General features: G+C 40.3%; 1 protein-coding gene, 1 long non-coding RNA gene and 1 pseudogene across 10 annotated transcripts; 2 read left to right on the top strand and 1 right to left on the bottom strand.

The window, feature by feature from the left end:
- Window positions 1-95053: 95053 nt before the first annotated feature.
- Window positions 95054-96042, bottom strand: LOC131751576 (ADP-ribose pyrophosphatase, mitochondrial pseudogene; annotated as a pseudogene).
- Window positions 96043-105838: 9796 nt separating this feature from the next.
- PCGF5 (polycomb group ring finger 5) lies at window positions 105839-221808 on the top strand. Of its 9 annotated transcripts, none has more exons than XM_059055482.2 (10): window positions 105839-105939; window positions 158670-158964; window positions 175910-176006; window positions 182269-182324; window positions 182439-182498; window positions 184920-185068; window positions 199903-200001; window positions 202592-202681; window positions 209641-209700; window positions 215997-221808. In XM_059055482.2, the coding sequence occupies exons 2-10, from the start codon at window positions 158853-158855 to the stop codon at window positions 216042-216044; spliced, it is 771 nt and encodes a 256-aa protein (XP_058911465.1). In that variant the 5' UTR covers window positions 105839-105939; window positions 158670-158852; the 3' UTR covers window positions 216045-221808. The 9 variants fall into 9 exon arrangements, with proteins under 9 accessions (XP_058911465.1, XP_066881159.1, XP_066881160.1 ...); XM_067025059.1 differs by lacking the exon at window positions 215997-221808 and adding an exon at window positions 203101-203140 and having other exon boundaries at window positions 105846-105939; window positions 209641-209686; XM_067025060.1 differs by lacking the exons at window positions 209641-209700; window positions 215997-221808 and adding exons at window positions 203101-203140; window positions 208164-208176 and having other exon boundaries at window positions 105846-105939.
- On the top strand, window positions 147007-150192 carry LOC136793688 (uncharacterized). The gene is made up of 3 exons (XR_010839302.1): window positions 147007-147211; window positions 149396-149568; window positions 149782-150192. It is a non-coding gene; the product is annotated as an uncharacterized lncRNA (long non-coding RNA).
- Window positions 221809-288358: the final 66550 nt, after the last annotated feature.

Below are 288358 nucleotides of genomic sequence, written 5' to 3'. Positions count from 1 at the left end.
AAAGCTGACTAGTTATTTCTTATGACCAGTAAACATAAAGGTCATAAATAACACATATACTAAAATCTTCACCATAATGAAATATTCTCAAAGGGGAACTTTATTAATTATCTATTGTTGCATAACAAATTATTCTAAAATTTAATAGCTTAAAATAACAAACATTTATTATCTCACAGCTTCTGTGGGTCAGGAACTTGTGAACAGCTTAGCTGAGTGGCTCTGACTCAGGGTCTCTCATGGTGTTGCCGTCAAGATGTTGGCCAGGGCTGTGTCATCTGAAGACTTAACCGGGGCTGAAGAATCTGGTTCCAGAGTGGCTCACCAACGTGGCTGTTGGCAGGAGCCCACAGTTCCTCATCAGGTGTTGGCAGGTGACCTCAACTTCTCACCATGTGGGCCTCTCCATAGAACCGCTTAAGTGTTCTCATGACATACATGACAGCTGGCATCTTCCAGAGCGAGTGACCCGAGAGAGAGAAGGAGGAGGAATCCATAGGACCTTTTATGTTCAAGTCTCTGGAAGTGACACAAGGTCACACCTGCCGTATTCTATTCATTAGAAGTGAGTTACTAAGTCCAGTTACTAAGTCACCCTCAAGGAGAGGGGAGCTAAGCCCCACCTCTTGAAAGGAAGCATATCAAAGAATGTGTGATTATATATCAAGACTGACACAGGGAATTGAGGAAGGTTTATCTCACTCTGTCCTGAAGGGATCTGCCTCAGGACACCTGTCTTTATTTATGCAACCAATGTGGGGAAATAAGTAGTTTCTATGTGGAAAATTAGCAATCAATTTCCGCTATGCCATTCAGATGGGAAATACTTCGTACTGCTCTCTTTTACTCTGCTCCTATCTTTATGGGATGGGAACTATGATTCTTGTCAATAAAAGCTTGGAGAATGCTCTAGAGCATTGTGTATTTTATCCTTACTCATAATTGTGGTAATATTACAGAGGCGTGGGCATTCCCATGCCTATTTCAACCACCGCATTGACACCAGGGTCAGTTTGGCCACCCAAGTTGCCTAGATAGGTATGTTCTTCCTTGTAAGCCATTCTACAATGTATCTTTCGAAACTCCAAACTTGAATGGTCAGGATGATAGATGAGGCTGTGCTTCAGGCCAAGGTGGCTCATAAGATGCAGAAAAATTACCATCTTCAAAAAGCAAAACCCAGAGAAATAAAGTGCAATCTTGAGTAACTGTTTCTCATCCTTCGTGAGAGGTAGCAGAAAAGAGTCAATGACTCATTTAACCGAGAAAAGGAAACTTAAGTGGCACCCAATTCGGATATCTAAAATGAAGATCTTGTACGAGTCCTAACCTGGGAAATGCCAGTCCTTGGGATGAGGTAGCCAGGTCCCTGACAGGGAGATGGGGGTAACTCCCAAGGAAAAAGGATCGAATTGTGTCTGATTCTGGAACTAATTCAACTTGACTACTTAGCAGTAAAGATAAATTGAACCCACAGAGAAAACTGCAAATAACATTTTCCTGGCAAGTCCTTCAATGGACTTAGTGTGTTTAGACATACGAGTGGGTGAATGACCTTTTTTGCCTTGGTGTTTCGCATTTTCGTTTTTCCAGGACTGATTTTCCATCTGGCCTAACCAGAGCCCAAAGTTGCGGAATCAAACAGAGCCAATAGGCCTGACTTGAGCTGGCTGGAACATGCGCAGAGCTGGGAAAGACAAATATGCTCCTTTCTGAAAGGCCTATCGAGCAGAAACCTGCTCCTCCCTGTCCGCCTCAGAGCACAGCCCTGAAAGAGAACCTATCCAGCTCTTCACCACCCCTGCCGGTGGGGCAATAGCAGGCCTGGGAGTGTTTCCATCTGAGAAGCTGGCTGTGTGAAGGGAAAGGAGGGCGTTATCACATGTAAGGACACTATTACACAGGCCTGGTTCCCGTCCCAGCATCCGGGGGTGGTCTCCTGATCTCCAGCAGCCCCAGAGAAAACTTGGAGGCACCATGTAACTCCAGAAGGTTTCAGAAGCAGCAGAGTGCTGATCGACCCTGCAAATGTCTGGCGGAAGTAACAAAGGGACAATGGAGCTGAAAGCAGCTAGACCAGACGGGGTCACGGACACCCCTGGGATGCCAGCAACCAGAGATTGGATACATCTCAAGAGAAGCAGCCTTTGCCAGGATGCCATGTAGGTTCTGCCCGCTGGGGGAGAAGGAGGACGGTAGAGAAAATCCAGGATTAACTGAACTTTGAGATCAAAAGACTGAGAAATGAGAAAGCACAGAGGTTTTGTAGAAATGATTACGATTGTCTATTCTGACATTTAGCACATTAAGTTTCATTACAGAAAACAACATTATATTTCTTGCCTACCCAAGTTTGTGGCTTAAGAAAATCCAAACTTGTCATTCTTTGTTTCTTCTTATACCTTTCCCTGTTTTTCACATCATATAGAGGGAAAAGGCTGTTTGGGGTTAGTGGGTCTCTCAGCATCTCAACGGATGACTATAGCCATGCAGTGTGAAGTCAGCACCAGAAGGTCTTCTAGACCAGAGGTCAGAAAATATTTTCTTTAAAGGGCCAGATGAGGAATACTTTAGGTTTTTCAGACTATACAGTCTCTGTTGCAACTCTCACCATTGTAGCACAAAAGCAGCCAGAGACAATACATAAACGAATGGGCACCACTGTGTGCCAATGAAACTATTATGGTCAATGAAATCTGAATTTCATGGAGTTTTCACATGTCACAAAATATTATTCTTTCTTTGATTTTTTTTTTTTCAAGCATTGAAAAAATGTCAAAACTACCCTTAGCTTTCAGGCCATATAAACACAGGCAGTGGAATGAATTTGACCCATGGGCAGCAGCTTGCCAACCCTTATTTTATACTGACCACTGCTCTCCACACCATCGAAGGGATTAATCTATTCACATGCATGGCTCTGGGTTAAAAAGGTCAACTCCTTAAAAAAAAAATGCCAGGATATAAAGTCTCCCTAGGAATCACAGAATCTTTTCACACGGTATTTCCCTGGGAATTACCCTTTTTACGTGGTTTCAAGGCAAGTGACAAGCTTTAAACCTAAGAAAAGCCACAACTCATATACAAACTACTGTTGTGTTAGCAGAAGGTATCAGCTGGGTTCTAAGCCTCAGGTAGACAGGGCCTATGTCTGTTTTCCCTGCTGCTGTATTGCTGGGATCTAATGGAGTATCTGACACAGAGTAGGCATTAAATAAATGTTTGTTGATTGAATGATTGAGTGACTGAAAAGTCCTTTTCAGCACTTTTCAAAACTGTTTTATTCCATCATATGTGTGTTACATAACTCTCACTTTAAAAATGCCTGTAACTGTGATTTAGAATTCAGAAGAATCATCATGCATAAATAGAAGATTTTCTTCAAAAGTTGGACCAAAATTCCATGTCAGTGTAAAACTGCAAAGCCGTTGTTGGCGCTGTTTAAAGGGGGACCTGTTTGCCCAAGAAGCTGGGGAAAGGTAACTGCAAGTATGAGACTTCTTGGTAAAAAAGGTGTTGCCTGTGTCCCTCTCCTGACATTAATTTTGACCTACGGTGGCCTCCACCATTATGCCCAGGACATGAAAGAGCTACCTGGAGAACTTACCAGGACCCACGACGTGGTAGGAGCCGATTTTGAAAACCCCTTTGCTCTGTGCTAAATTGGCACATCTCTCCCCATTAAGCCACACGACATCTAGGCAGAAGAGAGCAAACGCAGAGAAAATCACACAGCATTTGGCTACTTTAACTCAGTGTTTAATACGAATAAGCTTCTTAGCTCTCCTTTTAAAGTTTTCTTTTTTAAATCCCGAGTAACTTTGCGGAGGGCATCACGAAAATGTGGGAGACTTTGGGATGATAACTGATGTGTGGTACCAAGAAGAGGCAAAAGAAAAAGATCAAAGAGTCATTTCTCTAGGCTGGGTGGCACCTTGGCACTGAATCCTGGGAACAGATGCTGGCTGATTTGAATTAAAAAAGAGCAGGAATAGCCAAAGATGAGAAATAATTGGCTAAAAGATACAAAGCCATACTTTTGACTGGGGACAATCAAGTTTTCCAAGCAGAGGTTAGAATAACTGACTTAAAAAAAATAACCTCAAGGAAAACTAGGAGAAGAGAAGCATTGCTAAATATCTTTCCCCTGAAGTTTGAATTAAGACATGGTCAGTGAAGAAGAGACCCTTTCCAAAGCCTCAGCAGGATAAATCAATCTAGTGGAGGTCTTTGTGTTCCCGGAGAATGATGTCAGAACCCATCCCAGGAAGAAGAAAGAGATGTTTGCTATAAAGGTCACTTGAGAACTATAAAGATAAATGCTATTTGTAATGACTTGAAAAGGCTTCCAGGAAGGCGAGAAGTCAACTAACTCTTTTAGAATCAACAGAAAACGAAAAACTCTCCTGGCTCAAAACTTTCAGAGGGTCCTTTCGACATTCTTGAAAGTCTGTGAAACTTTGAGGGGAAAGAATCCAAGAGTATGATTATGGAAAAATTATGTTATATCCTTTAACAGTTAAAAGTAGGTTGTATGTTGACACATGTGTTGGTCATTAAAAAATAATTGAAAAGGCTCTGGCAGTAAGAAGTCAGGGACTAACAATCCCTCCACCCTGGTTATTAATTGACCCTGAGAGTCCTTAGGTCAACCAGATATTCATAGTGCAGTGAGATATCTGGGTATATAGAGTTAAAAACATTAGCTTGTGATCCAGAAGACCTTGGTTCACATTTCAGCTCTATTACCTGCTTTTTTTTTCTTTCCTTCTTTGTCTCTCTCTCTCTCTCTCTCTCTCTCTCTCTTTCTTTCTTTCTTTTTTTCTGGCTGTGGCTCGCAGCCTGTGGGAGTTTAGTCCCCCAACCCACCAGGGATCAAACCTGCGTCGCCCCCTGCAGTGGAAGCACGGAGTCTTAACCACTGGACTGCCAGAGAAGTCTCTTTTTTTCTTCTTTTTCTTATAGAATAAAAGATTCTTTAAATTCGGTAGTGCTTTACAATTTTCAAAAATTTCACACACATGATTTCATATAATCTCACAATAACCATTTTTTCCCCTACTCCTACTTTGTCCCTCTCCTCTTTCTTCTCCCTACTGGTAACCACTAGTTTATCTCTATATCTGTGAGTCTACTTCTTTTTTGTTGTATTCACTAGTTTGTTGTATTGTTTAGATTCCATGTATATAAGTGATAGCATACAGTATCTGTACTTCTCTGACTTATTTCACTTGGCATAATGCCCTCCGAGTCCATCCATGTTGCTGCAAATGGCAAAATTTCACTCTTTTTTATGGCTGAGTAGTATTCCATTGTGTGTATATACCACATCTTCTTTATCCATTCATCTGTTCATGGACACTTATGTTGCTTCTGCACCTTGGCAATTGTAAGTAATGCTGCTATGAATGCTGGGGCACATGTACCTTTTAATGTTTTTGTGGGGGTTTTTTTGAATATATACCCAGGAGTGGAATTGCTGAGTCATGTGGTAGTTTTATTTTTAATTTTTTGAGAAACCTCCATACTGTTTTCCACAGTGGCTGCACCAATTTACTTTCCCATCAACAGTGTACCAGGGTTCCCTCTTCTCCACATCCTCGCCAATATTTGTTATTTGTGTTCTTTTTGATGATAGCCATTCCCATGGCTCATTATGATTGTGATTTGCATTTTCCTGATGATTAATGATGTTGAGCAACTTTTCATGTGCCTGTCAGCCATCTGCGTTTCATCTGTGGGAAACTGTCTATTCAGTTCTTCTGCCCATTTTCTAATTAGGTTGTTTGTTTTTTTGGTGTTGAGTTGTATGAGCTGTTTATATATGTTGGATATTAACCCCTTATTGATCATATCATTTGCAAATATCTTGAGCCATTCAGTAGGTTGTCTTTTAGTTTTGTCAATTTTTTCTTTTGCTGTGCAAAAGCTTTTAAGTTTAATAGGTCCCATTTGTTTACTTTTGCTCTTGTTTCCTTTGCTTTAGGAGATGGATCCAAAAAAATATTGCTGCAATTTATGTCAAAGGCTGCTCTGCCTATGTTTTCCTCTAGGAGTTTTATAGTATCCAGTCTTGCATTTAGGTCTTTAACCCACTTTGAGTTTATTTTTGTATATGGTATCAGAGAATATTCTAATTCCATTCTTTTACACGTAGCTGTCCAGTTTTCCCAGCACCACTTATTGAAGAGACTGTCTTTTCTCCATTATATATTCTTGACTCCTTTGTCATAGATTAATTGACCATAAGTGTGGGGGCTTATTTCTGGGCTCTCTATTCTGTTCCATTGAGCTATGTGTCTGGTTTTTGTGCTGGTACCATACTGTTTTGATAACTGTAGCTTTGTAATATAGTCTGAAGTCAGGGCACATGATTCCTCCAGCTCTGTTCTTCTTTCTCAAAATTTGACTATTTGGGGTCTTTTGTATTTCCACACAAGTTTTAAAATTATTTGTTCTAGTTCTGTGTAAAAGTCCATTGGTATTTCGATAGGGATTGTATTAAATCTGTAGATTGCCTTGGGTAGTATGGTCTTTTTAACAATAATAATTCTTCCAATCTAAGAAAATGGTATATCTTTCCATCTGTTTATGTCATCTTCAATTTCTTTCATCAGTGTCTTATAGTTTTCCAAGCACAGGTCTTTTATCTCCTTGCATAGGTTTATTCTGAGGTTTTTTTTTTTTTTTTTTAATGTAATCAACTCCATCGCCTTCTAACAATGAGAACTGCTACATATCATTTATCCTTTCATAGTCATAGTCTCCTTATCAGTGAGGTGAAGATAATGAGTGTTCCTTGTAGGGTTATTTTTTTTAAAATATTTATTTATTTATTTAGGCTGCAATGGGTCTTGGTTGCAGCACATGGGATCTTTGTTGTGGCATGTTTTAGTTGTGGCATGTGGGCTCTTAGTTGTGACATGCAAACTCGTAGTTGTGGCATTCATGTGGGATATAGTTCCCCAACCAGGGGTCGAACCCGGGCCCCCTGCACTGGGAGCGTGGATTCTTACCCACTGGACCATGAGGGAAGTCCTCCTTGTAGGGTTATTTTTAAGTGAAGTCCCTAGAGTGGGCACATAGTAGGTGCTCAGTAGATGGCCTTGAATCTATTGCACTTGAATCAACTTAGTAGCTAACTACATCGAGCATTTACTATGTGTAAGTGCTTTGTTCACACTGTCTGGGTCTTCCCAATAGCCCTATGACCAGGGCAGGGATTGCTATCCCCTTTATACAGGTGAGAAAATTGAGGCTCAGAAAGGTTAAAGAAACTTGCTCATGGCACAAGCTAATGGGTAGTCAAGCCAGCCAGCCTGGCTCCAAGGCCTTGTTGTTACCTGACCTGATATCAGGGAGAGAGAGTGTGACTGGACTTACATCCCCTTCTTCCTCTTTGTTCCTAATATGACACAGGGAATGAGATGAGGAGGTTTTCCTCTCTCAGTAGCATAAATAGCTACCGACCTCATTCCAATAACAAAAGTTAAAGGGAGTGGCCTTAAATATAAAAAGTACAGTCATAACTAACGTTTTATGGTCTAGGCAGTGTTCTAGATGCTTTATTATATGGGTTCATTCATTCTCTCAGTGTTATGAGGCAGTTGTCACCATCTTTTCCACTTTGTGGAGGCTCTAAGCAAACATGTGGTAGAACTTGGCCTTGGACCAGCAGTTGGAGCTCCAAGGCCACACTCACCATTACACCGCACAGCCTGTTAACCTCGGGCTTTCTGCAGCGAGCCAACAAGCAATTATTGGAGCTGCCCTGGCTATGTATCAGAGGTGGGAGGAGCAATGTAGTTTCAGAGAGAACTGTAAACTGAAGTTGGAAGAAATATAATATTTATTGACAGCTTATACTTTAAGTGCATAGGGAAATTTTAAGTTAATATCTCCTACCTAGGGTTCCAAGTCCTTGGACTTCACCAAAGATAATAGCAGGAGTCTGTGAGCTATTTTTAATATTTCAAAATGCTTATTAATATGTCACAATCACATAAAACATAGTCTTTGTATATGGTAACAAAGTCTTAAAGAAGAAGACTTTTAGAGACAAATTTCATTTCTAGACCCGAGCAAGGTTTCAAGAATTCCTAACTCAAGAAATGAGTGAATTTTTGTCCTGTTAGAGTTGAAATAGACTTTACAGATGTCAGACTTGCCCTAATAGAGAAGATAACTCATTATCAAAGAGAATTCAACAAGACTTAGAAACTTCAAGAAGGGATTTGCGGACAGACATGAAAGGCAATTTTAGCCATTTACTTAGATTTGCCAGTCACTGTATGAGCAGAAGAGGCATTTTTCTGCCAACTGGTTGCAGCTTGTGCCAGTATGATCCTGCTGTTTCTTAATTGTCCTAAAAGCTGTAGCCAGCAATTTCCCTGCCAAGCCTGACCTCACTTTCATGTTTCTATAATATGCAGATCACAGTGTCCCATTCAGAGTGGGAAAATGAGAAATTACTTCCTTGTCTTTCCTCTCTTTGGAACTCACCACCTAGTCTGTATAATGTCTCCCTGTAAAATAATACATCAATGACCATCTCAAAACCTTGGGTACCATTTTCTTAAAAACAAATCCTTGAGTACAGTTTAATGTGTGATTAATCCTCATGGCAAACTTACAAGGTAAAGGAAGGGAAAACAGTGTTCCTCGGTTTCTGAGTAATACAGTTTCTGAGTAACAAGCTAACAGAATTATGACTGATGGACATAAAAATCTCTATGTGATGTATTTAATTGCAAATTGCAGATGAAATATAGAGTAAACTCGTTTTTATTTTTAAAAAGACACATAAAAACTATGTGTGTGCACACATATGTGTGTGTGTGTGTGTGTGTGTGTGTGTGTGTGTGTGTGTTTGGGGGGCGGGCTGTGAAGTCAGGGCAAAAATCTTGCAATATACACTCTAGCATAATCATTGGTTACTTCCCAAGGTGGGAGTGAGTGAAAGGGGCTATAAATAAGGATGTTCACTTTCATATTTGTCTACCTCTGTATTGTTTTAATGTTTTACAATAAACATATTATTTTTATAAATTCAAAAATAATTCTAGGGGCTTCCCTGGTGGCGCAGTGGTTGAGAGTCCGCTTGCCGATGCAGGGGACGCGGGTTCGTGCCCTGGTCTGGGAAGATCCCACATGCCAGGGAGCAGCCGGGCCCGTGAGCCTTGGCCGCTGAGCCTGTGCCCCACAACGGGAGAGGCCACAACAGTGAGAGGCCTGCGTACCGCAAAATAATAATAATAATAATAATAATAATAATAATTCTAAAAAAGAAAAAAGTTTGAAGTAGATGATAAATGTCCCACACAATAGACAGCCTTATCTAGTTTATTCTGTTGGATTCATATTTTCAAGAGTGATTTCAAAGAGATGTTGGAACAACCTGTCCCATCTCTGCAAGGAAATAGTTGCATGGTATCTGAGTCTTGTGAAAAAGCAACCTTCTGCTCAACACTTCTTGGAGGCTTTGCTCCTGAGTAGAATGGAGATTGAGTTGGGACAATCAAAGGATTCCATTGACCATCTCTTTGGCTCCATGGAGTTCTTTGAGGAGCAAAATTTAGATTCCAAAAAACAGAATACAGTCTTCATGATTTGTTTAGATTTTTGTAAAAGCCTTTGATAGGATTCCATAATAAAGGCAATTTGGGGATGAGTAATTCACATGACAAAGTCCTTCCATCCCAGTAGGAATGTGACCAAGGAACAGTGGTATAGTAGAAAGAGGAAAACTTTGGACTTTGACAGAGTTACATTCAAATCCTAACTGCTGCTTAAGAGTGGCTTGGCCTCATATAGTCTACTTAATTTCTGTGAAAGTCTCTTTCCTCTACTATAAAACAGAATAATACAAGGGTGAGGGGTTACATGTAAAGGGCACTGCACTATACCTGGCGCGTGGTAGGTGTTCTAGAAATTCGAGGCTCTCTAATAATAACTTTTTAAAGTGTAAATGAACTTTAATCTATACTGATACTTATTGTGAACAAATAAGAGAACTTAGAATGTGGATGCCCTTTCGACAGCCCCTAGGAGGATAGACAGGAAATGGCAACGGTTCTGTCCATGGTCTAGTTTCCTAGACCATTATGTTTCATTATGTGTCCTAGACCGTTATGTGTCCATTTTGTTTCCTATCTGGCCAGATTAATCTATCACACTGTCTAAAAACTACTTGAAATATATGTCTTACTAAGGAAGGGCCAAAAGTGTTGGCCCTCCACATATGAAACAACTAACATGCAAAAAGTAGAAAGTGACACATTTGTAGACTTATTTGGGTTGTGTTTGCAATTGGAGACATCTTGCTCTGCCATCTTCTCCAACATTCTACATCAAATAGAGACAGCAAATCCTAGTAAATTTCTCAGGGACAGTTCTCTGATGAATAGACTTGGCCTTGGAAGGTGAAAATCAACCAAAGGAAAATGTCTTGACACATATTGGATAAGAGGCAAACAGATGACTGAGGCATTTCAACATGACAAATTCAGAGAAAGTACTTAGGAAGAACTAAACCAAACCATATCTACAGGATAATTGTTTGTAGGTTCTCCAACATAACCTTGGAAAGGCTGGGTGTCACTCATTCAACTCATATTTGTGAGCAAGATGCCACATTAGGCCCCGTGGGAGATTCAAAGATGATAAACATGGGTCTTGCCCTCTAAGAACTCACAGTCTTGTCACATTGCAGAAGACACACAAGATCATCAAAGATTACAATGTTCTGGTTTTTATCTTTATCACATAGCTTCCCTGGAGAATGTTTTCTGCTTCTATCATTAGCTGCCATGGGTGCTTTCACATGGAAGAGAGCTCTATGTCTTGCAATAGACAATCAAAGAAGATGCAAAAGAGGACCACAATGACCCTCTGTAAGACCACCATCCTGGAGCTGCAGCCTTGCTTCTTTATTTTCCATCTCCCTTCCTACAAGTTGATGCTGCTACTTCTAGCAGCATCACAGTCAGTCACTGATTTAGAGAATTGACTTTACAACAACATGAGCAATATTGGAACATATCTCAAGGGAGCCTGGATCAGGACTAGGAAGTTTTAGAATCCATCCTTTCCTATCCCCTATCCCAGGTATTTTTTTGTCTGGCTCCTTGAGTCTGAATTTTTCTCCCCAATCCCACTTCCTGCTGCTTCTCTCCAAAAGCTGAAGACTTGCTCTCAGCTCTCCTTGTCCCAAGGCAGTTACACCATCTGATCTGCCCGCTTCAGGAACCACTCGTAGATCCTGAGAAAGTGGGAATCTTGGGTCCCCTGGGAGCCACCAGGGAGATGTTGACACTTCCTAGTCAGCACACCCCAAAGTTCTCCCCTGAACTCATTCCTCACAGGCATCAACTTCCATACTTTCTCTTGCTTTTCATAACTCTCTTTTCTCCTATAACGGCTGCCAGCACCTAAAGCCTGCATTCATACATCAAAGCCTGTGCCAGGTCAGTTTGAATTTAAATTACAATTTATTTAAGTGGACTGATAATCAGATCGTTTCTGTTCTCGTTCTGTCTCCATGGCCACAGGCGTGACATTTCACCTCTCCAAGCTCCAGGTGACTGGATGGGAAAAACTCCATCAATGGCAAAGGCGTGTTCACCGGGCACTCACATGCAAACATACCCATATACACTCATTCTCAGTATGAGTTAGGAAGGTAGTTTGAATCCCAACCCCTCCGTTTACTAGCACATATAATCTTGGACACGTTAGTTTTCTGAGTCTCAATGTCTTCATCTGTGAAGTGGAGAAAATATCACCTCCCTCAAAGGGTTCTATAACGATGGAATCTTCTAGGCAAAGCACTTAGGATTGAGCCCGGCACAGAGGAAGAACTTAGTAAACGTCAGTGTGTGTCGCAAGCTCTCCTAAGACTCCCTCCCTGCAATCTTCTTTTCTATCATTTTAACTGACTGATTCTTCAGGTTTTCCCTCTTCCCACCCCCCCTGCCCCCCATTTCTGCTGAAAGTGATAGAGAGCTGGGAAGAGAGTGGATTTGTGTTCTTTAAATGTGCCTACTTACACTAATTAAGAAATGGCAATGCTTGTACCCACATGCTTCTAGCCTTGGTGGCCAAATGAGACAATATGATTAAACTGCGGAACTGGTCCTGAGGTTAACTGTTACTGTCTAACCATTTAAATCCCAACTTCATGAAAAATGTTTTATTGCCATCACATCATATTCTTGCAAGGAAACACCAACATCAACATTAGATGACTTCCTAAAAGTATTTTCTCAAATCTTGTTTTTGGTGAAAATTATACTATAGGAAAAAATGTGGAGCAGTATAATTTTAATAGCCCTTTTATTTATTTTTTTTCTTAAAATTTACTTTGGTTTTTCTGACTATTCTAGAAAATTAGAAATTACAGAAAAATATTTGGAGGAAATTAAAATTAAAATTATCCATAATCATACTACCCCAAAACAAATATTGTTGGCTTTTTGGTATTTTCTTCTTTGCAAATGCTTTTATTTTAAAGTTAAGGACATTTTTGTATATGTAGTTTTGTGTCCTGTGAATATTTTATGATGCCAGTAAAAAAACTGTTTAATAAACAGACATTGTAAGATGTGTCATTGTCTCCAGATTTAACCAATTGCCTATTGTAAGCCATTTTGTGGTTGTTTTCAATTTTGTTGTTTTGTCTACCCTACATCCCTTCTCCTTTTTCCTCTTTGATTGTTAGTGATGCTAAATATTTTTATATGTTTATTCACCACTAGTATTTACGAATTGTCATTTCTGAGAATTTTTCCAGTGTTGGGGGGTGTTCATGGTCATTGTTGTCATCATATCATTTGGGGCCAAGAATGGTCAAGGCCAGGTTAGCACAGACACTTGGGTAGAAAAGAGAATCATAGGCTAGAACAGTATTTCTCTTCCTGATACTGGCATTTTCCTGGGACCAGGTGGTATTGAACATAGTTATTTTTGTTGCCAAGAAATATGTTAGAAAGTGAGTTTGCAAGGACACCCAGGCCTGGTGTGATGCCTGAAGCTGAACAAGAAGCTACCAAGTTGTGAGACTTCTCAGGGTAGCTCTATGCTCAGCTAAGGGAAGGAAACCCTAGGAAGGATAATTAATGCAAGGAAAACAAGCAAACAAACAAACATGGAACCTTTCTTATCTCTAAGGAGAAAAATCATTTCTCTAGGGAGGAATTAATTTTCTCCTAAGTAGTTGTCTTTTTGCCTGAGCCTTTACCTGTAGGCTCAGCTCAACTCTACTTGGAAATCTCTAGCAGGCAGAGAATGGGGAATAAACACGATGCTCCAAATTTGGGATCGTGCACCAACCCTGACCTCTCCAAGGCCACCTGCCTGCCAAGCTCACTGATCACCAGATGGGACATATCAGGGTAGGCAACTGTAGCTTGAAGACAAGAAGGAATGTTGGCTCATTTTCCAATGATAAAAACTACTTATTTCACCTGCCACCCTAGAAAGACTGGGCTTTCCTGCAGCATATTTCCTGGCCTTGATGCTCGATGACCTCCACAGCTTTGGGGCACAAGAAAACACTTAGTTGCATCTGTGAAGATATAACACTCTTGAAGTCAGAGATGAAATCTACAACTTCTTTGGAACTCTCACTGCAGGGAGCCTGTCCAAAGCTGTTGGACTAGGAATCAGCCAGAAGGCGTATTGCTTTGCTAGATGCCGGGTGTCTGGAGGGCTGGGTATCATTGAAGGGGAGGAAGTGGGCTGTAGCAAAGTCAGAGGCTAAGGACAGCATCAGACATAACTCAGCTCACATCACTGCCTACTCAACGCCCTCCTCCCACCCCATATCACCTTGAGTAGAGGCCAGTGTTCTCATGATGTCCTCCAAGGCCCTCCATGATTTGGCCCACAATCCCCCTTGTAACTCATTATTTTCCTTTCCCTACTACTATTCAGGTCACTCTATGTTCAGTGACATAAAGGAGGCGGTGGGCGGGGGGAGGCAATGCTGTACCCCCAGCATGAAAGAGCATGGCCTCACGTGAAAGTGAAGGCAAATCCTGACATCACTAACAGCTGGGTGCTCTCAGATAACTGCACTCTGCATTCTCAGTAGCTGAAGGGCAAGTTTCTTTCTTCCTTCCTTCCTCTCTCTTTCTTTCTGCTGCTCTGCACAGCTTGTGAGATCTTACTTCCCCAACCAGGGATCCATCCCAGGCCTTCGGCAATGTAAGCGCAGAGTCCTAACCACTGGACCACCAGGGAATTCTGCAAGTTCTTTCTTAAAGGGAAATCCAAGTGGATTATTCCATGGCTGCCACTCTCCCCAAAGTAATTTTTTCCAGGAGTCTTTCCCCATCACCACCCCCCAACCTGCCAATCATGTCTGGGCTGGATGTCCTAACCCTGTCCCTCCCAGCATCCTGGACTCCTGCCTCACTGCACATTCACACTGAGTGCAAGCGCCTGCTTCCTCTTCTCTGCCTCTCACTGGACTGAGGACAGCGGCTGTGTAATTTTATTCACCATTGTATCCCCAACCCTAAGATTTGGCACGTAGAAGACATTCAGCAGATGGCTGTTGAATGAAAATATAAATGAATAAATGATTACCAGCTGTTTCTATTCCCTTAACCTGCTGCAGAATTAATAAACTAATCTTGAACCCAGCAGATATATGAAACTAAAGGTATCACTGAGGACTGTCAGGCCAAATTTTCTGTACTGGTTGCCATATTTTGCTTGCTGATTTATGCTAATAATTACTGCTACTTTGACTTTGGATTTGGATGTAAAACAATATCATTACTTGAGAGAAAGCTCCCAAGTTTCTAAGCATGGGGACCCTGTTGAGGACATAGAACTTCCAAGGGCTTAGAAGAAATTTCAATGTGCACACATATACGCACACACACACACACACGCACACACCACTTTATAAACATCTAGCAGACCACATCTAGTAGAAAAATTCCGTAATGAAATTTTTATCTCAAACCAATGAGCTCCAGACGTTCCCACCCCATGGCTGCCAAACACGGCATCCTTGAAAAGATCTGAAGGAAGATAGGAGAGAAGGACCCATAGTTTCCCTTTAGACCAGGATATGTTTCTAAACCTTGGCTGTGCAACAGAAACCACTGGTGGGCTTTTAAAAATGCCAGTGCCCTGGCCTTACCTAAGACCAATTACATCAGAGTTTCTGTGGCTGAGAACCAGAGAATGATATTTTTTCAAGTGCCCCACATGCTTCCTCTGTGCAGTAGGCTTGAGAACCACTGCTCTGGATTCTACCTTGTGCTGAATTCCCTCATGGAGCCCTACTGTGTGCCAGGCATTGTATGAGGCACTGTCTTTCTCCTTAATTTGTTGATATAAAATTGTATTTCATCCATTTTACATGGACTGGCTTGCACCCTGGAAGGGAACCAATTTTATAAGTCCTCATTATTTACTCTATACTGTCAGAGCACAGGAAGAATAAGAAAAAAATTGTGTATACTTGCTTAAACTAGCCCCTTAATGTCTGAAGACAATCCTTTAGCTCAATTTTTTTTTTTTTAAAGAACATTGGAACTAAAGCCATTCCATAGATGAACTCTATGGAGTTTATTTATTTATTTAAAATTTTTTTATTTATTCATCTATTTATTTGGCTGTGTTGGTTCTTCGTTGCTACGTGCAGGCTTTTCTCTAGTTCTGGCCGGTGAGGGCCACTCTTCATTGCAGCGCGTGGGCTTCTCATTGCAGTGACTTCTCTTTGTTGCGGAGCACGGGTTCTAGGTGCTTAGGCTTCAGTAGTTGTGGCTCATGGGCTCTAGAGCGCAGGCTCAGTAGTTGTGTCACACCGGCTTAGTTGCTCCACGGCATGTGGGATCTTCCTGGACCAGGGCTCGAAGCCGTGTCCCCTGCATTGGCAGGCGGATTCTTAACCACTGTGTCACCAGGGAAGTCCCTGGAGTTTAATTTAGACACTTCAATTTACATGTGATGGGATAAAAATTATGACTGTTTGGGAGATCACAGCATTCTCTCTCCACCTTTGTCCACTCAGCTCCTTAATTCTCCCTCACTTTCTGTGAAAAAAATGGGGAAAAAAATCTGACTCTCATGAGAAAAGCCATTAGTAAAGAACACAACCCTCCATCCTTAGGGTGCTTTGTGGGACTTGGGGGTGAGTGGGACTCCTCTGGAGCCTTTGTAGAGCTACACGTGGAGAGAGAAGAGAGGGGACCCAGGGACCAGGGCAACAGAGACAGGGCAGAAAAAAAACCTGCAAAGAATTTAGGGGTCCTAAAGATAGAAGAGGACAGGAGATTTTAATGAATTTCTAAGAACTAGGTTTGGGGATCAGCTTAAATGTTTGTGAGAGAGTGAAGTATAAAAACTAAAACTTCTGTGTGAATCATGCTACCCGTGGGCAGGACTGCAGAGGCCATGCCTTTATGGGAGTTACTCAGACATGCTCTGCATGCGGGTCCTCTGCGTGGACTCTGACTCCTAACTCCCATCCCCTCCTCCCCAGATAACGAGGAGGCACATCAGGAGTGACCACTGAGACTCTCTGTCCTGCTTCCCAGGGAATTCTATTCTTTCTCTGTCACTCTGATTCCTCACTTTCTCATCTTCCTTTCTCACTCTCTCTGCTCATGTCTGCTTCTCAGGCACACTGGCTGCATCCTGGTATCGGTGTTGCCTAAACAGAGAGTTGCCCCAACATACATTGTAGTTTCAGATGTGGTTACTTATACTCCCATCTTCAAGGCTGTGCACAAATCAGACCCTTATTTATTGAACACATATTCACTAAGTGCCAGCTGCGTGTCCAGCGTGGTAGAAGGTAAGCAGGATAGACATAGTGACACAACCCTGGCCTCACAGAGCCTATACTCTAGCAGGGAATGAGGTGTAATTTTAAAAGCAAGAGGTTTTTTTTTTTAAGTATTACTTTCAATATAGGACAAGAATAGAGTGCACACTGCAAAGCCTCACAATCACAGAAAACTGCCTGCAGAAGTGACATTGAAGTTGAAATTGGTGATGCTAGAAAGGGTATTTTAGCAGGGAGGAAAAGTATGTTGGAAGCCTGGTAAGGAGAGCAAAGAGTACTCAAGGAACTGAAAGAAGTTCAGCATGCCTGGAGAATAGTGCTTGAGGGGAGGTATGGGGTAAGACAGTGACAGAGGTCAGGAAGGGCCAGATCTGGGTTTTGTAGCCATATTAAGGAATCTGAGCTGCATACAAGGGCAGAAAACGCCCCTGCAGCTGCACTATCCAATGGTGCGGCTATTTTGGTGATGATTGGAATGCTGTATATCTGCCCCATTCAATATGGTAGCCACTAGCCTCATGTGGCTATTGAGCACTTAAAATGTGGCTAATTTAACAGAGGTACTGAATTTTTAATTTTAGTTAATTTAAATAGGCAAATGTGGCTGGTGGCTACCCAAATTGGACAGCACAGCCCTACAGTGTTATAATCACAGGACATTTACACACATGTACATTTGTTGGCACATTGCACGTGTACGGACACCTATGTAACGGAAACGGTTTTATATTTGCACATGATTCTACACCCTCATACCTCAAGAATTCACATATAGATACAACTAGACACAACTACATGAAACAGACCCTTACCTATTCTTATGGAAGGATAAGAACAATGAAAATTGAAATTGGAAAGAGTACATGGGTCAGTCTAAAGGAGATTTGACACAGGAAGAATTGGAGCAAAAAGGATATGGGTGGGTCGGAAAATAAACTGAATTGGGGACGATATTATTTAACTGAAAACAAGAATAAAAGGAAAGAAAATCCAATGAGACCACCAGTGGTTTGGGAATCTGAACTTTGTTTCCTTTGTTCTTTTAATCACAAATGATGCACATCCTTCTAGGGCAAACTCGAACTATTAGGATGGCCATGATGACTGGGGAGAATTCCAAGGGACATAGACAGAGTAGAGGAAGAAAACACTTCTTAACAAGGATGACCTAATTCTCTAACTGATATTCATCCACCAAGAAAAATTTAGGCACTCTGGTTTGCAGCAGAAATATTTATTTCAAAGTTATTAAAATTATAGGAGATGGAATAGATGAAGTTCTAGCTATCAGAATTATTAGTTTTCCTGAAAGCTTTACCATCCCATGGACTAGAATATTGCCTTTTTCCTTGTTGAAAAGGTAACTCAATTCTACACACATGACCTAAACGATAACTGCTCCATCTAATAAGTGGTATAATGGTTACCAGCTGGAGATGTTATGATTAGCTTTCCAGTGCTCATCTCATCCATCTAAGTCTCTGGATGGCTACCCTTTACCAATACCGGCCTTGCAGTTCTGTCAATGTGCTATGCTCCTTCCTGCCTCTGAGTCTTTGCACATGCTGTTCCCCCTACATGAAACACTCTTCCCAATCTCTTGCTAAATTAGCTTATGCACATCCTTCGGGTCTCAACATACACACCACTGCCTCGGGAATGTCATCTCCAATCCATCCCATCTCTCCCAGATTAGATCAGTTCTTCCTCTTTCATGTTATCATAGCATCCCATTCTTCTCTTTTATAGCACATTTCCCAGTTATAATTACTTAATTTTGTCATTATTATTATTATTATTTTGGCTGCTTTGGTCTTCCATGGTGCACGGGGGCTTTCTCTAGTTGCGGTGAGCGGGGGCTGCTCTTCGTTGCAGAGCATGGGCTCTAGGCGTGCAGGCTTCAGTAGTTGTGGCACACAGGCTCAGTAGTTGTGGCTCACGGGCTCTAGAGTGCAGGCTCGGTAGTTGTGGCATAGGGGCTTTGTTGCTTGGCGGCATGTGGGATATTCCTGGACCAGGGCTCGAACCCGTGTCCCCTGCATTGGCGGGCGGATTCTTAACTACTGCACCACCAGGGAAGCCCTTATTTGTGTCATTATTGGCACAAATTTGATTTAATTTTATCTTGTCCTCAGGATTGTTAGCTCCATGAGGTCAGATATTGTAGTCTGCCTTACTCATCATTTACTTTGTCTGCAGGATTTAGTACAGGTCCTGGCAAATAGTAGATGCTCAATAAATATTAATTAAATGTTCAGTACATGAATGAATGTATTTAAATTTCTTCACTTTAGATTTACTTATCTAATTCCTCCCTCCCTTCCTTCCATCTTGCTGTATCGTAAATGACATCATTATACATTCTATACAATGGTAAACAAGTAGAAAGAAACCCTAAGCCCTGTACATGGTTGATTAATTCTAATATTCCTTGTTCAGTTCCATTTAAGATCTGATAGACCATCTGGTGGTAAGTCATTAAGCTGCAGCAGCTATAAACATGTTCAGTCCCAGCATGAACCTGGTTTGACATCCAACCAGTCTTCTGGACGTCGCAGAAATGCCTCCGTCTATTTCGGAAATGTGCTTACTACAGAAAGACACTTTGCTGTATTTATGAGATACTGAATTTCCAGATGCCTTTCATCAATAGAAAATACACATTCTCTTTTTACCTGAAGGAAAGAGTGATGTGACTGGGTGTGAATTTGGGAGTGAGGGAGAGAAGATGGCTCTCAGAGAATTATTTTAATCAGAAATGTGCTAACTTACCTTAGAGAGAATGCCTTGCAGACAAGTAGCCTTGATTTCAATAATAATTATGGAAAATTTTAAAATACGTGATGGTCAAAGGGGATCAATCAGAGGTGGGGACAGAAAGGAATGAACAGACACCAATAAAGGAGGTGTTTGTTGTCCTCACACAACAGATCTTGAGGAGCTATGGTTTCATTGGCAGAACCTTTTCCCTCTTGAGAGAAGGTTGATCAGCTATCTACATCCATTGAGATTAAACACCTATTTCATCTAACTCCTTGCTCTGAATCTAATCACCAAGCTACCTTAATTTGGTTTCTTACGTATGTCTGTTTACTGGGAGAGAGTATGTTAATCTTGCCAATATGCACATCCCTTTTGGCCTAACAGTTCCATTTCCCATTGGAAAGACATGCATTGGTACATCAGTCTTGGGAACTTGGTTAACCTGAGTCCTCCCCGCAGAGAGGCACATCCTCTACTCCAGGTGTTGAGAATCAGGTGGCAGAGCATGGACAGCTGAGGCCAGCCCTAAAGCCTGGTGCATCCGCCACAAGGACTGCCCTGGCAAGCTTTCCGAAAAGTTGCCCTGCCTCTCCCCTCTCCTGGCAAAACTCCAGCCTTGCCCCCACGTGACTCCTGTCCAAATTTCAAACGGAGACTGGGGGAAGTGAAATGTCTGTTAAAACTGGACATACTCTCTTAGAGATCCTTTTGAAGATTTCAGTTATGAGACATGAAATTCAAGTCATACTATGGTGATGAGAACTAATGCCTCAGAAAAGAAAACGAAAATTGGGAGGAGGGGCTTCCCTGGTGGCGCAGTGGTTGAGAATCCACCTGCCGATGCAGGGGACACGGGTTTGTGCCCCGGTCTGGGAAGATCCCACATGCCGCGGAGCGGGTGGGCCCGTGAGCCATGGCCGCTGAGCCTGCAAGTCCGGAGCCTGTGCTTCGCAACGGGAGAGACCACAACAGTAAGAGGCCCATATATCAAAAAAAAAAAAAAAAAAAAAGAAAATTGGGAGGAGGACAGGAGAAGGAGGGTGGAAGAAAAGAAGGGGCTAATATCCCCATGTGAGGAACTCAGGAGACAAAAGACACTGTCAGAGTTGAGGAGAAATGTGGTGGCATATAAGGAAGTTACATGAATAAGCAATAAAAGAGGTAAAAATGAGTAACTACACTGTGATAGATACATAGATGAAGAAAGAACTAAAAATACTAACATTGTAGTAGATAAATACATGGACCGAGAAAGTAAAATGAATCAAATCCAGCTTTATCCTAACTGGGGGCCAATAGATCATGAAAGTAGAAGCATGTATTTAGAGATCAAGGGGTAAACAGAAAGTATAGCTTTAAAAGTTCTAGTATAGCTTTTAAAGTATTGGTAACCTCTGGAACTGTGACTGTATAAGAAAGGTTGGGGCAAAGGAGATTTTTTTATATGTTATTATTGTTATTATTTGATTTTTGATCATGTGTATTTTTTGATTCATTCACTCAACAAATATTTATGAAGTACCACCTATGTACAAGGCAGAGTCTAGGCACTGGAGATACAGCACTAAACAGAGATTAAAAAATCCTACCCTCGGGCTTCCCTGGTGGCGCAGTGGTTGAGAATCCACCTGCCGATGCAGGGGACACGGGTTCGTGCCCTGGTCCGGGAAGATCCCACATGCCGCGGAGCAGCTGGGCCCTTGAGCCATGGCCACTGAGCCTGCGCGTCTGGAGCCTGTGCTCCACAACAGGAGAGGCCACAACAGTGAGAGACCTGCGTACTACAAAAAAAAAAAAAAAAAAAAAATCCTACCCTCAAAAACATAGTAGAGGAGACAGAAAATAAACAAGTAAAATATATGGTATGTCATATGATGTTAGGTGCAATGGAGAAAAATAAAGCTCTTTTATATCAGGTGAGAGATTTGAACACAGACAGGAAGGAGGTAAGAGAGGGAACCATGTAGATTCCCGAGGGAAGAGTGTTGCAGGCAGAGGGAACAGACAGTGCAAAGGCCCTGGGGTAGTAGTGCCTAGTGAGTGTGAAGAACAGCAAGAGGCTAATGTAACTGGAATGGAGTGAGTGAGGAGACACGATTAGAAGAGACAGTGGTGGTGGAATGGGCAGAAGAACACACTGTATAAGGCTTTGTAGCTATAGTCAGATTCTGACTTTTACTCTGAGTGAAGTAGGAAGCCCATTGAAGGTATTTGAGCAGAAAAGTAACATGTAACAAGGGTTTGGCTTTTTTTAAATTACTCTGACTTTTTGTGAATTGGCTTTTTGGAGATGGTCAAGGGAAGGAACAAAGGGACAAATAAGGAGGGTGAACAGTTGAAAAAAAATGCTATAAAGAAATTCAGTGGTAAAAGAAAACTCTCCTCCTAATCTATCATTTAATAAAAAGGTATGTTTTCTCATTTTTAACATGTAAATGTCTATAAGTATCTTTCATGACACAGTGGAAGAACTTTCTATAGTTGCCCTTAGAGGTTCTTTCAACATGCTTGCTCTCAGTGGTCATCCATCTTCCCCCAGTGCACCTGGGGAGGGGTTTCTAGAAGTTGGAGACTTGATCAGCTCTTCAGATATCCCAACCTCCTCCCTTGACTTTGAGTCGTAGATATTTCTGTCTCTGTGGTTTCCAAACCTGGCTGAACATCAGAATCACATGGGAGAGCTTTTTACAAATATAGACTCCTGGGCCATCCTCTCAAGAGATCCCAAATATTTTGGTTAGAGGTGGGATCTAGGCAGGGATGCACCAGGGGCTGGGTGTTGGAAGTGGTACACCCAGGTGTAGAAGGTGAACGGGAGCATTGTCTTTAGAGAATTAAAGAACAATAATAGAGCCAACAAAAAGTCAGCCTGCTTTTGATTACCACCATGTGCTGACAGCTCCAAACAACATCAGTGAGAAAATACCTCTCCTCCAAAACCTGTTTTTGGTCTAAGTTCTAAGCACTTGCTGTTGAGTTTAAGTAATATTTACTCAAGCTTCAAACTGCACATTTTTATTACTTACCCTTTAGTAAATGTCATATTCTGCACGCATATTAATTTACTGAACTCCCAGTGATACAGTCAGCCCCCAACACACAGTCTCACCTACACATGCTCATTTCCAGAGAAGATTTTTAATGGTTGGAGTCCGAGGCTTGCTTTGGGTTCAGTTCATGTCTCCAATACCTATAGTACATTTACCTGCATTTATTCAAAATAAGTAAGAATTACTCATGGTGATAGTCTGAGTTAAGACAAAGAAAAAGAACCTGAGTTACGTCAAATTTGCCATTCTATGTAATCACCAGGAGTTTTTATTTGTATTTCAAATTTGAAATGGTGAAACAGAGTAAATTATGAAGTACAACATGCTATTTTGGAATGGGAAAATTTTATTCTGTACGTGAAACTATTCTATTGAGTAATATTTTAAAATTGAAAGTTGTTCTTTCTAATTAAATATAAAATAAAAATGAGTCAGGAAAATAAAGTTATTTTATATATAACATTATTTTAAATTTTATTATATATACATTATGTATAACATATATTACATATAATATTACTTTTATATATGTTATATAACATAATCAGTTATTGTTGATTATTACATAACTACTATTTAAATAATTTTGTCACATCGAGGAGGGAGATTTTTATCTGCTCTAGGTGTCTGACGTGCTAGATTCATCATTGGATCTAGAGGTCTTTATCTCTTAAAAGTTCTCCAGTTGATTCTCAGATGCAACCAGATGTGGGAACCACTACCTGTAGCATGTGTATCACTTGTTCTAACTCTTTTTCTATATTCCTCATCCTCCTTCCCTACACTCACTCAACCCCCCAGTTTTCACTATATTAGGTCCACCGAGGACTCTAGATGAAGGGGTGCTAATTAAAACTCTTGGTGCTTCTAGGCAGTGGTGTGCTGGAAAACACTTAACAACCAGCTCTCTGGGGGATTTATAACATTTACAGATTTCCGCAGTGTAAAATGTCGCGAACCACCAATGAATCTCAACCTCTGTGGGAAGTTCCCGCAAATTTAACAACCATCTCTCACAAGCTTGTAGGAGTCAACTGCAGCACACCACTGCCCCCAGGGGTTCCTAAGACATTCTGCTAGAAGGATAATGGATGCCCAAGGAAGAGTGTTGTTTGTTGTTTAGAAACTAAAACGTCTTGGTTTTCTGGATTCTTTCTTAAATTTGTGAGTTCATCTTTTAACTTAGACTACTCTTACATACACTCTCCCAACAAGGGTCAAGAATAACAACCCTCCATGTTCCTTTCTGTATCCACTTTATGTGACACATGACAGCCCCATATTCAGAAACATTTGAGGATGAAAAGTTGACTGGCTAGCAATCTGTTGTGGCAGCCCACAGGCTCTTCTTTCTCCCCCTAAGTTTCTAAGTAACGGAGAGAATTTATGCTGCTTCCTGCATCCCCAGCCAGCCTGCTCTTTCATATCACTCAGTTTAAGCCTTTTTTCATTCCTTTTTTAAAAAAATCTGTATACTGGCTTAAGTGATTTACTTTCCAATTGTGAATTTCTCTTTTCTATAGATTCTTGCTTCTCTTCATTAAGTCTTTCTTCATTCCTTCCTCTTGGAAGGAGGTGCTAAGAGATGAGGCACATTCCCATCCTGATTTTGAAGCATAAGCCACAGCCAAGCAGACCTGGGTCCAAGTCCCAGCTCTTTCCACTTACCTGATGTGAGACCATTTACCCATTCCGAACCTCAGGGTAGGCGCTACCTCTTAGGGTTGTTGTGAGATTTAAATGAGATTATACTAGCGAAGTGTATTGCCTGTGTCTGAAATATAGCCTCAGCACGTGCTATTATTCTTCGAATTACCTTGATAAGTATTAATGTAATTAGTCCCCTAGACTTTCCAGTTACCATGGGAATGAATAGTTGAGATGCTGATGTTCAGTGAGATACATACGCAGCTGGACTGAAACCAGCTGAAGGATCTTTTCCTATTGCTCAGTCCTTCCACTTATAATTACTTACCAAGCATTGTTTAGAAGCAATCCTAATGTATATTTTCTCTGTGTTGCTTTGTATAAACAAAGTCTCATATGTAATTCCTTCTTATTACTTAACTGTTCACGTACGGTGCTTTGTTTTCTGAAGTATTTTGTGAAAACACAGGAGCCTAGTCTTATTCCTCAGTGAGCACCTTCAAGACACTTAGCAGAAGTGCCTTGTATGAAGTGACTGTTCAGTAAATATTTGGTTGACTACGTTGTTTATAGAAAATGTTTGCACTGAACCTTTGTTGGCTTGCTTTGGTGCTGTAATTCTGTAATATTTCCTTATTCTTTTTTTTTAAACATCTTTATTGAGTATACTTGCTTTACAATGATGTGTTAGTTTCTGCTTTATAACAAAGTGAATCAGCTATACATATGCATATATCCCCATATCACCTCCCTCTTGTGTCTCCCTCCCACCCTCCATATCCCACCCCTCTAGGTGGTCACAAAGTACTGAGCTGATCTCCCTGTGCTCTGCGGCTGCTTCCCACTAGCTCTCTATTTTACATTTGGCAGTATATATAAGTCCATGCCACTCTCTCATTTCATCCCAGTTTACACTTCCCCCTCCCTGTGTCCTAAAGTCCATTCTCTATGTCTATGTCTTTATTCCTGTCCTGCCTCTAGGTTCTTCAGAACCTTTTTTTCCCTTAGATTCCATATATATGTGTCAGCATAAGGTATTTATTTTTCTCTTTCTGACGTACATCATTCCGTATAACAGTCTCTAGGTCCATCCACCTCATTACAAATAACTCAATTTAGTTTTTTTATGGCTGATAATATTCCATTGTATATATGTGCCACATCTTCTTCATCCATTCCTCTGTCGATGGACACTTAGGATGCTTCCATGTCCTGGCTATTGTAAATAGAGCTGCAATGAACATTGTGGTACATAACTCTTTTTTGAATTATGGATTTCTCAGGGTATATGCCCTGTAGTGGAATTACTGGGTCGTGTGGTAGTTCTATTTGTAGTTTTTTAAGGAACCTCCATACTGTTCTCCATAGTGACTGCATCAATTTACATTCCCACCAATAGTGCAAGAGGGTTCCCTTTTTTCCACACCCTCTCCAACATTTATTGTTTGTAGATTATTTGATGATGGCCATTCTGACTAGTGTGAGGTGATACCTCATTGTAGTTTAGATTTGCATTTCTCTAATGATTAGTGATGTTGAGCATCCTTTCATGTATTTGTTGGCAATCTGTATAACTTCTCTGGAGAAATGTCTATTTAGGTCTTCTGCCAATTTTTGGATTGGATTGTTTGGTTTTTTGATATTGAGCTGCATGGGCTGCTTGTAAATTTTGGAGATTAATACTTTGTCACTTGCTTCATTTGCAAATATTTTCTCCAGTCTGAGGGTTGTCTTTTCATCTTGTTTATGGTTTCCTTTGCTGTGCAAAAGCTTTTAAGTTTCATTAGGTGTCATTTGTTTATTTTTCTCTTTATTCCCATTACTCTAGAAGGTGGGTCAAAAAGGATCTTGCTGTGATTTATGACATAGAGTGTTCTGCCTACGTTTTCCTCTAAGAGTTTTAAAGTGTCTGGCCTTACATTTAGATCTTTATTCCATTTTGAGTTTATTTGTCTGTATGGTGTCAGAGAGTGTTCTAATTTCATTCTTTTACATGTAGCTGTCCAGTCTTCCCAGCACCACTTATTGAAGAGACTGTCATTTCTCCAATGTATATCCTTGCCTCCTTTATCAAAGATAAGGTGACCATATGTGTGTGGGTTTATCTCTGGGCTTTCTATCCTGTTCCATTGATCTAGATTTCTGTTTTTGTGCCAGTACCATACTGTCTTGATTACTGTAGCTTTGTAGTATAGTCTGAAGTCCAGGAGCATGATTCCTCCAGCTCGGTTTTCTTTCCTCAGGATTGCTTTGGCTATTTGGGGTCTTTTGTGTTTCCATACAAATTGTGAAATTTTTTTGTTCTAGGTCTGTGAAAAATGCCAGTGGTAGTTTGATAGGGATTGCATTGAATCTGTAGATTGCTTTGGGTAGTAGAGTCATTTTCACAATGTTGATTCTTCCAATCCAAGAACATCTCTCCATCTGTTTGTATCATCTTTAATTTCTTTCACCAGTGTATTATAGTTTTCTGCATACAGGTCTTTTGTCTCCTTAGGTAGGTTTATTCCGTGGTATTTTATTCTTTTTGTTGCAGTGGTAAAAGGGAGTGTTTCCTTCATTTCTCTTTCAGATTTTTCATCAATAGTGTATAGGAATGCAAGAGATTTCTGTGCATTAATTTTGTATCCTGCTGCTCTACCAAATTCATTGATTAGCTCTAGTAGTTTTCTGGTACCGTCCTTAGGATCCTCTGTGTATATGTCATCTGTGTATATGTCATCTGCAAACAGTGACAGCCTTACTGTCTTCTTTTCCAATTTGGATTCCTTTTATTTCTTTTTCTTCTCTGATTGATGTGGCTAAAACTTCCAAAACTATGTTGAAGACGAGTGGTGAGAGTGGACACCCTTGTCTTGTTTCTGATCTTAGAGGAAATGGTTTCAGTTTTTCACCATTGAGAATGATGTTGGCTGTAGGTTTGTCATATATGGCCTTTATTATGTTAAGGTAAGTTCCCTCTATGCCTACTTTCTGGAGGGTTTTTATCATAAATGGGTGTTGAATTTTGCAAATGCATTTTCTGCATCTATTGAGATGGTCATATGGTTTTTCTCCTTTAATTTGTTAATATGGTTTATCACGTTGATTGATTTGTGTATATTGAAGAATGCTTGCATTCCTGGAATAAACCCCACTTGATCATGGTGTACAATCCTTTTAATGTGCTGTTGGATTCTGTTTGCTAGTATTTTGTTGAGGATTTTTGCATCTGTGTTCATCAGTGATATTGGCCTGTAGTTTTCTATGTTTATGACGTCTTTGTCTGGTTTTGGTATCAGGGTGATGGTGGCCTCGTAGAATGAGTTTGGGGGTGTTCCTCCCTCTGCTATGTTTTGGAAGAGTTTGAGAAGGATAGGTGTTAGCTCTTCTCTAAATGTTTGATTGAATTCACCTGTGAAACCATCAGGTTCTAGGCTTTTGTTTGTTGGAAGATTTTTAATCACAGTCTCAATTTCAGTGCCTGTGATTGGTCTGTCTATATATTCTCTTTCTTCCTGGTTCAGTCTCAGAAGATTGTGCTTTTCTAAGAATTTGTCCATTTCTTCTAGGTTGTCGCTTTTATTGGCATATAGTTGCTCGTAGTAATCTCTCATGATCCTTTGTATTTCTGCTGTGTCAGTTGTTACTTCTCCTTTTTCATTTCTAATTCTATTTATTTCAGTCTTCTCCCTTTTTTTCTTGATGAGTCTGGCTAATGGTTTATCAATTTCGTTTATCTTCTCAAAGAACCAGCTTTTAGTTTTATTGATCTTTGCTATCATTTCCTTCATTTGTTTTTCATTTATTTCTGATCTGATCTTTATGGTTCCTTTCCTTCTGGTAAGTTAGGTTGTTTATTTGAGATGTTTCTTGTTTCTTGAAGTAGGATTGTAGTGCGATAAACTTCCCTCTTAGAACTGCTCTTGCTGCATCCCTTAGGTTTTGGGTCATCGTGTGTTCATGGTCATTTGTTTCTAGGTATTTTGTAATTTCCTCTTTGATTTCTTCAGTGATCTCTTGGTTATTAAGTAGTGCATTGTTTAGCCTCCATGTGTTTGTATTTCTTACAGATTTTTCCTGTAATTGATATCTAGTCTCATAGCTTTGTGGTCGGAAAAGATGCTTGATACGATTTCAATTTTCTTAAATTTACCAAGGCTTGATTTGTGACCCAATATATGGTCTATGCTGGAGAATGTTCCATGAGCACTTGAGAAGAAAGTGTATTCAGTTGTTTTCGGATGGAATGTCCTGTAATTATCAATTAAGTCCATTTTGTTTAATGTATCATTTAAAGCTTGTGTTTCCTTATTTATTTTCATTTTGGCTGATCTGTCCATTGGTGAAAGTGGGGTGTAAAAGTTCGCTACTATGATTCTGTTACTGTTGATTTCCCCTTTTATGGCTGTTAGCATTTGCCTTATGTATGGAGGTGCTCCAATGTTGGGTGCATAAATATTTACAATTGTTATATCTTCTTCTTGGATTGATCCCTTGATGATTATGTAGTTTCCTTCTTTGTCTCCTGTAATAATCTTTAAAGTTTATTTTTTCTTATATGAGAATTGCTACTGCAGCTTATTTTTGATTTCCATTTGCATGGACTATCTTTTTCCATCTCCTTACTTTCAGTCTGTATGTGTCCCTAGGACTGAGTTGTGTCTTTTGTAGACAGCATATATATATGGGTCTTGTTTTTTTATCCATTCAGCCAGTCTATGTCTTTTTGTTGGAACATTTAAGCCATTTACATTTAAAGTAATTATTGATACGTATGTTCCTATTACCATTTCCTTAATTGTTTTGGGTTTGTTATTGTATGTCTTTTCCTTCTCTTGTGTTTCCTGCCTAGAGAATTCCTTCAGCATTTGTTGTAAAGCTGGTTTGGTGGTACTAAATTCTCTTAACTTTTGCTTGTCTGGAAAGGTTTTAATTTCTCTGTCAAATCTGAATGAGATCCTTGCTGGGTAGAGTAATCTTGGTTGTAGGTTTTTCCCTTTTATCACTTTAAATATGTCTTGCCACTCCCTTCTGGCTTGCAGAGTTTCTGCTGAAAGATCAGCTGTTAACCTTATGGGGATTCCCTTGTATGTTATTTGTTGTTTTGACCTTGTTTCTTTTAATATTTTTTCTTTGTATTTAATTTTTGATAGTTTGATTAATATGTGTCTTGGAATGTTTCTCCTTGGATTTATCCTATATGGGACTCTCTGCACTTCCTGGACTTAACTATTTCCTTTCCCATATTAGAGAAGTTTTCAACTATAATTTCTTCAAATATTTTCTCAGTCCCCTTCTTTTTTCTCTTCGTCTTCTTGGACCCCTATAGTTCGAATGTTGGTGTGTTTACTGTTGTCCCAAAGGTCTCTGAGACTGTCCTCAATTCTTTTCATTCTTTTTTCTTCATTCTGCTCTGCAGTAATTATTTCCACTCTTTTATCTTTCAGGTCACTTATCCGTTCTTCTGCCTCAGTTATTCTGCTATTGATTCCTTCTAGAGATTTCTTAATTTCATTTATTGTGTTGTTCATCATTGTTTGTTTGCTCTTTAGTTCTTCTAGGTCCTTGTTAAATGTTTCTTGTATTTTCTCCATTCTATTTCCAAGATCTTGGATCATCTTTACTAACATTACCCTGAATTCTTTTTCAGGTAGACCACCTATTTTCTCTTCATTTGTTTGGTCTGGTGGGCTTTTTACCTTGCTCCTTCATCTGCTGTGTATTTATGTCTTCTTATTTTGCTTACTGTGTTTGGGGTCTGCTTTTCACAGGCTGCAGGTTTGTGGCTCCTGTTGTTTTTGTTGTCTGCCCCCAGTGGCTGAGGTTGGTTCAGTGAGTTGTGTACGCTTCCTGGTGGAGTGCACTGGTGCCTGTGTTTTGGTGGATGAGGCTGGATTTTGTCTTTCTGGTGGGCAGGACTGCACCTGGTGGTGTGTTTTGGGGTGTCTGTGAACTAATTATGATTTTAGGCAGTCTCTCTGCTAATGGGTGGGGTTATGTTTCTGTCTTGCTACTTTTTTGGCATACAGTATCCAGCACTGTAGCTTGCTGGTCATTGGGTGGATCTGAGTCTTAGCATTGAGATGGAGATTTCTGGGAGAGCTTTTGCCATTTGATATTATGTGGAGCCAGGAGGTCTATGGTGGGATGATGTCCTGAACTCAGCTCTCCCACCTCAGAGGCACAGGCCCGACACCCAGCTGGAGCACTGAGGTCCTGTCAGCCACATGGCTCAGAAGAAAACGGAGAAAAAGAAAGAAACAAATAAAATAAAATTATTAAAATAAAAAATAATTATTAAAAACAAAAAATTAAAAAGTAACTAAACAAAGAAAAAAAAGAAAAAAAGAAGAGAGCAACCAAATGAAAAAAAAATCCACCAATGATAACAGTTGCTAAAAACTATACTAAAACAAAAAAACAAATTAAAAAAAACCAGACAGACAGAACCCTAGGACAAATGGTAAAAGCAAAGCTATACAGACAAAAATCACACAAAGAAGCATACACATACACACTCTTATAAATAGGAAAAGGAAAAATATACGTATATCGTTGCTCCCAAAGTCCACTGCTTCAATTTTGGGATGATTCCTTGTCTATTCAGGTATTCCAGAGATGCAGGGTACATCAAGTTGATTATGGAGATTTAATCTGCTGCTCCTGAGGCTGCTGGGAGAGATTTCCCTTTCTCTTCTTTGTTCGCACAGCTCCTGGGGTTAAACTTTGGATTTGGACCCGCCTCTGCATGTAGGTCACCTAAGGGTGTCTGTTCCAGCCCAGACAGGATGGGATTAAAGTAGCAGCTGATTCGGAGGCTCTGGCTCACTCAGGTCAGGGAAAGGGAGAGGTGCCAGGCAAGCCTGCAGGGGCAGAGGCCAGCATGATGTTGCAACAGCCTGAAGCATGCCATGTGCTCTCCCTGGGAAGTTGTCCCTGGAGCATGGGACCCTGGCAGTGGTGGGCTGTCCAGGATCCTAGGAGGGGAGGTGTGGATAGTGACCTGTGCTTGCACCCAGGCTTCCTGGTGCCTGCAGCAGTAGCCTTAGCATCTCATGCCAGTCTCTGGGGTCCTCACTGATAGCCGCAGCTCACGCAGGTCTCTGGAACTCGTTTAGGCGGTGCTCTGAATCCCTTCTCCTCACGCACCAGGAAACAATGGTCTCTTGCCTCTTAGGCAGGTCCAGAGTTTTTCCCAGACTTCCTCCCAGCTTGCTGTGGTGCACTAGCCCCCTTCAGGCTGTGTGCACACAGTCAACCCCAGTCCTCCCCTGGAATGTGACCTCCAAAGCCCAAGCCTCAGCTCCCAGTCCCCTCCCATCCTGGCCGGTGAGCAGACAAGCCTCTCAGGCTGGTGAGTGCTGGTTGGCACTGATCCTCTGTGTGGGAATCTCTCTGCTTTGCCCTCTGCACCCCTGTTGCTGCGCTCTCCCCCGTGGCTCTGAAGCTTCCCCCCACCCCACCCCATCACGTCCCATCTCTTCCAGTGAAGGGGCTTCCTATTGTGTGGAAACTTTTCCTCCTTCACAGCTCCCTCCCAGTGGTGCGTCCCATCCCTATTCTTTTGTCTCTGTTTTTTCTGTTTTCTTTTGCCCTACCCATGTATGTGGGGAGTTTCTTGCCTTTTGGGAAGTCTGAGGTCTCCTGCCAGCATTCAGTAGGTGTTCTGTAGGAGTTGTTCCACATGTAGGTCTATTTCTGATGTATTTGTGGGGAGGAAGGTCTTCTCCACATCTTACTCTTCTGGCATCTTGAAGGTCTCCCCCAAAATCTTATTTATTTACCTATCTAGTTACCATTTCCAAAGCTCTCCTTTGTATACACCCATATTTCCATCTAGTATAATTTTCCTTGATTTTTCAAGGAAAAATGCACCCAAGTGTGGGTGCACTGGTGATGAATTCCTTCAGCTTCTTTATTTCTGAAAACGGTTTTATTTCACTTTTGTTTTTGAAAGATATTTTCTCTGGGTATAGAATTCTAGGTTGATGATTTTTTCTGGTAATTTAAAGATTCTTCTCCATTGTCTTCTCACTCACATTATTTCTTTTTTTCTTTTTTTCTTTTTTTTTTTGCGGTGCACAGGCCTCTCACTGTTGTGGCCTCTCCCGTTGCGGAGCACAGGCTCCAGATGCACAGGCTCAGCAGACGTGGCTCATGGACCCAGCTGCTCCGTGGCATGTGGGATCTTCCCAGACCGGGGCACAAAACCCATGTCCCCTGCATCAGCAGGTGGACTCTCAACCACTGCACCACCAGGGAAGCCCACTCACATTATTTCTGATGAGAAATCTACTGTTGTCTTTTCCTTTGTCCCCCTGATTTTCTCTGCATCAGTGATATTGAACAATTTGATTTCATGACCTTTGGTATACTTTTAAAAAGTATTTCTTGTGCTTAGGGTTTGATGATGTTCTTGGATTTGTGGATTTATAATTTCCATCAAATTTGGAAAATTTGGGTCATTATCCTCAAATATTTTTCTGTCCCACCTGTCCTTTGGGGACTCCAATTACACTTATATTAAGCTATTTGAAGTTTCCCAGAGCTCATTGATGCTCTGTTCATTTTATTTTTATTTATTATTATTATTATTTTTTTTGTGTGTGTGGTACGCAGGCCTCTCACTGTTGTGGCCTCTCCAGTTGTGGAGCACAGGCTCCGGACGCACAGGCTCAGTGGCCATGGCTCACAGGCCCAGCCGCTCCACGGCATGTGGGATCTTCCTGGACTGGGGCACGAACCCGTGTCCCCTGCATCGGCAGCCGGATTCTCAACCACTGCGCCATGAGGGAAGCCCAATGCTCTGTTCATTTTAAAATTCTCTTTTTGTTCTGTGTTTCATATTGAGTAGCTTCTATTGTTCAGTCTTCAAATTCACTAATTTTTTCTTCTTCAACATCTAAACTGCCATTATTTCCAACCAAAGTATTTTTCATCTCACACATTGTAGTTTTCATCTTTAGAAACTGAACTGGAGTTTTAAGATATATATATTTTCTAAGCCTTTATTTAACTTTTTTAACATATGGAATGTAGTTAAAATAGCTGTTTTAATGTCCTTGTCTGCTAATTCTAACATCTGTGTCAGCTCTAGGTTGATTTTAATTAATTGTTTTTTTCTCCTCATTAAGAGCCATATTTTGCTGCTTCTTTTCATGCTTGGTAGTTTCTCACTGGATGCCAGACACTGTGAGTTTTACTTTATAGGGTTCTGAATATTTTTGTATTCCTATAAATATTCTTGACCTTTTTTCCTGAGACCCAGTTAAGTTATTTAGAAATATTTTGATCCTTTTGAGTCTTGCTTTTAAGATTTGGCAGGACTGGAGCAGGGACCAGTTGAGGGCTAATTTTTCCCCACTACAGAAATAAGTCCTTTCTGGGTACTTTACCCAATGTTCCATGAATAATGAGGTTTTCCAGTCTGGCTTGTGGGAACAAGTACTATTCCTAGCTGTATGTGATTGTTGGGCAGTATTACCTCTAATTCTTTGGGGTGTTTCTTTCCTAGTCTCATGCAGTTTTTTCATATGCATGCACTGATCATTACTCAGCTGAATACTCAGAAGGGACTCTCTGAAGATGTTCAGAGTGCTCTCTGCATGCTGATTCCCCCTCTCCAGTATGCAGTCCTGCAAACTCTAGTTGCCTTGGTCTCTCAGACTCTCAGCCACATCCCTCAACTCAAGGAGTTCATTGAACTCTACCTGTTTCCTCACCACTGCACTGCAACCTGTGAAATTGCTCAACTCAGTAAGCCAAGGCACTCCTAGTGCTCATCCTGTTTGTTTCCCAGCTCCCACAAATGCCTGGTGTTTAGTGTCTTGAAAACTGTTATTTCATATATTCTGTCCAGTTTTTGTTTTAATGTTGGGGAGTAAATCTGGTCCCTGTTACTCCATCTTGGCTAGAATCCGAAGTGCCAATCTAATCTTAAAATATTTCCAAGACACAGTTATGAGGGAGTCTGCATGACTATGAATTTTCCAATGTAAAGGTCTCAAGGAGCCCTTGGCAGTCTTCTGTGGGGGAGACAACTAATGATGATTCCAAACCTTACTCCCAGAGAACTCAGTTTCCCCATATAAGCCATCACTCTTTTGTGCTCATTCTGAGCTGGGCCTGGATGAAAGTGGTGCCCCAGCTGAGCTGCTGCTTTATTTAGAAAAGGCAAATTCCTGTAGATTTACTCTCTACTACCCATCTTGGGAATTTAAAGGGAATGATCATATCCAAAACTATCAGGCAACTTTGATCAGCAAAGTGCCAAGTCATCCTGATGTATTGAACTATAAGGATTGGAAATTCATAGGCTTCTGAGCCAAAATGAGATTCACATTTGATGTAAATAAGAATTAGCCTGTGATTCTGCAGTATTGTTTCCTGACCTGGTGCCTCCTGCAAAAATAGAAATGTCAGTGCCTGGCAGTGGTGGAGCATGCCAACTGGTATTGTGACCCAAAGGACCAATAAGGCACTGGCTTCACAGCCAGCTGGCAGGCTGCCATTACCAATGGGAAAATCATTCCTCTGTGATAAGACAGTGACAAATGCTTTCCCTGTGGCTGTGATTAAAGCGGGCTCTGCATTATGACAACAGTGCTTCGAGCTTCGCATAGCAGTCATTTTTGCTAAATATTCATATGCTTATTTATACTCTTCCAGGCCTTGTCTGAAATCAGGGAGTTTAAAATTTCAGGCACAAACTATTTCCCTTTTGGGGAAGAAAAATTAGTGGACACAGGAATAGAAGGGTACATTTAGGAGTTGAGAAAGGGGGGGTGGAAATAGAATCATAGATGATTCTGTAATCAGTCTGTAGAAGAACTGTGTATTTCCTCTGCATGCTTGGTAGAAGGGAGTTGCTAGTTGTGGAGGGCATGTAAAAATGTAAGCTCCAATTCCAGGGGGACTGTATTTTTCCTAACCCAGTAACTCATAAATGTGTTTTGAAAGAATGAATAAATGAATGAATAATGTATAAAAATGGTGCAATGTCCTCTAGGGCAGAGACTAAATGTTGTCTTTGTAACCATAGTATCTAAAAAGAGTTCTTGGCACAGAGAAGGAGCTCAAATACATGTTTTTGGATTAGTTAATGAGTGATAAAATGAAGGGAGGAAGGGAGAGGGGGAGGAAGGGAAGGAGGAAGGTAGGAAGGAAGGAAGGAAGTGGTTTAAGAACAGACAGCTGGCCTGGCCACCCCACTTCCCAGGATAAGTGCACCTGGCTGCCAAGAAGCAGCTTTGTTTGTCTTCTACAAGTGTTTATTACACCTGTTTGGGGCCATTACATTTCAGACCCTTATGGTGAGCCTCTCCACAATTTGTTAGCCCTTTATAACTTACAAAACATCTCAAGGGTTTGTAGGTGGTACTGGCCACTAGGAAAATTCAATATTTTACCTTGGGAGGGACCTCTACCCTCTGAGCTGGCCTTTTGATTCTGTCACCCCAGCCCTTCTTGTACCCTCCCCTAGATGGGGATGGGGTGTATGTGTATTAGAGGGAGAGGGAAAGAGGGAGGGTGGGAGGGACAAAGAGAGAGAGAAAAGAGAGAGAGAGGTGTGTGATGTTGGAAGACAGCTTCCCTGTGTGTCCTCTGGCCGCCCACCTGTCAGCATCTTTGGCCTCCACATGCCCTTTCACATTCACTGTTCCTGCTTATGTCAACATAAGGGCTTAAGGCTTCATGAGTTGAAATGAATACTGAAAGTTTATGTATGGCACCTTGGCAGGATTATGGAAGGGGAATATGGGAACTTAATCCCCCATTAAATGGTCCCCAATAAAATAAATGGAAAAAAAATCTCTCTAGGTCCTTCCTGTGTGTAATAAACTAGGGACTAGTCTGAAAACCAAGAGGTTTGGTGCCCATCTCATCTCTGCCTCCAGCTCACTGTGTAAATGTGGGCAAGTCTCTCCTCTCTTGGCCCCGATTGGTCATCTGGGTGATGGGAAGGTTGAGTTATAGGGTCTCCAGAGTCCTTCCTGGCTGTGGCACTCCCGTAATTCTAAGCATGCCCTGACCATGCCCACCTGCCTAGTGAGGCCGATACCCTGGAACTCACTGCTCCAAGAGGAGCTTGAGATGGAGGACACTGGGTAGCCACTGTTCCCAAGTTACGCCTGTTTGTTTTTGTCAAGTCTGGCACTTTAGGGAGAGAAAAGGATAACTTGGTGGATGTCAGAGGCACAAGAACTATGAAATAGAGTACTCAGCCATGGAGCTACAGTCCTTTGAGACCATAAGACTGCATCCTGCCTGATGAACCCCAGTCCCTCCCACTGTGGACACTAATAATCTTTACTCTGCACATCAGCCTTAGTCAGTACCTAAGCCAAGGCGGGGATTACCCTGGTATAGATACAACATCTGGTATGACTCTTGGATAATAATTAAAATGATGATGTATCCATTTGAATCCACATCCACAAACTTAGGAATGCCAGAAATATCACATTTCTGTATTTTATTTAAAATAATATTAAATCTAACTCAAAGTCCACATCTTACAAACTAATGGGAAATCTTAGTTGTTAGGGAGCCTCCATCCTGATTGCCTTTGGGTAAAATGTTCCTGGGTCTTCCAATGGCAGAGCACCAGCACAACCTCTCTGCTAATTGATTGACTGGTTACTGCTAAGAGCTTCTTTGTCACAGTCCAAAAGGTCCCCCATATCTGGCATATCTGTGGCCAACCATGGTAATCTATGATGAGATTGGAGTCAGTCTGCTAGGGCCCAGCCTCCCTAGGGCACCATGCAATCATTCCCCCTAATACTTGCCACCTCTTGGGATTCTGCCAGAGAGCAGAATAAGGGTTGCCACTCTTCACAAGTCCTGAAGGTCTCAATCCTCTTCTCTGGAAGAAAGCTCTCTTTCCTCTTATCCTCAAGTCATTCCTCACTCTCTCCTTCCCTCCCAGGAACATCTATTTAATGAGGTTAGGTACTTAAAACTAGGAGACACTTTAAACTATTTCTGCTTTAGATACAACAAACTAGGGAATATAACAACAACAAAAACAGACTCACAGATATAGAGGACAAACTAGTGGTTACCAGTCAGGAGAGGGAAAGAGGGAAGGGCAAAACTGGGGAAGGGGATTAAGAGGTAGAAACTATTATGTGTAAACTAAGCTACAAAGATATATTATACAACACAAGGAATATAGCCAATATTCTATAGTAACTATAAATGGAGCATAAACTTTAAAAATGGTGAATCACTATATTGTACACCTATACCTTCTATAATATCATATATGAACGATCCTTCAATAAAAATATATATATATATTTATTTTTAAAATCCTTTTTCTGCTTTAGGCCTTCAGAAAAAAAAAAAAAAAAAAAGCCTGGGTGCTAGGAAATAGCATGTGTTTTAGTTAGGGCGTGGGCTCAGTTACTATGACAAGAGACCCAAATGTATGATGACTCGAATAGCAGCCTGGAGATGAGCAGTAGGGTGGATGGGGCTTATCTCTTCCATGTGGTCTTGTAGGGATGGAGGCTCCTTCCACTTGTCCCCAGAGGGTTGTCCTCATCTATATGCCCAAGGCTAGGTCACCTCCATGTCAGTGACCCAGCCTGCAGAGAGGAGAAAGAGTAGAAGACCAAGACCCGTAACTTGTCTTTAAGGAGATGATCTAGAAGTTCTCAGGTCACTTTAATTCCCAAACCGCTGACTGAACTAGTTGATAAGACCACACCTGGCTGCAAAAGAAATACAGGACTGGAGGGAATTCTAATAGCAAGAAGAAGAGAATATAAATCAGAGAAAATTAGGGCCTTCTGTTTGAAATATAAAGGAAAATATAAGGAAAAGAAACCATAAATTAACATTTTAACAAATTATTATTATCAACAGCATTATTGTTCCCTTCTCATTATTAGGGACCAGTTGTATGCCTGTCACTCTGTCAGATTTAACCTGTGTTATCTGTTGCAAGGAAATGATAGCTCTTGTGCTCTCCAGGGCTCTGTGGTGGCTTTTCACTGTGTACATTGACAGAAGTGAAAGAACTTCTCTGTATGATTTGGGATTAGGGTTGGCCACACAAGAAATGCGGATGAGATTTGGAAGACAAGTAAAGCAGCCTCCATTTCTCCGCCAGGCACGGTGGCAGCTCCTGAACAATGTCACTGGTCTGCTGGCTACCCTAGTTGGCCTGGGGCAGCAGCCGGGCTCCAGGCCCTGCATCTCCCACTGCACTTGCTCCTTCAGCTTCCCTGCAGCCTGGACCTCACTGTGTGTGCATCTCCACAGTAGACGGCACTGGCTTTTCCTGCAGGTCCGTTGTGTGATCAAGGTTGGGTTAGTTCTTATGCTTTTTGGTTTGTCCTCACAGGTTCCATTCATCTTCACGGGTTCTAGTGGGTCCTTGCTCTCCCCCACTTCCCGTGCAGCTTGCTCTCACAGCCTGTTCCCTGGGAAACCAGCCTGACACCTTCCTCTTCTAGTGCTCCTCCTTTGGCTTCCGTGATTTTACTTTTTCTTGGTTTTTCTCCCACTTCTGCATCAGTCCCTATCTGCTTCTTTTCAGGCTTCCACTCTTCTCATTGCCTTTTCTAAACAGGAGTTTCTCGGTTTGATTGCCAGGTGAATTTTCCATTTCTGTTTTCAAATGCTATCTCTGTGTTCATGACCCCCCAATTTATGTATCTAGCCTAGTCTCCTCTTTAAGGTTCTGGTCTCTGAGGTCCAATTTCCTCCTCGACACCTGCAATTAGATGACTTATAAGCATCTCAAACTTCATGTTTCCAAAACTAGACTATATTCTTCCCTCTAAAACCTATTTCTCTGCCAGGTTTCTCCAACCCAGTAGATTACGTTCATCCCTAAGGTTCAAGTCACACACCTGGCTCCATCCGTGACTCTTTCTATCCTTCACCCCACACAGCCAAAATTTCAGCACATACCCTCTAAATGTCTACTCAGAGCCATGCAGCTGGTACAAAGGCTCCAGAATTTCTTTAGGCTTCCTGTTCCCCAGTTCCACTATAGAAACAGTATGGCCAGATCAGTCTTAAGGTGGGCAGGTGCTGATCACCTGGGCACACACAGTCATGGGTAGCCTGGGTCAGCTCTCAAAGTGTCCTTTGAGGGCAAATGAGTTACTAACAGAGGCACAGAGAAATGCAATAGGTCTGAGGATCCTTAGTGCATTATTATCATTGTGATGATAAAACTATATTCTTTATATCATTTTCATTAACTGAACACATCCATATCTCTATCTATCTATCTATCTATCTATCTATCCTTTGTATTAATGTAAATAATGTCCATTTCTGTTGGGGAAGGGGAAGGAGGAGCTTTGTTTTGTCCACAATCCTTAATCCCTGGGAATCAAGAATAAGGAAATAGAAGTCTAAGAGCTGCTCAGAGTCTGACGTGACGGACTGCAAGAGGCTCCACAACCCACTGATACCGAAACATCTCCCTCGAACACCCGTGTGGCTGAGAGGGTCTTGGGGTTCTGGCTGGGTGTCAGGCCTTTGCCTCTGAGGTGGGAGAGCCGAGTTCAGGACATTGGTCAACCAGAGACATTCCAGCTCCACATAATATGAAATGGCAAAAGCTCTCCCAGAGATCTCCATCTCAATGCTAAGACCCAGGTCCACTCAATGACCAGCAAGCTACACTACTGGATACCCTATGCCAAACAACTAGCAAGACAGGAACACAACCCCACCCATTGGCAGAGAGACTGCCTAAAATCATAATTAGTTCACAGACACCCCAAAACACACCACCGGGTGCAGTCCAGCCCACCAGAAAGGCAAGTCCAGCCTCATCCACCAGAACACAGGCACCAGTCTGCTCCACCAGGAAGCCTACACAACCCACAGAACCAACCTTAGCCAATGGGGGCAGACACCAAAAACAACAGGAGCCACAAACCGGCAGCCTGTGAAAAGGAGACCCCAAACACAGTAAGTGAAGCAAAATAAGAAGACAGAGAAACACACAGCAGATGAAGGAGCAAGGTAAAAACCCAGCAGACTAAACAAATGAAGAAGAAATATGCAGTCTACCTGAAAAAGAATTCAGAGTAATGATAATAAAGATGAACCAAAATCTTGGAAATAGAATGGAGAAAATACAAGAAACGTTTAACAAGGACCTAGAAGAACTAAAGAGCAAACAAACAATGATGAACAACACAATAAGTGAAATTAAAAATTCTCTAGAAGGAATCAGTAGCAGAATAACTGAGGCAAAAGAATGGAAAAGTGACCTGGAAGATAAAAGAGTGGAAATAATTACTGCAGAGCAGAATAAAGAAAAAAGAATGCAAAGAATTGAGGACCTGAGAAAACTCTGGGACAGCACCGAGCACACCAACATTTGAACTATAGGGGTCCCAAAAGAAAAAGAGAAAAAAGAAAGAGACAGAGAAAATAATTGAAGAAATTATAGTTGAAAACTCCCCTAATATGGGAAAGGAAATAGTTAAGTCCAGGAAGTGCAGAGAGTCCCATATAGGATAAATCCAAGGAGAAACACGCCAAGACACATATTAATCAAACTATCAAAAATTAAATACAAAGAAAAAATATTAAAAGAGGCAAGGTCAAAACAACAAATAACATACAAGGGAATCCCCATAAGGTTAACAGCTGATCTTTCAGCAGAAACTCTGCAAGCCAGAAGGGAGTGGCAAGACATATTTAAAGTGATAAAAGGGAAAAACCTACAACCAAGATTACTCTACCCAGCAAGGATCTCATTCAGATTTGACAGAGAAATTAAAACCTTTCCAGACAAGCAAAAGTTAAGAGAATTTAGTACCACCAAACCAGCTTTACAACAAATGCTGAAGGAATTCTCTAGGCAGGAAACACAAGAGAAGGAAAAGACATACAATAACAAACCCAAAACAATTAAGGAAATGGTAATAGGAACATACGTATCAATAATTACTTTAAATGTAAATGGCTTAAATGTTCCAACAAAAAGACATAGACTGGCTGAATGGATAAAAAAACAAGACCCATATATATATGCTGTCTACAAAAGACACAACTCAGTCCTAGGGACACATACAGACTGAAAGTAAGGAGATGGAAAAAGATAGTCCATGCAAATGGAAATCAAAAATAAGCTGCAGTAGCAATTCTCATATAAGAAAAAATAAACTTTAAAGATTATTACAGGGCTTCCCTGGTGGCGCGGTGGTTGGGAGTCCGCCTGCCGATGCGGGGGACGCGGGTTCGTGCCCCGGTCTGGGAGGATCCCGCGTGCCGCGGAGCGGCTGGGCCCGTGAGCCGTGGCCGCTGGGCCTGAGCGTCCGGAGCCTGTGCTCCGCGACGGGAGAGGCCACAACAGTGAGGCCCGCATACCGCAAAAAAAAAAAAAAAAAAAAAAAAAAAAAAAAAGATTATTACAGGAGACAAAGAAGGAAACTACATAATCATCAAGGGATCAATCCAAGAAGAAGATATAACAATTGTAAATATTTATGCACCCAACATTGGAGCACCTCAGTACATAAGGCAAATGCTAACAGCCATAAAAGGGGAAATCAACAGTAACAGAATCATAGTAGCGAACTTTTACACCCCACTTTCACCAATGGACAGATCAGCCAAAATGAAAATAAATAAGGAAACACAAGCTTTAAATGATACATTAAACAAAATGGACTTAATTGATAATTACAGGACATTCCATCCGAAAACAACTGAATACACTTTCTTCTCAAGTGCTCATGGAACATTCTCCAGCATAGACCATATATTGGGTCACAAATCAAGCCTTGGTAAATTTAAGAAAATTGAAATCGTATCAAGCATCTTTTCCGACCACAAAGCTATGAGACTAGATATCAATTACAGGAAAAATCTGTAAGAAATACAAACACATGGAGGCTAAACAATGCACTACTTAATAACCAAGAGATCACTGAAGAAATCAAAGAGGAAATTACAAAATACCTAGAAACAAATGACCATGAACACACGATGACCCAAAACCTAAGGGATGCAGCAAGAGCAGTTCTAAGAGGGAAGTTTATCGCACTACAATCCTACTTCAAGAAACAAGAAACATCTCAAATAAACAACCTAACTTACCAGAAGGAAAGGAACCATAAAGATCAGATCAGAAATAAATGAAAAACAAATGAAGGAAATGATAGCAAAGATCAATAAAACTAAAAGCTGGTTCTTTGAGAAGATAAACGAAATTGATAAACCATTAGCCAGACTCATCAAGAAAAAAAGGGAGAAGACTGAAATAAATAGAATTAGAAATGAAAAAGGAGAAGTAACAACTGACACAGCAGAAATACAAAGGATCATGAGAGATTACTACGAGCAACTATATGCCAATAAAAGCGACAACCTAGAAGAAATGGACAAATTCTTAGAAAAGCACAATCTTCTGAGACTGAACCAGGAAGAAAGAGAATATATAGACAGACCAATCACAGGCACTGAAATTGAGACTGTGATTAAAAATCTTCCAACAAACAAAAGCCTAGAACCTGATGGTTTCACAGGTGAATTCAATCAAACATTTAGAGAAGAGCTAACACCTATCCTTCTCAAACTCTTCCAAAACATAGCAGAGGGAGGAACACCCCCAAACTCATTCTACGAGGCCACCATCACCCTGATACCAAAACCAGACAAAGACGTCATAAACATAGAAAACTACAGGCCAATATCACTGATGAACACAGATGCAAAAATCCTCAACAAAATACTAGCAAACAGAATCCAACAGCACATTAAAAGGATTGTACACCATGATCAAGTGGGGTTTATTCCAGGAATGCAAGCATTCTTCAATATACACAAATCAATCAACGTGATAAACCATATTAACAAATTAAAGGAGAAAAACCATATGACCATCTCAATAGATGCAGAAAATGCATTTGCAAAATTCAACACCCATTTATGATAAAAACCCTCCAGAAAGTAGGCATAGAGGGAACTTACCTTAACATAATAAAGGCCATATATGACAAACCTACAGCCAACATCATTCTCAATGGTGAAAAACTGAAACCATTTCCTCTAAGATCAGAAACAAGACAAGGGTGTCCACTCTCACCACTCGTCTTCAACATAGTTTTGGAAGTTTTAGCCACATCAATCAGAGAAGAAAAAGAAATAAAAGGAATCCAAATTGGAAAAGAAGACAGTAAGGCTGTCACTGTTTGCAGATGACATATACACAGATGACATATACACAGAGGATCCTAAGGACGGTACCAGAAAACTACTAGAGCTAATCAATGAATTTGGTAGAGCAGCAGGATACAAAATTAATGCACAGAAATCTCTTGCATTCCTATACACTATTGATGAAAAATCTGAAAGAGAAATGAAGGAAACACTCCCTTTTACCACTGCAACAAAAAGAATAAAATACCACGGAATAAACCTACCTAAGGAGACAAAAGACCTGTATGCAGAAAACTATAATACACTGGTGAAAGAAATTAAAGATGATACAAACAGATGGAGAGATGTTCTTGGATTGGAAGAATCAACATTGTGAAAATGACTCTACTACCCAAAGCAATCTACAGATTCAATGCAATCCCTATCAAACTACCACTGGCATTTTTCACAGACCTAGAACAAAAAAATTTCACAATTTGTATGGAAACACAAAAGACCCCAAATAGCCAAAGCAATCCTGAGGAAAGAAAACCGAGCTGGAGGAATCATGCTCCTGGACTTCAGACTATACTACAAAGCTACAGTAATCAAGACAGTATGGTACTGGCACAAAAACAGAAATCTAGATCAATGGAACAGGATAGAAAGCCCAGGGATAAACCCATGCATCTATGGTCAACTAATCTATGACAAAGGAGGCAAGGATTTATAATGGAGAAAAAATTTCTTCAATAAGTGGTGCTGGGAAAACTGGACAGCTACCCGTAAAAGAATGAAATTAGAACACTCCATAACACCATACAGACAAATAAACTCAAAATGGAATAAAGACCTAAATGTAATTCCAGACACTATAAAACTCTCAGAGGAAAATATAGGCAGATGCCTCTATGACCTAAATCACAGCAAGATCCTTTTTGACCCACCTCCTACAGAAATGGAAATAAAAACAAAAATAAAGAAATGAGATCTAATAAAACTTAAATTCTTTTGCATAGCAAAGGAAACCATAAACAAGATGAAAAGACAACCCTCAGACTGGAGAAAATATTTGCAAATAAAGCAAGTGACAAAGGATTAATTTCCAAAATTTACAAGCAGCCCATGCAGCTTAATATCAAAAAACAAACAACCCAATCCAAAAATTGGTAGAATACCTAAATAGACATTTCTCCAAAGAAGATATACAGATTGCCAACAAACACATGAAAGGATGCTCAACATCACGAATTATTAGAGAAATTCAAATCTAAACTACAATGAGGTATCACCTCACACCAGTCAGAATGGCCATCATCAAAATATCTACAAACAACAAATGCTGGAGAGAGTGTGGAGAAAGGGGAAGCCTCTTGCACTGTTGGTGGGAGTGTAAATTGATACAGCCACTATGGAGAACAGTATGGAGGTTCCTTAAAAAACTAAAAATAGAACTACCATATGATCTAGTAATCCCACTGCTGGGCATATACCCTGAGAAAACCATAATTCAAAAAGAGTTATGTACCACAATGTTCATTGCAGCTCTATTTCCAATAACCAGGACATGGAAGCAACCTAAGTGTCCATTGACAGAGAATCTTATAAAGAAGATGTGGCACATATATACAATGGAATATTCCTCAGCCATAAAAAGAAATGAAACTGAGTTATTTGTAGTGAAGTGAGGGACCTGGAGACTGTCATACAGAGTGTAATAAGTCAGAAAGTGGAAAACAAATACTGTACGCTAACACATATATATGGAATCTAAAAAAATAAAGTTATGAAGAACCTAGGGGAAAGATAGGAATAAAGATGCAGATGTAGAGAATGGACTTGAGAACACAGGGAGGGTCAAGTGTATGCTGGGACGAAATGAGAGAGTGGCATGGGCTTATATATACTACCAAATGTAAAATAGATATCTAGTGGGAAGCAGCCGCATAGCACAGGGAGTTCAGCTCAGTGGTTTGTGACCGTCTAGAAGGATGAGATAGGGAGGGTAGGAGGGAGATGCAACAGGGAGGAGATATGGGGGTATATGTTAATGTATAGCTGATTCACTTTGTTATAAAGCAGAAACTAACACACCATTGTAAAGCAATTATACACCAATAAAGATGTTAAAAAAATAAGGTTTTTTTCATTATTATTTAAATCTCTTTTAAAGGATAATTGTTTAAACAGAAAGTATAATGATGTAGTATGGGATTTATAGTGAGTGTGTGCATGCATGCATGTAGACACATATGCATGTGTGTAAAGTGTACGACAACTGTACCATAAAACCTGAGAAGGTAGAAGTAAGTGTATATTGTCGTATGGTTCTTATACCACACATGAGGTGGCATATTATCACTTGAACATAGAGTCTGATAAGTTAATGATGAATTCTCTAACCCCTAAAGTAATCGGTAAAATAACAAAACAAAGAGTTAAAACTAATTAGCCAACAAAGAAAATAAGATGAAATTATAAAAAATTCAATTCCTCCCCAAGCTATATTGTCTAAGATATTAAAAACAAATCTCACTGAAGTTTGAGGGAGCAATTAGAAGGACATGAGAAGTGGAAGAAGAACAGAAGTCTGTGAGAAAGAGAGGAATTGACTGAGAGTGGAAAATGGATACTGGGAAGGATGGGAGAGTAAAGAAGGGATGTAGGAAGAAAGCAAGGGAAACTGCAGCAACAGAAGGTCAATCATGAGGGAGGTATTTGATACGTCTACACTTTACCATTTTAAAATAATAACGCCCTGCCCGTTTCCCTAAGCTTGGATTATACAAAAAAAAAGTTAGTCACTACATCTTTCCTCACTTCTCAATACTCCTCCACTCCTACATTCAACGGATGACTTTATCTCATTTTACATTGAGGAAAAATAGAAAACATTGGGTGGGAACTCTCTGATCTTCCCATGAGCAATTTTACCATCTTACTACATCTGCCCCTAACTGCTGCTTCCTGCCTCCTAGTTCAAATGAAAAAATATTGACCCTCTTTTCTCTCCTTCTCATCTTACCCATGATTTGGCTTTTTCTTTTGCATCATTGTCTCTCCCTGACTACCAGGTCATTGTTTGTGATATACATGCATACTCTACTATCCCTATGCACCCTGCTTTCCACCACATGATCACTGGGCTAAACCTCCTCACAACCTCCACCATGCTGACCCAGTTTTGTGGCCAATCTTGAGCCTTGGTTGCCTGCCATGAGCTCCAGTTCTGACCCTTAACTACTGGAAATTTTGACTGTAGCTCTGAATCTTGCCTACATCACATACGTTCTCTCCACAGCCATGTTCCTCTTCCTTGTTCCCTGTCATTTGTGACTATATTAAAATTATCCTATGATATATGCAAAGAAAATAATAATATCCCCATCTGTGGATAACAAAACTTAGTGAGGTTGAATGATTTACCCAACATTACACAGTAAGTGGAAGATCTGGGATTTAAGCCCAGGTGTTCCGATTACAAATCATTTTATTTCCCATAAGCAGTTAAGCTAATGGGAATGGCCACTGTTTCAGGTGAGCTTTGAAATTCTGACCCCTCTTTATTTTTTTATTTTTAAATTTTTATTGGAGTATAGTTGATTTACAATGTTGTATTAGTTTCAGGTGTACAGCAAAGTGAATCTATTATACAAATACATATATCCACTCTTTTTTAGATTCTTTTCCCATATAGGCCATTGCAGAGTATTAAGTAGAGATCCCTGTGCTATACAGTAGGTCCTTATTAGTTATCTATTTTATGTACAGTGGTATGTATATATCAACAACAATCTTCCAATTTATCCCTCCCCATCCCTTACCCCCTGGTAACCTTAAGTTTGTTTTCTATATCTGTAACTCTATTTCTGTTTTGTAGATAAGTTCATTTCTACCCTTTTTTTAGATTCCACATATAAGCAATATCATATGATATTTGTCTTTCTCTGTCTGACCCCTCTTTAGATTGTACCTGATCTGGGAAATTTCTGAGAGGCTGATTCCCTTTAACAATTATGACAGCTCTCCTGTCCCCTCTGCTATTCTTCTATCCCTTCAACTCTCAGAAGTCCAGCCCTTGGGGAGGAGGAATTCCTGTTTTGTCTGTGACTGTAGGTTATTTTGATCAGGGATAGGAAATGAGGTGTAGAAATCAGTATAAACCAAGTTCCTACAAAATGTCCTAACCTACCTGAATGCCCAGAACTGATGCAGCAAACTTGTGAGAAGGGGTCCAGAACACCATTTATGTATGTATGTATGGGTATATGCATGCATGTTTGTATCTATCACTTGAAGTAAAATTCAGTTCACTAGATATTTAATAAAAATATGAAAAGAATACAGAAAATTGGAGGACTTATATTACCAGACATGAAGACTTACTCATAAGTTAAAGTAATCAAAATAGTGTGCCACTAACACAAAGACAAATTGAGCAAAGCAAACACAAATCACACAGTGTAAGATTTTATTTAAGCTCTAAAAACAGAAAGCATAAGGTCATTATTATTCCTACCACATATAATATAAAATAACATGAAGGACCTAATTTCTAACATATCAGTCATATCAACAATTGTAAATGGGTTAAAATCATCTGTTAAAAGATAAGACTAAATTCAGTTTTATAAGATTAAAAGAGTTATGAAGATGGATGGTGGTGATGATTGCATAACGTTATAAATGTCTTTAATACCACTGAACACTTGAAAATGGTTAAGATTGTAAACTTTATATTATGTGTATTTTACCACACAAAAAATTTTTTATTTATAAAAGATAAATCCAAGTGTATATTGTTTATGAGAAACATATGACAGAGGACACAAAAGACTCAAACAAATAGAGAAGTATGCTTTGTTCTTTGACAGGAAACATCAGGTCATAAAAATGTCAATTCTCCCAAACTTGGCCTATCATCTTTAAACACTATGCAATAAAATTGCTAACAGGAATTATTTGAAACTAGACAACCTAGTTCTAAATTTCACTTGGGAAAAAATTTAGCCAAAGATATTCTGAAAAAAAAAAAAGTAATAGGAGTGGGTAGTAATACGTGTTATGAAGCTACAATAATTTAAGCAATGTGGTAAATGAATTAGCAAATAAGTGGATCAGAATAAAAAGCCAGGTCAGATCCAAATAAATTGAGAAATTTAGTAAATTTTTAAAAGTACACTTCAAGTTAGTAAGAAAAAAGTATTCTTCAACAAATAATGCTCAGACAAATGGGTAGCCAGCTGGAGAAAAATAAAATTGAATCCATGGAGCATACCATACACCAAAATAAATTCCAGGTAGATCAAAGATTTGAATGAGAAAGTAACCCATAAAAGTATTAGAAAAAGAGAACTTTCTAAGTTTGACACCAATTCATCCATAAAGTGTAGGTTGATAAATTTAACTCTTTTAAAACATGCACATGCACACATAATACACATTTACATGTCAAGCAACACCACTAAAAAGCCAAAATATAAATGACAAAGTGCAGGGGCGGGTATCATATTTCAACAAAAGCTTAACATAATAATAGCAAGTACAAATCAAAAGAGGGACTAGAACAGAAAAATGAACAAAGTTTTATTTTTCAGATATATATTTTAAAATCACCTGATTCAAGATGATTTTCTTTCATTTTCCAGTCTTCTATCCTTCTAACACCTCTAATATTATCATTGTTACACTTTATTGAAAACTTCACTAATTTTCCAGATGTTATCTTCTCTGTTTATTCATTTAGCCATCCTAAGATACCAAGTACTCAATACAAATGTCACCATTGCTGGCTTCCCTGATAGCCTATGTCTTAATCTGTTTGGGTTGCTATAACAAAATACCACAGACTGGGTGGCTTATAAAGAGCAGACATTAATTGCTGACAGTTCTGGAGGTTGAGAGGTCCAAGATCAAGGTGCCGGGATGGTTACCTTCTGGTGAGGGCCCTCTTCCTGGTCTGTGTCTGGCACCTTGTCCCTTACATGGTGGAAGGCACCAGTAAGCTCTCTGGGGAATCTTTTATAAGGGCACTAATCCCATTCATAAGGGCTCCACCCTCAGGACCTAAGCACCTCCCAAAGGCCCCACCTTCTAGTACCATCATATCAGGCGTTAGGATTTCAATATATGAATTTGGGAGAACACAAACATTCATACCATAGCATCCGTTAAGGACAAATCTAGGGTTAAGCAGTAAATTCAAGTTGACTCTCTTCTACCTTCACAGGCTACCCAGATGCATCATTAACTTAAACCCAAGTCTATTTAACTTCTCAATCTGGGTTCTTCTCATTCCCAATCAATAGGTCTGTTGGATGTATCACAAATACCTGCCACATCTCCTGCTATTACTCCTTAGTAGAAATCACTAATTGATCACATCACTCTTTCATGTTGAACCCATAAAACATTACTCTTTTTCAAGACAGACTGCAGCACTTCAAAGACATGGTGACATTCACAGTCCCTGCCCAGGATGGATCTAGGTCACCTTCTACCCTGGGTGGCATTTACCATGGAGTTCGGGGCCTTCATTCAGCCCTCCCCTAAATGTTCCAGTTGCACTCACAAGGCCAGTGCTCCAACTGGTGCCCTTCTAAGTTCATTGATCTTCCTGTGTTGATGAAAAACAGTAACATATTTTTTATTTTATTTTTGTTCTACTTCTAATCCAGAGGAGTCCCTTAACCCCTCTGCCTACAGAATCCCCATCAGAGTTCCACGTCTATAAGTATTTGTCCTGAACCAAAGTCAGCCTGGATTTATATTTGAAATTTCCTAAAATGTAGAGAAGAGGAAGAGGAAGGAAAAGGATGTTATTGTCGTTGAATGCCTATCCGCTGAGAACCGCAGAAGGACAAGTTTTGGTTTTGCCAAAATTAGCATTGCTAGATAAATGAGAGCCTTGTATCTTCCCGGTTGCCAGGAGAGCATGCCATCTAATTTTAGCCCACTGTGTAAATATAACCGGCACTGGTATGCACTGGCCTGTAACATTTGACAAGGCTCAGTGACATCCGGTAGCAGCCAAAGAAGTGCCTGTACTGCCCCACAATTGACCGGGCTTCCTGGGGCCATAGGCCCCTGCTCCTTCTAGATATACTGATTTTCCACATGGAAATGACTTTGGAGATCCTTTGGCCTAACCCCATGCATGGAGTGTGGCCTCCTCCACTGCTCCAAGCAGAAAACTGCCCCAGCAAAGGCAATTTTAATAAGGCAACATCCTTAATGAGTTGATGCTTGAGTTAATATGGGTAAAGCATTTAGAAGAGTTCCTGGAAGATGATAAACACTTAATAAATGTTAATTATTTTATCATTGTTGTGGGGTTGAAATCACAGCTCCTCATTTACCAGTTGGATGACCTTAGGCACGATGACGTAAGCCTTGATTTCCTCATCTGTAAAATGGTCATAAGGAAAAGCCCTACCTGATAGTGTTGCTGTTAGGAGTGAATGAGTCGAAACCTATAAAGGTCCTGGCTTCTTCCTGGTACCTGTGTATGCCCGGGATGTGGCAGTTGCTCTTGGTATCTCTTCAGACACTCGAGAGTCTGAATTTTCAGTCGACAGTCATACTGACAAACCACTCAACTTAGATTTTTCCAGAAACAATTTCAGAGTGACTAAAGAAATTCAGAGGAGATGTATATGTGTTCATTGTCACTATTTTTTCTTGAGGGCTACTGAGATTAAGATCATGATAAAGACAAAATGGTTCTCAAATATGTAAAAATAATCATAGAAAAGGGTTCAAGAAAGAAAGGAAATATTTCTGGGTTATTTTTTCCCCCCTTTATCTTGTTGTTTCTGGGTGGGTTTGGTTTTGTTTGTTTTTAATCTCAAAGTTAGTTACAAGAATTAGAGTGATAGAGTAATGGCTAGAGTGGACTAGCTATGCTGCCATTCTACTCCAAAGGTCCTTGAAAGACGTAGATAATAATTGAGGTAAGTAAAAATGGCATATGACTTCTCTACAGATTATGTACATCTGAAGAAAGCCCTGAAGGGACTGATATTAACTGATGGATAATTCCCCACGTTTTCTTCATTGGTTTAAGAGTGTATCATGTTATTTCTTTTTAGCAACCAGTTAATTGTGCTAGCTGTGTTTTTGCTTAGGCTAACATTAGCTGTCATTATTTCCTGAGCCAGCCAGGCAATTGGAACAAGATAGCAACATGAGAAAGGAGTTGGTTCAGAGTTTTAAAACTGGCAACAGAACAACTGCAAGGCAAATAATTCAGTATTTAAATGTGGACTATTGCTAGATCATTTTCTTTTCATGGAGAAGCATTTCTTTTTGGTAAACTATTTCTACTATTACAAAAATGGACTCCCAGGAGTTTTCCCTCATTTGTAGTTTCTTTTAGAGGCAAAGGCATCATGGTAAAGACAGAAATGCTAAGTGTGGTCTTTGGCAAACACCTCTCTCCTCCCTCTCAGGGACTCTCAGGGGAGCCGTGGTCAAACTGTACTCCTGGGTAATAACAGGTCATGGCAAGTAGGGAGACATTTCTCTTTTCTACCTCGAACCCCAGTATGAGACTTCTCTTTATGGCTCTAGCGAAAAGAGGACAAGGCCCAGAAATCAGACAGACTGAGTTTAAAACCCAACTCTATAATCCACAAGCTGTGTGACCTAGGGCAAATTACTGAACCTCTCAGAATCTCTAAACAGGAACAGTGGTCCCTGCTTTGCATGCTTGCTTTTAGCTCAATAAATGTTAGTGCTTTGCATGCATAGTTCTGTTTAAACCTCCCAACACCTCTGTGAGGTGGGTATTAGTATTAGTCATATTTCATAGATGAGAAAACCAAAACTGGTCAGTGGTTCAAAAGTCATGCATTGCTACTGTGAGGCTTCTAGCATGCCACCGGTGAATGCTGCACGTAGCATGATGAATTACCCTCTCTGATGGAAATTTGGTTCAGATACTCCAAACAGATGCACAGTACTTGCCACTAGCAGGAGGCAGAAGGGAGAAGATGAATATAGCCTCGCTGCATCCAGCCTCCTTTCTGCCGATACAGCTCCCTCCCCTTTCCCCGCTCTATGTTAATGACATTTTTTCTGAACTGTCAATTGAGTTGACTAGAGTAGCTGTTCTTCTTAAAGTAGCAAGATTTGCATCTCATTTCTCCTGTTAACAGACCTTGTTGCTCAGCCCCCCACTGCAACCCCACCACACACACGTGCACACACACGAACCGCTTGGAATAGGCCTATCTGCAGTAGGGGATTCAAAGACCAATACAAAAAGAAAACAGAGACCAGCAGAAATGAAAAATGCATGTGCAAAGACAACTCAGGCCTCTTAAGGAAAAGGCCATTGAGTCCCTGCAACTGAGGTCTCTGGGCCCTGCCCTCCTGAGGCCTGGCTGTTCATCTCTTTCTTCAATTCTGCAAGCTTCTCAGAATCCCTCCCTCCCAGCTACCTGAGCCAGTTTGAGAAAGCAAATTGGAGTTGGGTATTTGCAGCCAAAGGAGCTCTATTTTAGCGTACTCAAGTCTTCCATCAGAAAGTTGAGGAGAAAGAGAATTCTAGAGGTAAATATACTTTTCACATTTCTGAGGATGGCTCTACACTCGTTCATTCAACACACTTGAACAGAATGCTGACTCCATGCCAGACACTGTGCTAAGGGCTGGCAATCCAAGGATGGATAAGACATGGTCCCTGCCAGAAAGGAGCTTACGGTCTAGAAGAGGAAGATGGACACTGAGTTAAAATGCAATCAAATGTCACCTGTGTTTCAATAAAGGTCATGGGGAACTATAGGTGTGGGAAGAAAACAAGTAGTCAATTCTTCCTGGAAGTTTCAGGAAAGGCTTCAGAGAGATAATGACCCTTTGCTGACATCCGAAAGTCAAGTGTGGTCCAGGACTTTGCTGTTCAAAGTGTGGTCCAGGGACCAGCAGCATCAATGTCTAGAAATACAGAACCTGTGGCCCCTCTCGAGGCCTGATGAATCAGCATTGGAATTTTAACATGATCCCAAGGTGATGCCGTGGGAAACTCTGAGAAGTGCTGATCTAGGCAACAGGAAGAGCAGAGGAAGAGGAATCTCAGGCAGAGGGAAGAGTTTGAATGAAGTCTGGCAGATATGATAGCACATGATCTGTGAGACTATAAGCCACAGCAGAGGGTTTGAGGGAAGCTGTGGCAGGAATGAAGGCTGGTCCAGCCCACAGAAGGCCTTATAATCCATGCGGGGAGAGCTGGGATTTATCCTATGGGTAGTGAGAGTCAATAAAGTACGTAAATTAAGAGTGTGACAACATCAGATTGCATGCTTAAAGGCAGAGTAAGAAACCTTTCTGGCAAGCAGAGCAATAGATGAAGTTTGGACATGATCCTGATAGGAGGGGAACCACGGAGAGGTTTAAGGAAAGAGAGTACAATTATTTGATTGATTCGATGCCATGCGATTTATTTTCAATTCTTAAAGCTCAGTGCCTGACAATAGTGTGGAAAACGGATTAGAGAGAGGGTCATTCCAAAGGCAGAGAGGCCAACTGGCATACTCTTATCCTGGTAAGAGGTGATGAAGATCTAATCTACCAAAGCAGCAATGAGCATGGAGAGGAAAAGATGGCCTTCAGAGAGTAAATGAGGTGGAATCTGCAAAACTTCCTCCATGCTGGCAAACTGCACACCAGAGTTGGGTGGAGCAAGGATTTCTGGCTTATATGACAGAAGGGAAGAGTCAGTACTGGAAGCAAAGCTCCTAAGTTCTGTTCAGGGTCTGTTGAGTTTGGGCCCTCGGTGGGACGTAGACATGGAGATAAACAGACACGGCACGTTAGCATCAAACACCAACCTTCATGTACAAGACCTCTCTTGAATTTCCTCCATTAGAACCTTCTTTATTTACTTAGAAAGTATTTAATTAATTCCATAAATAATTAGCTCTGATGTAGAATTCAGTGGTGGTGAACACGGACTCCACACCTGGCAGCCAACCTCCTACCTGTTCCCCTTGCCTCCTGTGCACATGGCATGGAGAGCCATCGAAGGGGCAGCCAAACACAGAGCGTGATGCTGGGGACAGGACAGAGAACTCCTTTCTGTCCTCCCTAAATGCCCCCAGATCCCTGAAGCCTTAAGTACAATTTAATTTAACAAGTAATAATTGAGCAGCTGGCACGGCTCAAGCCCTGTGTTAGGCACTAGGGTTATAACAATAAACAAGAGGAAAAGTGTTCTCACCCTCACGGGGCTTCCACCTAGCAAGGAAGACAATAGTTAAACAGAAAAGAAATGTGGATGCAAAGATCTTCGGTTCAGTTCTCCCTTCAGGAAAGGACTTGCTGCCCAGCTGTAAACAGTGTGGTTAGGGACTTCCCTGGTGGCTCAGTAGTTAAGAATCCACCTGCCAATGCAGGGGACAAGGGTTTGATCCCTGGTCCGGGAAGATCCCAGATGCCACGAAGCAACTAAGCCCGTGCACCACAACTACTGGACCTGCGCTCTAAAGCCCACGAGCCACAGCTACTGAGCCCTCGTGCTACAACTACTGAAGCCTGCGCACCTAGCCGTCATGCTCTACAACAAGAGAAGCCACTGCAATGAGAAACCCGCATACCACAATGAAGACCCAACGCAGCTGAAAATAAATAAATAAATAAAAATATTTTTAAAGTGTTGTTAGCTAACAGCCTCCAGCCCTTATCACCTTCAGGTCTACCTCAGCTTATAAGCCAAGGTCACTATTCTCACAGCAGCTCCCAGACGATGGCTGAGCAAAGCAGCAGTAGCTGAGAGCATGCACTTCTTGGGGTGACCCCCAGCTAGAGCTGCCAGATTTAGCAAATAAAAACACAGGACACCCAGTTAAATTTGCCTTGCAGATAAGCAGTGAATATTTTTTAGTTTAAGTATGTACCAAATATTGCATGGGACTTGCTTATATTTTAAAAATTATTTATCTGCGAGGCAAATTTAACTGAGCATCCTCTGTTTGATCTGGCAAACTTACTCCCCAGCCTATGGCTGAGCAAAGCAACAGTACACTCAATCTCAGATGGTATTAGCAATCTGTCCTCCAGAGCTCTTGTTGGGTTGGCCAAAACTTTGTCATGTCTTTATCCTGGTCTATGGCTCTCTACACAATCCTGATTTGTCTCCTTTTCCTTTCACAGGTGTTATTCACCAGTAAATTTTCCACACTTCTAACTCCATTTCAGCATCTGCTTCTCAGAGAACTCAACTTCGACAGCTGGTATCAAGAATGACCTGAGAAAGCAAGTGACGAGACAAAGGTCTGGGGACTGGATCACTCACCTCCCAGATGGTTATGAAGACCCGCATCCCCGGTGATAGGTAATGTGCAGATAGCCCTTGGCATTAGATGGTGGTCCAGTTGTCAGAAGTTTCATCAAGAGTGAGCTGGGATGGTATGTAGGCAGGGGGGAACGTACTGATTCAAGCATTTGAAATGAACACGGGGCTCTGTAAGTATAAGGATGATGGAATTGGATGATTATCTTTAAGTTCCTTGATGCCCTACAGGAAGAAAATGAAGAAATGAGAACAGGTAACAGTTGAAACTAAGTGTGAAAGGAATCTCTACAAAGAAGCCCTCCTAGTGTGGGTGAGCAGAAAAGCTGAAGATGGAACACAGGATTTAATCGTGTCACAGAACCTCAGAAACCATTGAAGGTTCCACCAAAGCGGGGCTGTTATGCCAAAGGTACGGCCTAGTTGGCGAAACCTGGGACCATGACATATGGGACTGGAGCATTTGGGTGGATGCTCCCCAGACACCTCTGAACCTTCTGAGCCTGTCAGCACAGCTCACCGCTCTCAAGTAGGAACGAGCATGCTTCTGTGCGTGTAGACTGTACAGAGGGCTTACGGTGGAAAGCCAGCACAGGCCCCCTCTTCCTCCCCTAGACATTGGGCCTATCATCAGGGTTAAGTCACAGCATAACCCAGCCAGGGATATGCTGGGCCTGATAAGGGGAGAAAGGGGCCACAACCCCAAAGGAACTGCAAGATGGGATCGGGTGGTTGATCAAGGAGACTGGAACATATGTCTAGATAAAGGAGAGTGTTGGGTTTTTTTCTAACTTTGGTCACTCTCTTAAGATACAGGAAACAATACAAACTTGCTGCTAGGGTGGCTTCGAGAAGCCTGGAGAAAACAATGGCCCATACTGAACGGTGGACATGCAGACATAGACGAAGAATGAAAAGGCGCAGGGAAGTGGGCTTGCAGGGATGGTTGTGTTAGTGCGGCCAGAAGACCCATCAGAGGACACACTATCTCCCAAGGCCACTGAGAATGTGCTGGAGAGAAGGGAGTGGCCAGCATCACTAAGCAGTTCAGTGGTGGCCCTCCTGGGGCCAGGGTTGACGATAGAAGAATCCATCACAAAACTTAGCTCACTGATGGCGATGGGGATGTTTATTCCCTCTTCTGGACTGAATGGTGACCACTGGGTACATATATATATATATGTATATATATGTATATATATATAAATATATATAAATACACACACACACACACACACACACACACACACACGCACGCACGCATATACAGGGTTGGCCAAAAGTTTGTTCGGGTTTTCCCGTAAGATGTTAGGGAAAAACACGAACGAACTTTTTGGCCAACCCAATATACATCCACCTCCTAATTCCTGAAATCTGTGAACATTACCTTATTTGGAAAAAGAGTCTTTGCCGATCTGAATAGGTCAAGGATCTGAAGATGAAGAGATCATAATGGATTATCTGGATGGGCCCTAAATGTAATCACATGCATCCTGAGAGGCACACAGAAGAGAGAGACACAGAGAAAGCAGAGGAGGCAGAGACTGTGGACTTATGCAGCCACAGCCAAGGATGTCCAGAGTCCCCAGAAGCTGGAGGAGAAAAGTAACCAATTCTCCCCTGGAGCCTTCAGAGGGAGTACAGCCCTGCTGACTCCTTGATTTTGGACTTCTGGCCTCGAGAACTGTGAGAGAATAAATTTCTGTTGTCTCAAGCCACCCATGTTTGTGATAATTTGTCGTGGCAGCCACAGGAAACAAATACACTCCCCTTTTCTTTTCACAACTGACACTCCCCAGTCTTTTCCACTCCTGACTACAATTCTGCGTTTGCTTTCTGGAGACCCCAACCTGCAACAGCATGATAGAATACAACTAAGTTGTATGACTGGGGAGAGTATATAGGAAGGATACTTCGCCCAGTCTTGGGGGAGTGGGAGGGCTTTCCGGAGGCAGTGACATCTCAGGTGGCCTGAAGGATGGGTAGAAGTCAGCCAAATAAAGACATGCCAAAGAGAGTGTAACATACTCAAGGAAGCAAAAAAATATCCATTATGGGGAGGAGTTGTGGGAGATAAGGGCAGTGAGGCAAGGAGAGGCCAGATCAAACTGGGCTTTGTAAGTGATCCTGGGTCTTTGTACTTAATCCTAAAAGGATTTTAAACAGAGGGTGCCATGATCACGGCATTTCACTAATAAAGATTAATTCCTTTGGCTTAAAAGAATTGCCAGAATACAGCTATTCCTGGGACAGATACCACAGTAAAAGCTCCTCGTGTATCGACGTCCTTTGTGTGACTAGCTGTATCCAATCCTATCCTAAGAATGTTTTTGCTGGGGAGATGGAAACATTATGATGGCCTCAGGCAGCCCTTGCTTCAAAATTTAATAAGGACAATTCACAGCCTCTTCTCAATCTTAATATAATAAAGTGCTATGCAAAGGCAGTCTCAAGTCCTCCCTTCCTTCCAACAAGCTGGGTAAGCCTAAATCCCCTCTAAAGAGACATTCTGGAGCTGTCTTTGGCCATGGCCTTCAGGACAAGAAGAGTTTTCAACACAGGGAGGAGTAGAAAGGATGCAGAAAACAGCACCACCATCTACCACCTTGGAATCCTTCCCTGGGGACTGAGCCCCCAGGGACTGCAAGGGGTCATTATCTCACCAGCAAGTGAGCTAGCACAGCTACAAGATATGACCAGTCCCAGGCAGGAAGAGACATCAGCACCCACTCTAGGAAGGCCTGGCCTCCACAGGAAATTGTTACCTTACCTCCTTTGGGGAACAAAGAGCAAACTTTGATGCGGCATCAAAAACGAGTGGCCTGAGGGCCATATCTGGTGTACTTTCTCTGGTCCTCCAGTGCTATTGTTGTCGTTTGTTATGGAATCAACATTCATTTTAGAAGAGTTCATGGGACGGTCCAGAGACTTCCGGGTTCTCTTGTCAAATCAGGAGGCCTGGCTTCAATTCGCCCCCATTCCTGCAGTGACTAGAGTGCAGCAGCCACCCCCTTCACAAGGGACAAGCCAGCTTCCATCTACACTGTCCCCGCCCTCCCGATTTTCTCCTCATCACAGAGCCGAGTGTTTTGTTTTTCTAATGCAGGTCGAAGAAATATTTATCTGTAGTCATAGTCCCAGCCAAAGTGGGAAAATGAATAGTACATTGAAAAAAACCAGAACTTCTAGACAAGCAGACAAGGCTACACAGTGTTTTTCCTCTGACAGCAGCCAGCTTCATTCATTGAATTCACGTGACCAAGTTTGTGACCCTTGATTTAAATGTTTTTGGGGCCTCAGCCCCGCCGGCCTTCTGGTCCAGTTCCTCTGTTCTGCCTGCAGCATTGCCTCCCACCCTCCAGGATGAGCCTCCAGGCCTTGCCTGCATCCCGGTGGCCGAGCATCACTGCAGAGTGGAACCACAGCAGAGATATATCAGGGGAGACGTTCCTGGGTCCCTGGGGAACTGCAAGCTTCTGGGAAGAAGCCACGGACAGAAATACTGGGGGGAACGGCAAGGAGAACTTTGGCAGAGAGTCTCTGATCAAAAAGGAGGTTATTTTAGTTACCCCTTTCTTCTTTGCCTTCCCTAAGTTATGGTTAACACACCCGGGCACCCAGTCTAGAATTGCCTCACTGTTCATTGCACCAAGAAATGGAACTAGAGTCTGCTCCTGAATTACCCTTCCTTGTTCAAAACCACTGGAGCGGGGGTGTGATGGGGGTTGGAGGGGCTGATAAGTGACCCAGGAGCTCGCTCACAGGCAGGGTGGCCTCGTGGTGGGAGGGGTGCAGTTTCATCTGCTAACTCTCCAGGCCAGAGTGTCCTGCAGAGTAGCGTTGGGGTGGGACAGGTGGGAGGTGGAGCACAGCTCCCTGGCAGGGAGTATTTCATCACCGATATTGTTCAGAATCTCCGGCACAACTCGGTATTCATTAATTCAGTGTCGGCAACAATGCTTTCTATTCCGTTTTATTAGTGCCTGTAAATCCTCTACAGAAAGGGCTCCCTCTTATCACCTGCACCCAGGGCAGCCCACCCACCCACCTCTACCTTGAAGTGCCTTTGCTCCCCTGCCTCCACTGAAGCTCCACGGCCCTCCCAGAGCCACACAGAATGAGCCTATTAAACCAGACCTCGCTAATTCACATCCCATCTGATTGAATCCTCCCAGCAACACGCAAGGTCCTGTAATCATACTCACGTTTTCAGATGAGGAACTGGGGCTTAGGGAGGGGAAGTGACTCTCCCAAGGTCACAACTAGGAAGTGGTGAAGGACAGATGAATCCAGGTTCTCAGGACTTCAAGTGCTTGTGCTGTACTGACCCGCTCACCCACTTGGTTTCTTTCCGGGCAGGCTCCCAATCTTGCCCACTTCTGGCCTGGCACCTGCAGTTTCTGTTTCAGCCTTGGCTCGCCCACTGAACAGAGCGCCAGGGCACCTCTTCCCTGACTCAGACCTTTGCTTTTCTTCTCCACCAAGTTTAGGATTCTCTCTCCTTCTGTGTTGCCTCTAGAGTTCCCCAGGAAGATTCCCCCACCCAATCCGACCTGGCCGGAAGGAGGAGGTCCTCCTACCTTGTGGGTTTGCCCATCTTCTGTGAATACGATTTGAACTGCCTGGTGATGCATGTGTGTGGGCAGGGGCTGGTGGGAGTGTGGGGGTATGGAATGGTATAGATGCATGGGATGGGGCAGTCCTGTTAGGACAGAGTGGGTAGGTAGAGATACCGGGAGAAAACTAGGAGTAACAGACTTGCCTGGCTGCCTGTGCACGCTTTATAAGCATTTCTTCCACACAGATTTCCTGCCTGCAAGACCATTCCTTGAGTTGGCCTCTCCTCTTCCTGCCTAATGCTATTCAGGAACAATTCCTTTGTTTTGCTTCCTGAACACACTGTCAGTGCTCAATCCATCAGTGCAATTCCCCAGCAGCAGGATAATAAAGAGGCATTCCTCCTTGGCCCTTCACTAGGTCCTCTTTCTTGTCTCTCAGACCCCGGACCTTAGGAGCCAGGCATGGGCACCTGCCACCCCTGTGCTGCTATGCAGGGGGGACAGCTTTGAGGACACCAGGAGCTGCGATGTCCTAATATGAAAGAAGGAACAGGGAAAAAGGTATATTTTAAATGAACAATGCCATTTAAGTACTACAAAATGGTTTTAGAAGTGGATTTTAACTTCATAAGTAATGCATATTCATTGAAGAAAAATTAGAAAATCTATTTATGCAAAAAGATAAAAATCTCACCACACATATGGGAACCATTGATAATCTCTGATTGCATATTCTCCAAGGCTTTTCCCATTAATATGATTATGTATGTCATGTATGTGTTTTTATAACAAGCATGAGAAGTACAAGCAGTTTTATAACCTGCTTTTCTAAGGAGCTGATTATTACTCCTTTGGTATAGTTCAATCATTTTCCAGAGATACAGTTTTCCCAATACTACACTCTTTTTGTAATTTAATGCATCATTTACCACACAAGTGACTATAGGTGGGCCAGGAACGAAAAGAATTAATTTTTTTAATTATTATTTTTGACCTAAGGTCAGCCTATTATGTGCTGTGATCTGTATGCACCATCTCATTTAATCCTTACATTAAGTTGATTTATCACTCTCATTGTATAGGTAGAAAAAAAACCTGGGCTTAGAGAGGTTCATTAACCTTCTCAAGGTCACACAGCTGGGAATCGGCAGATCCACTCCTATCTCTCTGACATCAAAATCAAGCTCTTTCCAAATTAATGATGTCAATGAAATAGCCCTTGACTTGGCTCGGGCAGGAGACATGTGTAGCAATACTGATCATGTGATGTAGACCGTAAAAGAAAGCACCCACCCATTACCATGAACCCATCACCAGCACTTGGTGTGAATGTCTCTGATGGAGGCCCACCCTGAAGGTCAACTTCAGCCTCTACTGATAAGCCTTCTCTTAAGCACCCCAGGCAAACTGAAGCAGCTGAGCCGGCTTATTAAAGGGCAGAAGCAACTTGGCCTTCTCGGTGTATAGAAAAGTAGGCAGATATGATCATCAATTGGGATAACATCTCAACTGGCTGGAGCTGGCTGGCAACTGTACCAGCCCTAAGATGGACTCCAGGGAATCCTGGGCTAGCACACTCAGGCGCCACTGAATTCAACTTCTCCTTGGGAAAAGGGTCCCTTCAGTTTCTTGTAAAAACTCAGGATAAAACAGGCGAATTTCCCGGTGGTCACCCCTGGACATTGGCTGACCACATTCTGAATGAGCAGGACAGACAATTACTCCATATTAGGGTATCTTTTTTTCTTCAGGGGATGAAACCCAAGAATGCATGTGCCCACTTGCAGACTTTGGTATTTCTGCTGTAAAGTTGGAAGGATTAGCACTCTATAACTTTACTCTTTGCTTGTATGGGGAGTAATTATTTGTTAGAACAACAGCCATTCGTTTCCCTCAATGTTACAGTCATAACTAAACTATTTTAATGTCTTTGAAGAGAATTAATTAGCTCTTCTGTTGATACTTCTAAAGCGCTTTAATGCAGGTCTGTTTTTTTTACTCAGCCTTTAAAAGAACTTCCATGGCAGCCGTTTAACAGATAACAGACTTTTCAGGAAATGCTCAGTGCTTTGTAGCATCTGAAAGGAATCATGTTTGATAGACATTTGTGCAATTAAGAAATATAATTACTCATTGATAAAAGGGTACTGTTGATGAAAATTCCATTAAAAATTAAAGGTATGACTTATAATTGACTTTTTTCTTAGTCAAAAAATAATGGCATGGCAAATTTCTTTAATTATAAGGAAACTTTAAAGGATAGGTCAGTACTCATTGTTAGGAAAAATCACAAATTATTTAAAATCTCAAGAGTAAAATTCATTTTTATTCCTGGTGGTATATTCCTATGTCTGACAGACAGTTTCATTTCCATTCTTCTTTTTAACTTATCCTTAAATCAGATTTATTGAAGGCCAGTAAACACCTGCTGTATGCCAGTTTAATTTGGCAATTATTATTTTAAATAATCCTCAAAACCGATTCCATACAACAGGTAGTAGTAAAGTCACAAAATACCCCCATTTTCCAGATGATAAAACTAAAGTTTGGGAAAATCAATTGACATGGTCCAAGTCACACAATTCTAAGGTCCAGAATCAGAATTTGCACACAGGTCTTGAGCCTCCAGTGTCCAGCTAGCCACAGCTGCTTTGCTGTGTGCTGTGGAGCCGCCGTGGAAGGGTAAGCCACTCAGTCATAGGCACACCTGTCCCTTCTCTCATCCTTGTCCCTAGGCCAGGACTCAGGGGCCACTTCCCAGGCCTACTGATTGGGACCCTTGGCTTAGACGCTGGGCATCTTCATTTTTAAAGCTTTCCAAGTCATTTTCAGGGAGGAAGAGTTGTGAAACCTGCATAAATTCCATGAATCCAATGCCTTTGGCCTCAGCTTACAAATCTCATTCTCTACAAACCATCTTCATTTTGCCGTGGCTCCCTTTGGGACTTATCCGTCATAATTAATGTTGAGTCGCCCTGTAAGAGCCCGCCAGCTTCAGGAGACAGAATGACAGAACTTGTAGCCTGTTTCCTTCCTGTCAAACCTTCTCAATATCTTCTTACTCATTCAGTGTTTAGGTAAAAAAGTTCAATGACTCTTTTTCAGAAGCTAAGAGAGGTCTGTAGGTGTACGTGTGGAGGCAAAACACATCCGTGTAATTGAAAGAACATGGAAAGTCAACAGACTTTTCTTCAAATCCTCGTGATGTGATTTTGGCTACATCATTCACTTCCTCAGAATCTATAAAATAGGGATAATCACAGATACCGCTCAGAGCTATTGGGAGTCATGTATGGGCCTCAAATAAACATCAAAAAAACTTTCTTCTTCCCACCCTGCCTAGGCAGAGCGTCAGGCTCAAAAGAAACAAATCAGTTCCAAAATATCTTGAAAAGCAATGTCTATCTATATGGAGGTCTCTTTAAATATGACAAGCAGGGCTTCTAAATGGCAGGACACATATGAATAAGCCATGGACCAAACTGTCTAAATTCAAATTTTGACTCCCTCACTTCTTGGTTGTGTGTCCTTGGGCAAGTTTTCAGGTCATTGCCATGCCTCAGTCTCTTCACCTGTGAAATGAAGGTGCTGATAGTACTTCCCTCACAGGACTGGAAACTCTAAGAAGTAGAACAACCGTAGCAGAAGGACCCCTTTCGAGGCCTGCTGTCTTGTTTCTTGGAAACCTATCTTGACTGTAGGTCCACTAGACAGAGCTTGCAGAATTTAGATGCAGGGCCTGTGTCTTCCCCCTTTCTCTTTCCTATGGTTCTCACCACCACCCCACCTCTGCCCTAGCATCCGCTTCCAATGGTGCTGAACCTCTAGGGGCTCTGCTTCTCCTACAGCCAAGGCCTAGAGTCTAGGATTAAATGTATGACTAGATGTAAAGAAGAGCGCCTGGGAATAGTCTAGAAAGTGTTTGCCATGGTAGCTATTATTGCAGCCTGTTACACAGAGCAAAACAGCCTTAAAACCTTTGACCCAAGTTAGTTAAGTCCCTAAGGCGCCACATTGGGTAACAGCTGCCCCAGTCTCTCATCTCTTCTTCTCCTTAATACTCATGTCTGCCTGGCTAAAGCTTCCACCTGCCTCTCAGACATCTTCGACCCATTGCCCTGTCCCCAGAGGCTCCCACTATTTCATAGACAATGTGTTGTACCCCTTTCTCTACTTCTCTTGTTTCTTTAATCTAGCATCCCTCATCTTTACTCCTATCAGCCTACCAGATGTTGTCAAGGGCCCGGGGAGGCAGAAGGTGGCAAGATATTTTTGTCACACACACACACATAATATATATATATGATATATTATAAATAGATATTGAGTGTCTGGCGAGCACTCAATAAATATGAGTTTCCTTCTCACTTTATTATCAATTACAGAACAATAAGGGCAAAGTGACCCATTTCAGATGTTTACAGAAAGTCTGATACCACCAGTTCCTCCTCGTTCACAGAATTAAGACACCAACTTCATGACATTTGTTTTGAAAACCAGGAACAGAAGCGCATCCACAGGCTCAGGACCTATGCGATCTGCGGATCTAGGGTTGTGTTCTCCAACATGATAGCCACTAGCCACCTGAGCCTATTCAATTTAAATTAATTAAAATTAAATAAAATTGAAAATTCAGTGGCCTCAGCCATATTAGCCATATTTCAAATGCCCAACTGCCAGATAGGACTAGTGGCTGCTACATCGGACAGCATGGCCATGGAACAGTTCCAACACAGGAAATTCTACTGGGCAGTGCTGGTCTCTAGAAGATAAGCACATCATGACTCGGATACCCTCATTCCAGCCGTTCCTGAGCCTCGAGGCCTTGGCTGTAGAAGAAGCTGAGCCCCAGAGATTTAAGGCCATTGGAAGTGGATGTCAGGGCAGAGGCCGAGGTGATGGTCAGGATGGTGCGAAGGAGAAAGGGGACAGGCACAGGCCCTGCATCTAAATTCTGCAAGCTCTAGTCTGCTTTAAGATAAAGATAGATTTCCAAGAAACATGGTAGCATGCTTTGAAAAGACTCATTCTACCTCAGCCAGACGTACCTCTGCACTACCCCTTATAACTGAACTGCTTGGGAAAGGAACTCTGAGGTTATTTCTTGCCTTTTATAGTGAAGTGGCAATCGGGAGCAATTATCAGGCCATTTCAAAGAGAAAAATGTCTGAAATAAGTTATCAGCATTGTTGATGCAAAAGTAAGTTTTCTGCCCTGAATTATCCAGATTATGGCTTTGATTCTTATGTAGACACAGTCTGAGAATGTGTTGCCCACCCTTGCTTGTGATTTCTTCCCACTGTGACATGAGAACCATAGGAGGTGGGAATGGAAAAGACAGCAAAAAGGATGGGCTGGGCTTCCCTGGTGGCACAGTGGTTGAGAGGCCGCCTGCCGATACAGGGGACACGGGTTCGTGCCCCGGTCTGGGAGGATCCCACATGCCGCGGAGCGGCTGGGCCCGTGAGCCATGGCCGCTGAGCTTGCGCGTCCGGAGCCTGTGCTCCGCAACGGGAGAGGCCACAACAGTGAGACGCCCGCGTACCGCAAAACAAAAACAAAAACAAAAAACAAAACAAACAAACAAACAAAAGATGGGCTGGCAATCGTGGGTCTGGCAGGTGGCAGAATGTGCAGAAGGGGGTCTTGGCTATCAACTGGTTCTTTAGAGGTTAAGTTTGAAAGGCTGCAGAAACTCCGTTTCTCAAAGACATTCTTTCCTTTCCAGGGCCTCCTGCCTATGGGGCCTCTCTTTGCCACTGTCTCCAGGAGGTTCCCAAGTGCGGAGCTGATGAGTGGGGAGCACCAGCTTTTTTACAAGGTGTTTTTCATCAAAGACGTCCATTCAGGAAGGATCTGCACTCAGGTTCGATGGGCATGGGTGACATCTCAGGTACTTCTAAGGTGGGATAGCATCTGTCCCAAGTAGTCGTGTGTCTGAGGGGGGATGAGGGGGTGCATGGTGCCTATACCACCTCCAGGCAGGACTCTAAGTGTACAAAGCGGGTCAGCAGCCTTGTCGGCACCTGGCAGCTCACGGAGACTTCTGAAGCCCCTGCCTTAGTTTCCCTTCTTATTCTGTCCCCTTTTCCTACACTGGACCACAGAGAGACACATCCTGCCACTTATACAATATGTGAGCCTTCTTTAGGAAGAAGGGTAAAAAACTGTGAACACAAATTAGGTAGAAAAGTGAATATTTATTTAGACGTCAAATTTCAGGAATTGGAAAAATTCAGGACCTTTCCCCTGAGACCTCTTCAGGCAATTTACCAGAGATGCTTACGAAGACATGCTTCCTGGCTTTTCCTCTTTACCTAGAACATTCTATAGCTCCCCATAACAACTAGCACTCACAGGACCCATACAAGCGAGGGGCTCTGAAGCTCCGGATTTATTAGTTTCACAGTAAATCCACCTCTGACCATAAGTCGCAGGACTGTGGATAGGATTATAGGCTGCGACCCCAATATTCTAGCCCTTTATTTTTCTTTTCCAAATAAGAAAATGACCCCAGGGGAGTAAAGTTACCCCCTCACTTTTAACATTAGGGATGAGAGCCAGGTCTCATTCCCAGCCTGAGTTCTGGTCTCTAAAACCACTTTGTCTGATAGGATGTAACATCATGAAGTAAGTGGTCAAAGCTCGAGCTTAGAGTCCGAAGATTCAAGTTACAAATCCTTGACCTACATGCTAGGGGCAGTAAGATCTTGGGCAAATCATACAGCTTCTCTGAACCTAGTTTCTTGGTCTAATATGTGTCTCTTGGGTGTGTTGTGTGCATTAAGTGAAATAACGTATTGAAAATGTATAAAATGTGGTAGGTGCTTAATAGACATTGATTGCCTTATTGTCTCTAATGCCTTCCCTGGGACTCTGCCTTTCTATACAAGGATGTGTTTTGTTTGCTTGTTTTTTATTAATTAATTAATTAATTTTGGGGGCTGCACTGGGTCTTCATTGATGAGCACAGGCTTTCTCTAGTTGCGGCAAGCAGGGGCTACTCTTTGTTGCAGTGTGCAGGCTTCTTATTTCGGTGGCTTCTCTTGTTGCAGAGCACGGGCTCTAGGCGCGTAGGCTTCAGTAGTTGTGGCATGCGGGCTCAGTAGTTGCAGCACAGGGGCTTATTTGCTCCGCAGCCTGTGGGATCTTCCCAGACCAGGGCTCAAAACCATGTCCCCTGCATTGGCAGGCTGATTCCTAACCACTGCACCACCAGGGAAGTCCCCTGAGGATGTGTGTTTCAGGCAAGAGAATGTGAAATTAAATGCCACAACAAAGCTTTCTTAAATCGTTTTTTGCAAGTCTAAAGAATCACATATCCTTATATCATTTCTGCAATTCAAACAACCCACGTGTCGAGTTCCCAGGGTAAAATATGGCTATTAGCCCTAACCATCTAGGAAAATAAAGTACAGAAGTAATTTACAATTAATATATTCTCCATTCTGCTTATGAAATCTTCATGGCTAGTTTAATGTATTTTAAAATATGAATTCAAGCCAATATTTAAAATATGAGGTATTGATTCTGTTTCCTATTTTACCTCATGACAAAAGAGATTTCGTGCTGTCATATACACATTCAAGCAGAAAGCCATTTTGCTTTTTCCATTTGTTTTCATTACTTTTTTTCTATATTTGTTCTTTGACACTGTTTGTATTGAAACCAGGGTTTGCCTTTTTTTCACTTTATCTCTCCATGGCAACAGATAGATTGCAATACCACACACAAAAAATGCAGAATTACAACCTCCCGGCCAGATCAAGCAGAAAAAACTGTATACAGTGTAACCAGTAATGGAAACTTGGAATAGTTAATGAATAAGCCAAATCTTTCTCTTTCAGTTAGAACATAAATCACAATTCCTTTTTGTATCTTCTCTATTCTCCCTGGAAAAGATCCTGTAAATATGTGTAGAATGAATGATGGATTGACTATCACCCTTTCCTTTTCTAAGCTCTCACCAGTCAACTGATTAAAAATGTATTTGAGAAATTGCAACTCTAATTATTATAGCTTATTGAATGCTTTCCATCTATCGTGTACTGTACTGAATGCTTTATATACATAAGTTTATTAAATCATTGCCACAGCCCTAGGAAGGGGTCCTTATCGTCTCCTGTTTGCAGATGAAGAACCTGAGGCTACAAGAGGGTAAGTGATATGCTCATAGCTACAAAGTGGAGGAACTGAGATTTGCTCCTTCCAGCTCTATCTGATGCTAGAGCTGAGGTTCTTAACCTCTCTGCTGGCGTACTCGCCCAGAATTTTGCTGTGAGATCAATGTCAATTCTATAGATCTATTATTTCCAAGTGCTGCTGCCCCCCACTTCAATATTTTAAGGGGGTACAGTTATTCATCTCTAATGTGTTCCCCATGCTTCCTTAGAGGTTTCTGACAGTGGCGTCACTTTACAACCCCAATCTCGTTCAGTGTCTAGGATTTGTTCAATACAGACACCTTTACTCATCTGAAAATACCTACATGACTTCTTTCTTTACGGTGTTTGTTTTCATCCTTCCAGTGTCAATCCAAGTTCTTTGCAGAAGATTATTTTCTTTGATGATTCATTCTCCTTAGGAATCCTTACAAGGTATTGATTGACATGAGCATGTGCTTTGAGCTCATGAGGTTGAATCCTATGTGACTTTTGTCAGGTTCTACAGCTTCATGAGCCTCAGTTTTCCTCTTCTGTAAAATGGGAATTAGTAATGTGGTATAAACCTTTTGGTATTCTTCAGTGCTCAACAAATGTTACCCCCTTCTTTGTTCCTCTTAGGACAGAAAATCAGGAATTTGGCTCATCCTTAAGTCTCATCTTATATATCACCTAAATGGAGCATATCACCTCACCACTTACTCTAAGTAGAAACCCTTCCCCTTGTCATTCTCTGTTACCTCTCACTATTTTTTTTTCTTGATAGTGCTTAGCTACAACTTGTCTATTTGTGTTACTTATTATCCAAGCTCTGTGAGGTTGGGAAACAAAAACTGTTTTATTCACCACCTAGAACAGCGACTAGCACATGGTGTTTGCCCAATAAATACTTGTTGAATGGATTTGAAAGTGAATGATTGAGTGAATGCATATTCTTGCCTCTCCACCAGTTCCTCAGCAGAGTTGGAACATGCTCTTAAGCAACCAGCCTCAGAACTCAGGTGCCATGTTTTCTGCTCCTCTAGGACTTACTCCCAAGTCCTGTTGATTTTTTCTCTACACCCTCGTTCAGACCTGCCCTTTCTTTCCCAGTTCTGTAGCCTCTATCAAGTCAAGACACCCCTAAATTATCGCAATAGCCTCTTGAACATCTTTCTTTAAGATCTCCATCCCACCCAGTCTCCTGCTAAAATATTTGGGATTCTTCTGTTTAGGAACTTACTACAGCTTTATGTCTCTTCAAGGATAGGTGCCAAATCCCTTCACCATCCTCCAACTAACCTATTTTCTTATTCTTCCCAAGGTCAGACCTAGACTAGCAAATCTATAGGTGTCTAACATAGGGTTTGCTCATCTCAGCCTCTAAACTCCCCCTGTACCACTCTTTCGACTTAAATTTCCTCTCCACTCCTTTCTGTCAAAACTTATCCTTTCCCTATAAATCCTTAGTTTGAAATTTATTTCCATGACTAGAGACCTAACTTTCCTCTCAACTCATTAACTAGCTTGGGATCATGGGTAAGCCTCTTAGATTTTTATCTTTTTCTGGCAATTAGCCAGAAATGCTTACATAGAAATGTTCCCCCAAAGATTGGATGTCCTGGGCTTCATGGTGCCCTGGTGGATGAAGGCTTCCCTTTGGCTTGGTGCCCAGGAGGTTTTACACCTTGGAGCAAGACACCAAAAGAAGGCTTGAGATAAACAAGGACTATGTCTTTTGTAAAGTGGGAAAACGGGCCACTTCTCAGGCAGATCAAATTTAATAATAATGATATAGAAGCTAAGGATGTGAAAGCAGATTCTCTTCAAATAGCCAATGAAAAATCTTCTCATTGCCCTAGAAATACAAATCCTCCAGATTAAAGATCACTGGGACTAGAGGATACTTGAAGTCTTTTCTGATGATAAGATTCCATGTATGTAATCTGCATTTAAGCTTCTATCTGGGCATCCTGTAAAGTGCAGATCCTGAAGCCAGTTGACTGACATTCAGATGCCGGTGTGTTTTATCACTGATCCCCTATGTGACCTTGGGCATGTTACTCATCTGTTCCTTGACTAAATGGAAATAATAATAGTACCTCTTGGGCTTCCCTGGTGGCGCAGTGGTTGAGAATCTGCCTGCGGATGCAGGGGACACGGGTTCGTGCCCCGGTCCGGGAAGTTCCCACATGCCGCGGAGCGGCTGGGCCCGTGAGCCATGGCTGCTGGGCCTGTGCGTCCGGAGCCTGTGCTCAGCAACGGGAGAGACCACAGCAGTGAGAGGCCCACGTACCACCAAAAAAAAAAAAAAAATAATAGTACCTCTTTCATAGAGATGTTGTGAATAATAAATGAGTTAGTGCAAGTAAAGCACTTAAAACAGTAGTGCATACATTAAATGTTTAATAAATATTAACTACTCTTACTACTATAATGAGAGAGATGGCCTAGCAAGAGCTTGAGAAGTGAGTCATATTTGTATGGTTGAGGAGGTATCTGCACACAGGTGGTAATGAAACCTGTATGCAATGATGCGTCTAAGAAAATTCTTTCATTCAACAAATGTATATTGATCACCCACTAGTTTTGTGCTAGCTGTTGAAGAACAGATAAGTCAAAGCCCTTGCCCTTCAGGAGCTAAACCTTGGAAGGGAAGGTTAAGTCAATGCAGGTATCATGCAATTAATGGGCAAAATGGTTGGTAGACCATACTTGCTACAGGAAGTCAGAAAAGGGAAGAACAGTAAGAGCTGAGGTTAAGCAACTGACAGTGACCTCAAGGAAGATTCAATTTGGATAAATGTGGAGAGGGCTGAGAATTTTACCCACGGCCAGAACATCAAGGGAAGATGAAGAGTTAGTATAGAAGACTAGGTTGGTGAGAAAGAGGACAGGAGCTCAGCCAACCAACACTGAATTTTAATGAGAAAGGGAAAGGGCACCAAGCCAACAAGATGGCAACTGATAGTGATAAATGCAAAGTCCTGTGTGCATGTTCAACACATCAAATGCACAAATTCAGGAGTAGGTAACCCTAAACTGATGGCAGTTCATGCGAAAAATCCAGGAAGAGGGAAATTAGGGACCAGTTGATTGGATGGTAAATTCAGTATGAGTAAGATTTTTCCAGCCTGAGCTGAAATTCCTAACCCAGCCTAGGAGGCTATCACAGGATCAGGAAGATCATTGTTCAATGTGAGGTTTTTTGTTGCCCTTGAAGTGACTTTTGAAAAGGCTATTCAGGGTTAATTTTTGTTTAAAATTTTGACATACAATGCTTTACAATATCTATTTTAAAAATCTAGTTCTTAAGCTTTTAAGTTAAACTTGCAAAATCTATCATTCAATTCTAGTAAATTTAACAATCATTTTGAAAGGGGCTTTGAATAATATTTGGCTCCAATTATACATTTAAAGACCTTAAAAATATTTAAACTATGTTTATAAATGTAATACAGCCTGTTATATTTTTAAAATATATATATTTAAAAAATAATAAATGGTATTTATAAATGTGATGACCCAAATTCTCTTAAATATTCTAATACTGTATAACACTTATATATGTGTCAATTCATTAATATAAAAGTATCAATATCCTTGGTTTGATTTTCTTAAAACATGTTATACAATTCTAAATCTTTCCAAGGATGGAATGAGTTTAACCCTTAAGTTAACTACATTATTATACAATTTGGGGGATTACCTTCTGGGGTACTGTAGGGAATGGCCTTCTCTGCATGAGATTACAAAATGATCCGAGATTTCAGTGGGGGGCTGTCTGCATTTTCTTCTTTGGAAAGCTTGATGGAATGCTTTGAACTCAGTTAGCTTTTATGGAAATGACTCCATAACTTCAAAGTGTTTATGGGGTAGAAGAAGGGGGAGAAGAGAGGACAAGTAACCCATTTCCCTGGACTCAAGTTTTATATATTACCTAATTTTCATTCTTCTCACAGATGTCTGCAATTCCTACCCAAATTAACCATTTGGCCCAATTTTGCATTTTTTTTTTTCTTTTGCGGTATGCAGGCCTCTCACTGTTGTGGCCTCTTCCTTTGTGGGGCACAGGCTCCAGATGCGCAGGCTCAGCGGCCATGGCTCAGCGGCCATGGCTCACGGGCCCAGCCGCTCCGCAGCACGTGGGATCCTCCCAGACCGGGGCACGAACCCTCATCCCCTGCATCGGCAGGCGGACTCTCAACCACTGCGCCACCAGGGAAGTCCTTTCATATTAATATTAGCTGAAATTTATTTAATGCCTGCTTCAGGACATGGGCTACACCAGGCATTTTCCATGTTCTTTCCTGTTCCACACCAGTGGCAGTTTCAGCATGATATACAGTGATCAAAGAAGACAGGAAAGCCTAAAGAACATTGTAGAGAGATGTCCATCGACCACTCTTCAGAGCCCACAGTCAAACTTTCAGATTCTCTAGTCAGGTACCTGGCTTTGAAAGCCAGCTCCACCATTTTACCAGGTGTGGAAATTTTAATCATTTTAATCATCCCCTGCATCGGCAGGTGGACTCTCAACCACTGCGCCACCAGGGAAGTCCTGCATTTTTTATTTCTTAAGAGAAGTGTGTTTTTCTTCTGATTCTAAAAGGTCTTATACTTAGTGGAATATTCTAATGTTTTTCATGTATTTGTGATTGCCTTAGGATCACACAACTCTTGCAATTAATTTGTAATAATATATATAGTTAGATTCTGGATATCTCTCTAGGTTTTGCCTTACCTTTCATCCCAACCTAGAGGGCCACACTGATGGTCCAAAATCACCAAATTTGGTGCTGGGCAGACCATGTCAGGTGTCTTCTGTCCGGTGCTGCTCCAGGTGATTTAAAAGAGCATGACAACAGTGAACAGCTTCCAAGGACAGCCATCTGGACTGCAGTGTTGACATTAATGCTGAAGGGTGAAATAGGGGGCTTAGAGAGACATAATAACTCTCTGCAAACGTGTGACTGGCTGTCCCATGAAAGAAGGATAGACTTCTTTTATTTGACTCCTGACACCACTGGATAGATGTGACAGAGTAGCAGACTCAGTTCAGCATAAGGAAGAACTTTCTAACAATTGGGTTTCTCACAGGGGAAGAGATTCTCTCGGGAGATAGCCCTTAGTCACCGAAAGAATCCAAGTGAACCTGGGTACTCATCTGTCAAAGATGTACTAGAAGAGAGTCTGTCAACAGTCACGAGGTTGATGTAAATGATTTATAAACTCTTTTTCACCTTTAAGAATCTTTGATTACAGAAAACAGAGTTCACAAAGCTAGATGGCTCATAAAAGGCATCTAAACGTCGAAAAAGTAATGGTGTCGTTATATTGCCACACCTACTGCAGCATGGGCATGTCAAACCTCTTGATGCTGAAAGCCTTCCTCTTTCCTGGGACAGAAAGCATTTTGAGTTTTACAGAGAGATTAGAAATGAGATCGACCAGGGAAGTGGTGGAGGGAAAAGGGAGGGGAGGCGTGGCAACAACAGCTGGAAGAAATTAGAGCCACAGTAGAAATCAAAAGGAACAGATACCCTGAAAGAAGAGGAAAAAACAGTACCACTGTGCAATTGGGAGGGGGAGATAGTGGAAAAAGCTTTATCACAAGATAAAGCCCTTGAAGATATAGGCACGCATATATAAATTGGTGTCTGAGTGTGTGTGTGTGTGTGTGTGTGTGTGTGTGTGTGTGTGTGTGAAATAGACAATGAGAATTTGACCTAAGGATAAGTTAACTAATTACAATTTATCAGGTGTGGGACAAAATAAGTCGTTTGCACACTTCATCATAATCATTATGTTATATTTTCTTTATTTTTTAATTTAATTTTATTATTATTATTATTTTTGCAGTATGCGAGCCTCTCACTGTTGTGGCCTCTCTCGTTGCGGAGCACAGGCTCCGGACGCGCAGGATCAGCGGCCATGGCTCACGGGCCCAGCTGCTCCGTGGCATGTGGGAGCTTCCCGGACTGGGGCACGAACCTGTGTCCCCTGATCGGCAGGCGGACTCTCAACCACTGCGCCACCAGGGAAGTCCTTTCATATTAATATTAGCTGAAATTTATTTAATGCCTGCTTCAGGACATGGGCTACACCAGGCATTTTCCATGTTCTTTCCTGTTCCACACCAGTGGCAGTTTCAGCATGATATACAGTGATCAAAGAAGACAGGAAAGCCTAAAGAACATTGTAGAGAGATGTCCATCGACCACTCTTCAGAGCCCACAGTCAAACTTTCAGATTCTCTAGTCAGGTACCTGGCTTTGAAAGCCAGCTCCACCATTTTACCAGGTGTGGAAATTTTAACTGGAGTTCCTTATGTTAAGCCCCATGTCACCAAACCAAAATTTAACTTAATTACAGTTTTGGCTCTCCCAGAAATGGAATTTTAAAACAGTCAGTCAGGAATTGCTTGATCAACACTAGTTAAGTACTCTGCCTGATGTATCCTTGCCAGCCCCTAAAGGAGAGTAACCTTGAATAACTAACCCACTTTTTTGCCTAGTGTAACTTCCTTGTTCCTGTTCCTTCTGCCTTTAAGTCTTTCGTTTTGTACAGCTCCTAAGAGCTCCTTTGTATCTTCTAGATTAGATGTTGTAAGATTTGAATCAATTTTTGCTCAAATAAACTTAAAATCTTTAAATATGCCTGTTTATCTTTTAACAATAGGAAGAGTTGTAAAAATTAAGCGAGGAAACGCATGTAAAATTATTTCTATAGTACTTGCACACAGTAAGTGTTCAAGAAGTAGAAGTGATTCTTCTCTCACAGGGATAGGAAAACTTCCTCTGTAAAGGGCCAGAGAGCAAATATTTTAGGCTTTGTGGGCCATTCACACTCCGTCACAGCTAGTCAACTGCCCAATTACTTCATTTATGGACACTGAAATTTGAATGTCATAAAACTTTCACATTTCCTATAACATACTTCTTCTTTTATATTTTCAACTTTTAAAAAACACAAAAACCATTCGTGGCTCACAGTCTGTGGGCCATTTTTTGTGGACCTCAGCATTCAGAACACCTTTGCCTCCATCCACAATGGTCATGAGCAGGGGTGCTCAGGCCTCAGACCACGTCACCAGGAGAATTCTCTTCCTCCTTGAATATCTCATCATTTCTTCTCAGCTATAAAGTGGAAAACAAAATCTTTGCTAAGCGTCCCCACTGTGCTAAACGTTGCAAGAGAAACAGACGCCCTTTGGTACTTCCAACCCTGGTAGAGAGACAAAGAGTAAACTTCTGGAAAGCCAGTGGCCACTTTTCCTTACTCTCCCAGCATATCTGTCAAAACCTGTCTGCCTCTTCCTCACTAGGGCATCTTCACACTCCATTTCTTTCTTCCTTCCCCAACCTAGATCCCATGGTAACTACTTGAAGCTGACCTTTCAAGCAATATGGGCTCCATTAAAGTTTTTTTTTAATGTACACAGATCCATAAAGGGAAGCACACAGCTTGAGTATGCTCCTTTTGTGGGCTTTCATTACCACCTTTTTATGGGAACCTTGTTCATGGAAGACCTCTCATAGAAATTATTATTTCTATCCTCATGCAGATTGAAAGGAGCCAGCAGCAGGCATTTTACAATGCACGAAGGTGTACACACAAATTCCCTGGAGAGTGACTTGGCAATATCTATCGAGAGATGGTTAATGTTGTGGATCCTTTTGACTAGGTAATTGACCTTCTAGGAATGTGCCCTAAGGAAGTCATCATACACACACACACCAATTTATGAATAAGATGTTCATCACAGCCTGCGTCCCTCAGACGAAATTCTTGAGAGAGATTAATTAATTGCTATAGCTGAATGTATGGTTTTTCCCCTATGTGTCAGATGCCTATTTCTGGCCCAATCAGCGACAACTGAAAGGGTTGAGAGGTGAGCAAGGTCATGTGGGAATCAGGGCTGTCCCTTCCAGGGGGTGTGGATAAGGAAACAGTACTTTTCATACACTGTTTCACGACACAGGAAAACAGTCATGATATCATGGCAAGTGAAAAGAGGAGGATATAAACTGTACATATGATAGACCTGAATTTTAAAAATACAAAACTGTTTGAAAAGAAATGGATACTTACAAAAATAAATCATGTAGAAATTAAGTTCTATATGAACATATAATCAAAATCTGTTTCTAGGGCTTCCCTGGTGGCGCAGTGGTTGAGAGTCCGCCTGCCGATGCAGGGGACACGGGTTCGTGCCCTTTTCCGGGAAGATCCCACATGCCGCGGAGCGGCTGGGCCCGTGAGCCATGTCCGCAACGAGAGAGGCCACAACAGTGAGAGGCCCGCGTACCGCAAAAAAAAAAAAAAAAAAAAAAAAATCTATTTCTACTCCTACAAACCATGAATATGTGCCCCTCATGCCACGCTGCCCCCATCAGTTCTATAGTCTAACTCATCCTGGCATCACCATCCACAGTTAAAGTGACCATCGGGATTTATTACTTCAGTTCCTTAAGGTTATGAATTAAAGTAGCACAAACATAAAACTTTTGGACATACTTCTACAGGTAGAAGTTGTATGGTATAATGAATGTTGTAATTTGTTCAATTATTTTTTAATCAACCTGCAGATATATAACACACATACACTTTGCACATGCACACACATACATACACACAGAAAAAAGAAAACACTAGAAAGATGTACACCAAAATGCAAATGGTTATTATCTCTAGGTGATGGGCCTACCATCATGGTTTGTTTCCTTCTTTACGTCTTTCAGTATTTTATAGATTTTCTGCAATACACATGTATTTCTTTTTAAATAATAAACAGTAAACATTATCTTTTTTTCAAAGATTAAAAAAAAACTATTGAAGGGGATCAGAATCTGCAACCCCAAAATATGACGGTAAGAGTTCATGACATACCACCCCAAAATAAGCCTCTTTGGTATATTGATTATTTTGAATTGTAGGCACTTGAAAAACAGCAAATGCAGTGAAAGGCTTTCTCTGAACTCCCCTTATCTGCCTAAAGACAGATCCTCCAAAAAGAACTGAGTTATCATCAGTCCTCTCCCAGGAGATTCATCGACCAGGGAAAATTGACTCTTAACATAGGAGAGGAGTCTAGAAGTTGACACCACACCCAGACACACTTTTTCACAAACTATCATACCTCCCATCTGTTCCTCTAAGGACCCATTCATCTTTACCAGAAATCATTTACTCCCCTTCCCTTTCCCTATTAAGATGGTATTTAAGCCTGAATTCTAAGCCACCTCAGGGAGTTACCCAATTTTTTTGAGTACCTCCTGTGTATTAGCAAGGTGTACATGTTAATAAACTTCTGTTTGTCTTTCTCTTGTTAATCTGTCTTTTATGACGGGGTCTTGGCTCAGAATTCAGAGGGTAGAAGGAAAATTATTTTTCCTCCCCCACGGTACTCTTTTGCAAAAAAATAAATAATGACCACGTTAGGTACCAGCTCTGAGCCACAGCCTCCCATGCTATCTTTTCTCTGTTCTTACATGTTGGAGGAAGATGCAAAGCTGTATGGATCAGCCTAGAAATGTGCTCTGTGCTGAGATCTTCCATTCGTTTCTCCACATCCACTCTCTCCTCTACGCTGCTCTGTAGACTAATCTGTATAGATCCGTACTCACCAGGCTCCTTTGCCCTCTGGCATCAGTTGATCTGGCCAACAGCAAGGCAGGGAAATTGAGGGCAGCAGGATCTGCCAAAAAACACAGCTCCCCAGTTCCCACCAGGCAACCCTCTCTGTTAACTTCTCTCCTGAGCCCTGGCAATAGGTCTGCCTGTCCCTGCAGGCCCGGGAGTGATAAAGGCTCCCCACGATGACTGCTCCAGAGTCCTGCACCATTCCTTGTTAAGTTCCCTAAAAGGTTGAAATCAACCTTTTCTTAGACTCTTCTTCTTTTTTAAAAAATTCTTTTCTATTATGGTTTATCCCAGGGTGTTGAATATAGTTCCCTGTGCTATACAGCAGGACCTTGTTGTTTATCCATGCTATAGATAGTAGTTTGCATCTGTTAATCCCAAACTCCCATTCCATCCCTCCTCCCCATCCCTCCCCCTTGGCAACCACAAGTCTGTTCTCTATGTCTTTGAGTCTGTTTCTGTTTCGTAGATAAGTTCATCTGTGTTCTTAGACTCTTCTTAATGACCCCACTTGAGTGTGCCCTGTGTCTCCTGCTGAGTCACTGACTGATAAACACTCACGTTGCTCTACATATCTGGCCCCGTAATACTCACCACCTGTTTACATCCATCCTCCTGACTTTCCAGGGTTCTCCCACGATGAGGTCCTCATCACATGCCCAGCTGCGTCCTGGCAGTCCTCAGGCCTCACATACTACTTCCCTCTCAGCTCTCTCCCGCTGAGGTCAGGAAGTCAGAGGATGAGGCCCCTCACAGGTTCATGGAAACAATTCCCCTGGACAGTCTCTGCTCCTTAGTGCTGCCCCAAAGTAGGCCCATTGCCCAACTGCCGTGACACCCTAGGTGTCACACCACTGCCCCTTTCTCCTTTCCATTTCATGGTATATTGTCCACTTTTATTTTTAATCCTCAAACCCAACCTTTATCTTGCCCGTCCCCACCATGCACACAGAGGCTTTGCATATGGTATTCAGCTATTTGTAAAACTAAAAAGGAAAAAAAAAAAGAGAGAGGAGTATTTATATACTCAGGATACTGTCCTTTGTTACTTGTATGTATTGAAAATGTCTTCTCCTAGTTAGTGACTCATTTTTCTACACTCACCACCTTATGTTTCCCTAAAATCACCCTGGAATACCTCTCATTATATTCAAAATGAATATGAATTTGACCTCCAGCCCTCATCCTGGAACCAAGTTTGTGCATCTCAACTCTCTTTTTTGGGAAAGATTCCTTTCTATCAGACTAGAGACACTCACGTAAATAGACTCCCAGTAGGCTCACCCATTCCCAAACATGCCCAGAAAGATATGAATCCTCATGAATGGGCCAAACAGTCCAGGAATGGAGTTAGTGAATGGAGTCAGCCGATAGAATGAGAAGCTTCCAGCTCCACAGTGAGATGGATCAGCCTAAGCATGTGGTTCTCAAAGTCCCTGGTGTCCCTGAGACCCTCCCAGAGGGTCAGCAAAGCAAAAACTATTTTCATAATAATACTGAGAGATGATTTGCATTTGTTACTGTGCTGGATTGGCACTGATGGTACAAAAGCAATGGTGGGTAAAACTGCCATCACCTTAGCCCTGGTGGTCATTGTGTTCTTCACCACCATGCACTCCTGGTTAAAAAAAAAAAAAAAAAGCCAATTTCACTTAAGAATGTCCTTGATAATGCGGTAAAAATTATTAATTGTATTAAGTTTTAACCCTTGAGAACACTAACTTGTGCGGCAAAATCAAAACTACATAACTTCTGCTGCGTTATAAATATGAAGGTTATCTTGAGGAAAAGCACTCAGGCATTCGAATTATGAGCTACAGTTGGCGCTTTTTCATGGAATACCAGTTTTACTTGAAGGATGCGTGACCAAATATGGCTACAGTATCTGGCAGATACTTTCTCCAAAATGAATGAAGCGAGCCTGTCACTTCAAAGAAATAAAACTGACTGTATTTGTTGCCAATGATAAAATTGGCATTTTCAAGCAAAACTTAGAATTTTGAAAAACATATACCCTTTACCGAGAACTGGACAACTTTTCGATGCCTAAAGACTTTTCTGATGAGATCAGTGGCGATATTAACAAATGTGGGTTTTTATATTGTAGAATAAAATATCAACATTTGGAGGATCTACAGAACTCAGTCAATCAATAATTTCTAAATAAATAATCCACTGTGTTACGCAAATTACTCATGGATTTAAAATTTTAAAAAAATTTAAAGTGCAAGGTAAACTAATGGATTTTAATATAACAGAATATCATAAGATAGTTAATATGGTTTCAGATTCCACATTACAACTAATCTCTAAAAAACCACCACTTGGTGAGTTTTAGTGTAGTATCAAAGAAGAATACCCACAATTACCTAAAAAAGGCTATGAAAATATACTCCTATTCTAAATATACTACTGTGTGAGGCCACATTTTCTTCACCTACTTCAATCAAAACAGCATTGCAACAATTGCATACAGAAGCAAATATAATCAACCACTCTTTTCTCCTAAGTCATATATTAAAGAGATTTCTAAAAATAAAAAAAGATTCCATTCTTCTCACTAATTTTTTAATTTAGAAAAAGTAGTTAATTAAAATTTTTTATTTATATTAACATGTAATGGATTTATTGTAATTTTTAAATAAACTAATAAATAACTCTTTGGAGTCCTCAATAAATTTTTATTTCTTGGTACTGGGACCCAAATTTTTGAGAACCACTGGTCTAAGATAACTCAACTTATAGGTCTTCTTTGATCATAACTTACCAGCATGGCATAAAGTCTTTAACGTATACACCCAACATCTTTAAAGTATAAACCAGATTATTTTTTATCCATGTGTCTGATCTGACCCTGGCCTACACTGAGGCTCCTGAGTGGTGTTTATGGTGGCATTTATGATGGCTCACAGGCATGACTGAAGAACGTCTTCAATCCATTTCTCAGAGGAGCTTAGAGTTACTTGAAAATTTGGAGGTTTTGCCGTTCCAGGTCATTCATAAAGATATTGAGTAGAATATCCCTGTATACTTATTACCTTTGAACGGTACCCATTTAGCTTTATATGTTTTCTGTCTCAAAGACATCTGCCTTTGACTAAACGTTGCCCTCAGTTTCATGAAATCTTAACATCAGGATTGTCTGTGGTGTGCAAACTAGTGAAAGTCTGATCATTGTCAATATAGACCACATCCATGGAGACCCCATTCTCAGTAGACATATGTGACCCCTCTGGGGGTTCCTAGGGCATTTTTCAGGCATGATTTCTCCACAATTTCCCCAGAGAGTTTATGCTTGATTCAGTATTCCTTGATCTCTTAGCTTGAGTGATTTATTTCAGAGTCCTAGTCACTCAGAGATGGCTCATATGAAAATGGTGTTCCTTGTTCTACATGATCCTTGAATTTCTGACTAATTTTTGATGTGAATTTGATCTGATAGAAGTTATATGCTTTCCTGTTTCTGTCATTTGTGGAATGTCTCCCGTCTCCTGTGAAACTCTTTACCTCTCTCTAGTGATTTCGTTTACCGCTCTAGTGAACAGCATAGGATTTTTCCTCCAACATCTAATTTGTACAATTGGTGACATTCATTTCTTAAGAAGGTATTTTTAAATTCTTTGTATTATTTTAAAAATGAACTACAGGTATTTATTTCAATCTAAAAATTTAATCTTATTTCCTTTTTAAAATTAAGCAACTTAATGGATTTTTTCCTTCCTTTTCCTCTCCCTCTAGGTCCTGAATTCAATCATGTTGTCACTGTTATGTAACAGTTCACCCACAGCTACTTCCTGTAGCTATTCCTAATCACCACTCAGGACAAAATACAATAGGTTTCTTTCCTGTGGATTTAAAGACTAACTTTTTGAAGAAAGAATCTGTATTATCCCAAACTCCTTATTTCTTTATCTGGTCCTGATTCAGGAAGAATTGCTGCAATTTGTATAAATCCTTCTTTGAGGCTAGGTCCCTGGCTATATCATTTGGTCTAATTTTGTAGCTTCCCTTCTTATTACAAAATACCAGCTCATGCTCATCATTCGATCCAATAAATGTGTGTTGAACACACACTGGAATAAGTGCTATGGGGACACATATCAAAGACGATATAAAAGCCTAGGCACACCATGGTCTCTGACCTTCCAAGTCCATTCTAATGGGGGAAATAAAGTCCATTCTAATGGGGGAAATAAAGGCTGACATGAGCAACTCCAGTTGGCACTTACAAAGTGCTTTGGGAGCACAAAGGAGGGCGACAGTAACTGTGGTGCCATTGCTGCATTACCGGAGGTGACTATGCCTTCAAGGTCTCTATTAACCTCTTGTGTAGACCTTGCTTCCCTGAACTATATACCCGTTTTCGCATCTAAGAGGCTCAGGTGATAAGTACAAGGGCATTTGCGTCTATCCACCTCAAGAGGCCGTATTTGACACCCCGTACTTCCCCATGTACACCCTTCCGGTGGGTTCTTTGGCTGTTGTCATTCTGCACTGCTTCTTCTAACGCGTGCCCAGAAGCCCACTGTACCCCAACACTGTGACCATGCCTTCCAGTGCCTTTGGTGCTGAGCTCTACTGCCCTTACTGCAATCACTGAAGGAGTTCTAGAAGCTGGGAAAATATTTTAATCCAGTCTTTGAGGTCTGAGAAAGTAGTCAATTACAGTTATTGGGTTAGCCAAAAATTACCTTCGGAGTGTGTGTGTGTGTGTGTGTGTGTGTGTGTGTGGTACGCAGGCCTCTCACTGTTGTGGCCTCTCCCGTTGCGGAGCACAGGCTCCGGACGCGCAGGCTCAGCGGCCATGGCTCACGGGCCCAGCCGCTCCGCGGCATGTGGGATCCTCCCGGACCAGGGCACGAACCCGTGTCCCCTGCATCAGCAGGCGGACTCGTAACCACTGCGCCACCAGGGAAGCCCGTGCCTTCGGTTTTTAAGTAAAAATAAAAGACACATTTTTCATTTTCACCAAGAACTTTATTGAACAACGTATTCACCCTTTTGTTCCACTACCTTCTGCTATTTTTCAGGCAACTTCATAATTCCATCTTCCCAAAACTTTTTTTATTTTTTTGAGAAAATAACTGTTCCAGGTGCCTTTTATAGTCTTCCAGGGAATTGAAATATTTTTCCATTAAGAGAATTTTAGAAAAACCGAAATAAATGGAAATCCGAAGGTGCAGTGTCTGGTGAATATGGTGGATGAATCAGAACTTCCCAGCCAAGTTGTAACAGTTTTTGCCTGGTCATCAAAGAAACATACGGTCTTGCATTATTCTGATGGAAGATCATGCGTTTTCTGTTGACTAATTCTGGACGCTTTTTGTCGAGTGCTGCTTTCAGTTGGTCTAATTGGGAGCAGTACTTGTTGGCATTAATTGTTTGGTTTTCCGGAAGGAGCTCATAATAGAGGACCCCCTTCCAATCTCACCATATATACAACATCACTTTCTTTGGTGAAGACCAGCCTTTGGTGTGGCTGGTGGTGATTCATTTCACTTGCCCCACAATCTCTTCCATTCCACATTATTTTACAGTATCCACTTTTCATCGCCCATCACAATTTGTTTTAAAAATGGAATGTTTTCATTACGTTTAAGAAGAGAATCCCATGCGGAAATACGGTCAAGAAGGGATTTTTTTTGCTTAATTTCTGTGGAACCCAAACATCAAAGCAATTAACATAACCAAGCTGGTGCAAATGATTTTCAACGCTTGATTTGGATATTTTGAGTATGTCAGCTATCTCCTGCGTGGTATAACGTTGATTTTTCTCAGTGAATGTCTCGATTTGATTGCTATCATCTTCAACTGGTCTACACAACCCTGGAGCATCATCCAGCGAGAAATCTCCAGCACGAAACTTTGCAAACCCCTTTTGACACGGTCGATCAATCACAGCGCCTTCTCCATACACTGCACGAATCTTTTTTTCTGCATTTCAGTTGCATTTTTACCTTTCTTGAAATGAGAAAGGATAATATGCTGAAAATGTTGCTCTTTTTCTTCCATCTTCAATATTAAAATGGCTACACAAAAATTCACCAATTTTGATATGTTTTTTTAAATGCACACTGATATGACAGCTGTCACATACAATCTAACAAAATTGTTTTGAATGAAGTAAAAGACAACGAAGTGCTACTAGAGCCATCTTATGGATAAAACCGAATGAACCTTTTGGCCAACCCAATATTTTTAAGCACTTATAATGGCCTCTTTTGCTTAGCCCTCAGGAGAGGGACTTGGTGAAAGTTCTGCAGAGTGCGGATGGAGGTGAGAGAGATGACCTAAGAGTCATCATCATATGCATTGAGCACTCATAAGTATATTTTTTTCTCCTCACGGTAAATTCTCTGCCTTCCTAGAGGCATACTGATCCCAGAGGTTGGGAAATTTTATCTCCTCTGTTGAGCTATACTACCTAGGGAATCCTAGAATCTGATTACCAGCTTCAAAGTCCCTTTGAGATTTATCCCAGGAATCAAGTCTCCCATGCAAATAGGAGTCTTGTTGGAGATGGCTTGACTATTTCCACGTGATGTGGGTGGACTAGTTATATGTTTCTAAGATCCGTGAAGGCAGGGACAGTGTATGTTTTGCTCATCACTGTAACTCTAATGCCTGGCACATAGTAGGTACTCAATAAATATTTTTGCCTAGCAAACCTGATAGAGTGACCAACTGTCCTGGTTTGCCAGGGACTGAGAGGCTTCTGAGGACACGGAACTTTCAGTGCTAAAACCAGGACAGCCCTGAGCAAACTGGAACAGTTGGTCACCCTACTTATCAATAAACCCAAATGAGTGAAAGAATGAGTGTCCACATGTATTGAAAAATTCAGTTTAGTCTACCGCCTTTGTACTGTGTGTTTCTTCCCTGTGATTTTTGTTTACTATTCACACAAAACACTTCACTTGTGGTCGTCACCAAATGTGTGGAGGTTTTCCCCCACACCAAACAATTCTCTTTGATACCAGGTGGATGTCCTACAATTTAACTCTATTCTGACAGTATGAATCCCATAGGTTAAGGGCTCAGTCCCACAAGACTGCCCACCCCCCCAAAACCCTCCACACTGCAGAGGCCAGTCAAAAGTCAGGTTATCACCTGTGCTTCTGACCAACCAGCTATAGATCAGAGGTTTCAACGACGCTCTCTTTGGGTTTAAGTTGCTAGAGTGGCTCATGGAACTCAGGAAGCACTTACTTATATTTGTTAAAGGATATGTTAAAGGATACAGATGAACAGCCAGATGGAGAGATACACAGGGTGAGGTCTGGGAGGACCCTGATCACAGGAGCTTTTGTCCTCATGGAGGTGGGATGCATCACCCTCCCAATGTGGATGTGTTCACCTACCTGGAAGCTTCCCAAACCCCATACTATTGGGATTTTATGGAGGCTTCCTCATGTAAGTATGATCAATTATTAATTCCATTTCCAGTCCCTCTTTCTTCTCTGGAGGATGAGAAGTGGAGCTGACAATTCCAAGCTTCTAATCATAGCTTGGTCTTTCTGGTGACCAGCCCCCATCCAGGAGCCCACCCAGGGTCACCCCATTAGAATAAAAGATGCTCCTAATGCTCTAATTACTAAGGGAATTCCAAAGGTTTTAGAAACTCTGTGCCAGGAACTGGGGGCAGAAACCAATACATATTTTCTATTATCTCCCACCATGGTTAACCGAAGAATAAGCTGTTGCATTTAGGATTAAAAAAAGAAAGTGAAAATTTTCATTGAGTTTGTTTTTGTAGGTTATTAACCACATCAAGCTAACTTAATGAAACAGTGCCTCTCCATAATACAAATTATACAGTGATATTTTAGAATCTATAACAACATTAAAACCACCAAGAGTTTGCAGAACTTATAAATATAAGATTCTCCCTACACTATGCCAACACAATCTAACAGCATCCCAAAGTGAGAAGCCATAAAAGAATTTTCTTCATTAAATTGCAAGTCACTGCAATGTCTTCTCTCCCAAAAGTAATCTGAAAAAAATCAAAGGCCCTGTTGCTCTGGAAATGAAATAATAGTGAAAGAATACTCGTCTAATAAAACAACTACTTCTGGTGAGAAGTATAAGTAATGAATTTGTATTACATTCAAGACTTAACAATTAATTTTTCTAAAATACCCTGAACAGCCACACAGATTTTCTATTACAAATTAATATTTATTACACTCAAATGGTGGGGGAGGGGACAGCAGCATAGCTTATTTAATAAGTAAATAATATCATTTACCAAAAAGTGTCCTGTAATTTTCCATGATTTACCCAGCCACAAACACAAATTCCTTCAGCATTCCTATGTATTGATAACTTTTCACTTCCAACTGAAATCTTAGTCTCACATGTGGCTTCTGCCTCATTCTTCTCCTATGTCAGACAAGTCTTAAGAGTCTGGCTTTATGATACTTTTCTAATTCTTTTCTTCTACCCAAGTTGATCCTAGGTCTAATATAATAAGAATAGAAGTAGAAACTGGATCAATTTATAGTATTTTTGGGTTTGTTAGCCAAGCAGTGATGAAACAGAAAGAAAATACCAGGTACTGAGTACCTACAATGTGCCAATAAATAGGTGTATTTAATCCTTAAAATAACTCTGCAAGGGGGGTATTGTTATCCCTGTTGACTTATGATGAAACTGAGGCTCAGAAAGTTTGAATGTACTGAATGAGGTCATTCAGCTACCAAGCTGTAGAATTCAGATTCAATTCCAGTCAGTCTATCTCTAAAGGTTATGCTCTCCCACTGTATCTTATCTGGGTGAACATACCCAGGTGGCTTGGTAGTCTGATAAATGAATAATTTAGACCCACATAATTAGAAAGTGAGTTTTCCTGGTTTTAACTAGTAAGAAATGTAAGAAAATTACCTTGTATAAATGTGTAATCCAACTTTTAGATTTTATTATGGACATGATTTTATAACTTCCTATTTTGATTAAGGTCAATTAATAAGCTGCCTATATAATAAATTTTGCTTGCCCCTCTCCCCAAATAATAAAACTCACCACTTTGTAGATAAACCTGCTCTCTTATTTTAGCTACAGTGTATATTAGTAGATTAAATTGGGATTTTATATTATCTCAGAAGTTCATCTAATTTAAGATATCTCATTTTGGATCAAATTATCTGATACATGATGCAATGGATCACCCATAAAGCCACCATTGCTAAATAATGTTTCTTTCATTCAAAAAATATTTAGCCTCAAATGCTTAGCTTTATTAAAACTTACTTTACCCTGTTATATTATATTCTTTGTTAGATTATTTTAAAATACTAATTTTATTTACTTTAAATTATTTTTAGGTTATGAAATCTAAAATATATGTCATTATCACAAGTTAAACAATGCAGATGTGTGTGTATAAAGAGAAATGTCATAGAAGAGGTGAGGTTACAGAAACAGGCAGAGGTCAGTTTATGTTGGTCTTGTGGGTCAGATAAAGGAGTTTGGATTTGACTCATATTTGGTAGGAAGCCAATGGATGACTTTAAGCAGGAGAATAACATGATCTGATTTATGTTTTAAGAAAAGCACTCTGGGGCTTCTCTGGTGGCGCAGTGGTTGAGAGTCTGCCTGCCGATGCAGGGCATATGGGTTCGTGCCCCGGTCCGGGAAGATCCCACATGCCGCGGAGCGGCTAGGCCCATGAGCCATGGCCGCTGAGCCTGTGTGTCCGGAGCCTGTGCTCCGCAACGGGAGAGGCCACAACAGTGAGAGGCCCTCGTACCAGAAAAAAAAAAAAAAAAAAAAAAGAAAAGAAAAGCACTCTGAACTTCCCTGGTGGTGCAGTGGTTAAGAATCCGCCTGCCAATGCAGGGGACATGGGTTCGATCCCTGGTCTGGGAAGATCCCACATGCCATGGAACAACTAAGCCCCTGAACCACAACTACTGAACCTGTGCTCTAGAGCCCGTGAGCCACAACTACTGAGCCCACGTGGTGCAACTACTGAAGCCCATGTGCCTAGAGCCGGTGCTCTGCAGCAAGAGAAGCCACCACAATGAGAAGCCCGCACACCACAATGAGGAGTAGCCCCCACTCGCCACAACTAGAGAAAGCCCATGCAGCAATGAAGACCCAATGCAGCCAAAAATGAAAAAAAGAAAAGAAAAGCACTCTGGCTGCCATATGAAGGGTGGATCACAAAGGAGGGCAAGAGTGGGATCTAGAAGGCCAGTTGAGAGGTGTGGTCAATGTTAGGGAAAAGACAGTGGTAACTGAAAATGATGGGGAAACAGTGGAAACAGACAGAAAGGATCATGTTTGCTATCTTATTGGTGGGCTGAATTGAGGGTTGGGCTGGCTAGAGAGAGCAAAGTGTCAAAGATAGCTCCTAGGTTTGAGGACTGAGCTATGGATGGCAGCATTTTCTGAAATGGAGAATAGAGAGAAGCAGGATGCTTCCCTTGTTGCAAGATTTATATGTGTGCATACTTGGGGGATGGAGTGGCTCCTAGAATGTAATCCTCCTCTACAGCTCACATTTTGTAATTTTTCAATTGTGGCCAGTAGACTCTAGGGTGGTCCCCATGATCCCAACTTGCTGGTGCTCATGCTTTGTGTCATCTTCCCCCCTTGAGTACTGATACCCATGATTTGCTTCTAACCAATGGAAAGTAGCAAATGTGACAGAATGTACAGGAACACATATTCATGGCTCCATTGCATAACATCATAACCCATTTTTTTCTAGGAAACTCTCGCTCTGGTTGGCTTTGGAGAAGCAAGCTATTTATTATGAGCTAGCCTATGAAGAGAGCCAAATGGCAGCAACTAAGGGCAGTCTCTGATTAAGAGCCAGCAAGAAACTGAGGCCCTTAGTGCAACAACCTGAAATGAATTAAATGCTGCCAATAACTACATGAGTTTGGAATCAGATCCTTCCCCAGTCGAGCCTCAGATAAGACAGCAGCCCCAGTCAACACCTTGACTGTGGCTTTTTGATACCCTAAGGCAGCTAAGCTGAGCTCAGATTCCTAATCCACAGAAACCATGACATAATAAATGTGTCATTTTAAGTATATTTGAGGTAATATTGCTAAGTAGAAATAGATAAGTAATGCAACAATTTTCTTAAACTATTTTCTTAAAAGAAAAAATAGTCATAACAGGATTCAGATTTCTCCCATATATAAATTCCTAATCCTGTTTTGAAAATTTTGCTTTTTATAAGTATATAATATTTATAAATGTGTAAGTCTATATACTCTTTCCAATAACATACATATAAAAGTATTGCAAATATCTGTCAATTTAACACTTATAGAATTATAAGCTACAAGGAAACTTGGATAGGTGAAGCAACTTGCCCAAGTCCCTTCAGCTAGTTAGTGACAAATCCAAGAACAAAACTTACCACACTGAAATGTGATTTTCACATTCACATAACATATAGGAAAGTCTTGACAATCTTCCACTTTTAAAGTGTATACTATCAAAACCTTTCGAGAACTCCCAAAAGGCAAAAATTTTCTCACCTAGAAAGTATACTGCCACATGTGAACTTTAGCATTATGAAACTCATCAAATCTGAATCAAATGGCTTTTATTGTGTTTGACTCCTTCCTTCACTCTAAATTTTTTAATAAGAAAGGAGAAAATGGTTTTTAGCTTTTATATTTTACTCAGGATCTTATTAAATACACATGCAGCCATAGGAGATGCTGAAAAAGAAGGAAAGCACAGCCTCTGCTCTCAAAAAGCTGCTAGTTTGAAGTGGCACAGATAGATGTCTTGGCTTAATATAAAGCTGTCTTAAAATGTTTCATTTGGCCCTGATAAGAAAGCATAAATGATAATGCATGCAAAGTGCCTGGCACAGAGTAAATGTACCCATTACTGTTATTACCAAATGGAAGGGACAAGGGAGGTGCCCAGGGACAGTATGTACCAAATTTTAAGCAAGTGATAAACCAAACCTCACCACCCTATTACTTCATAATTACCCATAATTTAACTTTCAACAGTTTGTCATCCTATTTGATAAAGACCTTGATGAAAAGAAAAGAACGTTCAGCAGTAGTAACTGGAAATGATTCATCAAAGGGAACAATTGCCCAACCCTTGCCAGGTGGAGAAAGTAGCAGAAAGTTGCACCAAAACAAACAAATACTTTTGGGCTGACACTAGAAGGCTGAGTAATATTTATAGGCAAACTGCGGGGTTTAGCAGGCAAAACCTGATAGCTCTTCGATTCTTTTTGGCAGACATATATTGAGCATCTACTATGGATCAAATACCGTGCTAGACACTAGGGATGTAAAAATGATTAAGAGACAGTCTTTGGCTCCAGAAAAAGAAATTGTAATAGAGTTCTGTGATCATGGGGTTTCTTTACAGGGTGATGGAAATGTTCTAAAACTGATTCTGGTGGTGGTTGCACAACCTTGTGAATATAGTTAAAACCATTGAATTGTATATTTTAAATGTGAATTCTATCTCAATGAAACTGTTAGAAAAAAAGGCACAGTAGATGTTGGTTTCTTGAGTGCTCAAATGGCCTGAATACTTCACACCTCTCTGTGTCCATGCCCTTTGCCATGTGACCTTCCTGTGATGGGTGGGGAAATGAAAGAGTCATTTCCCCACCCATCAAATCTGGATTCACCTTATGAATTGCTATTTCTCATAGAATGCAAGGAAATGACTTGGTGCCAGTGCTGAGCCTGGGACTCAAGAACACTTGCATGTTTGCATCTGACATTTGCTTCACTGCCATTGCCATGAGAACATGCTTAGATAGGAGAAGAGAGATATGTGGTGCAGAGCAGATTCTCTTTAATCATCCCAAGGTCATCCTAGATTAGCCAAAAGCAAGCCAACTCCCAGACATGAGCCCAGTCATGACCAGGAAAACTACCCAGTCAAGCCCAACCCTAGTGGTCAACCTTCAAACTTGCAAACTCGATATTTTTGTTTTAAGCCACTGTGTTTTGAGATTGTTGGCAGGATATATTTTTTTTTTTTTGGTAGAAATAGGTAACTGATACAGTGAGATAACACAGCATTCAAGTGTCATCCCATAAACTTGAAGGAAGGTGATAGGATAATAAATGAAATTCAGAGCTTCCTAGTCACCTTCTCTTACAGAGGAGGGGTGGAAGGATTAGAATACATATATTCAATTGTGTGTGTGTGTGCACAAAAATATACATAAAAATATTAAAATGCTGGTCAAAAGTAGTACAAGGTGGTTGGAAATTCCACGGTGACATTTTAAAAATGAGAACTTTACCTTAATTTTTTCAGCATAAAAATTTAGCCAAACAACATCACAGATATGACATTCATACTAAAAAAAAATGCATAACCTCAATCTATACATGAGAAAATGTCAGAGTAATCCAAATTGTGGAACATTCTAGTTAAAACAACAACAACAACAAACTGGCCGGTACCTAGAAGTGTTAAGGTCATGAAAGACTAAACAACAACAACAAGAAATTGAGCTACTTTACAAGATTGGAGGAAATAAAGGAGACATGACAATTAAATGAAATGTGGAATCCTTGCATTCTAGAATAGAAAAAGGACATTAGTGGAACAGTTAGTAAATTTTGAATAAGATCTGTTGATTAGTTAATAGTAAAAAGTAGTAAATCAATGTTAATTTCAGGTTTCAATAATTGTTCTATATAAATAAGTTCTCAACATTTGTAGAAGCTGGGTGAAGGATTATATGGGAACTCTGTGTACTATTTTTGTAACTTTTTTCTAAGTCTAAAATTATTTCAAGATAAAAATCTTTTTAAATAAGAAAGTTAGGCCAAGGGTAATGTGATCACATATATATATATATTTTTTTTTTTTAAAGAGGGAAGAGTATATAAAAAACTGTTAACAGCAGCAAATAATGTGTTGACATGCCAGGCACTATTCTAGATATTGGTGGTATAGTAATCAACAAGACAGAAAAATCACTAGACTCTCTTGTAAATAGAAATATACAGGATAATTTCAGCTGGTCCTAAATACTATGTAGAAAATAAAACAGGCTAAAAGTAGAAATAGATTGGGTGAGCTACTTTAGATTAGGTAGCCAGGAAAACTCTTTTCTGGAAGTGTTATTTGAATGAGATCTGACTGACCCAAAAAATCTACTTTGTGAAGATATGGAAGGGGCATTCTAGATGTGGAAAAGCAAAGCAAAGGCCCTGGGGCAGAAGCAAATATGAAGAATGCCAGGAAGAGAAAGGCTAGACTAGCCAGGGTAGAACGTGACCAGGTCAGACTAGAGCATAGGCATCATCCATAGTAGGTAGACCTGGGTAAAGAGTTTGTGTTTTATGTAAAAAACGAAACCACTGGAAGGTTTTAAGAGGGGTTGGACATGTGACTGACATTCTTAAAAATGTTGTTTCATTTTTTGTGGGAAATGACCAACAGGTAGACAAGAGTGGAAAGAGGGAAGCCTGTTGGGGGCAACTTCGACAGTCTAGAGAAGGAGGGGGGTGGCTTGATTAGGGTGGTCACTGAAAGTGGAAAGCAGTGGATGATTCCAGATATATTGTATTGAAGGTGGAGCTGACTAAATTTTGCAGATGGATTGAATGTGAGAGGTGAGGGAAGGCAAGGAATCTAGGATTCCTTGTTTTCTTGTGCAGCTTGGAGGGATTTTGGTGCCAATTACCTTGGAAGAGTGATGGAGGAACAGTATTCTTGGGGAAAAAAAATCAAGAATTCTATTCTGGATACATTAGAGACATTAGACCTTCATTATTTCAGGGTGTGTGTGTGTGTGTGTGTGTGTGTGTGTGTGTGTGTGTGTGTAAGTGTATTTATTTTTTTCAGGAACTTACATTTTGGAAAAATAATGAAGTTTAGGAACATTCAAAATATGTTAGACCAACCAGGTGCCCCAATGGTTCAAATGAAGACAGGGAGCGTATCTTACCTGGAAAAGTTACTGAGCTGAGACTAATATATAGGACAGATGGCTCCATCCTTAAAACAAGCAGTTATAGAAGGCACAAAGAAAAGCGATGTATTAAATTTGTTCCTGAGTGTGAACAATGGTGGGCATCCATGGGTGAACAACTTTACAATTGTCATCACCTGTGTAAATACGACATCTTTCACGAGGAAAATAAATGAAACCATGCACATGTCCTTCAGGTTTAGGAAAGGAAACTCGGACCAAATGTGCTCGTAGTTAGAGACATCATGGTGATTTCTTTTTCTTTTCTTTTCTTAAAGGAACAGTGCGCAGGGCACCTGAGGACTATAGGAGGGTAACTATTGGAGTGACCATGGTATTGAGGCCAAGGGGGTAGACTGTTGAGCCCAAAAACCTGCCACTCTGCCACTCACTGGTGGTATAGCTTGCAAGTTCCGTAACTTCCCTGTGCCTTAGTTATATCATCTGTAAAATAGGGGGACGATATACAGTAGAACCTGTAGTGCCTGCCCCTTCCCTTCCCCAGATTACCCTTCTCAGCTGCTGGAGTGTTACCAGAAGATGGCATTCACCTGTTAGCCCTCTTAGGGCATTGCCATGGCTGAGGAAAACCGTCTCTCCTAAGGTCACACCCCCTCCCACGTGCAGCCCACATCCAATGACGGATCAAAAAAGAGTATAAAGGCCTGAACCTTCGCCCCAATTCAGGGCAGCTGGAAGAGCCTTCCCAGCTCCAGAGTTCCATGTGGGGTTGACTGAAGGCTTCACTGGGCTTCAACATCTCACCCTGCCCAATCCTGCTTCCTTCTCCTCCCTTCCCCAAGAGTGGATCCCAAGACCTCTCTCTGAGAAACATCTTGCAATGCTAATCACCCTCACAGAGTCTGCTTCCTAGAGAGTCCAGCCTGGGAGGTAAGAGTACCCTCTTCCTCTTAGGGGGATCCTTAGGAATAAATAAGTCACTATAATAAGGCACTTAAAAGAGTGTGTGCACACAGTAAGTGGAATATAAGTGTTAGATATTGTTATGGAAGTGTTTTCTTATGACATTATCAACGCCTACAAATAGTTTTCCCCTTTAGCCATAAAAGGTTCATCACAGTGGTTTGAGTTAATTTTCCATAATTGTGTTACATACAAATAAAGTGAACTTGCTTGTTTTAGGTGATGAGAGGGAAGAAATGTATTTCTGGCCTATATGTTGCTACTGAGATCCCCTCATTCTTGATTGTCAGGGGGCATCTCTGTTTTCAAACTGACTATAAACACTTTCTCATTTATACACTGGGGTGGTTTTTTTAATGGAGAAATGGTAGATGTGAATTATCTTTTTATTAGGCTGTGATTACATACATCTCCTTGATAGAGACTTCTTCCTGCCAGGAATTGGCATTCGCAGGGTCTTCTGAGATGAGGGTCTCATCCTCTGAGATGAGAGGGAACAAATGTCTTGAGCTTAGCCCATTCTGTTCAGACAGAACAGTTGTGATAACCAGAGGAAGGGATGGATATTAAGCTCATTTTGTCACTGCATTTTATTTTCCTGGTTCATAAGTACTTGATCCTTATGGACTAAAATAGAGATGGAACTTTTCCCATAAAACTGAAGGTTCTAAAACAAGAATAACCAAAGAGCTTCTGTACTTGAAAGCAGTGAATACAAGATCACATATAGCTAAATTTGAAAAACAAATGTTAACCCAAAAATCAGATTATACATGAGATTAAACCACAGTCTAACACATCAGGAGAAAGAGAGAACTGACAAATGCAAGCTGGATGAAAAGTAGAGGCTATGGTGGGTAAGAATTTATCTTTGTTTTACCCATAATTCTTCAAAGAGCATTAGTTGTATACTTTGGTTAAAGCCATGTATACAACGTATACAAGAGGTGACTATATTCTTCTTCCAATTAGAAAGCCAAAAAGTTTGTGATTCCATTCCCCCATATGAGTCTAATATTATCCCCTGATACAAAGCCTCCAGCCTGTGAACGGTTTGGGAAATAATCACCCAAAGAAGTAATCCTCCCATCCTGTTCAATGGGAGTTCTGAGTTGTTTTGCTTCATATCTGCCTGTGTTCATCTGAAGGCCTTTGGTTTGCATGAGACTCCAAGCCACTACCCATGGCAGTCGGGGTACACGTCTTCGCTCCAGCGGGCACCTCGTTTCTCAGCCACAAGTTGAATAAGTTGGGAGTGGCTGGCATAAAGCTTGAGTTTATCATTACTGTCCACCCATCCCACTTGCTTGGCATCGTCGCCAGCTTCCAGAGGAAGATGATCCATTACCTCCTCTGTTTCCTCATGGTAGTTCACAGCCTCTGTCTCCATCCACGCGTTATCGTGTTCCGAGGATCATCCACATAGCCTTTATAGACCACAAGGTGTTCCTGGCTGAATGGTTTGTGCAATTGTTTCTCCAACTCCTGTGTTTCTGCTCCGGATTTCTGTAAGGAGTTCATGGCTTCCTCATCAAATTCTCTCTTCATTGTGGTACTAATCTTTCCTGGATCCACCATGCCCCCTGGGATGGCCCAGGCCCCACAGTCCTTCCTTTTGATGGCAACAAATTGCAGGATGTTTCTCCCAGAAACAGGGTGGGTAACTGTATTTCCCTTGCTATCCTTTTTCCACCTGGTTCAGATGGGATCTGCAGCATGATTGGGGCCCCAACGCCCCAAAAGCCCTCAGCCAACCAGCCCTGGCCGAACTGCAGGATTTCCGGGTCTACCATTTTCCACCTCATACCAACCGCCCTGGCTCCTTCTCTCGGCATGCCCATCCTTTTCATTAAATTCAAGAGAGAAGTTTCTTTCACCCAAAAGAGGGTCTGTCCCCCTGGGTCCAGCCAAGACTGAGCCAGATGTGTACTCGACAGCCTTGTACTCTGGCCACTCAACCAGCCAGCTCACTTTCTCGTTGGGGACCTGGCTTCACCCCACTTTAGAGCCAGGATAAGGCGATGGCCTGGACTTCTTGTGGGGCGTCTCAGCAGGGCCGTTTGAAACAGACATGATGAAGTTTGGAGGAAACCCATGTGAGGAAAACGGGCTCCAGCCGGCTGAGATGTTAGGGCAGCTGCTGGGCCTGACTGCCACAGAGGCCAAGGCCACACGGTCGCTAAAGCCTTTGCCAGGCCATTTTTGGCTGCGTTGGGTGAATGCCAGCCATTCACCACCCAGCAGGCTGTAAGGATTTCTGTTGCTCTCAGGTGGGGCGCTTCCAGTCGCAAGGGCAGGGCTCCTGACCTCGCCAGTAGGGGGCCAACCGCACAGCTGAACAGCAGAGGATGAGAGCCTCACCACAAACCCCGCCCAGCGCCCCCTTGGGGCCATTGCTGCGTTTGTACTTCACTACATTGAAAGATTTCAACGTCTGGAAGGGATTCTAAAGGGTTGAGAACATTGTTCCAACACCACCAACAAAATCAGCACACAACAACAAAAGTGCTTTCTTGCTTATAAGGGTATTAGTCTTCTGGGTAGACTTAGTTCACTAGTCTAGGACCAGTATCTGTTTGGGAGAAGGCAGAAAGAATGTGTTGGAGGCTCTGGGGGACAAAAGGCTCCTTATTTGGGATGCTCAAAAGCCTGGTGAGGGTGCCCTTGAAGGAGAAAGCTCCCTTGGTGCACCCTGCATGGTCCTGGTGAGAAATCCATGAGGTGTGCACACATGGTATGGGGGATGGTTCCAAATCTCAGACCCATCAGTTTACCAGCTGAATGGCTTAGGCAGGTTGCACAAGCTTTATATTCAAAGAACTAATGGCTACCGCATACCAGGAACTGTCAAGCACAGAAGATTGTACTGAGGTCTGGACCATATGGCCTCTGCTCTTAAAGGATTCTGGTTGAGGAGGCAGCACATACATTTAAAAATAGAAGTAGGGGGCTTTCCTGGTGGCGGAGTGGTTGAGAGTCCACCTGCCTATGCAGGGGACATGGGTTCGTGCCCTGGTCCAGGAAGATCCCGCACGTCGCGGAGCGGCTGGGCCCGTGAGCCATAGCCACTGAGCCTGAGCGTCCCGAGCCTGTGCTCAGCAATGCGAGAGGCCACAACAGTAAGAAGCCCGCGTACCGCAAAAAAATAAAATAAAATAAAATAAAAATAAAAATAGAAGTAGGGATTTCCCTGGTGGTGCAGTGGTTAAGAATCCACCTGCCAATGCAGGGGACACAGGTTCGAGCCCTGGTCCGGGAAGATTCCACATGCCGCAGAGCAACTAAGCCCATGTGTCGCAACTACTGAAGCCTGTGCGCCTAGAGGCTGTGCTCCGCAACAAGAGAAGCCACCGCAAAGAGAAGCCTGCACACCGCAACAAAGAGCAGCCCCTGCTCGCCACAACTAGAGAAAGCTCGTGCACAGCAATGAAGACCCAACGCAGCCAAAAATAAATAAAGAAAAAAAAAAAAAGGAGTAACATGGGAAGGGCAGTGCACAGTAATCCTTAAGGGCTGAACACAATCAGGTTCAAATCCCAGCTTTCCCTCCTTAACTGGGATCTTCTTGGGCAAAGTTACTTAAGTTACATAAGCTCACTTCAGTTTCCTCAAATGTAAGATGGGAATAGAAATATCTACCTCATAGAATTCTGGTGACAATTAAGTAGGCTATTACATGTAAAGCTGTTAAATAACTGGTCCATCATACATATTCAAAAATGCTAGTTGTCATTACCATAGTTATCATTAACTTTTTGACCCTGCACCTTGCAAACTGTAGATTAGAACAGGACAGTTGAAATTATCATGGGAATTGAGTGGCTCACATACAAGATCAGAGTTAAATAAGCTATGATTCTCTGTCTGGAAAAATTCAGGCTGAAAAACAACAGCATCTAGGTCCTGAAATGATATGTGAAGCAGTGGTACAGGCTAAGTCATTATATCTAAGAAAACAAACCCTAGGGAAAGGTCTCTGATCATTTGAAACAGATAGTTTTAGGGCAAATGGAGTACTATATACTCTAATTTAAACCCAAAGGATATTTAACATTTCCCAAAATTTGTTCCATGTTACACCACTCCTATGAGAAAGATGTTCAAGGAATAAATGATTTGATGGTCAAATATGTTTGGTAAATTCTACATATTTTATCACCCTCATTTAAGAATTTAGCATTCATAGAATGTTTTAAAGATCCTGTGAATTCCAGTAGAAAGAAATCAACCCAACAGTTTAATTCTGTTTCATCCAGTATTTTCCAAACTACCTGACTAGAGAATGCAATAGCTGGTATTATTTTGAGAACACACTTCCTCAGGTTTAGAAGAGTTTCAAAATACGTATGTGTGATTGCGGGTAGATCTCTAACCATTTGAAGTTATCAACATCATCGTCACTATTGGAAGACAGCTACTGAATACCCACTCATCACCCTCATAAACTGAATGAGCCAGGCTTCCGAAAGGCTTGAGACCCAGAAACAGCCAGGACTATAGAGAACAAAATGGTAGAAGAGAATTGAAAGCAGACAAATATGAGACCTGGTCATCCTTAACCATTGTCATCATTTTTGAGAATTTGCTGTGTGCACTGTACAAAGTACCACTAGAAAAGAAAGATGATCATTAAGGGACATGGTCCCAGCTCTGAAACTCATGTCTTCTTATGGCTTCATTTTTTCAATCATGGAATTCCTATTCTTCTGAGCCTCCCGGAAATGTATTAGGAAAACCACTGATATGAACACTTAAACATTTTGGGAGAAGACACTTGTAAATTCCTCATATTATTATTTCCAGGTATCATAATCTAACTCACAAGAAACGAATGAAGCAGAAGTATTGGGTCTGGTTCTAGCTTCCCCATCATAGGTTGTGTAGCTCTGCATCGAACCTTGGCTTCCTTGGGTCCTGATTCTTCATATAAAAGGAATCAGATGGCCTCTGTTATCTACAAAAGTCCCTCTGGCTTTAAAATTGTATGATTCCAGGATGTATGAAAATCTCATCTTTGGAAGGCCAAGGTCAAATGCTATGAAGCAAAAAGACCAGATGTTCAAATATAAACAACCTGATGCCAGGGGGCAATGACACTTGAGGAAGGCAAGGGAGCAAGGAAGGCATGGTGTGTCAAGTAAATTCAGAATTAGACTGGGCCAAACAAGAATTGATGGAGCACCTGGAAAGGAACATCAAAACCAGTAATGAGGGGTTTGTTTTGCTTTTAGCATCATGAAAAGGAAGAAGACTTAAATCAGACCATTTGATGATCACACTGCAAAAGGTGCCCTAAGGGAAGGAAATGGAATACTACAATAGAGACCAAAAGAATTATTTGCTGGAAAACCCCTGGGGAGATTCTCTTTCCTAAATTGTCTTCTGAGGCAGAAAAACAAAGAGAGCTAGACAGAGAGAATGTTCTGGTCCCATCCACGAGAAAGCCCTAAAGGAACTCTAAGCACAACCAGAGAACAAATCTTTGACCTGTCACTATGAACTATTCCTGGACTAGAGATTCCCATTTTATCAAGAATATTATGGGGACAGGGAGGACCAGGGTGATTATAGGGCCCTCATAGTGCAAGAATCCCTGATAATCCTTCCAACCTCTCTTTGGGAAGCAGAAACAAGTGGTACCAAGCCAACTGGATTATCATGAATTATCCACCTCTTCCCAAAGTGATGCTAAGGCTCAGCTTCTGAAAGAAATCTGGGAGGAAGGCAGAGAAAAGGGTTTCTCCTCTCTTTAAAGTGATAATACTCATAACAAATAACAACAATAAAATAACTATCATTTACCAAGTGCTTTTTATGTACCAGTCTGTGGCTTACAGGTTTGCCCAGGTTTGACTGCCCAATTTTGAATCCTGGTTCAGCCTCTTCTTGGCTTGTTGATCTTAGGAAAGTTTCTGAACTCCTTTGGACCTTAGTTTTCTCATCTAGGAATAATAATGGAATCTATGTTAAAGGGTCAGTGAGATATAATTCATTTAAAGAGCTTGGAATAATGCCTGACCCTAGTAAGACCTCAACAAATATTACCTATTACAATGATTATTATTAATTACTTTACATTTATTATTTTACCTAATTCTCAAACAACCCTATGAGTTAGGCACATATACTAATAATATCACCAATTAACAGACTGATGACATGGTAGTTCACAGAAGTTAAATAACTTGCCTCAAGTCACACAGCTAGTTACTGGTATATGTTTCAGAATTGGAAAAGCTTGACAATAATAAACTTGTATTTCATTAATAGTATAAATGCATGTTGGATTTGACTTTATATGGTAAAATGTCACCACTTTATTATACCTATTAAAAAATTTAAGTTATATTAAGATGGTTCTGCTAGGTTCACTCTGTATAAGAGGAAGAGATTGGTGAGAGACAATGAAACCATTAGCAACCTATTGTAGCGACACAATCGTAAAGAGAAAATGCCCTGAATCATGGGCCAGTTCAGACTAGAAAAACAAGTCAGAGATATCCTGACGTGGAAGGGGGAGGCCTGAAGAGAAGGAAGAGTCAAAGACCACCCATTTTAATCTTAAAGGGCCCAAAGGATGGTGGTAACAGGTAGAAACAGGGAAGTCAGGAGGACAGTTGGCAATGGGGAGTTTGCTTTTAGATGGACAGAGCATGGCGTGATGGCTGGGAATTTGAGATTCTGCCACTGACATCTCTGTGCCTTAGTTTCCTCTCCTACAAAATGAGGAGTTGATCTAGAATTAATCCTTTGGATTCCTTCCAGCTTCCTAGAGGATGCATGTAAATGAAATAGAGGAAGTGGAAGCAAGATATCGGGGCTTAAAGAGTCAGTGAGTGCTCAAGGTATTGGGTCATTAGTCTGGCTTTGATGTAAAAGAGGAAAATGGGACAATGGTTGACATTTTTTTTTTTTTTTTTTTTGCTGTATGCGGGCCTCTCACTGCTGTGGCCTCTCCCGTTGCGGAGCACAGGCTCCGGACGCGCAGGCTCAGCGGCCAAGGCTCACGGGCTTAGTTGCTCCGCGGCATGTGGGATCTTCCCGGACCAGGGCACGAACCCGTGACCCCTGCATCGGCAGGCGGATTCTCAACCACTGCGCCACCAGGGAAGCCCAATGATTGACATTTTTAAGATTAAAGAAAACTGTGCCTTTTAAGAAATTACCTAAGTGGGGTAATTAATACAGTCATATCTAGAATGGAGGCTGTCTCCAAATTAACCCAAGAAATCTAAACTAAAATGTATAAGAATCAAAATCAAGTAGACTTTGTCAGAGAGATAAACTTCAGTTTGTGTGGTGTGATGTGAAGGTGCTATGAAAGCCCAGCTGCCCCAAAAATATCGTTCTGATCCTCTTAAAATGTTGCCTGGATTTCCACCATTAAAATAAATCCCTTTGAATGTGGTTTGTCTTGTAAAATGCACATTTATTTCACATTCAGCTGTTGTCATGCTTTCTGGTGAATTAGTGAAGCAGGCTGACAACTAGCTAAGGACAACCGATCGAGGAGACAAAGCTTTGGAGGAAGAGGTGGAAGGGATCCTTTTTTTTTTTTTTTAACATCTTTATTGGAGTATAAGTGCTTTACAATCATGTGTTAGTTTCTGCTTTACAACAAGGTGAATCAGTTATACGTATACATATGTTCCCATATCTCTTCCCTCTTATGTCTCCCTCCCTCTCAATCCCACCCCTCTAGGTGGTCACAAAGCACCTAGCTGATCTCCCTGTGCTATGCGGCTGCTTCCCACTAGCTATCTATTTTACGTTTGGTAATGTATATATGTCCATGCCAGTCTCTCACTTTGTCACAGGGATCCTTTTGATATGTGTGGCATTGCTCACATCAGTCAGTTCAACGATGTGTGGGCTCCTGTTGTGCCCAGGTCCCGAGCTACTTTCCAGAGGTGAAAAGGTTAGTAGACTGTGGTTCATTGCCTCAAGATGCTTACAGTCCAGAGGGTGGGCTGCATGAAGGTCACGGAGCTGGGGCGAGTTTTGAAAAGCAGGACCAGAGACTCAGAAAGGAAAGGTGGAGGGACAAAGAAGATTCTCTAACATCACAATTTCATTGAAGGATTGGATACTTGATTCAAGGAAGGCTTTTTCTTGATCTCAGTGAGTTCCCCTAAGGAAACATCAAAATTTAAACTGTCAGGTTTGTTACTCCATTGGCTGCAGAATGACAGATCATTACAACTCCTTTAATTCAATGATATTTTTGGTCCTTTGAAATTTAAATTAGTAAAATTTGACTATATCAGAACTTGTCAGCTATATTGTCGACTATGAAACACACGTCCATTGCTATTTTTCATGTTCCTCTCCTCTTGTGGAACTTCACATATGCAGGATTGACCACACAGTGGGATTGCTGAGGCTGGTGGAAATGTAGAGGAATGGGAGCTAGAAGGATAACTGAGCACTTTTTTAAACAGCAGACCAGAGGAGCACCACAGTCCCACAGATGGCATCCAACAAGCACCCTGAGACATAACTTCTAGTAATGGAGAGGATATGCAACTACGACTTAAAAGATTTGGGGGACCAGTTCTGGCTCTGGTATTTGCTAGCTGAATAACTATAGGAAAACGTTACAATACTCACCTATATTTACTGAAGACAGACTATATGACAGGTACTGTGCTATGTGTTTTACTTGTAAAAACATTTAATTCTTACAACAACCCACTGAGGTAGGTTCTATCATGTTTCCTGTTTTATACATGAGGAAACTTAAACAAAGATAACTTGAAGATCATATTACCTAACAATTGTCAAAGCAGGGATTTGAATACAGGTAGTCAAACTCTAATGCCCATGGTTAACTACCATGATACTCTAGTTACCTAAGTCTTTGAGGTCTCAGTTCCCTTAAAAATGGACATGTTGGGTCAGACAATGTCTAGATTTCTTTCTGGCTTTAAAATGTTATGAGTCTAATTATATGAATTATACCTCTACTTAATATACTTAGGGTTAATCTCTGTTTCTGAGTGGTTTGTCTTAGAGAACTGAGCTCCAAAGACAAATTTCTGAAATCTGGTCTTACTTCCTATAGCCATCTCTTGTGTTTCATTAGAGTTGGACCATATCATTCACTGCTCCACCAACTTCCTCAATCTCCATGTATTGAAATTCTATCCAGCCTTCAAAAACCAGCTGAGATGCCACCTCTTTCAAGTAGCCATTCTCAATCTTTGGAGATTTAGACTGTAGATGTATTAGACTGTTGGGGGTTGGGATCTAGGAAAAATATCTGTGTTAATGAAAGGAAAAGATGTAGGATAAGGAGAAGAAAGGGTGGAGGGAAACACTTGGAGATGAGGAAGGTTAAGAGGACCATCAGCAGTGTTGTTGGTGACCCACACCAGCAAACCCTTTCCTGAGATGCACAATCGTGAAGCTACTAAAGTTCTATTCAATGATGCCTACCTAGTAGGTGTGAGGTGAGGATTAAAATGAGATAACATAGGTGAAATAGTGTCTAGAGAGGCAACAATGTGATAGTTCCGAATTCCGTTACCTACATAGGAACTCGCTCATCTCCTTCATGCTGAAGAAGGGCTGCCCTCCTGCCCAGGAAGGAGTAGGGCAAGCAGAGGTGGGATGGGACCCAGTGGGGAAAAAAGAGGTCAGGAGGAGGTACATGGGAACACAAGGAGAAAAATGAGAGCCAGAGACAGAGAAGTAAGAGAGAAAAAGTAAACATACAGGAGTCATGGGAGAGAAGAGGATGGAAGGAGAAGTGGAAGCAAAAGGGCAAAGAGAAAGAAAGAGGAAGGGAGTTCTGGGGCTTGGAAAGAAAACGTTTGTGCTGCCCTGGCAAAACCCAACCCCCAGAGGAAGAGTCCTGGAGGTAAGCAAGTGAAGCACCCAAGTCCAGAGAGCTCTCAGATTCCTTCTCGTTTCTCTGTTCTCATCTGTTATTGGAGGGGTTCTGACCCCTGCCCTCTGCTGCTTTCTACCACTGGGTGGTCCTGGAAGGTGAGAGGAAGGAAGGAGCCAGGGGATTCCTTCTACTCTTTCTGCTTTCGGAGGCATCTGCAGGAGTAGTTGCACCTCCTTCATGGCTCCAGCTCCCACTGGACAAGCCTTCATGGTTCTGGCAGCCTCCTCCCTTTGTCCCTCCAGCCCTAGGGGAGGAGATGTACCCAGCAGTTGCTAATCTCAGGGTTGCCTCACCTTCTCCTGGTTGTAATTCTAGTTCTTTCAACAGCTTTGTAACAAATGCACTGCATTAAATTATCACTATTGAAGTACCTGGAAAAGAAAACTTTACTTTCACTTGTATTCACCCTTGGAGTTCAAAGACAGCTTTCTCAGGGAAAGCCATGCATTTGGTGAGAGAAAGAAATCCAGCCATCCCAAGAGTTACGAAGGGTCAGGGGCCACTTCTCCAGTGTTTGATTAGAGAGTGATGAATCCACAGCGGCTGCCAGAGTTGAACTCTAGCCAGGGAATTATCTGTAAAATGACTGGGTTTGTGGCCATTCGTGTCCATTCCTTCATGATTTACTGTACTCACTTTGAACACCTTGAGCCTCAGTATAAAGAACATCTCAGTTTTATTCCTCCAAGGGTTATTAAGTGACCATGATGAGTATAGAGGACACATAGCTAGGTGTGGTGAGGCGGAGACACAGAGACATATTGGGAGGACATTCTCAGTTTTTGGAAGTGTTTGCGTTCTGCAAGATAAGGTTTGTGGATGGTCTATCAAGAGTCCCTTTTGATACTCTCGTGAGGTTTTGCAGTTCCAGCAGAGCTGCAGACACTCAATTTTATTCTTCGGGCGTTCATCTCTCCCATCCCCAGAGCCCTGTTAAAACCAGGTTCCTGTTCTTAGGAATTCACAGCCTAGTGGGGACACAGAGTGGGCACACGACTGACCCTCAGGCCAGGCTGATGGCAGCCACAAGGGAGGATTCTGCACAGGGTTCGGGGAGGTTGCACAGAAATGGTGGACAAGTTGAGTCTATTAAAGTTTGACAGGTAGAGGGGGCTACGGGTCTTCTGGCAGAGAACAGAGCAGGATCAAAATCAATTGTGAAAGAACAGGGTCATCTGAGGTGTTGTCTGTAGACAAGGGTTTGGGGGGTGAGGGTTGAGCACTGGAAAAGAGGCTGAAAGGTGGAGGCCCAGCTATGGAAGACTGAGACTAAGGAGTTGGGGTTTGAGGCTACAGGAGTCATCGGAGGACATTGAGCATCATGTGGCAAGGTCAATTCTGGGATGGCAACTTTGAATTCTGCGCGGAGGACGGATTTACACGCAGAGAAGCTGGAGACAGGCGAAGGAACTGCGAGGTCCCAGAGATAGCTCTACATGGGAAGCCTCAGCTTGACCATCACCAAGGGGGCATGTTAACCTCAGCTGAGCGGCTTTTCTCTCCACCAAGTGCAAGCGTCCTCCGTGTGTGTGTGTGTGTGTGTGTGTGTGTGTGTGTGTGTGTGTGTGTGGTGGCGGGGGGGGTGGGGAGGGGGAGGGGTGGGGAGGAGGGGGAGGGGTGGGAGGGTTCCTTCTAGGTTGGAAGATACGAGGACTCCAGCATCCGAAGTTTCGAATTTCTCCTTGCCAAGGTCGGTCCCCTACAGGTGGGCGCTTTCGAGCCCCGGCCCAACATGCGGGCTCCGCGCCCGGCCGCCACCGCGGCTCATCCCCTCCAGGCCCGGACGCCGCCGCGGGCCGTGCCGGGCAGGGCGCTCCGGGAGCTGCGCGGCGGCTGCTCGAGGAGGCCTGGCGGGCGGCGGCGAGAGGCTGTGCCCCAGTTTGTGTCCAATCAGGGAGTGCGGGCTGTGCCCCGAGCCGGGCAGCAATGCGTAAACAAACCCACGGCAACTCCTCCGCCCCCACGGCGCGCTCGCCCAGCGCCCGCCGCCGCCGCCGCCGGCTCTGCTCGCCTCGCGCCCGCCCGCCGAGCCGCCCCCCCACCGCCCCGCCCGCGGCCCCGCCCCGCCCCCGCCGGCGCGGGCGCCCTCACCTACCGCCCCACGCGCGCGCGCTCGCGCACCACGCGCCCCGCGCGGCCCGCCCGGCTCGTGGCCTCCCGAGAGCAAGGTAAGGGCGATGCGCTGGGACCCGGGCGGTTCCCCCGCCCGGCGTGGCCGGGGGAAGTTTCTGGCGTCGCCGTATTCCGCCGGGCCGGGAGGAGGCCCCCGGCAGCAGGAGAGCCCAGTGAGCGGGAGGGGGCCGCCAGGCGCCTGGGGGGTCACAAGTTGCCTAACCTGCCATCGGGGCGGGCCGGCGGGCTGCGCGGCGGGGCGGGCGTCGCGCCGAGAGGGGCTGGAAGCGCGGCGGGCGAGGGGAGGGCCCCGAGGAACTTTCTCCTCCCCGGAGGGGCTCCTGCCAGCCCCGGCCGCGGCCCGGCCGCCGGAGCGGCTGGCTCCCCGGCTGGAGGGAGCCCGTGAAACGTGTTTGGAGAAGCTGACGCAGTTTGTGACGCTCGCGGCTTCCTGACGGGGACCGGCAGCGGCAGCGCCTTCTCTGAGGACGGACGAGCCGAGGCGGCGCTCGGGCCCTTCCCCCCGCCCGGAGCGGCGCGCCCCGGCGCCTAGTTGGGGGGCTGTGGGCTCGGGGCGCGAGCATCCAGTGGAGGCCGGGAGTCGGGCCCCGGCAGCGCGCGTCGCTTCCGTTTTGATTAGCTCGGGTTATTATATAAGATGTCACGGAGAGGAAAGGGGCGAGCGGGCGGCGCGTTGGCCTTCCGCGAGGGGCGGGGAGGGGCGGGAGGCAGGGCGGGCGGGGACCCACCTGTGCGCCCTCCGCTCCCCCTGCGGGTGTTGCCCGCGCGCCTGCCGGGGACGGGGAGGTGCGGGGCGGCGGCCCGGTGGACCGACGTGCCCGCCGCTCCCCTCCCGGCCCCTGGAACACTCGGGCAGCGGCCGAAATGTGCCGTTTCTTCTCCGCCGCCTTGCCTGGGTCGACTCGTTTCTGGCTCCGGGCGTTTGTACTTTGAAACATTTGTTTAATATTAAAGAAGCTGCGTGTGCGGCCGTCTTGGTGCTCCCGGAACGTGTGGCCGTGGGCTCCGGGGCGGTGAATGAATCATCGCCCCGCAGACCGGGCGCCGATGATTCCTGCGGGGTCCACCCCGCGCGTACTTGCCGTGTGCCTCTGACCCAGGGACGGCGACCCTTCCTTGGAGGTAACGCCTTCGAGGGCCGCGGGAGTGGGAATGCAAAAGGGCGGCGGCTTATTTTTCCCCCTCCTCCCGCAATTTGGGGGAACTTTGGGGGTGTCAGAGTCTCCACATTTCCCGAGGCTTGTTTCCCGTTCTTAGAAGAGTTACAAGATTCCACCTGGCTGTGTTGATGAGTCGGTGGAGGAGCGCTGATTCGCTGCAGGGTTGGATCCTCTCATTCAGAATCTGGATGGCTCTGAAGGAATCCTTCCAGTAATTGCCTCTACTTAAGTACCAATAAAGTAATTAGCAAAAAGTTTAAAAGTTAGTGGATCTTAAAAGAAAAATCAGTGGCTCCTAAGTAGAGGAGTTCTACTTAAAGGTTTAGGTTTGGGGTTTTGTTTTTGTTTTGTTTTAATAAGCCAAATCCTAAAAGGAACCTAGTTTGCCAGAAATTAAGAACTTTTGACCACTGTGACCACCCTTGAAGACTCAACTTAACTCGTTCCCACCATACCCCACGCTTGTAGGATTAAGAATAAAGTTTTCTCATCATTTAGGACTCACCTCAAATGGCATCTACTCAGCAAGGCCCTCTTGATCACCTTAAGTAACCTCTCACCCCTCACCCCAGGGACCACCCCCAGTCCTATTTTATTTTCTTCATAGCAGTTAATCGCTATCTGAAAGGGTTTTCCTGGGTGTTCTTTAAGTCCTGTCCCTCTGCACTGGAAGGTAAGCTCTACTCTGGCAGGAATTTTTGCCTGATTTGTTCATTGCTATAACTCTAACACCTAGAACAGTGCCTGGCATATTAGGCAGTCAGGATTTGTTGACTAGTGAATGAATAAATTCCTTTTTCCTATTTCTTGGTGGGACTATCTTTGACAGTTGAAATTTACTGCCTTGTGTGGGCAAGGCACTAAGATGGTACAGTTCTAATATCTTTTCTTCCAGTTTTCTTTTGGTTGATTCATTTCCTCCTCTATGCTGTTAACTTACAGCACAAGATGGGTTTGAGCATCATATCCTAAGATGCTGAGTACAAGGCATGTGGAGCCTTGTCGAGAGAAAGGGTGTTGGCTGCATAAATTAATGGATGATTAAAAATATTATCTGTGCTAGTTGAAAAAAAGGTACAGGATTTTGAAAGGGAATCGGCAAAGTCAAATTCCCACAGTGTTATATGTTTCCACTTGTATTTGAAATACTGATATTTCTGTATTCCTCCCTCTCCATTGCCTGCACACCAACCTCAAATTGAGCTGCAGTTTGGGAAGGTCCATAGTAGGTAGTAGCATTTACTATGAAATATTAATTTAACTAAACAAATACAAGATATACATCTCTGCAGTGGCCTTAACTCTGTTGTTAGTGTCAATGGCTTAACTCCATAGAATAGTAGATAGAAAGAGTTATTTTAAATTTTATTTTCATTTTAACATCTGAAATGAATTGTAAAGAATTAAGTTAAAACTATGTCAGTAATATAATGGAAGAAGGATTAGAATGTGGTGCTTCATACTACCTCCTTTGAGGATAAATTTTAGTAAACTTTTTTATTATAAATAACAAACTTTGGAGGCATATTAGTTGGCTTTATACTTGTAGGAATATATTCAGAACTCAGTGCCTCCAAAGTCACTGCCAAAGAAGAGTGGGCTTCCAGGAGTTCCCTTTGCATAGCAGTAGCTGTGAGCACTTTCAGAAGTGTAATCTCAAGAGTGAGCTCAGACGTAATACAGTTTGAAAGCTAAAAGGGACCTTGAAATTGGTTGGCATAGTTCATTCCTTTTTATCAGTCCCTTTACTGAGGTAACTAAGGCACAGTGAGAAGACTTGCCCTGTGTGCAGGTCTGGGATTAGAACCAAGGGTCCTGACTTCTTGTTGGAAGTCGTCAAATCAGCCAGAGCTCCTATAGTTGGGGGACTAGTGGTCCCTATGGTTAGTCGACTGTCTGCCTCTTGCTGGTGAACCCTCAGGGAGTGAAATGAGGTCGTATTCAATTTTGTAGCCTCCGATGTGCCTTGGACATCTAGGGGCTCAACACATAGTTGTTGGGTGTAGTTGGACAAATGTATTTCAAGTTGAAAATATATTTAAGAATTGAGAAACCAGAAAAACATATCTCTTTTCCAGAATGAAGATTTTTTTGATAAGAAAGTCAGAATGTTGGCAGTAATTAACCTTAGAACTTTTATAGTAATGAGGTTGCTGTGTAATTTTCACGCCTCCAGAATTTCAGATAAAATGGCTTACAACTTGTAAGTGTGTGTACTTGCTTAGGTGGCATAATTATTCACTGAAGAAACAATTGGAGGCTGTTTCAGGACACCTGGTAGGTCTTGCGTTTGCCATGGTGTCCAATTAGAAAAGCCTAGACTGTACAGCCAGATAGAATAGGGACCTAAGCTCAGCTCTGCCCCTAACAAGCAGCGCTCTCTGTAGCAAGTTACTTAACTTTTTTGAGCATTCTCTTGTCTCTGAATGGGGGTAGTACCACCTGCCTTGAAGGATTGTTGTGACACTGGGGTAAGGTGTGGAAAGTGCCTCGTGTACACTAGGCCGTTAATAAATGGTAACAGTTATATTATGATTTCTGATTTAAGTGACCAGGGGAGCAGCTTAATTTCTTAAAGCTTCAGTTTTATCAGCTGGAGAATTGGTGATTGGCATGGAAGGTGGGGAATTAAATGATCTCTAAGATCTTATCTAACTGTATAGTTTAAGGAACTGATAAAGAATGCACAGTTCTACAATTTTAGTTGAAATGATTCATATATCCTTGATCTAACAAGAACAACTGCAAAAATTGTTAATTTCTAGGCCTTCCTAAGAATTTGGCTTAATTAGCTTTGGTGATATTAAGTACATCTTCATTATTTTATATGCTATATGGTGAATACAGAGTTAACTTGAATATATCAACCTCTCATTCAGCTTACTATATATAAGGAAGTATAAGGAGTATATGGGTTAATCAGACATAGGTACCCTTTCTTTGAGAGGCTTAGGAGGCATGTAGGGAGCCTAAGACAGGTGACCAAAGGTTTTATCATATGGAGGCACTGTTATAGAGGCATAAAGAAAATGCTTTGGTTTTTTTTTTTTGCTTTTCGTTTTTTGTTTTTGGCTGCGCCGGGCGACATGCGGGATCTTAGTTCCCCCACCAGGGATCGAAGCGTGCCCCCTGCATTGGGAGCACAGAGTCTTAATCACTGGACCGACCACCAAGGAAGTCCCAAGAAAATGCTTTGTGATTTCAAGGAACGAACACACTATTTCTAGGCAGAAAAATTGGGGAAGATTTAGTTAAGGAATCTTGAGCTTTAAAGAACTGGTAGAACTTCAACTGGCAGAGATGTAGGGCTCAGCCTGTGCTAAGACTTGAAGGAAAGAGTATATGAGCATATCCAGGAACGGAGAGGAATGTGGTTAAGCTGCAGGGTGAGGAGGCTTGAGGCAGGATAGTGGGACAGCAGGCTGCCTGGCAGAGTTAGGACCATATTGTGGGCATTTTGAACACTGGGCTAAGGAGCCTGTTTAGTAGGCAGTAGATAACTATCAAAGGTAGTTTGAGTGGGGGAATTAAAGCTATGCTTTAAGAAGATTAATCTGTATTGGGGGAGTCATGGATAATCCCACTTTGAAAGCTATTAAAATAGTTCCTGGGAGAGAAGCAGTGAGAACCTAAATTAGAGTGGGGGTAGTTGGGTGGGTGAGACCCTGTAGAAATAGTAAATGCAGCAGGACTTGTTGGCTAACTGGATGAGGGAATTGAGGGAGAAGTCAGAGACTGAAGCTGAGTGACTTTGGATGGTGATGGCAGAAATTGAAATAGTTGGAAAGGCCCCTAGTAAAGTACCTGTAAGTAGTATGCAATCAGTAAATATTTGTCTAATTAATGGAAGTTTGGATTTGGATGTGTTAATTTCTTTGTGCCTATGAAGCTATCCAAATGGATGGCAGCCATTAAAAACAGAGATGGATTTGAGGGCATCCTTGTGAGGGGGGATGGTGAAGCTGTGAGAAGGGTTCAAAGTATGGGTAAGAAGAGTAAAAGACCAGGGCAGAGTCGGAAAAACCATGTGTGTGGGCTTGGACGGAGACAGAAAGAGGCTGACAGGATGCCGAGAGGAAAGAAGCTGGAAGAGAACAAGGAAAAGGTAGGGTAAAGAAAGGTGAGGACAGAGAATTTAGATGGGACAAATAGCGTGGAGGCACTGAGATTGAAGACTGAGAAAAGGTCATTAGATTTGTCAATGAGACCATTGTCAGTAGCCTTTGAGGATCAGGGGTAGTTGGGCAGTGGAGATGGAAGTCAGCCAGGTACCTGAGAGGTGCCTGAGCAGGAAGGAAGCGGAGAGAGTAAGCATAAATGAGGATTGGCCTGTGAAAATTGGAGAGGACTATAACTTGAGGTGATGAGAGGGCCAGTGAGCCAGTCTTAAAACAAAACTGTGAGAAAGGCCCTAGAGGGTTGTGGGTTGAGTGTTGTCCGTGGAGAGGAAGAGATTGAGGATCAGGAGAGGGAGTGGGCGGGTGGTTAGCGCACAGGTTAGCGCTTCTCAAGTAGCGGGGATGGGAGCTGGGTAAGGTGACCACACATCCGATTGCCCCGGACAGTCTCTGTTCACACCTGTTACCCCAGTTCAGTTATAGGATAACAAACAATGCCTGTTTTTATTCTAAAACAAAGTCCCGTTTCGAATACTAAATCATTTGATCATGACAAAGATAGTTATTCATGGAAAAACAGATGTGACATGGAGGGAAGATTAAATGAAGGCAAAAAGAAACAGATTTAGAGAGGAAAGTTGGAATCTAGGAGGGAGTGTGACTGCATTTTAAATGGGTTGGTTCCCCTTTTTAAAAAGGGAAGAAAAACAGAGGAGCCAGTTCTCTTTGCTGAGAGCACGTTGAGAGTGAGAGGCAAAGCTGGGAGGTGGAGGAGAGGGGGAAAGGTTTGGAGTGGCGGTGGGTATGAGCGTGACGAGAGCCAAAGGTGATGAGGGCCTGACAGGTCGCAAAGATGCCTTAGCCTTGTGATAGAACAAGTCACGCCTATATTTATGATTTTCTCCAGCAATACTGAGAAAATTGGAAGTGGAGGTGGTGTGAGTATCATTGAAACTGCCAACTCCATATGGGTCCCGGGTTGAGTAGGAAGGCAAGTGAAACTAGTGTTGATGGGCTGGGAGAACGAGCAGGAGATGCGAGATTAGACTGTGTAGTGGCTGGTTGGGCGAGAAGGAAGGAAAGGGAGAAATGGGAGTGGGGGGGGGGGGAGTCCGGGGGCTGCTGGCCAAGGGCCCAAGGGACTTCTTGAGTAGCTTATCATGATGGAGGGATCAGTAATGAGCAATGATGTGAATTCAAAGTCTGGCCGAACCTGGGAATGGTGAAATGACATCAGCATGAGGTAGAAGCTCATTGATCTTCAGGAACTATGAGGCCAGCATGTCAAATGATTATATTATGTATATCAGTGTCAACAGCTGTTGTAAAAATTCTGGAATACATTTATTAAAGCCTTTCTGGGCTTTTAGTCCATAGAGTTGGAGAGTACCCTAAAAGAGGGAAGTTATTCCTTCATTTAAAAGATGAGGAAGCTAAAGTCTTTTAAAGGCTTTCTAGGAAAATTGAGACCTGCCCCAGACTGCAGATGTATGTGGCAGAGCTGTCTCTGGAAAGAACCGGAATCCCTGAATTTCAGTTCACTATTGCCCTCCAGGACAGAAGAAGTAATTAAAGTATCCACTGAACAAAGTTTTAGAATGCTTCCTCACCACATGGCCTGGCTACTGCTTGTGGAGCACCAGCGTTTGCGGGCACAGAAAGCCACTGAGCAGAGCTGTGGGGTCGTATCCACGTGCTCTGACTTCTGACCGAAAGGCGGGTGATGGCGTCTTTGAGGAGGACACATGGAAAGCGCCCCTTCTTCCCCACTAATTAAAAAATAGATAAGAAGCAGCAGGGTGTCAAAAAATTAACTTTGTTATTGATGCAGCCTAGGCTGGAAGACACAGCTTGGTGTGAAGCCCACATTGGTCTTGTGCACCTTCTACACCCTAGGCTAGACTTTGAAACAGCCTACTGGATGGAAAGTTTGAGGCTGCAGAGCAGAAATACCCAGGTTTCTGCCTTTCACTGTTCAGACAGAAAGAGAAAAGAGGCCAAATCTCTCCTGCCAAATATCTTTGATAGAAAAACTCCATCTATTTGTACACTGAGAAACAGACGCATGGCTGTCACACACCAAGCAAATACATTGCTCCTCCTCTGTGGGGAGAGTATGGTACAGGGCAAGAAGACAGGAGAGGATAGGGAATATCCCCCCTTTGGAAACCCTGTGAGTGGCAGAGACGCATTTGTTCCCCTTGAAACAGGTTATAGACGACTCATAACTTTTGTGTTTGTGTTTGAGTTAAACTGACTTCTGAGGCAGCAGGTGCATTTTTATGTTAACTGGGAGTGAGTGAAATGACTCAGAAGGTTTGAACATAGTCCTTAGTTCATCAATTTCATAGAAATGCCTAGTTGTTTTCTCATTCCTCTCTGGGGAATCTCAGGAAGCTCACAGATATCATCGCAGAGACCACCAGCTTTGATATCCTGTTTCTGAATCCAGAACTTTAGAAAAGTGGAAAGTTCTTTCTCCTCATAAAATGTTTAAGGAGCCTTTCATTGGACACACAGCACTTGGAATTTGTCCTGATTCTGTCACTGTTAGTGACCTTACTAATTAACTATTACGTGCCTCAGTTTCCTCATCTACAGCATGGGAGAACATAATGCCTGTTCTGTTTCCCAGGTATTTGATGTGAAAGCTCTTTGCAAATAAATAGTGTCATGCAAATGTAAGGTATCAATATCACCATATGATATACAAGGTAAATTTTGAAGTTTAAGAACTTTTAAAAAATAAAATGTTTCAAATAAAATAACTAAGATGACTATTGAAATTTGATGGGACCCTGGTTTAGGCACTGAAGGTAAATCATGATAACTTTTCTCCGTTTATCCATGTCAGTGTGTATAACAATTCTGGCCAAATGTGATTAAAGCACTGTGTTTCATGACAAATGAAAAATTTGCCTTTTTATCTGTTTCTCTTTTAACTGTTAAAAAGCTGTGGTTTTTTTTACTGTAAAATATAACACATATATAACTTTTGAAATGTAAATATATAGTTAAATGAATTATTAAAAAGTGAACATCCATGAAACTATCTCCCAGCTCAAGAAATAGGACAATTTCATCCCCCACCCCTACCTACCATAAGAGTCTTTTTTCTTTGTTAGATGCTTGGTTTTCTTTTCAGGGAAGTTTTGAGTAGTGGCAGGAGGCAATTATAAATATTGACAGGTCCAGAATATGTGCTTCTTTGAGTGGAATTAGATCAAAGGTGTAATATTAGTGTTTTACTCTGTAGTTATTTCTTATAACTATGAATTTAGTGTTTCAGACAAGTCATGGGTTTTCAGCCTTAAAGATCAAAATCTTCAGGCTTAGAGCCTTCAAATTTGAATGGAAGTGAAAAAGTTGTGATTCTTTGGATGTGAGAAAACTTCTCATGCCTAATTATTTGTTCTGATCATCCCTCCTTTGCCTGTTTTTAGAAGCAAAATAACTAAGACTGCAGTGTTGATGATGACTTTGTACAGTAGTCAAAGGTCTTCTTGGAAATGCTTGAACATTATCAAGGCAAATACCTTTCAACTCAGGCCACCATAGGCTAGATTTGAAGTCATAAGAAGGAGTCAATGAAAACAGTGTTATTGCATGAAAACAACCTGTATTTTCTTCAATTATAATCTAGTGTTCTAAATTCTACCATATTTTAAGGCTTAATTAATGAGTCAATAAATCAGAAGTATTTTGTGGTATCCAGAAAAGATTCTCTGTTTTGTTTTTTATGCTTTTATGATTAAGACAGAAAATGATGGTAAACATTAAAAGAATTGGGAAAGTATCTTAGCTAATCAGATGCATCTATAAAAACAGAAAACATGTAAGTGTTTCAAAAATTGATAAGGAAAGGATCGTCTTTTGGGGGCAGTTTCTGTGGTTGTAAGATTGAGTTTTGGGATTCAGAAATTTGGTGGACTGAACCTGTGTTTACTGTCTGTCCCTCCTGAAGCACCACTATAGTGATGGTAAACAAGAGATGGGAGACACCAACACATTTTTGGAGGATGAAAAGCAGACAGACCTGTGGCAACTGACTTAGTGTAGTGGAAAAAGTTGAAACCTAAGTGCCATTAAAGGAGGTTGGGAATAGTTACTGGGAAGAAACAGCCAATTTATCCCTCGGAATCCCAGAAGGGCTCTGGAATTAGAGACTCTGGAATAGGGCATGGGTCTGAAAATAAGGAATTGATTAAGAGTCCATAAAAGGAACTAGACTCTCAGTTCACTTTCCCCATCCCATAGCAAGAGGAAGCCCTGGACATTTTTTCTCTGGAGAAATTGAAGTATATTAACAGTTCTGGATTTAGGGATAGCAGGCAAAAAAAAAAGAGGGTAAGGGTGAAATGCTGAACTAAAAACAGAGGAATTTAATGAAATTATGCATACCAAACAGTGAGACCTGGTGTGTTCTTTTTAACCTACCCCTAATCCTAGGATAGCCAGGTAATCACCAACCCAGGCAGCATATTGAGGAACTCTTTTCTGGGCAAAGTGAACAGCCCTAGAGAAAAGACTTACAGATATATGAGGTCCCACAATGAGAAAACTGACTTACTACCCATTCTTCCTACAGTGAACCCTCGGCAACAACCCAACTCCCCCTATTCTGTGAACATGGAACTTGCAACCAGTTTTTAGTATCTTACTCTCAAATACAAATAGTCGGTGAATATGAGACATTTGAAGAAAGCATTCAACAAGAAAAAAAGCAGGAACCAGAACAAATGAGAAAGAAATCATGGAGGAAACCGAAATGCAAAAAGAAGAAGAAAAATGGAAATAATCAAAATCAATCCTACTAGAATTAATAAAATAAGAACTGGGCTGTAAAAAAGTAATAATTAGAGAATAAGAAATAGGTCTTGGACACTAAAAATAAGATGGCAAAAAGAAAATCATTAGAAGGACAGAAGATAAAGTAGAAACAAAAGCAAAAAGATAGGAAAAAAGAGGGAAAAAGTAGAATTAGAGGGTCAGTTGATCAGGTTTTATATTAATAAGAGTTCCAGGCAGAGACTACAAAAATAAAATTAAAATAAATAAATCAAACAAAAATTTACAAAAAAAGAAAGAGATTACAGGGAAAAGTAAAGGAGAGGAAATTACCACAGACATAATACAAGATATTTTCCCAGAACTGGAAGACAAACAATTGTAGATTAAAAGAGTTCACAAAATAACCACATGAATGAATGAAAAAAGATCCACACAATCAGTGTATAAGACGTATCATTGTAAAATTTTGAATACTAAGGAAAATGGGAATAAGCTAAATTCTGTGGAGGAAAAAACAGATCACATAGAAAAAGATTGGGGGTTGGGCTTCCCTGGTGGCACAGTGGTTGAGAGTCCACCTGCCGATGCAGGGGAGACGGGTTCGTGCCCTGGTCTGGGAAGATCCCACATGCCGCGGAGCGGCTGGTCCCGTGAGCCATGGCCGCTGAGCTTGCACGTCCGGAGCCTGTGGTCCGCAACGGGAGAGGCCACAACAGTGAGAGGCCCGCGTACTGCAAAAAATAAAAATTAAAAAAATAAGATTGGGAGTTGTAATGGCACCTAAAGAACAATGGATTAATTCTTTCAGAATTCTGAGGAAAATTATTCTTAATCTAGAATTTCAAACATAAACTGTCAAGTGGGAGATACAGTAAAGACATTTTGAAGGTGTGAAAGTTCTCGAAAGTTTACTCTCTGTGCATCTTTTTACAGGAGGCTACTGGATAACATCAAAATGTGGGTATAAATGTACTGAAACATACAGACTATTAACCCTGACCAAACATGACTGCAAAAGAGGCTGGGAAAAAATGTTGACATAACTATATCTTAGGAGTCTGGGAGAGGATAAGCTAGTGCATAACAGGACATCACTAATTTTATTAATTACTAAGTTAAAGTCAAAAGTAAAGAAATATTAGTATATGCATATTGTTTAGGAATATAAAATTAAATATCAAGCGAGAAATAGCTAACTATTTTTAAAGTAGATTGCCTTTGGGAAGTGGGTTTGGGGGTGAGTGGGAACATGAGAGGTTACTGCTGTGTTTTCATTTTAAGCCTGATAGTACTATTTGTTTAAGTAATTTGCATGAGTTATATTGGTAAAAATAAATTTAGTAGGAAAAAAAAGTAATGCAGTTCTAATAAGTGAATTAGAGAATGATTTACATGGATCCAGAGCTTTAAAATATATATATTTAAAGTTAAGAAATATTGTTTCGAAGTTAGAATCCTCCCTCACAACTGATTCCAGCCCTCTGGAATCACCCTGTCTCAGAATCATTTGAGGGAGCTTTAAAAAAAATTCAGGGGCTTCCCTGGTGGCGCAGTGGTTGAGAGTCCGCCTGCCGATGCAGGGGACGCGGGTTCGTGTCCAGGTCTGGGAAGATCCCACGTGCCGCGGAGCGGCTGGGCCCGTGAGCCATGGCCGCTGAGCCTGCGCTTCGGGAGCCTGTGCTCCGCAACGGGAGAGGCCACAACAGTGAGAGGCCCGTGTACCACACACAAAAAATAATAATAATAATAAATTAATAAATAAATTCAAATTCTCCCTCCATCCCGAAATTCATTGGACTTATTTGGCTTTGGCTGGGCCCCAGGGAATCCTTAAGTTTTAGAAGAACCCCAGCTGCTTCTGAGGTATATCTAGGGCTGACTCCTAGCCAAGTAGTTTAAATACCCTTGCTTCTGCTGCTTAAATGTTTCCAGTATTCTTCCTGTCCTCTCTCACTGCTTCTGCTTCAGGTCTGATCTTCTCTGTCTCTCAGTTCTGAACCAGTCTAACTGCTTCTGCTTCAGGTCTGATCTTCTTTGTCTCTCAGTTCTGAACCAGTATGGTCTATTTGGGGTTGGAAGAGTAGGAGGAGAGAAAGAAGAGACATGGGAGAGGTCATTTGGATGACTAAATAATGAGAATGGCTGTACAGAGAGCCGATAGATATTTGTTTCCTTTTGTTTTTGCAGAAACTACATAAATTGATGGCCTTATCTTGAATTTCTGATGGAGTAATTTTAGAGTTCAAGTTCAAGTAAATTTGAACTTTATGACATTTTGCTATTTCTTTACCTTTAGTGTTGCCTCCTGGGGCTAAAATCTGTTGCACCCTTAGGTTGCCCTCAAGTTTTTTTTTATCTCCCCTAGGTTTTGCCCCCAACGCTCCCAGCTGCGGTCTATCAGATGTTCTCCAATAGCATTTCCATTTTGCACCTGGGATCACCAGCAGTTTTCATAGCTCTCTAGTTTTCTGTGAGGGAATTCTTAAAAAGGAGATTCTTAGCAAGCAAGAGGTAAAGGAATATAAGAATTATGTAATTTCCCAAGGTTAGAGGTCTTGTTGAACTAGGCTTTGACTACAGAGATTTTGTATACCTTAAAGGAGAAATGTTTGTTGTGTGGATGAGAGAAACAGTTGAGACCTAAGGGAAGAACTAATTAAAAGAAAAAAAAACCCTAACTTTAGATTTTTTAAAATATCAATAATTATAGACATAGTTTCTCTTGTACCTTTTCCCAGTCCCATTTCTGCCTCCCTAGATTGAACTGCTCTTGTAAATCAGGCATCAGTGATCTGCTTGCAACTGTTTCACATTGGGCCAATGCCCTGCGCCATACAGTGAGAGGACTTACCTCTAGCATTCTGTCCAGTATATAAAGAGCTGTCCTGGCTGGTTTCTGAGGGGTTACTTTACATTTAATACATTTATGCAGAGGGGCCAAAGTGTGATCTTTATCACACTTTGATAAACCCCATCAATAAGTCTTATTCAGAGCTTGCCCACTTAGTGCAAGTCTCTTCTAGGTCAGTGTGTCTCATGCTTCAATGTGCACGCAAATCACTCGGGATGGCATTACACTGCAGATTCTAGTTCAGTTGCTCTCAGGAGAGGCCTGAGATTCTGCATTTCTAGTAAGCTTCCAGGGGATGCTGCTGTTCCTCAGACCACACTTAGAGGAACAAGGTTCTGGCTAGTGGTTCTCAACTCTGGTTGCTCTGTAGAATCATCTGGGGGCTTCTAGGACCTCTCCCTGGTGATTCTCATACAGTTGGTCTAGAGTGAGGCCAAGATGTGATATATGTGTGTGTACATATATGTGTGTGTACATATATGTGTACGTATGTGTGTATTGTGTGTATACATGTGTGTGCGCACACACATCTGTGCACGTATATGTATGTGTGTACACATATGTGTACATATATATTATCTAACTCCCCAAGTAACACTAGTGTGCAAATTGGTTTGGGAACCACTCTTACAAGCCCTGCACACTTTAGCTGTGACTCACAGGTAAAGATCTTCATGTGTGGACTTTGTAGCAGTCTGGGAAGTATCCATAGCCTTTACATATGGATACACCTGCTTTATGGATAGTCCATGGAGAAGGGAATCCTCTTCGATTGCTTGGTTCCTAGAGAGCAGATAGAGGTGGCTATCAGAGGGGGCATACCTAAGAAGAAAAAAAGGCCTTTTCGGTAAAACCACGTGTCACTTGATATAGGAAAGATATTTAAAGTCACGAACAAATACAAAGTTGGTATCTCTTTTTTCAGGGGATCCTTCTGTCTTCTACATCCTTTCAGTAAGAGATCATGGGAAAATTATGTTATAAACTTTGATGCTTTATGTTTTCTCCAGAGAAGGCTATACATTTACTTATTATGTATATGTTTACCTATAAATATATGTACTTGCAAAGTTTCGGTATAGCTAGAATTCTAGTACTTTTCCTTTGTTAAATATTTAGAAAAATTTAGATTATCTCCTATACGTTTACTTTTAGGTCTTAACTTGTCCTAAAAATTGAGTGACTTACCATCCTGGTGAAGGAACAGTTGTTTTTCTCAGGATCTTCCAATGCTGATGGCAATTGATGACTTGATTTGCTCAAAAATCATAGGCCTTAGCTCAGTTCAAATGTTAATTGTTTTGTTATTATTACAGAGATGATCCTAGAAGCAGATGATACAATTTTCTGTATATTAAAATTATGTTAACTATAATTTCTTGGAAACAATAATCATTAAAACCAGTGGATTAAAATTAAATATAATTGTGCTGCTAAGAAATTGCAATCCTCTCCTCCACCTCCCCACCATTCAGTCATAAAATAGGACTTTGATTTTATTTCCTTAACATTAACTTGTCTACTTCATGGCCTCTGACTTCGGTCAGCTTCTGGTTACTTCTCATTCGTGTTAATTTCCTTACTGGACCTCCCTCCATTCTTGTTCCTTACAGCCGTTCTGCCAGAGTCCTCTACTGTGGATGTAAATCTATGGCTTTCCCTTGTCTGAGGATAAAGTCCGAATCTCCAGAGTATCAGGTAGAGCTCTCTGACCTGGCCTACCTTTTCTCTACCCTCATCACCTGTCGCTTCCCTAGACAGCAGTTTATTCATTCCTTAGTTGAGATTGAAGGTAGGGGAGAAAATATTGGAGGCTTGAAAGAAGGTAACGGCATGGAAGAGTGTTTTAGGAGAGGGGGAGAATAGATCACACTAGGGCCATGAACTGTGATTGCTGGGCAGCAGTGACGGTCTCCTGAGGTAGGTGATGACGGATGTAGAGTGAGACCGGCTGGCATTGGCTGCAGGGGTACAGGTGTGGGGAATGTGAAGCCCTTGCATCCTGCCAGTTGCCCAGCTACGCCATACCACTTCTTGTCTCTGCTCTTGCACATGCTGGGTCTCCATCTAAAACACTTCCCTTGTCTTTGCTTGGAAAAAAGTCTCTGAAGAAACCCCATTGGTAATTTTCTCCCCTTTCCAGACATTCTCCCTTGACCCCCATGATATCTGGTCATCTCCCTCCATCCTGTCCCCACTGTTCCATTAGCCAGCTACTGTTACTGCACTACCATGCCATGGCAAGTATCTGTTCATACTTGTCTCTACTAGACTGTGGACTTAACAAGGGCAGGGATGCGATCTTTTGATGTCCAGTTCATATCACAGCGCCTGGCACAAAGTAGACACATATAATAGATGCTGGATGAATCAACACAAGATTTCTCTGTAAAGTGTTGAGAATCTGTTCTTGCTGGATTGGAGGTCACTTTAAAAGTGAATTCCGCTTAGTAGTAAATGACATGAAAAATTGTGTTGCTTTAAGTTTTAGTCCGATCTACCCCTACCAAATATCCAGGTTAACAAGATATTTCCAAATGTACACACATATGTTCATGTGTGTATACATACATACTTATCTACATGAAAATGGAGGAAAGTATAAATAAATATTAAATGTCTGGGATAATAGATGTCACAGAGGGCTGCGCACTGCGCATGGTTTATCTGTTCTCTTTCAGATGGGCCTCCTTGGCTAGTAGGAAACAGGTTAAAACCTTAAGGCACATGTGAGCCAGTATTAAACACATCTATGTTTTCAAGTTGTATTGAAGTTATGAGTATAAAAATGTAGTTTTGAAAAGGTTTTTCCCAATTGTGTAGAAACATATGGAGACCTTAACTGCCCAAACAATTTCATGGCATTTACAAATGAATAAAACCTGGAGAGAAATTAAGGGATACTTTTTTTTCGGAGGTAACAATTTCACATTTTTCCTTAGGAGTGCGGGGACTTGAGTGCTATCGTGATGTATCATTAAAGGGCGGTGGTGTCAGACAGTCTCCCCACCTCCCTAAGCTTTAGTTTCTCCGTGTATAAAATATGAGATTTGGTCTAAATTATTACCAAGGTCATTTTGAATCATCTGTGATTCTGGAAACTTATGAAACACGTCCTGTAACCATGGAGAGGAAAGTTGATTGGTGACTCCAAAAATAGACTTATTTTCTCCTCCTGCATAATGTTGATGCACTCCCATTGAGGAAGTCACTCTGTGTATATTGCCTTAATCAACCAATTTCTTGACTTTTTTTTTTTCTTATTGCCAAGAGCTCAAAAGTGAATGAAAGATTGTCTTAAGAAACACCAAACAAATAGCTCTTGTCTCTTGTTTTAAATATAGAACTGATTATTGTGCTCTTTTGCATTCCTGTTGTAGGTATTCAGAAAGCAGAGGTGGTGATTTGGTAAATTTAGAAACTATTTCACATCAGTTCCTGCTGTCTTTTGTGTTTGTGTGAGAACCCCATTCAAAATATGTCTTATTTATTCTTCCTTTAAAATATGCTTTCCTTCATTTTTGCCTTTCTACTGGCAACAAGTCCATGTCTATAAATACTTCCAGATTTTGTCAAGATCCTTAGGTAACAATTAACTTTCCTCTATTAACATATAGGTAATCTAGTGAGGTATCATTATGTTTTATCCCTAAGCCCTTTGATTTCTTAGTGTGTTGCAGCATCAGACTGTCCTCAGTGCAGTGATGTCCTGAGGGGGCCTCCTCCAATCACTCTGAGGTTGCAAGGTCTGTGTCCACGCCAAGACCTCAGGGACTGTCCCCTGTCTGGAGCACACCACCTGGAATGAGACGTCTTGACCTAGCAGTGCTGGTAGGCAGAGTCTTCCTGTCTGTCAGCATCTGTGCTGGATCCAACCATTTGAAGCAGGGAATCAGCTCATTAAATGAACATTTAAAATACCTAGAGAGGTTACAGAAACTTAATTTTCACTGTCTCTAGTCTGTAAGAATATATATCCAAAGTATCACATCACTGACTAGCTGTGTGAGATTAGACAAGTCACTTACCCTCTCTGAGCCTCAGTTTCCTCCTCTGTGAAGTTTGGATTTGACCTCTAAAATGACTTCGGCTTCAAAATTTTTTTTTTCTTTCTTTCTTGCTTTGTCATACTCCCTCTGACCCTAAACTGACTGATGGCAACCAGTAGTCTTAAACTTCAGCGAGTATCAATTCTTTCTCATGGTTCTTCCTCAAACCAGTATGGTTCATTTTCCCACTGCACAGGCATTTATGGAGATTTTTAAAAAGCATTTATGATGAATTTAGTCATTTATTTTTCTGTGCATTTTGAGACCAGATGAACTCAACAACTCAATTTGTTTTGCCTGTGTACCTGGATAATAGCATAAAAATAAAGCATTCATATTTTTGTAGCAATAACAAACATTTTTTTCTAGCAAACATTGCTGTCTTTATAAATGAGAACTGAGCTAGTTAGATACTATTGATCTCAGCTATGGAGCAATGTTAAGAGTGCAGTCCTTTGATATTTATCCATATTCCTCATCACCAGTCAAGATCTTTATTCTAATAAGTGGTTTCAAACTATTGAAATTAAAAACAATCTGTGGAAATAGGGTTAGAGAATGTTCTAGGACAGGACAAATTTATTTATTCATTCAAGAAATAATCACTGAGTGCCTTCGAGCTAGTCTTTGGATTATCAGTGAAGAAAACAAAGATTCTTGACCCAAAGGAGTTTATTTTCTAGCAGGGGAAGACATATGATAATCAGTAAGCATAATAAATATTTGTTATATGGTTTGTTCTAAGGTGGTCAGAGCTATGGAAAAATGAAAAAATTGAGCAAGAAAGGGAGATGAAAGGTGATGGAGAGTGGAGAGCTGGGTTGCAGTATAAATGCCATGGTCAGGAAAGGAGGTGTGGTGGGCCGACAGGCTCCCACAATGTCCATGCTCTAATCCCTGGAACCTGTAAATAGGTTAAGTTCCTTGGCAAAGGGACTTTGCAGCTTTCATTAAAGTTACAGGCCTTAAAATATGGAGATCATCCTGGATAATCTGGGTGGCCCGTAAAAGTGGAGTAAGTGGTTTGAGTCAGAGAGATGTGGCTGAATTTGGAGCAGATCAAATGTAAGGGAGACTCAGCCCACCAGTGCTGGAGAGGGGCCACGTGGAAAGCGTGAGAAGAAAGAAGGGCAGCCTTGAGAAGCAAAGACCAGCAAGGAAACGGGACCTCAGTCCTGCCGCTGCAAGAACCTGAATCTGGCCAACAACCTGAATGAGCCTGGAAGCATACTAATCCACAGAACCTCCAAAAAGGAATGCAGCCCTGCTGACACCTTGATTTTGGCCTTGTGAGACCCTGAGCAGTGGACCAGCAGAGCCTGGCTGTACCCAGACTCCTGACCTACAAAACTAGGAGGTTATAAATGGATGTTGTTTTAAGCCACTGATTCTGTGGTAATTGCTCATGGCAGCAGTAGAAAACTAGTACAGTGGCTGAGGACAACTAGCCAAGGGAAAGAATATTCCAACAGAGAGAACAAGGAGAGCCAAGTTCTAGAGTGAAGTCCACCTGGAGGGTTAGAGGGATAGTGAGTGGCCAGCGTGGCTGGAGTGGAGGCAGCAAGGGACGAGTAGGAGAAGTAAGTGAGAAAGGCAACTGGGGAGAAGGGTAGGGACCCTAGGGGGCTTTGGCTCTTATTCCCAGTGACCCAGGGGGTCCTTGCAGCATTTCAATCAGAAAAACAATGTGATTCAACTTAATTTTTAAAAAGATCATGCTGGCTGCTCTGAAAATGTACTGTAGGGGAGAAGCCAGAGACCAGTTAGGAAGTGACAGCAGAAATCCTAATGCAAGATGGTGGTAGCTTCAACCAGTGGTAGTGGAGATGATGAGAAGTGGCCAGATTATAGATATTTTTTGAAGATAAAGTCTACTTGTTTGCGACTTAGATGTGGGATATGAGAGAGAGAGAGAGGAGTCAAAGATGATTCTATAGTTTGGGGCCTGAACAACTGGGAAGATGCAGTTGCCGTCAACGAAGATGTGGAAAGCTGTGGGTGGAGGAGATCTGTGATGGGGGAGAATTGGAATTCAGTTTGGATGTAGCGAGTATGATGTCTGTTAGATATCCATCTGGATCTTGGCGTGTGGTGGGCAGAATAATGGCCCCCAACGATGTCCAGGTCCTAATCTCCAGATCCCGTATATGCCACCTTAGGTAGCAAGAGGGAGTTTGCAAATGTGATTAAGTTAAGGACCTTGAGATGGAGCGATTATCCTGGTTTATCTGTGTGGGCCCAGCCTAATCACATGAGTCCTTAAAAGTGGAGAACCTTTCCTTTGGTGGTCAAAGGGAGATGCAACTCCAGAAGAATGGTCAGGTCAGAGAGATGCCATGTTGTTGGCTTTAAAGACAGAGAAAGGGGGCAATGGGCCAAGGAATGTGGGTGGCTTCTAGAAGCTGGAAGTGGCAAAGAAACTAATCTTCCCCAAGAGTCTTGAGAAAGGAACACAGCCCTGCCAACATCTGATTCCAGTGAAACTCATATCTGACCTGCAGAACCGTAAGATAATAAATTTGTGTTGTTTTAAGGCACTACATTTGTGGTAATTTGATACAACAGCCGTAGAAAACTAATACACAGAGTAAGCAGTTGGACCTGAGTTTAGAGGGAAGGGACAGAGGTCTGAAAGCATAGAGATGGTATTTAAAGTCCCCGGGGGCTGAAGAAGATCACCAATAGAATGAGTAGAGAGAGAAGAGAAGAGGACAAAGCACTGAACCGTTGGCACTTAACATTAAGAGGTCAGGGATAAAGAAGGAAATAGCAAAGCACACCGAGAATGATCAGCCAAAGAGATAGGGGGCAGACAAAGACAGGGTGCTGTCCTGGAAGGCAAGTGAGGAAAGCATATCAAGGAAAGAGGGAGTGATTGCTTGTGAGAGGTGCTGCTGATCGGTTCAGAGGAAGAGTGAGGCAATGCTAATGAAAAGATTTGCTGTGAAGGGGAGCAAAGAAAAGGGGTGGCAACTGTCAGGAAGAGTGATGTGAAGAGAACTGTTTTTATTTTTTAAAGGTAGCGTTCAGGGCATGTTTATACGCTGATGGGAGCTATTCACTAGAGAACAAGAGTTGACGGTAACAGAAAAAGGGAGAATTGCAGGGAAATGTCCTCAGGTAGGCAGTAAGGATGGTATGTTTTTAGGACATGAGTTGGTATCTGCTTTTGGTAGGAGAATAGTGAGTTCATAGTGGAGGGTGGGTGATCTCTTCTGATGTTTCCATCTTCTTAGTGGAATAGGAAACAGATGAGAATGAGAATGGAGAAGGTGGTTTGGGGGATTAAACAAATTAGGGACATATGGTAGGATCACCTGGCAGCATTAAAAGCCCATTAGAAATCTGTGATCACGAATTGAAAGGACTAAATGCCACCGCACACCTTAGAGAAAAGTGCCTCCTAATATTAGATACCGCCTCCCTCAAAAAAAAAAAAAAAAAGCTAAATATTAAAGGAAAATGTGAAGTGCAGTTATGCAAGGAAAACCCAATATTTCCTTATTTTCTTATCATTTCCGTCACTGCCTATATTCCTTGAGGATAACTTGCCTTAAAGGGTTATTAATATTCCTAAATTGTTGAATATAAATCATATTTTACTAAATCAAATTTAAATGCTGTCCTAGCCTGGGTTCCTCTGAGTAACAAAACCTGGACAAGGTTTTATGGACAGTTAGTTTATTTTGAGGAGTAATCCCAAAGAACAGGATTGGCCCCTGGGAAGAGTTAACAGGGGAGGAAGGAAACTCAGTCCAAGATTTTTTCAGTAACTTGGTCACCACTGTGGGTAGCTGGGACTTGAGCCCAGAGGGGACCCTCCAGGAATGTGCCTGAGAATTTGTCTGATGGAGAGACAGACTGGGGGAGGGGGTAATTCATTTTTCATTCACTTGCTCCCATCCCTTGCTGGTCACGGGTTGTCCCATGGGGTGTTAAGTCCATCACAGGACTGTGCATGTGTCAGAATACTCAGTGGTTCCTTCAGGTGACATGAGGGTGCAGCTAAAGTTCCATGAGGGTAGCTTGACGACAGGATCCCCAGCACCACATGGAAGGAGCTAAGTCTATACTTGTTGAATACATGATTTTCATAATTCATCTTCTTGTTCATTTTTTTCCATGCCGTGTGGCTCATCTCGCCCAGCGAAGCCGCTTACTAAGTGAGGAACTCGGAGGCCTTGGGGATTCACGGGTGGATAAGACACAGTCCCTCTCTCGAGTCTCCCAGTCTGCCGTGGAGCTTCCCGGTTCTTTTCATCCTCTGCGTGACATGGAGCTCCACTGGAGTCCTTTTTAAACAGAAGAATAACATGATATGGTTTGTAAATTAGAAGCAGGCAGGGAGTCATTAATGGCAATGCATAGGGTGACAGACCCACTGCAAAATTTGTCTCTCATGGTTTCTGTGGGTCAGGAATTTAGAATCTGGTTTCCTATGTGGCCTGTCTCCATAGGCTCAAAGGCTGGGGGCAGTAGCATCTTAAGGCTTGCTCACTTACCTGGTGCCTGGTCTGAGACAGTTGGGCTCCTCGGACATGTCCGTCTCTCTGTGTGACCTCTCCATGTGGTTTGTCCAGCATGGAGGTGTCAAGGGACCCAGACTTGTTACATGGCACCTTGATGCTCCCAAGGAGCATGTCCCAAGAGAGATCCAGAGGAAAGCTATGTCGCCTTTTATGATCAACCTTGGAAGTCACATGGAGTTACCTCTGCCTGGTCACAAGCCTGCCCAGATTCAAGAGGAGGGTTCACAGACACAGCTCTTGAGGGAGGAGTGTCTGCACCGTGCTGTAAGGAGCCACGTGGGATGGAAGGTACATGTTGCTGTGGCCATCTTTGGAAAATAAAATCTCACGGACAGTAATATCATCGCAGTGACTGCTGACATTTACTGAGGGCTTACTGTGATCCAGGCATTGTGTTAAGTGCTGGATGTGTTAATATTATTTACCTCCCAGCAGGTGTGATTTGTAAGGTAGCCCCCTTTTTACAATGAAACAGGGAGACTCAGCTAGGTTAAGTGACTGGTGTAAGCTCACAGAGGATTTCTGAATTCAGTGATGAAATGGCTAACATTGGTGAGGAGGAGGTGGGAGCTCACTTCCAGAGGGAAACGGAACCTCGGGTCCCTCTCTGACTCCTTCTTCAGCAACTCCTGACAGACTTCCCCGACCCCCATCCCTTCCCTCTTCTTCCCTCCAGTATGAATATATTTCCATTTTGTTCAACTAAATTTCAATGATGTTTTCCTATACCATTTTCCCCTCCTGTGCACGTAGATCATTTCAGTTATGTTTTGAGTCTGTGGATTGATGGGGAAACATAAGTATTATGAAAAGACACCTAAATTGATTTTTTAAAACTCTCTAGATCATAAACTATTGGTATGTTGGAAACTTTTATGTATAAAAAGGACATACTTTCTTATACTGGTGCATCTCAAACTTTTTTGAGATGATACTCAGGCACCCCTGAGTATCACCTAGGTCAGCGATTTTCAAAGGAGATTCTGTATCCTGATAGGGAGGGAACTGGTGTCATTTGTAAATGCTCTCCTCCCTTCCCCTGCTTGCCTCCAGCCCTGAGAACGGCCAGCCTGTTGCATCCAGAAAGGCAGTCATTCTGAATCCTGTTCATTTTAAACCTCATTATTGAGCATCTCATAGACACTGTCACTCAATATGTGTTTAGTGAATGATTTCCATACATGTAAAACCTCCCAAACTGCTGATGCATCTGTGATTTTTCCCTGCATTTAAGCATCCAGTTTTTAGAAATTAGAAACATGTTTTTAATCGTGGGCACCTAGGTGCCTAAAAGAACAAGTAGATAATTTGTTGTTTTGGCCTCACAGCACGGATTTAAACAGCTTCAGAGGAGGTAGAAACATTATTCTCTTTGTCTGAATTCATCTTGCCATTTAAAAGAGTTCTTCAGGTTCTTCTCAAGATGACCCATTCATTCATTCATTCATTCATTCAGCAAATGTTGATTATCTACTAAGTGCCACACACGGGGGGAATCTACAGCAGTGAACAGAACAGACAAAAATCAATCTGCCCTCATGGAGCTTACATATTAATGGGTTGAGACAGTCAATAAATATATAACGTGTATGCTTTGTCAGATGGTGAGAAATGCTGCGGAGAAAAATCAATCCAGAGAAGGGAAATAGAAGTGTCAGATTATGTCACTCTACCCAGTTGGATTCCCGGGCCTTCCCATCTTCTCCAAGTAGAAGCCACATCCCTTACCATGGCCCAGAAGGCCCTGCATGACTTCGCCCCTCATCTCCCTGACCTCAGGCCCTCTCAGTTCTCGGCCACACTGGCCTCCCTTCTGTTCCTCGGGCATCGGCGTCGTTCCTGCTCACGGCACTTTCATGTCTCTCTGCGTAGCCACTCTTCCTTCTGGTAATCATAAGACTAAGTCCTCATCTCTTTTTGGTCTTTGCCCAGATGTCATCTTCTCAGTGGTGCTTTGCAACTTAACATCTTATTTTAAATTTCTATCTCCCTCCTTACCCACCCCTGGCATCCCTTCTTCTCCAGGATGTCGTAGCCCATCAGAGGGGGTGACTGCCATTGGCAGAGCAGCATCACTGGCTTTCTCTCCAGGGGGCAGCTCTGCCTGTAGTTGGAGAGCCAGCTGTGTCACTCAGTATTGTTGGGAAAGTCTCAGGAAAGGCCCTGCCTGTGGCAGCACGATGGGACTCTCCCCAGCCTGTTCAGGAGTGTGATCTAACCCTGAGCTTCGTTAGTGGGAACTCCCGGAATGGCATTTGCCTTGGTCATAGCCGGGGAGAGTACCTCTTATGGGTTGGATGTAGTCTCCTGAAGTCGAGGGCCCTCTTTCAGATGGATTATTTCTACCCCATGATTATTGACTTGGTGTGTATGGTATGTTTAGTCTGTTTCTTCTCCTTGGCAAGGACATTCTTGTTGTCTTTCTCTGGGAGAGATTTCTCTCTTTCATCGCCCTCTGTGACTGCTTCATCTGAGTTCTCAGCATTCAGTTTCACTGACTATGCTGACCTTTTATGTATTTCTTGTTTTTGTTCAGAAACTGAAACTGCATCTCATACCATACATAGCTTGTCTATATCTGCCTCATTCCCATTTTATTAAACACTTTGCTTTATTTCTCCCTTGTCTCTACCACTTCCTGGTGTTACAGCATTAAAAGGAACCTCCCTGCTTCCCCAGGCAGAGTTCCAGAGTCTGTGGATTTTCATGACATCATAAATAAAATTTAAAATGAAATTGTCACAGGTGGGGTCCCCTGGGAAGCAGGGGACTGTGAAGTGGAGTTGAGCGCTCAGAATGTTTATCAGCCCTTCGAAGGGTGGGAAGGAAGCAAGGGGGCCAGCCCCGTGGCAGCCTTGGCGGGCCCCTGGGGAGCTCTGGGGCCAGAGAGGCCCGTCGGAGTTGGCTTGACTTGGGCTGAGATGACCAGGCCTTTCCATGCGAGCATCCCTCAGTCAGTGCATGATGGCGACCTTGGGAGTGTGTGACCTTGGGTGAGAGGATCTCTGCACTGGAGGCCATCCGCACAGCAGCCACTGCAGCCCTGCGGGCACGGCCAGAAGGACCTCGCCGACGGGCATTCGGGCTGTGCCACCCACTCCCTCCGCATTCACGGAGCTGTGGCTCCACGGTGGGGTATAGTGTCTCATTTAAGAAGTAACCTCCATCGTCAGTTTTAGTTCGATGTTGCAACGTGCTTTACTTCATTGAAAGCAAAGGATGTTAGAGCCTAAAGAGGCCCTAGAGATCCTCTATCCAGCGCTGGTGTTTATCAGATGGAGAAATGGAGTCACACAGGAGAGCAGATCTCAGTTTGGCTTCCCCAGAAAGAGACCCCAAGACAAGGATTTGAGAGTTAGTGGTTTATGTGAGAGGTTCTCCCAGGAATGTCAGCAGGGAAGTGGGCAAGTGGGACAGGGCAGAGGAGGAAGCCTTAAATCAAGGTGCATTTTCAAGAGAATTACTGCTGTGGGTACCTGGAGCTCAGTCCCTCAATGGAGCTGGGGGAAACAGTCCACACACTTGAGAGTTATCCTCCCCAAAGGGCAAGGGAGTGGGGATATTTGCCCTTGACTGAGGGCTGTTTCCTAGAGACATTAGCTGCCTTGCATTCCCAGCTCACTCTCTGAGCCGGCCCAGCCTGCGCCCAGAGCCACAGTCTAAGCGCAGGGCTCACAGAAGGCTGCCTGCAGCATGGAGAGGAGAGGCTTGAAGACTAGGAGGGGTGGGGGACGACAACGGCATCTTCTACAGGGCATTGCCCCAGGTGGGACTAGAACTCAGGGGTCCCGACTACGGCCAGGACTCTTGACACTGAGGGTTGGACATCTTCCGACACTGTGCCCAAACCCATTCTAGGTGATCTAGTGAGGAGAGTGAGGATGTAGGAAGCACAGGGGAGATGGTCCCTCGTTTTGATAAACAGCCTAATTGGAGGGCCAAGCGCACATGCGTGTCTGAAAGAACACACAATGTGATTTCATGAGTGTCAGCATCAGCGTGTGTAGATGATATCGTACCGAGAGCTGAGCGTTGAGTGTGTGAGGTGCTGCTGTGAAGGGCTGCTCCAGAAGGAAAGGAGCTTTGTGTTCTGTTTTGTTTTGGTTTTGAGAGGTTGAGTCTGGAACAGTGTCTCAGGGAAATTTTGAACAGGGATCTCCTGACTGAGAGGCAGGATAGCGTACTGGTTAAGAGTCGAGGACCCTTCAGGTGGGCCGTCTAGTTTTTTGTCCTACTTCCATCACTCCATGGCCATTGGACAGTGAGCTCCTCTATAAAGTAGGGCCATAGTAGAATCTAATTCACAGGGGTGCTGAGCAGAGTCAGTGAAGGAGTTACGTGAAAATATTTAACCGAGAACCTTCTGCATAGAAGGAGTTTGGTAAACGTGAACAGTGGTGGTGATGATTGTTGACAGAGGAGGATGTAAAGGTAAGGTCGTGTGGGAGAATGACTAGGGCATGAGATTAGAGAAGGAAGAGGAGAAATGCTGTAAAGTATTAATATACCTTCTGGGATGCTGGGGAAGTGATGGGGAAAGCTTTCTGAAGTTGAGAAGGGCTGCCCACTCAGACTGAGTTCTCACGGGAGCCTAGGTCCCATCAAAGCAAAAGTTTATGGGGAAATCCAATATGTAAAAAATATAAACAGAACTGCTTGCTTGAAGGTGGAGTGGGGAACTGGGGTCCTATCTCTTCCCCTTCCCCGTCTACCCACAGCCCCTGAGGGAATTCTGAGAAACCCCAAGCTACAAGAACAAAAACAATTTCTACAGAAAGGTTTTAAAAAGCTACTGTAACACCTCATTTGTTCTGTATTGAGTTTGTTTTCCAGAAAAATATTTTTCTAGAAATTCATCTTGGATGAAATTTTGCTTAAGTGTGTTACTTCTTTGCCTTCTTAACAAGGCTGAATGAAAACCTTTTAACCTGTTCTCGATGACTTTTGATTATAGTAATGAACATTTCGTTATGGGTCTGTGCTTTAATGTGGTTATTTCCAACCTCAGAGGTTCTAAAGAGTTAGGACTATTTACTTGTGTTATGCTTTTCAAATTGTTACAAGAAGCAGCATGGCATCAGGGGAAGGTCCTGGACTTGGAAGCCAGGCTGTCCAGGTTTGCATCTCAGCCTTGCATCTTCTTAGCATTGTGACCTTGGGCAAGTATACTTAACCTCTCTTTGCCTCAATTTCTTCTTCTGTAAGTTGGAATTAATAATCATACTCCAGAGGGTTATTGTGAGAAATAAATAAGTTCTGTATGTTCATTGCTTAGAATAGTGCCTACATATAAAAAGTGTCATACAAGTGTTATTATTGTTACTGTTAATGTATCTGTTTTTATAATTCTGTCTTCTCCATTGATGTAGCATAGTGGTTTAACCGGAGGGCTCTGAATCTGAGTAACCTGAATATGAGCCCCACCACCATTGTGATCTTGGGAAAGTTAATTTAATTCTCTGTGACTCAGTTTCTTCATCTGAAAAATGGGGCTGATAATACAAACTAGTTCACAAGATTGTTGTGAGGATTAAACAGGATGAAATTTGGAAAGCCCTTAGCACAGGCACAGTATCTGGCACATTGTAGCATAGCCATCATTAATATAAATTATTAAGGCTCTAAATGAGGGATACTGTAACTGTAATGTAATATACAACCAGAAGTTTTTACTATATTGACCCCTTAGGAAGAAGCCTTTAGAAAGTTCCTTCTTAATTGTTTTTCAGTTAGTAGAATTAAGTTATTGATCTTAAATAACAAATATTTCATTATGTTTTTTAATATTAGAAAAAGGGTTGAATGGGTAGGGGGATTAACCATCTATGCTATAGAATATGACGCTTATTATCAAACTCTGACTCAAACTTTTAGATGTATTTATGTTGAAAGAGTTAGATTTTTTTTTTTTTGGTTAAAAGGTTGACATGATTAGTATTCATACAAAGGGATATTTTTTAAAGGAAAATAAACAGTAAAGAAATGTGTTGGTGGAAATGACTAGAAGCAACACAAGGTAGGCAGCAAATTTTCTGAGACTTAAGAAGAGAGGCCAAGTGTGATAAAAGCAGGCAAGCAAGTAAAGAGTGATTTTTCAGCCTTGGCAGGGGGCGGGGGGTGTTCATCTACCAGCCACCAGTGTATGCCTTGCTACTAGCATTTTAAGGGCTAATTTAGGTCTCTGGACCATGCCATTATCAAGACTAATCATACATGAGGGTTTTGTATAGTCAAGGTTTTACTGCATATTAAAGTGTTAAGAAAAATCATCCAACACTTGGGAATGAGGCACAAGGGTGATTGCGTGTCCTTTCAGTGATTCGCTGAAGCATTGGCAGACATACCCAGTCACGGATCACATAATTTGCTAGGAAACTGTACCTTTGTTTAACTTACTACTTACTATTGATTAGGACCCAGATTCTGTGAAGTTTGATGTTCATTGTAGATTGATACTTGCAAATAATTTTTGTCTGATAGAGAAGATAACCCTCAAAGTTATAGTTTTATTGACCTATAGCATATTAACCAGTTTTATATAAGTATTAGCAATCTTATTTTAGCATTCTGTCTTTCATTGACTACGTATACTTCAGGGTTTCCTGTACTCCACTGAACTGGATGTATCATCCTGCTGGTTTCATCATTAATGATTTAAATAAATTTTTGACACATGCTTAATTTATATTTGTATGAGACGTAAGTTTTTTACTCCTTGACAGTGTATCCTAACAAACTATCTATCTGTTAATGGGAATTTCCTTTCTTGCTGTTTCCTGCTTTCTCTAACATTTTTGTTTATTTTACATTGTAATTTCAAAATTGAAATATATTTTATAGCTCTTTCATTCTTTTGATGTAGGCATTCTGTGAAGAGCAGAAGCAAGCGTAGGTAGTCAAAAGCTTTAAACCTGATTTTTTTTAGGCTGTTTAGTTGTGAACCTAATGATTTCAGTAAGATCCACATTTCTCAAATGAGTGTTATGTTAATATACACTAACGTGACACATTTATAACAGTTTTCATAATGTGATTTTGCAACTAGTTACTGTTTATTGAAGGTGTTTGAGTTTATGGAGCGTGACATAAAAAATTGTAAAAGTGTTCCATTTAGTGTAACCAGAGCTACAAATGAGGTAGTGATAAAATTTAAAGAACATGTTTTTAAACATGTCTAGTTATTGGGTTTTATAAAGAAATTTTTTAAAATTATGAATATAGTGTTTAATTTGTATACATTTCTATTCTTTACTCCTTATAAAATATTCTGACAAACCTTGCAATAGAAGAGGGCTATTCGTTAGGGATGTCTTAGACAGGATCCCAGAATTGGATAATACAATACATTGAACTTATGACCTTTAAGGTCATTTGAATCATTGAAGTTATATGATCCTGGGGTCTTCATGAAAAACTTTATAGTAGTCCCTTCTCCTTTTGTTAGAAGTTTTCTCTCAGGTGTTTTATAAGTTTTTTCTTTGTTTTTTTTTTAAACCCACATTTGTTTATTTTATTTATTTTTGGCTGTGTTGGGTCTTCGTTTCTGTGCGAGGGCTTTCTCTAGTTGTGGCAAGCGGGGGCCACTCTTCATCGCGGTGCGCGGGCCTCTCACTATCGTGGACTCTCCTGTTGCCGAGCACAGGCTCCAGACGCGCAGGTTCAGTAGCTGTGGCTCACGGGCCTAGTTGCTCCGCGGCATGTGGGATCTTCCCAGACCAGGGCTCGAACCCATGTCCCCTGCATTAGCAGGCAGATTCTCAACCACTGCGCCACCAGGGAAGCCCTCTCAGCTGTTTTAGATCCTCTTAACTAATATGTACTTAGTAGATATTTGTTTAATTAATATTAAGTTCCTCTGGAATGTAAGCTTCATGAAGATGGGGCCATGTCTGCCTAATTCACCTGTGTATTCCAGGCACCTGGCCCAGTGCCTGGTATAGGGTAGGCCTTCAGCAAAGTATTTGTGGGGTGATTGAATGACTACATACTCACTTTCACTCCATTACAAAATAAGGACCGTGTTTAGACCTTGATAATAGATGATTTCAAATGCTGCAAACACTGACTGCATTTCATCCAGGGCCTTATTACCAAGCTAGGAGAACCATAGAGCCATATAGCATAATCCTTTACATTCTCTTCTTAGTCATCTGTATTAAACTCTTTTATTTTCTTCAGTGTTTTTGTTTTTGTTTGTTTTTAACTAGGCTGTTTGGAAATTACTAAAATGGAGAATAAATTGATATGAAATGGTAGAGCCATTTCTATCCAGGCAACCCTTGGCCTCTCAGGAGTTTTGGAAAGTGACACACATAAGAACCCAGAAAATGCTAAGAGGGATAGCTCAGAGAATAAAACTTTTTGTACATAGCAAAAGTTCCCCCACTCCCAATTCATTGTTCCTGTGTCCTTTTTCTCTCTCTTCCTTAAACCCCATTCCCCTTTGACTGCCTCAGTTTTTTTCTGAAAATGAGTACTTTTGGTATTGATTTGGTACTGTGTAGGTCACCAAGTTCAAGAAAGGTAATAAACTACCTTTATCTGGGCACAATGTTGAAGGTTTCTTTGGTGTTCAGATTTTAGCTTCTTTTTCATAAAATGCCAAAAAAAAAAAGAGAAGATTTTCTTAAAATTCAGAGTGTGTAGCTATATTTAAATTGAGTATATATCTAAATTATCTAGTAAGTTTGTAATTTTTATCCATATAAACAACTTTTTAAAATTTTATGGGTGTAAATCAAATCGTTATGTAAAACAGGTTTAGGACCCTAGTCCTTCCAAGTCCAGTGAGGTCAGATCTGTAAATATAACTGTTTTTAAAGCATCTAATATATTTCTGTCTCTCATTAGAGTCACTAAGTTGGGCAAAATCTTTATTTCTTTGATTCTCCATGTCATCCATCCTTGAGCACAGTTGCTCCCAAATAGTTTGAAAGGATACTATTAAATCAATCTCCTTTCTGAGTTTACAAATTACTACAAAAATTTAATCTCTATACACTTGGCTTCATTCAGCTAACAGGGAGCAGATATCTGCCACTCCTCCCCAAATCAGTCATGGTACTCTAAATCCCTCATAAACAGTCTGTGAATGAAAACATACCTGCCGTCCCAGATACCCATTTTACAAGTGACAAGGTGGTATTCTGAAGTTCATTTATGGACTAATGGTTATGAACCAAGCTCAAGGTACATTTTTTCCTCTAGAAACAATGTTATAAATATTATAAATGGTGGCTTTCACAGGCCAGCCCACACAGCTCCTATCTGATGTGTGGTCGGTCATCAAGTTAACCATCCCTCCATCCATCGAATACCTATTAAGTTCCTACTGTGTGCCAAGCACCACGTCCTGCATCAGACTGCATCTGAATCAGTTACAATATATTTACAGTTAATAGAGATGAAAGGTACAGTATATTAACATTTCGGCAACCTCTATCAGCTTAATTAATAAGTAATTGGCTTTTTAATCTTTTTCCCATAAAATACCATCCCACAAATATTTATTGGTGAACTACTATATGCCAGGTCCCTCACTTTTCACTAGGAATAAAAGAGTGACCATGATGACCCCTGCCTTCAAGTCGCTTAACAGCAGAACATGAAGAAAAGCAGGTTTGATTAAAGGAGAATGGGGAGGTAGGTGCCAGTGTTTTCTGAAGCACTTTCTGGGCATTTTCGAAGACTTATTTTTAATGCTAATGGCGCTAATGCTCTGTTGTGACTCAGCCCCCTTCAGAACTTAACATCTGGGAAGGGATAATGACTTTGTGAGAACCAGCACTGGATGTTATAAATATGGCTCTTAGGTTGATCAGCTATCATGGGGCTCTTTTTTTTTTTTTTTTTTTTTTTTTTTAAACCTCTCAACCCAAAGAGAACCTTTTGGAGACCTTTGCATGAGGATTAAATGGGAGTGGAAGGAGAAAGGAATTAGGCAGAGTGTTTTTGAGTATGGAGCCTGAGGAAGAAACAACCTGAGGTGGCTGGCAAAAAGGGGACGCGTGCTTGAGCCTCGTGCTGAGCAAGCACACTTGGCCACTTGGCTGCTTCCCCATGGCAGTCCCTTCATTAGCGGGCTGGGTAGTTGGCTGTCCAGAGTAAGATGGACAGGTGGGAGGCACCGATCAGCGTATCAGAGTAAACAAGAAAGTCTTGATGATGGTGTGGGAGGGACTCCATGACCTCACCACCTCCAGTCTCCCCCTTACTCTCTCTGCACCAGCTTGAGCGCCATCCTGCCTTAGTGCCTTTGCACGTGCTGTGCCCTCTGCCTGGTATATATACTCCCCCCAGCTACCCGTACAGTTTAATCCCTCACCTCATTCAGGTCTCTGCTCAATGTCACCTGGCTAGAGTCCTTCTCCAACCATCTGTTTTAAATAGCACTCTGTCTCTGTCCCTCTCAGCTTTATTTTGCTTCATAGCACTTAACTACTACTTGACATTGTTTATTGTCTGTTTCCTTCTACCAGAATGTAAGCTCCATGAGAACAGGCCCTTTGCCTGCTTCACTGCTCTATTTCCTGTGTCAAGAACACCCCCTGCACATTGTAGAAGGAATTAGGAGCTACACTTTCAAAGCCTAGAAAATGCTTTTTCCTAAAACTCTTATAAAGAGGAGTTTTATTCAGCCTGGCACTTACCTGTATTCAATTTCAAGACCACTCTAGGTGGGGGAGGGTACAGTCGGTAGTGGTATTCTAACTCTTCTAGAAGGTTGTAGGATGAGGACCATTTTTAATTGCATTACTTTTTGATCTTTTGCACTTTTTTTTTCTATTTCCGACTTTTTATTTCTACAAATTCAAAATCTACAGAAAAGTTGCCAGAATAGTTCAATGAACACCCATGTACGTTTCACTTAGATGAGCCGTTTGTTAACATTTTGCCACATTTGCTTTAATCTCTCTCTATATATATACATATTATTAGAGATCTCACTGAACTATTTAAGAATAAGTTGCAGATATGACCCTTCACCTCTAAATACTTCAGTTTGTATCACCTAAAAAGGAGATATAGTTACCTTATTCTGGAAAGGTAACATTGATACAGTGTCATTAGCTAATGTGCAGACCTGTCTCAATGATGAACTCTTTAACAGTAATATCCATATAACAACAAGAAGGAAGTCTCAATCCAGGAAGAAGCCTGGGATCACACATTCCATTTAGTTATCAAGCCTCTTTAATCTTTTTCAGTTTTTCTTTGTCTTTCATAACATTAACATTTTTGAAAAGTACAGGTCGTTTGCTTTGTAAAATGTCCCTCAATACGGGCTTATTTATGTTTCCTCATGATTAGAGTCAGGTTTTACATTTGGGGGCAGAAATACTACATAAGTGCTATTGTATCCTCCTAAGTGCATCGCCTCAGCAGGTATATGTCAGGTGGTCCCATTCCTAGTGATGTTAAATTTGATCACTTGGTTTAGGTAGTGTCCAATAGATTTCTCCACTGTAGAGTTGCCTTTATCCTTTTGTAATTCATAAATAGTATGTGGAGAGATACAGCAAAATATCCTAGTCCCCCAACAAACGTTCACCTAATGGCTTTAGGATCCCTGGAGATTCTTGCCTGAACCATTATAATGATGGTAGTTGCAAAATGGTGATTTTTCTAACTCTTTCATCGCTTATATAGTTATAAGTTGGCCTTCCATTGTAAAGAAGAGCTTCCACTTACCCCATTCATTCATTATAAATATGGACTCATGGTTTCTTTTCTTTAAATTCAGTGTGTTATAATCCCTTACTATCATTCATTTTGATGCGTGGATCATCCTAGACTTGGCCTAACTGCACTGACCCCTAGCATGTAGGGGGAAATACCTAATCCCAGGAGTAAGAAATATCTTTAGTACATTTGCAGTGTTTCTGAAATTTTAATTGCATACGAATCGCCTGGGGCCCCAGATTCTGCATTCCTAACAAGCTCCCTGGTGGTGCTGATGCTGGCAGTCTGTGGGCCGCAGTTGAAGGAGCAAAGGTTTAGGGGTTTGTAGGCTGATCTGGAAGACTTAAAACTGTCTTGCTTTCCCTGTATTACCAGGAAAAATTCCCCTCATTAACATGGAAGAGACTGATTCTTTTTTTTTTTTTTACAATATAGTGACATTTTTTCTTTTTCAATTTTTATTGGCGTATAGTTGATTTACAATGTTGTGTTAGTTTCTGCTGTACAGCAAAGTGAATCAGTTATACATATACGTATATCTACTCTTTTTTAGATTATTTTCCCATATAGGTCACTACAGAGTATTGAGTAGAGTTTCCTGTGCTATACAGTAGCTTCTTATTAGTTATCTATTTTATATATAGTAGTGTGTATATGTCAATCATCAAAAAATCTACAAACAGTAAATGCTGGAGAAGGTATGGAGAAAAGGGAACCTTCTTGCACTGTTGGTGGGAATGTAAATTGATACAGCCACTATGGAGAGCAGTATGGAGGTTCCTTAAAAAACTAAAAATAGAACTACCATATGACCCAGCAATCCCATTCCTGGGCATATATCCAGAGGAACCCATAATTTGAAAAGATACATACACCCCAATGTTCATTGCAGCACTATTTACAATAGCCAGAACATGGAAGCAACCTAATTGTCCATCAAAAGAGGAATGGATAAAAAAGATGTGGTGCATACATACAATGGAATATTACTCAGCCATAAAAAGAACGAAATAATGCCATTTGCAACAACATAGATGAACTTAAAGATTATCTTACTGAGTGAAGTAAGTCAGAGAAAGGCAAGTATCGTTTGATATCACTTATATGTGGAATCTAAAAAAATGGTATAAATGAACCTCTTTACGAAACAGAAATAGGGTCACAGTTGTAGAGCCTGATCTTTTGAAGAGTGTATGAGCTCTGATAGGCATGGAGGAGAGAAGAGCCATGCCCCTGCTACTTGATTCCCAGAAATCATGATGGTGAGGAAAGCTGTATTCCTCTCACTCATCTTATTTTTTCATTTCTCCGGAAATCCTGACCTTCCAGAGAGCTGGCTTCAGATGATTCCTGGGATCAGGAGAAATAGTGACAACTTCAGTGGAGGGTGTCTCTACTGGTATTCTCCATTAGTAAGATGGAACTTTATTGATACCAAGGGGAAATAGGTAGTTTCAACTCTCATCAAAAAATAAATGTTCATTTTCTTCCCCCCTTTTTTTTTTCCTCTGTTGGAGTTATGAGCTTCTTGTCATTGGTAGATTTCAGTGGCCTTTAGTCAAATAATTTCCTTTTTCCCATTAAAAGCTATTTCTAGACAGATGGTTGGCACCTTGGCCATCTGCAGTTTGTGACCACTACATTCATAAAAATTCCATATGTGTGTGGTATTTTGTACTGCTTAGTCATCTTGTATAATCTATTTACATTTTTATCAGTAATCTTTTTTTTTCCTAACATCTGGCCTCTAACTTTCATATTTCCCCTACTTTATCCTATTAAAAATTCATGGTGTCTTCCTTATAGAAGCAAACTTTACAAGTGTGGGAATCCCTCTATGGTGGTCTTAGAGGACTCATGACAAATCAGAGGACACCTAATCTTATCGGCTGAATGTGTCCTCCAACATTCCCATGGTGAAATCATGTCTCGCCGCCCCCCAATATGATGTTGTTAAAAGGTGGGCCTTTGGGAGAGAATTAAGATTAGATTAAGTCCTAGGGGTGGATCCCTTATGAGCGGATTAGTGCCTTTATAAGAATCATGAGAGATGGGACTTCCCTGGTGGTCCAGTGGTTAGGACTCTGCGCTTCCACTGCAGGGGTCATGGGTTCAAACCCTGGTCGAGGAACCAAGATCCCACATGCCTTGCAGTGCAGCCAAAGAATCACGAGAGAGCTTGCTTCCTCTACTCTGCTCTCCACATGTGTGAGGATACAACTGTGGTCGGCCTCCTGCAAACCAGAAGAGGGTTCTCACCAGCACCCAACCATGGTGCCACCCTGATCTCAGACTTCCAGCCTCCAGAACTGTGAGAAATGTTTCTGTTTTTTATAAGCCATTCCAGTTTATGGTATTTTGTTCTAGCAGCCTGAACTAAGACACCTGCTGTTATCGAGTTATAGTCATCATTTAGCAGGTACTGATCAGCCTTGGGGAGTGAGGGAGTGAGTGTGGAACCAATGTGCACACGCCAGCTCATTGAACAGAGTTCAGAAGATTTCCAAAATGAGTGTTTGTTTTTGTTTGTTTGAATCTCTACCATTTGCATTTTCTGCTGTTTCTCACATTTAAGGAGACAGGTGATAATAGTAGTAGACTTCAGAAAAGCTTGGGCACTTTCTCACTTATGAATGGTTTACAACTTCGTACATCCCAGGGCTCTCCCTCAGCTTCCCCTTCTTTCCAGGAGGCTGGCCCCCGCCTCCCTGCTGAGGGTGCTAGGTCCTCTTCCCCTTATTGCAAGGAATCTACCTGCTGTCAGAGCCCCCTTCTCTGCCAGAAAGTGCCATTGCTCTTGTGATTCCTCTCATGGTCACAGCACATATTTGTGTGCTCCTTGAACTGTGCGGAGTTAGTAGGGATTTTATTCTCCCTCTCTGAGTAATGTATGTATTACAGAAGGGTATTTAATATAGCCACACTATGAAAACATTACATCTAAAAGCTAGCCTGGCAGTCTCCTAGTAAGATAAATCAACAAGTAGATACCCTTTAAGTGTTCTTTGTTAGAGTATGCCACCTGAAGGTTTCTAATATCAAGCTGTATAATTGGCTTAGCCCAGTAAGAGATGATTGTCCCACAGAGGTTCAGTGGTTGCCATAGAAGCATGGGGCCAGCAGAACCTGCAGTCTGTGCGGTCCACTGTTAGGGTACTCAGGGGCTTGGCCGTGGCTGGGTGCCAAGGCCCTGTGGGAAGCAGAAAGGCTATCCTAGTGCCTCGTGCTGGACACCTGGTCCCGATTAGACCACACCTGCTTTCTGCTGTTTGGTCCCTCTCTTTCCTTCTCCTGTGAGTTACTCTTTTAAAAAAAAAAAATCACAGAAAATCAGAAATGCTTCAGATTCTGACCCATATCTCTGTGTATCTTTATAACTTCTCAAAACTGTGTTTGAATTCTGATGAAATTCAGAGTGCAAGTTTCACCTCATTCAAATGTAAAAGCACAAATAGCTCATTCTGACATTGAAAAATTCTCAGGTGAACTGCTTCACCAAAACCTCTGTGGGACTATGACAGCATCCTTCACAGCGCCCCAAACAGTGTTCAACGTGTAGGTACTAGGAAGAGTTTGTTCAATAAACGATCCAGAGCAAAAAAGAACGTCAACTGGGTGCATTTTCTTTTCATTTTCCATCTTACCAACCTTTTCAAAACATCATGTTGATTCCAACAAACTGGGATCCCTCGTTCTCTTTCCAGTGCTGTGTTTGAACACTGCTCGAGTGTCAGTCCCTGGCTGTTTACACTCTCACATATGCATAGACGGGTGCTATCTAAACACAGAAATGCCTTCTTAGTTGGCATGATCAGCTGGGGAAGTCGGTTGTTCAGTTGAAGAATACTCTGGAAGTTATGTGCGCCTTTACTTGTGCCCCCAAAGTCTTGAGATGATTTCCCAGGTGTTTCATGACAATGTGCCCCATTCATTTTACCTAGTGTATTGCCGTGAGGTTGTTATAAAATCAGCAGCATGTATTGAGCATCTGCTCGGTTCATGAACCTATGCTGGGTCCTGTCTGTCCCTGCCTCCAGGGTGTTTTCCCACCTGACCTGGTAGACCGCATAAACACCAAACATCAGTGCTCATCCTAAACTGGTTAAACATCAGGTGCACGGGTCTCTAGCAGTTCTCAGAAGAGAGACTCAAATGAGGTGGGAAGGCTGGTCTTGAAGGAACAATTTGAGAAGATGTAGAATTGTAGTTGGCCTTCCTGGATGGTGAGGAGGAGGAACTAGAGCATCCCATTTGGTGGGGAGCGGTATAAATAAGCCAAGGTTAGAGGTTGGTGTTCACATTGTGTTTGCAGGACAGTGAGAAGCTCTCTGCAGCTGTGGAGAGGAGGTGCTGTGTTGGAGAGAGTGGAGTGTTGAAGGTTGTCTGGTTCCAGGCTCCAGAGGTGCTGTGCTTATGCAGAGCAAAGTGGTCTGGAAGGTGGTCCAGCAGCACCAGAGTGTCCTGGAACTGCCCTGCTGGGTTCCACGCCTCCTCCCTCCATCGTGAGCTGCTATGGTCCTAGTTGTCATGCAAACTCTCTGTGCCATGGTTTCATTTGTTAGATGAGGACATTGCTGGGTACTTGGTAGAGGTTACTACATTACTTGTTGTTGACCAAGGGAGAGAAGCAGTGGCTTTAGAAAGCTGCCTCTGATCTGCAGGATAGGTTGAGTGAAGCTTGAGGAGGGTTCGTGGGGCTGCCTTTCGCCTAGATGGCATCTGAGATAGGGTTTTAAAGGTGTCACCGAATTCCAGCCTTTATGTACAAGAAGGAACAGGAAAGCATAGAGGATGACATGTTGAGTGAGGCCATTCCATTCCCACCACATCTCCATTTCACAGATTTTTAGGAGTGATCATACTTGACAGTCATTCAGGAATGATTTGGTCAGAGTAATTGGCAGTGCCCCTTAACGGCCACAGGGGACTCTTACGCTGGTTGGTTAGAGGAAATGAATTATTGGGCCAGAAGTAACTGGAAGTTTGTTTGCTCTTTTTTTGTCCGCACTTGGTTAATATTTTGTACTGTGTACCCAGAGGCTGCTGTGCTGACAGGGATGAGATAGAGAACTGAATCTGAATAACTCAAAGTGGAAAATAACTATGAATATCCCTACAAGGATTGTAGTGTCTAACTGCGGTTAACTCATGCATGCTACTTCTTTCTGTCGTCTGTACACTTTGGGTGGGTAAGAAAATGGAAGGCAGCTCCTTATATAAAAACAAGAATTCTGTTTCATGCCTTTTCTTGAAGCTTTTCTTTCTTTTAACTATAAAACCTTTAGTTGAAAGTAAGTTGAATTCATCGTTGTACTAGGAAGTTTGCATTTTTACTAAGCTTGGTATCATCTGTCTTTGTAAAGATATAAGTTGCACTTCAGTCCTATCTTCATGGTAGAAACTGTGTGAGAAAGCTTACAGCATGAGCATTATACTACATGAAGAAACAGCATCTTCAAAGGATAACACTACAAAACACTCACATTTTTGTTTATCACAGTAAGTTTTACTTCCTAAGTGCTACTTGTCTATATTTTGATTCTGAATATTATAGATGTTACCATATGTGGTATAGAGTGTTCTTATGTGCAGTTTAAATGGTTTCCAGGGTCAGGGTTTACAAATGCTAGTCGTTCTGATATATTGCTCCAAACATAATGCCAGGCATTGACTGGCATCATCAGCTGTTAATTAGTCTTGATATTTGTCTCTTATAAAACATAAAAGAGATAATCAGTTAAAAGTGAGTGTGGAGCTTCCCTGGTGGCGCAGAGGTTGATAATCCGCCTGCCGATGCAGGGGACACGAGTTCGTGCCCGGAGCGGCTGGGCCCGTGAGCCATGGCCACCGAGCCTGTGCGTCCGGAGCCTGTGCTCCACAACGGGAGAGGCCACAACAGTGAGAGAGGCCCGCATACCACAAAAAAAAAAAAGAAAGTGAGTGTGACTCTAATGTTTGAAGAAATACATTTCTCTAGTACTTAGCCCATGCAGTCTTTAAAATATACCATGCATATGTGTGTGTACATGTGTGTTTGTGTATATACATATCAAGTAATCTCTGTAACTGTTAGGTTATATGTAGCACAAATTAATTCTATGCCAGATATTGTAAATATTAATCTATATCAGATTTCATGTGAACTGATCAAAAAGAATATCTAGAATTAAGTGCAGTATAAATTGATTTTAAAACAACCATATTCTGGCTTGTACACTTGGGAAAATTACATTAATGTGAATGGGGATTCACTATTCCTCCCTTGCTTTTCAGTTCAGTTGACCCCTTTTCTTCTTTGTCTTCCTCAGACCCTAATGTAATCACCCTTCGCTTTCTCTCAGCTCCATTCCTGTACCCCATGTGTCTCCACATGTGTTAGCCTTTTGGTCAGTCCGTTCATCTGTTTGTCCATCATGGCTGTCTGCAAATCAGTGCTACTAGAAATATGGTAACCAATTCAAATGGATTCTCAGTGCTGGGTTTTTTGTTTCTTTGTTTGTTTGTTTTTAAATCCTTCTGTATGTGCCTGGACAAATTCCCTCTCATTTCCTGTAGCCATGATCCTAAATTTGATCGGTGTCCTTAAATTCCTTAACCCAGTGGTAGCTGAGTTGTAGGCCCTTCTGGTGGAAACATCCCTGGAGAGAACCCCCCTCCCCTGCAGCGTGCGGCTCTGGTGCTGCTGCTCCAGTCTCTGCTGCTGTCGCCATGTGGCCGTCTTCTCTCTGCGCATCTGTGTCTTCACATGATGTTCTCCCTGTTTGTCTGTCTCCTATTCTTATAAGGACGCTAGTCCTCTTAAAGTAAGAGCCCAACTGCTCTAGTATGAGCTCATTGTAACTTATACCTTCAAAGACCTTTTCTCCAAATAAAGTCACATTCACAGGTTCCAGGGGGTAAGACTTTTAGGTATATCTTTTGGGGCACACAATTCAACCCATAACAGGCATTTAGAAGACATCTGTGCAGATGTTTAACATGTAGTATTTAACCTTTAATGTGGCAATTAAAATAATGCCGTTAATGAATAAAGTACAAAAGTATGAAATGTTCACATTGTTGTTGAGTATGGGTATTATAAATGTCAACTTTTAACAGTTACATTCTATTTATTTATTCAGGTTTATTAATGGCTAATGTTTATTGTTGGATGCTTCTAAAGTGAATTAACTTATATGACATAAAGGCTTCATACAAGCATTCGTGCCAATGCTAATAAATTCAGTTTCTAACTACAGAAATTCTTTCCTTTTCTAGTAGAAATGAGTACTTCACCTAAAACTTCAGGTTTCATTGGTAACGAGGGTTAAATTGTTCAGGAAATACTGTAAAGGAAATGGTGGTCTACTAATTTATAATCATCAAATTCCAGTTAACTTCCCTGTCAGTATTTGTGATAAGTATCATCCTTCTCTAATTGTAGGAAGTGAAATATCATTGTAAGTTGTTCAAATCAAGAACAATTCTTGACAAAACTTACCTTTTAAAAGCATAAATGAATACATGTAATTACCTCTCTTCCTTGGACTTTTCTGCAGTGTTCTTAATTTCGTAAATTAAAAATGCCAGCATTTACATGATCTAATGTCAAAGCCTCCTCTTTTGTAATTCAACAATATAGTAGTGAATGGTCCTCAGTCTTGATGACTTGAGTGAAAAGTACTTTGGAACTCTTTTCCCCTGTTCACAGATCCTTCTTGATTTACATGTAACAGTCATCCAAAAAGCTAGAAGGGGCGAATATCATTAGTACTTGGGCTGTGTCAATTTCTTTGTTTTAGCATCTGTAGAAATCGAAGCATCCCTCCTTGTCCCTAGGCTATGAGGCCAGAACTAGTTCCCAGAGACTCAGTAGTCTTATTTCAAATGTGCTCTCTCTTGTTGCAGCTGTTGTCCTTCAAAGGGCAAAGGAGATGGGAAGGTAAACGCTCACCTCCCTGTCCTTCAGGGCTTCTTCTGAGACCAGGGTCCAGGCTGCAGTGAGGCTTGAAGATGACACGTACACACACTCCAGCATGGCTTCCCCAGGTCAGGCCAGCTTGCAGCACTGTTCATCAGTATGTAAGCAGAAAGCTTACCCCCTCGAAGCCCTGTGTTTTCTCTCCGATCTGCACTCTAGAATCCCAGGTAGAATGGGGGAAGTACTTCTTTAAATGCCACTAGGATGATTTGGTGTTTTGAAGTCAGAGGTGGGAGACTAAGCCTGCTCTTTGGCAAACAGGAGAGAATGTTTTTGTTTAATATTCCTTTTCCTTTTGTTGGTAAACTTTCTGCATCGTGACTTAGGAGAAATATCAGATTATGCAAACCTTTACAAAGAGGAATGAAAGATTGTTTCTAACTCTCCTAGCTGTTTGATGATGCTGATAGTGATGAGCTTGACCCCCTTCTCATGGTTAAGCCACTATATCCTACTCATTGCCTGGAGAATAGAAATCTTAAAGTTAGTTTAAAATGTTGCACTAAAAACATTTTGGTTTGAGACTGTCGTCAGAAGCTTATTACCACTACAGAAGTTTTCAACCCTGGGATATAGGGAAGTTTTTAATTGCTGTCATCTATGCATGTTCACAGAGATATTCTCTAGGTCAGGAGCTGGCAAAATACAGCCCAAGGGCCAAATCTTGCTCACTGCCTGTTTCTTAAATAAAGTTTTATTGGAAAATAGCTACATCCATTTGTTTACCTACTGTCTTTGGCAGCCGTTGCCCTGTGTGGTCAGAGTTGCATGGTTGAGACAGATATCATATGGCCCACAAGGCCTAAAATGTTCCCACCTGACTCATTACAGATGCAGTTCGTTCTAGGTAATGCTCCCAAATTGTACAACCATATAATTGAAGATTTTCAAGGCCCATTAGAGATGATGTATCCCAAGTCTAAAGCGGTTTTATAGATGGGCAGATCAGGGCTTGTGAAGTGACTTGCCAAGGGTCTTACTGTTTGCTGGTGATTTCTTTTTCCCTTTTTAAAAAAGGAAGATCTCTTTTCCCAGAACTTTTTAAAAATTATGATAAAATGAACATAACACAAATTTTACCATTTAACCATTTTAAAGGGTACAGTTCTGTGGCATTAAGTACATTCATATTGTTGTACTGCCATCACCACCATCGAGCTCCAGAACTTTTTCATCTTCCCCAACAGAAACTCTGTACCCATTAAACAGTAACTTTTCGTTCCCATTGCTCCCCGCCCCCCCCGGCCCAATCCCCTGGCAACTCCCATTCTATTTTCTGTCTCGATGAGTTTGACTACTCTAAGTACCTCACATAAGTGGAAAAATACGATATTCATCCTTTGTGACTAGCTTATCCATAACTTTTTAATTGAAGAAACTATGCTTTACAGAAACAGGGAAATCCTAGCCTTCTCCCTGACTTGACTCACCACTTGTCTTGGACCAGGGTAAGCTGATCAACTTTTCTTAATATCCGAGACTATACCCGGGTCACTCAGTTGAAGTTTTAAATGTTCATAGAACTCTACACTTCTGTGTACATCCTATTTCTTGATTTCATCTTGATGAGTAGTTTAAGCCGTGATTTTCATATTTTACACACTTACCACTTAGAGAGTAATGTTTTAAAATTCTTGGAGGAGGAGGAAGGGCACCTGGCAGGAAAGTTAGGTGACTAACTGTTACCTCCATGTACATTCTAAAAGCAGATAAATTGTATGAAGGCATTTGTTGTAAGTGTTTGTTTCTCATCAGGCCTTAAATTATGTCCTATGTTTTCATTGTTTTGTCTAGATATGAAATTCTTAAAATTAACTCAGCAAGCATTTGTTAGCTTACTATGTACTAAGTGCATTACTTATAGTATCTCATATAATCCTCATAAAAATTCCTCTGAGATATGTGCTTTTATTATATCCATTTAAGCAGTGAGAAAACTGAGGCAGAAAACAGTTCTTTGCCCTAGAACACAGAGTAGTGCGAGATTGTACCAGAATTTGAACATGGGCAGTTGGCTGCGAAGTCAGAATTCGTTTATTTGCTTATACATTCCTTCATTCAACACATATTTAATGAGAGCCTATTATGTTTTATACTTTTTTTGGCCGCGCCGTGTGGCCTGTGAGATCTTAACTCCGACCAGGGATCGGACCCATGCCCCCTGCAGTGGAAGTGCAGGCCACCAGGGAAGTCTCATATTATGTTCTAGACTTGATTCAAGGGATACAGCAGTAATGATAAAGTCCTGGCCCTCATGGGGTTTATGCTCTGTTAACTGTTTTCCATACAGCCATCTTGTATTCTCATTCATCATCTAATCCAAGACGCTTTGTTACTGGTGCTTTTTTCAGCTTCTCTTCAAGAAGGTATCAAAAGAAGGTTTGATAACTGGCAGTTTTCCAGTCATCCGGGAGAACTCCTTTCAACAGACAGAAATGAAGGAACTGTTGAAGACAAATACTGTTGCTCTCTTCTTGAACCATCAGGAAGCTCTGAGACTATTATAGAGCTTGTCATCCTGCAGGTCAAGAATTAAGAATGCCTATCTAATACTATAGCTAATCCCTCCCTCCCCGCCACTCCTTTAATTTAAGCCAGTTTTCTCTTAGCTTTTCTGCAAACCTGGACAAAACTTGTTCGGTATCTTAGTCATTAAGTCTTTGAATAGTTGAAGACAGTGTGAAGGCACTAACTTGCCTTTTGTTTTCAAAAGGTCTTTTTTTGTTTTTGTGTTTAGTCCAAGATGGAAGTGTGAAGCACAAGAGAGAAGATTGTCTTTGGTGGTTTGGCATCCTCCTCTTCTGAAATCTGCTTTCCTTCCTCCTGATGGCTCCCCAGCCAACACAGTGTTACAGTTAATACCCTGCTAAAGTGTTAACTCATAACTAGAGCCTCATGTCCTTCCTGTCTGTTCTCCCTGCCTGTGGACTAAGAATCCTACTAATCCTCATTAGCTGAGAACAGATAGCTCAAGATGGCTCATAAGGTCTTAATTATGACCCTGCCTGGAGAACTTGCATTTTAATGGAAAACATTTTTGCTACCCCTTCATTCAAGGGGAGTGAACAAAGATTTAACATACCACTTCTACAATGTTGAACTAACCCCAATTATTAAGTATTTTTGTGGAACTAGTTTTCTTTGTACAACTTTGGACTGCTCAGTGAATTATTTAGGTTTCCCCATCTTTTTTATAAAAATCGAGTGTGATGAGTATTGAGCTCAGAGGAAGGAGTGCTTTCTGACCATTGCATGCCTTACTTTATGCTGTGTCCTGGTTCCGCTGCCCTGCCAGGAGTGTCTCACTCATTCTACAAACATTCTTGGGTATATCTTACTATCAGGGCCTCTGTTGGGTGGGACAGGATTACTAGGTACTATTCGACGGCTGGTGGTCCACAGAATTCCTACTTATACTTTACATTTTCGCAGTCCTTTATCATTTACAACTTACAAAACCGTTCTCACTTATCTCATGTAATCTTATATATGCTCATTATAACAATGCACAAGTATAAAAGAAAATCTTTACTGTAGGCCAGTGATTAAGGTAATATCAATCTCAATTTTCATAGGAAGAAAATGAAGCCAAGGGAAGTTAAGGGACTCGCTCTTACTAAAAACGAGGTTCTCTTGACTCTGGGTACCGTGTCCTTTCTTCTAAACCACAACTACCTGTAAAGTTAGGACTTTTTCAATTCATGTGCCTGCTTTTCTCTGATATTTGAATGTTGATGTCACTAAATTTCTATATTGCATTTGCCCCAATTGAATTTCGTATCTTTTTTTTTTGATAGAACATTTTTTTCCTAATTTTTCTATAGTCACTTCTAACTTAGAATCATCTACATTCAGATTTGATGGAATATTCTAAGTTTCTGCATTTAAGTCATTTGTGCATTTATGATCTTCAGGGATTTATTCTGACCTCTCAAAATAACAGTTGTGGTTCTGTACTGATGTTTTAAACTATGGTAGCCCTGATGGAGTAAATCCAGTGTTTCCTTCTCGTGTGTGCCTATTTTAGCTCCATTCTCTGTTCTTCCAGTATAAGTGGAACTTGCTCCGGCCAACTGTTGACATCACAGTGAGGAAAATACAGCTAGTTTTTTCTGCCTCTCAAGGGAGAGAAGAAAATTTGGTTGGTTTGTCCCTTTAGCGTAATGTATCTAAAGCACTTTAAAATATTTATTAAGCTAGTTGCACAGTCTTTAGCAGGCTAATCTTGTCTCTATTCCTAATGCTATTTATCTGTTCTCACTTTTAGTATATTGACTAACTTCTCATTTTTTCTCTGGCTTTCTCATTTATTTTTCATATCCATAGCTTTTTGGTATTTTGCCTGCTGTCTTTGTAACTGGCAGAATCTTAAGCATGCAGGGCTAGTTTCTTGACCACCCATAGTACTTCTTTCAACTGGAGTTTTTGTCATTTGATTCTCTTTCATTTGACACTTTTTAAATAAATTTGGTGTACTGCTCCATAATTGTTTCTTGTGGATAAGTCTCTACTCCCTGGTGTGATTTTAATTAGTAGTCCTGGAGGGCAGGGATTAACGTATCCTTTGTAAGGATCCCTCCAAGAAGAAATCCCCCCCAAAATACACAGAATGTCTTAGAGTGTGTGCAGTTATTCAGTTTTTCAGTCAATATTTATTTGAATGATTACTGTTTGCCATCCACTCTGCCAGGCATGCACAGTCAAGTGATGGATTCACTGGGCTTATGTGCTAGCAGTTGGTTCAGACAAGTTAACCAGGTAATACAAGACAGTGTAATGTGGGACTTGAGAGAATAAGGATGAGTTGCTCCCTCTCCCTCTCCCTCTCCCTCTCCCTCTCCCTCTCCCTCTCCCTCTCCCTCTCCCTCTCCCTCTCCCTCTCCCTCTCCCTCTCCCTCTCCCTCTCCCTCTCCCTCTCCCTCTCCCTCTCCCTCTCCCTCTCCCTCTCCCTCTCCCTCTCCCTCTCCCTCTCCCTCTCCCTCTCCCTCTCCCTCTCCCTCTCCCTCTCCCTCTCCCTCTCCCTCTCCCTCCCCCTCCCCCTCCCCCTCCCCCTCCCCCTCCCCCTCCCCCTCCCCCTCCCCTCCCCCTCCCCCTCCCCTCCCCCTCCCCCTCCCCTCCCCCTCCCCTCCCCCTCCCCTCCCCCTCCCCCTCCCCCTCCCCTCTCTCTATATATAGTGTATGTATATCAAGGAGGCACCTCAGCTACTTTGAGGTTTCTGAGAATGTGGCCTTTGAGATCATCAGATACCCAAGGAATAAATAAGAGGGTGGGGAGGGGATTGGGATGGGATTGGGACAGGATGCTCATTTGAAAGAACAGCCATCTCTAGCGCTAGAGGATAAAAAGGTTCATTATGACTGCAGCATGGAGTTCAATGGAGAGGCTGTAGAAGTGACAGGGATATGGGGTGGGCTTATTAGGTATTTGGGCTTTATCTTAAGAACAAGGGGTTTTTTTAAGTCAGGGAGCAGCATGATCAAATTTTCAGTTAGAAAGGGCCTTCTCTCTGGCTGTGCTGTGGAGAGTGGTTTGGAAGAGAAGAGCTGTAGGGAGACAGTCTAAGAGTTCATTGAAGTAATGGGGGGGTAGAAATGATTTGAACCAGGGTAGGTTAAGTTAAAGGATTCAAGAGACATTTAGCAGAGAGAGTCCTTGAGAATTATTGATTACAAGGTAGGGTTATGTTAAGAGAAAAAAACACATGGTCAAGAGTGATTGGAAGTCCTTCAGTTCTCTGTTCCCTCCCGTTCCTCCATCATTGATTTTAGGCAGTCATAGATTTTGAGCTGTGATATCCATGGCCATAAAATAAATACATTTAGGCCCAGTAGGACACTTTAAATTTTAATATTTTCTAAAATCTCTGTAGGATGACTTTTAGATTACAGAGGGTAGTTTTATGTTAGAGATAGTCTATGTTAAAAGCTTAAACAGCGTACTTAGGTATATAAAAGAATTGACAATCATGGAAAAGTCATTTAATATTTCAGGGAAATGTAAAGACCTTACTCTTTTAAAATGTTATGCTGTTAAACATCTGTTCATCGATGGTGTATTTATTAGGCAAGGAAGGAATGTGAGCTTTTCAGTACAGAATTACCCATCCGTGGCCCAGCCTTAACTGAAATAAAACTCTAGACATAAAGTATAAAGTAATGAAAACATTTGTTAGGTACGCAGATAGCTCCAAGTAGTTCCAAGGGTTGTCAAGAGGCAATTGTGGTTTCCTGGAAGAATCTGGATCAATGATCAAATGAAACAAGTTATCACTGTGGGATTTTGCTGCTTTGATGGGAAATCACCACTGGCCAGTTCACTGCTGAGTACTCTGTAGTCGCTGTTTCCCTCCCACCTTTCATTTATTCTTCCCTCCCTTTGTTCCTTTATTTCCTTGTAAGTTAATCTTTTTCTTACCTAACCCCCCCTCTTAACTTCTTGGGTTTGAGAAGTTCTCTTAAGACGTGTAAATAATATGGAACTGGTACCTTTGTTTTGGTCTTGGCTTTACCAAAATGAGCTCTGTGATTATGAATTTGCCACTTCTCAGGATCTTGGTTTCTACATCTGTAAAATGAGACAGCTCAAGTAGATTAGTGATAAGGGGACTCTCAGCTATGATCTTTTATCTGCCTTTTCTCTTTCCTGGTCCTGTATATCTAGTTGCTCCCAGGCCTTTGTTTACTTGAGGGTCCCACTGGTTTTTGAGATTTGTTATCAAAGCCACCCCCTCATACTGAGGCTTCTATGGTTTGTTCCAGTCTCCACAGTCAGAACCAAGGGACTAAGGGGTGAGTTACTGGAAAGTGGAAAGCAGTCGCAAGGGAGAAGATGGCACACAGCAGCTAAAAGTCCTATGTTTAAATCCTCAGAATTTACACGAGTCAGTAAACTTGCCCCTTCTTAACATTCCCTCTCGCCATTTTTTGTGTTGTTTTTTTAACCAGACACATATTTGAGGTTTTGTTTTTTCTTTTTTGTGTGTGCATTTTTTTTCTTGGAATGGGCAAGGTGAGGTGGTAGCTGAAGAGGGGAAAGGAGAAACTACTGGACACTTTACTCAAACCATGCTGCCTCGGGACACGAAGCACAGATTTTCTTACAAAGGCTGTCATTCTCTGCCCGCTTCCAAGTCCACCATTTGCAGTTTCATTATGGCAACCCCACCTCCATGTCTATCTTCAGGTACTGCTCTGTAGCATATTTGTGACCCCTCCCTCCATTACTATAATGTAAGTCCTCCTAATATCCATCTCAAGCTCATCTCCTCAGGGAATAATGATTAACCCCACTTAGTGTTGATCACCAATAACACTTAAGCCCCCTGGACTTCATTAAGTGTTATTCTTTAAAAATACATTTAAAATAGCTTCAGGTGCAAATTAGGAAAATAAGTCATAATGTATATGTTGTAGTTTATACAGTGATGTCTTCCATTACATATTTTATTTTTTTTAATATTGTATTTGTTTATTTGGTTGTGCCGGGTCTTAGATGCGGCTGGTGGGTTTCTTAGTTGCAGTATGCATGTGGGATCTAGTTCCCTGACCAGGGATCGAACCCAGGCCCCCTGCATTGGGATTGCACAGTCTTAACCACTGCGCCACCAGGGAAGTCCCTCATTACATTTTTTTTTTTTTTTTTCGCGGTACGCGGGCCTCTCATGGCCTCTCCCGTTGCGGAGCACAGGCTCTGGGCGCGCAGTCTCAACGGCCATGGCTCACGGGCCTAGCCGCTCCGAGGCATATGGGATCTTCCCTGACCGGGGCACGAACCCGTGTCCCCTCCATCGGCAGGCGGACTCTCAACCACTGCGCCACCAGGGAAGCCCCCCCATTACATATTTTAAATATACTATAAATAGGGTGACTTTTCACATATTGATATGTTTAGTTAGTTTCCAAGATGAAAGATCTGGAGAGGAATCCTGCAACTATGAAGTCATTTTATCGGACTTGTTTTCTTTGCTCGTCGTGATTGCCGGGACTTGCTGAAGTTGATCCCAGCTTGGAAATTGGCATGTATACTTTTGCAAAATGGTTCTTATGAGGACTATGAAAATGTGGTCATTGAAAACTGTTTCAGAAAATGTATTGCTCCTGCTATGATGTTAAAAATGGTAATTTTTAAAGGTTATGTCCACTCTACCTAAGTTTAATTATAAATTGGATGTTTTTTAAAGCTGTCTTGTCTCCTTCTTGGTGTATTTTAAATTTGAAATGGATCTTTGAACACTTGCACCCTGCTAGACCAGTGGTCACTGGGTTCCTTGGTTTGCCACTAGAGCCATCTCCACTCTGGTAGTAAGTAAGGTGACTCATGTCGTTTGGAGGTAAGGCAAATACTAATTTCCCCCCATCCCTTCTCCGTTACTGTCAGCTCCCTAGCCATCACTGCCCTCACTTCTCCAGAGGCAAAGATGATGTAATTGCAGCACCTTTTCCTCTTTCTAACACACAAGATTGAAAGTTGCCCTTGGGAGATACCCTTTGGGATGTTCTTTTGAACTTTTGTTTACTGGTGGACACCACGCTGATTGGCCTGCTATTTTAGGATTACTGGATTGCAGTCTTCTAAGCAACAAAGAACCAAGTCTAATTTATGTTCAGCAAAATACTGGTTATGGTAGAAATTTGTAAGTTTGTGGAATGCAGTATATTAGGATTGAATGACTTTGAGGAATCCTTTAATGTATGCTTTTGAATAATTTTTTTGCCCTTGTAGTTCTTAAAGTCCACTAGAAAGAGAACTGGGGTTGGTTGGTTGGTTGGTTTTGAACCTTGCAAGCAGTAAGAACTCTTCACCTTTCCACGAACACCCCCCACCCCCGTCGTTCTCCCTTGCTTCCAGTTGTCATTGATCCTGATCTCCAGACCCCCCGCCCACTCACCTCCCAGTAACAAGTTCCTTAGTGGTTCTTAAATAGGGTGTAAATCAAGAGGTCTTCGTCCCTACCGCGGCCCACGTGGGGCTAGTTTGGGGAAGACGCAGCTGAGTAGACAGTTTCGCAGGGTGAGTCATTCTCAGCACCGACCATCGCTTGTAAACCCGCCAGGGAAAATTTGCCAGACATTGTTATGATGAAAACAACTGGGAGGGGTCGGTGGTGAGGAGAAGAAGAACTGAGATAAAATTTGGTCAAATCTACCGTCGGCCTGGAACCCGGGCGGCGGCGCGGCCGGGGCGGCCGGGGTACCTGCGAGGAGCTCGGGCGGGCGGGCGTGGCCTGCGGGCGTGGCGGCGGGGGGCGTGGCGGGGGCGTGGCCGGCGGCGGCGCCGGCGGTTGGAAGGGGGTGGAGTTGCCCTTGGAGGCGGCACCGGCCCTGGGCCCGAGGCCCGCCGCGCCCTATCGGGCCCGAGTCGAGTGGCCCCGCGGAGCCGGCGCGCTCCCGCCTGCAGGGGGAGGGCGGACGGGGCGCGGGGACCGGCCAGGCCGCGGCAGGCGCTGTTTCTCTTTCACTTTCCTTCCCTCTGAGGCCGGCGCGCTGGTGGCGAGGAGTGGCGGTGGCGGCAGCCGCGGGGTAGGTACCCAGCTGGCTGGAGAGCGGCCGAAGGGCCGGAACTCGGCCGCCCCTGCGCTCCCCGCCCAAGTTTGCGCCGGGAGCCAGAGCGGCACCTCCAAGCACCTGCCGCGGCAGGCCCCGCCTGGAGCCGGGAGAGCTCTTCGGGGGCGGGGACGGGGGTGGCCTGCCGGGGTCTGGGGGCTTCGAGGTCGCGCCTTGCGCTCGGGGGCGGAGAAGGCGGCGGGGGCACGGCCCTGGGAGAGGCGGCGCGTCCTCCCAGGCGCAGCCCCGGCCCGGCCCGAGCGGCGCGTCCGCCGGGCCCTGGCCCGCGCACCTGCCAGCCGGGCGGGGAGGCTTGTGCTGGGACCGCCTAGGGCAGCTCTGCTGGGTCCTGCCGGAGGACGAGGAAAAGTTCCCTCCTGCCCCCGCCCCGTCACTGCAAGTACTTGCTTCCTTTAACCTTCTTGGTGACAGGGCTGCATGGCTTAAGATCATAATACCACCCCGGGTCGGGACTGTGCATGTCCCCTTTCAGAGGACTTTGTCTGACTTTGGAGCTTCGTAACAAACCTGTGAGAAAGGCAGGGCCGTTAATCCCAGTATATAGAGGAGGAGGCCGAGATCCAAGCACGGATAATTGCCTTGCTGCAGGTCATACAGGGGCTCAGAACCAGAACCCAGACCCCCTATCTGATAATTACGCTCTCTTTCTGTTACACCCTCTACACGATTTCCTGAGCGGATAGGATGATTACTTGCAGAACGTATTCCGTGCATATTCTCAGTAGCGATGTGTCTGTCGGTGGAAGATGGAACGATGCCTTTTACCTCTCCGGTTGCTTTATACTTAACCTATGAGTTAATAGCCGAGATAGAAAAGTTTTTGTTTATAGAATTAACTTGGGAAGTCCACACCGTTTTTTCATGTTGTGTCCTCTAAGAGGACACGTTTGTTGTAAGAAACCTTTAAAACTTTTTAAAGTAACCATATGCACAAGCCATGCTAGACGTTTCTGGAAAAAAAAAGTTAAAAGTTAAAAAAAAATTAATGACATTCAGTTTTTACAGTGTGCTAGCTATATGTATGTTGTCTCATTTAATCGTCACAACTGTAGGAGGCTGGCATTCTTGTTTTCATTTTACAGTTTAAAAAACCGTAAGACTTAGAGACGATAAGTAACATTGCCCAGGTTATACACTTACTAAATGTGACTGGTGTCTGTTTAAGATTTTGCAGTCTAATAGAGGAGATTAAGAATGAATGTAAGTGTAAATAAAAATAGAAGGAAAAGGTAAGAGGAGACAAATGAGGGTTAAAAAAAAAAACCGGGGAAATTACACTGAGGACAGCTTTGGAAAAGGGTTTGAAGAATAGGTAGGCTCTAGATAGGGGAGCAGAAGAGCTCTTTGGATGGAGGGCAGAGGACCTGCAGAATGGACTATGGAAAGAGCCATCCTTTTAGTTTTCCTGAGCTTTGAATGGTATGTTAAGGTCAGCCTGTGGAGGGTCTTATACGACAAGCTGAGAAATTTAAAGGTTTCTCTGTTACAGAGTAAAGAGGAGACACTGACATTCTTTGAGAAGAGGATCCAAATGTCATAGAATAAAATAAACTTGGTAGAACATAAGTTGGGCTGAAGGTGGAGAGGTAATATTTGAGTAGGATGGCTGTGGATGGAATGGAAAAGGACATTCATTTGATTTGATTACCGACTAGGTGTGGAGTACAGAATGGAAATAGGGAGCATTTTGATAGGGAGGATAATGACTTCAATTTTGAATCTTTAAGCTTGTGTTGGCAGTAACTCCTAATAGAGCAGTCAAGCAGATAGTTAAAATGCATTACTCAAGAGGTAAAGATATCAAAACCGGAGTTAATAGCCTCAGGTGTCATTTGTATAGAGGTTATAGTTGAGGCCTCAGGATTGGATGAATTTGTCATTCATTATTCTGACTTAATCATAGTAGGTTTACAAATTAATGTTACAGTGAGGGAAATGTTCTATTCACCTGTTCACCCAGTTTGGAACATGTAATACTTGCTGCTAATACATTGGTGTTAATACAGTGTGAGGAATTTGACACCTTTTTCTCTCGTCTTTTTAAAATTACTGTGGAAGAAGATATGGGAAAGCAGAACCACCAAAAGGAGTGATGACCAGCGATCTCATGAGAAGTCTGGATGTTAGTTCTCATGCCTCAGGACATCCAGTTGGGAACTCCACACCAGCTCCTGGGATCAGACTTTCATCCACTTAATACCCCTGTTTACCTGAACTACTAGAGCCAGTCCTAGCTAACCACGAATGGCTACCCAGAGGAAACACTTGGTGAAAGATTTCAATCCTTACATCACTTGCTATATCTGTAAAGGGTATCTGATCAAGCCAACTACAGTGACGGAATGCCTCCATACCTGTAAGTATTCTTTACTATGTCATCTACCTATCAGAAGTTTTGGGTTACACTTCTTCTTTTAAAACTACCACATTTGGGTTTTTTTTTTTCCTTAGATTTTAACTTTTAAAACAATGAGTATTCTAAGAATTAACTTTGAATTTATTTTCAGAATTAAATTTCTCAGTGGGATACCAGTGGTATGAATTTTTTCTTGTTTCTTTTTTAAATTGTTATAGTTGACTTTTATCTGATTTTAAAATGTTCTGAAAATCATAAGCAGTTATTGGTTATAGTTTTGTTTTTACGTGAACTATTTTTGAGGTTTTCGCTTTTTAAAAATTTTACTGAAAGAATTAATATGCTCAGAGATTTTTTTAGGATATGCATACTTTAATTCATTGTGGGTTTTTAAAAATCACTTTATTGAGGTATGGTTGACTAAAAAAGCTGTACGTGTTTAATGTGTATAACTTGATGAGTTTAGAGATAAGTATTTACGCATGAAACCATCACCAGATCAATGCCATAAACCTTATCCATCACCTCCAAAAGTTTTCTCTCACCCTCTTGTTTATTATTATTATTATTATTATTATTATTATTATTATTATTGTGATAAGAACACAACGTAAAATCTACCCTCCTAGCAAATTTTTAAGTGTACAACACAGTATTGTTAACCGTGGGCACTATGCTGTACAGTAGATCTCTAGGACTTATTCATCTTGTATAACTGAAACTGTACCCTTTGACCAATAACCAACAGCCTCAGCATCCCCTGGGAACTTGTTAGAAATGCAGATCATCAGAACTCCCCCCAGAATTACGGAAGCGCTCTGGGAGTAGGCCCAGGCATCTGTGTTTAACAATCCCTCCAGGTGATTCTGAAGCATACACAAGTTTGAGAATCACTGTTCTAACGAATGATCATATCTGTGGAACTCCTGACAAGTTTCTTTTTCACCTGTCCTATCAGTAGAGAAAGAGACATTTTTATAGCCACTTAGGCCAGGATTTCACCTATTTTTTGTGTTTTTGCCAATATGAATTTATTTTCCTATTTCAATGAAGGTAATTCCAGTAAGTTCTAGCTTAATACCTGTTATGTGCCCCAAAGTAGATACTTTATATACTTGATTTCATTTTAACTTTACAGTAACCTTGAAGCAGTTTGGAGGGGATGTGGGGAGACAGAGAGAGTATAGAGATTATCTTCACTTGTGGGTGTGGAAGCTTAAGAGCTAAGTCACTTGCCCAGTCTCGCAGCTTATGAGTAGTAGACCTGTATTCAGCTCCAAAGCCCATGCTCTTTCTAAGATAACCTGGGATATTTTTTTAATCCCCCCTTCAGCTATTCTCCCTCTGCTTAACTTACATACTATTATACCAGTAGTTTTAAACAGGGTTGCAAAAAAAAGAATCACCTGTTAGTTGTTAAAATGGCAGATTTTATAAATATGTTACCACCAAAAAAAAAGTCACCTAGGAAGCTGTTTAAACATAAACTTTTTCACAGCTCCACCTGGAGAGATTGGTGGGTGTTGTGATGAGGTCTGGACAGGTGTATTTCAGAAAACCTCTCCAAGTGATGTTGATGTATACTTTTTGGAGGTGTTATTGGGCCCATGCTGTTCAATTACCAGTTAACTATGAACTGTCTTGAAATGCTCATTTACTGTTGCACTGTATCATTATCTAACTTGAACAGTTATAAGTTAAACATCATCAAACAGATATTTATTGAATACCTACCGTGTGCCAGGCACCATTCTAGGCACAGAGGATACAGCAGTGAACAAGGTAGTCAAAAATCTCTGCTCTCAAGAAAGGGGAAAACCAACAATAAACATATGCCACATTAGATTGTGTTAATTGCTATGAAGAACACAGAAGGATTGTAGGTAGGAGAGTTGGGGTTATTTTATATAGTGTGTCAGGGTTGGCCTCTTTGATATGATGACATTTGGACAGAAACCTGAAGGGATTGAACTCTGGGTATATGGGAAGAGCATTCCAGGCAGAGGGAAAAGCAAGTACACGGCCTTGAGGTGGGAATGCCCTTGGCAAGTTTAAGGAACAGCTAATCAGTGAGAAGGCTATTGCTGCAGGTCAGCTGAAAGATTATGGGGCCTTCAGCCAGGGTAATGAGGTGTGAGATGGAGGCAGGGAAGAATGATTGACTATGGATGTATTTTGGAGGAAGAACCAGTAGGATGTGGCTACTCTAGAGTGGGGACTTTGTCTTATACTTTCCTGTTTCCCACTACACGAAGCATGGCACCTGAACATGGTACACAGTCTGTTTTGTTTTGCTTCTTCTGACATTAGTGCATTGTTTTTATATTTGGATTTCTCCAGCATAACCTGCCAGTTCTGTTTGGCAGATGAGAAGAAAGCACAAATTCTCCAGTTTTTATCTATATAATACAGATTTTATATCTGTTCTTCTGAAAGAAAATTTTCTTTGGGACATAATGGAATCCCAGTTTAAATGTTATTTTTTAAAATATAAATTTATTTATTTACTTATTTTGGCTGCGTTGGGTCTTCGTTGCTGCGCGCGGGCTTTCTCTAGTCACGGCGAGTGGGGGGCTACTCTTCATTGCGGTGCGCGGACTTCTCATGTTGCAGAGCACGGGCTCTAGGCATGTGGGCTTCAGTAGTTGTGGCACACAGGCTCAGTAGTTGTGGCTCACGGACTCCAGAGCGCAGACTCAGCAGTTGTGGCGCACGGGCTTAGTTGCTCCACGGCATGTGGGATCTTCCCGGACCAGGGCTTGAACACATGTCCCCTGCATTGGCAGCTGGATTCTCAACCACTGCGCCACCACGGAATTTCCTAAATGTTACTTTTTTGAAGGGAAACCAAAGATTCTAGAAGTATAAACAATAAGTTTATAAGCAAGCGTTATGTTTATGTTTGCAACGGCAGTTTAAGGTCTAAAGGGATAGGTGACCGTTTAACAGCTCGTGTCATTCTGGCCTGAAAAGTCCCTTGGCAGTCAGCAAGCCCCTTTACTGAGAGAGAATGAACATGGCAGAATTGTGATTAAAAGACACAAATATGGCCTCTTTCATCCACAGAGAACACAGAACAGTAGAGTAAATGATGGTGGAGTCAGGCACTCAACCCAGTGTCTTAGGAGACCTGATGATTCTGTAGTGCTAAGCTTTATGCACTTTCTGGTCCTTGGATTTCTATATATTTCTTGGTTTGTATTCATACTGGGGCTTATAGGCAAAAACTATCCCACTTGCAAAATATCCCCCTATTTGTATTGGTAAAATAAATAGTACTGTAAAGCATGTTCCTTAATCATTGGTTGGCTCTTTGATGTTACCTGGTTTTCTTAGGTATCGGTGGGACAGATATATGTGGTACAATGATTTGGGATCAGCATACAATAGAGAAGATGGCCAAATGGGACAGGCGGAAAGTAAGAAGTGTTAAGTGACATTGAGGTACCCCCTGATATTTTCCATCTTGACTTTGGCATATAAAAAATATCTTATTAAAATAACTTTGTACATAGACTATAATTTTATGATACTGTAAGTAAAGAATGGGTAAACAATAGTTCTTATTATGAAAACTCATAATAAAAGAGAAAGATTTTATTCTTACTATTCGAGTTTGAAATGTGTAAATGGAGCTTTATTATTGGTGAGCAAAATCAGACTTTAGGACCAGTCCCTTCAGAACTCTAGTCAAGTGAAGGAATAGTAATCAAATTAGGGAATGTATAAATTATCAATAAATTTGGATGCTGGTAAGTGCGATGAAAATGAGGAAACAGAATGATGTAATAGCAGATATATGTCAGGATGTTGCAGCAGAATGAATGCCAGGGAAGGAACCAAAAAGAGTGTTTTCTGAAATTCCTAAAGGCATGGGCCCAAGGCCTTCTCAGGCGGGGACATAAACACCTGGGCCTGACTGCAGTGGAGGTGCTTTGGGCTGGGAGGCGTAGGGATCACGAGTGGCTCTCCCTGCTTTGACATGGATAAGCGGAGTCACTTTTACTCTTTCAGATTACTCTGCACATGCGTCTCGACTCTTTCTCGCTCCTCAAATCAGTTTGTTGATCCCCTGTTCTCCCATTAAGAAATTCTGGAGCTAACACTGCCTGGCTTCCCTGTGGATGTAGAAACAAGGGCCAAAATGACAGCAGACTGTCTGACTGCAGCAGCCCTTGGTGTTCTTAGCACTCAGCTCTGTGGAAGACAGAGAAAGGGGCAAGCCAGTCAGAAGGAAGGTGAGGCAGAGATGGCAGCACAGAATGTCCCACGCTTCTGACAAGGAGTCACAAAAAAAAAAAAAGAAAAAAGAAAAGGGCTTATAAAAGCCCCATCTTTAAGTAGGCTCATACCTCAACTACTAATACCAGCTCCCTTCAGCAGACCAAGGACGTTTGATAAAAAGATAATAAGACTTTAAAATGAGGTAAAATTTTAAAATACAGATGAGTTTTCTCTTTAAATGATCACTTAATGCTAGATGAACTAAATCCACATGTCTATGAGGTAATTTTAACAACCTAACAAACGTATGGTTTGTTAGGTTACATGTGGTTACATGTCCATGAGGTAATTTTTACAACGTAACAAACCTAAGGAAATAAACTTGTTCACACAAATAATTATTGAATTCTCTAAAGTAAGGAATTAGATGTCAGGCACTTTGCTAGCCCGTGGAGTAGAGTGGTAAATAAGATAAATTTGGAACTTAAACTCTACTAAGCAAAACTCATAAGCCAAGAAGAAATTTCTACAGGTGTATTTGTATATGTTTTTTTCTTTTCTATGTGAACTCACCTTCTCTGAGACTTCAGCCTATGCTGATGTCTTCCAAATCTTTATTCTGAGCATCAGAATCCCACTGGATGTCCACTTAGGTGTCCTGAAGCCTCCTGGAACTTAACATTACCTAAAAGTGAATGAATGGGATGCCAACATTCAGTTGTCCAAGCAAGAAATATGCTCCATGCTTGACTCTCTTTACCCTCACTAACAAAACAGGGGCAAAGTTCTGTCTGGTCTCTCTCTGTAATCTCTCTTGAATCTGTCCCTTCACTCTCATCCCCTGTGACCTTTCTCGCTCAGGCCCTCATTCCTTCTCACCAGAGTCCCTGCAGCCCACTCCTAAGCTGTGTCAGTGGTGATCATTTACAAGGGCTTACTGTGTTCATAGCTCACGCTTCAGCCAACCCAAAATTTCCTAAAGGTACTCTACTGCCCTCAGGATAAATTAAAGCTATGCAGCTGTGACTGATTTCTGCCCTCTCCCTCCCCCCACCACCTGACACACACTGCATACATGGTTCAGCTGCTTGCTCTGCTTGGAACGTCTCCTGTATGCCTGGCTAGCAGCCGCCCATCCTTTAAAGCTCATCTACTCCAACATATGCCACCTGTCTACTCCCATAGGCTGATTTAGCTTAAGTGTATCCTTAGTACCTGGTACTTGAGTGCTCAGTAAAAGCTTAAATGAATAAATAAATGGTCAATCAGTTGATTAGTTTATTGTGTGTTTTTCCTTTCCAAGATTCAAATGCAGTGAAAGGTAGCTTGAAAGTCATGTAGATAGTGTGGGTTAGGAATTACGGATTTTGAAAAACTGTCTTCTAAAATATAGGTGGGAGCTTTGTGGGTCGTGGGTAGGGAGAGGGAGAGACGCAGGATTGGAGAGTAGAGATTGGTGGTTCTAAATTAAGGGATGCTCTACGTCTTGCACCAGGGTCCTGAGAAATTTTTGAGGTTGCTTAGAGTGTATTTGCTGGTGGTTGTATAGGTTGTTGACTTAAAATGAAAGACTTTTCACTTAAACTAAGAACAAAGGAGCTTTGTTCCAGCAGCTAAAATGTGCAGAACACAGTGCATTGGTTCTTAACTCTTTTGTGGCTAGAGGCCTCTTTAAGAATCTGATGATTCTTTCCTCAGAAAAAAGGGAAGGTTATAGACATGGAATTCTGTGGTACAGGAAAAGAAAGCTTTCTTCTTTCTGCCTTTTCAGGAATTATGGTGGTAGTCCCTTAACTAAGATGAATTCTTTGGAAAAGCATTGTTGTATTTAGTTTTCAATTTATTTAAAGAAGAAGGGTTAATTGATAATTAAATATAATTGATGTGACAGTTAAGGGACTTGGTAATTTTATGTAGTACTGTGTAAGAGTGAAGGAATAATTTAATCATAAGATGGTAAAATTTAAGTTCTATCATCATTTCTTATTTTTTGAACAAGCATCTTAAATACACTTGTATTTATTTAATTAAGGTACAGACTCTTGATATGTTGATACTCAGTGTTTAAAAATCTTATGGCACATATACTTGCTATTCAAAGTTCAGTCTCCAGACCAGCAACATCATCACCTGGGAGCTTGTAAGAAGTGCACATTCTCAGGCCTTACCATAGACCTACTGAATCCAGATATCTGGGGAAAGGGCCGGAAATTGGTGTAATAGCAAGCCCTTCAGGTGATTTTGTGATTCACTAAAGTCTGAGAAGCATGCTCTGGACCAGACATTTATAATAACCAGCACCTCTAGAAGTAGGCAGTTTGTACTTTTACTCATATAGTAATTGAAGTAAATGCTAATAAAATTAAGATAATGGCTGTTATTTATTGAATGTTGTATTGGGGGTCATAGGCTTTACATGCATTGCTTTATTTAATCTTCCCAAGAACCCTTCTAGTTAGGTGGTATTAAATCAGTCAGCAAATGTTTATTAGCACCTACCTTGTGCCAGTCATTACTCTAGGCAGTGGGAAGCCAGCAATAAACAATACAGATATAGTCTGTCCTCCTAAATTTATGTTTCAATAGAACAGACAGACAAAAAGCAAGTGAATGATATAGTTTTAGATTCTATGTTTAACACATGCTATGAAGAAAAATAAGACCGAATAAGGTCTTGCTTGGAAGTTACCATCTGAACAGAGAGCATAAAATAATAGGAAGGAGCAAGCTATGCAAAGTTTGAGGGAAGAGTATTTCAGATTCTCATCCTAGTGTTTTTCAGAGACAAAACTCAGAAAGGTTAAGTAACACAGCTAATAAGTGCTAGAGCTAGGTTCCTATTCCTGTCTGACTCAGATACCTCTTCATAATAAATTGGGATATTTGCTAATTTTATTTTTTCTTCTTTCTGCTAGTCTACATTTTCTAAAATTTCTTTAAGCAGCATGTGAATTTTCAAAATATATATAGTAAGCCTCTTCTAACTATGTTTTCATGGCTGTATACCTGTCATGTACCCAGTCAGGATCTGAATTTATTAATAATTCTGAATGATAGCCATTATAATGAAGAAGAGATATAAATTGAACTTTCCAAGAATGTATTCTTTATAAAATTTGATTTTTAGAGTCAAGACTTACTTGTTTTTAGAGTAATAATCAAAGGCCTAAATAGGAACCGTACTTAAACCTAAATAGAAACCGTACTTGAAACCATACTTTCAGTAGGTGCAAATATAATGTTCTAGGGTTGTGGTAGAAATGAGGTCACTAGTATAACTGATGTTACATATTTCAAACAATATTTTGGCAGAAACTAGTCATTCATGAAAATGATTATAGTGTTCGATTTGATGATTCTTTTTAAATAGGAAAGAATAATTATAGGCCTTAAACAATCTTGGTGTCATCTATTATTGGTAATAATGTTAAGAAGAATTATATCAGATGTATGGTTCTTTTAGCTTTTGAAACTATGCATTAGATAGTAAAGAATGTTTGAACAGCTGAGCAAAGATTCATAGTGGACACTTAAAGACAAAACTAGGGGATAACAAATAAGTTGTCTTCTGTATTGGTTTCTGAGAATAAATTATATCTAGGTCAGGATGAGTTGGAACTGATACCAGTGATGGATTGAGAGAAAAATATGTAACCTAAAAACCAAATGTATTCAGAGTTAGAAATTGTGGTCGGTGTACAGGTACGTTTAAGAGTCTAGCACAAAGGTTGAGTGTAAACATTATGAACAAGTAGAGTCCAACCAGTGTAGAGCAGGCAAAAGGTAATTTCTCTTTGGGTACTTTGAAGATGTATCATGTCTACTGGTGTTTTATAACATACTGATTTTTGCCAGACTTGTGTGTATATATATATCAGAAATTCAGAAACCAGTGAACAAACCTATATTCTCTCAGAATGCTCAACCGCTGACATTACTCGGTTAATAGAAAATGATCATTTTATTTTAGAAAATTATGTAGCTTATATTGAATTAACTCATTTTAATTGTCAGGAAAATTACTAGTGAATTCAGAATCTCTTCCCTGCCTTAGCTGAAACTCTAGGCTGATTTCTGACTTGACTACAGTAGTGCAGCTCCTGTAGCCCTAAAATCGTGGCTGTCTCTGCTGTTCCCAACCCGTGTCCTCATTTATTCCACACGTATTTACTGAGCGCTTCCTCCTCCAGGTGCTGTTCTGGGCACCTGGGGCACATCAGGCAACATAGTAGGCAGGAAGTCAGAATGGATAAATGATGGCACACTCTGGTGATAAATGCTACAGAAAAAGGGAAGGTCACACTGGGTACAGGGAATTGGACAGTCAGTGAGGGGGTATGACCACTTAAAGTAAGCCTGTGCTCAGGGTAGGCCTCATCAACAAGGTGGCAGTTGAACAGATTTAAGAAGGTGAAGGAGTGGCTGATCAGATGCCTGATCCCAACCAGTTGGGAGTTGGACATACGAGTCTGGAGATGATCAGCATTTAGATCATATTTAATCAGTGAGAGCGCCAAGGGAGTGAGCATAGATGGAGAAGGAGTGATGGCCAAGGCTGAGCCCTGGGTGCTGAGGGGGAGGAGGCAGTGAAGTAGGAGGAAAACAGAGTGGGTCCTGGGAGGCAAAGCAAACACATAGTGTCTAGGAGGAGGGACCGGCCAAGTCAGTTGTGTTGAGTAGGGTGGGACTGAGGAAGGCCCAGGCTGAGCAGCGCAGGCACCATGGATAATCTTGCTGAGCACTTTCAGTGGAGTGGTAAGGAGTGGAAGTCTGCGTGGGTGTGAGAGGATGGAAATGTTTTAATTTCATTGTTTTGATAATTGTACAATGATTATATAAGTCTTTCACCTTAATGAAGGTAAAGAAGGGGTGAAAAAAGAATGGGAAGAGAGGTATTAGAGAGAGAGTATAGGTAGCTCTGCAATGGAGTGATAGCTGACAAGGGAAGTAGGGTCAACAGAAGTTTGATTCTTTTTTTTAAAGATGGGGAAATAATATGTTTGAATGTTGATGGGAATCTTCAGTAGATAGCAGAAGACTGACACAGGTGTGAGAGAGAAGCAATGGAGCAGTGTTCTCGGGTCGTTGGAAGGGGGTCTAGTGAACAGAGCAGAGATTGACACATGAAAGTTCTAGAAACAGGCAAGACCACAAAGTTTAGATGTTAGTGAGTGAGTAGGTATGGTGATATAAATTGTTTCCTTTTTTTTCTTCTTTCCTTTTGTTTTCAGTAGAACAGGAAGTGAGGTCATCAGTGGAGAGTGGAGATGGGGGAGGATAAGTGAGGGCCTGAGGAGAGAGGAGAAAAGGTATGAAGTATTGGTGAAGAGCATATGGAATTAGGGCATTGAGGGTGACTGCCTGGCAGATGAAGGACCCATTTTTGAGGGTCATGGTCATGAATTTAAGGTGAGACCAATCAGCATGATGCATGTTTTTCTCCCACAATGTTCATCTGTAATCTTGCAGAGCAGAGCATGCAGAGAGTTGGATTTAGCCAGGGTTAATAGTTTAACTGAGCAAGTATGACAAAAGAAGAGAAGGGAAGAAGAGTTGAAGTAGAGCAAAGCTATTTAGAGTCTGTGAGGAAGTGATTATTCTGATTGGTCATGGAATTTATGTTGATTAGGAGGGGAATGAGATCATCATTGCACTCACTGACCTACTAGAGTCTGCCCTCACCCTGGAGTCCCACTTGACTCCATAAGCCTGTCTGTGGAAGGCCCTCCTGGACTTTGTGGTCTCCTGACCTGCTTGGTCTCAGATTCCCCTACTGTGCTGAAGCCCCAAGACTGTGTCCTGACCCTGTCCAGCAGACTCTGTCTTGCTGCCTGTCCCTCTGTCCTGGCAAAAACAAGAATAAAGCATTCTCCTCAGTAGAAAGTAACGCTATCCTTAGTGTTCTCCATGAAATTGCAACTCATGTAGACCTTTGAAAGAACTGTGCCACGTATAACGTAAGATGTTCATTAGTTCCTTATATGAGTAAAACCAGGAGATACTGTCTCATGGAAGCAACTTACAGCTATTCTGGAAAACTTTAAAAATAAATAATGTCAGTTTCACATGTAAATATGTATCAAAAGCAGCAAACTGATGCCTCTTTTCTTTGCAGATGACCACAGTTTACTTATAAACTGTTAGTAGATAACAGGCAAATTTTTCAAAGGTGAACTGTATCAAATGAGTGTTATTAAGAAGGGCACATAAAGATAGTGATGTGCCTATTAAGGAAGGAGGAAAAACTTTGCTTCTATGTTGACAGATAAAAGCAACATACTCAGGTGATTTTAACAAAGTCAGCCTTTGATCACTTTTAATAAACAGAGCATTACTAATGAATGACACGACCAAGGACATGAGAGAAAAGACTGTTATTGTTTTATTATCAGTGATAGCAGAATTGATGCTCAAGAAGAGAAATTTCTGTAGATCACTGTATCATTAAAAGCTGGGAAGTTAGCTTTCTATGAGAGATGTGGATGGACCATACATCCAATAGCGACAACAAATGGGCTTTGTACCTGTTGTGAAGAACCCGCTCCCCTCAAGAACTTGAAAATAAAAAAATAAGATAGCCTTTTAATAGTTAAACTGTGGAATCAATATAAAATGGTGCTTCAGAGCAATATGCAAAGTGATCAAGAAGAGACACAACGGGGTTTCTCCTAGACCAGTGGGACTGTGCTAGAATTGTATTAAACATATAAAGTTAAGGAAGGAGTGTATAATGTGAAAGTGTTGGTCAGTCTTGGACCCTCAACCCCAGAAAAAGAGGTATCATACATGCAAAGATAGGCAGTTCCCATTCAGGTGAAGCAGTGTGCCATAAATATCATACTTGAGTTGGAAGACTATCTCTAGGGTGAACATGGCTGCAGAGGGTTAATACCAGTACACGATAGACATTTCATGTTCCATTAGCAAGGTCATCTGTTATTTAAGATAGAAGCGTCAAACTAATCATGGTCTGATGCCATTCAATATTTGATTACTGGTTCTTTTTATTATGATTTTATGCTCATCCAGCAATCTAACTTACAGTGATAGCTCATATTTATTAAATATAAGTTACCACTCGTTTACACATTTTACATATATTATCTCATTTAATCCTCCTAAGAACCCTGTGAGATAGATACCCATGTTATCTCCCTGTACAGAGAAGCACAAAGTAATTTGCCTAATGGCAGAACCTGGGATTCAGATCCAGCTGTCTGCCTCAAGATTATCTTTTATCTAGAACAACTGTGCCATACTGCCTGGGCTTCTCATCTAAGTCTGCATTATAGAGAGAGAACATATTAATCTCATATTCTTTTGATTATGTTTTGTCCTGTGTCGGTGATTCCCTAATGGTGAATGATAAAGTGGCTTCTGGTTAGGATTTGGCAGAGGGCCAAATCCTGGAATGGGGCAGCCTCGCTAAGGCACTAGCCAGTAAGGATTTTATGGCTGGGTTTTCCCAGTTGTCTTCTGGATGCTTCAGTGAGAGCTTTGCACAGTTAGAGTCCTGGTGCTAATCTCCCAGAGATTTTGATTTAATTGGTCTGGGATGGGGACCATGAATCCGTTCTTTTAAAAAATCTCATTGGTGATTGTGGCGCCCGTCTAAATTTGAAAACCACTGCTTTAGATGACACAATGACTCTTTCCCTGCTAATTTTTATAACAACCTAGTTCAAATCTAAGACATGGTAAAAGGAACAGTTTCACTTAGTAAGCTTTGGGCACAAGTTTAATGATGGTTATGATGAGCTAAATATAAAGATCAGTTAAAAATATGAAGTCCTGGTGCTCGGGACCAAATGGTATTGATTTTAAGATGTGTTGCATAGTGGTTTGGATTTTAGGCCTTGAGCTGCACATCCAGCCTGGGGTTGGGTGCCATGTCTGCTACACAGCTGGGCAGATGTGGACAGCCTGCTCAGGCTCTCCGGTATCGCATTCCTCCTTTGCCAGAGAATGATGATAGCAGTCCATACAGTAAACCATACAAAGCCCTGAGCCTGATATTTGGTTAATGCTCAATAAAAGTTGGCACTTGTTACCATTTAAGTGTTTTTCCAACTGGGGATATCTTTGGTGAGCCTAACTCCTTTTCTGACCAGGTGTTTCTGCTGACTCCAGCGTCTCTCTGTAGAGTGGCTGCTGAGGATGAAGTCTCTCCTTGGTCTCTACACACAGTCATAACTGCAGACTGGGACCTTTTTAAACATCATTCTTGGACCAGTTGAGTTAACCAGTACAGCAGTTGAGCAGTTAGACAGCTTAGTGTTAAATCTTTAAGATATTTTTAAAATGCGTTTTTCAGCTCGTATAAACCAAATTATAAACTAAGAATCAAAGGTCAGTTTTGTAGTGATGAGTTTTTTTTAAGCATCTAAGGGAAAGCAAATTCTTATTTTTTTTTTTCAGTTTCAGTGAACTTCTGGCCTGTATTTCCTCAGGTTCTAATTTATATAAGTTTGTGCTTTATTTAACAGCTTTTAAAAGCATGTGAGAGATGTATTTTCTAGAATTTTTTTTAAGGACTATATAAGCTACCTAAAAGGGCTATTTTGTGCAAAATATTCAGTTTAAAAGGAGTTCTAATTCTGCAAGTGGACATATTTAAGGCTCCCAAATTAAGGGATAAGGCATTCTTTTTCTGTATACCTTAGATGTATAGATATAAAATTAGAAGACAATGTAGCATATAGGTATGCATTGGGTAAGAAAATGGGCTCTTGATTCAAATCCTGGCTTTCGCCACTTTCTGGCTCCATGATTTTTGGCAAACTGCTGAAGTTCTCTATTCAGTTTCTTCATCTGTAAGAGGCCTAATAATATTACCTAATTAATGGGGTTTTAATGAATATTAAATTATGAAATTGTGTCAAATTAAATATATTTTGAAGTGTTTGGGTGGCACCTGTTACATAAACCTTTTAATTGTTAATGATTATGATGAAAATGATGACATCCACCACCAAATGATCTGAACAAAAAAGAAAACTAGAGTAAAAATATTATATTTCAACATCTTAAATTTTTCTCTTAAACTATTTGAAAAAAATTTAATTAAAGACAATTATGGGCCTTAGCCTCTGTAAAAAAATTTTTTTTAATTCTTTTAATGTAATATTTTATGTAGTGTAAGGTTAGTTCCTATGCCCTATGGGATGTTATCTGTCATATTTATTTGGTGGTCAGATTTAGCAGAGATGCTAAAGATGTTTTGGGGGGATGGTATTTCTACATTACATTCTTTTCCTTTGTAAAGTTAAAAACATTTTTTTAATCTGCAAAATTTGATTTCATATCAGAAACCTGGATTCAAGTCTCTGTGCTTCCATTCATCAGGGAAGGCAGGTTGCCTAGCTTGTAAAAACATCTTCTCCTTCATCTGCAAAAGTAGAATAAGATACTGTATCTTAAATGTTGATATGAAAAATAAATTCACCTCCTGATGGGGCTTTCTATCTCCCTCTGTTCAGCACTGTTCAGTAGAAATAAAATGTGAGCCACCTGTGTAATTTTAAATTTTCTAGTAGCCACTTAAAAAAAACAAATGAAATTAGTTTTAATATATTTTATTTAATCCAATGTCTAAAATATTATCAATTCTACGTGTAATTAATATAACATTAATGAGATTTTTTTCATTCTAAAAATCTGGCATGTGTTTTACGCTTACAGCACATCTCAACTTGAAGTAGCAACATTTCAAGTGCTTGGGAGCCACATGCCGCTAGTGGCTATCATGTTGGACAATCCAGATCTAGAATATAGATAAATATTCCCCATCAGCATCCTTGAGCATTGGGGCTGCCTTGGCCTTAAGCAGCCTTATTCTTGAAACTCTGTGCACCTCTGGACAAATGAGCCTCACATTTCTTTCTTGAACAACCTAGATTAGTATCTTTGCCCCTGGGCGGATAGGCTCCTGCCCTTAGCCTTTTGGCTGACCCATATGAAGACTTGCTGTGGGCAGTCATGTGCCTCTCTGTTTGGCCAAGGCGGTAGACAACCAGGAATTCCTGAATACCTTGAGCATGATAAACCTTTTGAACGACACAGCCTCAGGGCAGGTTCAGAGATTCAGGACAAGATCAGGCTTTATAATACCCCTTCATTCTTGCCTCTTATCTGTACTATTTGCTTCTTTCCCAAATTTCAGAGATTCATCTAGTGTCCCTGGGAAAAGAGCAAATACCAGCAATCTGCAGAAGAATTCAGCTTTTCTTCCTTCTACCTCAGTATGGCTTAGCAAGGCAGCCCCCCTTCCCAAACATTAACTTTAAAAGACATTTAGAATGTTTTGGAGGCCAAGAAGTTTGGAGGACAGATATATTCATATCTAAGCTTTTCCTCTTTTAAGGTTTTCTACTACTGTCTTCATCCAAATTTTGTGAGAATTATAGTAAAGCGTTGTTACCCTAATAGCTGTATGTCATGGTAAAAAGAGGTAGAGAATAGGGGACTCGGGTGTACTCTTACGACAAAAAAATCTGCTCAGATGTTACCTTCTTAGGAAGTCCTACCCTGATCACTCTTACCTAACATAGGTACCAGCCCCCAGCACACACCTGTGAGCTCTCATGTGCGCTCTCCCTCTCCCTCCCTCTCCCTCCCTCTCTCTCCCTCTCCCTCCCCCTCCCTCCCTCCCTCTCTCTCTCCCTCCCTCCCTCCCTCCTTCCCTCTCCCTCCCTCTCTCTCTCCCTTTCTCTCTTCCCCCTCCTCCCTCCCTCCTTCTCTCTCTCCCCCATTACCCTCCCTCCCTCTCTCTCCCCCTCCCTCCCTCTCTCTCCCCTCCCTCCCTCTCCCCTTCCCTCTCTCTCTCCCTTTCCCTCTCCTCCCTCCCTCCCTCTCCCTCCCTCCCTCCCTCTCTCTCTCTCTCTGGCACCACACACAGACCCACTCTATCATTTTTCTGTTTGTTTTGTAAATATCACTTATTACTAACTAAAATTCTTTCACTTCCCAAATAGAACATAAGCTCCATAAGGGTATGGACTTTTTTTTGTTTACCCCTGCACCCCCAACTTCTAGTACAATGCTTGGCTATTGAACTGATGAATAAATAAGTGAAAGGAAATACCAAGATACTATTCTCTGTATGTACTGATAATTTTAAAATTAGTTACTGAGAATTCTTCCCCAACCATTGTTGATCTGACCAGTATGTGTGATGTGTTTGAATTTTCAGACCTAATCTCAGTGGTAGGAATCCTAGTGTTTGCTCTTGATCAATTGTTTACATAAACTTTTACTTGTTTTAGATAGTGTGGGGCTTAAGGAGGGGGGAAAGTAGTTTGTAATGGAGTTGTAAAAGGGGGAGCTGATCAGTACCAGGTGAAAATTTAAGATTACACAGGGTAATAAAATGGAGGAGGGGGTATTGGAATAGGGAATTGGACTGAAAAATTCTTATAGTTCAGATGCTGTAAATATGTCAAAGGTTTTTGAGCAAGACAGTTGATAGGTAAGAAGCTTAGGGAAAAGGTGGGGGAGATTCATAACCAGAAAGATTAGTATTATTTGGAGTATTATTTGGAGGAGTGGCAGGCTGTATAGGCTTGTGGCCAGAAAGCCACAAATCATATTTCTGTTGTCTTTGTTTATAATCTTTATTTAAAATCTTAATTATCCCTTTCAGTTTCTCAGTCATTCTTTCGGTTTACCTCTCGTGCTTTTTGTATCAGCTTGATGTCAATACCCATACTTCGTGCCCCTCGGAATTATGGTATCTGGGAGCACAGATTCATCATACTCTGCACAGGCCAGAAGTTCCGTTGTAACTCCTGGCTTGTCCCAGGAGCACCCTGCCAGTAAAAAGTAATCCAGACATACTGAAAACTCTCAAGTATTATTAAGAACTATTTACGTTGCATTCAAATAAACTTTTAGTAAAAGAAATAAATGCAGACTTACTAGCTTTTTTATTTTATAATATGTATATTTTTATTTTGCCATCCATCAATTTTGCTAATTTATCCAAGATCCCCGTGGATACCAAAATCTTCTGAGGCTCAAGTCCCTTACAGTCGGCCCTCCATATCCGCGAGTTCCACATCTGCAGATACCATCAGTCTTCTAAATAGAGCTACATAGAAAATCCATGGCTTCATAATTAATAATTTCACACACACATAAATATTTGAATTTGAGATTCTGTATGTTCAAAGCTTACACTTATGAGTACTTTCTAGCCCTATTTAATTTTGAGATAATTTTAACAGAAGAATATTTTTTTCATATTTCCAGTTTGGGCATAAATTTCTAAAATCTCTAAAGATAACATACTAGATTTTCAAGTTTTTTCAACATTGCATGGAAAGTGAATCTTTAATTTACACAGATTTTGTGCTTCAGATTTGATTTTTATTTGGAGAAGAAAGGATGTGCCTGACTTACCAGCTTTTACCTTTCCTTGTTCTACTTCTTTAAATGAAAATCCTATCATTTTATGTAGGCACATCAGCCTTTTTTATAGTGCTATGAATAAGTTGTTTGGTTTGTGAATATATTTAAGAAAAACAATAAGCAAAATAGTCTATACTTTTTATATTGTGGCAGTAGGCTTTACTTCAGTTGGTTTTTTTTATAGTGTTATAATTTTAAGGTTTTATTGATTAAAAAATGGTATTTTACATGTAGTAGATAATTTTTAAGGACTGTTTCTAATTACATTAAGTTCAAATGATGCATTGTAACCTAACATCTTTTCTCTTCTCAGTCTGTAAGACTTGTATTGTCCAGCACTTTGAAGACAGCAATGATTGTCCAAGGTGTGGCAACCAGGTTCATGAGACAAACCCGTTAGAAATGTTGAGGTATGTAAATGTATTTTTAGTTCAACTTACTTAAATAAATTATATAAACTCCTAATTTTTATTATGAATCATATTTGTTAGCACTTTGACTCAGTTAATGTAGGTTTTATGATTTTCATTTTAAAGCATTTTATTTCAATTTAAAGTATTTTATTAAGAGGACATGAAAAATAATGCTGTGCATATTAAATATTTAAGAAACACATTTCCAAATTAAAAATTATAACTTTATCTCAGGCTCTAAGTTACTTTAGTTGTAGTTATTTTCAGTATTTTAAATTTATTTATTTATTTATTTTGGCTGTGTTGGGTCTTCGTTGCTGCGTTTGGGCTTTCTCTAGTTGCAGCGAGTGGGGGCCACTCTTCATTGTGGTGGCTTCTCTTGTTGTGGAGCACAGGCTCTAGGCACATGGGCTTCAGTAGTTGTGGCTCACAGCTCTAGAGCGCAGGCTCAATAGTTGTGGCTCACGAGCTTAGTTGCTCCGTGGCATGTGGGATCTTCCTGGACCAGGGCTCGAACCTGTGTCCCCTGCATTGGCAGGAGGATTCTTAACCACTGCGCCACCAAGGAAGTCCCCTATTTTCAGTATTTTAATATTCTACAAAATACTCTAGGGCTTCCCTGGTGGCGCAGTGGTTGAGAATCCGCCTGCCGATGCAGGGGACACGGGTTCGTGCCCCGGTCTGGGAAGATCCCACATGCCCCGGAGCGGCTGGGCCCGTGAGCTATGGCCGCTGAGCCTGCGCTTCCAGAGCCTGTGCTCCGCAGCGGAAGAGGCCACAACAGTGAGAGGCCTGCGTATCACCCAAAAAAAAAAAAAAAAAAAAAAAAAAAATACTCTATATTTGCTGAGCTACATGGTAGTGGGAAGAGGGCAGACCTGATGGTCAGGGAGACTAATCTTGACACTATTAATTTTTTAAAATGTATCGTATATTCAAAAAGAGTGTACAAACATTTATGTAAAACTTAAAAGAATTTTTAAAATGACTACCTTTTTACCATTTACTTAGTGGTATAATCATTATACCAAATAAATAGTAATAATATAAAGAAGTATAATCATATATTTTTAAAGATAGAAGTGCTACATAAGATCCTAATCCAAATCCTTTTTCAAGATTAGAAATTGAAATTTATAGAAGTGATTGAAATTTATAGAAGTGACACAACATTGCCTAAGGTCCTAGCAAACTCAGATGTCACTTCCCAGCTACAAGCCAGGTGTCCTCACCACTAAGCCCGTTTTCTTCCCACTGTTCCTACCATAGCTCTACCATAGATCAACTGTGCAGTCTCAGGAAAGTACCCATTGAAAAACAGAATTAGATATTCTCTAGAGAGCCCTTATTAACTTCATCTCTATGTGATGTTTGCCATCATTCTATAAGTCTGGATTTGTAAGTCTTACATTTTATTTTATTTTATTTTATTTATTTATTTATTTGTGGTACGCGGGCCTCTCACTGTTGTGGCCTCTCCCGTTGCGGAGCACAGGCTCCGGATGCGCAGGCGCAGCGGCCATGGCTCACGGGCCCAGCCGCTCCGCGGCATGTGGGATCTTCCCGGACCGGGGCACGAACCCGTGTCCCCTGCATTGGCAGGCGGACTCTCAACCACTGTGCCACCAGGGAAACACAGTCTTACAGTTTAGACTTCTTTTCTACATTAGTGCCTATAGTTGGAATAATTTGTCTATAAGTAAATGTCTGGCCCATTGGTTCTCAAAGTGTGGTCCCCAAACCATTAGTATCTTATTAGAAATGACAGTTCTTGGGCCCCGCCTCAGACCCTCTGAATCAGCAACTCTGAGAAGGTGCTGCAAGTGAGGGGCATCAGGGGTGTGAAGGGAGGGACAGATGCCAGTTTTAAATAAAATGGTGAGGATAGGCCTCATTGAGAAGGTGAGATTTGAGCACAGAATTGCTGTCTCTGAGGGAATTAGCCATGCATAAATCTGGGGAAAGCATGCCTTTTCCAGGTCAGGGGAGCAGCCAGTGCACACGGCCTGAGTCAGGAGTTGGGAGGGCACCTGCAACTTGTCTGAGAAGCAGCAAGGGAGCCTGGGTAGTGGGCCAGGAGCTCAGAGATAGTGGACCTGATCTCTGAGCTGAGCAATTAGAGAACGGGCCTGTCATTAACTGAGATAAGGAAGACTAAGGATAGAGCAGGTTTGGGGGACAGGTAGATGGGGAGTTTGGATTTGGACAAGTTGAGTCTGTTAATCATTTCAGAGAAGAGAGAATTTGGCAGGTGAATATACAAGTCTGTGATTCAAGGGGAGAGGTCTGGCTGGGGTTAAATATCTGGTAGTCTTCAGCATGTAGACAGTATTTAAAACTATGGGACTGGATGAGATCATGTAAGGGTGTGAGTGTAGAGAGAAGAGTAGAAGACCAAGGATTGATCCCTGCAGCATTCCAACATTGAGAGGTCAAGGAGAGGAGGAAGAACCAGCAAAGGAAACTGAAAAGGCACAGTCAATATAGGAGAGGGAAGATCCAAGTGTGTGGCTTGGAAGCCAAGCAAAGAAGAGGGAGTGATGGACTGTGTCTGATGTTGTAAGGTGAAGACAGAGTTGACAGTTGGATTTAGCAACTTGGAGGTCATCAGCCTTGATAAGAGCACTTTCAGTAGAGCTGTGAGGCAAAAACTTAAATGGATTGTTACAAGAGAGAAAGGGAGGAAGAAGAATTAGAAACAGTGAGTATAGACAACTTTTTCAAGTTTTGCCACAAATGGGAGTGGGAGCAAAGAAATGGGGTGGTAGCCATTCAGAGAAGTACAGTCAAGAAGGTTTTTCTGTTTTGCTGTGTTATGGGAGAAATAATAGCATGTGTGAAGGGACTAATCCAAGAAAGAGCAAAAAGGTAATAATAGAGTTGGGGAGAGGGCATTGCTGAAGCAGTGTTCTCGGGTGGTTGAGAGGGAGTGAAATCTAATAGAAGAGGACTGGCTTCATACAGGTCGTGTGTAGCAGCAGGTAGGAGGGCAGAGTAGACGTGGGTGCAGATGCCATAGGTAGATGTGGTGGTCAGAGTCTGTGCAAGTTTGTGTCTCACTGAGAAGATGTTTATCAGCCAAGAGTAAGGATGGAAAAGGCGGGTGTAGGGGTTGGCGAGAGAAGAAAGTGTGTTGTCCAGGAAAATAAGAGAATAAATGGACTGGGAAGTGTAGTGTGAGTCCTGGCAACCTGAAAGGCGCACCTGGGTTGTAGTTACGAATTTGAAGGGGTGTGGTTGGGCTTTTCAGCCCATGGGTAGAAGGTGATGGGGAGCTGGATGGTGTGGTTACACCAAATGATTTTGAGCAAGTGAGGGAGGGACAGGGGAGTCAAAGGTGCATGCAAGCCGTGGCTGTAATGACTGCTGTGGGGTAATCCTGAATGGACGGAGAGGGCAGCGAGAACATGACGTTGGTGAGGGGTGATGTCCCACGGGCACAGGAATGGAACTAGTTGATTCCTGAACCGTTTGTGCACAATAAGAAGAAATTCTTTCAGAGAATTTGGGAACGGGTATGTCGCAGATGAAGAAAAGAAAGCAATTACTAACGCCAAGGAAAGAAAAAAGTTGAAGGAGGGGATATCTTTAATCAGAGTACACTGTGAATATTTAGATAATCCTAACCATGTAAACCCTCATTATTTAAAAAATGGCAGTAAGACTATTAGGAAGATGAGAGTTGGGAAAACGTATGTTGGGAGGAAAGGGGCATGGCAGGCTGATATCAGAGAGCTAAACCTTTATCTCCCACAGAAGGAGGTCAGAAAAACCTAGACAGCAGAGAAAGAATGTCTTTGTTTTTTAATCTATCATCCGTCTATCTATCTATTATATAGAGAGAAATATGAAAGTAAATACTAGATGAAACAGCTTGGATTTGAAAGCGGTTGCCCCTGGGGTTGTAGGAATCAGGAACAGAGAGGGCGGGGCATAAAAATGTTGTATTTTCATATAAGGTTACGGGGAAGTTTGATTTGTAAATTATACATGTGGATTACATTGATAAAACAAATATTAAGAAGAGAAATAATACTTCTCTTAAACACTGCTACTATTAAATAGTCTGGGAAAACTTTGTAAAGGAGTTAGGTAAGTCCTGAAGAATCAGGTAACATCGGTTTGGTTGGAGAGTAGGAACTGGAAAAGAGTATTTGAGCCAGGATGAAGAGCATGAGGGAGGAAAACAGATTGGAAGAGGCAAGGCATTCTTGGGGATAATTGAGTAAGTCAGTTGGCTAGAGAAGAGTGACAAGAGAGCAGCCCCAGTTACAGTTTGTAGGTTGGACTCAAGTTATATAAACACTTGAAGCCAGGTGGTAGGAAGAAATTAGTTCTTGAGCAGGCAAATAATGATCAAATTAGTGCTTAAGGAAAATTCATTATGAGCATGTCAAGGTAAAGGGAAATATCTCTACACTGTCCTCTAAATAGGGTGGTAACTGAAGGAACAGAAGGATGGGAAATGTGGGAAGACTGGGTGGGAGAAACATTGAGAAGCAGCTGTCTGGGGCTTGGTGAATAAATATGTGAAGCAGGAGAGACAGGTAGGTTAAAATAATGCTTGCATTTTGAGCCTATTTGGGAATGATATGGTATCATTTCTAAATTTAATTTTTAAAAAGTAAGACAGAGGTATTCAGTATTTTGTTGAAGGAGAATAGATAAGATAGTCTTGACATATATGAACAAAAGGAGGTGCTTGGGATATTCAACATCTGTTGGAAGTATGGAACTTGAGCTCAGCAGAGAGATGCAATGTGAGTGTGTATATATATGTTATCTGCCTATATGTTAGTTTTGAAGTCACAAAAGTGGATGAGATCTTCAAGGAAGGCAGCCTGTAGAAAAGGTCAAAGGGTGCAGAGAGCCGAGCAAAGGAGAATACTCAGATGTAGAGGTAGTTGGAAAAAGAAAAATATCTTGGGGACAAAGGGAGTTGATAGAAAAAAAGAAAAACCAGGAAAGGACATTTTCAAGGAGACAGCGTCAGGCAGCACTGATAAACTGCTGCAGAGCAATGAGGAGAAAAATGACTTTAAAAGTAATTAAGATTTTTTAAATTTTAGCTCTCAAAAAATTTTAAAATCTATTCATTATGGAAGTTATGGATGATTTGAGGAGTTCAGTCAAGTAAAAGAAGCAAAAATATGTGACAGAAATGTCAACTGTGATTTCATAGTTTTTCCAGTTGGAAGAAGAGGTTGCGTATCCGCTAACAGCTTGAAAAGACAATAGGTTAAGCCAAGGTTTGGGGGCGTTTTTAGATGTGTATCGTGTTTTCAGTTGGAGAAGAGTAATGCAGCTGAGCAGGGTGAAGGAGATGAGCGGAAAGGGTGTTTCAGGAGCAGGAGGACAAGATGAAGAAATGAAAGCCGTGGAAAGGAAGAGTTATGCTCAGATACAGCAGGAAAAGGAGACGAGAAAAATGTTGAGATAAATATTTACGTTTTTCATCTAGGAAAAATGGTCTAAATTTCTCAGAAGACTGGAGATTATTTCTTTCATGGCAAAGAGCCGGAGTTGTGGTAGAGATTTTGAAAGCAATAGCTGGCTGCATCAGCTATTGCTGTATAACAAACCACCACTAAATTTCATGCTGAACACAACAGTAAAAGCATTTATTATTCCTCACAGTTCTGTGTGGTTCACAGATCCAGGTGGGTCTGCTGGTCTTGGCTGGGCTCGCTCAGGTGACTGCAGTCAGAGGCTGGTCAGTTGCTGCTCTGCTGATCCTGGCCTGGGTTCTGTCCTGTGGGTTGGGCTGTCCATGACCTAGTGTGAGATGGCCTCAGCAGGGCAGCTTGGCTCCTTGGACATAGTGTCACGTCCTCCAGACTTGTTCTAATGTTGGCAGGATTCCAAGAAAGCACACCAAAGCATGTGATATGCCTCATAAGGCTTGCACTCAGAGCTAAGGAGTCTCACTTGGGCCACATCCTTTTGGCCCGAGCACGTTTCAGGGCTGGCCCATATTCTCAGAGTGGAGAAATAGACTCCATCCCTTTATCAAAGTCCTGTTCAGAGGGGCAAGATTGTAGAGAGAGCTGGGGACGGGACGATTTTTGTAATCAGTATTCCACTGGGACAGGCTAGAAATAGGTGTACTCCATTCGCAGAGCAGTTGGGTGTGGCACTTGTGCCAAAACTATATGTTCTATATTTTGTAGTATATGTGAGATGCAGATCTTAAAATGGTTTACCTATTGGATTTTGATGTCTTCATTGTTTGTATATTCTCTTTTTTCCTCTTTGGAAGGTTGGATAACACATTAGAGGAAATTATATTTAAGTTGGTCCCTGGACTACGAGAACGTAAGTTGCTCTTTGGGTTCTTGCAGAGTTTTGTGTTTTGTGAAATCACCGTTCCTGTTAAAGACTTCATGATTGTGTTTCTATTACTTCTATAATTTTTTTCTTTTAAATTAGAAGAACTTGAGCGTGAGTCTGAATTTTGGAAGAAAAACAAGCCTCAAGAAAATGGACAAGGTGATTTTTTTTTTTTACTTCTATATCTGATGGAATCTCTCAAATTGGTCAGCTTTTTGTAGCTGTGGTGAACTAATCTCTCTCTTCAAGCTTAAGTTTCTCCTGTACAAGGGGTACAATTCATGTACCCCTTTATATTCTGAACCTTTCTCTGATTATGAACTTTTTGTATAGAATCATGAAATTTTATATAAATGCATGTAAATCTGGAGTCAGTCCAGTTGAAGGTAATTGGAAATAGAGGAAATTGGGAAGAGAAAAAGGAGATAAAGCAGAAAAGTGACCGCTGATGATAGCAATATTAGCTGCTGAGCTAAAGGAGACTGAAGTAAGAAATAGACATAGCCTGCAACTAAACAGTGAGGCATTTGCTGTTTTATTTTATTTTTGTATGTTTAATAAGAGAGGGAACTGGGATGTAGCTGAGGGCCAGATCAGAGTATCTTGCTATGCTCTGATAATCTGGAATGAACTTTTCATAGGTAGAGCTCAGATAATACAAATTTATATATCCTAAAATTTGAAAAATATTTCTAGACACTGGGGGAAAATTCCCCATCACCCATGCTAAGTGACCAAATTTCCCTTTTGGGTCCCAGGAGACTCAGAAATCAGTAATTTTTAATAATTAAGGAAAGTGGCAAACATTACTGGGCAGAGTAATGTTTTTAGTATGTATATAATTCACACAAAAGGAAAAAAAGTACAAGATCTGAAATTATAAGGAAGTAGTATCCTTTCCTATTGACATTAAATATGAGGTTTGTTTCAAGATGGCCTAAAAATACCATTGAAATCTTTAAAGGATGTATGTCTGTTTTTATAGGCTCACTTGTGAGCTCAGTCTTGCATCCCTAAGATTCACAGGATTGTCAATTACCTATCATTAAAATGGCTTTCTCTCTTCATATGTAAAATGGGGATCAGAGTTTTTTTAGTTCAACTTAACTGTGCAGGGCTGGCTTCCTATAGCAGGGGAGCTTTGAGAATAGTTTTGAATGATTGGAATAAGGTAGCAAGGGATTATTTTTAATCTATAATCAAAACACTGAAATGGGCAAAGAAGCCAAGCCTGGCAAAAAACGACTTAACTAAAGGCTTGTTTTACCCAAGTGTAAATTGCAATTTAGACAGTAGTGCTATACTAAAAATATAGGTAAAATTGACTGAATGTTCCAATTTTTGACTACTTTTTCAAGAGGACAGGAACCAGGGCTTGTCATCAGAAGCTATGTGGTCAGGTTAGTCCATGACTGTGTCTTACAGATTGACTGGTGAAGACTGTAGCCTACTTTGTGTTTATCTCCGTTTTCCCATATTTCTGCCTTTTTAAAGTATGCTATCATATTTGGTCTTTAGTTTGGGTGAAGAATTTGGACCTTTTCTTGGAGCTGGATCTTGCTTCATAGAAGGCAGCTCCTGTCTATGTGGGTTCCATATAAAAAGGCAGAAGAGAGAACCCACCTGCCCTGTATGATACATCTGTAATGCTTTTACTACAGTCATTAAATAGGAGAAAGTGGTCTTTTTTTTCCCTGGCATTTTCTATACTATAGTAATGCTTGGCTGACTAATTCTTTCAAGTTTCAGCTTACAGACATTTTATCTGGAAATCTCCCCTGAATCTCTGCTTCACCCCAGAGTTTGGGTTTATTAACTCTGTTATATGTGCCCACCTGGTCTTTCTTACCTTTTATATCAAAGTCCTAATCGACTTTGCCATCTGTTTTCTTTACTTGCCTGTACCTCCTTCTAAATACTCTGACACGATGAGGGTGAGGATGATAACACTACTACAGTTTCAATATTGTTTCCTCAGGCTTAGTCTTAACAGAGTTAAAGGCACTCAGTAAATGAATGAATCAACAAATATAGTTGCATTATATGTAGCCTTCTGGTATTTCATAGGTTTAATACGTTTGTTTATAATATGCTACTCAATGTTAAATAGTTACATACATGTTAAAAAAGCTAATTCATTCTACTTATTTCACTAATTTTATGAATATCTAATTGAAATTTTGAGAACGTAGAGAATATTTTAGTTTGAAAAGAGTACTTGGTTTTAAGTTTTGAATATATATAGAATTTGGAAGTATATTTATATCTTATCAATTTCTAAGTGCTCTCATCACTAATGGCAGTCATTTTTGTGACCAAATATAGCTAGGCCTGAGTCTTTCATTTGGATGTCCCAGTGAGCCTAGAAGTCGTAAGCTATGTTCATAAGTCACGGATGGTTTTTTAAAATATTTCCATTGTTGAGTGGTTGGGACATTTAAAGGTACTAAAATTTTCAGTTATTCTTCATCAAAAACTTAAGAAATGTTTTTTAAAGTTTATTTTTGTTTTCATGGTTAGTATATTGTTGCTTAACTATAAAATCAACTGAGTTAATTTAGCTTTATTTAAATTATACAGATGATACTTCAAAAGTTGACAAACCTAAAGTAGATGAAGAAGGTGATGAAAATCAAGATGATAAAGACTATCACAGAAGTGACCCACAAATTGCTATATGTCTAGATTGTTTACGAAATAATGGACAATCAGGGGACAATGTAGTAAAGGTGAGTGGACAAGTACAGTTGTTTTTTTCATAATCATTTTATAGTAAACCTTTCATAACTTGTTGATGCAGTTTCCTACTGTTTCAGAATGTTTGCTTTCAAATTTTTTATTAACATAAACAAATAGAATGTCATTCTACAACAATCTCTTACCTGCAAGTAGCCAAGCAGTTGCTTACTTCAAGGCTCCTGATTTCTAAACCTCACAACTGAACTGTCCTGGGTCACTGCCACCACCTAGTGGCCAATGAGGCGAATCACGCCTGTATTTCTCTTCCAACCTCCTTTTATACCTTTGTTGGGAATTCATATACACTGTTTTTCCCTTTTTAAGTATAGTCACCATCTCAGACTCAGATCATTTCATGTTGGGAAGCATCTTCAAGTTTTTATTCATCCTCTTCTGATTTCCTCTTTTGTTTCTCTGTTTTTATTTGCAATTCAAAAAAGCTGTCCATGTCATAGCTAATACATTTTATGAACAACATATTGGTTTTGATGGATGTCATAAAGTACCTGTGAACTTTACTTCCTCTGTGTGATCTGTAGGCCAGTGAGTTGAATTTTTTACTAATACATTTCATGAAATTTTCCTGTTAGGAAGTTAAAAACAAAATTTTTCAACTCTGATTAAGTTTTCCCAGCGTCTTGCAAAAAGAAATATGTATTAGCATAGTGATTCAATGAATATCCACTATGTGGATATTAGTCAGTGAAGATGTAAATAAGTTTTTTCACTCAAGGACTTTTGGTTGGGTCTACACAAACAGTTATAATACAATAAGATAATTGATTTAGTTAAGACAGGTTGGTTGGACAAGGCATGTAATAGAGTACAGCATATTTAGAGAAGTGGCCACTGTACCTATTTATCCTTCCAGACTTCTCTATTGGCTTTTATGCTCTGGTGCAACACCCTTTCCTTTTTGTCAGTCTTTTCATCAATTTTTAATAACTTTACATTTCTCTCTTATTCCCAGTAATTTCTGTAATCCTCTTTTGGGGATGTTTTTCTTAATAGAGATTATGATCATCCTTTAGCTCTCTAGTACATGAGTTATTATCTTGTAGTGAAAATTAAGTCAATAGAAAGGTGGAATATCTTCATAAATAAATGTGAAGTCTCCTCTGCAGGATTTCTAGTATGAAAGTTATAAAACATTGCATTTTAGAAATTCATCTGAAAAATTAACTACCCCTGCCTTGATATTCTTTTTGGCATCTTGGCCACTTTGCCATTCCAGTTGACTTTTTATCTTTTCACTCTTTCCTTTATAGACTTTTCTCCATCCTTGTGCCTTCATTCTTAAAACAACTTTTACAGCCTACATGACATATACTGTGCTACCCCAATTCTCACCTTTTCTCTCTGGCCACTCCTATACTGTCTCCACTGACTCTACTTCTTCCTGTCTGCTGCTTTATGTATGTGAGTATAGCTAATACCTAGTCCTCCACTCAGTTATTCTTTCTCTACAGTCATCCTAGGAGGTCACTTCTATTTTTTGTGTTTTCAGCTATTCAAAGAACTTTTAAATCCCCCTTTCCAAACCTGCCATCTCTCCCAAGTTGAAGTATTATATCTCTTAACTACTTTCAGTATCCTAGTTGGGAGTTTCACTAAAATTCGTTATACTGTACTTCCACCTAACTTTACTCCAAACATGCTGTTTCAATTATCACTACCATCTTTTTTTTTCTTTTTAAAGTTTTATTTATTTTTATTTAACACCTTTATTGGAGTATAATTGCTTTACAATGGTGTGTTAGTTTCTGCTGTATAACAAAGTGAATCAACTATGCGTATACGTATATCCCCATATCCCCTCCCTATCCCACCCCTCTAGGTGGTCACAAAGCACCAAGCTGATCTCCCTGTGCTATGCAACTGCTTCCCACTAGCTAACTATTTTACATTTGGTTCACTACTATCTTTCAACCAATCATCATAGAAATTCAAAATCTTGGACGTTTTTGACCTTCTACCCTTCCCCTTCAACCAGTTATAAGTCCTGCAAAATTCCCCTCAGTCCACTGCTCCTCACCTTATATCTAGATTTTTGAAAGTAGTCTGAACTGTTTCCTGTATCCTTAATTTATTTTATTATCCAGGGCTGAGGCTTCAGCCTGAGTGTGTGCAAGCACTCATGGCCACTATCAAGTAGTAAGTACTTTGGGCGCTGTGGGCCATATCGGCTTTGTTGCAACTACTCAGCTTGCTTATTTTAGCACTAAAGCAGCCATAGATGATAGTGAACAAACTGGCTTGGCTGCGTTCCAATTAAACTTTACTTACGAAAATAGATAGCCAGATTTGGCTTGAGGGCCGTGGCCATAGTTTGCCACATTCTAGAATCAAGTATTAACTCCTTGTGTTAGCATTCAAGCTCTTTCACTAACCCCTATCTTGATGAGTTTATCTCCCATTATTCCCATCAGTGAATCTGTCTCTCAAGACACATGATTATTGTCATTTATTTGTAAATACCAACATAAAAGTTGGCACCCATATTTGACAAAGGATTTGCATCCAGAATATGTAAAGGCTTGTATTAAGAATATTTAAAACCCTCTAAAACTTGGAATCATCCTTCCTTTTTGCCATGTTCTTCCCTCTTCTCACCACTGTCCTAGACTTCTGTCAAGACCCAAGAGACCTCTATTTTTTGTGACATTTTTTCCACCTTAGTGAATCCCTTCTGAAATTCTGTAAGACTTGCATTTATTTATTAAATCAGCATTTATTGTGTTCCTAAAGGTACCAGGCACTGATACTGTCTTCTATCTTCTTTGGTGTGTGTTTTGTCCTTAAAACTGGATTGTATACCACTTAAAGACAGAGAAATTATGCCTGCATTCTCAAATGTGGTGGTGTAGTAGTTGCATGTATGGTTTATACCTACTTCAGTTCAAAAGTCAAGAGCAAGAAGGTAATGAAAATAGTAGAGTAAGGACAGCCAAAAATTTGCTCTTCCATAAAAGCAGTGAAAAAACTGGCAAAAACTTAGAGTCAACTAGTAGGCCCTAAACTGTCACCTTTGGCTGACCTTGAGGCTCTGCACAAGCAGGAAGTGAAGACTTAGGCAGAGTTGTCAACAACCTGGTTGAGTGTTGGAGGTGTGCCCCAAAACTCATACAGAGTCCCTCAGCAAAGACCAGGAGACTTAACTGGGTCCAGGTGTATAAGGAAATCTCTGTTCAGTTGTTAGCTGACCACTAGGTAGAAACTTCAGTGGCCACATAAAGAATACAGGCTTTACAGAATTTATTTAGGAAAGTTGTTTGTTAAACACTGAGAAACAAGAAAAAGCCACAACAGCAATCCCTGAGGAGCAGGCAGGAATTTGATTTCCAGTGTTACCACATTATTTTAAATGTTCAGTTTTCAACAAAATATTATGAGACAGATAGAAACAAGAAAGTATAGCCCATATATAGGAAAAGAAGCGGTCAATAGAAAATGTCCCTGAAGATGCCCAGACACTGAACTTGACTAAATATACATTTAAAAATCATCCATTTAAAATATGTGCAAAGACTACAGTAATCAAAACAGTATGGTACTGGCACAAAAACAGAAATATAGATCAATGGAACAAGATAGAAGTCCAGAGATAAACCCACATACCTAGGGTCAACTAATCTGTGACAAAGGAGGCAAGATATACAATGGAGAAAAGACAGTCTCTTCAATAAGTGGTGCTGGGAAAACCTGGAAAGCTACATGTTAAAAAATGAAATTAGAACACTCCCTAACACCATACACAAAAATAAACTCAAAATGGATTAAAGACCTAAATGTAAGGCCAAATACTATAAAACTCTTAGAGGAAAACATAGGCAGAACACTGACATAAATCACAGCAATATCTTTTTTGATTCACCTCCTAAAGTAATGAAAATAAAAACAAAAATAAACAAATGGGACCTAATTAAACTTAAAAGCTTTTGCACAGCAAAGGAAACCATAAACAAAACAAAAAGACAACCCACAGAATGGGAGAAAATATTTGCAACTGAAGCAACCGACAACAGATTAATCTCCACGATACACAGATGGCTCATGCAGCTCAGTATCAAAAAAAAATGACCCAATCAAAAAAATGGGTGGAAGATCTCAATAGACATTTCTCCATAAAAGACACACAGATGGCCAAAAGGCACCTGAAAAGATGCTCAACATCACTAATTATTAGACAAATGCAAATCAAAACTACAATGAGGTATCACCTCACACCAATCAGAATGGCCATCATCAAAAAATCTACAAACAAATGCTAGGGAGGGTGTGGAGAAAAGGGAACTATCTTGCGCTGTTGGTGGGGATGTGAATTGGTACATATATCTGGAGAATACTATAATTTGAAATGATACATGCACCCTATTGTTCATCGCAGCCCTATTTACAATAGCCAAGACATCAAAGCAAATTAAATGCCCATCAACGGAGGAATGGAAAGAAGATGTGGTACATATGTACAATGGAATATTACTCAGCCATAAAAAAGCACAAAATAATGCCATTTGCAGCAACATGGATGGACCTAGAGATTATCATGCTAAGTGGTAAGCCAGAGAAAGACAAATATCATGATATCACTTATATGTGGAATCTAAAAAAATGGTACAAATGAACTTATTTACAAAACAGAAATAGTCACAGATGTAAAAAACAAACTTATGGTTACCAAAGGTGAATGGAGGGGGAGCAGATAAATTAGGAAATTAAGATTAACAAATACACATTAATATATATAAAATAGATAGCTAATAAGAACCTACTGTATAGCTTAAAGAATGGATATATGTATTTGTATAACTGATTCACTTTGCTGTACAGCTGAAACTAACAACACTGTAAATCAACTATACTCCAATAAAAAAAATTTTTTATTTTATTTATTTATTTATTTATTTATTTTTGTGGTACGCGGGCCTCTCACCGTTGTGGCCTCTCCCGTTGCGGAGCACAGGCTCCGGACGCGCAGGCTCAGCGGCCATGGCTCACGGGCTTAGTTACTCCGCGGCATGTGGGATCTTCCCGGACCAGGGCACGAACCCGTGTCTCCTGCATCGGCAGGCGGATTCTCAACCACTGCGCCACCAGGGAAGCCCAAAAAAAAAAAAATTTTTTTAATGTGCAAAGAACTAAAAGAAATTATACCTAAACATCTACATGAAAGTACAAGAACAATCTGACCAACTAGAGAATATTAATTAAAAGATAGAAATTATTTTTTTAAATGTTCTGGAGTTGGGCCTCCCTGGTGGCGCAGTGGTTGAAAGTCCGCCTGCCAATGCAGGGAACACAGGTTCGTGCCCCAGTTCAGGAAGATCCCACATGCCGCGGAGCGGCTAGGCCCATGAGCCATGGCCGCTGAGCCTGCGCGTCCAGAGCCTGTGCTCCACAACGGGAGAGGCCACAACAGTGAGAGGCCTGCGTACCGCAAAAAAAAAACAAAAAAAAAATGTTCTGGAGTTGAAAAGTACAATAACTGAAATGAAAAATTAACTGAAGAAGTTCAGTGGCAGATTTGAGTCATAGGAAATGAACCCAAAACTTGAAGATAGATTGAGATTACTCAGTTTGAGGAACAGAAAGAAAAATAATGAATAAAAATGAGCAGATACTCAGAGACCTGTAGGATAGCATCAGACTTACCAACATACACATAATGGAAGTCTCCAAAGAAGAAGAGAAAAGGACAGAAAGTATATTTGAAGTTTTTGGCCAAAAACTTCCCAAAATTGATGAAAAACATTAAACATCCCAGAAGCTCGACAAACTCCAGATATAATAAACTCAAAGAAATTCATAGCTAGATTCATCATAATCAAACTGTTAAAAGACAGAAAATCTTGAAAGCAATAATAAAGAAGTGACTCATCAGTTACAAAGGATGTTCAATAAGGTTAGTAGCCGATTTCTCATCAGAAGCTATAAAGGCCAGAAGACAGTAGGATGACATATGCAAAGTGCTGAAAGAAAAAAACCTGTCAACCAAGAATTCTATGTCCATCAAAACTTTATATCCTTCAAAAAGGAAGGAGAATTTAAAATACTGCCAGGTAAACAAAAACTAAGAGACTGTGTCACTACCAGACCTTCTCTGCAAATAATGAATGGCATCCTTCAGGCTTAAGCAAAAGGACACTTAGTACTCAAATCCACATTAATAAATAGAGACCACTAGTAAAGGTAACTGTACAGGTAAATATAAAAGGCAAAAGTAAAGTACGTTTTGTGTGTAAACTTTTTTTCTCCTGTCTGATTTAAAAGATGACTTGCATAAAGCAGTAACTCTAAATTTATGTTAATGGGAACACTAAGTATAAAGATGTAATTTGAGACAGTAACAGCGGGGGGTGGGGGAAGCAGCTACATAGGAGCAAATTTTTCTATGCTATTGGAATTAAGATAGTATTATTCCAAAGTAGACTGTCATAAATTTAGATGTCAATTGTAATCTTCATGGAAATCACAAAGAAAGTCACTTGAAAATACATAGTAAAAGAAATGGCAAGGCAGTTAAAGAGGCATTTTGTAGTGTATCATTTCAACACAAAATAAAATAGTAATTGAGAAACAGAGGAACAAAAAGGCCTAAGATACAACAGAAAACAAATTTTTTAAATGGCAGATATAAATTCTCCCCTGACAATAATTATCATGAAATAGATTAAACTCTCCAGTTAAAGGCAAGTATTGGCAGACTGCATTAAAAATACATGATACAACTCTATGTTGTCTGCAAGAGACATAGCTTAGATTCAAGGACACAAATGGGTTGAAATTAGGGGAATGGAAAAAGAAATACCATGCAAACAGTAACCAAAAGAGCAGGAGTGGCAATAGACTTTCAGACAAAAATTATGAGAAACAAAGAAGGACATTTTATAATGATAAAAGTGTTAATCCATCAAAGAAATATAGCAGTTATAAATATAAATGCACCTAACAACAGAGTCCCAAAATACATGAAGCAAAAACTGACAGAATTGAAGGGAAAAATAGACAATTCAACAATAATATCACTTTCAGTAATGGACTTCAATACCACACTTTTAATAATGTATACAACAACTAGAAAAAAAAGGTCAATAAGGAAATAGAAGATTTGAACAGCAGCAAAACTAGCTAGACCTAATAGACATCTCTAGACTGCTGTACCCAACAACAGCACAATACACATTCTCTTCAAGCTCATATAGAACATTCTTCAGGATAGACCTTATGTTAGGCTACAAAAGTTTCAATAAACTTAAAAGGATTGAAATCATACACAGTATATTGTCCAACCACAATGGAATGAAATTAGAAATCAATAACAGGAGGAAATTTGTCAAAATTTACAAGTGTGTGGAAATTAAGCAACAGATTCCTAAATAAACAATGTGTGAAAGAAGAAATCACAAGGGAAATTAGAAAATCCTTTGAGATGAATGAAAATGAAAGCACAACATGCCAAAACTAATGGGATGTGGCGAAAGCAGTGTTTAGAGGGAAATTTATACTTAAGAACACCTACATTAAAACAGAAGGAAGATCTCAGATTAATAACCTAGTCTTCTATCTTAAGAAACTAGAAAAAGGAAAAACTAAAAGGAAGCAGAAGAAAGCAATTAATAAAAAGATTTGTTTGGGGAAAAATGAAAGAGAATAGAAAAGCAGCAAAGAACGTTAAAGAAACCAAATATTTGTTCTTTGAGAAGATGAAAATTGGCAAATCTTTTACTAGACAAAGAAAGAGGACTCAACTTACTAAAATCAAGAATGAAAGAAGGGATATTACTAGCAACCTTACAGAAATAGAAAAGATTATAAGGGAATGCTATGAAAAATAGTATGCCAACAAATTAGATAACCTGGATGAAATGGAAAATTCCTAGAAAAACACAAACTACCAAAACTGACTCAAGAAGACATATTAAAATCTGAAGAACTATAACAAGCAAAGAGATGAAATTAGTAATTTAAAAAGGAAAATGTTCCCACAGAGCAAATCCCAAATGTTTAAGAATTAACACCAATCTTTCATAAACTCTTCCAAAAGATAGAAGAGGAATACTTCCCAACTCATTCTGTAGGCCAATTATTACCCTGATACCAAATCCAAAGACATCACAACTTCTGTGCATCAAAAGACACAAGATAGTGAAAAGGCAACCTACAAAATGGGAAAAAATATTTGCAAATCGTAACTTTAAGGGTTTTTTTGTTTTGTTTTCTTTAGACTTCCTTTATTTTATTTTATTTTTTTATACAGCAGGATCTTATTAGTTATCTAGTTTATACATATTAGTGTATACATGTCAATCCCAGTCTCCCAATTCATCCCAGCAACAACCTCCCCTCCCCCCACCACTTTCCCCCCTTGGTGTCCATATGTTTGTTCTCTACATCTGTGTCTCTATTTCTGCCTTGCAAACTGGTTCATCTGTACCATTTTTCTAGATTCCACATACATGTGTTAATATACGGTATTTGTTTTTCTCTTTCTGAGTTACTTCACTCTGTATGACAGTCTCTAGGTCCCTCCACGTCTCTACAAATGACCCAGTTTCGTTCCATTTTATGGCTGAGTAATATTCCATTGCATATATGTACCACATCTTCTTTATCCATTCATCTGTCGATGGACATTTTGGTTGCTTCCATGACCTGGCTATTGTAAATAGTGCTGCAATGAACATTGATTGCGGTGCATGTGTCTTTTTGAATTATGGTTTTCTCTGGTGTATGCCTAGTAGTGGGATTGCTGGGTCATATGGTAATTCTATTTTTAGTTTTTTAAGGAATCTCCATAATGTTCTCCATAGTGGCTGTATCAATTTACATTTCCCCCCCAACAGTGCAAGAGGATTCCCTTTTCTTCACACCCTGTCCAGCATTTGCATAACTTTAGGGGTTAATATTCAGAATATATAAAGAACTCTGAAACTCAACAACAAAAATAAATGATCCAATTAAGAATTGGGCAGGGCTTCCCTGGTGGCACAGTGGTTGAGAGTCCTGCTGCCAATGCAGGGGACACGGGTTCGTGCCCCAGTCCAGGAAGATCCCACATGCCGCGGAGCAGCTGGGCCCATGAGCCATGGCCACTGAGCCTGCGCATCCAGAGCCTGTGCTCTGCAACAGGAGAGGCCACGACAGTGAGAGGCCCACGTACCACAAAAAAAAAAAAAAAAAAAAAAAAAAAGAATTGGGCAAAGGGTTTAAATAGACATTTCTCCAAAGGTGATATACAAATGGCCAACAAGCATATGAAAAGATGCTAAATCAACATCACTGATTATCAGAGAAAGAAAAACCAAAACCACAATAATATATCACCCTTTAGGATGGCTACTACCAAAACAAGACAGAAAATAACAAGGGTCAGTAAGGACATAGAGACATGGGAACCTTTGTGCACTACTGGTGAAATTGTAAATTGTGCAACCCCTATGGAAAGCAATGTGGTGATTCCTTCAAAAATTAAACAGAATTACCTTATGATCCAGCAATCTCATTTCTGGGTATATATGCAAAAGAATTGAAAGCAGAGTCTGGACACCTATGTTCATAGATGCACTATTCACAATAGCCAAGGAGGTGGAAGCATTCCACATATCCATCAACAGATAACAAAACGTGGTGTATACAGTGGATACAGCCTTTAATTATTCAGCCTTTAAAAGGAAGGAAATCCTGTCATGTCCTACAACATGGATGAACTTGAGGACATTATGCTAAGTGAAATAAGCCAATCACAAAAAGACAGATACTATGTGATTCCACTTGAGGTATCTATTCAAATACATAAAAACAGACAGTATTATGGTAGTTACCGGGGCTGGGAGGAGGGGGGAAAAAAGAGTTGTTAGTGTAAGGTTTTCAGTTTGTCCCAGTGAAAAAATTCTGAAGATCTGTTTCACAACAGTGTCAATATACACAACACTGCTCAAGTATACACTTAAAAACAGTTAAGATGGTAAGTTTTGTGTTCTGTTTTTTACCACAATTAAAATTGCAAGAAAAGCCTTAGAAGAAAGGAAAATTATGACCAGTTTTCTTCATGAATACAGATGCAAAAATCAACAAAATACTAGCCAACTGAATCCAGCAACATATGAAAAGGATTGTACATCACGACCAAGATTGGCTCAATGGTGATATTCCATATTACTAGAATAAAGGTGTGTAAACTACATAATCATCTCAGTAGATGAAGAGAAAGCATTTGACAAAATCCAGTACCCTTTCTTGGTAAAAACACTCAACAGACTATGACTAGAAGGGAACTGCCTCAACCTGAAAAAGGTATCTACAAAAAACCCACAGCTATCATCGTAGTTAATGTTGAAAGCTTTCCCCCTTCGATCAGGAATAAGACAAGGATGTCTGCTTTCACCACTTCTATTCAATATTGTGCTAGAGTTTCTAGCTAGAGTAATTAGACAAGAAAAAGAAACTAAAATTATCCGGACTAGAAAAGAAGTAAAACTATTTCTATTTGCACATGGTACGGTCTTGTATATAGAAAATCCTTAGGAGTCCACAGAAAAAGTTTGTTAGCTAGAAAACAAGCTTAGCAAGGTTACAGGATACAAGAACTAGGAATAAATGGGGAATGTATAATCCAAAAATAAAAGTTAAAAAAGTGATTTCATTTTACAGTAGCATCAGAAAGAATAAAATACTTAGGAGGAATATGTTTAAAAGATGTAAGATTTGTGTACTGAAAACTACAATACAGCAAAAGAATTTAAGAAGGCCTCAATAAATGGGAGGGCATCCCATGTTTCTGAATTAGAAGACTTACTTAATATTGCTAAGATGGCAGTCCTACCCAAATTGCTCTTCATATTATTCTAACCAAAATTATAACTGCCTCTTATGGGACCTGGAATAGTCAAAAACACTCTAAAGAACAAAAAGATTGAAGGACAATTTCAAAACCTGCTTCAAAACTCTAGTAATCAAGACAGTGTGATACTGGCATAAGCGTAGACATATAAATGAGTAAAACAGAATTGAAGTCAGAAATAAATCTATATATCTATGATGAGTTTATTTTCGACACGGGGCAAAGTTAATTCAAGGAGAAAGAATAATCTTTCAACCAATGATGCTAGAAGAACTGAATATCCACATGTAAAAACTGAACTCGGATCCCTACCTCATGCTATGTACAAAAATTAATTCACAATGGATCAAATACCTAAATGTAACAGCTGAAAATATAAAACTCTTAGAAGAAAACATAGGGATAAGTTTTCATGATCTTGGATGTTGCAGTGGATTCTTAGAAGTGACACCATCAGGACAAGCATCAAAAGAAAGATAAATTAGACTATCAAAATTTAAAACTTTTGTACATCAAAGAACACTATCAAGAAAGTAAAAAGACAGCCTGCAGAATGGGAGAAAGTATTTGCAAATCCCATGTATGATAAGCCTTTGTATCCAGAATGTATAAACTGCTTTTACAAGTCAACAACAAAAAGATAATGTTTTTATTTTTAAGTGGGCAAGGGATTTGAATTGTATATTTTCCCTGGAGAAATGTCTGATAACCAATAAGCACATTAAAAGATGCTACACATCATTAGTCATTAGGGCTATGTAAATAAAAATCACCATGAGGTACCATTTCACATCCACTAGGATGGCTATAATTTTCAAAAAAGGAAAATAATAAATGTTGGGTAGAATGTGGAGTAATTGGAACCCTTATAACATTACTGATGGGAAGGTGAAGTGCTGCAGCTGCTGTGAAAAACAGTTTGGCAGTTCCTCAAAGTTTAACAGAGTTACCATATGACCCAACATTTCCACTCCTGAATACATGCTCAAGAGAATTGAAAACATATGTTCACACAAAATCTTGTACATGAATGTTCATAACAACATTATTCGTAATAGCCAAACAGTGAAAACAGCCCAGATGTCCATCAACTTACGAATGGATAAAATGTGATATATCTACCCATTGGAATATTAGTCAGCTATAAACTGGAATTAAATACTGATACATGCTACAACATGTACAACATGAATGAACCTTGAAAACATTATGCTAAGTGAAAGAAGCCAAACACGTGTGATTGCATTTATATGAGATGTCCAGAATAGGCAGTTCCATACACACAGAAGGTTAGATTAGCAGTTGTCAGGGTCTGGGGACAGGGAAGAATGAGTAGTGACTGCTAGTGGGTGTGGAGTTTCTTTGGGGGTGATGAAAATGTCCCGGAACCAAATAGTGGTAGTGGTTGCACAGCCTCACGAATATACTAAAAACTACTGAATTATGTGCTTTAAATGGTGACTTCTGTAGTGTTTGAATTCAATTTTTTGTTAGAAGTCAAAAAAAAGTCAAGCTCAACAATTGCGTTAGCTGGTGGAGATACTAACCATACCATTGTGAAGAAGAGAGAAAAAACATTGTAAGGTGTTTGGGCTTAAAAACAAAAAAAAATTCAATAATCATTATCACAAGAACTAGAATTTGTTGAAGTGTATCCTAGAACTGGAAGCCCATCTAACGTGTGACATGGACCGCTATTTGACTTCAGATCTAGTCTTTATTAACTCTTCTAAAAACAAAGGAATAAAGAGAAAAAAAACCCTCTAGGGTAACCACCTTAGAAGCAGAAAGGAGCCTTTTTGGAACTGTTCCTCTTCTGGCCTGAGTCAGAAGGGACCGGTTAAAAGGCAAGGGAATTGTTCCATGAAAGGGGAAGTTAACTTTTTTTTTTTTTTTTTTTTTTGCGGTACGCGGGCCTCTCACTGTTGTGGCCTCTCCCGCCGCGGAGCACAGGCTCCGGACGCGCAGGCGCAGCGGCCATGGCTCACGGGCCCAGGCGCTCCGTGGCATGTGGGATCCTCCCGGACCGGGGCACGAACCCGTGTCCCCTGCATCGGCAGGCGGACTCCCAACCACTGCGCCACCAGGGAAGCCCAAATTAACATTCTTGAAACACAAACCAAATCTTTTCCATATATTACTTCTTCAAATATACAGGTGTGCTGAGATGTTGATCCCCTCAGGGCAGCAGAGCAGGGTCTGGGCTACACATCCACTGCCCCAGGGCTCTCCCTTTTAACCCCCCTGTGTGTAGTATGAATGTTTCCATTTCCTATGTGTGTCATGAAATGAAATGGTTAGGGAAGAAGCACTGCTCTTAGGGTCATCTCTTCAAGGTTCTCCCCACCTGCCTTATCATCATCTACTGATTGCCCTTAATTGTCATTGCCCCTCTTAAAACATGTCAACTACTTTTCAGAGAGCTATACAGCAGTTCCCAAGTGCACCTAGCTAGGAAACAACAAGGTTAATTTGGTGTAGTTATATTTTTATAGAGAGAGGATGCATAATTGTTATATTTTTATTTCCAAAGTACTTACAAATCAAACGTTAAATAATCCAAGATGGAATTTTGTTAGTGATCAATGTCAAACCTTATTGGATTATAAATTCCAGAAATAAGCTTTTGCCTACTTTTTAAAATCTTTGCTCTTCTGACATCTCTATACTAATAATTTTGAGAAGGTTATAAGTAATGACGCCAGGTCATTTCTTCAGGTGCTTTCAATATTAGACTTCCTCGCAGATAAGAATACACTTAAAGGGTCTTCCAGTACCCTCACATTATTCTCTGACTTAACTGGGACCTATGAAACATGCTAATAATTATAAGCTGTTTAGAGCAAGAAAACAGATAGAAAACCTTGATGAGGTGGAGGTGATGTGAGCAGATAACAGAGAGAACGTCTATGTGTGTATCTATCACTTTGTTTTCATGCTGACTAGAATGTCAGTCTTCCCATTTGAAATGGGTAGAATACCTCTTGCTTTAGATGTGACTTTTAACTTTGTTTTCTTTTAATGGATACTTTACCATCTGAATTGTGATCAGGTGTCATTTGTAAGTTAGTTTCTGTTGGTCTTGGCTGAGGAATATATTTTGACTGGATAGTTCTACTTTTTGACTTAGTGAATTAAAGAACATCTCCAAATTGTTGACCTAATTTCCTAAACATAAGTAGAAGTAATACTTTATACCTTTAAAAAATTCAACTGCTGGGTTTTGTTTTTGTTTTAGTATTGATAACTTTTAAGGCTTGGGAATATAGTTTTATTTCACAAATTGGTTCATGTTTATCATGTCTACAACCTCATCTTGACTCATTTTGGGTGTCCATTCTAGATTGGTTCTTATATTTTAGTGATGTTCAGGCTTAATGAATGAATTAGTACTGCTAACGAAATGTGAAAAATCAAGGCATATACAACATTGTTTTTCCAGTAAAGTACTGCCACAGCCTATCAGACACTGACTGGGCATATTTCTCCCCAACCAAGAGTTCATACTACATGACTTCTAGTTGGTGGGGAATCTTGTGGCCTAACTGGCTTCTCTCCTGTTGAACCCAAAGTCTCCTCAGAGCCCAATTTGAAATCACTGCTTTGAAAAAAAAATTTTATGTTTGACAGTTTTTTTTAATGTACCTAATTTTTTCAAAAGTGACAAAATATTTTATATGCTTTTTGTGACTTTATTTTCAATTAAACTCATGATGTATTCTTTACCAAAAGGTTTAGAGGAATGCAGATTGCGTGTTTGCAAGGGTTTTCCTAGTACACATGATGGTACATGATATTCTTGAAGAATATCATCTAGGTACCCAAGAATTAGGAACATTTTTACTCACAAGTCCTAAAGAGCTCTAAATTGAAACATTTTCAGAATACATCTTGAAAATACTCAAAATGATAGTGGAAATGACACCTGTAGTGTTATTAAAAGCGAGGTAAAATATTTTCATTAGTAATCTTTATTTCCTTTAGGGTTTAATGAAGAAATTCATTCGGTGTTCTACACGTGTAACTGTGGGAACTATTAAAAAATTTCTAAGTTTAAAACTAAAACTTCCAAGTTCTTATGAGGTAAGTTAATAATCTAAATCTTGATCATTTTGATAATTCTAATCTGAAGTAAAATTCTAACAAATTAATTTTGTGGAAACTTTGGTTACTTTCATGTTAAAAATTTTTGGAATGTAATATTCTATTTGTGTAATCTGTTTGAATTTAACGTCCTGACTAAAACATGATACTAATAAACCTAACGTTTTATAATTAGAGGCGATAATTAAATAACATTAAGTATTCTTGAAATAAATATCCCAGCTAAATGTATACTTTTTTTTTTTAATGCCAGCATGCTTTATGGTCTTTTTTTTTTCAATCTGAGACCTTTCAGTCCATTTTAATGAGTTCTTTATAGACTCTTTTTCAGAATGTAAAACATTGTCTTTTAATCAAAGGGATTTTGTAATGTTCATTTAGTTCTGTAACATGCAAAAATGATATTTGCTTAGACCTAAGTAAAACCAACATACTGCATCTGCATACATGTAGTCTACTAGTTTCTTACAGAAGTCAGTTGCCCTGATGTTGATCACAGTACAGCTTGTAATATGTGCAGTGTTAGAGAATGTTTATGACCCTATAGCTCTGGCTATCCCTTACAAGGAGATGCGGCTACCATTTCTCACCTGCCCAAACAGCAGTCTTGCAGCTTGTATGAATTTCCTCTTCCTCCCCTTTGAGTTCCTCTAGTGGCATCTAAAACAACTAAAGATCGAGGCTAGCTTCCTTTATAAACAGAGACATCAAAGGAAAAATAGTTTTTCAGGCTTATGTACAATAGTTTTCATATGAACAGTCATAGCAGAAATTAAACAGGATTTGAACATAGGCATTGACAAGTATTAAGTCTGTATTTTGAGGAAACCTCTGAACCTGACTTTATTTTAAAATATCTTGCAGATGACTAATCTATGGATTAAGAATTAATTCTTATGTATTTGGTCCTATAAAAAAATTTCCAGAGAGTAACTTTTACATTAGGAAAAAAATTGTGAATGTTAAAGCCATATGTACTTGATAAAAGTAAAAGAAAAAAATTTATAGATATAAACACAGTGAAATAGAAAATGAAATTGTTTTTATAATTTGGTTTTGCTCTTTATTCTCTTCTCGCAAAATACCACTTGCAGTTTTATTTCCTTACTTTCAAGTGTGACTCATTGACTTATTTTCTAGTTTTCAGGAAGTTGTTAGAGCTGAGAGAACTGTTACTCTCATACAGTCTTACCGCTGGCACTTACTATATACATTTCTCTATAGACTTTTCTATAGAAAGGATGGAAGGGGGAGAAACTGAATTCACTGACATCTCCTTATCTATTCCAATGCAAAGAACTTTCCCTATGATTTTTAGTCCTATTTACTTTGCTGCCCAACATGTAAGGGGATGATTTAATGAAATACCTAACAGCTGAAGCGTCTGTAACAGCACTGGTAACTGGGGCAGGATGGTTTGGTTTTCAAATGACAATAATAGAAGCTGCGTACCTAGTTGGGAATTGCATCCTAAGTAAGTCCCTTTACCTCTTTGCTTATGAATTTATTTTACAGGCAAGATAAAGAAAGTGGTGTTTGAAAAACATTCTGAGGTCCATTTATGTCACCATAAATCATCCAAAAATCAATATAATTTAGCTAATAATTTATCTAGTACAATTGGAACTATACTCATTTTAGACTTGAAGTTCAAAACTCCAGTCTCTGTCTAGCCAGACAAGAATTATTTAAAAGCCATTCTTCTTCCTCCTTTCCACACTTTAAATTACATCCTATCAGTTTGCTTTTAATCTCTAGAGAACCGAAATGTTTTATTTATAGGGATCTATAATAAATGCTTGTTTAATGATGCTTTGTTGAATTCGTAAATCATAGCTACAGCTCCTGTGGCCTTGTTAAGGACTGGGGGGAGCAGGGGTTGTTTGGTTGCTGCAACTCTAGAGCAAAAGTGAGCATTGATAAGTATGACCCTTTTTTTTGAAGTTCCATACAAGGTGGGAAGACGGCATGGTAAATATTATGCAGGTTACCAGCTAAGCAGAGCAGAGAGGTGGAGAGCCCTGGGAGATACAGGCCTGTGGCCTGGTCCTAATTGTTCTGTCAGCTTGAATGCCTTGAAGCCCCCCAAAATCATGTTTCCATATCCATTCATTTACCCGCTGCAAATATAAACTAATGGAAAGGAGGAAAGCAGCTCCTTCAAATGAGAGATGAATTCATAAGCCAAATGTGCCATGAGGAATTATAAGGTTTCCACAATTTCTTCTCATTCAGTAAGAAATCACAGAAATATCTCTAAATTTCAAAGGCTGCACAGAGACATAGACTAAGAAAGTTCACATTGCGTTTCAAAATTAGGTGGTGAACTTGAGATAGAGGTATGTGGGACAAGACAGAGATTCATGTTAATTATATCTGAATTGTTAATACCTATGAGATGAGGCAGTGCTTTTAATAGAAAGATCCAGTGTTCTTCTCAAATAATGGACACTACTTCTATTTTGATATAAGTATCTGAATCTTTTTTGAAATATGGGGAAAGAAGTTTAAAACACTTATGAATTGAGAATTATTTATGTTAATGGATCTGTAACTGTTCTTTTTAAAGTTGGATGTGCTGTGCAATGGTGAAATTATGGGGAAGGATCATACTATGGAGTTCATCTACATGACAAGATGGCGACTAAGAGGCGAAAACGTAAATTGCTTTTATATTTACCTACGTGTATATTTAGTTCTTTACCATTATGTTATTCAAATTTAACAGTTATTTAGACACTTTAAAAAAAAAAAAAAAAACTAGCTTGGGAAAGAAGAAACTGGTTCCTCTTATTGTTTCTCAGCTACTCCATGATAGTTGGTCCCAAGTACAAGGCCAAGATCTGTGTTAGATGTGTTTTTGTTATATTTAAGGTAAGTTTAAAACATCAGTTTGAATATGTTCAGAGCTCAGCTAACCTAGAGACGGAGGAGATAGCACTTGCATTTTTTTAAACCCCAGTAAATTATGGGAACTTTTAAGTTCTGCCCTGACTAGTATGTTTAATGGTTAAGATATTTTTTGTTTGTGGTAGAGGAAACAGATAGGGTAGAATCTAGATAATCTTTTTTTTTCAGGTACCGCCTTTACATTGAAAGTATAAAATCGGACCAAAGGGTAAGTGAGTTTGCAGTGGTTTCTGATGCCAGAATTAGGTTGTTGTGCCTTAGGCCCCAGGCAATATGGGAGAGATGATTAAAAGGGGGAAACTAAGAAAATTTTTTTTAAAACCCAAAAGGAGTTTGTATTTTGAACTATATCTTTGATTAGGGTTAATTAGAAGGTTCAAGTGTATCTTACCTGAGTTATATGTAACATTGGTATTAGGGAAATTTGAGGGGCTAGGATTATAAGCCTGATATGTAGCAGTAAGGAATACAGTAGTAATTATAAAAAACACAAAATTAAGAAATGCAGCCTCACACAATTACAGTGGCTCAAAAACACACTTATGTTGAATGTAAACATCTATGGAACTTTTTTTTTTTTCCTCAGAAGAACTGTCTTGGTATGATACAATAATAAATGAAGCACGTAACTTCTTAATTCAGATTTTTTTTCTGTTCACATCTCACTTGGATGACGCCTTCCTTGTGAGGCTGATTTCTCGTGACCAGGAGGAATAAGTTATGTTCTAGTCCCAGCCACCAACTGGTTGTGTGCCTTGAGGAACTCATGAAACCTCTCTAGGGCTCCCTTTTTTATTCTAATTGTCTTTGTATTTGGTAAATTACTACTTGCCTATGACATTTTATATATTTTTAAATGGTTCTACATACATCACTCTCATTTAATCCATCTGACCAGAATGTTTCAGGTACCAAGTGCAGATTACAGAGGTAGTCAGTTCTCTTGCCTGGCCCTGCTGGGGCCTAAATATTGTGGTATTACACATAATAGTAATACCACAATATTGGTATAATTTTAGCTTTCTTCGATAGTTCATTGGACACTTCAGTATGTGTTAGTGCTTGATATCATCCTTATGAATAGGTTTGCCTTAAGGTTGCAGAGCTGTAACTCGTCATCCACGGCAAGACATCTACTGATACTCACTTGTCCTTCACCAGATCCCTCCTCAAAGGTCTCCCACACTGCCAGTTATTTTAATGTCAAAGCATGAAAGAGCTAATTCATAGAAATCATTAATAAAGAGAAACCAGTCTTTACTACAGTTATGCTTCTCATTACACATTTCCGAATAAATTCCCTGGGTAAGGCATACTTTAATAAAAAGTGGTTCAAAAAAATGGTTTAGTACCTTATTTTTATTCAGGTAAAAACAACCAATAAATAGAAAAAATACCACATTTTATACTTCGTACAACAGTGAAGTAATAGCCCACTTCATTTTTTTGGCATGACCACCCTGCTTGTTGTTTGTCCTCCTCTAAACCTGTTTCTCCCGCAGCCTTCACATTCTCAGCAGCTCCAAGATGGATAGTTCCATTTTTCCAGTGTCTCAGACCCAGATCCCTAAAGTCAGTCCTGATTAGTTTCATCCATCCTTAGCAAATTCTTTGACCTCAAAATACAGTAATGAGAATCCAGTTATATCTTATCACCTCCTCTTCTGTCACTGGTCCAAGCCACTGTCACTCTTCTCCAGAATTTCTATAGAAGTCTCTTAACTGGGCTCCATGCGTCTACTCTTTTTTTTTTTTTTTTTACATCTTTAATTTCTCACAGCTATGTGTTTCAGTTTTGGGTTTTTTTTTTTTTTTTTTTACATTTTTATTGGAGTATAGTTGCTTTACAGTGGTGTGTTAGTTTCTGCTTTATAACAAAGTGAATCAGCTATACCTATACATATATCCCCATATCTCCTCCCTCTTGCGTCTCCCTCCCACCCTCCCTATCCCATGCTTTTACTCTTGCTGCCACCTGTGCCCCCTCCCATCTTCACCCGACGCAGCAGCCAGAGTGACCCTCTTAATACAAGTTTAGCACATGTCGCTTCTGTGCTCTAAATTCTCCCGTACCATCTAATGGCGTTTAGATAAAAGCCAAAGTCCTTCCAGGGACCTATAGATGGTGGACCCCACACAGTTTTCCCCAAAGACATCTTTGCTCTTACCCTTTGCTCCCTCCCTCTTGCTTCACTGGCCTCTGTGTTTATTTCCTCTAACATGCCAGGCTTGCCCTTGCCTCCCCAAATATCCACCTAACTTGTTCCCTTTACCCCCTTCACTCAGAATTATCCACCTAACTTAGAGAATTTTGCTTCTACATCCCCTCCTCAGTGAGGCCTCTGACTTCTGTTAATAGTCCAACCCCTCTCCTGATCTGGCACTCTTAACCCCTTGTCATGCCTTGCCCTTCTCCACAGTATTTCCTACAGTCACTATGCCTCTTCTGTATGTTTACTGTCAGTCCCCAACTAACTTGTAGCCTGAGGGTAGGGGTGATTATTTGCTCACTGCTCAGTCTCCAGCACCTAAAGCAGTACCTCATACAGATACTCAGTAAGTATTTGTTTGAAGAGTAAATTGAAAGTTTTGTCTTTTATAAGGTAGAAGTTAGGCAAAATATAGCCTAAAGGTCATTTTGTTTATTTCAGTCTGTTTCCCATTTGTTTTCTGTTAAACAAATTTTAAATTTTTGCGCATGTTCCAGTTAATTATGAGTTATTATAATTGATGAATTCTGACAGTTGGAGTGAATGGACAAACTAACAATAAAACACTTCTTTCTTGATTAAGCCCCTTCCAGCATATTTATTGCAGTCACATCCTTTCCCATCTCTACCCCTCACTGCCAGCAAGATGCCAGACTGCCTGAAAAGCTCTCGTTACTCTCTCTACTGGCATTGCTAACTGGCTCTGTCTTGGTCTGGGGTCGGCACATTTCCTAAACTAATGACCGCCTTATGGTTCTTTCACTTACTTCTGGTACTTTTTTATATTAAACATTTTAATCTACCTGGGATTTGTTCATTTACACACACACACCTACAACAAGGCTAAGACTCTAAAACTTATTCTAAGAATTTTTTGCCAGAAATACAGTTTATTGAATAAGTCATACTTTGCCTCATTGTTTTGAGATGTCACCATTATCTGTGCATATGTATCTAGACCTATGTGTTCACATGCAGATGTGTATATCTATGTTCCTGGACATTGTTTTGTTCTTATGAGTAGGACTTATCCTACACCAGCATTTCACATTATAGCTTTTATAAAAATCTGATCACATAACACCCCTATCTAAAACTCCTCAATTGTCCATTTTCTTTGGGATATATTTAAATAAAGTCCAAGCTAACTTATAAGGAAAATAGTTGGGCCTTCTAGATTACTTTATGATGTCTATCAGCATCTGTTAGGAAAAAGCTCATTATTATTATTTTTTAAATTGTGTTGGCTAGTTTTCCCCCCTTTATTGTTTGGGTGAGTTTGAGAATGGGATTGTGATTGGCATTGGATTAAATTTCTTGATTGACTTGGCTGGCATTTGCAGTCTTTTATTCTGTTTGGTGCTGTGGGGTGCCCTCTGAAGTTCTGGACTCTTCTCTGTGTCTCTGAGTAGAATCTGTGGTTTTCTTTCCTCTTCATGTTGGATGCCACCTCTGCCTTTCTGGGTCTTTTGCCTCAGGCAGGATCCCCCATACTCAGATCACCTCTTGGCCTTGTCCTCTTGCTAGACTCCTAGGGGGAACCTCGGGGAGTCAGTTTTGCCTCCACTCCTCAGGAGCAGGACATTTCTGCCTGTGCCACACGGCACCTGGGCCACTCCTCCCCTTTATCCTGGGACGGTTTCACTTCAGGCTCAGCCTGCTTTCTGTCCTCTGTGCTCTTTCTGGATCCTTGTCTTCATTGTGATGCATTTTTGAAAGACTTTTATTTTATCTTTAGGAATCAAATATCCAGTCAAACTTAGCTAAGTCCCAGAAATTTTTCAGTTCATAACAGTATTTGCACCTCAAGATTGGTGTTCATCTTTTGCTTATTAGTGGGAGAAAATGTACCTTTTTTAAAACCATTGCTTCTCAAACTTTAATGCAAATCACAAAACACCTGGGGAATCTTGGTAAAATATAGATTCTGATTCAGTAGTTCTGGGGTGAGGACAGAAATTCTGCATTTCTGACAAGCTCCCAGGTGTTGTCTGTGCACCTGATATTTGCGGCCACCCTTTGAGTAAGATGATTTTAGGGAACATGATCCATGACCACTGGCCTGCCCTGTAGTTTCCACGTCCATAAACTGAGGGTGTAGAATTGAAGAATTAGACCTCAGTTTGGAAGGGACTTAATCACCAATCTAATTACATGGATTCTGTTGATAATACCCATACAGTGTTCATCACATTTTTTGAAACATAAATGGGATCATATGTATTGTTTTGCAGCTTCTTTTTCTCATTTGTTAATATGTCTTGTGGAGAATCAGTAAATTTTAAAGTAATTATTTGTAACAAGTTGATAGTATTCCACTTCTGTGGTTGTAGCATAATTTGATTAATATACTCGTTTGATTTGACTCGTTTTAGATTTTTTCCAAATATCTTGACATTACAAACAATGCTGTATTCCAGTGTATATATCTTTTTGCACATGTGGAAGCATATTTAGTGGCTAAATTCCAGTTGTGGATTTACAGCAGAGTATGTATGTTTTAAATTTTGATAGATACTGATAAATTGTCCTCTAAAAAGTTGTTAGCAGTTTATAGTCATACCAGTGATGTATATGAGTGCCCATTTTCTGATACCCTCACCAACACTTCATATTTTCAATTTTGTATTTCTTGTGTGAAGTTTCTTTCCATATCCATTGCCCCTTTTTTCCATTTTGAAGTCTATCTTTTTCTTACCGACTACTAGGAGCTCTTTATGTATTCTGGATATTCATCTTTTATTATGTATTTTGCAGCTATTTCCTCCCAGTTGTATCCTGCTGCATAGTTTTGCCTCAGTTTTTTGGTCCTTAAAATTGGGGTAATAATACCTATCTTGAAAAATTTTAGTAAGAATTAATGAAATATTATATAATAAAGTACTTAGCAGAGTGCCGGACATAATAAATGTTATTTTATTAATAGCTTATGTATGTTTGCTTTCATTATTATTATAATTCTCTCCTCCTACACTTAGTCTCATGTCTGCAAGCTAACTGTTAATATCTCTGTCTCTTCAGCCTCAGCTTTCACCATGAATTCATGTTCTTCCTGCTTACCTTTCCTTGGGTAGGTTGAGTACCTACTCTCAGGCCTCCCCCTTTTCCCAGATAATCCTGGTTGGTTTTATCTCTTCCAACAACCCCTGCCAGTCCCTACCTAAAGCTACCACACCACTTTTTCCTTGCTTTGTTTTCTTTGCATTACCAAGCAATTTTAGGAAAAGCAAACATCTACCTTGACTGATACCAAAGAGATTAATAGGAAAAAAAAAAAAAAAAAAAAAAAAAACAGTGAAATTTGCCTCTTTCTACCCTCTTTACTTGTTAAATGCTATTTGGGACTTGCATAGTTAGGCAAAGTCTGATAAGCCCCAGTATGGGGAGTCTCCGGAGAGAAGGGGGAAGGTTGTCAACGATAGCAGTGCTGGGAGTGTCTTACAGCATGTTGATGAGCCCAGTACAGAAATTCAAGGACCAACTTCTAGGGAAAAAATTGCTAAAGTCTTTCAGGAAATGGAAAATATCTAAAATTTTATTTTAAAAGCTACCAGTATATTTGTTTTAATAATTGCTTACTTAAATATTCTTCCACAGTATATTTTAAAAACCTGCTCTGGGATGTTAGATTTATCCTGGTTCTTTTTTTTTTTTCTGTTTTGAAGGACACGATGTTGAATTCATATATGCATAATTTTAAAGTGTGTTATGTTTCATAATTCCATTACAGTTAAAATGTTTATGCTTAATAAGGGTTCAGGATAATATTGAAAAATCAAGATTTGGGAATGATTTTTTAATATGAATGGTTAACCGTTAAAAGATGGTAGATTTAGAAATGAATCTACTCACTAGTTTAAAAATATGTTCATTCATTGATTTACTCATAAAACATTTGAGTGGCTGCTGTTTGCCAGTTCTGTGCCTTAGCTCTTAAGATTGCAAATATGAATAAGATTCAGACTCAAAGAGCTCACAATCTAATGCTATTAAAATAGTTATGGAGACTAAGAGTCTAATCGGAGGAATATAAAGAACCTAATCTAAAACAGAACATGGATCGCTTACAGGCTGAGGCAAGTTCCCTGCCCCTCTCAGAGCTCTGAGATCCTCAAACAGTGTTCCCTCTCAGGGTGGTTGAAGAGGAGATCTAGGAGAGATTACTCACAGGAAAAGTTGGAAGAAAGAGGGCGCCCCTCCTGGATTGAGAAGGTGAGGGTTTTCTCAGGAATTTAGTATTTGAAGAGGAGATGTAAAGGATAGGTCACCATTTTGGTAAATATTTGCAGAATATTAACAAAACTCATATCTAGAGACTAAAATAATTTCAAGCTAAAATTCACCAGTCACTAAGTTATTAAAGACTTTTTCCAAAAACAACTACCATATTTTGGAAGGTGTTTACTTAATCATGTTGACTCTTTTTTGACGTTAAAATATTTTAAATATGTATCCAGTTGTGGATGCCTCTTATCTGATGAGTTCATCTCCTCCGCAGTTTCGGTGTCTGAACTGCTCAGCTTCGCAAGTCTGCCCTCAGGATGGCCCTTTGTATCAGGTAAGAGGCACTCACGACTGTACATATGACCCTATGATGCCTGCCTGCCACAAAGGTGACTGCTTTCACCCCAAACTCAAGTTCCTAAGACATGTAACTTTGCAAAACTAAGACTTACTTGAGCTACAAAACTTCATCTTTTCAACTTATATCCCCAAAGTTTCCCATTATTTTAGTTCTCTTGAATTATCTATTTAATTTTGCCAAACTAAAAATGAAGTTATAAATGTTAAGGTCATCATTTATGCATCAGGAATTTTTAATAATTACCGGTTTCAGCCCATGAGAAATCTCTGCTCCATATTGGATCTCTGCTCTATACTTAACACTTCTTTGTGTGTGTGTTTTTTTAATTAATCATTCACCCACAAGTGAAAGATAAAATGCCAGATTAGGTGAAGCTGAATAGCAGCAACAGCTAAATGCAGTTGTGAGCTTGCTTACTAGGCCTTGTCCTAAGGACTATACTTGAGTTACCTCCTCTAGCGCAGAAATGATAGTGAACTGGTTTAGTAATGCACTGAGAAAACGTGAACATACCTCTGAGAAAAGTTTATCTAATATAAGTACATTTTAAAAATTTGGAAAACAGAAGAGACTTAGTGTAGAATAGTAAGGATTACTGTTGAGTGTAGAGATGATCACCCTTAATCTATGGATTAAGCATGGTGTTTCTTAAAAATCTCCATTGTTCTTTTATCCCAGAAATTAGTCTTCATAATTATTTCCTTGGAGCCAAGAAAGGAGAATTGTAATTATATAACAAACTTAACCAGCAAACTTACCTCTGATGTTGCAATTTTACGGTTGGGACAAATAAGTATATATTAAGTATCAGAAGAACCACTTCAAATCAAAAACGTTAAATTAGCATTTTATCTAGAATTTCCCTCAGTCTCATTGTCAGTGCTGTGATTGTGGAAATCCCCACACTGTCATTAAAATGTGTGTTTCTTAATACACACTTTTTAAGTCCTGTTGTTTTTAGTAATGGAGTAAGCACATTTAGCAACTATAAAGGCCAATAGAAAATCATTTAGAGAAAAAAAAAATTATCCTTCTCCTTATATTATGCAGTTGAGGGTGAGGAGTGAGTAAATAATTTAACTGAGCTGGTGAGATATGCGTAGATGTTTCAGCTGACTTCGGGATGAATTGTAGTGATGCTCCTGCCTTTAGTTATAACTCATACATACATGGATTTTTGCTTTTACTCTTGGCACTGATGTCTGTTTATTTCCTGAGAAATAAAGATATTCTTAAACTCTGATCTAAAGTTTTAGAGAACTAGAATAAGACCAAATTTTCAAAAATCCACACACACTTCCTTTTCTTACTTCAACACTTCATTATAGAGTATAGTCCTGTCAGAACATCTTTACCCAAAAATCACCTAGAAAATTTCAAGGAAAAAATTATCACTATTATAAGAAAGTATTATTATATGTGTAGCTTTATACTATTAAATTTTTTAATTTTGTGAAAATTTCATGAAATAGACAGTTTTCTAGGAAAATAATAGTGGACCAACATTCACCCAAGAAGAAAATGTAAATCACTAAATTATGGAAGACATAAAAAAAAATTAAATTACGGATACCTAAATATAAAACTACTTTTAATGGTCACATTCTCTCATATTTTCAAGGAATAGATCATTCTCATTCTAAATTGGTTTAAGTCATTGAAAAAGATGGAATTTTTTCAGTTTCATTTTACAAAGCTAACATAATCATGAAAGCAAAAACTGACAGAGAACCTGCAATTAGAAAACGAGTATCAAATCTTATTTTGAACATAAAAACAAAGATGATAAATAACATACTAAATATACTAAAATAATATGCTAGAAGAATAATAAACCAAGACCAAGTAGTATTTTTATCAGAAATGCAAGAATGGCTTCATGCTGGGGAGAGGGAAATTATATATATATTATATCCTAAAAACACCAAGTCAAATAAATACTAGTAGATGCTGAAAAGGCATTTGATAAAATTTGATGTTAAGTCCTAATTTTTCCTGCAAGCTTCTTATTTTGAAAATTTTCAAAACAACAACAAAGTTGATGTAATACAAAGGAATATCTTTTACTTAGATTTAGCAATTAACATTTTGCTACATTTTTTGCCCCCCTTTCCCTTTCTTCCTCTTCTCCTTATTGTGTTAATCTCTTTATAAATATATCTATTGTTTCTTTACGGAGCCGCTTGAAATTAAATTGCACATATCATGACAGTTGACCTCTAAATACTTCAGCGTATGTTTCCTAAGATCAAAGACCTTCTCATATGTAACCACAATCCCACTGTGCGCACACGAAATTTAGTACGTTAAATATTATAGTGATGTCAGTTCTTCCCATAATTAAATTATGAAGTTTAGTATAGTTTCAAACACATTTTTACCAGATTCTTATTTAACTTGACAAAGTCAGTCATTCTAAAGTTCATCAGGAAGTATAACTTGGTGCCTCTGGTCAGTCCCATTTTTAAATGAGTAATCACGGAGCACATGCATGGCCACCGCCTGAAATGTATTTTAAAGCTGAAGTAATTAAAATCCGGTACTATCTTAAACATAGATACATGAATAAAAAGAATAGCTCAGGAACATGAATCTATCAAGAGTATTTCAAATTAGTGGAGGGTAAAAAGATTAACAAATATCTATTGAGCCCTTAATTATGCACTGGGCAGTCTTCTAGGTCCTGGGAACGTAGAAGTAAAAATGAAAAAAATTAATTTCCTTCATGGAGCCTATACTCTAATGATAACAGATGAAAGATAAATGAGTAAAATTTATAGTGTTAGAAGAAAAATTAAAGTAGATAAATAGACTATTTTAGATAAGATAGCCAAGGGAAGACCTCTTTGAGTTGGGGTTTTTTTGATCAAAAAGAAGTGAGAGTAAGAGCTGTGTGTCTATCTGGGGTAGGGCCCTCTAGGCCGGGGGCACGCAGTGCAAAGATCCAGAGATGTGGTCGTGTTTGGTGGTTTGAGGGCTGCAAGGTGGCCAAGGGCCTGGAGCAGAGACAGTAGTTGACCGGGGAATCGGGGAACTTGGAGCATATATGTTGGGGTGGGATGTGATCTAGTAGGGTTTGTTTTCAGTTAATTGTACTGAGACTTTTGGTGGTGGTGATAGGGTGGGGGGATTCAATCCATACCTGCCATTATAGGTGTTTTTCATGGCTAAAATGGTACACATTAAAAATGATACCATCAAAGATCAGGAAGAGAGCATAGCTAACTAACCTAGAGTGAGGATGGCCTTTCTCATTGTACTTGTAAAAGGAAAGAAAACAAACCAAGTTGACTACTAATACTGCAAAGTACATGGCAAAAATACCGTAAATAAGGAATATTTGCAATATATGACAGAAAGATTTGCTGCCCTAATACGTAAAGAATCCATACAAATCTGTAGGACAGAGTTAACTTTCCAGAGAAAGATGAACAAAAGACATGATAAGACAAATCACAAAAGAAGGAAACACAACTGGCTAGTAAACATATAAAGATGGTTAACTTATTTATAAGTCAAAATGGAAGAAGAAATAAAATACTATTTTATGCTTATTAAATTTCCAAATTAAGAGAGAGGAAAGGAATAGTACTCATTATTGATGAGGCTACTGAAGAATGAGCACTCATATTTCTTTCAGAAATGTAAAAATAGACAACTTTCTTAAAGTCCAGTGTGATAGCATTTACCAAAAAGCCTTTTAAAATGCTTATGCTGTCTGAATCAGCAGTTCTACTTCTAGGAACCAACCCTAAGGGTGCAGGAGATAGGGTGGGGAGTGGGGAATAGATCATTGGGTCACAATAAATTCATAATAGCAAAAAAAAGAAAAAAACTTAAATATGCAGTAAAAGATTTGTTGATAATTTATTATAATTTCTATAAAGGTATCATATGTAGCCTTTATCAATGATCACATATGACCATATTAAATAGTGTAGAAATAAGTTTATGGAATTTTTTAATGGACAAAATTCTTTTATGGACAAAATTATTTAGCAAACAATATGTGTAGCGTGATTCCAGTTTTAAAAAGAGAAATAATGTAGACAAAAAGACTAGATGGATGTACATAAAAATGACTATGGTGGTTATCTTTGGGTGTGGGATTTAAATGATTCTCTTTTTCTTGGTGGTTTTCTATACTTTCTAAATCTAAAACCAAGTTACTTTTATGGTAAATAATTTATTTTTTAAGAAAAACAGTACATCAACCAGTCAATTTTTATCATTTTCTAAAACTATCACATTTGAAATATATATACTTTGGAAGTATGGATTCTTTTAGTAAATGATGAGACCGAGGACTGGCAGTGTCCGCTCAGTGTGGCCCCATAACACTAAGAGGAGTGACAGGCCACGTTTCATTACAGTGCGCGCAGTGCCATTGTACCTCAGCAGGCGAACTGAAACACAAATAGGACTTAAAGTATACCTTAACCGTTTCCAGTTTTGTAACACCAATAATTCTTAAACTTCACGTTGTCATAGGACACACACACATACGAATGGTTACTTGGAGGAGAAAACAAAACCGTTTTCAGCCAAAAACTGAGAAAATCCCAACCACTGACAAACCAAGCCATTTTACTTCCCTCTCTTCCTACATCCTAGTAGAATTGGTGATGGATTTTTCTATGCATGATGAATGGATTTTTGAACGAGTGACTTAATTATTTGCAGAAAGTATGCAGATTCAACAGGAATGGAAAGCAAAGCTAGAAAGATTATTATGATGAGAGGCAAGCTCTGGGTTGGGTCAGGTAGGATGGGAAGTAGTCAAGTTAGGTTAATACGATGTCTAGGTAGCAGTCTCCAACTCTGCCTGAACTTCAGAAAACCCAGGGAGTTTTGTAAAATACAGATTTCTGTGTCCCACTCACAGATATTCTGATTCAGAGGGAACAGAATAAAGTTTAAATAAAAACAAGGAAGCAAAATTTAACCACAATAGATTTAGACCATGGAAACCCTGAGAGACTGTGACTTTTACTCCAGTTCTTAGAAAACTGTAGGGCATCACCTTACTTCTTCAGCTGGGAACAGCAAGATCTAGGAATTTTCATTCCTACCCTCCAGTCCAACACTGAGCTGAATGGTGAGAGAGACTTCCCAGGATGTAGCATAGCGATGATACCTACAGAAACAGTCATTTTCAGGGTTTTTCAGTCTACCACTGTTGTCTATAGGAAAGAAAGAAAGACAGGATTTTTGCATTCACCTACACAGAGACAAGGGGGGAAACGAGTCAGTAGCCATCTCAGCCCTTCCTTTTTTTTTTTTTTTTTTTTTTAAATGTATTTTAGACATAATCTTATGTCTCTATTTTATCACACGACAATGAAGTTTCCCTACAATTTTACTGCTTTTTTTTTTTTTTTTTTTTTTAGCCCTTTCTTGTTTTCATAAAAGTAGCTCCTGGAAATTTCATTTTAAAAAGGGGAATCTGCACCTTTAAGAAAAGGAAAATCATTGGTTCTTCAGACCCTTTCTTTGATGTTTGAGTTCTATGTGATATGACAAAACAGAGGGTAAAAAAGACGCAGAAGTAGCAGTGTGGCTTTTACCACAGGAAACTGTTTCCTCTCCAGTGCTGTATGTTGATGTATGATACCTTCCCTACGTAGAGCAAAACTGAAGGACAGTCTGAACCATTCAGTTACGTAATAGTCAAGTCCAAATATTTAGTAGTATCAACTATTGAAAGGAGGCGGTTTCGTCTAACAATTAGTTACTTGTTTTTCAAAATTTTTTAAATGACAGTTAAGTTTTAAATCCTAAAAAGAAGCGTCAAAGTTAAGATGTGTGATTTGTAAACACTATCCCAGTTTTCCTAGATTCATAGCAGGAGGTCTCTGTTAATTCGTGACTCAGTGGGCTCTCACAAACAGCAGCCCTGACGGAGTCCAGCCTGCGGGCTTGTCTTGTTCAGCCCCACAGGTGAATGCAGGTGAGAGCTTTCCATCCTCCACACAGGCCCTGCCTCACCCTGAGTATTAACATCAGTACTATTCACATATGCAAGCAGTATGACATCTGCAGGCCTTCCAGCTTGACCTTTGTTGCCAGTTATGGAAAACTTGACTGATTCTAGAAAATAGTAGCTGTTTAAGAATATAGTCTTAATGATAATTACAACCTCAATTGTCATAATCACCGGTACCAGGAAATACTGTAAGCTATAACTGCACATTCTTAAAGTCTTTTATGTATGATCTATGTTGTTTTTATATCAACAGTCTTATTCATCATCTGTTTTTATTTTATAGTCATACCCCATGGTACTGCAGTATCGACCAAGAATTGATTTTGGTTAGGCCATGGGGCCTAGATCCCACTGAATGAATCCTGTACTACGTGTTTACTCATCGACAGACTGCACAGTGAACGGTGTGTGGACTGGAGGGACACAACCAGATTTTCAGCATGCGAATAAGGCCATTGTCTGTCTCTAAATTGTCAGTTGCATTTTTGTTGTTTCTATTAAGAGCAAACCAAGTGCCATTCTGCTACTGAACCATCTGCATAAGGTATCTGTGCTGCCTCACAGTGCACAGTACAAGTCATGGTCGAAAGCAGTTAGGTGTGCAGCCGCGATTCAGCCTTCTGAATATTTTGCTTGCCTGTTCCAAGATTGTTCTGATGTTTGATTACACTAGTAATATGGCTCAATCTTTGTGGTGTTGCAGTTTTCACATACTTACTATTTGATTAATTCTTGTTTAAATAGAGTACTGTACAAGGAACTAATAATTATTATATCTTAAAATTATTTTGTATGGGAAATATATTTAGAAAAGTGGTCCTTGAGCCACGGTCCTGTTCTCAGTAAGCTTTTTGTGTGCAAAATAGTTCACTCTTGAGTGTGCAAGTCCTTTGGGGAAGAATTCCAATTGTTCTTTACATTAGAGCACATCATAATTGTAGGCATTTTGAGTCATCTGTCTGTGTAGTCTACCAGTCGCACAGGGAGGGCCTGTTCACCCTCCAGAAAACGTATGTGACTTCCTGGAGAGCTGAAGTGAGATTCACAACCATTTGAAATGTTGGCAGCTGGTCACATTTACTTCTAACAAAATTAATGTGTAAGTGAGGTTAATCTTTCATAATGCCTTATGACGAGCGGGTGCTGCTTCATGAAATGTCATCGCCGTCATGTAGCCCACTTTATGTGTGCGTTGTTATACTGTGGCTCTTATCTAATGAAGTACATTGTTTCCCTTTTTCAGTTGGCCTTAGGTGTGTGTCATTGTGGCATGCAGAAGGTTATGATGATTTAAGTATTAGGATTTTTAGAGCAGGTAACATTAGCTATTTTATGGATTTCAAAAATCTCAAAACAGTTGTAGATTAAAACTGTTAGTAACCTGTCACATTTCCAAACCATACACATAAAATAGAAAAAATGCAGTGTAATAGATAAATATGCTAACCAGAATTAATGGTTTGAGGATATTTCATTTTAGATCCTGTAGTAATCGGGGAAATGGGATTATTGTTTTATACATAAGTTCTTTAAGGTCAGAGCTATGACAATGTCCTTGATTTTGCATTTTTTTAAGTCTTCCATTCATTTTGAGATGAGTCTGCAAGTCAAAAAAAGTCTTGTCACCTTAAATTATATGAAGAACTTCATTTTAAACCTCTTAACATTTACATTATTTTTCATAAACTTCTTTGGAAATTACGTTTTACTAATTGCTTTGAAACTTAGGCCTATTTCCTCAGTTTCAAAGTTAACCTCTGAAATACCTAGGAAATAATCTTGAAAGTTAGGAAAAAATATTTGTTCTAGAAATCTGACATGAGCACAATCTGTGTGTTACACACATAGTTTTTATACTGTATACATAGTAGATGTGCTACATTTTCCAGTAAAATGTATCACAAGGTAATGCCTTTTGAATCTCAAAATGCTTCTTAGAAATAAAACAGTGTACGAACAAGAAACACATACAAAATACAGCTAAATCTTGATGCATTTCACAATATAAAAGGCTGAAACTTCATAATTATCTTTTCCTTATATCTTTGTTTTAAGTCAGAAAGTCTAAAGTTTTCTGTTGTTTTTGGCCTGACTTTTGTGAAAAAGGTTATGGCAATACTTTTAAAATTTCACTTTGTTAGACTGTGTTTGTGCTTGGAGGGGCTCACAAAGAGAATTTAAAAGGCAAGTTTTTGTTAACTCTTTAAAAATGGTTGGCACAGACCATTACCCTAAACCAGAAACTGAACTTACTCCCCAGCTACAGAAATTATTTTGCTACGCTGTCAAATGCAGTTAGTTCCCTGACATCCCTAAGAAATTTTTAGATTTCTTGTAAACTTGTCACATCTAGGTCAGTGATTACTTATGGAAGCTGATTTTAATTAACTCAAAATAAATTGAGAGTGCATTTTAAAATCCACAAATGAGACCTGGATGTTTTTGGGTTCCCAGACAAAACTTGCAGCCTTAAATGAGTTTTATATACATGATCTCATTAAATTTGGCTTGTTGCCTCATCTTATGTAATGTCACTATTTTCCAAGGAAATATATAGGAAGCAATTATGGAATTGAGAATACTTTTATATAAAATTCCTTTATTTAATGTTAATATATTAACACTTTTATTGAAATGCAATGGAATATGTGCCAAAACATGTGAAAACCATGCATAAAGAAGGGCATAGTTATATGGGGAAAGGTACACGTTTTATGATGGCCCTGAGTAATGTGGTATTACTGTTAGAACCACAGACTTCTTCATATATATTCAACCATGGTTTTAAGTATGGGACTACTTTCATGTCTAGTAATACACTAATCCCTAGTTAATTATCCCGAGTCAGGTTGTGGAATTTGTAAGAAACGAGGTATAGAAAAATTTACAGGCAAAAATATACAGGTGGTTAGTTTTACAAACTTGGGGTGCTAATAAGATAAACTCCTTATACAAACAGCCTATAGGAATAATCATCTGAATCTGCAAAATTGGAGAATAAAACTAAATTAAGTTTTTCTTTAATCTCTTGTTTCTTAAGCGACAAACTGAAAGAACTTTACTTCCATAAAAGATTTTGTCATCTGTTTTCTCTGCTTCAGATATCATAGATGTACAAGGGTCAAGGAACCTTGGATCTAAAGAAGGCCTGTGCTTTATTTATAGATATCACTTTAACGGAAGTAATCACATTAGTTAATAGAAAAATCCAAATATGGCCCTTTCTCCAGATTAACAGAATGCTTTTAAGTATAAAAACAAATAAACTAAAAGATTCACTGATGAGGTAGTATTAGGTCATTCAGTCTGAGGTCCAGATACCTTGGGGTGATGTCTTTTAACTACTTTTAGAAAAGTATTTTTCTTTATTCATTAAAAATCTGTCCCATATTAATATGCCACATTTGATAAATGTAATGAGTTTGCTCAACTATGTGTAACTTAAAATGATTCTTTAAGGGAAAAAGAGTATGTTATATAATATTGTGAACTGTTTAGCTTTATTGAACTATTTAAGAGAAAGTGCCTCATTGCTAAAGTGCATTTCTGTTTTAGATTTACTGCATAAATTTTGAGTTTTCTGTCCCTGTCTCTTATCAATGGTTTTGTATCTAAATAGGCTCTTGTAAGTTAGAATAATCTCTTTTTGAAATGAAAGATTTTCATAAGAAAATAGTTATCACCAAAGACATTTTACTGTTAATAACCATGTTAGAGAGACAGTTTAACTGTTTGGAGGTTGGAAATTTTTAGACTGCAAGTTACTTTTATATAATTAGGCAATAACCTTGAGTAATTGCTAAAATATCACCAAAGAAAGGCTTTAAACTTAATTTTCATGGTAAGATCAATCAAATGCAGGTTTTTCTTGCAATAATGAGAGCATACTTCCTTTCAGCTATGTTTCTTGTTTTTCCAGCACCATCTGACAGATCTTAGGAAATCCTCAAAGGTGAAAAAGAGATTAACACAACAAATAGCCTCCCTCTGGATGAAAAGTGGGAGAAATACATACTTTGAAAAGAAAAAGAAAATTGAAATTGAGATTTTAAATTCTAATTTGAGAAGCTTTTTATTCCATGGAGGCGATACAGACTAAAATTATGCTTATTTAGTTCCTGGGTTCTTAGTAATATGAGAAATTTTATTACAGACAGACTTTGGTAAAAGTGCGGACATGCTTACTTGTAATAGAAAATAGTGCATTCTGTTGGATTCACATAAGTAAATGCTTTTTCTGTATTCAAAAGCAAAATTTTCCTCAAGGCCTGTGGTTTGTTTTTTTTTTTTTTTTTAAAGTAAAACTCTTTGTCTTGTTTCTCAGCAATGACTTTGTTTTTAGAATCTAGCCATACAGCCAAATTCGGCAAGATAAGCCCCAGATGAAGAGCATATACACCAGGTTAAGCCCTGTCCTCACACCAGTCTTTTGGGGAGCCCGTGCTGTGGGCCACCTCAAGTAAAGCTCACATTATGAAGTCTTCCTGACAGGCCACCTGGTAAACCTCATTGGATCGGATAAAGATGGATGCACTCCATTATATACTCTGGTTTACCATAAGGAATTTTCCAGCAGGCTATGCTTTATACCAGTGAGATACAGATAATGGTTGTGGGAATTACAAAAATGAGTGAGTTTGCCGTAACTTTAATTTTCTGGGTTAGAAACATAAAAACATGAAATGCTATTATTTTAAGATATATACCTATCCCTACAATAAGGAATATAACATGTCTGCCAGATCTGGTTTATAAAAATTGAAAAATATTAAATATACTAGAAACTCAAACCCTTTGAAAGCACAAAATAACCAACTAATTCTGGATTTACTTGATATACCTAGTTCAGTAGTATTTTGTTAAAAAAAAGTTCAGATTGAAAGTTCATTAAAATGTACTCAAATATACATTACAGGGTTTTCATAGTTTTTTCTTAAAACAGTGGCATTTTTTCCCAAATAATTTAAAAGTGATTCTCTTCCTAATGTAATGTAGTTTTCACAAGTAGTATGTTTATTTGCTATCCTTACTATATTTTGAAATAGAATTAAAATGCTCGAGTACTTCCTTTTCAGAAAGTTACAAAATTAAACAAAAATAAATTATTTTAAATGCTCATTAGAATGTGTCCGAATACTTGTTATGCCCTTTTCTCTAGGATTCAAAACTTGAGTCATTATTCAGAAATGCTTTTTAATTTTAATAACCTTTAAATCTAGAATCAAGTGAAACATATTAAATACTGGGTCCAGTTTTCTTCCATCTTTCAGAGCTTCATGGAATAAGAAACTAATCTAGTACAAACTGAAGAGTAAATATTTCTGGGCAGTGCAGAGATAGTGAATAGATTATGTATTCGTGGACTTCCCATCAGTCCAGCAGAGCAGGAGTTCTGCACATTATAAATGGAATGGGATCAGCCTAACGTTGTTTGGGGTTGGTTTTCTTTCGCTGTATTTTTTTGAATGGGGATGGGGGCCCAAGTGTCCTTATGAAGCTGTGGTCGACAAGAGCTCGTGGGGGGAGCACCAGTGTTCTGCTGCGTTCCTGCATCTGGCAACACAACAGCAAAGCACCAGTTTTTAATAGAGTAGCCCTCACTTTAAATGAAACCATCATAGACTATATTGTACAGTTATGTTGCTAATTTTCCTTTGAAATATAAAATATTTTAAGCTTTTTTTTTTTTTTTGGTCAAAAGTGGTAACATCTTAATACAAATAAAAACCTTTTTGTGGTTGTAAGATTTAGCTTATAAATCATTCAAATTGAAGTGAAAGATTACCCAGGTCATTGTTAATGACTTAGTCTATTAAGAATATATGTATTTTTGTAAAGGAAAAGCACTTGTAGATATTTAATCAGTACTATATGTCTGTTTTGCAGAAATAAAATGCTGCTTAGAGATTCTCTTTAAATATTTTTTATTTTTGTGCTCAACTGTATTTTCTGTTGATCTATGGAATGTTCTGTACAAAGCTGTATGGTTGTACTGTTGGGCTAGACACTTTTGTTTTTTTAAGATCTGGACTTAGCCAAGTATATTTGACCATGTTAAAAATAGTATCTTTGTTATTAAAATTTTGATTGCATAATTTATTGCTGTGTGTCATTCTTCATTATCAGTAGTTGCAGATCATAACCTTCATTTAAAAGTTTCCAGTAAGTATTACCGTAGCAAATTTTATGAATGTTTGTTGACTATTTGAGACGATAAACATTTTCTAAAGATTTCTGAACTGTTTACTTTTAAGATGGCAGACTGGCCCTCGAATAATACTTGAGGTGTGTGTCCACATACACTTTAGAACAATTTCTTTTTTTGTTAAATTAATCTAATCCAAATCATCTTCTGAAAGTAATTGAGTACCAAAGAACGGCCCAAGTGATTTGAAAGACAGACTGCTTTCTTCGGCTACTTAGATAACAGCTTTGTTTTATTAATAACTTGCCTGGGGAATTCTGTTGGGCTGAAGACAGACATTCAAGTCAGAAGGTTGCTGATTCATATCTCTGCCCCATTGTTACAGTGCCTGAAGCTTTGTCTTAGGTTAGTGATACCATGGAGGTGGCTAGAGACCCCAGGCGTTCAGCGAGGTAGGAAAGCAGCATCCTCTGAGCAAAACTCCCTTCACCTTTCAGCATCACCTTTCGCAAGGCTTTTGCAGAGTGGGAAAGAACTTGGAAGGACTGTGCATGGAAAGTGCTCATAATGTAGCCCATTTTACTTTTACCCCATGTCAGGGGCCAGAACAGGGGAAGGCTTCAGGGAAGGCTGGAGGACACAACCAAGGAAAAAAGGAAACCGTTTTCTGACCTAATCAGTCTCTGCCACACTTCCACTTGAGAACAGAGCCAGTTTACCCAGTTCTTAGTGTTTTGTCAACACAGGCTCAGCTCTGATCTTTTCACCAGTTTAGAAAGTTATGGAGGAGTCCACACACCAGCTGAGTTTAAGAGCCAGCCTCTGCTTGTTGTGTGACCGAGGAATTTGCTGACAGTGTTTTGCTGGAAGCCACGTAGAGCCCTGCTTGACACCCAAACCCCTGCTGTGGGATTTGGGGTGCCAGGATTACCATCAAGTGGAGAATCATGCCCGGAAAGAAGAAATAGCAAATGATCGCCCCCCCCCACCTCCCACCAACCAAAGCCCTGCTCCTACCGAGCCCCAGTTCAGATCCCATCAACTCCAGTAGGCTGAGACAAACTTTCTTCTTCTGTACCACTCAGCCCTTTTATCACAACCACAGTAACTGACGTTTGTTAGTCCTCCCATTAGATTACGAGCTTTGAGAGGGATGTTGACAGTCACTGTGGTATATCCTCACCCTCACAACACAAGTTGCATAGTAACTGGCACCAATAAAACCAATGTAGTGGAAGAATCCAGATTTCAGGAAGCAGAGGCAATGCTAACAAGTCTCTAGCCATTTTCCCCAATAGTCTCCTGATCATTCCTCTTCTTATGTGGACATCAGTCATATTGGATTAGGGCCCCACCCTTATGACCTCATCAACTTCAATCAAAGGCCCTATCTCAAAGACAGTCACATTCTAAGATCCTAGGGTTAGGGCTTCACTGTTCAGTTCATAACAGCCATGTGGTGCCCCCTAGACCTGGGTTCAAATACAGGTTCCTTCTGTGTTGTGACTTTGGGCAATTAACTGGTTGAGGCTCAGTTTCCAAAAGCAGGAACAAGATCCCTATCCCATAGGTTCGTGGAGGAATGAGAGGCCACAGGAAGTGCTCAGAGCAATGCAGCACAGCCGTTTTCCATCTCCATCTGATCGTCCACAGATTGCAACCCAGTGTTACCCAATGTTCTCTCTGATTTGCCGGGAGCTAAAATGCCAACAAGTAACTGAAATTTTGCTTACCTAGAGCTATTCCAGTCACATGGTCGTTCATAGAATGTATTCCCACTGAATGTACTAATATGGAAAGGATGCAGCACAGGGTCTAGCACATACTTTACAAATGTCTTCCCTGACTCTCACCCATTTAATCATGAGAACAGACCAGGGAGATAAGAGCAAAAATAAACAAATGGGACCTAATCAAACTTAGAAGCTTTTGCACAGCAAAATGAAAAAACCTACAGGGTAGGAGAAAATATTTGCAGATGATTCGACTGATGAGGGCTTAATTTCCAAAATATACAAACAGCTCATACAATTCAATAACAAAACAACAACCCAATGGAAAAACGGACAGAAGACCTAAATAGACATTTCTCCAAAGAAGACATACAGATGGACAATAGGCACATGAAAAGATGCTCAACATCACTAATTATTAGAGAAATGCAAATCAAACCTACAGTGAGGTATCACCTCACACTAGTCAGAATTGGCCATTATTAAAAAGTCTACAAATAATAAATGCTGGAGAGAGTGTGGAGAAAAGGGAACCCTCTTACACTGTTGGTGGGAATGCAAATTGGTGCAGCCACTATGGAAAAACAGTATGGAGGTTCCTCAGAAAACTAAAAATAGAGTTGCCATATGATCCAGCAATCCCACTCCTGGGCATATATCCAGACAAAACTGTAATTCGAAAAGATACAGGCACGCCTATGTTCATAGCAGCACTATTTACAATAACCAAGACATGGAAACAACCTAAATGTCCATTGACAGATGAATGGATAAAGATGTGAGATATATATAAAATATATTACACTATATATAGTGGAATATTACTCAGAGATAAAAAAGAATGAAATAATGCCATTTGCAGCAACATGGATGGACCTAGAGATTATCATACTAAGCAAAGTAAGCCAGAAAGAGAAAGACAAATACCATGATATTACATGTAATATATGGAATCTAAAATATGAAACAAGTGAACAACACAGAAACAGACTCACAGATATAGAGAACAGACTTCTGATTGCCAAGGGGGTGGGAGGTGGATGAGGGAAGGACTGGACATTTGGGACAGGCAGATGCAAACTGTTATATAGAGAACGAATAAACAACAAGGCCCTGCTGTAGAGCACAGGGAACTATATTCAAGATCCTGTGATAAACCATAATGGAAAAGAATATGAAAAAGAATATATATATGTATAAATGAGTCACTTTGCAGTACAGCAGAAATTAACACAACATTGTAAATCAAGTATACATCAATTAAAAAAAAAAAAAAAACAGACCTGTGAGGTAGGCACTCTTAGCCCAATTTTAATGATGAGAAAGTGATCTAAATAACTTGCAATCACCAGACATGTATTTGGATCTTCACCGTGGGCCTGTCTATTCCCTAGGGTGAGTCTGTTCTCAGGGGCCCTGGCTCTTTGCATCTGAGAGCTGAGAGCTCTAGAGAAGCTTATGCTCAGGCCTTCTGGCCGCTCCAGGATGGATCACATAGAGGATAAACATTCGGCAGCCAGTATGTGCCTAAGATGACTGTGGTCAAGATGTTGTTTTGAGCACCCACTGTATACCAGGAGCTGTGTGAGATTCTGGGGATCCAAGTGGCGAGCCGAACAGATTTCACCCTTACGCTAACTGAGCTTCCAGTATGGGAAAGAGATAACCCATTAAACAAAGACCAGAAATACATAATAAAAAGAGGAGTAAGTTGTCTGAAGAAAATAAATTCTATGAGAAAGAATGGGAGGTCCAGACCTTTCTGAGAAAATGGCATTAAGTGGAGATGAGAGAGAAGCTGGAGTTGGCCAGGAAAGAGTATTCCTGAGAACCAGTAAGAGCAGGGAGAACTCCATGCTGCCTGGCCACCTGCGGGAGGTGGAGAGGGGAGGCGTAACAATGGGAGAGAATTCTGGAGACGAAGGCAAGGGGCTGGGTCATTTAGACACTTTGATTTTTGTCTGTGTTGGGTCTTTGTTTCTGTGCGAGGGCTTTCTCCAGTTGCGGTGAGCAGCGGCCACGCTTCATCGCGGTGCGCGGGCCTCTCACTGTCACGGCCTCTCCCATTGCGGAGCACAGGCTCCAGACGCGCAGGCTCAGTAGTTGTGACTCATGGGCTTAGCTGCTCCGCGGCATGTGGGATCTTCCCAGACCAGGGCTTGAACCCGTGTCCCCCGCATTGGCAGGCAGATTCTTAACCACTGCGCCACCAGGGAAGCCCAAAAACCTTCTATTTTATTCGGAGCACAATGGGAGGGTTTTACACAGGAGCTTGACAACATCCTGTTTACATGTTTAAATGATCACACTGGGAGCTTTGTGGAGAATAGATGGTAAAGCATAGAAGCTAGAATAGACGTGAGAACAGGCTAAAAGCCTAGAATAGTAGCCCAGGTAAGAAAAAGCAGCAGGGTCCCAGACCAGAGCCATGGACCTCAAGACGAACCTAACTGGTGACGGAGAGAAGAGGGTTTCTTTGCACATATCACCCCCACCCCGGCTGCAATGTGCCTACATTTAATGAAACCTAAGTTTTTAGGTCATAGGTGAAGCTCTGGATGGGGGTGGGGAATTCAGACCAAGAGGGTGGGAAGAAGCCATGAAACTGAGAGGAACAGCCACACCCAAACTCCCAGCACTTCCTTAGGAAGCCTGGAGTGGGGAGGGTGGCCAGAGCAGCGGGAGGATGTTTGGATGGGAGAAAAGGATCCTGAAAAGCCTGGTAACCAGGGCTCCCACGGCCCCCGCTGCTCTGCTAAGCACCCACCTTTTCCCAGCCAGGCACCTCCTCCCCACTAGAGGCCCGGCCCCACCCCCTGCTCAGGATGCAGGATGCCGTCCTCAGGAGCTCCGGCTCTCCTCCCACCCAGAGGAGGTCCTTGCCGACTTCTTCCCCATAACCCCTTACACAGCCCTGTCCTGACCCGAGCATTGGAGCAATGCAGCCCCAGACTCCAGTAAGGGCTCTAGTAAGGGGTCTCCCGCTGATTAACTGAAGGATGGGGGAATTACATATTATCTCCTCAATGGTGACTGAGACCCTAATGTAAATGTGACACTGAACCAGCAGAACTCACGAGACGTAATTAACACACCTACTTCTTGAATCTGGGCCTCTCACAGCCCACTTCCACTGGATGAAAACATCAGTAGCCCTGGAACTTTCTCAGCACACTTTAAATCACAAAATATGGTCTCAATTGAGAAATCAGAAAGTCCAGTTCAGTCATATTGATCAATTACTCACTATTTTATTGCAAGGTTACACTTCTTCCCTGCTCCTAACTAGGGCCCGGTAAAGGGTTACCTACTTTCCAAAACTGGAGGGTGGTGGTCCCTCCTTCCCTGATTTGTTCTCCCCGGTTTGGGTACGTACTTGGTGGGGAAGGAGGGGAATCCGAGAACAGCAGAGCAGCTTGTAAGCTGGTTCCCAGCAATCTGGACCCGTCTGATGCTCACAGCCCCCTTTCACGCAATACTCTTTCTGGGTTCTTTGGACGGTCCCCTCCAGAACCTTCAACCATCACTCTCCTTGACAGGAGCCGTGCCTGTGTCAGTGGGCTGTTCCCCGTGCCCCTGACCTTCTGTGCCAGCGCTATAGCCCACAGCCTCTTACTGCAGGGGTTTTCTCTCCCACAGGCTGCTGTCTTGTACAGGGTCCGTTTAAGTGGCTCCCTGCTGATACTCCTGCTGCAGGTCCCTTACAGGGACGCCCTATGGGCCATGTAGCACTGACCCACAGTCAAGGACGAGTCTGTTTTTAACATCCCAGCAGGCCCTCTCGCCCTCTGCCCTCCCCAATGGCTCCAGGCTGAGAGGAATAGCCTCTGGCCTCTAAATTCGTGTGTGTGTGTGTGTGTGTGTGTGTGTGTGTGTGTGTGTGTGTGTGTGTGTGTGTGTGTGTGTGTGTGTGTGTGTGTGTGTGTGTGTGTGTGTGTGTGTGTGTGTGTATTGACTCCAGGCCAGTGTCCCCACAGCTGCACTATCACATACCAAGCCTTCCTGGGGTGCTGTTGAAGCCCCCCCCCCCAGAAGTGGGTGGCGGGGGCAGCACCCTCCACCTCTCTGCCTTGAGGAAGGGTGTGCACAGCCCAGCTCACTCTGCATAAACGCTCCCTCCTTATGTCCTGCAGTATTTCTTGGAAACTGTGAAGGAGAGTGCACCAGGTGACCAGAAGCCTGGGTGGTTTCTGATCTCTGGGTCTGAGCGGACTCCTCTCTCTGCCTTCCCTCCACCATGGCTGTCTCCCTGGTCACCTTGTCCAGAGGCAAGATGGCACTCAGCCTGTCGGCTACAACACAGCTCCTGACGATGCCAGCAGATTGAAAAGAGGTCCGCCTGCACCCCGCCTTGCAGCATCCAACCCAGACTGAGAGACTGAGGCCCCAACACAAGCCCAGGTCAGACTCTTCCAAAACAGCTGCCCCCTGAGAGATGAGGGCTGGGCTGAAGGGAGGGAGAGTGAAGTCCTGTCTGAACCACCGGAGTCCAATTCAGCCGCTGACTCTCTGAGCGAGGACAGAGTGACCCAGTCAGGGCCTGGGAAGGAGTAAGCAAAACCAGCATTGGGTGCTGTAGATCCTACAATGCTGGTGGCTCGGCCGCCTGCCTGTGAAGTTGGTGCTGGTCAGTACAACCTACCAGCATCCAGCTGCCTTGATTTCTCAAGCTCCCCACCAGGAAGCAGTTGGGTGATCAGCAGCTAGAGGGGTGGAGGGAGTGTTCTGGGAAGTTGTCCCATTTGGGCTGACCAAGAATGGAGATGGAATCAGCCCAAGGACAGTGTCTCTCTCTGACTGTTAGAAATGTGCTCACTGAAGAGCATCTTGGAGCTGCCGCTGGGGGTTTCCATCCAAGGCAGACCCAGAGCTCCAGGTTATATGGAGTGGTGACAGAAAAATGAGCAGAAATCCAGGAGTGGAGCCAAGGAGGGCTTCGCTCCCAATTCAACCACTCCCCAGCTGTGTGACCTTGGGCAAGTCACTTCCTCTCTCTGGTCCTGCCTTGGATACTTCACCCTGTACGTCCCTGTTCTTGTGACACTCATCTCAACTGCAGTTGTGTGTGTAGCATCTGTCTTCCCAGCCATGCTGCAAGCTCCCTGAGCACACAACCCAGTCTCTGTGATTCAGCTCTCCATGGGCCTGGCCCGTGGCAGTGCTCAAGGAGAAAGAGAAACCTCAATAAATAATATGGGCAGCAGCCCTTCTATACTATGAACTCACAGATACTGTCCTTAGTGGAAGAACGTCTGCAGTACCACCATCATCTCTAGACTGGGGCAAGAGGGCCCCCTGCCCTGGGCCTGACTTTTAAAAGACACTGCATGTACAAGCTCCAAAATACAAGACTTTTTTTTTCCTTTTTGGTCTTTTAAGAAACATTTTGAAAAATTCAATAACCAATCGAGTGAAAAAGAATTAGGGAAGAGGAACATGCCATCTAACTGGGGCTCTGAGGCCACAGGATGCTGGAGGGAGGGGCTGTGGAGGATCATGGTCTCTGCCCTGTGAAACTAGAGAAGGGGGTACTGCTTGGTTAAAGTCACATAGCTCAGATCACCCCAAGTGAGTGTCCAGACAGACCACTGTACCCCTTGCCTTGCTTCTGCTTGGGTGGGGTAGTTTTGGGAGGCCCTGGCTCCCTAAGGATCCTGACAAGTCAGTCTCCATCCTAGGCTCAGGTGGGTTCCAGTGGGTCCAGATAACCTGGGCTCCTGGGCCTCACTTATCTCATTAATCTTCATAATGAGTTATCTCCCTTAATCCTCATAATAAACTTATGAGGTCTGGTTATGGTTCTCATTTTGTAGATGAGGAAACTAGCTCAGAGAGGTTAAGTAATTTGCCTGAAGTCACATAGCTAGTGACTGTCAGGGATGGGATTTGAACCCAAGTCTTTCAGATTCCAGAACTTATGCCTTTAACCACCATCACTTCTAATAAGCAACAACTGTGCATCTTCTATGTGCCCGGCACTGTTCTGGGTCATGCATGCCAAAGGATCTTCCTGGCATTCATTATCCTGAAAAGCAGAGCCCTACATGTACCACAGACTTCTCAGCTACTAAGAAATATCAAACAATTTCAACAGCAGTAGGGGTATATTTGTGAAAAATTAAGTGAAGAACCCCTCTCAGAAAAGGAAATATAAAATATCAAGGTGCAGGACTGGTTGGAGGCTGCTCTAGGAGGAGGGATGTAGGCCATCAGGCCTGCTCAGTGTGGAATAGTGAAGAAAGGGTGGGGCACAGGGAGAGGGGAGTGGAATCTATAAAACAGTGCAAAGCCAAGATGAGGTGATCTTCAGCAGAAGCCTCTCTCCATCTCCCACAGGACACAGATAAATCCAAACAGTATTTTCCATGCCCAACTTATCTCTCCCCTTAGCAGAATTCAACAATGGTGACCATTGCTTCTTTCTCAAAAAATTCTTCTGGCTTTCATGATACGACTCTCTCCTGATTCACGTTATTCCTCTCTGGCCAGCAGGGAAGGGACTAAGTGGCAAGTGAAACATCTAGGGTACAAAATTTAAGGAGGCATTTACTCTCAAGATCATGCAAATGCTTTCCTCTTCTGCTGCATCTTTAATTGTAGACATTCCTCCAGACTTGGCCCTGTGCTCTCTTCCCTGGGAGATCTCACCCAGGCACAAAACTTCAATGACCATGTCTATTCGGAGGACCTATAGATTGATCTCTCCAAACACCACCACTCCTCTGAGCTCCTGAGCCAAATAGCCTACAGCCCACTTGGAAACGCTTCTCGGCTGTTTCAAAGACATCTCAAACTAAACATTCTCAAAGCAGAATTTAAGATACCCACTCCCCAAATAATCCTTCCCAATGCCACCTGCTTCAGTGAATGGTTCACCATCCATGCAGTTGCCCATACCTAAAACCCTGGGGTCATTCTTGATACAATCCTCTTCCTAATCCTCATCCAATCCACCAAGCACTGTCTCTTTACCTCCTTCATATCTCTTCATGAAGCTTACATCTTATCTCCCACCACCCTAGTCTAATCTACCATGTTCTCTTAACTGGATGCCTGTAAAAGCCTTTTATCTGGTTCCCAACATGGGCTTTCACCACACGCCCACCCTCATGCCCATTCTCTATGTTGTTTGCAGAAAAATATTTTCAAATCACCAATCTGAATAAGTCACCACATCCTCTAGCCTCCCACAGCTCCCCTCCCTTGCTCAGAGCCTTTTAAAGGCTTCCCATTGTTCACTGGATAGATCAAAATCCTTAACATGATCTATGAGGATCTTCACGTTCTGGGCTCTGCCCGTCTCTCCAGCCTCATCTTGCCTCATGTTTGGTCATTAATAATTTGGCACCCAATTCCAATGTGGGTGGGTTCCCACAACAACACACTCTCTGTGGCACCAGCTGGGTGTCCTACCATTCAACTAAACTCTGACACTATCTATCTGGAGATAGTTGTCACCTGTGCTTCTGACTGACTGGCTACAGATTGGAGGTTCTAAAGTCCCCCTTTTGGGGTTTGATTAATTTGCAAGAGTGACTCACAGGACTCAGAGAAACATCTTATTTACTAGATTACTAGATTATTATGAAAGGATATAACTAAGGGACAGCCATATGGAAGAGATGCATAGGGCAAGGTAGAGGAAAGGGGCCTGGAGTTTCCATGCCTTCTCTGAGCAGGCCACTCTCCCTAAGTCTTCAGGTGTTCACCAACATGGAAGCTTTCTGAACCTCATACTTTTGAGTTTTTATGGAGGTTTCATCACATAGGCATTATTGGTTAAATCATTGGCCATTGGTGATCAATTCAACCTCTAGCCCTTCTCTTCTTCCTGGAGGTCAGAGAGGACTGAAATTTCCAACCCTCTAATCACACAGTTTGTTTTCCTGGCAACCAGCTCCCATCCTTAGATGCTTTCCAAAAGTCACTTCATTAATATAAACTCAGGTGTGGTTAAAAGGGGTTTGTTATAAACATTAAGACACCATTATCACATTTAGCACTTAGGAAATTCCAAGGGTTTTAGGGGTTCTTGGAGGTGAAAACCAAATATATATTTCTTACTATAAATCACAATATCACAGTCATGATATACAAGTTCCACCCAGACCCACCTGGCTTTCTTCTACCCCTTATCCTTGCTAGTTTCTCCCTATTACTGAGCCTTTGCTTATGTCTTTCCTTTACTTAAGTAACTTCAGACAACTTTTCACTCAACTTAGCCATCATTACCTAATTTACCTGCCCAGCTAAACACGGGAGGACCCTTCAGAGAAATCTTTCCTGACTTCCATGACCTGGTTAGCCCTCCCTTAAGAGGCCCAGCACAGTGCCTGACACATTGCAGGCACTCCAGGAACATTTACTGAATGATTGAATTAAATAAATTCAATGTAATGTATGGAAGAATTCAATACATGTTTGGTGGTTTGAATTTGACAATGCCTACAGGGCTTCTATAAAACAGAGTCTGACTGAGGACAAATAGCACCGAATGAGAACCATCTGATACTGATTTCATGGTACTCATTTCATGGTGCTCAGATCAGATAACTTGGTCAACTGTGGAATTTATGGGGAGTTCACGAGAGGGCTGACAAAGAGATTGCCCAGTTACATTCTGTGGTCAATTATACTCCCATCTTGTTCTGTTTGCACTCTTCACTAAAAGCTACTTTTCCTGGTCCTTTGTTTTTATGACTCTTCACCCATCCTTCCCTTTTTCACTCCTATGTGACTTTCAAATGACTTCACTATCAGAAAAATCAATCTAATAATATGCATGCCATTTGATCTAGACATCCCAGCTGAAGGATTCTAGCTTATAGAAATATTACCATTGCAAATGATATAATACAAAAGAATATTTGCTGCAGCATTTTTATAATGAGAAAAGAGAAACAATATAAATGTCCACAAATAGAGAAATGGATTAATAAACCCATACTATGGCACTGTAAAGAATGCAGTAGACCTGCATGTTCTGATGAGGAGAGTTGCACATCTTCATTTAAAAGGGAAAAATTTGAAGCACAGTATGTACATTATGATCCCTCTTCCACAATATATGAGTATATGTTTGTAAAAGCATGGTGAAAAATCTGGAAGGATACACATTAAATTGTAATAGTGGTAACCTGTGAGGAAAGAGTTGGAGGGACCTTGGGAAGGTAAACTCTTTTCTTGCTTTATACTCCTCTGCATTATCTGAACTTCTGACAAAGGCATGTGATATTTCTAACTTTAAAACTCCAACAATATAGGTAATTCATTTACTTGTTTGTTTACTATCTGTCCCCCTCACTAGGATGTAAATTACTTGTGGTCAGGGACTTAGTCCATCTTTTCTTGTTGCCAGACTCCCTTGTCAGAACAGTGCCTGACACACAGTAAGTGCTCAGTGTATATTTTTAATAAATGAAAGTGAAAACAATTTTTTTGTTTTTTGTTTTTTTAGGCCATGCCACGCAGCTTGCAGTTCCCTGACCAGGGATCGAATCCCTGGCAGTGAAATCACGTAGTCCTAACCACTGGACTGCCAGGGAATTCTCATGATGGATCTATTTTTAAAAGAAAATGCCATTTTAACAAAATTAACAAAAGATGTCTTCCACATCCCCTCCTGCTGTGTGTCCTTATCTGGGAAATTGGTTGGGTGCTGAGGAATCTGAAATTTTCTGTATCCACATCATAGGCCCTGAATCAAGGTTGGCCTCTTATCCACATCACTGATTCTCACAGCAAATGAGTTGAAAACCCACAAGGTCCTCCACTAATGAGTGTAGAAAAGCCCAGCAGGTTCAACGTTTTCAAGTGATAAAGCTTCAAATGACAAAGAACTGGTGGTTTTAAGAGAAACCTTGAAAATGAAATAAAGTTCATCCATTCAAAAAACAGGAGCTAAAGAACACAATGAATAGCAAACAAGGAAGAATGTGCTGTCACATCACGTGTTCAGTAATGGAAAGGTCACGACTTTAACCACCAAATAGTTTAAGCAGGTTAGAAGAACTGAACAAAACCACAAAAGTATAACAGATTATAGCCTAGGAAAAGATCTGCAAAAATACGTACTGAACTGTATTTTGTGGTACTGTTTCTTTTTAACTTCTCTTTTGCTTTACTGCTGAACACATAGCAGTGCAAAGGAGATACATGATCTCAAGGACACATGGGCTGTCTCTCCTTTTCTTCACTGCAGTGCTCCTAAAGTTGAGAAGCCACAGTGCAGAGAGGGAAATTGGTCAAGCCAAAGCCAAAGAATCCCAAAACTTAGGGGTTTCCACCTTTGGGCAATGGGGGAAGGGAAGGAGGGAGTATGTTTGTCCATGCCACCTAAACTTAATGGTTCTGGGTTTGGGAATCCTCACTTCTTGCACATCACAGTTATATAATCTATAACTTCTGTGGTTTTGGTTTTTTCCTTCCTACATCAACAGGCTTTTGGAGGGGTCAGTGCATAGTCTGGCCATTGCCAATCAGAAAGATACTCGATGAATTCTTAATGGAAGAATGCAGACACACTTGATCCCTATTGAGAGGTGAGGGAAAATGTAATTTGTTGACTTAACTGCTAGAAGCCAATGGATATAAAATGCTAACAGCCTAAAGAACTTCCAGCTCAGTATCTGATTATTTTATACCTGTGATCTTTATTCATGAAAGAGAAATCTACTGTCTTTCCAGTGTCTTTTCCTGTGACAGCAGCTTAATGTGATCACATCCAGTGTGGGTGAAAGTTAAATATTCTTTTAAAAATAAGTTTACAAGAATACATCTTAGGGGACTTCCCTGGTGGCACAGTGGTTAAGAATCCACCTGCCAGTGCAGGGGACACAGGTTCGAGCCCTGGTCCAGGAAAATCCCACATACTGCGGAGCAACTAAGCCCATGCACCACAACTACTGAGCCTGTGCTCTAGAGCCCGCAAACCACAACTAGAGAAAGCCTGCCTGCAACAACAAAGACCTAACACAGCCAAAACTAAATAAATAAAATAAAATATATAAAAACATACATCTTAGAAGTATTGAATACAGAAGGATGTGATTAAATTTTATTTTAAGGGGAATATTTACAGAATTATAAAATAAGGCATGTGGTTTGAAGTGGGGAGGAAGCAAGAGAGAAATTTTCACTTTTAGCTTCATTCTGTTCTATATTGTTTGAATTTATTTCAAGGATCAGGAAATACATAAACATAAAGGGATAAAAAGTGAATTCAGAAAGGAAACAATCTATAGTTTTCTCCAAGTGCTGTAGCTAACATTGTCCCATAGGTCCCTTGGAATCTTTCTCAGGAAATCATTTCTCTCCCCATGAGGGTCAGCCAGCACGTGGGGTTTCTCTACAATGGTCCTCGATAAAAATCAGCTCAAGGGATGATGGCAAACCAAATCTGATCTCTCCTGGCAGACTGGGAAATTTACAGGGAACATTTGAACTTTATCAGAGAACAAAATTTGAAGTCATAGGAAAGAAACTGGAGGGGGAGGAATTGTAGACTATGAAAATATTATTGAAATGGAAATGGGGGGAGATGCTTATAAAATTTTAAGCAATGTGTTTTGATAAGGTAAGAGATCATATGCAAAACAAACCCAATATTTGTGGTTAAGAGCACAGACTTTTTGGTCACAGAGACCTGGATACTAATCTTTCCCTGCCAGTTGCCATTTGGGCAACTTATCTGCCTAAGGCTCACTTTCCTATTTTCTTTCTTTTTTTTAAAAAATCAGTTGGGTATAATGAAAAGACAGTGTTGCTCAGAGGAGTACATAAAAGTGCTCAGTAAAAGTTAGTCATTAATCAAATCTACAGACTCAGTGCAATTCCTATCAAAATTCCAATGACATTTTTTACAGAAATAGAACAAACAATCCTAAAATTTGCATGGAATGACAAAAGATCTCAAATAGTCAAAACAATCTTGAGAAAGAAGAACAAAGTTGGAGGCATAACACTTTCTGGCTTCAAACTATATTACAAAGATACAATAATCAAAACAGATACATAGATCAATGAAACAGAATAGAAAGCCCAGCAATAAACCCACACTTACATGTCAATTAACTTACGACAAAGAATATACAATGAGCATACAATGTGGATTGTGTATTCAAGAATACACAATTAGGGCTTCCCTGGTGGCACAGTGGTTGAGAATCCGCCTGCCAATGCAGGGGACACGGGTTCGTGCCCTGGTCCGGGAAGATCCCACATGCTGTGGAGCGGCTGGGCCCATGAGCCATGGCCGCTGAGCCTGTGCGTCCAGAGCCTGTGCTCTGCAACGGGAGAGGCCACAACAGTGAGAGGCCCGTGTACCACAAGAAAAAAAAAAAAAAGAATACACAATTATAAGTCAGGGATGGGGAAAGGACAGTCTCTTCAATAAATGGGGGTGAGAAAATTAGACAGCCACATGAAAAAAATGAAAGTGGACCACTATCTTACACCATACACAAAAATTAGCTCAAAATGGATGGAACTCTTGAAATGGATAAAAGACTTGAACGTAAGACCTGAAACCATAAAACTCCTAGAAGAAAACACAGGCAGTAAGCAATCTGACATCAGTCTTGGTGATGATTGTTTGGATTTGACATCAAGAACAAAGGCAACAAAAGGAAAAATAAACAAGTGGGACTACAGTAAACTAAAAAGCTTCTAAACAGCAAAGGAAACCATCAATAAAATGAAAAGGCAGCCTATCAAATGGGAGAAAACACTTGCAAATCAATAACAGATAAGGGGTAAATATACAAAATATACAAAGAACTCTTACAATTCAAGAGCAAAAAAAAAAAAAAGTAATAATAATAATCCAAATAAAAAGGTAGAGGGTCTGAATAGCTGTTTTCCAAAGAAGACATACAGATGGCAAACAGGTTCATGAAAATGTGCTCAACATCTCTGATCATCAGGGAAATGCAAATCAAAACCACAATGAAATATCACCTCACAACTATCAGGATGGCTATTCTCAGAAAGACAAGAAATAACAAGTGTTGGCTAGGAAGTGAAAAAAAAGGGACCCATGTAAACTGTTGGTGGCAATACAAATTGGTGTAGCCACTATGGAAAACAATATGGAGGTTCCTCAAAAAATTAAAAATAGAGCCACCACATGACTCAGAAGAATACAACCTTCCAAAACTGATTCAGGAACAGACAATCTGAAAAGACTGAGCATTAGTAGTGAAATTGAATTTGTAATTTAAAAACTAGTCCAGCAAACAAAAGTCCAAGACCAGACAGCTTCACAGAGTAATTCTACCAAACATATAAAGAAGAGCTAATACCTATCCTTCTCAAACTGTTCCAAAAAATTGAAGGGGCTGGAACACACCCAAATTCATTCTACAAGGCCACCATAACTCTGATACCAAAACCAGACAAAGACAGTACAAAAAAAGAAAATAAGCCAATATCTCTGATGAATATAGATGCAAAAATTCTTAACAAACTAATAGCAAAGCAAATCAATAATATATAAAAAGGATCATACATTATGATCAAGTGGGATTTATTCCAGGGATGCAAGGATGGTTCAATTTTTGCAAATCATTGTGATACACCATATTAACAAGAGGAAGGATAAAAATTACACCATCATCTCAATAGATACAGAAAAAGCATTTGGTAAAATTCAACATTCATTCATGATAAAAACCCTCATCAAAGTGATTATAGAGGGAACATATCTCAACATAACAAAAGATATTTATGACAAACCCACAGCTAACAACATAGTCAAAAGTGAAAAGCTGAAGGCTTTTCCTCTAAGATCAAGAACACGACAAGGATGCCCACTCTTGCCACTTCTTTCTAAAATAGTATTGGAAGTCCTAGCCACAAGCAATTAGAAAAGAAATAAAAGGCATCCACATTGGAGGGGAAGAAGTAAAACTGTCACTATTTGCAAATGACATGATACTATATATAGAAAATCCTAAAGTCCCCACCAAAAAAAAAAGAAGTATTAGAATAAATGAATTCAGTAAATTTGCAGGATACAAGATTAATATAAAGAAATGTTGCTTTTCTATACACTAACAATGAACTATCAGAAAGAGAAATTAAGGAAACAATCCCATTTACAATCACATCAAAAAGAATAAAATACCTAGGAATAAACTTAATCAAGGAGGTGAAAGACCTATCCTCTGAAATCTATAAAACACTGATGAAGGAATTTGAAAGTGATACAAAGAAATGGAAAGATATTCTATGTTCTTGGATTGGAAGAATCACTATTGTTAAAATGTCCACAGTGCCCAAAGCAATCTACAGATTTAATGCAATTCCCCATAAAAATAACCCAGAGAGGAAACCTGTACAAGCCTTTTAAATAGCCTCATCCACCAGAGGGCAGACAGCAGAAGCAAGAGGAACTACAATCATGCAGCCTGTGGAACAAAAACCACATTCACAGAAAGACAGACAAGATGAAAAGGCAGAGAGCTATGTACCAGATGAAGGAACAAGATAAAACCCCAGAAAAACAACTAAATGAAGTGGAGATAGTCAACCTTCCAGAAAAAGAATTCAGAATAATGTTAGTGAAGATGATCCAGGACCTCAGAAAAATAACGGAGGCAAAGATCGAGAAGATGCAAGAAATGTTTAACAAAGACCTAGAAGATTTGAAGAACAAACAGAGATGAAAAATACAATAACTGAAATGAAAACTACACTAGAAGGAATCAATAGCAGAATAACTGAGGCAGAAGAACGGATAACTGACCTGGAGGACAGAATGGTTGAATTCACTGCTGCAGAACAGAAAAAGGAAAAAAGAATGAAAAGAAATGAAGACAGCCTAAGAGGACTCTGGGACAACATAAACACAACATTCACATTATAGGGGTCCCAGAAGAAGAGAGAGAGAAAAGGCCCAAGAAAATATTTGAAGAGATTATAGTTGAAAACGTCCCTAACATGGGAAAGGAAATAGCCACCCAAGGCCAGGAAGTGCAGAGAGTCCCATATAGGGTAAAGCCAAGGAGAAACATGCCGAGACACATAGTAATCAAATTAGCAAAAATAAAAGACAAAGAAAAGTTACTGAAAGCAGCCAGGGAAAAATGACAGATAACATACAAGGGAGTTCCCATAAGGTTAACAGCTGACTTCTCAGCAGAAACTCTACAAGCCAGAAGGGAGTCGCATGGTATACTTAAAGTGATGAAAAGGAAGAACTTACAACCAAGATTACTCTATCTGGCAAGGATCTCATTCAGATTTGATGGAGAAACCAAAAGCTTTATAGACAAGCAAAAGCTAAGAGAATTCAGCACCACAAAACCAGCTCTACAACAAATGCTAAAGGAATTTCTCTAAGTGGGAAACACAAGAGAAGAAAAGGACCTACAAAAACAAACCCAAAACAATTAAGAAAATGGTCATAGAATATACATATTGATAATTACCTTAAACGTGAATGGATTAAATGCTCCAACAAAAAGACACTGGCTTGCTGAATGGATACAAAAACAAGACCCATCTATATGATGTCTACAAGAGACCCACTTCAGACCTAGGGACACATACAGACTGAAAGTGAGGGGATGGAAAAAGATATTCCATGCAAATGGAAATCAAAACAAAGCTGGAGTAGCAATACTCATATCAGAAAAAATACACGTTAAAGTAAAGAATGTTACAAGAGACAGAGAAGGACACTACCTAATGATCAAGGGATCAATCCAAGAAGATATAATAATTATAAACATATATGCACCCAACATAGGAGCACCTCAATATATAAGGCAACTATTAAGAGCTAAAAAAGAGGAAATCGACAATAACACAATAATAGTGGGGGACTTTAACACCTCACTTACTCCAATGGACAGATCATTCAAAGTGAAAATAAATAAGGAAACAAGCTTTAAATGACACAATAGACCAGATAGATTTAATTGATATTTATAGAACATTCCACCCCAAAACAGCACACTACACTTTCTTCTCAAGTGCACATGGAACATTCTCCAGGATAGATGACATGTGGGGTCACAAATCAAGCCTCAGTAAATCTGAGAAAATTGAATTCATATCAAGCATCCTTTCTGACCACAACACTATGAGGTTAGAAATGAATTACAGGGAAAAAAATGTAAAAAACACAAACAAATGGAGGCTAAACAATACATTACTAAATAACCAAGAGATCACTGAAAAAATCAAAAAATACCTAGAGACAAATGACAATGAAAACAGGACGATCCAAAACCTATGGGATGCAGCAAAAGCAGTTCTAAGAGGGAAGTTTATAGCTATACAAGCCTACATCAAGAAACAAGAAAAATCTCAAATAAAGAATCTAACCTTACACTTAAAGGAACTAGAGAAGAAGAACAAACAAAACCCAAAGGAAACAGAAGGAAACAAATCATAAAGATAAGAGAAGAAATAAATGAAGTAGAAACAAGGAAAACAATAGCAAAGATCAATAAAACTAAAGGCTGTTTCTTTCAGAAGATAAACAAAATTGATAAACCATTAGCCAGACTCATCAAGAAAAAGAGGGAGAGGACTCAAATCAATAAAATTAGAAGTGAAAAAGGAGACGCTACAAAAAACACCACAGAAATACAAAGCATCCTAAGGGACTACTACAAGCAACTCTATGCCAATAAAATGGACAACCTGGAAGAAATGGACAAATGCTTAGAAAGGTATAACCTTCCAAGACTGAACCAGGAAGAAACAGAAAATATGAACAGACCAATCACAAGTAATGAAATTGAAACTGTGTTTAAAAATCTTCCAACAAACAAAACTCCAGGACCACAGGGCTTCACAGTTGAATTCTATCAAACATTTAGAGAAGAGCTAACACCCATCCTTCTCAAACTCTTCCAAAAAATTGTGGAGGACGGAACACTCCCAAGCTCATTCTATGAGGCCACCATCACCCTGATACCAAAACCAGACAAAGATACTACAAAAAAAAGAAAATTAAAGACCAATATCACTGATGAATACAGACACAAAAATCCTCAACAAAATACTAGCAAACAGAATCCAACAACACATTAAAAGAATCACACAACATGATCAAGTGGGATTTATCCCAGGGATGCAAGGATTCTTCAATATATGCAAAACAATCAAAGTGATACACCATATTAACAAACGGAAGAATAAAAACCATATGATCATCTCAATAGATGCAGAAAAAGCTTTTGACAAAATTCAACACCCATTTATGATAAAAACTCTGCAGAAAGTGGGCATAGAGGGAACCTACCTCAACATAATAAAGGCTATGTATGACAAACACACAGCAAACATCATTCTCAATGGTGAAAAACTGAAAGCATTCCTACTAAGATCAGGAATGAGACAAGGATGCCTAGTCTCACCACTATTATTCAACATAGTTTTGGAAGTCCTAGCCACAGCAATCAGAGAAGAAAAAGAAATAAAAGGAATACAAATTGGAAAAGAAGAAGTAAAACTGTCACTGTTTGCAGATGACATGATAGTATACATAGAGAATCCTAAAGATGCCACCAGAAAACTACTAGATCTAAACAATGAATCTGGTAAAGTTGCAGGATACAAAATTAATGCACAGAAATCTCTTGCATTCCTATACACTAATGATGAAAAATCTAAAAGAGAAATGAAGGAAACACTCCCTTTTACCACTGCAACAAAAAGAATAAAATACCTAGGAATAAACCTACCTAGGGAGACAAAAGACCGGTGTGCAGAAAACTATAAGACACTGATGAAAGAAATTAAAGATGATACCAACAGATGGAGAGATATACCTGGATTGGAAGAATCAATATTGTGAAAATGACTATACTACCCAAAGCAATCTACAGATTCAGTGTAATCCCTATCAAATTACCAATGGCATTTTTTACAGAACTAGAACAAAAAAATCTTAAAATTTGTATGGAGACACAAAAGACCCCAAATAGCCAAAGCAGTCTTGAGGGAAAAAGTGGATCTGGAGGAATCAGACTCCCTGACTTCAGACTATACTACAAAGCTACAGTAATCAAGACAATATGGTAATGTCACAAAAACAGAAACATAGATCAATGGAACAAGATAGAAAGTCCAGAGATACACCCATGCACCTATGGTCAACGAATCTATGACAAAGGAGGCAAGGATATACAATGGAGAAAAGACAGTCTCTCCAATAAGTGGTGCTGGGAAAACTGGACAGCTACATGTAAAAGAATGAACTTAGAACACTCCCTAACACCATACACAAAAATAAACTCAAAATGGATTAAAGACCTAAATGTAAGACTGGACACTATAAAACTCTTAGAGGAAAACATAGGAAGAACACTATTTGATATAAATCACAGCAAGATCTTTTTTGATCCACCTCCTAGAGTAATGGAAATAAAAACAAAAATAAACAAATGGATTGATTCCAAAAAAAATAAATAAAAAATACCCCATTTTTCCCCAGAACTAGAACAAATAATCCTAAAATTTATATAGAACCACAAAAGACCTAGAATTGCCGAAGCAATCTTGAGCACAAAGAACAAAGCTGGAAGTATCACCCTCCCTGACTTCAGACTGTACTACAAAGCGACAGTAATGAAAAGAGCATGGTACTGACTCAAAAAACAGACACATAGATCAATGGAACAGAGTAGACAGCCCCAAAATAAACCCACACATTTATGGTTAATTAATCTGCAACAAAGGAGGCAAGAATGCACAATGCAGAAAAGTCAGTCTCTTCAGTAAGTGATGATGATAAAACTGGACAGCTATATGTAAAATAATGAGATTAGAACATTTCCTCACACTGTATACAAAAGCAAACTCAAAATAGATTAAAGACCTAATGTAAGAACTGAAACCATAAAACTCCCAGAAGAGAATATAGGCAGAAAACTCTGACATAAATTGTAGCAACATTTTTTTTTACATCTTTATTGGAGTATAATTGCTTTACAATACTGTGTTAGTTTCTGCTGTATAACAAAGTGAATCAGCTATATGTATATATATATATATATATCCCCTCCCTCTTGAGCCTCCCTCTCCCATCCTCCCTATCCCACCCCTCTAGTCACAAAGCACCAAGCTGATCTCCCCATATGATGCAGCTGCTTCTCACTAGCTATCTATTTTACATTCGGTAGTGTATATATGTCTGTGCTACTCTCTCACTTCATTCCAGCTTACCCTTCCCCCTCCCCGTGTCCTCAAGTCCATTCTCTATGTCTTTGTCTTTATTCCTCTCCTATCCCTAGGTTCATCAAAACCATTTTTTAAGATTCCATATATATGCGTAGCAACATTTTTTTTTACCTATTTCCTAAGGCAAAAAAAATAAAAGCAAAAATAAACAAATGGAGCCTATTAACCTTAAAAGCTTTTGCACAGCAAACGAAACCATAACTAAAATGAAAAGACAACATACTGAATGGGGGAAAGCATTCGCAAATGATATGATAGATAAGGGGTTAATAACCAAAATATGTTAACAGTTTGTACTCAACATCAAAAAACAACCCAATTTTTAAAAAATAGGCAGAAGACCTGAATAGACATTTTTCCAAAGAAGATATACAGATGGCCCATAGGCATATGAAAAATTCTCAACATTGCTAGTCAGAGAAATGCAAATCAAAACCATAATGAGATATCACTTCCCACCTGTCAAATGGCTATCATCAAAAGATCAGTAAATATCAAATGTTGGTGAGCAAGTGAAAACAAGGGTCCCTAGTACACCATTGGAGGGATTTTAAATTAGTGCAACTGCTATGGAAAACAGTATGGAGGCTCCTCAAAAAACTAAAAATTGAACTAGCCTATGAGCCAGCAATTCCACTACTGGGTATACATCTGAAGAAAATGAAAACACTAATTCAAAAAGATACATGCAGCCCAATGTTCACAGCAACATTATTTACAATAGCCAAGATATGGAAGCAACCTAAGTGCCCGTCAACAGATGAATGGATAAAGAAGATGTGGTGTATATATACAATGAATATTAGCCATAAAAAGAATGAAGTTCTGCTATTTGCAACAATGTGGAAAGACCTAGAGGATAGTATGCTAGTGAAGTAAGTCAGACAAAGAAAGACAAATACTGTTATCAGTTATATGTGGAATCTAAAAAATAAAACAAACAAATGTATATTAAAAAAACAGAAACAGACTCAGATATAGAGAACAAACTAGTGGTTACCAGTGGGGACAGGGAAAAGGGAATGGGACGATAGGTATGTGGGATTAAGAGACACAAACTACTATGTATAAAATAAATAAGCAACAAGGATACATTGTACGGCAGAGGGAAATATAGCCATTATTTTATAATAACTTTAAATGATGTATAATCTATAAAATATTGAATCACTATGTTGTACCCCTGAATATTGAAAATTAATTATATTTCAATTCAAGAAAATGTGGTATATATATATATACAATGAAATATTATTCATCCATAAAAAGAAGGAAAGCTTGCTATTTGCAACAGCATGTACTGACCTTGAGGACATTATGCTAGTGAAATATGCCAGACAGAGAAAGTCAAATACCATATGATCTTACTTATATGTGGAAACTATAGAAACAAACAAAACCAATAAAACCTGGAACTCATAGATACAGAGAAGAGATTGGTGGCTGCCAGACGTGGAGAATTGGGGATGGGCAAAATGTGTGAAGGTGGTCAGAATGTACAAACTTCCAGTTATAAAATTTAAAACTCCTGGGGAAGTAATGTTCAGCATGGTGACTATTGTAAATAACACTGTATTGTATATTTGAAAATTGCTAAGCGAGTAGATCTGAAAAGTTCTCAACACAAGAAAAAAATTTGCCACTGTGTGGTGATGGGTGTTAATCAGATTTATTGTAGTGATCATTTCACAATATATATAGATAAGCAGTCATTATGTTATGTACCTGAAACTATTATCATATTCTATGTCAATTATATCATTTTTAATAAAAAAGGTAGCCATTACTTTTCAGCTTTTATGAGATGCATAAGCTGTTTTGGGTAATAAGAGATTACAGAAAACGTACATAAATGAAAATTAACGTTCCTTTGGCAAAAATTCTGGATTGCTGTTATGTTACTTAAGGAATTTTACTATGAGTGAAAAGTGGAACCAATGTTAGACCAGCATGAAATCTAACTCAGTATACTGTATACACCTTCCTAAATGTCTGTGAGAGCATGTGTCCCCCAAATGCCAGTAACTTGTAAGAGCTGCTTATTTTCTTTTCTCTCCTCTCAGAGCTCTTGCAATCCTCCTGATTGCATGGAGGAGAAAGTCCCCAGGAGAGCAACAGCCCTGGGCCACCCCCACGTGCTGGGAGTACAGAGATCAATTGTCCTGGTTTTCCTCATACTGTCTCAATTCTAGCCCTTCAAGTCCCACGGACAAGGAAATCCGTCAGTCCTATGTACTGAGATGGTTATTCAGGCACCTAGACCAGGCCCTGCATGTCTGCACTCAATTTTACTTCAAAGCCAGTGGCATTTCTTTCCCTTAGTAATTTCACTAACACCACTGTGAGTCTTGTCAGATGTGATTAGAGTTAAATTTGGGCAATATAAATGGAATGAATAGAGGGAAATGGAATTGTATTTTCTCCTGAGATAACTGGTTAAAAGTTGAGATGATTCAAGGGATTAAGAAGGGGTATGCATGCCTCTGGGTGCTTTGTTATTGATGTGCATCCATATATGAAAGTGTGTGTGTGTGTGTGTGTGTGTGTGTGTGTGTGTGTGTAATATACGCACGAAGAGACAGACCAGGCAAGGGATCTGACCTGGGCACTTGTCCCTGAAGATGGTGGTCAAGACCACAGTTGCCCACACTGGCCTCCAGGGGGTGCCATCAGCCTGCAATAGTCCTGTTGCCTTTGTGGGGGCAAAGTCAGGAGGAAGTAGACAGACACTGAGAGTGAAGACAAGAGGATGCAACCCACCACCTTTAGTGGTGGGGCCTGCAAGAATGAGGTTTTACAACTCAGAAGAGTGCTCGAAAATCCTTCTCATTAACCCCAGCTGAGATAAGCACCTCCATCTCCTAAGACTGAGGCTCTCTCCTTCCTGGTTTAACTTTGCCAGCCTCCTTTACTTTGGAAAGAATGAGAAACCTCATCCCAGCAATCTCTCAGGGATCTGTACCCTCAAAAGAAAGAACTCTGACAGGCTGTTTACAGCAGGTAATGATGAGGCCAGGCCTCCCACTTGGTGTCCCTGTCCCCTGGCTGCTTTCACATGGCACCGGGCACCTCTGGGTCACTGGCTGGAATGAATAGGGAGCTGATTGCTGATTGCCACTCCATGTTGATTGCTGTATATTTATTCCATTTGAAATGTTCTGAGAAAAAAAAAAACGGTTGCTTTGAAGGAGAGCTTTGTGTGAGCACAGTGAACATTAGGGCGAGATTCCAAAACCACCAAGGGGTCAGCTTCAATGTGAGAATGTGCCACAGAAAGCAGAAGCAGGGTGCCAAGCTCGGGGAATCTGGGAACACCTGTGAGAAAGGATTTCCATAGACTCCTTGTGTCAAGCCCATCGGTGGGAATTGTTCAAAACAAGACCACAGGCCCCCAAATGGAGTCACTTATGCTAAGCCCCACATAATCAAACTGAGACTTAACTTATAGTTTTGGCTCTCCCAGAAATGGAATCTTAAACCAGTCAAACAGGACTCACCAGATCAGCACTAGTTAGGTAGTCTGTCTGATAGACCCCTGCACGCCCCCCTAAAAGAAAGTAACCTTGTGATACCAACCTGCTTTTTTGCCTACTATAATATCCTTGGTCCTGTTCCCTTCTGCATATAAAATTCTTTCATTTTTTTCCAACTCCTTGGAGCTCCTTTCTATCTGCTAGATTGGATGCTGCTTGATTCAAACTGATGTTTGCTCAAATAAACTCTTAATTTTTAATATGCCTCAGTTTGTCTTTTAACAGAATCAAAAAGTATAGAAGCTGGTGCAGTGCTAGTTCTGGTGTTGCCTCTTGTGTGACCTCTTGGCAAAGCCACATGAAACCTGGACTTCGGTCTCCTCATCTGGAAAGTGATTGAGCTGGGCTGGGTGATACCCAAAGCCCCTCTAGGTTGGCACTTCATGAGTTCAATATCATTCACCACAGAGGTTGTACCAGTTCTCAAACTTCTTGCCCTGAGGACCCCACTACAACTCTTAAAAGTACTGAGAACTCCAAGGAGCTTTTGTTTATGTGGGTTAGATCTATCGATATTTATCATATAAGCAATTTACATGGAGAAAAATTTAAAACACAAGAATACACAAGTACCCATACAGAGTGATGATCTCATCACCCATCATATATTCTCCAGAAAAATTCCTCTGTGAGAATGAGAGTGAAATGTAATAACATCTTAGTCTTATTATGAAATAGTTTCGATTTCATAGACCCCCTGCAGGGGTCTCTAAGATCCCAGAGGTCCCCAGGCCACACCACTGTGAGCAGTGCTGGAATGCTAAAAGTCTCTGGAGCCAGAACCTGCATTTGAATCTTGGTTCTGCTACTTGCTAAGTAGGTGATCTTGGGCACGTGACTTAACCACTTGGTGCTTTTACTTCCTATAAAACCGGAATAATAAATAAGGGTACCTAGCTCACAGGCTTTTAGAAGTTTAATTAATGCATGAAAAGTACCTTGACAAATGTAAGCGCTCCCGAAATGCAGGCTGTTATGAATTAATGAGAGATAAATTTTCATCAAAAAAGTATACTTGGAAACTTCCCAACAGAAAAGGGGGGGAGAAAAACTTACCAAGCAGCAGAATTGCTATGTTTTCAGACAGCGTCTAGAAAACCAGGCTTGTGCAGGGAATTTCACAGGACATCAGGCCAATACTTCACGTCTCTGTGCTCGAGCTGCCCCTGCTTTATCAGAGTCTGGAAGGAGTGCACTAGGCCTGACCAGAGCTCTGTGTCCACTGACAGTCAGTGGTAACTGCAGCCGACATAGGAGCTCCCAAATTACACTCAAGTATCTGCACCGGTAACTCCCTCCACAACTGTATGGGCCCAGCACATTTTGGAAGCTGCTTAATAGAACAATTTCCTGGCTTTCAACACCTGAGCCCCCATAGAGCTATAGGGGCTTCTTTTGCTATTGGGCAGTTAGTACTGATCACGAATGGCTCGTTGACATATAGGAATTTTGGTTTATATGCCATAGGTCTAAGTTTCTCTCCAAGCCCCTCTCTCTACCCTTCAATTTTCACTTGCCTTGGTTAATGTAACACATTGGTTCTGAATGCTTGATGCGTATTGGAATCATCCAGAGGGCTGGACACATGGCCCAGAAATTCTGATTTATTCGCCTCTGCTGGGGCTTCCAAGGGAACTCTAATGTGGAGCCAGGCTTGAAAAGCACGGCTTTCATAGCCTTGTGGTTCTCAAAGTGTGGTTCCCGGCCAGAAACATCAGAATCACCTGGAAACTTGTTAGAAATGCACATTCTCAGGCCCACCCCAGACCTACTGATGTGGGGCCCAGGAGTCTGTGTTTTACCAAACCCCTTAGGGGATTCTAATGCACACTCAAGGCTCAAGTTCTTTAATGAGGCCCAGTGCTTTTTTTTTTTTTAACATCTTCATTGGAGTATAATTTCTTTACTGGCCCAGTGCTCTTGATTGCCACACCTCAAGTCCCACTTCCACAACTACCATCACCTCCATCAAACAAGTAAGGCTGTGAAAAGAAAGTGCCAGGTTCCTGTCTTCCAAGGTGCAGATGCCTGTGTGGCCTGGGGTAGAACAGCTTGGGTGACTCTGACCTCATTTGCCTGCCAAGTCCTTCTGCAGAGCTGCTGGGTTCCTGAGTGAACCAATGAACCAAAGATCACTAAATGTCTCACACACACACACATTCAATTCAGCAAACATTTACTGCACAAACATTTACTGAGGCATCAGTCTACTGTATTAGAAAGATAGGCAAGTCTCAGCCCTGCCCTAAGGAGCATGTGACCTAATAGGCACGGCACATATACAAACAAGATGCAGGATACCAGGGCCTTCAGAGAGACGTAGAGTGATAGCGACACTAAGATCACATGATAGCTAACATTGATTGAGCACTTTCTATGTGCCTGGCCAAGTGCAGGGAGTCTATATGCATAAATCCTCTTAACAATCTTACTTGATCCTCACACTTCATCCTCAAAATAATTTATGGTGTAGGTTCTAGTATTATTCCCATTTTGAGCACGAGGAAACAGGTTTAGCAAGAGTGAATACATTGCTAGTGACACAGCAAGTGGGGAACCAGGACATAAAGCCACGTTTGTCGGACCCCAATCTTTATAATCCCATACCTGCATGTGCTATTTTTAACATGGAAAGGGGGTACTAGAGATTTTTGGAAACATTTCCTAGCTAATTCTGAGAAAAGAAACTGTTCTTAAATGTTAGGGTTTGTGTAAATAGGTTGAGATAACAGCAGATTTCAAACAGCTTCTAGTTAAGAGGAAACCAGAGGAAGAATCTAGAATCTGCCTCCACTTTTGACACATAGGAGAGTCTCTAATGCTTAGGAATCCTGAAGAATGAGGGTCCCTCAGGCAGAAACGCCAACAAGAAAATCACAGCCACATCCAGCCTGTGCTTGCCTCCCCAACAAAGTTGCTGGAAAGAATGGAAGATATTTGTGAACATACAATGCTATTTGAATATTTAATAACAAATTCTATATTCTTAGTTTTTCTTTATAGAAATTCCATTTTACTATGAAAATAGACTAGTGGTTATAGTGAAGATTTATAGGATTGTCTGCCCAACGCTTACTATACTTGTTTTTCTAGTAACTGCCACACATCCCACCCATGTTTCTCAGGGGAGTGGATATATACACATATGTTTGTTTGTTTACATGACCCACCAGCCTAGCTACAGTTAGTTTTTCCCAAGGTGGGCTTATGGACTTCTTTGCTTGGGATTTTTTAAATTTCACAATGAGAGTCTCCCTCTGGTGACTAAAGCTGGAACGTGCACAGCACAAGTTCGAGCATGTTTCTGGCCATGTAGAGTGATCCAGTCTGTAAGGAAAGAGAAGATAGCCAACAACACACAGAGCAGCAGAGGAGAGGGAGAGGATCCTCATGCTTTTTGAGAACCTGGCTTTAGTTATTCCTGAGACCCATCTGCCTCCCTGCTCTTTCCCAGTCTTGGTCTTTAAAAAAATATTCCTCTTGATTTTGTTACTCAACTCATTCCCCTTTGAGATGAAGCTATTTGGAATTCTGGTCTGTCACTTGTAACCACAGTCCTGACCAGAACAGGTATGTGAAGAGTTTTCAGGTGGTTATAATGAATACACAAGAGAAATGAAGCAATTGTTCTAACTTCTCATTCTCTGCTGCCTCATTTCTTAAATGTGTGAATTTCAGTAGATATCCCCTCTAAGGGTCAGTTTTGTAATTTTTTAAACAAAACTTGTACTGAATTATAACACACACACACAAATCCAAACACTGATAAATCATGATTTTTCAGAAAATACATACACTAGTGTAACCAACACCCAGGTCAAGAATGAGAGCATTTCCTTCAATATCCTGTGATAAACCATAAAGGAAAAGACTGAAAAAGAATATATGTGTATAACTGAGTAACTTCGTTGTATAGCAGAAATTAACAAAACACTGTAAATCAACTATACTTCATTAAAAAAAAAAAAGAATGAGAACATTTCCCACAGCCCAGGGGCCAATTCAGGCACCCCCTGCCAGGGGCATATTGCCCCACCTGAGGGCAGCCACTCCCCTGATTTCTGACATCAGAGATTAGTTTTGCTTGGTTTTGTACTTGAAGGAATCATACAGCATGTTCTCTTTTGTGTCTGGCTTTTTTTCTCACTTGTGAGAAGCATCGATGTTATTGCGTGTGGTTACAGTTCATTCTCATTGCTGAGGAGTAACACAGCTTTGTATTTTAAATCTTATTTTTACTTAAGTAAGGCTGGAACTCAGTACTGAGGACCTAACAGAAGTAGCTGTTTGTTCTCCTGATGATCTATTGATACTGAAGGCAAAAGACCTAATTTAGGCAAGTTGCCTGCAAGTTTGCAGAAGAAATTGCTCTCCTGATGTTGGAAGTTTCACTGAGATTATAACACACTTCAGCTTAAGTGAGGAAGTGAAGGCTGCTTCCTTCTTATGAAGGAAGAAAAACAACAAATGACCTGCCTCCTCTCCTTGCTCAGAACAGGACTTTTAAAGGAAAAACATGGCATAGCTCTCCTCAAAAGTTACCCTTCCAACAACCTAATCAGACCATATATTGTTTATTTCAGCAGATAGCATTAAATGACTCAAAATTATATATGCTGTATACAAGAGACTGACTTCAGACCTAGGGACACATACAGACTGAAAGTGAGGGGATGGAAAAAGATATTCCATACAAATGGAAATCAAATGAAAGCTGGAGTAGCAATCCTCATATCAGACAAAATAGACTTTAAAATGAAGACTATGACAAGAGACAAAGAAGGACACAACATAATGATCAAAGGATCAATCCAAGAGGAAGATATAACAATTGTAAATATTTATGCACCCAACACAGGAGCACCTCAATACATAAGGCAAATGCTAACAGCCATAAAAGGGGAAATAGACAGTAACACAATCATAGTATGGAATTTTAACACCCCACTGTCACCAATGGACAGATCATCCAAAATGAAAATAAATAAGGAAACACAAGTTTTAAATGATACATTAAACAAGATGGACTTAACTGATATTTATAAGACATTCCATCCAAAAGCAACAGAATACACTTTCTTCTCAAGTGCTTATGGAACATTCTCCAGGATAGATCATATCTTGGGTCACAAACCAAGCCTTGGTAAATTTAAGAAAATTTAAATCATATCAAGTATCTTTTCCAACCACAATGCTATGAGACTAGATATCAATTACAGGAAAAAATCTGTAAAATAATACAAACACATGGAGGCTAAACAATACACTACTAAATAACCAAGAGATTACTGAAGAAATCAAAGAGGAAATCAAAAAATACCTAGAGGGCTTCCCTGGTAACACAGTGGTTGAGAGTCTGCCTGCCGATGCAGGGGACGTGGGTTCATGCCCCAGTCCAGGAAGATACCACATGCCGCAGAGCAGCTACACCCGTGAGCCATGGCCGCTGAGCCTGCACGTCCAGAGCCTGTGCTCCTCAACAGGAGAGGCCACAACAGTGAGAGGCCCGTGTACCACAAGAAAACAAAACAAACAAAAAAACCTAGAAACAAATGACAATGAAAACACGACCTGTGGGATGCAGCAAAAGCAGTTCTAAGAGGGAAGTATATAGCAATACAATCGTACCTCAAGAAACAATAAACATCTCAAATAAACAACCTAACCTTAAACCTAAAGCAATTAGAGAAAGAAGAAGAACAACAAAAAAAAACCCCATGCCATTAGCAGATGGAAAAAAGTCATAAAGGTCAGATCAGAAATAAATGAAAAAGAAATGAAGGAAATGGTAGCAAAGATCAATAAAACTAAAAGCTGGTTCTTTGAGAAGATAAACAAAATTGATAAACCATTAGCCAGACTCATCAAAAAAAAGGGGGAGAAGACTCAAATCAATAGAATTAGAAATGAAAAAGAAGTAACAACTGACACTGCAGAAATACAAATGATCATGAGAGATTACTACAAAAAACTATATGCCAATAAAATGGACAACCTGTAAGAAATGGACAAATTCTTAGAAAAGCACAACCTTCTGAGACTGAACCAGGAAGAAATAGAATATATAAACAGACCAGTCAGAAGCACTGAAATTGAAACTGGATTAAAAATCTTCCAATGAACGAAAGCCCGGGACCAGATGGATTCACAGGTGAATTCTATCAAACATTTAGAGAAGAGCTAACACCTATCCTTCTCAAACTCTTCCAAAATACAGCAGAGGGAGGAACACTTGCAGACTCATTCTACAAGGCCACCATCACCCTGATACCAAAACCAGACAAAGATGTCACAAAAAAAGAAAACTACACACCAGTATTACTGATGAACATAGATGCAAAAATCCTCAACAAAATACTAGCAAACAGAATCCAAACAGCACATTAAAAGGATCATACACTATGAACAAGTGGGGTTTATCCCAGGAATGCAAGGATTCCACATTACACGCAAATCAATCAATGTGATAAACCATATTAACAAATTGAAGGACAAAAATCATATGGTCATCTCAATAGATGCAGAAAAAGCTTTCGACAAAACTCAACACCCCTTTATGATAAAACCCTACAGAAAGTAGGCATAGAGGGAACTTACCTCAACATACTAAAGGCCATATATGACAAACCCACAGCCAACATCATTCTCAATGGTGAAAAAGTGAAACCATTTCCACTAAGAGCAGGAACAAGACAAGGTTGCTCACTCTCACCACTAGTTTTCAACGTAGTTTGGGAAGTTTTGGCCACAGCAATCTGAGAAGAAAAAGGAATAAAAGGAATCCAAATCGGAAAGACAAAGTAAAACTGTCACTGCAGACAACATAATACTATACATAAAAAATCCTAAAGATTCTGCCAGAAAACTACTACAGCTAATCAATGAATTTGATAAAGTAGCAGAATACAAAATTAGTGCACAGAAATCTCTTGCATTCCTATACACTAATGAAAAATCTGAAAGAGAAATGAAGGAAACACTTCCATTTACCATTGCAACAAAAAGAATAAAATACCTAGGAATAAACCTACCTAAGGACACAAAAGACCTGTATGCAGAAAACTATAAGACACTGATGAAAGAAATTAAAGATGATACAAACAGATGGAGAGATATACCATGTTCTTGGATTGGAAGAATCAACATTGTGAAAATGACACTACTACCCAAAGCAATCTACAGATTCAATGCAATCCCTATCAAACTACCAATGGCATTTTCACAGAGCTAGAACAAAAAATTTCACAATTTGTATGGAAACACAAAAGACCCCGAATAGCCAAAGCAATCTTGAGAAAGAAAAACAGCTGGAGGGGTCAGGCTCCCTGACTTCAGACTATACTACAAAGCTACAGTAATAAAGACAGTATGGTACTGGCACAAAAACAGAAATATAGATCAATGGAACAGGATAGAAAACCCAGAGATAAACCCACACACATATGGTCACCCTATATTTGATAAAGGAGGCAAGAATATACAATGGAGAAAAGACAGCATTTTCAATAAGTTGTGCTGGGAAAACGGGACAGCTACATGTAAAAGGATGAAATTAGAACACTCCCTAACACCATACACAAAAATAAACTCAAAATGGATTAAAGACCTAAATGTAAGGCCAGACACTATCAAACTCTTAGAGGAAAACAGACAGAACACTCTATGACATAAATCACAGCAAGATCCTTTTTGATCAACCTCCTAGATAAATGGATATTAAAAACAAAAATAAACAAATGGGACCTAATGAAACTTAAAAGCTTTTACACAGCAAAGGAAACCATAAACAAGATGAAAAGACAACCCTCAGAATGGGAGAAAATATTTGCAAATGAAGCAACTGACAAAGGATCCATCTGCAAAATATACAAGCAGCTCATGCAGCTCAATATTAAAAAAAAAACACCCAATCCAAAAATGGGCAGAAGACCTAGACATTTCTCCAAAGAAGATATACAGATTGCCAACAAACACATGAAAGGATACTCAACATCACTAATCATTAGAGAAATGCAAATCAAACCTAAATGAGGTATCACCTCACACTGGTCAGAATGGGCATCATCAAAAAATCTACAAACAATAAATGCTGGAGAGAGTGTGGAGAAAAAGAACCCTCTTGCACTGTTGGTGGGAGTGTAAATTGATACAGCCACTATGGAGAACAGTATGGAGGTTCCTTAAAAAACTAAAAATAGAACTACCATATGACCCAGGAATCCCACTACTGGGCATATACCCTGAGAAAATCATAATTCAAAAAGAGTCATGTACCACAATGTTCACTGAAGCTCTATTTACAATAGCCAGGACATGGAAGCAACCTAAGTGTCCATCAAAAGATGAATGGAAAAAGAATATGTGGCACATATATACAATGGAATATTACTCAGCCATAAAAAGAAATGGAATAGAGTTATTTGTAGTGAGGTGGATGGACCCAGACACTGTCATAAAGAGTGAAGTAAGTCAGAAAGAGAAAAACAAATTCTGTATGCTAACATATATATATGGAATCTTTAAAAAAAAAAGGGGGGGTGGTTCTGAAGAACCTAGGGGCAGGACAGGAATAAAGACGCAGATGTAGAGAATGGACTTGAAGACACAGGAAGGGGGAAGGGTAAGCTGGGATGAAGTGAGAGAGTGGCTTGGACATATATACACTACCAAGTGTAAAACAGATAGCTAGTGGGAAGCAGCTGCATAGCACAGGGAGATCAGCTGGGTGCTTTGTGACCACCTAGAGGGGTGGGATAGGGAGGGTGGGAGGGAGGGAGACGCAAGAGGGAAGAGATATGGGAACATATGTATAACTGATTCACTTTGTTGTAAAGCAGAAACTAAAACACCATTGTAAAGCAATTAGACTCCAATAAAGATGTTTAAAAAAATAAAATTAAAATTAAAAAAATAAAAAAGAAAGAAATAACAGCTTCCAGCTGCAAAAGAAGCTCTGTTGTGCACACTCTCTCTCTCAATTTCTTTCCCTTCTGCAGAACCCCACCAATCCTCATCAGCCAGAATTAAATTCAGACCCATTGGTAAAGCCAACTAACAGTGCAAGGAATGGGATTACCATACTTAACACATAACAGCAGTGTTTTTCCCTAACATTAGGGGTAGAAGCCCCTTGCCTGAGTCACCTTCAGACAAAACAATGGCTCTGCTGGCAAGAAAGAGAAGGAGAAGGATCATTGGGCTCACAGCTGTCTAACTGTCATCTTCCACAATCACCTCTGTGGCTTTCCCACATCCATTCACATTCTGTGTTCCACATCTTGCTCAAAACATGCTCATACTTCCATGAAATACACATAGTCCCTCCAGGAGTGAAAATAACCTCAAGTCTCATCAAGAAGCAGCAAGATAAATCCAATAAAACTCCCATTCATAAAAGTGACTGTCATCACTGATCCATAGTTCATATTATTTCCTGTAGGACAGGAATTGCAAGTACCATTCCCATGACCCAGCCAATCTAGGCATCCCTGGGTTTGCTCTCCTGTAGGATCTCCCTTGCCTCCTGGGCCCCATGGTCACCTCTGAGGTGAGCATTGAAGAAGATGCCCTCCTGGAGGTTGCCGGGTTTAGCAGCTTACTTCCTGCAGGTATAAATCGATGGCCACAGGACCACCTTAGGGCTTGAAGGTTCTAGACTTTCATGAGTCAACTTAGGAATTCACTTCTGTCAATTCCAGGAACCGATTATGGCCAAGAATCTTGTCTGAATGAGGTCTTTGAGTCCCATAGTCCCCATCACCCCATCAGGCTTCTCTGTGCTCTGCCCACCCTCCAGCCCAAAGTTTAATGACCTTCATCTTCAGGCACTTGATACACAGCCACATTGTGAAAGGGAGAGCTGAGCAGAGGAAGGGATGGGTGCCACCTGGAATCCCAGCCTTCCCAAGAGCATCTAAGCTAGACTGTGCCTCTTGGTTTGTAGAAAACATTTGAAGAGAGATATTAAGGGGAAGTGTGGGGAATCCGATTTGCTTTTATCCCAACCCTATCAGTCTTAGCTCCTGCTAAATTTCTTCCTTCTTTACCTTTTTCTTGGGGGAGGGGGGGATTTTGAACAAAATTAGAATCTCTAACCTTGAAAATCTCCAAATGATGGGACTTTAAGTCAACTTAGATTGCAGGTTAGAGGCAGAAAGAGTCTGTACTAGCAAAACCCTACTTTCTCCCCTTTCCTCATTCAGGTATGGCACATCTCATCGAAACTTGCCCCTCAGGTGATCCCCTCCTGGAAGGCTGTAAGAAATAACCGGCATGTGCCAATATCCCTAATTTTCCTACCATTTTTCCTATAATTTTCCTACCAGGGTCTCTAATTCTATAGTCTCTGCAGGCACATAGTCAGGGACCTGAGGTCCAACGGGTGACAATTTGACTGAAGCCTGCAGACTCAAATTTTGAAATATGGCTTTTGCCATTACAAAACACAGAAGAGCTGCATATAGGAAGAAATGAAGGAGTTGACGACCAGCAGAAGATAGGAAAACCACACCTCATTTTTTTAATATATAAATTTATTTTATTGATTTATTTATTTTGGCTGTGTTGGGTCTTCATTGCTGTGCACGGGCTTTCTCTAGTTGCGGCGAGTGGGGGCTACTCTTCGTTGCTGTGCTTGGGCTTCTCATTGCGGTGGCTTCTCTTGTTGAGTATGGGCACTAGGGCACATGGGGTCCGTAGTTGTGGCACACGGGCTTAGTTGCTCCGCAGCATGTGGCATTTTCCTGGACCAGGGCTCGAACCCGTGTCCCCTGCATTGGCAGGCGGATTCTTAACCACTGCACCACCAGGGACGTCCCACACCTCAGTTCTTAGTACATCAGTTTTATATTTTCTCCTTATATGTGAGTAAACTCCGGTTTTCCCTACCGACTCCACTTTTCCAAAGATTGTTTTAGCATCTAGAGCAAAGGGAGGCTTTTCTGCTCACAGGTAAACACACCTTTGAAGAAGGATTTGAATACACATTTTGGAAACCATTGTAACAAACAATGTAAAACATACATCTGAAAATACATTAAGATACACTGCTTACAAAAGGAAGAGGGAATCGTTACTTTGATCAGAAGAACAAAGGGGAGGTTAACATTGAGAATTTCTTTGTTCCCTGAGAGTTTTCACATTTAGAGAACATGACATGAAGTTCTGTCCATCATGGACAGTGTTCCACTAATGCCAGTGTTCCACTAATGCCAGCTGAGTTTCCTCCATGACCCCTGGGAGAAAGATTAGTGCTGGTGCACCATTGAGCCCTCTGGTCTTTGCACTTATTCAAAGCCAACGTTCTAACCTGACAAACTGCTGCACAAACAGGCAATTCACACCGAATCCCATGGGACTGGGAAGTCTTGGTGGTCCCAGCATTAACACCAGCATCCCAGGACTCACCATGTGGTTCTGGTGATCAAATTCTCACCATGTCTGGGTGTGACATGTTTTGATGTTATTTAAACCAAATCGAATTCACTTCTAGAAGTAAATACTCCTACTTGGTTTTGAGTTGAATGTTAATCAACTCCCCTGACACAAATTCAGCACATTTGATCAAAACAGAACCACGGTTCCCAAAACAAGGTTGATATGGTGTATTGTGTTCACCAGTTCATCCCTGTGGTTAACATGTTTCTGGCACATAGTAGGTGCTCAATAAACACAGCGTAAATGAATGAATGAAAGGAGACATGCTCACTCAGTAGCTTGGACAGCATTGACTTTGAACATTTCACTGGTCACATTGAGTTGATTTCAGTTTACTAACAAAGCAGGTGGAAGCAGACATGGAGAAGCCAGATTTTTGTGTATTTGAAATCGTTTGTCGTCTCATTAGACTTTGAGTCTTACTTCTCTTGTCACATAGTGTCTCTCAGTATCTACTCCTTCCCAGATGGAGCTCCAGACAGAGGGCTGAAAGTTAAAAAATTCCAGAACGAATCTCTATCAACATTTTTCTTCCTCCACCCCAAATACCTGATTCTGAGCCAGGTGCCTGTATGGTCTAGCCCTGAAACTGTCGTAATGATTGGCCCCAATGGGGCTTTTTAAACTCTGCCTCTCCTTCCCTCTTCCTTCAGTCTAAGAGATAACTGCTGCCTTCCAATCCCCATAACATTGTTCTTACCACTGGTATAGTCATCATTATTGCAAGTTGCATACACATGGCTACAGAATCACCAAAAATCTCTTTTTCGCTTTGCCACATCATAAGTTCCTTGAGGGTGGGGCACCCCTCTGCAGTCCTAGCTTCCAGTATAGTACCAAGCACATAAGAAATATTTATCACATGAAAGAATAAATGAATAAACAGCAGAGATATTTTTTCTTCTCTGTGAACTGAGAATTTAAAGGTAGAAAAGGAAAACTGGATAAAATGTCTTTCCTTAGCATAAGACAGAGAAAGGAAAAGAGAAAATTCAGTACTTAATTATCTGGAAGATCAGTGAAGGGCAACAGTAGTCTAATTCTCCTTGGGCTCTGTTATTCTGGAGAATGTGTATAGCAAATGAAAATTCCTTGACACTCTTCTCATTAAGACATGGGGTCTACATCCCTTTCCCTCAAACCTGGGTCTATCTTAGTGTCTCAATTGTAATCAGTAGAATGCAGTGGAAGTGACATGGCATAACTTCAGAGGCTAAGTCAGAAAAAGCCATGCTGCTTCCACCTGGTTCTCTTAGGAGGCTCGCTCTTGGGAAGCCTGTCCCTGCCTCCATGTACGAAGTCTGACTACCTGGGATCACTATGCTGGAGAAGCCACAAAGAGGCTTCTGGTCAGTCCCCACTGAGGTTCCAGTCAACAGCCAGCATCAGTTGCCAGCCATGTGTGTGAGTCACCCCGGACACCCAGCCCAGTTGAACTTTGGACAACTTCAGCCCCAGGGGACATCTGACAACAAGCACACAAGAGACCTCAGTGAGGATCACTGAACTGTTTCTATATGACTCACAAACTCATGAGCAAAATTAAATGGCTGTTTTAAACTGCTAAATTTGGGGGTAATTTACTATACATTAATAACAACTAGATCAATTGCCTCTGGGGATTAACACTAGAGAAAATCCTTGAATTTTTCTCCCATGTTCCTGAAGGGGGCAGTTGAGCCCTCTGCCAATTTTCAGACCAAGCATATACAAGGACACACAAGTGCATCATTTATCAGTGAGTGTCTCAGTGCATAAATAAAAACATCCAGAGCTTACGCATGTAGAATCCATCAAAATATAAATTAAAAATCACAAACGACTTCTGGAATGGAAGCAGTCTCTGCTTAACTAAGGTAAGAAATGCAAAGTCTATCTAAAGTGAGAGTCATAAAGATAATGATTAGAGGCTTCTAGAAAGTTATGTTTCTTAGTTACTGAACAAAGACTCTGGTTACTTGAAAGGCTCAGAAATTATTCTCCTCTAAAAGGAAATGAGGGGAAAAAACATTCACAGAAAATCTTGTGATTGAAGCCAGCTCGGCCCCCATTTAGGGCCACAATGCTGACTTCACCCCATTCACCATCTCCATGACTGAGCTCTGACAATTAGTCCAAACATACATTCTCTCCAGCCAAGGCAACAGTGGGAAACTTTTCCATATGGCCAAATTTTCTCCAGTTTGTAGGGTTTGCAGGATTCGTAAATTAGACCTTTCAGTTGCACAAAAGGGAAGAAGTGCCCGTGTAGCCATTTGTTTTTCCTTGCTTTGTTCCCCTTCCCATCAGAAACATGCCCCAACCACGTGCTGCTGAGGAGGAGGCTTCCTGAGGCTGTGCCCTTCCTTGTCTGCCACTTTCTGTTCAAATCTTCAGCACTCCCTGTGTTTGGGAAGGACTGGCCCAGCCTGGCCTGAGAGGCAGTTCAAATAGAGCTAAACTGTCGTCACAGATCTGTCTCCCAATCTGGCAGACCAGGACCAGAGCAGCCTAAGGCAAAGAGCACATGGGTCAGGGATTTGGTTCCCCAGAATGACTCCTGCTCGGGGGCAGCTCCCGGTGTCTGTTCCTGGGACTGACAACTGAGGATGATAACCCACTCCCTGGCAGCACCCTGGCTTGAGCAACCTTGTCACAAAGATCTCTGAGCAATCCAGAGAGGCCATGGCTTGCAGGCTGTGCTCTGAAAACTCACATTGGCCACCCCTAGAGGTTACCACAGAGAATGGAGGGTGGGGGAATGAGGTGAATGGAGCCCTGAGACCCCAACCACATGACAACCAGAATGTCTCATCTTTTCTCTGTTTCAAATATTTGGCTTGAAACATTTCATTTTTAGAAAGAAAAAGAAAAAGCCCTGCCCCTAAAAATTGTTTGGAAACTACTGGAGTAGAAAGAAAGAGAATGAGCTTCAGAATCAGAAGCCTATGGGCTTAAATTCCAGCTTTGTTGCCCCTTACTGGCACTCACTAAATGTCTGACCTCAATTCTTCTGTAAAATGGGGATAACAGTGCAAAAGTCGCCAGCATACAGAGAACTGAATAAGATGATGTGATCAGAGAACCTGGCATATCGTAGTTGCTCAATAAATATGAAGGTTGGAGCTTTAAAGGGTCAGTAAATAGTACTCTCTTTCTCTCTAAGTTCAGAATCAATTGAGAAAAAGGCTCAAGATAGATAGAGGCCAAAAGGAGTAAGCTGTTTGGAGAATGAGGTTCAGTTCTGTGGCTACAGAAGACTTTCTAATACTGTATCCCAGAATTAAACTTACCCATTCAATCACAGGTAGAGCTAAAAGTCTGCAGGCCTCCAGGAGATGAAAGGCTCTCTTGTATAATTTATAACATAAAGGATTTCTCTGCAGAAAGGCAGATCCGAAATACATAAGTAGGAGGAAGGGGTTGTGTTTCACATACTCAGTTCTCTCAAACTCACTAATAGATAAATCACCCAGGGCCATCAGGTACCGTTGTACATGTTGTTCACTGCACACTTGTGGATAGCATTTATGGTATATTTTGATTTGGCTTCTAACAATAAATCCCAAAATTTCCATAGGTCACAGCCAACAAATCCATTGAATTCTCAAAATTTTGTATGATAGCAAGTGAAGAGCAAAGTATCCACTGGAAAATATCCAAAGAGAAAATTTACCAGATTTAATCTTGGCCATCCCTTGACTAGCAGGTTTTTTTTTTTTTTTTTATGAAATGAAGGGTGGATTAATCCCATTATAATCAAAATGGACAACACTGCTCATTGCCTGAGAAAAATGATTATATAAGAGCTGCAGTTTACTGTTGGTTTCTTCATCTGGGATGATTGCCCTAGGACTTGACAGACTTCACATGCCTGCTGGGCCATATAACATAAGCCCTGTCATGTATTTGTTTGGGATAATTTTCCATGAATGCTTATTAGTTATTGTTAGCGATATCAATTGGTGCATTTAACTTCTGTGTTCATACAAAGAGTTGCTCTCTGCTCCCTGACTCAGAGTATTTCTATCCTCCCCAGGTTGTATCTTGCCTTGAATCAATGTAGATAAAAAGGCTTTTACAATAACTTCTCAGCTTCTCTTAACATGAAGGCTAATCTTGGGAGAGTACCAAGAGCTCACCCTAATGTCATAGTGTTTATTGTGTATATATCCTACGGAGATGAAAATATCAACTCATTGTGAAAATAAGCATTTCCCCATATCTCTCTGAATATACTCAGTTCAACTGGTATGAACACTAGTCTTGAGTTGCCAGAAATATTTGGAAAGGGGACAAATGTTGTCTATTTTGGTATCATTCTCTTTTACCCCCTCTTTACAGCTTTCTGTTGGAGGGATTTAGCCATATTTGGTTATAAGAAATGGAGAAGGGAATGGTCTGATTTGTGGGATACCAGTGAGAAGTAACAATTGCAAATTATTTGGTGAAACACTCAGGCCTTAACAGAAATATGAGTATTTCTAAGGGCAGAGGTTTAAAAAATTTGACGACAGTTCTCTGTAACTGTGGAATTTCTCTGAACTTTTAAAAACTCCATGGATTTGAACAAGAAGCCAAACACAGTGAAAGCAACAGCTTCCATTTGTTGAGCTTTTACTGAGTTAAGTGCCAGGCAGTGTGCTAAATACTTTACTTTCATTATTTCCTTTGATCCTCATCACACCTCTCTGAAGTTGGTTCTATTATAATCCCCTTTTTATAGAGGAGGAAACAAAAGAAATTAAGTAGCTCACCAAAAGGACATAGAGCTGGTAAGTTTCAGAGAAGTACTTGGATCCAAGCAGCCTGACTCCTGAGGTTTTGAGAATATGTAGAAAAATTTTTGCTCTTGAAAAGATTCAAACAAATATAACTTCTGTCAAATTTTCTATAGAAAACCCATTTGGTTTCAACTGGAGTTGAGGGATTTAACCAACAGTAGAACTCTATGGAAAATGTTCTTTCTTATTACTAGAAGTAAAGGTCTCCTAGATTTATAAAATAAACATGATTAGAGAGTTATGTCCAGGCAAGGAGCTCTGTGAAAGAGAATTACTCCTGTCCAGGAATCACACAATGGCTTATGAACAACAACAAACAGTCTCTGCATTGCTGTGCTGAAAATGGCCCATCCCTGAGCTTCTTCCCAACTCTATGCTGGGAAGATATTTTATATAATCAAGGTTAGGGTAAAGCCCTGGTCTCAATTAAAAATCCAAAATAACTGAGGAGTGTGGAGATAACTCAATTCCTGATAGTCTTTATACCAATGTGAACATAGGACCTGAGAATAAAAAAATAGAATAAAAATTTGGGTGAATTTGTATGAAAACAGAATGGAAGAATCCTCTTGAAAAATTCAAGACAAATTTCTTAATGCATTTTTCTTAGGGCTGTTTATCTTCCAAAGGAACTAGGATGCTGTGGTGAGAAAGTCTACTGGAATCATTTCAAATTGCATTGTATTGATTTTCTGGTTAAGTCTTAAAGACAACAATACATTTTTGAAAATGAAACAACAAGATTTGTAACCATCATTATCCAAGGGTTCAACTGGTCGACAGTTTTTGGTTCTCTGGATTTAAGCCTTTCTAAATAATCCTCAAGTGTTTTGAAATTGCCTATTATTTCATCAGAAACAATTTGCGCATGTGAGGTTGGGGGAATATGGGAGATTAGCATTGGAAACAATGCAGGAAGTATTATATGGGCAGCTCAAACCCATGGGTCTGCCTCATGTCCCATTAGAATAGAAAACAATCCTAGGGCTAAAAGAATCTAAGGAAAAAGTCTCTCCGCTCGACTCAACTAGAATCAAACTTGGACAATCCAAGGGCTACCTAAGGAGCTAATTCTATATATTATCCATCAATGCCAGTCATTACCATTATCATTTAAAACTCATTGAACTATGGACACAATGCTAGGATGTGGGGTGTAAAGATGAACACAAATGGTTCCTACAATAAGGAGCTTGCAGTAAAATTGAGGAGACAGGGCACATCCATGTCCAGATAGATCATGATTCAAACCAGCATTTGACAATTGATATAAAATGGTCCAAAAAAATACTTCAGTGGTTTAGATTAGCAAAATCCTGGGGACTGGGAAGGCAACTAGGTCTCTAAGAGGAAGTAAGGATTCTGGGAAAGGTGGGAGGGGGGGATAAAGGGGCTTTCAAAGTCTAGATGCTCCATCTTGAATGTGGTTAAAACATTAACATAGTTTCAAGTCACATAAACTCAAAAATTCTTTTGTGAGAATTGAGCTGTATACTTATGATTTATGCACTTTTCTACATGTCATACTTTAATACAAACTTTAATTTTTTTAATTTAGTTTAAAATTTTTCAAAGGAATACATACTTGTAAGATAGTTGAGTAGGACAGAAAATTTTAAAATAGAAATGAAACTTCCCAGATAATTTTCTCTCTCTCTGGCTCACATTTTTCCTCCCCTTCCCCACAGTTGTAAACTCACCTGCCCTCAGGCCAATTTGCAATCAGTGACTCTTTTACCTCCACCACATCTTCAGCTAATAACTGAGACATGCTCTGAGAACCTTCCTAGAGGCCCACAATATCAGTTGGGAAGACTTTCCTGTTTCTTGCAGTCCCAGAACTTGTATTGTTTGTTGGGTAGGTTTGCAAGATTTAGCAAAGCAAAAATAAAAACAAAAACAACCTCCCAGTATTCAGTTATATTTGAATTACAGACAAATAAGCAATAAAAGTTTATTATAATTACAACCCATTCAAAATTTGAGATGTACTTTACTAAAATATTATTAATTTTATCTGAAATTCAGTTGTAACTGGGCATCCTGTATTTCACTTGGAAACCCTGGGTTAGGGACACATAGATGTACAGCTGCCTTTCCAGGGATTAGAATTTTCTCCCTACCCCCAGTTACATAGGAAGAGAAACAGTGTTTATAAGGTTCTAGAACTTGGCCAACATTTATTTTATATTTTTATTCACTTTACTTCATGCATTGTCTTTATTTTAAAATTTATACATGCATATGGATTTGTTAAAAATTTAGATACTACAGAGGGCAACATCAGTAGGAACAGTAGGGAAGAACCTCCAAAATTTGCTCCTCCATAAAAGCAACAAAATCATGGCAAAAGTGATCAAAATAAACATTTTCAAAACTCTGGAAATTAGCCAAAGAGTGGCAACAATATAAGGAGTGTTCATTTTAGATAAATGGCTGAATCTCAGTAAGAACAGTAAGATTTGTGGTGTTTTAATTTGTCCTATTTCCATCTTCCTCTGCCAAGCTCCACTGAAGTCTTAAAGAGAAAGAGTCCCCTGAGCAGAGTGAAAAACAGCATGTTGGCAACTCCTGGAGGGACAGAATGGGCTTGGAGCTCCCCTCAAAACGCCTTTCTTAGAGAATTGTCATTATTTGACCTTCTTTAGAAATGCCAAATTGCAAGGCTTGTCTTTATTTGACATGACTCAGACCTCTCATTTAAAACAGCTTCTTTCCTAGGAGTATTTGTTGAAAACAGTCATCATTGTTTAACCGTCACAGTTGCCTGAGACAGTAATCACAGTTGGGGCTAACAAAAAGCTGATCAAAAAAATTAAGAGTCAAAGGTGGGGAATGAGATGTCCATAGGGCGCCTTGAAAAGCTTCAACACATTCTTTAGGATCAAGAAAGCCATGCACATATGTAAAGTTGCACACATGCCAGGGCTGTGTACATGCCCGGGAAAGACCTGAGAAGGCTCCATCTTAAGTTCTCACCACTAGCTGATCTTGAGGCTCTGAATAAGCAGAAAGGGAAGACTAAGGCAGAGTTGTAAACTTCCTGCTTGAGCATTAAAAGTGTTCTTAAATATACACAGTCCTCACTGGCAAGAGCTAGGAGACTTCTCAGTTCCAGCCATTTAAGGAAATTTCTGTTTAATCATTAGCTAACTAATGCAAAACTCACTTGGCTAAAGTTGACAAAGAATACAGACTCTACAGAATTAGTTTAGGAAAGTTACTAAGCAAACAAACAAAAACAACAGCAAACAGCCACAACAACAAACCCTGGAGAAGATGGAAATATGATTTCAAGTGTTGCCCCATTACATAAAGTGTCCAAATTTAGACAGAAAAGTCACCAGATATGCAAAGAAATAAGAAAATTTGGTTCATACACAGGGGAAAAAACATTCAACGTAAACTGCTAAACAGGCCAAATGTGGGAACCAGTAGACAAAAATTAAAATCAGCTTTTAAAAATATGTTCAAAAACTTAAAGGAAATTATGTTTAAAGAAGTAAAGCATGAGGAGAAGAATGTCTCACTAAATATCAATAAAGCTAGAGAATATCAATAAAGATACTGAGATTATTAAAAAGAAACATAGATATTCTGGTGTTGAAAAGTAAAGTAACTGAAATGAAAAACAGCTTTGAGCTGTCAGAAAAAGGAATTAGTGAACTCACAAATAGGACTATTGGGATGAGCCAATATGAGGAACAGAAAGAAAAGAATAAAAAACAAAACCCCAGAGCCTCAGAGACCTGTGTGACATCAGCAAGCATAACAACATATGTATAATGAAAGTCCAGAAGGAGAGGAGAAACAGAAAGGGGCAAAAAGAACATTTGAAAGAAAAATGGCCCAAACTTCCAAAATTCAGTGAAAAATGTTAATCTATATATCCAAGAAGCTAAAAAAAAAAAAAACTATAAGTAGGATAAACTCAAAGACATCAATCCCTAAGCACATCATAAACTGTTGAAAGACAAAAACAAAGAGAATCTTGAAAATAAGAGGGAAGTGACTCAACACATATAAGGAATCCTTGATAAGATGAATAGCTGATTTCTCATCAGAAATCATGGAAGTCAGAAGGCAGTGACACAACATTTTCAGAGTGCTGAAAAAAAACTGTCAAACAAGAATTCTATACCCAACAAAAAAATCCTTTAAAAATAATTGAGAGTATAAAATGGTGAAGCTGCTTTGGAAAACAGTTTGGCAGTTCCTCAAAAAGTTCAACATGGGGTTATCGTATGACCTAGCAATTCCATTTCTAGATACATACCTAAAAGAACTGAAAATATATGTCCACACAAAAATTTGTACAATAGCCAATTATTGTACATAATTGCAGTATTATTTATAATAGACAAAGAATGGAAACAACCCAAACACCCATCTACTGATAAATGCATAAATATAATGTGGTATATACACATACAATGGAATATTATTCAGCTATAAAGAGGAATGAAATACTGATAATGCTACAACATGGAAGAAGCTTGAAAACATTATACTAAGTGAAAGAAGCCAGACACAAAAGGTCACATATTATATACTTCCATTTATATAAATTGTCTAGAATACAAAAATCCTTAGAGACAAAAAGTAGATCAGTGGTTGCCAAGACTGGGCATATGAGAGAATGGGAAGTGAGTGCTAATGAGTATAAGGTTTCTTTTTAGGATGATAAAAATGTTCTGGAATTAAGAGTAAATAAGTGGTAATGGTTTCACAACCCTGTGAATATACAAAAAGCAATTAAATTATACACTGTAAATGCATGAACTTTATGGTATGTGAAAGATATCTCAAAAGAGGAAAAAAAAGAATACAAACAGCTCATGCAGCTCTATGTCAAAAAAACCAAACAACCCAATCAAAAAATGGGCAGAAGATCTAAATAGACATTTCTCTAAAGAAGAAATACAGATGGCCAAAAAGCACATGAAAAGATGCTCAACATCACTAATTATCAGAGAAATGCAAGTCAAAACTGCAATGAGGTATCACCTCACACCAATCAGAATGGTCATCATCAAGAAGTCTACAAACAATAAATGCTGGAGAGGGTGTGGAGAAAAGGGAACCCTCCTACACTGTTGGTGGGAATGTAAATTGGTACAACCACCATGGAGAACAGTATGGAGGTTGATTTAAAAAATTAAAAATAGAGCTACCACATGATCCAGCAATCCCACTCCTGGGCACATATCTGGAGAAAACCATAATCTGAAAGGATACATGCACTCCAATGTTCATTGCAGCACTCTTTACAACAGCCAAGACATGGAACCAGATTAAATGTCCATTGACAGAGGAATCAATAAAGAAGATGTGGTACATATATACAATGGAATATTACTCAGCCATAAAAGCAAAATAAATAATGCCATTTGTAGCAACATGGATGGACCTAGAGATTATCATACTAAGTGAAGTAAGTCAGAGAGAGGAAGATGAATATATGATATTGCTTATATGTGGAATCCAAAAAAATGTACAAATGAACTTATTTACAAAACATAAATAGAGTCACAGGTATAGAAAAAAAATTATGGTTACTGGGGGGGGGAAGAAGGGGGGAAGAGAAATGTGGAGATTGGGATTGACATATACACACTACTATATATAAAATAGATAACAAATAAGGACCTACTGTGCAGCACATGGAACTCTACACAATATTCTGTAGTGACCTATATGGGAAAGGAATCTAAAAAAGAATGGATATATGTATTGTTGTATGACTGATTCACTTTGCTGTACAGCAGAAACAAACACAACATTGAAAATCAACTATACTCCAATAAAAATTTTTTTAAAAAAGAAAGAAAAAAAAATTGAAGTGTTTAAAGTGGGAAGTCAATGCATCCTGGCCACATCTTCTTCCACCACCTAGTGTTAACTGTTATTATATTTCTTTGATATTTCTATAGAAATGTTCTATGTATATATAAATATACACTTTTACAATTTATCCATAAAGGAACACACTACACATGCTGTTCTGTTATATGCTTTTTTACTTTCAATATGTCATAGATTTTTCCCTTTAAATACAAAGAATCATCCTTGTTTTTATAAAATTGCTGCAAATCATTCTACTCTGTGGATGTGCCACAGTGTATTTAATTACTTCCCTATTGAAGAACATTTGGGCTGCTTTTAATTTTTTCCACTAAGAATATGCTGTAACAAGTATCCTTCTAGATGTAACTTTGTGCACCTTTGGGGGTATATTGTTAAATTCCTAGTAGTGGAAGTGCACACAAACGTTTTAAAGTGCAACAGAGGCAGAGTGTAATGGAAAGAGATGGACTTGGTGGTTAACTGGACCTTGATTCCTGGTTCTGCCAGGAATTAAATGTGTGATCTTGGTCAAATTATTCGACAATTTCTGAGCCTCATTTTCCTCATCTGTGAAATTGAACTATGTTTGGGAAATACTTCCCCACTCTTGAAGTTTCCTTTCTAGTTGGAGGGACTCAAATAGGGAGGTGTTCCTGCCCTTTCTGCACCCCCTTTAATCACTCCATCTCAAGGGAGATAAAGTGACTTACTGATGAGTAAATTTGGTAAGGATAAATTGAGTGTTTGGCATAGGTTCTTCATTTTCCTTCTTGGGACTGAACTCCTCTTCTGTGTTGTAAGCCTTCCTTGGACAGCTAACATGTTGACAGGTCTGTTTAGGCTCACCATTCAAGTGACTAGATGGGTTCAGTGAAGGAAGCACATGGGCTTTCTGCTAATCTAAATCATCTGACTTAGTTACTTTTAGTAAGAAAAGTGATATTTCCCTCTATCTTCTTTTTTGTCTTATTTCTCAGGTTATTTAGAACGTAGGTGAAGAAGAGTGGTGCTATTTGACCCTCTCAATATCCTAACCAACTACTATTACCTTCCTTGAAGTGTGATTTTGAGGACTGAGATAAAATATTTGAAAAGTATTTGGCATATTAATATAAACCATAAAAATAAGTGTTTCGTTACCATCTCACTCTCTACTATGTGTATCCCAACAAGCCAAGAATTTTTAAGCTCTACTTTCTGTGTTTTGTATTATATTTTTAAAGGTACCTACATTGAGGAGGAACCAAGATGGTGGAGTAGAAGGACATGCTCCCACTCCCTCCTGCAAGAACATCAGAATCACAACTAGCTGCTGGACAATCATCGACAGGAAGACACTGGAACTCACCAAAAAAAGACACCCCACATCCAAAGACAAAGGAGAAGCCACAATGAGAAGGGAGGAGGGTTGCAATCACAGTAAAATCAAATCCCATAACTGGTGGGTGGGTGACTAAGAGACTGGAGAACACTTATACCACAGAAGTCCACCCACTGGAGTGAAGGTTCTGAGCCCCACGTCAGGCTTCCCAACCTGGGGGTCCAGCAACAGGAGGAGGAATTCCCAGAGAATCAGACTTTGAAGCCTAGTGGGAATTGATCGCAGGACTTCGACAGGACTGGGGGAAACAGAGACTCTACTCTTGGAGGGCACACACAAAGTGGTGTGCTCATTGGGACCCAGGGGAAAGAGGACTGACCCCAGGGGAGACTGAAAGAGACCTACCTGCTAGTGTTGGAGGGTCTCCCACAGAGGTGGGGGGCTGGGCTGTGGCTCACCATGGGGACAAGGACACTGGCAGCAGAAGTTCTGGGAAGTACTCCTTGGTATGAGCCCTCACAGTCTGTCATTAGCCCCACCAAAGAGCCCAGGTAGGCTCCAGTGTTGGGTTGCCTCAGGCCAAACAACCAACAGGGAGGGAACCGAGCACCACCCATCAACAGTCAAGTGGATTAAAGTTTTACTGAGCTCTGCCCATCAGAACAACAGGCACCTCTACCCACCACCAGTCCGTCCCATCAAGCCTCTTAGATAGCCTCATCCACCAGAGGGCAGACAGCAGAAGCAAGAAGAACTACAATCCTGCAGCCTGTGGAACAAAACATAGAAAGACAGACAAGATGAAAAGGCAGAGGGCTATGTACTAGATGAAGGAACAAGATAAAACCACAGAAAAATAACTAAATGAAGTGGAGATAGGCAACCTTCCAGAAAAAGAATTCAGAAAAATGATAGTGAAGATGATCCAGGACCTTGGAAAAAGAATGGAGGCAAAGATCGAGAAGATGCAAGAAATGTTAAACAAAGACCTAGAAGAATTAAAGAACAAACAGAGATGAACAATACAATAACTGAAATGAAAACTACACTAGAAGGAATCAATAGCAAAATAACTGAGGCAGAAAAACGCATAAGTGACCTGGAAGACAGAATGCTGGAATTCACTGCTGTGGAACAGACTAAAACAAAAAGAATGAAAAGAAATGAAGACAGCCTAAGAGACCTCTGGAACAACATTAAACACAATAACATTCACATTATAGGGGTCCCAGAAGGAGAAGAGAGAGAGAAAGGACAAGAGAAAATATTTGAAGAGATTATAGTCGAAAACTTCCCTAACATGGGAAAGGAAGTAGCCACCCAAATCCAGGAAGTGCAGAGAGTCCCATACAGGATAAACACAAGGAGAAAAATGTCGAGACACATAGTAATCAAATTGGCAAAAAATTATAGACAAAGAAAAATTATTGAAAGCAGCAAGGGAAAAATGAAAAATAACATACAAGGGAACTCCCATAAGGTTAACACCTGACTTCTCAGCAGAAACTCTACAAGCCAGAAGGGAGTGGCATGATATACTTAACGTGATGAAAAGAAAGAACCTACAACCAAGATTACTCTACCTGGCAAGGATCTCATTCAGATTCGATGGAGAAATCAAAAGCTTTACAGACAAGCAAAAGCTAAGAGAATTCAGCACCACCAAACCAGCTCTACAACAAATGCTACAGGAATTTCTCTAAGTGGGAAACACAAGAAAAGAAAAGGATCTACAAAAACAAACCCAAAACAATGAAGAAAATGGTATTAGGAACATACATATTGATAATTACCTTAAACGTGAATGGATTAAATGCTCCAACCAAAAGACACAGGCTTGCTGAATGGATACAGAGACAAGACCTATCTATATGATGTTTACAAGAGACCCATTTCAGACCTAGGGACACATACAGACTGAAAGTGAGGGGATGGAAAAAGATATTCCATGCAAATGGAAATCAAAAGTAAGCTGGAGTAGCAATACTCATATCAGATAAAATAGAATTTAAAATAAAGAATGTTACAAGAGACAAGGAAGGACACTACCTAATGATCAAGGGATCAATCCAAGAAGAAGATATAACAATTATAAATATATATGCACCCAATACAGGAGCACCTCAATACATAAGGCAACTGCTAAGAGCTAAAAAAAGAGGAAATCAACAGTAACACAGTAATAGTGGGGAACTTTAACACCTCACTTACACCAATGGACAGATCATCCAAAATAAAAATAAATAAGGAAACAGAAGATTTAAATGACACAATAGACCAGATAGATTTAATTGATACTTATAGGACATTTCATCCAAAAATAGCAGATTGCACTTTCTTCTCAAGTGCACATGGAACATTTTCCAGGATAGATCACATCTTGGGTCACAAATCAAGCCTCAGTTAATTTAAGAAAATTGAAATCATATCAAGCATCTTTTATGACCACAACACTATGAGATTAGAAATGAATTATAGGGAAAAAAACATAAAAAACACAAACAAATGGAGGCTAAACAATACCTTACTAAGTAACCAAGAGATCACTGAAGAAATCAAAGAGGAAATCAAAAAATTCCTAGAGACAAATGACAATGAAAACACGACTATCCAAAACCTATGGGATGCAGCAAAAGCAGATCTAAAAGGAAAGTTTATAGCTATACAAGCCTACCTCAAGAAACAAGAAACATCTCAAGTAAACAAACCTTACACCTAAAGGAAATAGAGAAATAAGAACAAACAAAACCCAAAGTTAGCAGAAGGAAAGAAATCATAAAGATCAGAGCAGAAATAAATGAAATACAAACAAAGAAAACAATTGCAAAGATCAATAAAACTAAAGCTGGTTCTTTGAAAAGATAAACAAAATTGATAAACCATTAGCCAGACTCATCAGATAAAGAGGGAGAGGACTCCAATCAATAAAACTAGAAATGAAAAAGAAGTTACAACAGACATCGCAGAAATACAAAGCATCCTAAGAGACTTCTACAAGTAACTCTATGCCAATAAAATGGACAAGCTGGAATAAATAGACAAATTCTTAGAAAGGTATAACCTTTCAAGACTGAACCAGGAAGAAACAGAAAATATGAACTGACCAATCACAAGTAATGAAATTGAAACTGTGTTTAAAAATCTTCCAACAAACAAAACTGCAGGACCAGATGGCTTCACAGGTGAATTCTATCAAACATTTAGAGAAGAGCTAACACCCATCCTTCACAAACTCTTCCAAAAAATTGCAGATGAAGGAACACTCCCAAACTCATTCTGTGAGGCCACCATCACCCTGATACCAAAACCAGACAAAGATACTACAAAAAAAAGAAATTACAGACCAATATCACTGATGAATATAGATGCAAAAATCCTGAACAAAATACTAGCAAACAGAATCCAATAACACATTAAAAGGATCATACACCATGATCAAGTGGAATTTATCCCAGGGATGCAAGGATTCTTCAATATACACAAATCAATCAATGTGATATGCCATATTAACAAATTGAAGAGGAAAAACCATATGATCACCTCAATAGATGCAGAAAAAGCTTTTGACAAAATTCAACACCTAATTATTATGAAAACTCTCCAGAAAGTGGGCATAGAGGGAGCCTACCTCAACATAATGGTCATATACAACAAACCCACAGCAAACATCATTCTCAATGGTGGAAAACTGAAAGCATTTCCTCTAAGATCAGTAACGAGACATGGATGTCCACTCTCACCACTATTATTCAACATAGTTTGGAAGTCCTAGACATGGCAATCAGAGAAGAAAAAGAAATAAAAGGAATACAAATTGGAAAAGAAGTAACACTGTCACTGTTTGCAGATCACATGATACTATACATAGAGAATCCTAAAGATGCCACCAGAAAACTACTAGAGCTAACCAATGAATTTGGTAAAGTTCCAGGATACAAAATTAACACACAGAAATCTCTTGCATTCCTATACACTAATGAAAAATCTGAAAGAGAAATGAAGGAAACACTCCCATTTACCACTGCAACAAAAAGAATAAAATACATAAGAATAAACCTACCTAGGGAGGCAAAAGTCCGGTATGCAGAAAACTATAAGACACTGATGAAAGAAATTAAAGATGATACCAACAGATGGAGAGATATACCATGTTCTTGGATTGGAAGAATCAATATTGTGCAAATGACTGTTCTACCCAAAGCAATCTACAGATTCAATGCAATCCCTATCAAACTACCAATGGCAATTTTTTATGGAACTAGAACAAATCACCTTAAAATCCGTATTAGTCATAAAAGACCCCGCATAGCCAAAGCAGTCTTGAGGGAAAAAAAACGGAGCTCAAGGAATCAGACTCCCTGACTTCAGACTATACTACAAAGCTACAGTAATCAAGACAATATGGTACGGGCAGAAAAAAAGAAACATAGATCAATGGAACAAGATAGAAAGCCCAGAGATACATCCACGTACCTATGGTCAACTAATCTATGACAAAGGAGGCAAAGATATACAATGGAGAAAAGATAGTCTGTTCAATAAATGGTGCTGGGCATACTGGACAGCTACATATAAAAGAATGAAATTAGAACACTCCTTAACACCATACACAAAAATAAACTCAAAATGGATTAGAAACCTAAATGTAAGACCAGACACTCTAAAACTCTTAGAAGAAAACATGGGAAGAATACTCTTTGACATAAATCACAGCAAGATCTTTTTTGATCCACCTCCTAGAGAAATGGAATAAAAATAAATAAATGGGACCTAATGAAAATTCAAAGCTTTTGCACAGCAAAGGAAACCATAAACAAGACACAAAGAAAACCCTCAAAATGGGAGAAAATATTTGCAAATGAATCAATGGACAAAGGATTAATCTCCAAAATATATAAACAGCTCATGCAGCTCAATATTTTTAAAAAAACCCAATCCAAAAATGGGCAGAAGACCTAAATAGACATTTCTCCAAAGAAGACATACAGATGGCCAAGAAGCACATGAAAAGCTGCTCAACATCACTAATTATTAGAGAAATGCAAACCAAAACTACATTGAGGTATCACCTCACGCCAGTTAGAATGGGCATCATCAGAAAATCTACAAACAACAAATGCTGGAGAGGGTGTGGAGAAAAGGGAACCCTCTTGCACTGTTGGTGGGAATGTAAATTGATACAGCCACTATGGAGAACAGTATGGAGGTTCCTTAAAACACTAAAAATAGAATTAACATGATCCAGCAATCCCACTACTGGGCATATATCTAGAGAAAACCATAATTCAAAAGGACACACGCACCCCAATGTTCATTTCTGCACTATTTACAATAGCCAGGTCATGGAAGCAACCTAAATGCCCATCAACAGACAAATAGATAAAGAAGATGTGGTACATATATACAATGGAATATTACTTAGCCATAAAAAGGAATGAAACTGAGTCATTTGTTGAGACGTGGATGGATCTAGAGACTGTCATACAGAGTGAAGTAAGTCAGAAAGAGAAAGACAAATATCGTATATTAACACTGTATGTGGAACCTAGAAAAATGATACAGATGAACCAGTTTGCAGGGCAGAAGTTGAGACACAGATGTAGAGAACAAACGTACGGACACCAAAGGGAGAAAACCGTGGTGGGGTGGGTATGGTGGTGTGCTGAATTGGGCGATTGGGATTGACGTGTATACACTGATGTGTATAAAATTGATGACTAGTGGGCTTCCCTGGTGGCGCAGTGGTTGAGAATCCGCCTGCCGATGCAGGGGACACGGGTTCGTGCCCCGGTCTGGGAAGATCCCACATGCCGCCGAGCGGCTGGGTCCGTGAGCCATGGCCGCTGAGCCTGCGCGTCTGGAGCCTGTGCTCTGCAACGGGAGAGGCCACAACAGTGAGAGGCCCGCGTATCACAAAAAAAAAAAAAAAAAAAAAAAAAAAAAAAAAAAAAAAAAAATTGATGACTAGTAAGAACCTGCAGTATAAGAAAACAAACAACTAATACTAAAATTTCTTTGGGTTATTTGTATGGATATATGTTAATATAAATGTTTCAGACATTACATGAAATTTCTAAAAATCTTATGTGTTCTGGTATAATGTTATAAGTCATAATTAAAGTTATTACTTTAAAATGTATATCTCATAAATAACCAAATTTCTTTGTCAATTGTATTATTATGAACTTTCATCAAATCTTTAACCATGGTCATTTTTAAGTCTTTTGTCATTTACAGACAGTTCTGGGTGTACTCTGATGCTTTTGCAAAAATGTTCCTATAAAAGGGTTTCATCTTCAAGGAATTCATGGAAAAGACTGACAAGTACAGGTTTCTGGTAACTGACTATACTGCTGAATGAATGAATAAGCATTTTCACAGCTCTAATGGAAAACTGATGAATTCTTAAAAGTGTTAACAATGATCAAGATGAAAAAAATTAATTACATGGGACTGAGTGAACTGATGAGGATGATTATAATTTTTGTGACTTTCTATTTGAGTAATAAAAAAAACAATCCCACACGGACTCAGAGGCAAAAAATATACAAATCAATTTTCACTGCAAAGTAAAGGAGCTGTTACAGTCGAGGCTTACTGTACTGAATGTCAATATTATGACATAGTATGAGTGTGTTTTGTGTTTGGTAGTTGCAATCATTGTTGCTTTTGTTGTGGTCATCCATTTACATTGCTTGGTGTCAGTTTATTTATCTCTTGTAAAAATAAAATACAGTGTGTGTGTGTGAAAAAAAAAGAAATTGGAAGCCTTGTGCTTTGCTGGTAGGAATGCAAAATGGTGCCTCTCTTGTGGAAAACAGTATGGCACTTCCTAAAAAAAATTAAATATAGTATTACCATATGATCCAACAATTCCATCTAGTTATACACCCAAAGGAATTGAAAACAGGCACTCAGATATTTGTACACCCACGTCCATAGCACCATTATTCACAATAGCCAAAAAGGTGGAAGTAACCCAAATGTCCATTGACAGATGACAGATGAACGGATAAAAAAATGTGGTATATATGTGCAATGGCATGGTAGTATATCTTAAAAAGGAATGAAGTTCTGATCATGCTACAACATGAATAAACCTTAAAGACATTATGCTAAATGAAATAAGCCAGACACGAAATGACAAATATTGTTATAATTCCATTTACATGAGGATCTTAGAATAGACAAATTCATACAGACAGAAAGGAGAATTGAGGTTACCAGGGGCTGGGGGGGGAGGGAAGAGGGGGTAGGTATTGCTTAATAAGTACAGCATTTCAGTTTTGCAAGAAGAAAAGAATCCTAGAGATGGATGATGGGGGTGGTTAGACAATAATGTGGTGAATGTATACTTAATGCTACTGACCGTCCACTTAAAAATGGTTAAAATGGTAAATTTTATGTTATGTATATCTTACCACAATAAAAAAATCCTTATCTTCAAAAAAAAAAAGGATATACATTAAAAATACCATTTCAAATTATATGTGCCCTTTTTACACTCTTGCAAAGGTACTTTTCATCCTATATATCGGTCAGATTCTTTCACATGCAAGGGACAGAAACAAAATTTAAACTATCTTTAGAAAAAAGGAAAATTTAATGACCTTATATAACTGGGAAAGGCAGAATAGATGTGATCTAAAGGAAGACTGGATCTAAGATCTAAGATCTCAGTCAGTGTCAGCTACCTTCCTTATTCATCATCTAGCGTACTTCTCTTTGTTTGTTCACACTATTCCCAGCACCTTAACTAGTAACTGACACACAGTAAGGATGCAATAAAATATACACAAGATAAAAGAACATATAAGTTCTTCTGTAATATTCTCAGGCATCCTTCATACAGTTAATGACAGTTAAATCTTGAATTATACAATCAAGCTATTGACCCCAGAGGCAAGAGAAGCCTTCTTTCATCTGTCTTCAGTGTATCTCTATACCTCTGTCTATTCATACCCATAGCTATATCTAAGTCTTCTAAGAAAGGGTTTCTATTGCCTGAGTCTCATACCACCCTCTTTGACCAGTGATCATGGGAGGTGATATGGTACCATGCCTGGCCAGTTTTTGTTCGCATGACCTCTATGGCTAAGGCAATGTGACTGGCAGTATTACCACAAACACTTGGATGGGTAACTGCAAAGAGAAAGATCCCCCCAAGGAAGAGGGGATGTTGTTAAGAGAAAAAGGGAAGAAGGGACCCTAGGAAGATAAAGACAATTGAAGTTCACTACATCATTCTATGCCAGGGGTCTATGCCCTGCTAAAAATTACTGCAGCCTGATGGACCTAGAGATTGTCATACTGAATGAAATAAGTCAGACAGATAAAGACAATTATCATACGATATTGTTTATATGTGGAATCTAAATAAATGGTACAAATGAACTTATTTACAAAACAGAGTCACAGACGTAGAAAACTTATGGTTACCAAGGTGGAAAGGAGGTGAGGGATAAATTGGGAGATTGGGATTTACATATACACACTACTATATATAAAGTATATGACTAATAAGAACATACTGTTTAGCACAGGGAACTCTACTCAATACTCTGTAATGACCTATAAGGAGACAGAATCTTAAAAAAAGAGTGAATATATGTATAGGTATAACTGATTCACTTTGCTCTACAGCAGAAACACAACATTGTAAATCAACTATACTCCAATAAAATTTTTTTTAATTTTAAAAACTAAAAATAAAAATTACTGCAGCCTAAATTGAATCCTGTAAATGAGGGCTTACCAATTAAATAAATAATTAAATTCTTCAATTAAAAGAATGTATCCCAATGACTCTCCTTGTGATACTTATAAAGGTCTAGTATTTCTCCAAAAATTATGACATTTTTAACAGATTTATTGAGGTGTAATTGACCTATGACAAATTACACATTCAAAATGTACAATTTGATAGATTTTTAAACATGTATGCTGTGAAACCATCACACTATCAAGATAACAAATATATCCATCACCCTCCAAATGTTTTCTTTTTTTTTTAACATCTTTATTGGAGTATAATTGCTTTACAATGGTGTGTTAGTTTCTGCTGTATAACAAAGTGAATCAGCTATATGTTTACATATATCCCCATATCCCTTCCCTCTTGCATTTCCCTCCCACCCTCCCTATCCCACCCCTCTAGGTGATCACAAAGCATGGAGCTGATCTCCCTGTGCTATGTGGCTGCTTCCCACTATCTACTTTACATTTGGTAGTGCATATATGTCAATGCCACTCTCTCACCTCCAAATATTTTCTCATGTTCTCGTCATCCCTTCTAACTCTCCCACCATCTATAGGCAGGCCCTCATCCATCAGAAGCTTGTCAATTTGTACCCCTAAAAAATCTGATATTTTTATTTCAATCACTTTGAATCTATAAATTGATTTGAGGAGAATTGAAATCTTATTAATATTGAGGCTTCTAACCCATGAACATGGTATTTTGCTGAATTTATTTAGATCTTCCTTAATTTTGCCAAGATTTTTTGTGGCTTTTATTGTATAGGTTTTGCACATCTTTTGTCAGACTTATTTTTATATTTGGATGTTACTGTAAATGGAATTGTTTTTTCATTTCATTTATTTTTTTGCAATACACGGGCCTCTCACTGTTGTGGCCTCTTCCATTGCGGAGCGCAGGCTCCAGACACGCAAGCTCAGCGGCCATGGCTCATAAGCCTAGCCATTCCGCGGCATGTGGGATCTTCCCGGACCAGGACATGAAGCCGTGTCCCCTGCATCGGCAGATGGACTCTCAACCACTGCGCCACCAGGGAAGCCCTATTTTTTCATTTCAATTTCCAATTGTTTGATGTTATTATATAGAAACCCAATTGATTTTTGTACTTTGATCTTGTGGAACTCATTAATTCTAGTAGCATTTTCGTATGGGCCATTGGATAACAGAGGCGATAATGTCCTCTGTGAAGAAAGTTTTATTTCTTCCTTTCCAATCTGGATGCCTTTTGTTTACTCTTATTACCTTGCTATACTGGTTAGAACCTATTAATTTTTGCTTCATGAATTTTGAAGCTCTGTTACCAGATTCATAAACATTTAGGGTTATGTACTCTTGATAATGTGACCCTCTATTGTTATGAAATGACTATCCTTTTCTGTGGTAATATTTTTTGCTCAAAAACTCTGCTGTCTAATATAAAAATAACCATTCCAGCTTTTTTTTTTTTTTTTTCCCTGCGGTATGTGGGCCTCTCACTGTTGTGGCCTCTCCCGTTGCAGAGCACAGGCTCCGGATGCACAGGCTCAGCGGCCATGGCTCACGGGCCCAGCCGCTCCGCGGAATGTGGGATCTTCCCGGACCAGGGCACGAACCCGTGTCTCCTGCACTGGCAGGTGGACTCTCAACCACTGTGCCACCAGGGAAGCCCCCAGCTTACTTTTGATTAATGTTAGCACTGTATTTTTTTTAAATCGTTTTATGTTTAATTTATTCAGGTGTTTATATTTAAAGCAGGTTTCTTGTAGGCAACATATAGTTAGGTCTTGCTTTTTTATGCAATCTGATAATCTCTGCCTTTTAATTAAGGTATTAAGACCATTTACATTTAATGTTATTATTGATATGGAAAGGTTTAAATCTACCATCTTATTTTCTGTTTTCTATTTACCCTATGTGTTTTTTGTACCTTTTTCCTTTTTTCCTGTCTTCCTTTTGGATTAGTTGAGTATTTGAGAACTATTATTTGAGAACTGTTTTCTTGGCTTATTATCTAGAACTCTTTGTCATGTTTTTAGTGGTTACTTTAGGGTTTGTAGTATACTATTTAACTTGTTAGGTCTAACTTCAAATTATATTATGCCACTTCATGTATAAGAATTTAACATTTAAAAACAAATAATTTTTTAACATCTTTATTGGAGTATAATTGCTTTACAATGGTGTGTTAGTTTCTGCTTTATAACAAAGTGAATCACTTATACATATACATATGTCCCCATATCTCTTCCCTCTTGCATCTCCCTCCCTCCCACCCTCTCTATCTCACCCCTCTAGATGGTCACAAAGCACCGGGCTGATCTCCCTGTGCTATGTGGCTGCTTCCCACTGGCTAGCTATTCTACATTTGGTACTGTATATATGTCCATACCACTCTCTTACTTTGTACCAGCTTACCCTTTCCCCTCCCCGTATCCTCAAGTCCATTCTCTAGTAGGTCTGCATCTTTATTCCCGTCTTGCCCCTAGGTTCTTCTGACCATTTTTTTTCTTTTTTCTTTTAGATTCCATATATATGTATTAGTATACAGTATTTGTTTCTCTATTTCTGACTTCCTTCACTCTGTATGACAGTATCTAGGTCCATCCACCTCACTACAAATAACTCGGTATTCTTCCATTTTATGGCTGAGTAATATTCCATTGTATATATGTGCCACATATTCTTTTTCCATTCATCTCTTGATGCACACTTAGGTTGCTTCCATGTCCTGGCTATTGTAAATAGAGCTGCAGTGAACATTGTGGTACATGACTCTTTTTGAATTATGGTTTTCTCAGGGTATATGCCCAGTAGTGGGATTCCTGGGTCATATGGTCATTCTATTTTTAGTTTTTTAAGGAACCTCCATACTGTTATCCATAGTGGCTGTATCAATTTACATTCCCACCAACAGTGCAAAAGGGTTCCCTTTTCCTGACACCCTCTCCAGCATTTATTGTTTGTAGATTTTTAAATGATGGCCATTATGATGGGTGTGAGATGATATCTCTTTGTAGTTTTTATTTGCATTTCTCTAATGATTAATGATGTTGAGCATCCTTTCATGTGTTTGTTGGCAATCTGTATATCTTCTTTGGAGAAATGTCTATTTAGGTCTTCTGCCCGTTTTTGGATTGGGTTGTTTGTTTTTTTGATATTGAGCTGCATGAGTTGCTTGTATGTTTTGGAGATTAATCCTTTGTCAGTTGCTTCATTTGCAAATATTTTCTCCCATTCTGAGGGTTGTCTTTTCATCTTGTTTATGGTTTCCTTTGCTGTGCAAAAGCTTTTAAGTTTCATTAGGTCCCATTTGTTTATTTTTGTTTTTATTTCCATTTCTCTAGGAGGTGGGTCAAAAAGGATCTTGCTGTGATTTATGTCATAGTGTTCTGCCTATGTTTTCCTCTAAGAGTTTTATAGTGTCTGGCCATACATTTCGGTCTTTAGTCCATTTTGAGTTTATTTTTGTGTGTGGTGTTAGGGAGTGTTCTAATTTCATCCTTTTACATGTAGCTGTCCAGTTTTCCCAGCACCACTTATTGAAGAGGCTGTCCTTTCTCCACTGTATATTCTTGCCTCCTTTATCAAAGGTAAGGTGACCATATGTGCACAGGTTTATCTCTAGGCTTTCTATCCTGTTTCATTGATCTATATTTCTGTTTTTGTGCCAGTTCCATACTCTCTTGATTACTGTAGCTTTGTAGTATAGTCTGAAGTCTGGGAGCCTGATTCCTCCAGCTCCATTTTTCTTTCTCAAGATTGCTTTGACTATTCAGGGTCTTTTGTGTTTCCATACAAATTGTGAAATTTTTTGTTCTAGTTTCTGTGAAAATTGCCAGTGGTAGTTTGATAGGGATTGCATTGAATCTGTAGATTGCCTTGGGTAGTAGAGTCATTTTCACAATGTTGATTCTTCCAATCTAAGAACATGGTATATCTCTCAATCTATTTGTATCATCTTTAATTTCTTTCATCAGTGTCTTATAATTTTCTGCATACAGGTCTTTTGTCTCCTTAGGTAGGTTTATTCCTAGATATTTTATTCTTTTTGTCGCAGTGGTAAAAGGGAGTGTTTCCTTAATTTCTCTTTCAGATTTTTCACATTAGTGTATAGGAATGCAAGAGATTTCTCTGCATTAATTTTGTGTCCTGCTACTTTACCAAATAAATTGATTAGCTCTAGTAGTTTTCTGATAGCATCTTTAGGATTCTTTAAGTATAGTATCATGTCATCTGCAAACAGTGACAGCTTTACTTCTTTTCCAATTTGGATTCCTTTTCTTTCTTTTTCTCCTTTGAGTGCTGTGGCTAAAACTTCCAAAACTATGTTGAATAATAGTGGTGAGAGTGGGCAACCTTGTCTTGTTCCTGATCTTAGTGGAAATGGTTTCAGTTTTTCACCACTGAGGATGATGTTGCCTGTGGGTTTGTAATATATGGCCTGTATTATGTTGAGGAAAGTTCCCTCTATGCCTACTTTCTGGAGGGTTTTTATCATAAAGGGTGTTGAATTTTGTCAAAAGCTTTCTCTGCATCTATTGAGATGATCATATGGTTTTTCTCCTTCAATTTCTTAATATGGTGTATCATGTTGATTGATTTGCATATATTGAAGAATCCTTGCATTCCTGGGCTAAACACCACTTGATCATAGTGTATGATCCTTTTAATGTGCTGTTGGATTCTGTTTGTTGGTATTTTGTTGAGGATTTTTGCATCTATATTCATCAGTGACATTGGCCTGTAGTTTTATTTCTTTGTGACATCTTTGTCTGGTTTTGCTGTCAGAGTGATGGTGGCCTTGTAGAATGAGTTTGAGAGTGTTTCTCTCTCTGCTATATTTTGGAAGACTTTGAGAAGGAAAGGTGTTAGCTCTTCTCTAAATGTTTGATAGAATTCACCTGGGAAGCCATGGGGTCCTAGGCGTTTGCTTGTTGGAAGATTTTTAATCACAGTTTCAATTTCATTACTTGTGATTGGTCTGTTCATATTTTCTATTTCTTCCTGGTTCAGTCTCAGAAGGTTGTGCATTTCTAAGAATTTGTCCATTTTTTCTAGGTTGTCCATTTTATTGGCATATAGTTGCTTGTGGTAATCTCTCATGATCCTCTGTATTTATGCAGTGTCAGTTGTTGCTTCTCCTTTTGCATTTCTAATTCTATTGATTTGAGTCTTCTCCCTTTTGTATCTTGATGAGTCTAGCTAATGGTTTATCAGTTTTGTTTATCTTCTCAAAGAAGCAGCTTTTAGTTTTATTGATCTTTGCTCTCGTTGCCTTCATTTATTTTTCATTTATTTCTGATCTGATCTTTATGATTTGTTTCCTTCTGCTAACTTTGGGGGGCTTTGTTCTTCTTTCTCTAATTGCTTTAGGTGTAAGGTCAGATTGTTTATTTTAGATGTTTCTTGTTTCTTAAGGTAGGACTGTATTGCTATAAACTTCCCTCTTAGAACTGCTTTTGCTGCATCCCATAGGTTTTGGGTCATTGTGTTTTCATTGCTATTTGTTTCTAGATATTGTTTGATTTCCTCTTTGATTTCTTCAGTGATCTCTTTGTTATTAAGTAGTGTGTTGTTTAGCTTCCATGTGTTTGTATTTCTTACAGATTTTTTTCCTGTAATTGATATCTAGTCTCATAGCATTGTGGTCGGAAAAGATACTTGATATGATTTCAATTTTCTTAAATTTACCAAGGCTTGATTTGTGACCCAAGATATGATCTATCCTGGAGAATGTTCCATGAGCATTTGAGAAGAATGTGTATTCTGTTGTTTTTGGATGGAATGTCCTATAAATATCAATTAAGTCCATCTTTTTAAATGTATCATTTAAAGCTTGTATTTCCTTATTTATTTTCATTTTGGATGATCTGTCCATTGTGAAAATCGGGTGTTAAAGTCCCCTACTATGATTGTGTTACTGTCGATTTCCCCTTTGATGGCTGTTAGTATTTGTCTTATGTACTGAGGTGCTCCTATGTTGGGTGCATAAATATTTACAATTGTTGTATCTTCTTCTTGGATTGATCATTATGTAGTGTCCTTCTCTGTCTCTTGTAATAGTCTTTGTTTTAAAGTCTATTTTGTCTGATATGAGAATTGCTACTCCAGCTTACTTTTGATTTCCATTTGCATGGAATATCTTTTTCCATCCCCTCACTTTCAGTCTGTATGTGTCCCTAGGTCTGAAGTGGGTCTCTTGTAGACAGCATATAGATGGGTCTTGTTTTTGTATCCATTCAGCAAGCCTGTGTCTTTTGGTTGGAGCATTGAATCCATTCACATTTAAGGTAATTATCGATATGTATATTCTATGACCATTTTCTTAATTGTTTTGGGTTTGTCTTTGTAGGAACTTTTCTTCTCTTGTGTTTCCCACTTAGAGAAATTCCTTTAGCATTTGTTTGGTGGTGCTGAATTCTCTTAGCTTTTGCTTGTCTGTAAAGCTTTTGATTTCTCCATCAAATCTGAATGAGATCCTTGCCATGTAGAGTAATCTTGGTTGTAAGTTCTTCCCTTTCATCACTTTAAGTATACCATGCCACTTGCTTCTGGCTTGCAGAGTTTCTGCTGAAAGATCAGCTGTTAACCTTATGGGGATTCCCTTATGTGTTATCTGTTGTTTTTCCCTTGTTGCTTTTAATATTTTTTCTTTATATTTAATTTTTGATAGTTTGATTAATATGTGTCTTGGCATGTTTCTCCTTGGATTTATCCTGTGTGGGACTCTCTGTGCTTCCTGGACTTAACTCTTTCCTTTCCCATATTAGGGAAATTTTCAACTATAACCTCTTTAAATATTTTCTCAGTCCCTTTCTTTTTCTCTTTTTCTTCTGGGACCCCTATAATTAGAATGTTTGTGCACTTAATGTTGTCCCAGAAATCTCTGAGACTGTCCTCATTTCTTTTCTTTCTTTTTTCTTTGTTCTGCTCTGCAGTAGTTGTTTCCAATGTTTTATCTTCCAGGTCACTTATCCATTCTTCTGCTTCAGTTATTCTGTTGTTAATCCCTTCTAGAGAATTTGTAATTTCATTTATTGTGTTGTTCATCACTGTTTGTTTGCTCTTTAGTTCTTCTAGGTCCTTGTGAAACATTTCTTGAATTTTCTCCATTCTATTTCCAAGATTTTGGATCATCTTTACTTTCATTGTTCTGAATTCTTTTTCAAGTAGACTGCCTATTTTCTCTTCATTTGTTAGGTCTGGTGGGTTTTTGCCTTGCTCCTTCATCTGCTGTGTGTTTATCTGTCTTCTCATCTTGCTAACTTACTGTGTTTGAGGTCTCCTTTTCTCAGGCTGCAGGTTCCTAGTTTCTGTTGTTTTTGGTTTCTGTCCCCAGTGGCCAAGGTTGGTTCAGTGGGTTGTGTAGGCTTCCTGGTGGAGGGAACTAGTGCATGTGTTCTGGTGGATGAGGCTAAGAATTTTACATTATACTTTCTCCCTCCCAGTCTTTGTGCTATTACTGTCTTACATTTTATTTCTACATGTGTTACAAATCCCACAATACATTGTTATTATTTTTGCCTTAAATTGATTTTTTAAGATTTTAAATAATAACAAAAATCTTTACATTTACCAATATAGTTGTTTCCAATGCTTCTCACACCTTTCTTCAGATCCAGGTTTGTATCTGATATCATTTTCCTCCTGCCTAAAAGACTACCTTTAACATTTCTCATAATGGAGGTCTACTTTCTTCAGATCCAGGTTTGTATCTGATATCATTTTCCTCCTGCCTAAAAGACTACCTTTAACATTTCTTATAATGGAGGTCTACTAGTGATTACTTTTTCAGCTTTTGTATGTCTAAAAAGTTGTTATTTTGCCTTCACTTTTGGAAAGTGTTCTCACTGAGTAAAGAATTCTACTTTTAAAACTTTTTCTTTCAGTATTTGAAGATATTGCTCCAGTTTTATTGCATGCATTTTTTCCAACAAAATATCTGTTGTCATCCTTATATTTGTTTCTCTGTATGTGATGTCTCTTTTTTCCCCCTCAGACTGCTTTTAAGAATTTTTTTCTTTATCACTGGTTTTAAGCAATTTAATTTTAATGTGGTTTTGGTGCAAGTTTCTTCATTTTTTGTGCTTGGGGTTTGTTGAGTTTCTTGGATCTGAGGTTTTATTGTTTCACCAAATTTGGAAATTTTTCAGCTATTGTTTCTTTAAATACTTTTTCTGCCCTCCTTTCTTCAGAGACTGCAATCACACAAACATTTGGCTGCTTAATTTTGTCCCATAATTCACTCATTTTTCTGTTCACTATTATCAGTCTCTCTGTTTCATGTTGGGTATTTCTATTGCTATGTCCTCAAGTCCCTAATCTATGTTTAATCTGCCATGATTACCACCCAGTGCATTTTTCACGCAGACATTATAATTTTCATGTCTACAGTTTTGATTTGAGCATTTTTTAATCTCCATTTCTCTTATTTTCAGTATTTCCTCTAATTTCTTTTTTTTCTTTTTTCTTTTTTTTTGTGGTTCACGGGCCTCTCACTGCTGCAGCCTCTCCCGCTGCAGAGCACAGGCTCTGAACGCACAGGCCCAGCAGCCACGGCTCTAAGGCACAGCCGCTCCGCAACATGTGGGATCCCCCCAGACCAGGGCACAAACCCGTGTCCCCTGCATCGGCAGGCGGCCTCTCAACCACTGCACCACGAGGGACGCCCCTCCTCTAATTTCTTGAACATTTGGAATACAGTTACAATAAGTGTTTTCATGTCCTTGTCTACTAATTCTATCATGTATGCCATTTCTATATCATTTCTGAGTGCCTACAGTACCCAAAAGTTTAGCCCGAAATCAAGGCTAACCTGAATTTGCTGAGAGGAAACAGGTAGATAAACAAATTTGTTTTTGCCCTCTGCTGGAAGCCTCAGGAAGAAATCCTACTAGAGATGGTACCCAGACTCCTTACACTGGCAACCTCAACAGAGACACAAGTAGGATGGGGATAAGACTTTCCCAGGGCCTCTGAAAACTGACTAGTTGAATACATGCAGTCTTCTCCTTTGATAAACCAAAATGCATATATCTGGGTTGAATTCTGCGATGTGTATACATGTATTTGCAACAACCTTAAAAATCATCTAAGAATTTTGCAAACCGGGGGTTGGCAAATTGTGACCTGTGAGCCAAAACCAGTCACACCCATTTGTTTAAGTATTGTCTATGGTTGTTTTAATCCTATAATGGCAGACTTGTGACAAAGATGATATGGTACTGAAAGCCAAAAATAATTACAATCTGACCCTTTACAAAAAAAAAATTAGTTGACCTTGGATCTAGTCCAGTGATTTTCCCAACTTTAAAGTTGGATTCTATAGAGGACTCTGGGGTTTTCATGGGGAGTGAAGGAAAAGGGATAACCCACCATTACCACACCACAACCTCCCCTTGTATACAGCAACTCTTTGTATCTGTTAGGTTGCCTTTTAAATTTTCTTCAGAAGACAACATTTTAGAAAGCTTAAATCTATTCTATTTCAAATCTTTTTTTTTTCAGATGTAAAAGTGAAAACTGGAGAGGGAAAGTAAATTTCTTACTCAGTGTAACCTAGCTCCTTATTATCCAAATAATATAATGATTCCCAAGTCTAAGAGTTCTTTACACCATCCTGAGTTAAAAATCAATTAGGAGAGGCGTCTCCTGAAGAACATGAAGGGGGAAGTTCCCAGACTATGACCAGATAAAGTCTGTCTTGAGCTAGAGTTCCCAGGAGTACTGGGAACATCACCCACCCCTTGGTAGTCCTGCTGCTTGATTTATGAGACTCTTATGGAGCTGTCCCATTCATGAAAAGAGTTGCTTTTTATTTGGCCCCATGTGCAGGGTGACGGGAGGAGTAATGAACCTGAAAGAGTTGAGAGACACAGAAATAGAGATAAAGAACAATAGAACTAGAAGAGAAAAGCAAATATAGACATAATA

This window comes from Kogia breviceps, chromosome 2, assembly GCF_026419965.1.
Source record: "Kogia breviceps isolate mKogBre1 chromosome 2, mKogBre1 haplotype 1, whole genome shotgun sequence".
In the NCBI taxonomy this organism is placed as follows: Eukaryota; Metazoa; Chordata; class Mammalia; order Artiodactyla; family Physeteridae; genus Kogia; species Kogia breviceps.
This window is presented reverse-complemented; position numbering and strand designations above follow the sequence as displayed.

What these genes read in the sequence shown, in the direction of transcription:
- PCGF5 (XM_059055482.2), top strand. Translation starts at nt 158,853, where the DNA reads ATGGCTACCCAGAGGAAACACTTGGTGAAAGATTTCAATCCTTACATC. An exon ending in AACCCGTTAGAAATGTTGAG is followed by an intron (nt 176,007 to 182,268) that starts GTATGTAAATGT and finishes CCTCTTTGGAAG; the next exon opens with GTTGGATAACACATTAGAGG. An exon ending in AACTTCCAAGTTCTTATGAG is followed by an intron (nt 200,002 to 202,591) that starts GTAAGTTAATAA and finishes TTCTTTTTAAAG; the next exon opens with TTGGATGTGCTGTGCAATGG.